This window comes from Delphinapterus leucas, chromosome 13 (assembly GCF_059928025.1).
Source record: "Delphinapterus leucas isolate spDelLeu-1000000601 "Yukka" chromosome 13, BTC_Dleu_Yukka2, whole genome shotgun sequence".
Classification (NCBI taxonomy): domain Eukaryota; kingdom Metazoa; phylum Chordata; class Mammalia; order Artiodactyla; family Monodontidae; genus Delphinapterus; species Delphinapterus leucas.
In genome coordinates, this window is record NC_143141.1 from 91,905,509 (window position 1) to 92,151,198 (window position 245,690).

At 46.4% G+C, this 245,690-nt stretch overlaps 3 protein-coding genes across 4 annotated transcripts; all 3 read right to left on the bottom strand.

The window, feature by feature from the left end:
• Window positions 1-49,984: 49,984 nt before the first annotated feature.
• LOC111168010 (doublecortin domain-containing protein 2C) lies at window positions 49,985-174,426 on the bottom strand. The gene is given in 17 exon segments (XM_089922504.1): window positions 49,985-50,099; window positions 53,336-53,457; window positions 77,498-77,721; window positions 79,712-79,775; window positions 104,643-104,705; window positions 111,288-111,391; window positions 113,845-113,871; window positions 113,874-113,955; window positions 126,895-126,937; window positions 130,765-130,902; window positions 135,434-135,562; window positions 140,265-140,341; window positions 154,174-154,225; window positions 163,220-163,451; window positions 163,454-163,695; window positions 174,074-174,238; window positions 174,416-174,426. Coding segments are annotated over 17 exon segments (1,890 nt in total).
• An 11,543-nt stretch (window positions 174,427-185,969) lies between these two features.
• Window positions 185,970-224,464, bottom strand: COLEC11 (collectin subfamily member 11). The gene is made up of 6 exons (XM_089923487.1): window positions 211,374-224,464; window positions 204,712-204,783; window positions 191,848-191,919; window positions 189,339-189,392; window positions 187,405-187,504; window positions 185,970-187,265 (listed from the first exon to the last, which is right to left on the bottom strand). Exons 1-6 carry the CDS (start codon window positions 211,489-211,491, stop codon window positions 186,860-186,862), a joined length of 822 nt encoding a protein of 273 aa, XP_089779613.1. The 5' UTR covers window positions 211,492-224,464; the 3' UTR covers window positions 185,970-186,859.
• Window positions 224,465-224,567: 103 nt separating this feature from the next.
• On the bottom strand, window positions 224,568-230,610 carry RPS7 (ribosomal protein S7). Of its 2 annotated transcripts, none has more exons than XM_089923486.1 (7): window positions 230,492-230,610; window positions 230,201-230,284; window positions 230,038-230,109; window positions 229,726-229,812; window positions 228,876-228,940; window positions 225,558-225,708; window positions 224,568-224,677 (listed from the first exon to the last, which is right to left on the bottom strand). In XM_089923486.1, exons 2-7 carry the CDS (start codon window positions 230,273-230,275, stop codon window positions 224,600-224,602), a joined length of 528 nt encoding a protein of 175 aa, XP_089779612.1. In that variant the 5' UTR covers window positions 230,276-230,284; window positions 230,492-230,610; the 3' UTR covers window positions 224,568-224,599. The 2 variants fall into 2 exon arrangements, with proteins under 2 accessions (XP_089779612.1, XP_022417185.1); XM_022561477.2 differs by having other exon boundaries at window positions 229,726-229,869; window positions 230,492-230,609.
• Window positions 230,611-245,690: the final 15,080 nt, after the last annotated feature.

Here is a 245,690-nt window from a genome sequence, read left to right on the forward strand (position 1 = left end):
TACAGAGTCCTGTTTATTTACCCTGGTGAGTGTTAATTATTTGTTTGCATTCACAAATACGCTTGCATTTCAGCATTTGTCATCATAAGGATTATTCATAGTCAATATGTTCATAGACTTCTGCTTGTAAACAAAGTAATCGTGTTTAAACTAAGAAATATTTTCCTAATCCAGTTGGCCTGGAACGTTGGGACAGAAGGCAAGGTGCCAAGGAAACCAAGCAGGTGACAAGAGGGAGAGGCTGAGTGGAGGTGAATCCACATGGAGGGAGAGAGTTAGGGTTTGAAGAGACAGCAAGGAAGTAACCTGATGTGCTGATATGAGAGACTATTTGTAGGTGTCAGCTATGGGCTGAGTACTTGCGTCCCCGCCCCCCCAGAATTCGTAGGTTGAAAGCGTTACCCCCGATGTGATGGTACTAGGAGGTGGGGTCTTTGGGAGGTGATTAGGTCATGAAGGAGGAGCCCCAATGATGGAATTGGTGCCCCTGTAAAAGAGGAAGAGACACAAGATCTCTCTCTCTCTCTCACTCTGTCTCTCTCTCTCTCTCCATGATGTAAGGACACAACAAGAAGGCTGCCATCGGTAAACCAAGAAGAGAGACCGGCCTCCGCCCCTGACACTGCATATACTGGCACCTTCATCTTGGGCTTCAGACTCCAGAACTGTGAGGGATAAATCTCTGTTGTTTAAGCCACCTGGTCTGTGGTATTTGTTATATCAGACTGAACAGACTAAGACAGTGCCCAAGGCCACAAATTTAAACAGAAAAGGAATATGAGAGCATTGAGATGATTCAGACAGATAGGATTATATATGGGTGTCTTTTACTTTTTTCGTTGTTTGTTGGTTGGCTTTTGTTTAAATCCCTACCTGTTCCATAGAAGCTATTAGAAATAGCTTAAGAAATACAAAATGATGAGATTCTATTTGGCAAAAAATCTGCTAACTGCATATATTTTTACCATAGTCAGTTTAGAGGGAAAAAATGATGTACTAAAATGTATGCTTAGGACGCTTCACAATTACTAAAATGGAGCAGTTCTGAACTTCCCCAGTAACCAATGAATAAAAACACATTTACGTTTCAGATGATGTTCATCAAGTTAGAAGGTCACACAGAAGTTGCAAGTAGACTTCAGGGGAAGGAAAACTCTAAGGAATCAAAGGCAGCACTGAATAATGATAAAGCAAAAAATTCTCCAAAAGACATAACAATCCCAAAGAAATGGGCACAAAACAAGATAGCATGGAAATATGCAAGGTAAAAACTGATAGAACAAGGAAACGAGACAAATCCACAAGTCTAGTTGGAGATTTCAACACCACTGGTTCAGTGATTGATCTACCAACGCCACAGAAGATCAGTAAATTTAGAGCTGACGTAAACAACATTACCAATCACCTTGAAGCAACTGACATGTGTAAAATCCTCTATTCAAAACAGAACACACATTCTTCTCAAGCTCAGTTTGGAATATTCACCAAGACAGGCCACGTTGTGAGCTGTAGAATACACATTAACAAATAGAAATCATACAAAATATGTTCAGAGATCACAATGGACTTAAGTTAGAAATCAGTAACAGAGAGATAGCTGGAAAATCCTCACATATTTGGAAATTAAACAACACACTTCTAAATAACACACAGGTCAAAAAAGAAGTCTCAAGAGAAATCTTAAAGCATTTTGAACTAAACAAAATCGATTATATAAATTATCAAAACTTCTATAATGCAGTAAATCAGGGGTTAGAGGAAATTTTATAGCATTAAGCACATATATTAGGAAAAAAGAAAGTTCAAAATCAATAACCTAAGATTCTACCTTAGGAAACTAGAGGAAGAAGAGCAGTATAAGCAGAAAAAAAAGAAGTCATAAAAATTGGAGCATAAATCAATGAAATATGAAACAGGAAAAATAGTCAACAAAATCAAAAGCTGGTTCCTTGAAAAGATCAATAAAATCGATAAAACTCTAGTCAGGGACTTTCCTGATGGCGCAGTAGATAAGAATCCGCCTGCCAATGCAGGGGACATGGGTTCGATCCCTGGTCCGGGAAGATCCCACGTGCTGCAGAGCAACTAAGCCCGTGCACAACCACAACTACTGAGCCTGTGCTCTAGAGCCTGTGAGCCACAACTACTGAGCCCACATGCTGCAATTACTAAAGCCCACTCGCCTAGAGCCTGTGCTCTGCAGCAAGAGAAGCCACCACAAGGAGAAGCCCATGCACCACAACAAAGAGTAGCCCCTGCTCTCCACAACTAAAGAAAGCCCACGTGCCGCAATGAAGACCCAACACAGCCAAAAATAAATAAAATTAAATCTTTAAAAAAAGAAAAAACTCTAGTCAGACTAACAAAAAAAGTGAGAGAAGACATAAATTACCAATACCAGAAATGAAAAAGGGGCCATCACTACAGATTCTATGGACATTAAAAGAATAACAGAGAAATACTATGAGCAACTCTACACCCCCAAATTTGTGAACTTAGGTGAAATAGACCAATTAATTGATAGATACAAGCTGTCCTTAAGTCCACAAAGGTGAAACAGATCATCTGGATAGGTCTATTGTCTACTAAATAAATTCATTGGTAAATTCTACCAACTATTTAAGGAAGAAATTGTACCAAGTCTCCACAATATCTTCCAGAAACAGAAGCAGAGGGAAACATTCATAACCCCGTCCGTGAGGCTGTCACTACCCAAATACCAAAACCTGATAAAGATGTTACAAGAAAGGAAAATTACAGACCAAGATCCTTATGAAGAAAGATGAAAAAGCCTCCATAAAATACCAGCAAGTCAAATCCAATAAAGTATAAAAAGAATTATGCACTGAGACCAATGAATTTGCTCGAGGTATGCAAGGCTGGATCAACTTTTGAAAGTAAATCATTGGAACACACCATAGCAACTGGCTAAAAAAGAAAAATCATATGACCATATATCAACTCATGTAGAAAAAGCATTTGACAAAAATCCAACCACCATTCAGCTTCTCGACAAAATTACCGGGGAATTTTCTTAACTTGTTAAAACATCTACAGAAAAAAAATACACTTAGCATCATGTTTAATGGTGAGAAACTGGACACTTTCCCCTTAAGTTTAGGAGCAAAGCAAGGATATTCCCTCTCACCACTCCTATTTAACATCATGCTGGAAGTCCTAACTAGTGCAAAAAGACAATAAAAGGAAATAAAGAAATAAGAAATGAAGGAAAATAAAAATAAACTATGACCAAATCAGCTTATCCCAGGAATACAACATTCCTCTACCATTTAAAAAGCTATTAATGTAATTAATGAGATTAATAGATTCATAACGAAATAAATGACAAACACTAATGATTAGCCAATAGATGTGATGAAATAATTCAATAAAGTTCGATAGCCATTCAAGATAAATATTCTTAGCAAACAAGGAATAAACTAATAGAGGATGTTAAAAACAATTGCTTGGAAGAAAAGCCAACAAGGAGAGAAGAAAAAACTGAAAAGATAAAAGGATGGAAAAGGAAGAACATTGCGCATAGAAAGGCTAAAAGAATAAATAGTTAATTTATTAGGATTTAAGGGAGTTTAGCAAGTTTGCTGGACAAGAAATCAATATGTAAATGTCGGTGACATTTTTGTAACCAGCAATAAATGTTAGAAAATATAAACCTATAATTCTCCACAGCAACAATAACAAAAACACCTAAAGAAGAAAATCTAGCAAAAGATGTATAAGTTCTTTATGGAGAATATTAAATGGCATTGAAAGACATTGGTCATCTTTTCTGTGGTCTTTTTGTGACCACTGAGAATTATATCTTTTTTGAAATGATATATTCTAACACATAAAACACCTAATAACTAGAGGAGAATGCCCACGTTCATGGATAGGAAAGCTTGACAGTATAACACACACTCCACATGTTACTGACACCACTCCCACCAACAGGTGAGTGTACATTCCCTTCCCTTGAATCTAAGAGGCATCCTGTGATGGGCCCCAACACAGAGAATGGTGGAAATGATGCTTTTGTGGCTTCCAAGGCTAGATGGTGAAAGGATGCAGCTTCAGCCTGGATCTCTTGGGACACATGCTTTGGAGCCCTGAGCCAACATATAGACGGTCCAGCTACCCCGATGGTGGGGAGACCATGTGGAAAGATTATGGAGAGGGAAGTGTTCGGGAGCCCCACCTGGGGCAGCGCTCAGCAGTTTGCATCTGCCCAGCCCAGGTGCCCAACGTGAGTTCTGAGCCCTGGAGCTGCCACCAAGGAAAGGGGAGATGAGCCACCCCCACCAGACCCCACCCAGACCGCAGATCGGTGGGTAAAATAAAGACTTGCAGCCACCAAGCTTTGGGGTGGTTTGTAACACAACCATCATAACAAGAACGACATTCTCAGCCCTTTGCTTTCATCAGCTTGGCACATTCTGGGGAAAAAAAAAAAAACAACCTTGCAGAACATTTAACAGAATTGCTTTGAATTGGGAATAAATGTGGACATCTTTCCAATGCTGAGTCTTTCCATCACAGTGTACACCACGCCAAATCCTTTTCTCTGTATCTATTGAAGTGATATATGCTTTCCTCCCACTTAGTCATTGAAATGTGCTGAGTTACATATATTTTTTCCTAATGATAAATGTCTTTGCATTCCTATGATAACCCCACTTTGTCAGAATGTAATTTTATATACACTTTTGGAATTGGTTTGCTAATATTTTACTTAAGAAAGTTCAGTCTATGTTCGTAAGAGATTAGTATATAATATTTTTGATAGGACATCAAGGTAATATTGAGCACGTAAAATGAACCGGCACTTTTGTCTTATTCTGCTCTCACAATTGGAATGCGTATCCCTTGAACGTTTGCTGCAACCTTCAGAGAATTGTCCTTAGGCTTAGTATTTGGGGCAGGTGGTTTGTTTTAGGATACATTTAAACTACTGCTACAATACCTTTAATGTTAAAAGTGTATTTAAATTGCCTATTTGTTCTTGTCTCAGTTCAGGTAAATTTTATGTTTTCTAAGAAGTAAACTAAAATATTTTATCTTTTTCCATTCTTGAATAATAGTTTACCCTTGTATAAAGCTCTAAGTTGATCATTATTTTATCTTAGCACTTTGAAGATATTTTCTTTGTCGTATCTTCTGTTGTTTCAGTTGACACTCTGCTGTCCTCCTAACTGTAGCTTTTATGTAGGTGACCGGTCTTTTCTGTCTTCTAAAATTCTCTTTGTCTTTGGTGTTCTGCTGTTTCATTATCAATGTTTCTACATGCAGATTTATGGGCTGCTTTGGGCTTATTGGAAATCATTGAATCTGAGTTGTCATGGTTCTTTTTATACTGTATACTCGTCAATATTCCTTCCATTTGTCTCTGTTTTGAATTTCATCGTATGTGTATTTGACCCTTTCATGGTCCCTCAATGTCCCAGCCTCTCTCATATTTTCCATCTCTTCTTTGCTCTACAATGTACTCTGCAATTTTCTCAGCTTCACATTTCAGGTCACGGATTTATTGTTTCATTTCACTGTAATCAACCCGATCCGTTTTTTTGTTTTACTAAGCTTATGTTTTATTTCTGAAAGTTATGTGGTTTATTTTGCATATCTGCTATGCTAGCTTCATAATGTTTTTTCACTTATTATGTTTCACTGTGTTTTTGAAGCTCCCTTTGACTTTTTTATTTTAATCATCTTGAGGAGCAGACCCTCCTTGACCCTGGTCATGCTGACGTGTTTTGTAATTGTGGATTGTGAGCCTGTTGTATGTGGCTTCACCTTGATACACTGTGCACCCTGATTGAGGTGTGTCTCCAGATGGTTTATGCTTCCTTCTGCCAGGCATTTCACCAGCCTGGCCAGCCTGTATTACTTTTCATGTTCATTTCTCAGTCCAGATTCCCACATCATGGAGAGAATAAATTCAAAGCTCAAACCTACATAAAGCCCATGGTTACAAAATCTCCACATAAATTTTGTTTTCATCCCTCCTCAAACCTAGATCAAGAAAAACAATGTTCCTTTATTTTCTAGTCTTCAATTTAAAATTTTTTCAAACATCCAGAAAAGTTGGAAGAATAGTGTAATGATTGCACATCTACCCACGACTAGGATTGCAGGTGGTCCTCCCTATTGTCACATCTCTGACTTTCTTTTTATCCACCCTGAATATCACAGGACCCAGCACATTCGGAAGCACCCCAAGGGTTTTTTGAATGGAACTGAGTAAGTAAAATCACACCCCTATTTTATCATGATCAAATCCACATGTACGTACTCTTGTTTGCAATTAAAATTTTGCAGTTTGCTTTCAGTCCTTAGTTCCAAATTAAAGAAGTGACTTTGAAGAAACAACCCCTTGTGTTTGTCTGTACCAGACAGCCTACTCCATCACCGTTTGTGGTGTCTCTGCGTGAGCAGGAACCAGGGGCATCAGGTCCGGTAATATTACCCCAGATAAGTTTTCCTGTGGCAACATGGGCTGTTGATATTTCTAAAGGGAAAACGCATCTCTGCTTTCCTAAACTGCCATCTCTGCAGCCCTTGTTGAGCATGTATCCTGATATACACACGAGCACCCATCACCAACTGTGATGGATGTCACAGTGTCAAAAGCCTCAGAGCCGTGGATACATTTGACATCTGAGATCAACTGCACATGCTGCAAGTTTGATCCTCAAAGCCCCAAATCAAGTCCCGGGCTCGGGCACTGTCCCAGGCAGTGCTGCCCAGCTCCAGCAGATGGCACTCATCCTGGCACACAGGGCTGCCTCTTACCAGCCAGCATCAACCCGCAATCCCAGGTGTAAACTGGACGGATTTTCTTTACGTCTGCCAGGGCTGGCAATTCCAAATAAGCAGGTTCTTGAAAGCAATGGCTTTCCTTTAAAAAGTTGTTTGGGATCTTTATTTTTTGGTTCCCCTCCCGATGTCACTCACACACGCACACACAGGTCTCACGCCTGCCGGTCACGAATGCCCTCACTCAACTCACCCCTCTGGTCCTCCTTCCCTTCTTGCACTTCCCCCTCTTCCCTGACCCCTCACCCACTGTCCTCGAGGCTGTGGTGGCACTTGATGCTCCGGGTCCCTGGAGGAAGGACTGAGGGGGACTGATGGGGGAGCGCCCGCTGATGTGCACCCACCCATGTGCCCCCGCAGGCCTGAGCGCCCTCGGTGGGTCTGTGGACACGACTGGCCGAAACACAGGTGGGACAAGTGTGGGTGGGAGGACGTCACGCTGAGCACCACACGGAGCCCCATCCAGTGCAGGGATGATGTCGGCTGTGACCACAGGCTGGAGGGGCACCTGCTTTTGCTCTGAATCCCTCTGGCTTCTTCCAGGTTTGGGACCATGTCCAGAATAAGCTCTCGAAAAACTGTTATCCCCGTGGGTAAATAATTCGTTGGGTAAAATGCCAACGTGGATTCAATATTCTACCAGTAAGTGTGACTTGTTTGCTCTACCTCTGCCTGTGTGGGCACCAGAACGAGGAATGTGAAGGGGAGACGGGAACTGGCGTTTGTCAGACAAAGGCCTCATGCCCTTCCCCATCCTGGGCTCTGGCTTTGATACAGACTGGACCACAGGGCAGCAGCATCCCATGGTGGGGGGCGGGGGGCGGGGGGCGTCCATCCTGCTCCACAGACAATGCAGCAAAGCTTGGAGAGGCTGAGACGCTGACCCAGAGCTGGTGGGAGGTGACGGAGCTGGGATGCAAGTCCAGACCCACAGCTCTGGCTCCTCCAGTGACTCCATCCTCTGGGCCAGATTCCAGACCTGGATTCTGGTCCTGATCTGCCATGGACCCAACGTGTCACTTCATTTTTCTCAGAGCCTCGGTTTGCTCATCTGCAAAAGGGGAAGATAAACACCGTGCCCCAATGAGACTGTCGTCAGATTTAAATGAGCCCACCTTGTGTGTAGGTACAAGATGAGCTGGGGCAGCACACAGGGAGGACCCGGCAGATGTGACAGAAGTGCCCGCCGGCGCTCTCCTGGCCACACCTGGGAGGAACCCAGTGTAGTGCAGGGAAGTTAAGGAAGCAGGTGGTGGACACAGAAGGGAGGAGTTACAACTTGGAGGCTGGAGAGCGGCAATTTGTGTAGGTGTTGGCCTCCGAAATCACTGCCCACCACAGCAACTCTAAGCAAGCGTGTCCTGCGACATCTAATGGTCCCCGGACCGGCCGCGAGGTGGCCGGAACTGCTCCTGCCTCGTCCCTGCAAGAGCTGGGCTGCTGAGGGCAGAACTGAGCCCCCCACGTCCTGGCCAGAGTCTCTGCACAGCTGCTGCAGCAGAGATGGTCAGATGCTTGGAGGAGTAAAAGCCTGTCTGCATTCTGGCTTGTCAATCAGCAGAAATGCCTCTGTTTCTATGCCCATCAATACAGTTTCCAACCATGAACAGGCCATCTGCACGTGAAAATAGCATCCAACCTGAGTCTCTCCATCTCTCTGTCCAAGACCGCAGGCTCTGGTCCTGTCCTCACCACCACCAGGCCTGCGCCTGCCACGTGGCTGCCCCGAGAAAACATTTATGAAGGAAGAAGAGCATCTTATTTTGAGCACTCACGTCCTATGTCCTCTGGTTGTCATTTGATTTATGCAGACAAAGACAGATTTGCCCTTTGCTTTTGCGTATCTGACAAAGCCTAAAGATAATCCAAAGATCGTACTGGCGATCCACCCACGAGCTCATTTCACTGGGCTTGAACAGAAAAATCTACCCCTCACCCTACACACAATTCTGGATTCCCAGCTGTGGAGTTTGAAATAATTTGACAACGTGGAAACTTGAAAGGTGATATTTCCTTTAGATCAAGAACACGCTGCTAGGTTGAAGACAGAGAGGAAATGCACAAACTGTTCCATAACATTTTGTAATATTTTTCTTATTTTTTTCTATTTGTTTCTTTCCAATGGTTCTAAGATATATTAGGCTGCTTATTGGTCATGATGTACTTATATAAAGAGCTTTCATATCTTGTGGAGCTCAGCCTGGCTCCAACAGAAATCTATTCATCGTGACTAAGTAAGTAAGAGAGATGTTTTTGCTAGGGAGTACTCGCTACATTGCATTAGTTTTATTTGGAGGAAAGAAAAAAGGCATTTTCATGTCTGAATTGCCATACATTTTTTTTGCTCAGAAAACGGATTGACTGATTGACCTAGGAAATGTTCACGGAAGTTCAAGGGATTAAAGCAAGAAACAGCTATATGTGTCTGCTATTAAAAAAATAAATGAAATAAAGCCATGACTTTGGTTACTTTGGATTTAATAAAATTTCTTTTTTGGAAATTTTGTCTTCCTTCAGAATGAAGACTGAATAAATACAATTTACATTGGGGATCAGGAGACTTGCCAGACACGCACCTGCGGGCAACTCAAGGGACCTTTCTGAGCCTCGCTCTCCCCTTCTGAATAACACCTCCCCGTCCTACCTCATCGCTATGAAGACAGAAGACAAAACACAGAGGAGGAAGAGTTCATTCAGTGGCTGTTGTTGTTTTCTTGGCATCTTCATTACTACCATGATAATGAGGATTAAAAACTCAAACAATTAAGACATGAAGAAGGAAAAGCACACTGAGCTCAACTCCGGGACCAGCAGGTGTTTGCTAAGTGCGGTTGTTGCTTCTCTCGCGGTGACACCGCCTTCGCGCGCCCGGGAAGCCCGCCCCAGGCTGTCTGGAAGCTGGGATTTCCTTTTTCTTAATTTAATTTTTATTTTATATTGGAGTAGAGTTGATTTACAACGTTGTGTTAGTATCTGCTGTCCAGCAAAGTGATTCAGTCATACACATACATGTACCTATTCTCTTTCAGATTATTTCCCCAGGTAGGTCACCACAGAGTATTGAGTAGAGGTCCCTGTGCTGTACGGTAGCGCCTTATTGATTACCTATTTTACGTGCGGTAGTGTGTGATTTCCTTTGTAACCTGGTATCATTTCTCTTCGAGGGGCATCTTTCTTTCGGGAGATCAGTCCAAATTGAGGGAGGTAAGGATGCCTCCTGACCAGGCTGGGCCCAGACGGCAGGACAGCACGGGCCCCAGAAGCCCCAAACCCATCCGCTGAACACACTGGGGGATGCAGCAGAAACGGCCATCCAGCTTCAGTTTGTTGAGAAGGGAGGCACCTGCCACCAACACGCGATGGTGTGGTCTGTCTGAGCGCCTTCCCTCCCTTGTGTCTGCCTCCTCCTGGGCTCTACGCATCCCCATGTGACCGAACGCCCTTCAGCCGCTCAGTGTCTTTGGTTCCAAGACCACCTTCAAGCCTCTAGCTTTTCCCTGTCCCCCTGTCCTCTCACCCCCCCTGGGCCCCGACCCCTCTCCACCACCTGGCTCTCTCCAACTCCATTGAGCCCTCTCTTTCCTTCTCTACTCCAAAGTGTCACTGTTGGAAAACACGAGAGACTAAAATTCAAACAGTAAAGAAGATGAATCATGACCTGTCGGTGACTCAGTGCAATACCTGCAGAAAAGTATCACTCAGCCCCCAGCCCCTCCCCACCAGGCCAGAGCGGCCTCAGTATGGAACCCAGTCCCACCGCTAACAACAGGCACAGGAGTGACAATAACCCAACGGTTTTACACACTAACTATTCCAGTGCTAAACAAAGCACTCTGTGAATTATCTTCCTTCACCCTCACAGTGGAGAAGCTGGCCTGGGTGAGCCCAAGGACAGGGGTGCCCTGGTGGGTGCCCCCAGCGCTTGGCTTCCCGAGGGGAGGTGCGTGAACAGGACAGTGTTTGAATCAGACCCCCCTCTGCTTTCCCAGGGGCACAGAGGAAGGTGACAACAAGCCCCTGCTGGGCGTCGGCCAGGATGCCAGGCCTGGAGATTCTGGGCAAGTCACTCACTCTCATGACTACAGTGGAATCATGCTAGACAAGCTTTATGTTACTTTTTAAGGTTCCTATTAGGTCTTTAGGGGCTTATACTTTATATCGAGAGAGCTTCATCTAATGAGATGTTATTATCTTTACATGACGTAGGAGCAAGTATCAGCATAATCGTCGGCAAACATTTATTTCACAGTCTGTCCAGCTTGATAGCCAGGTTGAGTGTGTTATAAATCAACACCGCCCACGAATACGTCCGATTCTCCCCGTTCTGCAAATGTAGGATCGTGCTTCCTTGCTCTGAAGTTGGACAAGGTCACCTGACTCACTTTGGCCGTCAAGGTATGGGCAGAGGTAGCTGTGTTTCTTCCAGACAGATGCCTTTAAAAACTAAGACAGGATTCACCATTTCCCCTTCCCCTTGGCCTCATGGCAGGTGATGTTCCAGAGCCACTGCCCACCAGGTTGGGATATATGCTTGAGCGAGAAATACACCTCTGAGGCGGGGGGTGAGGGTTGCTACGCAGCATAGGCCAGACTGTCCTGGCTGATACACTGAGCATCTTCCAAGTGCCAGGCACAGTTCTAGGCTCAGGAGATGCAGCTGGTCAGGGCAGCTGCTGTTGGAGAGAAGCAAGGCCCACTTGGTGAGAAACCAGCACCGAGGTCTTTCAGGAAGACAGCTGAGGAGCTGAAGGAGGTAGGATGGGACAGCCCAAGACGCTGGGCTGTGGTGCCTTGGGGTCAGGAGTCTGCATCCACGTGCGGCCAGCAGAGAGAACCTGGCCTCCTCTCGGTGTCACGCTACTCAGACAGCACGCCACACATTCACGGAGGGGACTGTTGACGTGTGTGGACGCCATGTGCACTGGCCAGTCCATCTACAAAGAGGAGAATAGTGACCCAGAGCAGGCAGAACACTCAGTTCTTGCATGCAGTCTGGAGACATTCCTCCGAATGGGTCATCTCCTGTACACAGAGCACACTGGGTCCTGAGCGCACCTTCGCTGGGAATGCAACTGTCTACCTGGACGGAGCGTTCACGCAGCCACGCTTAAGGTTTTCAGGGCAGCTTCCACGCTACACAGCTGTTTGGCCTGCACTTCTGAGATTGAACCAAGACACGGGGAAGAGTGAATGCCGATGAGGACAGCAAGGAAAGCGAGCAGAGAGCAGACAGAGCACAGCAGCCCTGACCCTGCAGCCGGCGTGTTCTCTGCAGTGTCAGCTGGTCCTAGGCTTCATGCATCCTTATGGTACATGTATAGGTTTATTTAAAGTCTCCAAAACATCTCGCCCCAACCACACACACAGCACAACATGCTACTGAGAAGGCAGCAGGTAAACAACTAGTGTTCTGCATCCTGAAATGAAAATTTAAAAATGCACAGTCCTTTCTATTTCTAACTAGTGCACTATATACAACCCAGGATGACGGTGAATTGATAAAATATGCAAATGAGCCAACAATTCATAGAATACATTAAAATTTCCATTTAAACTGTTAGTTAAGCTGTACACATTTGTAAATGTAAACATTAACCCTCAGGAAAGAATATTTTTTAAACTATAGCATAATTGGAAACTCCACAATAATATATAACAGAGCAGGGATCGTTACACCGAAGGGTACCCTATCACTATAAATTTGAAAAGAATGTTTTCCACAGAGTTGTTGCTTCCTCTGAGCTGCTCCAGCGACACTTGCCCTGGGTCCACGTAAAGCCCTGTATTCATTCTCTCCTCCACATAGGCAGTTGTGCGTGCATCCGCCTCCTTAGCCAGAAGGCTATGCCCCGAGGACAAGAACCAAGCCTCGATCACCTTGGCATCCCTACTACGGCCCAGCTACCTTCACACAGCAGGAGCTCGCTGAGGTCAGTTGAACTGACTGAAACTCAGCAGTGTGGAATTAAACTGAATTGAACCGAATCGAACAGAAATGGTTTACACGTAGTGCTCTGATGTCTGTGGATTTCCATCTTAGAAGCTAAGTAAGTACATCCAAATTTTCTCCTCTTCAGCCTCCACGCAGATGAAGTGCCTCAGGCCAACCAACGTGCAGGCAGGATCAAATGGATTAGAAGATGTTCAGGGCTGGAATCGTCCACAAACTGAGCAAACAATGTTGCCTGTCCACACCATCTTCCCACCCAGGAAGTGTTAAAGCCCCACGCCTGGATGGAGGGACGGTGCACCTGGACCCATTAGGCCAGCCTCCCTCACCCAGCTCCTCTTTACACAAGATGCTCTAGGCTAACGGGAAGTCAAATGATGGTGGATCCTGGCTCTTTCAAAAAGCTGCCATTGGGGACTTCCCTGGCAGTCCAGTGGTTAGGACTCCGTGCTTCCAGTGCAGGGGACACAGGTTCAATCCCTGGTCAGGGAACTAAGATCCCACATGCCTTGCAGGGGTGGGGACAAAAAAAATAAATTTAAAAAAAGAAGAGTTTAAAAATTATTTTTTAAAAAAAGCTGCCATTACCCATTATTATCATCAGTTTCTCCACAAATCATGTTAGAATTTATGCCAGGAAAATGTTGGCTTTCATGAAAAGCATAGTTAGGGGTGTTTCATTTGACAATGAAAAACATAAAACCTATTGACTATTTTTACCCAGTTTTGCCCACAGTGCTAGGAAGCTTAGAGCTGAACATAATTTTCAAGAGAGGTGATCCTCTGCTAGCCAATTCTTGGTGCATTATTGCCACTTTTCTGTTATTTATTTCCTTACTTCTCTTTTTAAAATATTTATTTATTTGGTTGTGCCGGGTCTTAGTTGCAGCAGGCGGGCTCCTTAGTTGTGGCAGGCGGGCTCTTTAGTTGTGGCATGCAAACTCTTAGTTGCAGCATGCATGTGGGATCTAGTTCCCCAACCAGGGATCAAACCCGGGCCCCCTGTGTTGGGAGTGCGGAGCCTTACCCACTGCGCCACCAGGGAAGTCCCCTTCCTTCTCTTTTCCTGTATTCTCTACTGGCATTCATTGGAAATAACCGCAAGTTCTTTTTGATAATAACGGTAAATAATTAGTCATCAAAACAGAACAAATATTTGAATTATCTTAGAGCTCCTGGGCAAGAAAAACCGTGCTGCATATCCAAACGTTGTGATACGTTCCATCGTTTCTTCAGATCACGTCAAAACACATGAACTAAACATATCTAACCAATTATATTGGGAAAATAGGATTACAATTGCAGATTGAGAAAAGACAAGTGATTTGGCAAGCAGTATTAACAATTTTCCCAAAGGCCAATGAATTAATGATCTATAAATAGGAACCACACTCCCACGCTTCATCAGATTCTCTAATTCCCTCTCCAAGAGACAGATCAATTAATAAGAAGGACAGAGGAGGGAGAAGGAAGGAAGGAAGATATTGTGATGTGAGTACACACTGTGTACCAAGTGACTGTGTGTACAGTATTCCACATATAGTAACTCTAAAGAGTAGGTTTTGTTATTCTTATTTTATAGATGGGACTCATTTTACTGAAGCTCAGAAATAAGTGACTGGCCAATGTCACAAAGTTGTAAGAAGGCATCAACGTTCCATCCAACTACAAGTGTTTCCCTTCAAAAGACTCTGTGATGCCCATTAAATGTATGCAAATGTTCAAATGTTCTAGGTTCTTCACATTTTTATAATATCTCATTCCTCCACTAACTGTGAGCAGTAGTTAAAATAGGAATCTGCCCATTTTGGAAGTAAAGAAATCGGGGCCGGGGCTTCCCTGGTGGCGCAGTGGTTGAGAATCTGCCTGCCAATGCAGGGGACACGGTTTCGAGCCCTGGTCTGGGAAGATCCCACATGCTGCGGAGCAACTGGGCCCGTGAGCCACAACTACTGAGCCTGCACGTCTGGAGCCTGTGCTCCACAGCAAGAGAGGCCACGATAGTGAGAGACCCGTGCACCGCGATGAAGAGTGGCCCCCGCTCGCTACAACTAGAGAAAGCCCTCGCACAGAAATGAAGACCCAACACAGCCATAAATAAATAAATAAATAAAAGCTGAGCTGATGTCCTTCTTCACTAAAGTTGCCTCCTTAATTCATAAAAAGAAAGAAAGAAATTGGGGCCAAGAGGTTCAAGTGCCTAGGCTGGCTCCACCCCAGTATTGCATGGTAGAGCCAGACTGTAGGTTCTCTACCGTCAGGGGCGCAACAGCACTCAGGTTCCCTGCACCTGTCCTGCAAAGAAACTAGAACTTGTGCCCCCAAAGGCCCACCTTCCTGCTGCCCATCCCAGAGAAGGATGGGGTCGAATGTGTCTGCCTGAAGGTTATGCTCCCAAGAGTGTTCTTGAACAGTATTCTAAGGCTCTTTCCCTCACTCTGGACTTGGCCAACTATTCCATTTTAAAGGTTTCAATAAGTCCTTGGGGATAAATGCAGAAATGAACTCTCTCCTCCGGGTGCAATTCCAGTGCTTCTAACCTGTGCACCAAGCTCCTAAGCCTTGTGAAAATTCCCTTCCTCCTGGCCGTTCAAAAGATAGCAGAGTCGAGAAGAATCTAAAAGTTCCTGGAAAGAGGAGGTTAAGTGAATGTCTGATGGCCTGCAAGAAGCAATCAAGACTCGAGCGGAAAGTTCAAGTTGACGCTAAACCTGCCTGTCCCCAAGTCCCTGAAATCCCAGCGCTGCCCTCACCTCAGTATATACTGACATATTTCCAATGACGATGATTATTCAGCAGCGTCAACACCGTAGGCATTTCCTAAATCAGTATTAACGGAAGCCCTCAGGCAATCAACATGCAGCGTCCGCTACAAATGGCAGCAGCCCCCCAACCTCCAATGAACCCAGGTATTCACAAACTCTCTTCCTTGACACGAGCTAAGCTTTAAAGCGTGAGTAGGACTGCTCTCTTTTCATATATATTCATTCGCAGAGGCAACCGCTCTCAACACCCCTAACACAAATACGCCCGGCCCGCCACTCATCGGAGGCTTTGGTTAAACACAAGTACACTGAGCAGGCCATCGTTGCTGTGTCTTTTATTTTTCACAAGTTTAACCAAGCTCCATCAGGCGGTTCTAATAAAACTGTAACCATCATACCTGTGAGTAGTTGAGTGGCTAAAAGCAAAGGCGTCAGAGCCAGCAGGAGTTCAACCAGGTTGTGCTACGTAACTAGCCAAGTGATTTGTGCGAGACCTTTAACCTCTCTGTGCCCCGGTTTTCTCACCTGGAAATTAGAGATCATTCAGAGTAGCTCATGGGGCTGCAATAAGGGTCAAATGAAATTGTGGAAATACAAGACTTGACATAGGCCCTGCACAGAGAGAGGATTCAATTAATGGTGCCTACTGTCGTTAATCTATCTGGAATACATTGATTCAGGAAACAGAAGTGACCTTTTTCTCCTCACTTTAAAGTCGAGGGTATGGTATGGATGATGTGAATGGTGTGGTTGGCATGGACAGTTTGGGTGGAGTGGATGGTGTGGACGGTGTGGCTCTTGCGGACCATGTGGACGGAGGGGACGAGCACAAGTCTTACAGAGAAGGAGTGGGGAGGAAAGGGGGCAGGGGACGCAGTAACCAGAAACTGTCATAGTGGGCTTCTTGTTTTCCACAGGTCTTTCTCATTCACATCCTTGGTCTTAACAGTTTAGGGAAATTTCAAGAAAAACCTCCCATTTTGTGGCTCTCCAAGGAATGCTGGAGCAAGAGTAAAGCATTAAGGAAGGGGCTCAATTACATATACGCCAGGCTCCTTCCCAAGACTGTCCTTTTCTAGGTTCTGTGCTACAGCAGTGAAATCCACAAAGATAATACAGATAAGTCAGTCCATTACATGCCTTTCACAGTGAGGTTCCGACTTGGGAATTCCAGCTGTTTGGACCAACCCATACTAGATTGTGTTATAAAGACATGGTGGGTTATGTTAGGCCATTTTAGGGAAGAGCGAAGGGAATGTGATATTTCTTAGATAATCCATCCAATCAACCCAGACTTTAACAGAGGGCCCCAGAGAAAGAAGGAAGTTTAACTTGGTTCTGCCCCCAAACCCTAGGAGGTAGGATTGGAAGGCCTGCCCAAGGGCAAGGGGTACCTGGGGATCAGAGACATTGAGTAACACCTCCAAGGTCACACAGATCACAAATGGTGGTGGCAGCAGTGGAATACAAATCTTTTTTTTTTTTTACTGCCCCAGAAAGTAAGAATGACCCCAAGTTTCCAGGGACCCTCGCTGCACCAATGATGGGGATTGGCTGAGACTAACCAGGTGGGAATTTATTCCAAGTGCCTTCAATAGTTTCATATGAAAGTTATTATGAAATTTCACAGTCTTGTATGAACTAAAGCTGCTGTTTCCAAGATGAGTTGCAAGATAACTCTTGTTTGTGTTAGCAAAAGAAAACTTCTTTAGGGGGGGATAAAAGAAGAAAAGAAAACACATCAGTTCTCCATCTAAATTGCTGTGAGAAGAAAATATCCTGAATTGAATAACTCAGGACTCACTCTTTTCCCAAGAGAAAACAAGTTACTTATGAGAAACAAGCTTGAAATCTCTGCACCTGGAGCAGCTTCCAGCGGCTTTTGTCCTGACCAGGTTTTTGGCGGGGGAGGGGGTGGGGGGGATGGAAAGAGCTGATCCTCTGTAGGTGGGTAAACAGCGACATCCAGTGGCCAATTACATTTACCAATCGCAGTCTCTCAATTCAACTATCTACACAGAAAAAAAATTTAAGAGCATGTATTTTATTATTTGACAGATTTTTACTGAATAACTAGAAAATACTAGATGTTACGATAGATGTTATATAACACCCTTCAGACCTACAGAAACTTCCGCACCAAAACCAACACCTAAAAAAGAAACAAAAATATCTGGGGCCCTGAGTCTTCTTCCAAATGCCCAAGGTCACCTAGCCAGATGTCAATGAATTACAAGGGAATTAAAAGACTCTGCCTGGGTTCACCACCCCATCCAGGGCCCAGGTGACCAGCTGAGTGCAAATCACAAAGTCCTGCCCTGTGCACGTTGATTCAAATAATAGCTGTTTGCACACATCCACAATTAATCTCAGGACACAGAAAAGTGTACTTAGTTCTGATTTCCCCTGGCTGCGTTATCTTCCACTTTTGTGATGAGTAAACTAGCACTTTCATAATTCCGTTACAGATGATTTGGAGAAATCAGCTCTAAGAAACCAACCCTAAAAGAAGCTGAAATACTTGGTTTTCCACTGTGGGCTGTAACCTTGGCATCCTCGGTCAGGCAAGATGTTGACCTCGGTGAGGCTGAAGGTCTTCGTTGTAAGTCCTCGCTGTGAGGACTGGATGAAGTTGTCTCTCTTTTTCTTAGCATCCTCAGTGACCTGAACTCTGTGCCCGCCCGGCTTCGAGCTTCGGCCCCGTCATCACTCAGCAAACAAAGCCTTCTCTTCCGCTCCATGCCCCAGTTTACTGTCTAAGAGTCAGCATCCCTGTATACCTTCCTCCAATTCGACCAGGTATGCTTCTACAGAATTCCCCCCCTTCCTACCGCAGCTCAAGCAGGAGCAAAGAGGCCATAAATAACAAGTCGCTTCCAGTATTTACCATTAAATTAGAAAACCTGTGTTTCAAATGTATAAATCGTACCCATGACAAAGGCATTGAGTCTTTTTGACTCAATGCCTTTATGAACTTGGTGTTACACAGAACTTTATTATTTTCATTTTAAATCAAATTCTTCCAAATCTTAAGGCATGCCTGGTTGAAGACTATTGGGCCAAAGAACCAACTATTCCAAAATTTATTCCTTAATGACTTCACCCAAAATAGTAACCAAGTCAAAACAAAATAAATTTTGCTCTTTTTTCTGATTTAATTAACCAACGGTTTGACCAGACTCATTGTGCAGAATGAGTTTATGGCATTTGCAACACTGGGGTCCCTTCCCCTCACCACACTGACCCTGCCCTCCGGAAATAAGAGGGTGATTTGCTTATTCCAGTTGGGAGGTAAAGGGAACACGAAAGTAGTATGTGTGACATTTCATTGTAATGTGTCCTCACTCTAAATAAAAACATTATAAAAAAAACTCACCTTAAAAAAAAGATAAGTTACAAATGATCAGAGTTGAGACCCCATAGTCGTTGGATTTCAACCAACATCTTTTCATTAAATATGGAGTATGGCCGCAGGAGAAACAGTTAATACTTTTAAATAAAGCAATTCTTCATCTTAGATGAGAAGCATTAAAGATTCATGTTATATATTATACTTACTCCAATTTAAAAAATCAGCTGAGGGCTTTACATCTTCAAGAATAAGGTTCAAAGAAAGGGATTCTCCATTGGCCAGTTAGCCAGAAATCAGGTAAATTAGAATACACCATTCTGTAAGTATTTTAGGGAATCAGCATATCTCTACCTTGTGTCTTTTTTGTGAGCCCTCAAAAAATGTAGTTAACAGAGAATATTCTCGAAACTCTGATACTTATTTTCTGAAACAGAAAATCCTCTCAAGGGAATCTCTTGATAATTTTTTTAATATGATTCCAGAGCAAATACTTTGAGTGGACTTGGGCCTGGTATTCCAAAAACAAAGCAACACTAGCATCTCATGTTTGTACAACATCTACAATTCAGGAAGTTCTCCCCCCTACCCCCCCCCACCCCCGTTCATCTCAAAGTTTCCCTGAAACCTACAAGGTAGACAGGGAGGTATTATTAGCTCCATTTTTCAGATGAGAAAATAGAGGCTCAGGGAGTCGTAAGAGTAAGTAGGAAACAGTTGCTCTGTCTTCTGGGATCTGACTGGCACTAAGTACTTAAACCATTTCACACATAAAAAATGGAAAAGTAAAAAATAAAAAAAAAATGGAGAAGTGCCGTAAGATACCTATGCTGAGGGCTGAAGGAGTTAGACTGGCCAGCCCTGCCCTGAGGGTAGACGGCTCTGCTTCCTTGCCCAGCCAGGCAAGCATCCCTGGGGCTTGTAGGGATGATGCTTGAGCAGGGAAAGCAGGAATCTGACTCATGTGCTTGTGGTCCAGAGCCTGGAAGACGAGAAAGATGGGGAGAAACAGAAAAGGAGATGAAAACAGTTTAGAGTGGGAGTCAAAGCAAATGCAGACCCGAGAGGCTGGTTTCTGAGTGACAGTGGACACGTGGCCAGGTGAGGAAGAGCCCACCATTCTGAGCAAAGAAGATGATACGTTTTGTAGGAAATCAAGGGAAAGAGCCCTCTTGCTGGCGTGATCAGAAGAAGTTCCGGGGAATAAGAGTGACCACATCCCCCAAACCAGGCTCTCGTCCCAGATCAAGGGGGGTGTGAGTGTTCACAACAGAGAAAAGGTGAAGGCTGTCCATTTGGTTCTTGAGGCTACAGCATGTTCCTCGCGGTTCCATGGAATCCTCACGCTCCTTCGTTTTCTCATTTCAGGTTTTGCATTAATTTCAACCCGTTCAAGACATTAAAGCACTAGAGAGTTGAAAAATTCTTGGAGGTCTCCTTTCAAATTTCATTCCAAGGCTTCTAGCTAGCGTTTCTATATATTTAATCAAAAGCACCCTGTGCCCACTTTCAAAGAACTTGGCACCCAGCGCCCTGCCCACCAGCTGTAAACTGCAGCACTTCAAAGCACTGGGTGGACTGGCCTCAGCCAGGCAGAGTTGAGAAATCCAGGGAGCTTCTCCAGGCGAGGACTGAATGCTGAGTAAATGTTCAATGTCACCTGTAGCTGAATACAGCCATGGAATGGGTGCTGGGGTCGTTATCTGTGACATGTGAAATGCAAGACAAAAATCTTTGCTCACTCTCTCCTTAATGTTTTCTAATCTAATTGACAAAAAGCCCACGGAAGTACAGTAAAAATTCCTCTCTAGCCAAAAGGTGAAAATATATTTTTGTAGGAGAACAATCAAAAGGTGTACACGGAAACGAAAGGGAATGAGCTGGAGTAACCTCAGTTTGAGAAAACGGGAACATGCTGCATAACAAGAAAAGTAACAGACAAAATGGGAGGAGATGCAGCCCGTGGCTCAGGGCATCGGCCTCCAGGTTTCAGGAAGGAAATTCATCAGTACAGTAATTCAGGTTTTTAATTATGAATGGGGCCTATTTAATTCTCCAAATTTACTACTATTTCCTGAATGGTATATCTTTCTGAATTGACTATATCAGTGAGTCATTTCCGGGACTTTGGCAAAGGGCTCTGCAAATGCTGTCTCACAAAGACCAGCACCAGCTCTGGACAACCCCCGCCCTCCCTGTGAAAGGTGACTGGCTAATGCCATGGACACAGCTTCAGTGGACGTGCACAGCTCCTCGACAGGACGCTTCAAAATGGTTAACGTTAAAGTGTTTGAAATTATCATGAACTATTGTCCCAAGAATTAAGAAGTGGGTAAAAGAATTCTTCTGTGTTCTTATAATAAACCCAGGAAGTTCAGAAATATTTCTTGCCTGACTCTAAAACAGAATTAGGACATTAAAGAGGGAAGCCCTGGGATGCCTTATCCAGTAATAACGTGGCTCTGTAGCGTCATGGAGAAAAATGTTTTCTGTAAATTTAGTTGCCGGGTGCTTAGAACATAGTGGATGAACCTGTTTTCTAATATATAGAGACTTTAGGATTTTATATATATATATATGATATAGATACATACACATAAGATATAGATATATAAGACATATATGTCTAAAAATAAAATATGTATTAACATTATAAATATAAATAAGACTGTATTAAAAATTATCATTCTCTTTCCACTACAAGATATATATATCAACCAAATCATGTTTACATATATAGAGAAAATATAAAATTGGAACAGACAGTTTTCTTTCAAGTGCTTATTTGTAATGGATCATGCCATATGATGAACTAACAAACACCTTACAAAACATTTAAAATTTTTAAAAAGCAGCAATACTGACGTACAAATATTTAAATAAATCTGTGCTCTCAACCCAATTTGCTCATTGGAGAGATTAATAAGTTCTAAGGTAGGGAAGTAAACGTTGTGTATGAATGTGAATAAGGTAGAAAGAGGGGGTTCAGAAGGAAAAATGAGAGAAATATTTTATACATTTTGTAAACTAAATGTATAAATTTTTTTTTACTACAGTAACAAGAATAGCATTGTAAATCAACTATACTTCAATTTAAAAAAAGAATAGCAATACTTCAATGAGTATCACATGGGTCCTAATTCCATGTTCACAAGACAGGTAGAAAGGGAATGATAATTTTTAATATAGTCTTATTTATACTTACAATTATTAATACACACTTTATTTTTAGACCTCATGCACAAAGTCAATGAGAGGAAATAATATAAAGAGGAACGTGAGAGATGCCAACCGACAGGGATTTTAAAGTTATGCCTACCACCAAGGGCAAGTACTCCATGAAAAACTCAAAATGACTTGCAGTGGGGAAATGACTGGATTGGGGAAGGAAACCCTTCAGAGGTTGCAATCAGCTTTACGGCTAAGCTGGCTCAGTCACTTCCTTGTCTAGGCCTCAGTTTCCTGTTCTGCAAAGTGGACCAGCTGATCTGAAAGTTCCCTAAAGCTCCAATCATGCAATGCTCTGTAGAGAATGAAGTGAGTGCCACACCAGCTGGGGCTGACACAGAGCCACACGGATGCACACCCCACGTCTCTGCATCATCACATCCCTCGTCCTCATCTCCATCTCATTAGCAGGGTGCAGACTGGACCAGTGCCAACTGACAACTTCTGCTACAAAATCTTTCTTGAATCCAACTCCCATGCGGAGAAGCACAGGAGCCACTCTGAGCATATCTGTCCTCCTCTAAATGAAACTGCAAGGTCAATGCAGGCTGTGGTCCAAGCGACAGTGTCAAGCTCCAGCAGGGGCTCCCAGAGCAAAACAGCGCTGAGAGACTGCAGCCCACGGTTAATGAAATAAAGCTCGCAGGGTCAGGGCCTCATACAGAAAAGGGAAAACCCATCTCTTCTCCTGGTCAACGAGTGTGCACTAAGCCCAAGAAGCCACTTCCAAAGTCCCATAAGGCTATCAACTGACTCTTCAGCAGAAACTCTGTAGGTCAGAAGGGGATGGCATGATATATTTAAAGTGATGAAAAGAAAAACCGACCACTATGAATACTCTACCCAGCAAAACTTTCATTCAAATGTGAAAGCAAGATCAAGAGTTTTACAGATAAGAAAAAGCTAGAAGAGTTCAGCACCACAAAACCAGCTTTACCAGAAATGTTAAAGGGACTTCTTTAAGCAGAAAAGACCACAACCAGAAATATGAAAATTATGAAAGGAAAAATATGATAGGTAAAGGCAAATATAAAGTAAAGGTCGTATATTAACTACTTGTAAAGCTACTAGGAAAGTTAAAAGACAAAATCATCTATATCGACAATAAGTAGTTAAGGGATACACAAATCAGAAAGATGTAAAATGTGAGGTCAAAAGCATTAAACATGGTGGGGTGTTAAAAATTCAGCGTCATTAAATTCATTTGAACTTAAGAGATCAATGAGATAGATAGACAGATAGATAGATAGATAGATAGACAGATATAGATGATAGATAGAGAGAGAGAGAGAGAGAGAGAGAGAGAGATAAACCTGATGGTAACCACAAACCAAAAATCTGTAATAGATATACACAAAAAAAGAGAAAGGAATTCAAACATAACACTAAGATAGTCACCAACTCACAAGGAAAGAGAGCAAAAGAAGAATAAAGGAACAAAAACAAGAAAACAACAAAATGGCAATAAGTACACACATATCAATAATTATTTTAAATGTAATGAGCTCTAATTAAAAGACATATAGTGGGTGAATAGATACAAAATCAAGACCCATATTACGCTGCCTACAAGGAATGCTTCTGATTGAAAGACACACAGAGTCTGAAAGTGAGGAGATGGAAAAAGGCATTCCATGAAAATGGAAATGAAAAGAAAGCTGGAGTACTGATAGTCTTGTCAAACAAAATAGACTTTAAACAAAGATTGGAACAAAAGACAAAGAAAGACATCACACAAAGATAAAGGTATCAATCCAAGAAGAAAATACAAGCATTGTAAATATATACACACCCAACATAGGAGCTCCTAGATACATAAAGCAAATATTAACATACATAAAGGGAGACATTGGCAGTAACACAATAATAGTAGGGGACATTAACACCTCATTTACATCAAAGAGCAGATCATCCAGACAGAAAACCAATAAGGAAACACTGGCCTTATGTGACACATTAGATCAGTTGGACTAACAGATTTATACAGAACATTCCATCTCAAAGCAGCAGAATACACATTCTTTTCAAGTGCACGTGGAACATTCTCCAGGTTAGATTACATGCTGGGCCACAAAAACAAGCCTCAGTAAATTCAAGAAAATTGAAATCACATTAATCATATTTTTTGACCACAAACTTATGAGACTAGAAATTAACTGCAAGGGAAAAAACTGCAGAAAAACACAAACCTGTGGAGGTTAAAAAAACATGTTCTATACTAAGCAACAAATGGGTCATTGAAGAAATCAAAGAGGAAATCGAAAAATACCTGGAGACAAATGAAAATGAAAACACAATGATCCAAAATCTCTGGGACACAGCAAAAGCAGTTCTAAGAGGGACGTTTATAGCAATACAAGCCTACCTCAGGAAACAAGAAAAATCTCAAATAGACAACCTAACCTTACACCCAGAGAAATCAGAAGAAGAAACAAAATCCAAAGTTAGTGGAAGAAAAGAAATCATAAAGATTAGAACAGCAATAAATAAAATAGAGACAAAAATAATAGAAAAGATCGATGAAACTAAGAGCTGGTTCTTCGAAAAGGTAAACAAAATTGATAAACATTTAGCCAGATGCATCAAGAAAAAAATAAGATAGAGGACCCATATAAATAGAACCAGAAATGAAAAAGGAGAAGTTACAACCAACACCACAGAAATACATAGGATCATAAGAGATTACTAAGAACAGTTATACATCAATAAAATGGACAACCTATGAGAAGTGGCGTTTCAACCATGTATGCGTATGGCAAAACAGCATTGTGTTCGCCTCCTGAGGGTCTTGATGTCATCTGATGGGCTGTAGCATTCTTTTGTGGGGATCTCCCTGTCACCCTCCTTGGGGGTCTTCATGTCATCTGAGCGATACTAGCAAGAGATTCAGTGCCTCCCTAAAAAATCTACACTGAACACTGGTTAATGAGATGGAACTGTTTATTTTTTATATGAGTTTTTTTTAATCAATCCTTGACTTGCATTGGTTTTCAAACATTAGTGTTTACGTTACTTTGCTGTTAGTTTATCAGCAAGTCTGATTTAGTAGACCTGGGGTAGAACCGAGGAATGCGTCTTTCCCCCAAGCATTCCAAATGATTTTGATAGTATGGACATCACACCACACTTTCCACATCACTATTGTACTGACATGTGGGCCTCTTAGATATTAGTGGAAATTGTACCTAAGCATATGTTTGAAAACTTTCACTTGTAATTATGCAAAAGCTTTGAAGGAAAGGTGAATGTTTGTCTTCCTATTTTTCCCCCCTTGAAAACATTTCAATCTAACATCAGCTCTTTCTTGAGCCCTCACTGTAAGCCCAGAAATGTGAAAGCATTTTAAATTATCTTATTTAATTCTTATTTAATTCTCATGGCAACCCTATGGAGTAGGTATTATTATTACCACTTCACAGATGAGAAAACTGAGGCTCGGGACAGGTACACTCAAGGTTGTGCAGTCAGAGTGGTGTTGGGAGGGTTCTTTTATTATTTCTCTCTTCAAAATCCAAAGATCAAATATGTTTCTTTTCGTTTTCCGTTTTGTTGCTAAACTTCATTCTTGTTACAGGATACATTTCCTCATGAGTGTCAGGCTATATCACACTGTTATCTTCCTCTGTCTGAAAGATAAAAAATGAGCAGAGGACTGTGTATCTCAGCCGGCAGAAGAAAAGAGGAAACATGCCAGAATACATAGAGAACAGAGGCTTCACAAACAATTTTAAGGGAAAGAAGCTAAATACAGTGTCTCATCAGCTAAATAAAGAACTCTACAGCCAGGTCTGGAGGAAACAGGATAGTATCATTAAGCCATACATGCCCAGACATATGGGAATGTGATAAAGGCAGATGGAAATGCAATTTCCAACAAATGCCTACCTGGGAACAGGCTACAGTTTCCTGGCTTCTTGACCTCACTGTGAACACAAAATACATCAGAGCATGTGACACTCCTCAGGGAAATTCTTTAAAAAACCGAACATACTTGGGAACAAAGTAAAGCACAGCCTCTGGAGAGAGGAAGAAAATGCTCACCTAAAATTAAGGCTTTGACACCTCAGTCAACTGGAAAAATTCTGAGTGGGAGCATCTAAGAGGGACCCAGGACCAAAGAAGTGTGAGTGACCAGTGGAACCATCTTTTAAAACAACACCAGCAAAATCCACACACATGACACATGGATATCAATAGAATTGAGGTCAGAAAACGTCCATCAGCCTTGACTCAACACTGGAAAAGCAGCCACACTTGGGTCTTAGAGCTCCAACTTCAACACATCCTCTTCCAAATGATGTCATTTCCATGTTTCTCTGCCACCCAGCATGCAGGACCAAATCCTATTCTATTGTTTCTTTGCAAACTACCTTAGTGCTTTGAGTTCATGACACATTCTCCTCCTAAGAATTGTAAGATGTGAGGAAGAGAAAGGCAGCAATGGCATCAGCACCAGGAAAAGCTCAGCTCGAGCTTCTTAGCTTACGAAACAATTCAGAATGTCACAGCACTGGAATTTCCACTGCTGTTTTTGTTTAATTCATACTGATATATAAAATTTGAGAGACTTAGAGACCTTCAAATCGTTTAAAATGTCAAAATGCAAGGATATAATGACATATCTCCCTGCATCACCACCTCTCATAAGAATCTTAACAATATCTATTTTTTATGTTTACATTTTTAAAAATTTGTTTATCTATTTATATTTTATTTTTGTCTGTGTTGTGCCTTCGTTGCTGTGCACAGGCTTTCTGTAGTTGAGGCGAGCGGGGGCTACTCTTCGTTGCGGTGCGCAGTCTTCTCCTTGCGGTGGCTTCTCTTGTTGCGAGCACAGGCTCTAGGAGCATGGGCTTCAGTAGTTATGGCATGTGGGCTCAGTAGTTGTGGCTTGTGGGCCCTAGAGCACAGGCTCAGTCGTTGTGGCACACGGGCTTAGTTGCTCCACAGCTTGTGGGATCTTCCCGGACAAGGGCTCGAACCCGTGTCCCCTGCATTGGCAGGTGGATTCTTAACCACTGTGCCAGCAGGGGAGTCCTACGTTTACATTTTTATTTTACATTCTTTTTAGGTGTGACTGATGCCTTATGATGAACTGGTAGATTTCCAAATAGCATACATGTTTAAAGAATCCTTCGTATTGAATACAATCCCATATTATTTTATCCTGGCGGGGAGTTTTCCAAAGTAGCCTGACTTTAGTTTCAACCACAAATAATTTTTAGAATCAGCTGTTTCCATAGAACTGTGTAAGACACCATACAAAGAAAAAGTAAGCGGAGCTCTGACCTCATGGAATTTATACTCAGTGCTGTCTTTGTTGCCACTAATAACTGTGAGGTAACTGGGCAAGCAAAAAAAAAAGGCTTTAAAAAGGAAAAACTCAACTTTTTCCCTCCTACGTAGGGAAAAACCCAGTCTTCCCTACTGTGTGTGTTTCTTCCCTGTGTGTCACACTACTACCACACTCACACAGAACACACACACCCCTGGTTACCAAGTGTTCGATTGTCTGGGACACCAACTGGGTGTCCAACCATTTAATTCAATTCTGATACTATCTACCTGGAGATCCCATCAGATCCCAGATGCCACAGGTTAGGGGTTCAGCCCTACAGGACTGCCCTTCACCACCTCAGGTGCCAGTCTCAAGCCCAGGTTATCACCTGTGCCCCTAGCTGATCAGCTACAAGCTGGGAGGTTCCAACAACCCCCTCCAAATCAGGATGCCAAGTGCAAGTCCAGGTTGTTACCTGTACTTCTGACCAACTGGCTATAGATCAGAGGTTCCCAGACCCCCTCCATGGGTTTCATTAATTTGCTAGAGTGACTCACGGGTCACAGGGAAACACTTGCTTATGTTTACAAGTTTATTAAAGGATACGGTAAAGGATACAGATGAACATCCAGATGGAAGAGATGCTTAGGGAGAGGTCTGGGGAAGAGGCAGAGCTTCCCTGCACTGTCAGGCAGGCCATTCTCCCAGCACATCCACGTGGTCACCAGCCCAGAAGCTCTCCAAACCCTGTATGTTGGAGGTTTTTGGAAGCTTCATCACGTAGGTATGATCCATCATAAACTCCATTTTCAGCCCCTCTCCCTTCTCAAAAGAAGATGGAGGGCGGGGCTGAAAATCCCAAGCTTCTAATTATGGGAAGGTCTTTCCTGTGACCAGCCCCCATCCAGGAGCAACCCGGAGTCAGCTCATTAGAACAAAAGACACTCCTATCACCCAGGAAATTACAAGGGTTTCAGGGGCCTTGTGCGGGAGTCAGGGTCAGAGACCAATATCTATTCTTTATTAGCTCACAACTATATAGACAGGAAAAGAGAGAAAGCAGTATTAATTGCCAAGTGAATGGTACTACCACTAGGATCTTAGGACTTAGGAAAGGAAAACGCAAGTGTGGAGAGCTGGGGGGAAGACCCACGTCACTGGGAAGACGTCATCCACCCCCTGCTTCCAACCCCACCCCCATTCCAATTGCTCCCTCCCACTGCCATATAAATTGACTTTCCAACTGGTCATTTTTCTGCCTCAAACCCTTGCATCATTTTCTGCTGTGTACAGAGACAAGCTACTTAGCCTGACCGAGGGCCTGCCCCGCCCGGCTTTCAAAGGAACCCTTTGTCACTCCACCCCACCCCGTTCAGCTGTCTGTGTTTCTGCATACGCTCTTCCCTTGCCTAGTGTACCCTTCTTCCTCACCCTGGTCTTCCGCATAAACTTTTATTCATCCCTCAGAACCCTCTCTAAAATCTTCCTTAGCTTTGAAAACAGACTGCCACACTTCCTCCCTGAGGGAGCACCAGGCCATTAGCATATCTCGTATTTAAACTGCAAGGGTTGTATTTGCCTCCTTTACAACCCTATGGAGGTGTGTATATGTGTGTGTGTGCTTGTACATGTTTCTTCCATAGGTGCAGCATGGCTGGGTACATTATAGATGTTCCATGTATTCAAACATGAATACTGGTCAAAAACGAATTTGGGGGGCTTCCCTGGTGGCGCAGTGGTTGAGAGTCCGCCTGCCGATGCACGGGACGCGGGTTCGTGCCCCAGTCCGGGAGGATCCCGCGGAGCGGCTGGGCCCGTGAGCCATGGCCACTGAGCCTGCACGTCCGGAGCCTGTGCTCCGCAACGGGAGAGGCCACAACTGAGAGGCCCGCGTATCGCAAAAAAAAAAAAAAAAAAAAAAACGAATTTGGTCAAGCCCTTGGAGGATGTAGAAAAGATGAAAAAGAGGCAGGACATCCAGCTTTGAGACCAGCCTAGATGCTGGAAACACAAGTTCTCTTCCAGTGCTCAGGTGGGTATAACTGTGAAACTGCTCGGGAAATAGGAGATGAGCTTGAAAAATCAAATTCAAACTTGATTCTGAATTTCAATCAAATTCCAAATTTCAAATTCCAATTCTGAAAAGTCTTGAAGGCCAAGTGAAGGAATATGAGCTTCATCTTTTGTGCGAAATCTGCATTGAGGTTTTTAGGCAAAGGTGTGGTGTGATGAGCATAATAATGGAAAGATGAAATTAGCCATAATGTACCATGGATGAGGCATTATTGCAATCACATTGTCATTAAGAGAGAAGGCTGGAATCTGTGATGAGAGGTGGCAGAAAATCACAATAGAATACCTGGAGTGTGCCCTGTGGGTGACATTTCAGTAAGCTGCTTTCCATACGCCAAGGGCACCTTTAGGTGAGCTATGCTGAGAGGCTGGTGTGTGTCTTGAACAAGAGAAGAAAATGCATTTACAATAAAATGCATCCTGATTACTATTCCCGTTGGCTGTTTCCACATTGGACAATTTCATTTTCTTTCCAGAGTTGTCAAAACCTTTCCCTAGTTATCAGCCAGCCCTCTGGGATCTACTGTTACAATGCACACATCTCCATATTGGACAATTTGATTTGACAGGGACAATATCTGGATATGTGTTCTTTGTTTATAGAAGCATCGAGCCAGCATTCTAAGGCAAAGGAGGGTGGCGTGGTTGTTCTGAAAAGCAGGTCCTAAGCCAGCACGTAATACACCGCAGCACCCACCCGCAGATCTGACACCATGTGAGCAGGGCCATTCTTCCAGCGCAAAGGAGTCACGATGAGACCACGGCTGGCTCCAGAACGCTAAACAATAAACATCAAGTTTACGTCGTGCATTTAAGGGCTTTCATAACAGAGATTATTTACACGTCAGGTGCCATCCATCGTCAGACATACGTAGAAAACTTTGAAAATGCAACCTGATGGCCTGGCTGCAACAGCGCTCTTGAAATTACTGCCATCTGTCATGTGCACATGGAGGCTCGGATCTTTTCTTAAAATGTGTATTATGTGTCCAGTTGAGCAAAACAGTTCCTTTGAGCCCTCCTGGTCTATTCTGCTTGTCCCTGTAAATCAACACTTAGCCTTCGCTCCTTTGAAAGACACAGCAGTAACTGCAGCATGAAAATGGGCTCAGACAAAATGGACCAGCCTTTGTCATGATCATTGGCAATGGCTCAATTCTGCTTCCCTTTCTGGGGCAGTTACTGTGACATTTGCTTAACCGGCCAATTTAATCTTCCTCTTCAGAATCCCCTCTCAGAGGACAGCTCACTTCCTGGAGGAGGGTGAGCTGTGTGGGTGTTTTGCCCTCTTTGCCTGGTAGCACTAGAGGACTCAGGGAGGAAAGGGAAGATAGAGGGGTGGTCCTCTCCTTGGAAGGTGAGCTCTGAAGAGTCCCCAGCTAAGGGCTGTTGTGTGTGAGTGTGTAGGGTGTATACGGGTGTGTGTGAGTGTGTAGGTGTGTGTGGTGTGTGAATGTGTATACATGTGGGGGGGGGTGAGGGTGTGGGGTGTGTGTGTGTGTAGGTGTGTGTGGTGTGTATGTAGGGTGTATACGTGTGTGTGTAGGTATGTGTGGTGTGTGGTGTGTGAGCGTGTAGGTGTGTGTGGTGTGAGTGTGTATACGTTGTGTGTGGCTGTGCGGAGGGGAGGGAATAACTCCTCCCACCCTCACCACACATAAAAGTAAGCAGCTCTTTGGGGTTGTCTGACTGATTCCTTGCCTTGGAGTTTCTTAAGGCACAGGTGAAGCGATGCTGTCAGGTATTTTATGCTGAAGTAAATCTTCTAAAGGTAAAAAACCCATGTGCGTATTTCTATATTCCTACTTCAGTGTAAAGAAGAACCATGTTTTCTTTTCCATGGTTTTGCTTTCAGAAATCAGATTCCAGAGTTGTCTTTCTGAAGCCGTGGAGCCCGGAGCACAGCCTGTGACAGTATCTGACCAGACCTCCTGCCGTCCTGGAGAACGTCTGGGTCGGAAGTGACAAGGGCAGCGCTGGCACTTCAGCGTTTTGTTAGAAGGAGCATCAGGTCCTGGGCTCTTCCACTAGGGCTTGGGCGTTTCACAGCCTCACCTGCTTCGTGTGATACACGGGCTCTGCATCGGCTGCCTTAGCTCATGCTGCAGAGCTTCGGTACCACCCTGGGGGCAGAATAACCCAGTGGCACCGTTGACCTGCTGTGTGCCTCTGAAGAAGTTACTTAATCACTCTGAGTCTCACTTCGGTCGTTGGTAAATCGGGGCTAAAAACTGAACCCAGCTCAGAAAGCAGAGAGTGTGGGATGTGGGAACACAAGACGAGTCCACGTCGGGGGCTCAGGGGTGTCAACCCTTAGGGCAGCTCTGCTGTGGGGTCCAAGGGGCTACTGACACCCATGGAAATCCCAGCCCCGGGCCCCCCAGAACACAGACAAGAATAAAACACAGACTCTGGCCATCTCCGTCCTCGGCCTCTAGATGGTTTTTACTCATCCTGTGGCAAGAAACAGAAAATCTCACCTGTTTTTGTATCAGTCCTCTCATTTGAAGAACCAGGGTCCCTTTGGAGGAGGTGGCAATGTCTGGAATGACGTTCCCAAGCCTCCTTTGTTACGGATGCCAATATAACGCATATGACAATGTGCATTATTACCTATTCACTGTAATTTGCTAATGAAAAAGTAAAGCATCATATAATAAGCCCAGTGTAACAAACAGGTGCGTGCCCTTGTCAGAACGTCATCGTGAATGGGTGCGTGACTATCCGTCTGACCTTAGCGGCAATGGAACAGGTGCCAAATGATCTCTTTTTAGACAGAATTGTGCTGTTAGTATTCTGGGGAAATGTAGATGCTTTCTCTGAAGAAATTATATTCTTTAAACCTTCATTGAGAAATATTAAGTGTGATGCACTTCAGTAAATAACAGCACTAAAACCCAGGACATCAGAGGCAGACAGATGGCATCTCCTCTGTAGGCTCCATCGCTGACCAAGGCCAGGTCCACCCACCAAGCCTCAGTGGAGCATAGCCACTCCCTGTTCAATGAAAAGGTCGGAGACTTCAAAGGGATTCTTTAAAATCATCTATAAAGGAGAAAAATGGGAAGGTATTAAAAATTTCAACTATCCAGTCACTATTTTGCTATGAGCTCTTCCTGATGAAGACAAGTCCAAGAAAGTATAAAATTATGTGATCATGTGGTATCTTCTGTGGTTTCAAGTGTGGCCACCTTTGAAAAGATCAACATGCTAAAATATCCAATAATATAGGTCCTGGCACATATATGCACATGTGCATATACATTTATAAAGTGACCTATTTCTGTGTAATAACTCCCCTTAAAACTCAGGGGTCTCAAACCATAACCATCTTGTTATTGTCCAGTTTGTGGGTCGACTGGGCACAGCCAGGAGGCCCTGTCGTGTCGGGTGAGCTCGGCTGTGGTTGCAGGCACCTGGGGGCTCAGCTGGGCTGGCACCTCTGAGATGGACCCATCACCCCCCCTGGAGCCTCCGCTAGGACACCGGGAGAGCTGGGCCTCTTCCTCTCCGCACGGAATCCCAGGGCCTCCCTCTCCATGTGGGCTTTCCATGTGGTCCTGTTGGGTAGCTACGTTTCTTAGATGATGACTCAAGGCTTCCAATAGCCCAAAAGCAGAGCCGCCCAGACTTCTTAAGGCCTAGCCCTGGGACCAGCACAGTGACACACATGATGTTTGTTAATGTGAGTCTCTGACTCACCATGGAAGGGCACTGCTAAAAGGATGTCAAGGCCAGGGTTGTTGGGAGTCATCTTTGGAGACCAGCCACCATGGATACAGCATGCAATTAAATGATGACCCAGTCTATTAAGGAAATAGCCTGAATGTTTTTTAAAAATCTCCAAAGCGTTTCTAAAGTACATGATTTTCCTGATTAGCTTAAAGGGAAAGATAATCAAAGCATGAAGTTCTCTAAGAAATTAATTATCGGCATGCATTAAAGAAATAGCAAGCAAAGCAGCAAGCAAAGATTGTAGCTTGGTTCCCACTCTGACTGCCTTTTACTTACCATGGAAGATACATCCCTTGAGAAAAATCAAATGGAACTATATTTTAAGGAACTCTCTTGTCCTGATGAGAATGAAGCTCTGATAGCCTCATAAGCCGCACCCAAGACAGAGGAAGGAACATCCGTTTTAGTGCCTAGGAGTATTTTGTTTGTTTTGTTTTACGTTTTACTTTTTTTTTTTCATGGAAACACACTCAGCAGGGCCAGTGGTGGTGTTAAACATACCTTGCATTATTATCTGTTAAATGAAAACACTCTCTAGAGTTTAGAATTCAGCAGCACTTAGTCACCAGAAAATGGGTCCTGGCCCAGGACTAACTATAATAGGGAAGAACAAATCTGATCCCATATTAGACCTGTTCCTTTTCCTTTTAACACCTGTGCTCTATTGCCTGTACTTAGTTGTGCTGGCTCTGCACCTTTTGTAAAAGTATGTTGCCTATAGCCTGAAATGTACAGGAGAGCCTATTATCAGGGCTCTGACCTTTACGAGTCCATTCATATAGAGATAAAAAGTTGCAGAACAGAGAATAACATTTGTCTTGCTGGAGATTTACAGGAACATGGTGACCTGACCTATGTGGACAGCTGCAAGAACAAAGGATCCAACACCAAGAAGCCTGCAACGATCAATTACACCGCTCCCTCACCTGGCCTTTAAAAACGCTTTGCTGAACCGCGTCAGGGAGTTCAGGTTTGTCCGGCACGAGCCACTCAGGTTTGTCCGGCACGAGCCACCCATCTCCTTGCGTGGCCCTGCGATGAACCTTTCTCTGCTCCCGACTCCAACGTTTTGGTGTGCGTCAGGCACGCAAACTTGTGTTCCATGACACACCACTATTTCACAGCCATTCACTTGTTCTCCTCAGGTGCCCAGTGAGACCCACAGAGCGCCCGGCACTAAACTGGGAGGAACATGCACACCGGGAGACAAACACCATGATTATTTTAATCTTATAAATAAGACATTGTATTAGGAAGATCCATAAGTGAACATTGTCATCTAATCACTGGAATAAGTTTGCCAAAAGCAGCAATATTCGAAAATCCACCAGCAAACTGTGAGAATTGTGGAGAGTTAAACTTTGCACTCAGTTATCCCTCCTCTCTCCTTTACACACAGCTTCCATCAGGGTCTGACCAGGCGTGCTGTCTCCCAACCACAAAAGGAAGAAGGCAAGATGCCTTAGGCTCACAGCCCTCTGGCAGGGAGCCCTCTTCTTCCTCATCCTCACAGACAGGCCATCAGCATTTTCTTCCATCCCCCTCACTCCCACCCGCTCGGTCCACCTCCAGTGGCTTCTGCTCACTGAACTCGACGGAGGGTTTTCCCTCCTCGCCGTGTGTGACCAGGCAGTAATGCCTCCTCCCTGAAGCCCCCCTTCCTTTGGCTCCGTGACCCACCCTCCTCCCATCTCCTCCAGGGCCCGGCCTCCTCCATGCCACATCTGGACTCTGGGTCCGCATCTCTTCTCCCTGGTGCTTTCATCCAGACCTACAGCTTTGCTCACCATCTACACACCTGACACACACACAATGCCAATGTCCATCTCTACCCGAGAGCTCACTCTCCTCTGAAACTGGATGCCTGGCTCCCCAGACATGAGTTAGGATGGTCTGACCCGGCCCCTCCCACATCCAAGTCACCCAGACACCAGCGCCTCCCACACCAGATGCTCCCTCCCCATCTTCCCAGCCTCACCCAATGGCATGCACACACACCAGAGACCGAGACACCATCCCAGGTACCTCCCTCTACTTCAGGCCGTAAATAACATTCACCACCAAGACTTACAGCTTTACTTCCTAAAATAAGCCATCAACTTGTCTGTATTTCCTTCCTGCATCCCCAGTCCATCCAACCTGCCATCATCTATCAACTGAACAATGCAGTTTATATATGAATATACATATATATACATATATATGAATACATATACATATATATATATACAGAGAGAGAGAGAGAGAGAGAGAGAGAGAAATAGTCAATTAGAGGAAACTTTTCCAAAGTTATATGTCCCCCATCTCTCTAATAGACCATAATTGCTTTTAGGGTAAAGATCAAAATCCTTTGAATTTTCAGTTGCTCCAGGGCACCGTCCGCCCTTCCTTCTGTCAGAATTCTCTCTGCTCACGCCTTCCACTTTGGAAACTCACCTTCACCCTCATCCATCAGATCTCAACTTGAAGGTCACTTCCTCCATGAACTTTCTTCTTGACCGTATATACATTACACCATCTTCGTCTCACTCCATTGTATTAATTACAGATGCAACCAGGCATCTATTAAGGTCATCATTTGGTTGATGTCTTCCTACCCCACTCGACCATGGGCACGTTCAAACAGAGCCTGCTATATCCCCACCGCTTAAAATAAATACCTGTTTTAAATAAATATCTGTTAAATAAAATTTTTGGATAAATAAATAAATGTTTGTTGGTAGATGATGGGGATGAGTTATATTCTGATGAAAAGGTTACCACAAAAAAATACTTGGCTTCACCCATAAAATGTGTGACTCCACTGTCCTGCCTTGATATAAAGCATGTAATAAACTTGATTGAATCTGTTAAGAGCACAGTATCTTCAAATGAAGTATCATTAACCTTTTCAGGGTCCCAGTACCTTTTACTGATTTGGGGGAGCTATGGATCCTCTCCCTAGCAAATGCACATATGAACCTACATGCACAGAAAATGTGACTTATGACTCTAGCCAGCGCGCTCCTGGACCCCAGTGAGAACTCCTGTTCCTGGGTCTGGGAAGAGTCACCCTCAACAACACATATGACTGTGCAGGACACCTGATCAAAGGTCCTCCACACATAGGGAAGGGGCTAGTTGTTATCAATCCTGCAAATGAGCGCACTGATGAGAAAGCCAGCTCTATCACTCGCTAAACGAGTCATTTGTGGGAAACACCAGGAGCCTCTTAGAGTCTAAGGATTGGAAATAATGTGTGAAATTCCAGCACAGTGCTTGGCTCATAATAGGGATGCAATGAAGGTTAGCTATTATTTACACTTGCTAGTGAGTTTTCACCCTAAATAATTTACTTCACCATTTATTGTCTATTAAGCTAAATAGCCTTGAAAGGAAAATATGGAAAAATCCACTTTCTTTGCCCCCCAGAAATGCAAATTAAAAACAACCATAAGAGGACAAATAATTTTCCCATACCAAAAAATTATGGAGATACATATACACATATATCCAGTTAAAGGAACCAGATGAAGAATTCATGGATGATATTTTTAACCATATGCAAAAATGAAAATGTGACAGAGGGAATGAGCCTCTCCAATAGTCTTCAAAACAGGAAAAGCTGTCAACAAAATGAGATGGGGAAATAGAGAGATAAAGAAAATATGATATTATTGAGGAAACCATCAATTTATGGGTTCCTTGGCTTTTCATGTGAGTTTGGAGAAATTACTAGTTTGTCAGTGAAAATGCGTAGCGGCAGGGGAGCAGATCTGGAAAATATTTGTGTACTGTTTGACAACGTAATGTTTCAGGGGGCAAAGGGGACATTTCAGCCACAAGGGAAAACGCACCAAAGCTGTGACTCAATCTGCTGTCGCCCTCCTTCCTCAGCTCCCGTCTGCACTTGAGCTCACATCTATTAGCTGGGGGGAGCTATGCATGCTGTCTGGTTCTGTTCCTCTAGGACAAGGCATGTCCTTTTTTGAAACTTAAAGAAATGCCAGCAGCTTCGTGACTTAAGTCCAGATCATGGGATCCATTACAAAGAAAAGCATAAAACTTTCTAAATGAGTTGGGAACTCTGCAAAGCAGCCAACCCACACTCTTCAAGATGTCCATCATGAAAGACACGCTACCTAGCTTAAAAGAAACTAAAGAGACACAATAACTAAGTGCAGTGCTTGGTCCTTGGTTGGATTTTTTAAAGTCAGCCTTAAAGGACATTATTGGACTAACTGGGAAAACATATTAAATAGTTGTATTATAATAATGCTAAATTTTCCGAGTGTGGTGGAATAATGCTCTCTACCCTCGCCCTTCCAAAGACGTTCAGATCTAATCCTCGGAAGCTGTGGGTGTGTCGGGTTGCATGCACCGGGGTAGTCAAGCTTGCAGATGCTAAATCAACTGACCTCAAGACAGGGCTGGGTTCCTGTATTATCCAGGTGGACCTGATGTCATCACCAGGGTCCTTAAAAGGTGAAGAAGGAGGTAGGAGAGCCAGCGTCAGGGCAGAGTGATGTGGGAAGGGCTCCATAGGCCGTTACTGGGCTTGAGGACGGAAGGGGCCACGAGCCAAGGGGTGCAGGAGCCTTCAGAAGGAGCACAGCCCAGACGGCACCTTGATTTGAGCCCAGTGAGACCCATTTCAGACTTCTGACATCCAGAAGCGAAAAATAATAAATTTGTGTTAAGCCCCCAAGGATGAGACTCTGTTATAACAGCAACAGAAACTAATACACCAAGTGAGATAATTTTGAGATTATGTAGGAGACCGTTCTTGTCCCTGGGAAATATACGTGGAAGAATTTAGGACTAAAATGCCATGCTCTCTGCAACTATCTCACACGTGGCTCAACAACAAAAAGAGGGGGCTCAGACACACATATGCTATGATGCTAACAATCCATCTCAGTGAAAGGAATGTAGGTGTTCATTATACCAGCAACTTTCTTGGGGAGGCAGAGGGTGGTTCTAAGTTTTTCAGAATAAATGTTTGGGGCATAAAATAACAAGAAAAAAAAAAGAAGACTGTAAGATCTTACCAGAGTTCTGCCAGAAGGGGGGTTTTAATCAATCAGCAAAGTCGATCATTGGCAAAGAAACAGAGGTGATATCTGCTGTGTATCTGAAGATCCCAGACAATCTACTTGGACGGTAGTGATTAGACAACCCCACAGGCGTGCAACCTCTCCCTCCCCGGCAGACATCAGAAGTTTTATTCTCCGGAGGGGAAGAGAATGTCTTTGGGATCGAAGCACCAGGCGGACTTGAGGGTGAAAATATCAAACAGAAAACAGGGAGCAGGTGAAGGGAAAGCTGGCCTGTTGGATGTTCAGTCTCCTCCACTTTCTCCCCAGCATAGCACCTACAACGCCCGCGGCTGGCTCCCCGAGCTGGGGCAGCAGACTGGAGACGACACACCTGCCTGAACACTCTGACCAGCCGAGAGGGACCTCACAAGACTGCAGCGGGGGTTCCCTCCAAACTGGCCATCAAGACCACCCTGCAGTGAAGCCACCCAGGAGCACCGAGCTGTCCATCATCATTGCAGTGACACTCTGCCATTTGAGAAATATTTTAATATGAAAGAAATATTTTAATATGGAAACATCCCCTACGGTTTTATTAACAGTATCAGAGAACATGAAAAGAGAGCGCATCCATACAACAGACCATTAAAGAAATTTCTTAAAAGGAATATGTGGAGAATGAGAGATTTGGAAAACAAATATTTTGAGAACAATAATAGCTCTTGAAAGTTAATACTAGGAAAGCAGGAATTTTTTAAGTTCAGTGACAGAGTTGGAAGACAGAGAGGAGAAACTTTGCGGCAGACGGGGTGCCTGTAGCTCTCCATTTTACTGTTTCCGTGGTGACCAGCCACCTGTGTATCAGCCTATTTCAATGTGGCCACAGTCTAAACACTCTGGCCTGGGGCTCACGGTCACCATCTCAGGAACCGGGGGTCTGGAACCGTGGCACCGGCTTCAGCCAGTGCAAGAAGGATGAGTCCACCTGAGGACCAAGCTCAAGGTGACAGATGAGGTGTGAAAGGCAGACCCAAAGTTGGGCAAGAGACCAGAGGAGATGCTGGAGGAGGATTGCTAGGAACCAGCCCAGAAAGCGGGAGCTGAGGGTCAGCGGTGTCCTACCACCAGCCCCATGAGCAGGGTGGGAGCTGAGGCAGAAGTTTCTCTGAGTAGCTCTTCTATGTCTGGGCCCATCTCTGATCCGCTCCATTCTGTTTTGGTCTTAAGGTTTAACCATCAAAAGTCAACCTGATTTTGGCCACTTTCATCCCAATATCATAGGACATTTTAAAAACAAAACCACCAAACTTTCCCATAAAGCAAGGAAACATAAATATATTGATTAAGAAACATGTCTCCATTCTAACTTTTATAGCAACCATAATTTACTCTCTGGGGCTCTTCCCACAGGGACACAGTTTTCCCTTTCACTGCCTTCCCTTCAAAATCAAACATGATACTTTTGTTCATGTCTAGCCTTTCTCCCAGGGCATTGGAAGTTTCGTTGGTGTTGCCCAAAATGAAGTGGCTCGTTCTCATCCTTATCTGTGGAACGCATTTCATCTTACGTACGTCCACTGGTGATAACTAACATTTTCATTTAACAAGAACCTATCACTAATAAGTATCATATTTCCATTTCATAATTATTTTTCCTATTAAAAACCATTTTTAATTTGCCAAGTTTGTAAAGAATTACGATACTCTCTACATTAAGTAAAAGCTATTAGCAATTTTAATTGCAGAAGGAATCACGGTAACAACCCAAAGCTAGAATTTGCATTATTTTATAACCAATGCTTAAATGTCACTTATTTGGTGATGTTTACTAATTATTCTCTCATTTTAGACACGCTGAGACACTGACATCAGAGATGGGTATTGCTGGCAAGCTGTGTTTTGAAAATTCCTCTCTGGACCCCAGCCTGCTTGTGACTCAGAGGGTCACCCATGTGCCTTCTGATTCTAGCATTCAGCAATGTGCTTACTATTCCTTCTGCAAATTTTTCAAGTCTTTCTAAGTTTTCTTAGTGTGAAGGTGTAGAATCCCTGTATGTGAAAAATAATTTTTTGTGGTCATATGATTTGCTCTAAAAAATCTTCAGTATAGAAAAGACACAGAGAGGAGTTTTCCCCTCCAGGAGCCCCAGCACTTGCTCCGGCCCCAGGGCTCTCAGACAAGTAAGAACACAGACCACAGGCAAGGAGGCAGAGGGAGCCTGGGAGGACAGCGCTGGGCAGAGGCTGAGCTCCAGAAACCTACACAGAGGCCCCTAGAGGGTTTGGCCAAGTACCAACCTGCAAGCACTGTGTGGGGAGAGATGCCCCAGGCCAGGGAAACAGCTCCCAGGAAAAAACAGTTACCAGGAAACTGCTAGCCAACAATCTCCAGGGCTCAGCTCCTGGGCAGGGAAAGAGAAGGGAGGGGACGAGGGAGGGAGAGAGAAAGAGAGCAGGAAGGATGAGGCAGGGAGGACGAGGGGAGGAAGAGGCGGCGAGAAGAAGGAGGAAAGAAGGGAGCAAGAAAGACAGAGGGAGGGAGGGAGGACGGACAGGGCAGGATGCAGAAGGTGTACATAGGAACCTGGCAATCACATCTTGTCCGTTGATTTGAGGAGGGTGTGTGCGGGGAGGGAGGATGGGGATTGAGGAGCAGTTCAGGACACCTGACTCTTCCCAGGAAAAGGCTAAGTCGAAAGAGGAAATTGCAACATGACCGCAGGTCACAGTGCTTGTATTTCACCATCATTGACCCTGCGCGCCACTGCTGTTCGGTCAGGGACTTAGCATCACGGGAGGAGATGTGGATTCAGAGTAAAGAGATCGTGGCAAGAGTCCCCGCCAAGTCAGGGAGCAGAACCTGCACCCACTGTCTACACTGTTCTGTGTCAGCACTTGGGATCCGTGAGCTTAAAAAAAAAGCAGACAAGATCCTTGCCATTTACATTCAGTTTACATTCTAGGAGGGGTAGACCTGCATTTTCTCATCTAAAAGACGGCAATAAGAGTCATTTTCACGGGTCATTGTAAAGGCCGGGCTTGGATGTCTCCACAGACCCTGACTCTTCAAGAGCAGGACTGTGTCTTCCTTCAACAGACAGTTGCGAGTCCCTGCTGTGTGCCCAGCACAGGCCGAGATGCTGAGGATGGGCCCTCAGGGCGTGCAAGGGCTGCTCCTCTGTGAGTCGTCACCATCTTCTCTAACTGCACAGAACGTGCTCGAAGCCCTCACTTAGGCCAGACACTATTTTCATTTAATCTTAGCAGTGAGCTACATTTAGTGTAACTAAAAAAAGTGAGGAAAGAACAGCTGTCAATTCCATCTCACTGGTGGACGCGGGGCAGGAAGGTGAAAGCACTTGCCCAAGGTGCACGGGTCTTAGCTCAGTGAAGCTGAGATCCGAAACCAGGCAGGCAGACTCTGAGACCCTGAGCTAAACCTGTGCCCATACTGTGTCCTCAGCGCAACTTTACAGAGTTGGTTCTAGCGCTCAGCACAGGCCCGGCACATAACTGGTCTTTAAGAACGCACAAAATGGTATTCACAGATCAGTAGTCAGAACACAGCTACATAAGCAAAAAGTAAGAGCGTGGACCAAGTTTTACATTCTGTGTCTATTTCTCCAAGAGCAGCCCTCCTGGTCCTGCCAAGCCAACATGTGGCCCCGGGAGCTCAGGCCAGGCCTGGCCACGTCCGTGCCTGATGCACTGCCTGGCGCGGCGCACCTGCCCCCAGGTGTGTGGCCTCGGCGAGTAAAGAAACAGCAGATAATTGCAAACACCCTTGTTGTGAATCTGGGACATGGCCAGGCTCCTTCGTCCCCACCCTAATTACTATGGAAGCCCTCAGCAATGAGGCCATCTCAGTTACATCAAGAAACAACAGGAATAAAGAAGAAACTACTGGTTGATATAAATGGCAAGCGTGACCAGGATTGGTTATATGAAGTGATGTTTGTCATCACGAATGTCACCTGCATTCACAAGCTCATGGCCATTTCTATCAAAGGTGTAGGCCCCTGAGTACCTAGGATGATGAAAATTATGCAAAGGAAAAGAATCCTATTTTTTTCTCAGAATTGTGCCATTTGGTTATAAAAGCTGCAGGGAAACCTATTCGGAAACATATAAATGTAAGACTACAGACACACACACACACTCCTACATAAGCAAATTGCAGAATAGATTTGCTACAGTTGAATATTTCCATTTCTCTAAAATTCCACTAACTGCCTTGGTAATTATGCTTATAAGACTATAAGGGGCTAATGTAGAACAAAGAACGTTTTTAGTTCCAGAAATGAAATACGAAGGGAAGTCTGAGAAACGGGAGGGAAAGGGTGAAGCGCCATGTGCCGTGTTCACACCCGTGTACCAAGTTCATAACCATGCACCCCGCCTGCAGGCTGCACCCACGCCAACCACCGACTGATTTATTTTTCACACCATTTCAAACAGGAAATTAAAGTATATAACAGGTTTTTTAACTGACTTTTCAACTGTTGTTTTAATGCTTAGATATTAAGAAGGGGCTCGTTTCACGGGCACATTTTTGATCCACCCTTCCAATAACCAGAATGATTGGATTACAAAATAATTCCCAGTGCTAAACCACTTCACCCTTCATCTACACCACGCTTTATAGGAACTTCCTGCCCTTTGGCTCTCAGCTGAGACCCTGATGACAGTGCATGATTCGGTCCCCAAAGAGGATGAAACGTCGGCACTGAAGGTGCCACATTTTAATTTGATGGAAGCAGAGATACAAATGAAATCAACCTAAAGTCTATTTGTGACCCATGATTTTGGGAACCGCTGAGTCAGGAAAAGCAGAGAAAGGGGAATTTAGCATCATGCTCTGTTTGTACACGATTAACTTTCAGAGTCCCGATCTATCTTTTTTAGAAGTAATAAACCAAGCCCCAGGGTTTCTGGCATGCCTTGGCATGCGGATTTGCTGTTGTGTCTTTTTCCAGCATCTTCACATTTGAGTGCACATAAATTCAGACTTGATGGAGGTCAGACCCTCATTAATTCACTTGACCAGACTGGAAAACAGCTCTCTGAGAAATGGTGGAGAAAAAAGTATTTCCCCCTCGTTCACAAACAAGGAATTACCAGCATAATATATATCAGGAAAATCAGACCAAAGAAAAAAGTAATTCAGTACCAACCCTACAATTATCATCCAGGTTCTACCACAATCCCAATGTAATTGGTAAAAAGTAAGTTAAAATATGTTTTAGTATCAAATTTTTCTTTCAGCTACAATTTAGAAATGCTTATAAAAATCATGAGCTGGCATCCACTGTCCTGATGCATCTTGAAACTCAGGACGGACCTCATGTCATGAGAGTAAACTATGACACTGAATTTCAAAGTGCTCATGTAACGGGATGGACTCTCTACAAAGACCCCAAAGAAATAACTATTCCAAGCCCCTGCGCCAAGGTCGTCCTATCGATCGAGCAGGAAAGGGCGTTCCAGAAGGCAAAGCATTTTCAAAAGTTAACACTCCACAGATGCACCTTAACGCTTTTAAGAAATGTCTTTGGCAGATGGAACATCAATCTAAGGAATGAAAGAAAAACAAAATCAGTTCATGTGGAGAAAAAGAGAATGATACTCTGAAAGCACAGCATCCCTTACAATGCTGTGATCCTGCCTGAAAGGAAGGGGAAAAGAAAAGGGAAAGAAAGGAGCCAAGCGTTCTCTAGGGATTAGAAAGTCACTGTGCTTTAAAGGGCACTGAACTCCCACGGGGTCTTAACATTGGAATGACAGCAGAAAGCCAAAGGTCACACAGTCTACCGGGGAGGTCATGACCTTTGCAAGAACTTCCTCCATTTGAAAATAGCCGTGGTATTGAGTGAAAAGAATGGAAACTCATTTATATTTTGGAAAATGTAATTGGGCCGATGGCCTATGAGGAATGGGGCTCCGGAAGGCAAGGGGGGCAGGTCACTGCCGCCAACGTGCGGGGTCACGGCGCAGCGAGCGGGTGTTTCTGGCGGGCCACCGGGGGAACAGGCAGACAGGGCCCAGGGCTCCCCGGGCAGAGCAGTGACTCGCTCGCCCACATTAAGCCGCCTTCCAGGGGTTGCTTTCCCAAAGCTGGCATGCTCAGAGGTGGAATCTGCTTACTAGGGCTTGCCCCTTGCTTTGGGATCTAGGTGTTTACATTAAATAGCAAATTCCCACTGTGAGAAGAGGCTCCGGGTTTCCATTTTCATCTCATGGTTCACTTCCCCGATCCATCTTGCTTACTGATGGCCCCTGGGATCTCATGCCTGTGCTCTGCAGTATGATGAGGAGGTAAAAGCCTATTTTCAGTCGTTCCTCTGCTGGGGGCATATGTTCAGATAAAACTGGTAAGAAAAGTTACAAAGGCATCACATCGAATATCACATGCAAATCTGCCGGCTTCTACTCTGTGTGGCCGTTTAAACGGTGTCCCTCAACCATAGCATGTCACCCCTGACTCTTTTAGAGAAGTTTACACTAAAAGAGACCTGCGTGTGTGCGCTACTATAATGACTACTCAGATCTTAACTACAGCTTCCTTTCAGCCAACATTTACCCAGCACCTAGTGTACACCAGGAATGTTGCTAAGAGCTGCAAACATCACTGGGAAAGTATATTCTCTTTGCCTATAAGGAGTTTACCGTTTTCTGGACCAGTAAGTCCTGGACCCAAAGCCCTACTCTCACGCAGCTTTGGGGAGTCCAGAATATCGAAACCCCAACTGAAAGGCTGGGTAAACTTCAGAAAGTTTGATACACAAAATAAAGTCAACTGATCAGCAGAGGAACACCCACCTCCCCATTCAATCACAATTCTTTCTGCTCGTGTTTTGTTTTCTTTGACCTTGAATTCTAAGGCAAAATGCTAACAGCTGGTCCAGGAAACTCAGGCACGCAGCTAACACTCTCATTTTTGCCTTGAAGTTCCTACAACTTCTGTAACGGGTATGCGACAAGGAAGTCTGATGTGGGGTTCAGTGAGAGCACACAATCCGTGAATCAGGGGGGTAAGTGGACAGTGAGGACGGGGGGTATCCCTCTGGTCACCCCCCTCCCAGCCCTGCAACAGCCTTGGTGACTCTCCCGTCAGACCAGGCTGAACCCCAGGGCTGAGAAGGCCCTCCCAGCAACACCCTTGCTGGGAAATGCTGAGATTTATAAACGACCACATTGATTAAATTCTGTCCACTTAGCCAGGGTTAGGAACCAGGGTGATCCTAGGAAAACAGGGGGGAGAAGAGAAAAAAGTGAGGGAGGGTAGAGGTGGGAGAGAGAGAGAGAAAGAGAGGGAAGGAGGATGGAAGGAAGGGAAGGAGGAGGGAGAGCCTCCAGGACAGCCTCCTCCATAGCCTCTGAGTTCGATCCAAATAAGCAAGTGTCCCTGGAGCGCTGCCAGCAGTAGAAACACCCCATGAGCCACAGGTACAATCCTAAATGTCCTAGGAGCCACATTTCGGAAAGTAGAGCGTAAGAGACGCAGTTCATTTTAATGATATAGTTTATCTAACCCGACATAGACAGAGATAGCATCATGTAAACATGAAGTCAATATTGTGCTGCTGTCCTTTCCTTTCCCACTAAGTCATGGACTCCGATGCAGTTCCACACTCGCGGCCCCTCAGGACGAGCCACGTTCACGCTCTCAGAGAACCAGGCGACAGTGCACCGTGGTCTCTCAGCAAGCAAACCCCCGTAGAATTGTGGCATTTTAAGTAAAACCCAGGCACTGCCTCTGGGCTGGGCCAGAGTCTCTTTCTTGAACAAAATCCTTTTTCCTGAATCTATAATATTGGCTCTGTTTGGACTGGATCCCAGATCTTACTAGCAACATGAAAGGCTGCTTCTCTCCCTAACCACACGCCAACAGGGCTATCACTAAAGTCAGGCCTGTGCCTGAGCCTCCGAGGTGACGTGTCACCGTGCCACCGGGAGTCTGACGGGCTCCGCTGCAGCCCGCCACCTCTCAAGAGTGACCCCTGATGCTCTGGGGTGAGACGCACCTGTGAGATCCCTTTCAGCTCTTCTCTGCTTCTTCACGGCATCTCTCGGTAATGGGGGGCTGTTTTATTTATCTTTCCTCCTCACTGATTTCATTAGTATCTGTGTCTCCTCAAGGGCCTGTGAGGGACGCGCGTGCTGGTTGCAGTGGTTTTTGTCTTCCCAGGCTGGCCTTGCAGGAGGACAGAGTCCCCAGGCCTTCTGGTCCTCAGGAATTTCATTTATCTTCCTTTTTTCTAAGAAAGCCAGTAAGTCCCACACGGCTTTCTCTCTGCCTGATGCAAACAGTGTGAAGCACTTGCGCTAAAAACCTCACTGAAATAATGACACTATATCCTAAATTCCAACAGTAATGGCTCTGATCAAAGAACTTAAAGCTCTATTAAGATTAACTGAACTTCAGGCTTTGTGGCTGGGAGCTCTGTGCAGGCAGCCTGCAGACAAGTTCTGACAGACAGAGAGGGGAGTCTTAACCTCAACATCAACAGGGCCTTCAGATACTTCAGTTTGAAAGGAGATGGCAAATATAAACGACAAGGGAGCTGGAGTTATCCCTGATCAGCCGAGCACACCGCAGCCATCCCGCTTCAGGCTGTAAGTCTTACCCACCCTCTACAAAATACTAGCGAACCAAATCCAGCAGCACGGTAAAAGGGTCACGCACCGTGATCAAGTGGGGTTTATCCCAAGGGTGCAAGGATTCTTCAAAACATCTGCAAAGCACTCAGTGTGATGCACCACACTAACAAACTGAAGGATAGAAACCATATCGTCATCTCAATAGATGCAGAAAAAGCTTTTGACAAAATTCAACACCCCTTTATGATAAAAAAAAAAAAAGTTCTCCAGAAAGTGGGCAGAGAGGGACCCTACTTCAACATAATAAAGGCCATACATGACAAACCCACAGTCAACATCATGCTCAATGGTGAGAAACTGAAAGCATTTCCTCTAAGATCAGGAACAAGACAAGGATGTCCACTCTCACCACTTTTATTCAACATAGTTTTGGAAGTCCTAGCCACAGCAATCAGAGAAGAAAAAGAAATAGAAGGAATCTAAATTGGAAAAGAAGTAAAACTGTCACTGTTTGTAGATGACATGATACTATACATAGAGAATCCTAAAGATGCTACCAGAAAACTACAAGAGGTCATCAATGAATTCGCTAAAGTTGCAAAATACAAAATTAATGCACAGAAAGCTCTGGGTGCTTTCTTTATTAATTAAATGACTCTGAGAAAGGATGAGGGGACCTCTACCAGTTATACTGCAGAAGTAGTCGCTGCAAGCTGTATCTAAGGATAGTCTTATGTTGAAGAAATACAATATTGGGGAGAACTCAAATAACAACTTCTAGAATTTCCAACTCTTCATGTAAAAAGCTAGCCATTCTGCTCCACTCCCAGGTCGCAAGTAAGCAGCACGTGGTCTGTACACAGCAGACCTCTCCCACTGGTGGCCGAACTGAGTCAGACAGGGTGTAAAACTGTGTTTGAACCCCTCACTGCAGTCAGCTTCTTTCAGCAGGAGCGTCAACCTTGAGAATCCAGAGGTCAAGGTCTATTAAGGGCACAGAGGATGACATGACCCTTCACTGTGTTTACACTTCGCTTATTCATTGTAATAATATAACCCACATGGTTTTCTATGGCAGCTCCTGGATAATAATTTCTACGCATTTCTCAAAAGAATCAGGTCTGTAGCTCAGTGATGCACATCTCCTCGCATGTAATATTCATTCAACAAACCTATGAGAGACCCCATCCAAGGGGCCTTGTACACTATCTGTAATGAACCTCTGCTCAAATGCACCCCCTTCCGGACCCTGAACGTGAGACAGGAACTAGTGTTTTACTTTAATCCATTTGTGACCTTCCTTAGCGTTATATTCTCATGGCGTTATTATAAATGCCACGTGGGGCAAGGTACAGGGTGGGTGTGAGGAAGCTATGTCCTACCATAGTCTTTTGGGGTCCTTTTAAGTCATTAACTAAAGGTGTTCGCTGTAGTTTCCTTGACTTTTAGGGCAGGTTTAGGCCAGAGTTGGTTCTTCAGCAATAAAATATTGCCTATTGAAGCCCGCCCACTCTGGAACCACTGCCCTTGTTTAAAACCACTAATCAGTCCAGAGAAAGATCTGTTCTGATGGTGAGAGTACCATACTGTGCGCGTGCATGTGCGTGCAAATACCCACTAATGCAGACGTGCTGCCACACCCTCCCAGCAAGCATTTAAGTACAACCTTCGCCCTAAAACCCAAGCACAACGTTTGTTAGTGGCTGCTTCGTAGAGGACCATGTAGCAGTCACCGAACAAACTACTTCTTAAAACGTATGTGACAAGAAGTAAAAGCAATAAAGGACCTTCCAGGCCTTCATGCCCTAGATGTGTCCCCCATCCCTCCCAGAGGTGGTCTCCACCTGGCTACTCGCGTGGGGCCGGGACCCTCTACACAAAAGGACCTGCCTCACGACCGTCCCGCTGTCCTTCCAGCCCTGCTTGCAATAAAACGGGGACAGCCTCCCCTAAGTTCCAGCCTGGAGGACAAGCCAGTTCTAGGGGCATCAAGACGCAGTAGAACCTGCCCATCAGCAGAGGTCAAAGCCTGCAGGGACACAGAGATGCACTCCCAGGATGAGAATATTCTTCAGCCAAGAGAATGCTCTTTGTGGGTGATGAGAAATTAGGGGACACTATGGGACTTGGGTAGTTTAACCTACTTATAAGTTACACATGAAATGTTGGAGGATTTGCCTTTTTTTTAAAAATAAAACACCCTCCTGATATACTGTGCATAGCTTGTTTGCAACTGAAGGCCCCAGAGCTATAGAATACTCTCCAGATTTCTGGGTAGGGGCTTTAATTAAAAGGATGATGAATACCAGGCCCCCTCAGGAATAGAGTTCAGGCATTGATGCTGGTGTTTGGGGCCCCAAATTACCTCAACTTGCTCACATACAGCCTTTTAACTCCTGAACATCCCACAGGTAAGGGCCATGAGAGAGGCAAGGCAGGGGATGGGACTCGGAAGCAGGTGACGTGCTGTCTCAGCTCGGGGAAGGAGGCGACTCCAGAAATCACATCCAGGAAGGGTAGCACGTGGACCAGAGTGGGGACAGAGGGCCAGCGTGACTGCGGCTGGTTCTCAGGTGGGTCCAGGTAAAACCTGGGGCTGGAGCCCCCACTACACTAGCTGCCACACCAGCTGTCAGCCCAGGGGAGGGCTGGGGGCTCGCCACGCCAGGGTGGCTCTGACTCCACCAAATCGAGGCTTATCTGAACGGGATCTAAGTGGCTGTCACCACTGCACTCTGTCACCCCAGGCAAATGGCCGGGCTACAGCAGGTGCCAACAACCAGCTCTTCAGGAAGATGCACAGAGCCTGGACCACAGGCCTGCCAGGTCCTTCCCCTGTGGGTTGAACAGGACACGACAGGCACAAAGGGACTTGGGCTCCAGAAGACTGACTTGCGACTGTCCCCGACCTTCCACGAGGACGTGTCAGACAATGACAGCAAGTCACTGAATGCACACAGCTTGTCCTGCCCCCCTCTCCTCTCAGCCACAAAAGCAGCCTCTTCTGGGAACCCATAACTGCCAGTACAGAGCCTCACCCACCACTTTCACCCCACTGGGCCCGAGGACAGCAGGCCAGCGTGATGTCTCTGTACAGGTGAAGGCCCCGGAGGACGTGCACAAGGCAGAGCTAGAAGTGGCTTTCCCAGGGCTGTGTGAACCTGAGGGCCCTGTTCACTGTCTGAGCATCTCCTGGAGCTGCAGAATGAGGGAAGCAACATCTCCTCTAGCCAGCTCGGCCCCTGGAGCCGAGTCACCTGGAACTTTTTCGTCCAGCAGCGGGTGGCACCTGGGATCCCCAGGGCGCAGTCACCACCCAGCCCTGGGGTTTGCGGTGTGGTGATCTAGCCAGGCTCCCAGGGCATCTCTGCACCGTCACAGCACTGCTCTCTGAGGCAGGTTTTCTCCTCCCCAGTTTTTTAAATTAATTTATTTTTTATTGGAGTATAGTTGATTTACAATATTGTGTTAGTTTCAGGTATACAGCAAAGTGATTCAGTTACACAATTTTTTTCAGATTCTTTTCCTTATAGGTTATTGCAAAATATTGAGTATATTTCCCTGGGCTATACAGTAGGTCCTTGTTGGTTTCTATTTCCCCTCCCCAGTTTTTAACGTTGTTCCCTAGGTGGTCCAACTAGTAATAGAGGTTGGCTACTTCCTGCCCAACAATGCCGTTTCCTCTGATTCCGTCTCATTTTGCATCAACTTATCCATGATTTTACTTAATAGTCTGCTCCTGATGATACCCGGTTTTCTGTATTCCCATTTTCAGTCAATGCTAAATTTTCCCTGGGCTCAAAAACAGATCCCAAACCCACTTTCTTACTTTAAACAGGAAAAGAAGGAATATTTACTATGAGTTACTTCCTGCGTATGTAATTTCAATTCTAAAAGTCTATGGAAATTATTAGAAAACTATAGATTACCATCTCTAATTCTTCATCCTTCCAAATATATCTATTTGTACCTTATTTATTTCCTGTTGCGTGCTCTGCTTCCCAGGAAAACAGGCTATGAGGCTTCAAAACAAGATAAAAATCCAAGATTTTTAAAAATGTTTTATTAATGTCATCTTATTATACCTCTTATGTTTCTACATCTTAATTTTTTACATATCTTTCCAAAATAGCCTTAGAGCTTTTTTTAGGTGATAGATTTCCCTCCATGTGATCATTAGTCATTTTAGGGCCATTTAATGAAGAAATACTTTCTCCTTCCAGGATATTATCTACAATTGAGTTTAAAATATTTATACTCAACATGCTTCAAAAATAATAAGATCCTACGGGCAAAGTCCTGAGGTGAGATATATGTGATTGTAATCTTTGCTAAAAACAAACAACAGTGGCAGGTCGGTCTCTAAGTATAAAATTCTGGTGAAATTTACCCCACGTGAACCTGTCACAAGGTTGCGGAGTTTACATCCCACCAAATGGGAACAATTATTCTAAGACTATCTGGCTAGCATAATGGTAGAAAAAGGAATTTCCCTTGATTTCTTGCCATTTCTTTATTCCATAATCACCCTTCATTTAGTCTAGAAACAGAAGAACTCAGAAGGACTTCAGAAACAGAATCAGCTACCAATCGTCAGGTCATAGGGTTCTGGTGGATGGGTGACCCCTTCTGTCCTAGTGACTCTGATAGATAAGGAGGACTGTGGAAAGGGGGGCGTGATGGGAGTGGACGCACCTTGAGGGCTCTTCCTTTGTGGGAGCACCGCGATGGGTCACTCAAGGAGCAAGTGACTCATACCTCCTGCCAAGGACGCTCATCTTCACGCCAGCTCTAAGCCTGTCTCCACCGGGCAGGGTGGAAATAAGAGAGAAAGACTTCGGGGGCAGGGGGAGATGTTCGCACTCCTGGTCAGACAGGCTCTGTGAAGACCCGCGGAGCACAAACAAGAGTCCCCAGAAGGTACGTGGGTTTCGATCAAAGGAAGGGGGAAAGGATCTTCCCAACAGAGAGAACGGCAGGAGCAACGGCGGAGAGGGAGCAAAGCACAGGGCGTATCCCGGGGCCAGCGAGGACTCAGCGATTAATCCCAAATCTCTGAGAAACAAATCCCATCCCAGTTTCTCACACTAGGCGGGACCTGCATTGCTCCTTCTTGAACCTGTTAATTCTAAGAACCTCGGCATCCGGCTTCCTTATTCTCGCCTCATTTGGTGAAAATGACAGAAGGAGTGTGGTTAAGAAAGGACGTTTCTTAATTTAGCTGCGCAGTTATTAGACTAATCCTGTTGCACCTTCTCCTTCAGTTTACTAATCTCTTTCAACGCCATTAGCTGTAGTTTCTCGCAGCCCTTAGGTGAATTTATAGGCACCATCGAATCAGCACAATCACTCTAAAAACAGTAAGACTAATTATGGCCGTGGTCTAGGATCTGTAACCAGAACATGGAACTGATTCTCTATTACCTACCATTGCTGTTTTCCAGCTCACTGAAAGATTCGTCATCAAGCAAACGCAAATCAAAATACATACTTAAGTATTTGTGAGTTAAAGGTCAGGTACAAGGTGGGTGAAGAACGTGATTACCCAACATATAGGGGTCCAATAGATGAATAGACTTCTCACAGTTACCAAAACCATCCAAATACATGTTTCTCTGGAGGAACCCAAGGTGGAAAGGTGCACCTTACTTGCAATGAGGCCCACTTCTGAAAACAGCTGCCCAGTTTGACACCAGGGAGTTGTGTGAAGTGGCAAAGGAGGCTGAACTCAGAAGATTTTCAACAGTTTATGTTAGTAATTTCCATATTATTTATGTCTTTCTTATGTATGTGTTTTCATGTACGTCCTTAAAACCAATACAAAATTGAAACCATGAGCCCAGAGTTGGTCAGAGGTCTCAGGATAATGCGTCCCTACAGAAGCCAGTTTCTCTAGTTTATCAATGAGCAGAATTAGCAGGAGGAAGGGAAGCATCAGATTTCCCTTTAATAGAATATCCAAAATTCTGCAGGGAAGTCCCAGACGCAAACAGTCTTGCACTAAAGTGCCCTAGTCGGAGGCATCTTAAGACCGACCATCGAGCCCAGAGGGCAGGTAAAGTGAGTGTCATGAACAATGATGAGCGTTTCATTTCAAAATAGTTCACCAACGAAGGAATCACCAATCTTTACCTCTACCGAAGAAATTCTTCTCTGATGCTCTGCATCTTCCATCAGACCAGCGGTCCCACTAAAAAAAGGTTGGGAAAGTTGCCTCCAGTTTGGGAACTTCTCAGGGTTCTCCCTATGCCCGCAAAGCGTATTTGTTCTCCAACAAAGGACCAAGGCGCTGGTGGGCGCCACGGGTGACGGGAATCCTGGAAATGGACATCCACCCGCCGCAGGTCGTGGGCCTGTGCTTGTCCGACGGGCTCACACGATCCTCACAAAGCCTGGGAGGCCGGCGCTTTAAGTGCCCCGGTGTTAAGATGAGGACACTGGGGGTTCATAAAAAATATCAGAAAGGTGTTCTTATAGCCCAGAAAGTCACCTCCCCTTTGTACCCTTAACGTGTCCTCTCATTGCCTTGAAAAGCTGCCCGAGACCGGGTGTTTTCCATCCGTGACACGCACAGCGGTGGCGAAGGCGCCCAGGAGGAGGGGCCCCCGCCCGGGTCTCGGGTGGACACGCAGCTCCTCCTCCAGCATCTTAGGGAGAGAAGAGGTGAGAGCAGGGGAGGCTCGGCTGACGCGCAGGTAACAAGAGTCCACGTGCAGGGAACACTGCAGCTGTGCCACACACATTTCCCACCCACCTTAGCTGTCAGCTCCAAAAATATGCACAGTTGACCCTTGAACAAAATGGGTTTATTGGCATGGGTCCGTCCACACGCGACTTCTTTTCAACAGTGAATACATACGGGTCTACAGCATCGGAACCGCAGCTGGTTGCATCCACGGGTGCAGAACCTCGGGTACTTAGACCGGCCAGTGACTATAAGTTATACACATTTTTTGACTGAGCAGAGAATCGGCACCCCAGCCCCTCATTGTTCAAAGGGCAGCTGTATTTGTTGATGTGCGTTCCAACCGACAGAAAAATTAGTCTTTAAAGACAAAAACACTTTTTTTTTGAAATTTTGAATTTTATTTTATTTCTTTTTTATACAGCAGGTTCTTATTGGTTATCCATTTTATACATACTAGTGTATATATGTCAATCCCAATCTCCCAATTCATCCCACCACCTCCCCCCTGCCACTCTCCCCCCCTTGGTGTCCATACGTTTGTTCTCTACATCTGTGTCTCTATTTCTGCCTTGCAAGCCGGTTCATCTGTACCATTTTTCTAGATTCCACATATACGCGTTAACATACGATAATTGTTTTTCTCTTTCTGACTTACTTCACTCTGTATGACAGTCAAAAACACTTTCTGATTCGGGTCTGATTCCCCCAGACCTGCCCCACGCCTGGCACTTGGTGGATTTATTGAATGCAGTTGTGCGAATGAATAGGTGAGTGGCTGAGCCTTGCACTCAGTAATCCACAGGACATTAGGGCCTTTTTAAAACCAACAGCTCCTGTGTCTGATCAACTATTTCAACCAGACTCAAGTAAATGGCGAAATGTAGTGCATTAAACTGCATTTCACTACCTAAGCCATGTCATCACCAGGCTTACTTTTCAAAGTTTCCATTGTTAGGGCTCAGGGGCCCAGTACCTAAACCCCAAGGCACCCACACTCTTCTGTCACCAGCATGGGGGGATCAGGGTCATTAAGTCCCGACTGTGTTCTGAGCTTTTGCAGCAATTGAAAAAGTGAATTAAACGTATCGGTAAGTGAGGCGAAGAACGTTTTCTAGGCTGAATGCTGGGGTAAAACTGACGGGAATACGGCTCATCGTGTTGAAGCAACTGAGAAAAACACATGGAGAAGAAATAAAACAACATAAAATATAGCTGGGACTCGCAAATGATAAGCAATTTATTTTCCTTTCACACCATACTGGATCACAGAGAAGAGTGATGTCATTATTTTATTATTTATAACTACTGGGACCTAGCCATCTGAGACTTGGCTGAGGTATCTGGATTTCAGACCATTTGTGTTCTGCTTTTATCATTAATCATTCCTCCAGCCAAACACTGAAGCTATGGAAATGCAGAGATCCCGAACTCCCAGCTGTTGTGAGCATGGAAGACTTACTGCCAAACAGCATGTTTGCTCGTGCAGCCTTTGGGCCAGAGATGGTGTAAACACTTATCACTGTGCAGTCCCAGTGCTGCAAGGAACGTCAGGGGTCACCCAGGCCTCCCTCTCACTTCCCAGGTGAAGAGGGCAGCAGGATGTAGGCGGGGACCAAGAAAGCATGAGCCTTGGCCAGACTCCCCCATCTCTGAAAGGCATGACTTTGGTGAGCAATAAACACGCTCCCAGACTATTTTCTTATTTGCAAAACCCTCACCCTCCTCCTCATAACCATCATGGTACCTCCTTCCTCTTTTTTTTTTTTTTTTTTTTTTTTCGGTACGCGGGCCTCTCACTGCTGTGGCCTCTCCCATTGCGGAGCACAGGCTCCGGACGCGCAGGCTCAGCGGCCATGGCTCACGGGCCCAGCCGCTCCGTGGCACGTGGGATCCTCCCGGACCAGGGCACGAACCCGCGTCCCCTGCATCGACAGGTGGACTCCCTGCGCCACCAGGGAAGCACGGTACCTCCTTTCTGACAGGCGCACTGCCAGGATGGAGACGGTTACACCATACATCACTCTGTTAGAGGCTGGCTCAGCCGCTCGACCTTCACAACACTGAGGCATCCTGTCACTGACATCCAAAGATGGCACGAGTCACTCACCTCAAAAGAGCAAGACTTTGATGGCCGTTTTAACACCACACTGCCAGCATGGCAGCCACTGCCACACGTCGCTACTGGGCACTTGAAACGTGGCTCCTCCAAACTGAGATGTGCTGTAAACGTAAAATACACACTGGACTTGAAGTCAAATTTCTCGCTCGTATTTTATATTGATTGGACATGAAAGTGAGAATATTTTGGTCTATGAGGTTAAATATAATACATATTATTAAAATTAATTGCACCTGTTTCATTTCACGTCTTTTAATGTGGCGGCTAGAAAATCTGAAATTGCACGTGTGGCTCCCACATTGTCTTCCCCTCAGATGGGTCTGTGCTAATTCCCTGCCTGGCCAGCCTCTGGGTCGTGGGGGATTTGCTCTGGATTAGCAGTGCCCACTGTGAGGCAGTGGGCCAGGAGGAAGAGGTGGCTTGTCCAGAGAGCTGAACTCCTGGCCACAGTCTTACTGTTACTGGAATCTTTACATACCAGCAAGAACTCAATCTATAGCCTTTCTTGCCTTTTGTCCTTGAAACCTCTGCTGTCAATCTTCAGGCTTTCCACATGGTATCATTTAAAATGGGCATTCCCAAAGATATGTCTAATCCTAGGACCAATGACATAACTGGTTCTTATGGGTTCAATTGTGTCCCCCCAAAAATTATATGGTCAAGTCCTAACGTCCAGTACTTATGCACGTGACCTTATTTGGAAACAGGGTCTTTGCAGATGTGATCACTTACAGTGAGGCCATGCTGGATTAGAGTGGACCTTAAATCCAATGCCTGGTGTCCTTGTAAGAAGAGGAGTTGCCAAGTAAAGACAGAGACACACAGGAGAGGACTCCATGAGACAGAGACTGAAGTGACGCAAACAAGGGACTCCAAGTATTGGCGGCCACCGTCAGAAGCTGGACAAAGCAATGAAGGATTCTCTCCAGCATCTCAGAGGGAGCATGGCCCTGTCAACACCTTGATTTTAGACTCTGGCCTCCATAAGAGGATGATTTTCTGTTGTTTTAAGCCACCCAGTTTGTGGTATTTTGTGACAGCAGCCCTAGGAAATGAACATATTGACGGGAGAGGGACCCCCATGCAGAGCGAACACGTTCTCCCATCTAATAAAGAGAGTTCCTTTTGCAGATTCATAACCAAATAACTGTTTTTTGAAAAAGTACACATTTTATTAGCAATTGTAAAACTTAACATCTAAAACAAAACATAAAGAATACATGATGTACAGTTCATTTATAAAAACACAATCTAGTGACCGAAACCTCATCAGTGGTTACCTGGGGCCAGGCGTGGACCACATGGAGATGGACCACTGAGGGCACCAGGAAACTCTGGGGGCTAATGGAAATGTTCTGCACTTGGAATCGGTGGCCAGCTCATGGGTCTGTAAGTGTTTCAAACTTCTTCAAACGGATGCAGTTCCTTGTGTGTGTCACTCAAGTTGACAGAAAACAATTAAAAGATGGCATTATAATAAACCTAGATATTATTCCACAAATTTTAAGCCAATGGAATAATCTTTATCCAGATTTGGCATCAGCGAAGTTGAGCAGTCACACCACTTCCACTGGTTCAGCTGCTCAAGCTGGGTTCCTTGCCGAGTTGTCATGCCCACAATGTATAAGAGATTTTATCATTTTTAATTTAAGGAAATATTTTTGTTCTGTAGACACAGTAAAAGGAATTAAAAGATTAATGTTAACAAAAAACACGTTTTTAACGATTGCATTCAGGTCAGAGTTTCATTCTTAGCATATTTATGGTTATCTTTTTTTTCACCCTTTAAATATTTCACACGACGCATTAAATGATTCCTGTAGGCCACTTAACATTTCTTTTACACTTTCTAAGCATTTTTCCACATTTGATTTTCAGCCATTTGAAAGAGCAGGTGGAAATAAGCAATGCAAACAAACCATCAAATGTAGGAGTCTTTAAAATCTTGGCTAGATAGGTCATATCTATTTAAGATACACTATGGAAAAGAATGAACCACAATACTTCACCCCAAAAAAACTGCTAAAAATCAGAGGCTAATCGTAAATGTTCTTGGCATAGCAATAGATTAAGCAAATGATGTGAAAATATTTTAAATATCATCGGAACTTGATAAAAATTCAATGACCCAAGAGAGTTTCAGTTTTCTTGTACCTTGAGACTATGGCATCATCCATCATTAACGTAAAATCCCAGAAAGATTTTGCATCCTTTTGGCTAAAAAGTGACCACATACACAAAAGAGTTACCAGGTAGTGGGCGTGCCTTTGTTGTTGCCAAAAGAATTCTGACCCCTTTCAGACAAAAGAAAAGCTGTCAAAGATGGAAGCATTCTCAAGGGGTTCCACAAGGGCCTGGGGGCTAACTAACCATCGATACATATACATCACCATAATCCAGGAATTCCGGTGAGCACGGAGTTAGAAATACTGTAAAGAGGTTCTTTGAAAAAAATAGAAAACATCTGGATAAAAAGGGTACATTTGGTGACCATCAAGATCAATAATGATATTCTGTACACGCTTCTCTTTGTTTTTTCTTCCACACCCCACCCCTTCATCTTGCAACTAGAGACTGGGAGAAGGTGGGACTTAATTATTACTTGGCAATTGATAGAATGATGGTTTGCCCCATAAATTGTGAGAATTACAGATGACGCACGTCAACATGAAACTTTACCTACTCTATTGTCGTACAAGTCCAATGCTACATAAAATGTATGTCAGCACTATAATACTGTAGTCAGATTTTTAAGATAATTCAGACAAGGTTGAACTCTTTCAAGTAAAACTATGTGTTAGTAATATCATACTGGGTTTTTAAGTGCATTAATTTTTCATTGGCCATGAAACCAGGACTAGTGAAATTCTCAACCCACCCCCGCCTACAGACCACGGGGCAGGAGTGGCCAAATCCTCTGCAGTTTGCAGACGTGAGTACATAGGACCAACCTAACCCAGCTTTGGCTCTGATAAACAGTTATTAACAGACAGGTTACCCACTTCACTCTGCGAACCACACAGACTTTCCTTCAAATGAGTAAGAGCCTTTTTCCAGGATTGTACCTCTGCTGATATTCATTTCACAGGACTTCTGAGCATGGCTAGAGACATCCACCTGTCAGCTTAGAGAATCTGAAGGACAGACCTCTCTCAGTGACCTGCAGTTCTTCAGAATCTAAGCAAAAGGAAATTCTTGGGCTGAACAGAGCTGCTCTGATGCTTTTATCTCAACCCTTCACGGCAAGAAAATAACTCATACTCAGGAGCACAATGATCCTCCCACGCGCAGAGGCTGCCCGACTCTCAGACACTGTATCGTTTCAGATACGTCTAATATCTTTCAAAATAAAAAACAAGATCACAATCGAGATGGTGACAGAAAAGATCGTTGTTTCAGTGTTTGGTGGAGAGAAAAGTAAGCTCAGTCTTCTTTTTTTTATTCCCTCACTGTATGAAGAGTAACAGAACAGGGACCATTAAATGAAATTTCTCTGTCAAGGTCAATGTAGACATGAAAAATGGTCAGGGAAGAGATTCAGCATCTATATGCTGGTGTTGTCCACATGTATGGAGCTCTTAATTCTCCCTTTCCCCCCTCCCAAACCTGCTCTTCCCTCCTTTTATCTTTTATCTCCTTTTGCTTTTATCCATCCTGGTAAATGACCATCTACCTTGTTGCTCAGGCCAAGCCCCTTGAATAAACGCGATCTGAATCACAGTTACTACTATCAAATGTGGCATTTTCTTCCCATCATTAGGTCACTACACTGAGGAAAAATGAAGGTGAACAGTAGTCTTGTCAGAAACTGGCTGGAGATGAAATATAATTGGGAAGAAACATGTGTTCCCTACTTTATTTAGGAAAAGCAACCTCCTTGAAAAGCCGGAGGACACCAGTCAAAGGAGATTGTCCCTGGGGGGTCGCGTGCGGGAACAGAGGGAGCTGCCACCCCTCCCCCCAGCCCCTCCTCGGGGCTAGATATCATTTAAGGAGAGGGATCTCTCTGTTGAGTAATTGTCACAACAAGGCCAATTAGCCCGTGCCTGTCTTGCAGAGAAGCAGGATGCATCAATATAATTGTGAGCGAACAGTCTTATTGTTTTAAATGGAAAGAGAGTAGTTTCCAGGAATTCCTAACGTCCCATGGTGCTGGTTATTAATTATGCACACCTGGCTAGTTCCACATATAACTCACCCAGTGTGGTGGATTACCAACAAAAAAGATGGTTCCAGGGGCTTCCCTGGTGGCGCAGTGGTTGGGGGTCCGCCTGCCGATGCAGGGGACACGGGCTCATGCCCTGGCTCGGGAAGATCCCATGTGCCGCGGAGCGGCTGGGCCCGTGAGCCACGGCTGCTGAGCCTGCGCGTCCGGAGCCTGTGCTCCTCAACGGGAGAGGCCACGACAGTGAGAGGCCCGCGTACCTCAAAAAAAAAAAAAAAAAATGCCTCAAGACAAGCACTTCTGAAATAGCAGAGTAAGGACCATCAAAAGTCCACTTCTTCATAAAAGTAAGGAGAACACCAGCAAAAAGGGTCAAAGTCAACTTTTTCGGGACTCTAGAAATTAATCAAAGGGTTGTAGCTATCCAAGGAGCATTTATTCAGTAGGAACAGCAAACTCTGTGACGTTTTAACTTGACCTATTCCTAGTTCCCTCTCTCCAGCTCAACAAGAGCCTTGAAACAGAATCACCTCACAACTGTTTCTTGGTAGTTGTGAAAACTACAGCTTAGCACCCACTGGAGAAGGCAGAAAGGGTCTGGAGCTCCCCAAAACTCATACCCAGAAATCTGTCATTATCTGACTGTTCTGGCAGCTCTGCAAAAAGCTCCATTCTCAAGACTTCTCTTTGTCTGACCTGACTCGGAGCTCACTCTGTATAAACAGCCCTATCTCTGGGCATTTGTCAAAAACAATCAGTGGCAATTGTTTAACATCACAGCTGCCTGGTGTCGCAACACTAACTGGGACTAACAAGAGGCTGGCCAAAAAATCTTTACATTTTAAGTTCTAGTTTTAAGAAAACACTAGGGAATGAGACATCTATAGTGGGCTTTGTAAAGCTCTGACATATCCCTGAGAATCTAGAATGCCACATACATGTGCAGAGCTGTGTGCATGCCCAGGAAAGACCTGAGAAGACCCTAAACCCTCACCTCTTTCTGACCTTGAGGCTCTGGTCAGGAAGTGAAGGTTACAGCAGAGTTGTAAATTCCCTGCTGGAGTATTAAAGGTATACCCAATGCACATATGAAGCCCCTCAGAAAAGGCTGGGGATTTATTGAATCAAGGTGTCTAAGAGAATCTCTGTCCAAGTAGTAGCTGAACACTAAACTCAACAAACTCCAAGGTGGATAAACTCAAAGAGTTATGCACCTAGACACATCATAATTGAACTATCAAAAGGCAAAGAGAGAATCTTAAAAGTGTAAGAAAAAAGCAACTCCTCATGTACAAAGTAACCTGTGCTACCTCAATGGGATCAGAAATAGTTTCTTTTGCCATATTTTTTTTCTGTAAAAGGGAAATATGTTTCCACTGTTCATTTTCCTTCTGGTTTCCACTACTCAGTTCAGAAGGCTCAGTAGACATTCTTTTTTTTTTTTTTAACATCTTTATTGGAGTATAATTGCTTTACAATGGTGTGTTAGTTTCTACTTTATAACAAAGTGAATCAGTTATACATATACATATGTTCCCATATCTCTTCCCTCTGCGTCTCCCTCCCTCCCACGCTCCCATCCCACCCCTTTAGGTGGTCACAAAGCACCGAGCTGATCTCCCTGTGCCATGAGGCTGCTTCCCACTAGCTATCTATTTTACGTTTGGTAGTTTATATATGTCCATGCCACTCTCTCACTTTGTCACAGCTTACCCTTCTCCCTCCCCATATCCTCAAGTCCATTCTCTAGTAGGTCTGTGTCTTTATTCCCATCTTACCCCTAGGTTCTTCACGACCTTTTTTTTTTTCCTTAGATTCCATATATATGTGTTAGCATACGGTATTTGTTTTTCTCTTTCTGACTTACTTCACTGCGTAGGACAGACTCTAGGTCCATCCACCTCACTACAAATAACTCAATTTCGTTTCTTTTTATGGCTGAGTAATATTCCATTGTATATATGTGCCACACCTTCTTTATCCATTCATCCGATGATGGACACTTAGGTTGCTTCCATCTCCTGGCTATTGTAAATAGAGCTGCAATGAACATTTTGGTACATGACTCTTTTTGAATTATGGTTTTCTCAGGGTATTTCTTAAACTCTCCTCTTTTGCTTACTTTCTCACTTTTTCTTGTATACCCCAAGAGGTTCTGACACACTGTCATGCAGACCAACCTCTAAAGCATTCTAAGCATAAATATAAGAAGTTGACACTGTCGAACCTGCTGCCAATGACTGTAACTATTTTATCAATATTTATTACAGAAAATATGTTTACATTCTTAACACGAACATGCCCAGTATCTTGGAGATGAAGATATTTAAGTCTCTAATTGTGAAAATTTAACCTTGTTGACAGCACATGATCTTTTTTACCAAAATGCAAAGGTAAACAGTCTACGACTTCTTTAAATATGACCAGAATGCAAACAAAATACATATAACAGCTATATGTGTACTGAGCAAAACAATCCCCAAACTCTGAACAGAGTGATTTGAAAGCATACATTGTTTGCTAAAATTAAAATCTTTGCTAAAGAAAACTGTTAAATCTTTGCACTTAGCCACGTGGGTATTTTCTCATAAAAATAAGCAAATAGAATTTAAAATCCATTTCCCAGGTGGCCTTGGTATTTTTTTTTCTTTTCGTTTGGATTTAATCATTCATTAGGTAACATATTTTCATACTTTGAACCTCACATACAAGAGGTTCTAGGTACCTCTTTGTGAGAACTTCCAAGTTGCATAAAAATAAAACCATACCTTCCAATGCACATTCCAAGAAAAAAAAGTCATTAGGGGAAATGTGCACAGGTTATTCCAAACCCTTCTGGTTTTCTGAACAATCTTTGTGAGACTTAATCATAAAGAACCACATTTCACCCTTTTAAATGTTTACTAAAAAGAAGTATCACCAAGAAAAGGAATCAGAACAATATGGAATCCACTGGAAAACCCTCATCTTTAGCTTTTGAGGAAACCCTAGTGCTTGGGGTCTCAACTTCACCCCAGACATGATTTTCTTGCTGTTAAACTGTCCATATGTGAGATGGAAGCACCATGATGGAAGAAAGATTGACTTCAAGTGGATATAAGGGTGACTTTTTAAATTTATTGATTTCCACTCCCAGACCATCCGAAAAAACATAAAAAAGCCGGTTGGAGGAAAAACTTCCTAAAGCTGTGATCTGGCCACATCCTACTCCCAGTTCTCACAAGAGCTGGTATTTCTGTAAAGTCCGGATTCCGGGCGATTTTCTGGGCCACAATCTCTGTCATGTTGAGAGTCCAGGATCTACAGCATTAGATAAAAACTAATCACAACGCTTCCAGGCAGCAGTCTGCTGCCAGGCAGGCGCTGACGCAGAAAACAACCTTGAAAATTGATTTTGAAATTAGTTCAGGGTTAGTGATCACCTTATTTCAGTTGATCTGAAGAGGCCCCTTTCTGTCCCTCCTGCCCCCTCTCCACCTTCTCCGCTCCCAACCCCCAGCTCCTATCCTTAAATGTGCTGAGATGCTTTGGCATTGCTTGAATCTGAATTTTTTTGTTTGACTAATACTGAATTAACCCCTAAGGGAGCGATTCAGTATTACATACTGATACGTAATCCATCCCCCAGAAACCAGATGACTCTAAAATTAGGCCCCAAATGTGGGTATCATCTAGATGCAATATTTTAAATGAAGCAGTATTTATGTATCCATTAAAATAAAAAGAATCTATCTTACACCAGAATATTACTACGACTTCTAGAGAGTTTAATTTCATTTGTCACCCAATAATTCCATACTAAGGCAGATTAAGTATTTTAGTGGATTTGGAACTAAAAAAGTAAATTTGAAAGGAAGAAAGAAAAGCATGAGTCCAAGTCCTGCCCTGTTATCTATAAGCCGCAGGTCACATGTGCCTTTGGGCCTACTAACTAACCCCTATGGTGACCTCATGGTACAATGTCTGCTGTAAACACCGTGATCTCTGGATTTGCTCCCATCTCTAATATCATGCTTCTCATTTTACAGAAGACACCATATCCAGTGAATGCTCAAGACTGTTGGGTCAATAAAGGGTGACATCTGGACTAGACTGGAGGTTCTTACCCCGAATCCATCCTTTTCCCACAATAACACGCACCAGACACTGGAACAGAGGGCTCAGGCAAAAAGAATGAGAAATGCAGTTCTAAATTCCTTTTCACGCACCAAAACATGTTATAAGAATGGAACCAGATCAAAATTGATGGGTTCTCCACCAGAAATGTATTAATTAACTGAAAAAAATCTAAAGACAAGATGGAGATGGTTTCCATTTGATTACAATGTCCTCCGTAAGGTGTAACAAATGCTACGGTCAAGTCTAACAATAAATCAAGAAACCATAAATATGGTGAAATAATAGCATTCCTTTCTCCTTCCACATATGCCAACACTGTATTCCTAATTAACAGATGGTGAAGAACTGGTATGATTTTAACTAGACCTTGACAATCCTGAAATCTTTGTTGCCATCTTTGTTCTGGCAGTCAAGAAGCTTAACAGTTAACCCTCCTAAGAGTCAAATCTGGCAATAATATTAGCAGAAGTTCTGGGTAGAATAATCTGTTTGTCGTCCCTCATTTAATGGAAAAAAGGCAACCACCAAAATGAAATAACAGTGTAGTTAACTTTTTTGTGTGCCTCACATGTATCCAGCAATAAACATTACCACTTTCAACTACCCCAACAACCTATGAGCTAGGCATTATTATTAGCCCCAATTTATGGATGAGACACAGACCTAGTTCACACACTTGTGTAGTCTGACTTGGAAGCCCATTCTCTTCATCACCAAAAATGCACCATTCCCTGGGGTTCTACTGTCTATTTCTGACATGTATGTGTATGTATATGTATATATAAAGTAGATGTATTTGTGTGTGGATTTATATATAATATGTATAATAATTATGTCTTAATTCACTTTTAAATAGGAATCATTAGTTACAGATAACTATGTAAATACGTATAATTTTCAGGATGGCTGAGTCACTCTGGAATGCCAGATATGGGTGATGTTCTAAGAAAAAGGGAAGATCTGGGTCCCGTGACAATGTCCATTAAATCTCATCAACCACACCCCTCCACTTCCAGCTTTACACTCAGGGAACAGAAGGAATTCCAGGTACATTTAGCCTTAATCATTGTTTTAAAACTTTATGTCTGGCCACCAAAATATGAAATCCATTCATCTTAATATTCTACTAGCATTACCTCTTCAGTATAATGAGAAAAAACAGCTTAATTTCATTTTCATTTGCCTTATAATCCTTTCTAGCTTCAGACTGTTGCTCTTCACAACCATGGCTGATATTTTGTTTTCATGGTATTTGTTGTTCTTTGTGTTCTCCCTGAGTCATCTGTTTTTGAGATGCTTGTCCCCAGGATGGCTGTGCAGGGGGTCCTTGTTTGTCAGGTATCTGTTTTTGAGATGCTTGTCCCCAGGCTGGATGTGCAGGGGGTCCTTGTTTGTCAGGTATCTGTTCTTGGGATGCTTCTCCCCAGGATGGCTGTGCAGGGGGTCCTTGTTTGTCAGATATCTGTTCTTGGGATGCTTGTCCCAGGGATGGCTGTTCAAATGATTCTTGCTTCTCAGGTATCTGTCCATCAGATGACTGTCCCAAGTATGACTGTTTCATCAATTCTTGTTTGTCAAGTTTTACTTCCGGTTGTCTTGGTGATGACTCTTCCTGTGATTGCTGTCCCACTGGTGGTTCTCTTTGGTCTTCTATTTTTACTGGGCTGTCTAGTAGTACAGGTGTATTTTTTTCCTCTAGAATATCATATGGTTCTTTTTCTTGTTTTCAGTAAACAAAATAAACCAAAATCACCAATAAACATAGTAGTCATCTAAACCAGGTGAAATCAATCATAAAGTGACAAGCATTGCTACTGTATCATTGATTTCAAAATGACAGTAATAATATTAATAAAATAGTTTTCACATAGGATATTACACTTACGATGTGCTTTTACTTGTCTTATCACTTTTACTCTCATTTAGAAATACAGTCCATTCGTTGTTTACATATTTAAAAACCACTGGAAACTTTTTCTATGAGTCACTGAGATAGGGAAGGCACTTTTATTAAAATAAAAAAGAATCAGTGCAAGAGAATCCAGAGCCACTGTTTTCCAGAAGAGGCACCAACAAGATGAAGAACAACCCATCAAGTGCAGGAAGATTATCGTGTACTTATGAACCTTCCACCAGCCAAACCATGTTCGCCAATGCCAACATGATTCCTACAGAGATAAATGCCATTTGTTGTAGGAAATCAGAGGATACTCCTAAAAACTGAAAACACCGCTGTCTGAAACAACACATGGAAAGACATCCTCAGCTGGAGCTTCACAGAACCTGAGAGAAGGTTCTTCCCTTCACTCCAAATCTGCTCTTCCTCTTGTTCTCAGGAGTAACACCAGACCCCAATCCAGAAACCCCGGCTCCAATTTCCTCCTCATCTCTCACATCCTTTTTGTGGCTAAGTCTGGTCAATTGAGTCTACTTCCAGAAAACTGTCTCTCCCTACGCTGCCCCACTGCCATGGTCCCGACGCCACCATCTAATAGGTGGAATGGCGGGTGCACATATCGCTCTTACCTCTCCCTTCCCCGTCCCGCTGTCAGAATGATGATTTTAAAACGTAAGTTTGATCACATCACCTCCCTGCTTTAACATTATCTACAGGATAAAGACCAGACCTTTAGAGTGACACACAAGGGCGTGGCAGCGATGACAAGCAGACCAAGACTGTGCCCCCTGCCCTAGTGTCGAGCTGCCAGACAGCTCCCAGCCAACTAGCACCCAGGCAGGGCCAAATGTCTCACCAGACCACAGGGCTGTGAATGTGAAGTCCTCCTCTGGGCTGAGCTGGTAAGTGTCTGATGGAACCTCCTGTCTCTCCTCTCCTCTGGAAGATGGCAGCATCACAAAGGATCCAGATCCCTGAGTCACCGCTGGGAGGGGAGACACCCAGGACAGCCTCCACCCCGAAGCAGCCTTTGTGTGGTCGAGAAATAAACATTTATTGTGTCGAGTCAATGAGACTTGGGGTGGACACCTTTACTACAACTTGGCCTCACCTCCTGTCACTGATACAGCAGACCTTGGGCGCCAAGCCTCATCTGTGTCTCCACCTTCCCCTCGCACTGTTCCCTGACACCCTCTTTTTGTTCCAGCCTCACCCCCCAACGTGCCATCGCTCTTCCACACATTTGCACATGCAGACCCCTTGCCCCGCATCCCCGCTCAGCACTGCCTCCTTGGCAAACTCCTCCCGAGTTGTGAAGGCACGAGTCATTTGAGCAACCCTCTCCTTCGTAACACCTTCTATCATTCCCTGCAGCCTCTCTCCTGGCCCCGGACACTCAGCCATTCTCTCTTCGGGACATTTCCAGGGTATCCAATACAAACCTCTGTCCGTTTATACACCTGGGTCCCAGCCCCGATAGAAACAAGCTTCTTGAGAACAACAAAGCTGAGTCTAACTCATATGTATTCTCTCCACAATCAAGGCCGAGCTCAGAGTCGGCAGCTCCAAACCATTTTGTTTCATTTTTAAAGAACGGTAAAATGACACTTGAGTGTCATACCTACTTTCAGAAAAATCTTGGACAAATCACCTTCCCTTCCTGGGTTTCAGTTATTTCTTTCTCGAAAAATACAGGTGAAAGTGTGGATCTTCAGAAATGTAGGATTATGGCGAACTGAAAAAACGGATGCACAGCTGTCCCACGCTGTCTGCGGGTACTGGTTCCAGGAGCCCCACGGATAGCAAGTGCCTTATATAAAATAACGTAGTGTTTGCATACAGCCTAGGCACATTCTCCTGTAAACTTGAGATCACCTCTAGACTACTTACGATACCTAAGACAATGTAAATGCTACGTGAACAGCTGTAGATACAGTTAGATCCTACGTGAATAGTCATCTGCACATGGCACATTAAAGTTTCTCTTTTTGGAAATTTCTGGAATGTCTTTTCAAATATTGTTGACCCGCCGTCGGTTGAATCCATCAATACAGAAGGCAACCTGGGCACGTGGTATGACACTTATTATTATCACAAAAAGTTTAAAGAGCCCAAAAAGGGGATTATAGAAGAAAAACTGAGAACTGTCACAAGGTATTATACGATTATATGAAAATGAAAGGCCGAGATGGTGAGAGGCCAAAGAGGGGTTGAAACTGCCCTTTGCAAACCCCCAGGAAGATCTGAAGCTGCTCACCGCTCACGTGCCGGCCTAGCGCCCCCTACAGGCTCCCTCCACACGCAGGCTGACCCTCTGCTTAGTCTGTCTCGCCTACTAGACCTCGAGCTGCTTGAGGGCAGGGGCTGTGTCTTACTCATCTTTGTTTCCCAAGCACCCAGCTCAGCCTGGCACGTGGAAGGTACTCAGAAAATGTCCGATAAATGAAACAAAGGGAATAAATAATAAATGGACCAGCAGTCCCTAGTCCCACACATAAAGCATCCCTAAAGACATACAAAATTAGACTGCAAAATTAAAAATGGTATTAAGATATTAAAGTGTGTTTATATGAATAATAGATCACCCTACTATTTAATATAAAATTGCGTTAAACACTAATATAAAATAATATATTGCTGCATTGGTATGTAATAAAGTGTATTTCAAACATCCCTGAGTTCACTTTGCCTTTTAAATGCAATGGCCGATGAGACGTCTCTGGCATTGTATACTTGTTCTGTATTGTTTCCTTTCAGAACTGAACCCATAATCCAATAAGCCCCTAAATATGGCTAAAAATGTGTCACTTCAAGGCACCTAAGAATTACCATATTTGTCTGAAGTCTCCTGTCTGAAACGTGCACCTTCTTACCCCAAGTTCAAGGGTTTTTTTTTCTCTTCTCCCCTTTTTTCTTACAAAATGCTAATAAAGACAAATGCAGTAAAATCTTAAAATACTTGTATAGTTGAACAATGTAAATTCTGCCTGGACTGAACTGCTGGCTGACGGACAGTGCCACCTGTGCCGAGTAAAAGCCTTCCTTTGTCAACCCACCTAAAAACCGTGCCACACAAGAGGGTTTGCAGAGGTCAGGGCACAGTTATGAAAGGGTAAGCTTTTGTTCAAAGCCAGACAGTCCGCGTAGCCATCTGCCCCCAAAATGGAAGTTCCGGCGGTGGCCCAGTGGAGGCGCTGCACACGTTTTCGGGGGTAGCTGACAAGGACAGAATGAGCACAGCAGGCGTGTGCCTGTCTCACACACACCCCATAAACGGTCACGATAACTGCTCTCTTACCGGGGAACGGAACCGCTTTCTTATTCTTGCTGAGGTTCTTGAGAGATGCTAACAAAAAGGAAAGAAAAACCCAGATATTAATATTAATACACTGACCAAAGGGTTTACATACCATGAGATTGTGATGTGAGATCTACAGCTAAAAGAATTAGCAGAATGTCAGCACGTTGAGGAGTGCAGACAGCATTTAGGGCCATTTTGGTAAAAGTATGGTCCTACATTTATTACACAGGAAGTCAGGCCAACGTTATACCAGTTAGTGTCTGAGATTATGGGGCAACAGAATTTTGATCTTCTTGTTTTTCTTCCTCTAAGAAAAAAAAGCATATTTTAGTTAAGTTTTTTTTAAAACTCCTCCCTCATTCAGTTTCCCAGTGCGAAGTCGGGGGAATATTGTGGCATTTCCTTTGCTGCATGACAAGGTTTAATAGGTAACAGGGGCTCTCCGGTTTGACCAGCAAACTGTAAAGTGCAGGTGTTGGGTGTACCCCACCAACAACCAGAAAATGTTGCTCAGTTTCCATGGCAGCTGCTCGTCAAAAACCTCAACAGTAAAGAGCAGTGAAAATATAATATTCAGCCTACAATGAAAACTACTAAACCTAGAAATGTGTAATTTACATCAGTACTTGCAAGATACAAGGCACTAGTACACACAAGCACAACATGAATAAATGCAATAAAACTTCTGCAGATCCACCCATTTCACCTCTTATCTGACAATTCTGCTTTGATTTCAGGTATTTCAAAGCTTGTGGGAGTCTCTGCCGATTCACCAACATGGCATGAAAATAGCTGTTCTATTGCAGATATATGCTCCTAAGCACATGTGTGTGTCGTTTCCACTGACATAATTAACACAGAAATACTTTTGTTAAAATGCACTTCAGTTAAAACGAACCCAGGAGCCAAATAACTAGACTGAAGCTGTTCTGAAGACCCGTTATGTTGGCAAGTGAGACGAAAAGGACAAGCAAGAGAAGCTGGGGGGCGGGGGGCTGCCAGTCACAGAAGAAGAAACGCGAGAAGCTGTTAGCAGTTGAGTTGATTGGAGAGATTCGACTGCCAGCAGCAGCAGCTGGAGGAATCTGAAAGCTGGAGCGGAGGAAAAACCAACAAGAACTCACAGTTTCAGGAGAAGACTGGTTTTGATGACAATCGTGGGAGGTCAGAAGCCACCAAGAGTCACAACAGCTGGATGACGTCAGAAGCACCCCTGCCTTTGCCCATTTTACAGTATAGTGTGATCTGAGCGTACTGTTGAGTGCTGTGCTCAATACTTGCTTCGAAACCTCGTCCTCACTGTCACTCCTCACTTCTGTGGCTGCCAGAATCTACGGCAGAGTCGCTAGTTACGAATTAAGACGTCAGGCTCAAATCCGTGAAAATAAATCCAGTGTTTGGGTTCAAGGTGTAATTACTTTATGAAAGTCAGAAACCCAAAGTTAGACAGCACTTAGTTCTTGTATTTGGTAACAATTACGTAGGCATCTGATTTCTCTGTGAGCTAGGCGTGTTTTTAGATAAATCAGCAAAGACGTTTACCAAGTCCTTTTAGGGGATTACATATCAAATCAAAAAGTCGTTTGAATTCACAAAATCTTTGACAGTGGTTTGAAGATCCCAACCGGAGTCCTAGAATCACAGATTAACCTAATGAGTTCTCCTGCAACCAGTATAGTTTTTTTATTCTTAAAATAATTCTAATTTTCTGCATTCAAATGTGCTGCTCATCATAGAAAATTTGGAAAATAGAGAATAGCACCTCCCGAAATGGAAATAAATTTAAGTCACAGACCCACCACTTGCTGTAAGTTGTAACCTAAATGAAGTCTGGAGTATAAAACCAGCATTTATCTCTGATTTTATAGCCTCAAGATAAACTCCTAGATGTAGATTGCTGGTTCGGAGTTATGCGTACTTCAAAGTGCCCTACAGGAGAGGTTACCCAAGCCACACCCGCCTGAGGACACCATCTCCCCAGTAGCCCTCTTGAGCGAAGGCTGCTCACTCACTCTTTATGTGCTTGGAAGTGGGCATTTCCAGGCTTTATCCCTTCCTCAGCCCTAAAACCCCTCAGCCTCCCTACCGCCCTCTCCCTGTCCTTGGAGTAGCCACGCCCTCCTCTTCTGGGCCACCCTAACTCGTGGTTCCCGTGTCTCCCTCTGCCATAACCCCTGTCATCATCCTGGGGGAGCTCAGTGGCCACCTTCCAATCATGGCTTCTCATCCAAGGATACTGTACTCTACCCACTCCCATGATCACACCCTAGACGTTGTCCTTACCAAGAATGCTAACCCCTCTCAGCTTCACCCTCCAGTCCTTACAGCCCTCTCCCTTTAATGCCCCAACTCCGATTCCTCTACCTGGTCACCACCCGCCCCGCCCCACCAACCCTGCCGCCATCCCTCTGGCCCTCTCCCACCTTGTGCATGCTTCCTTCCTCATCCCACCCAGAGATTACGGTCCATCACCGGACTCATTCCTTTGATTCATGATCACTAACTTCCCAGGATCCCTTAGCTTTACAGCATAACCCTAATATAATCACTGGGTCCATTCAGTAGCTCACTCTTCCAAGCAGCTGTCTCATGACCTTTCTCTTCAAAACTCCACTCCCTCCCTCTGCATTCACAGCTGATGACCTTGTGTCTATGTGTGAAGACGGAAGCGATCAGACAGACCTCCCACAGGCTCCCGCCCCTGCACTTCTCAAGCCACCAGCATCTGTATCCATACACTCTGTTACTTTGCACATCACTCTGGATAGACTGTCCTATTTCTAAACTGTACACTGATTTCACGTCTCTTACCTACCCAAGCACATCCTCCTGGCAATTATCCCTTCTCTCTCCTGCACCAGCAGTGTGTTCCCCTTTAGATCAGGACAAACGCGCTGGAACACCCACTACCTTTAAAAAAGGGATCCAACCTTGACCACGTGTCCACCTCTACCTACTGCCCCAGTCGGTGCTGCCCTTTCCAGCCTGAACACCCAGGAAGTGTTGCCTGTGCTGGACATCTCCATTTCCACTCCTCCCATTTTTTGGATTAACTCCTATCCGGCTTCGAGGTCATCTTTCTATAGGAATAATCTATTGTTAATGCTGCAAATGACTTCCATGTTATCAAACCCAAGGGTCAGTCGATCAGAAAAATTTAACTTGATTGAGTTCTATTACTGCTCAAATATTACTCCTTGGAAGACTTGGAGCCATAGTTTTTTAAGCTGAAAGGCCCTTAAGAGGTTGGTCAATAAACTGTATTCCCACTGTGTTCCCTGGAGCCCTCCTCAGAGATGTCTCGGGAGACCGGTGGGAGAACAGTCAGCAAGAAGCAAAGGGAAGAGGCTGAATTTGTGGATTTCAACCCGCCCACATCCTCTTCTACCAAACAGTTCCTTTTTTCTCTTTCCACCTGGGGAAAAAGAAGTTCTGGTGCTTCTTTTACCTTTTTATTTTAAAACAATTTTAGATTTACAGGAATGTTGCAAAGATAGTACAGAGAGTTCCAATATACTGTTCACCCAGATTCCCCTGCTGTGAACATCTTACATAACAATGGTACATTTGTAAAAACTGAAATTAACATTCGGACAATACTGTTTAACTGACTTATCTGGATTTCACTAGTTTTTCCACTAATGTCCTTTTTCTGCTCCAGGATCCAATTCAAGATAGCACCTTGCACTTATTCATATTCTCTCCTAATCTCCTCCAAACTGTGACAGTTTCTCAGTCTTTATTTCTCATGACTTGACACTTCTGAAGAGTGCTGGTTGGGTATTTTGTAGAATGTCCCCCAATTCGGGTGTAGCTGATACTTTCTCATTTTGGACTGGAGTTATGGATTTGGAGGAGTAACTCCAGAGCCCTCTCACTGCATCACACCAAGAGGTATATTATATCAACATCACTTTATCACTGGTGATAGGAACCTTGATCACTTGGGTAGGTGGTGCCTGTCAGCTTTCTCTACTATAAAGTTTTCTGATGTCTTCTTTCAAAGACTGAAAACCAATGACCTTGTGCTTACATTTTATTTTGCACATGAAGAAATAAGATTCAGATAAGGCTTCAAATAAGTCATGTTCACAGTCACACAGTGTATTAACATTAGTGGGACTAGAATCCCAAAAGAAGAAAAATTGTAAAGGAGAGATTGGCTACTGGGTCTTTAAGGTTCTTCCCTAGTCTAAATTTCAATCATGTTGTAAGCTATTTACCCTTCTATTATTCATATTGATAAAAACATATCAAAGACTCATTTGAAAGAAATGAGAACTCACTATGCTACAGGTACTATTCCTATAAAATTTGCCCAGAAATGCAACAAAAGTATATGGTAAAAGCTGATAAGATGTGTTCTTGGACCATTCAATGTTGGCAGATGTTTCAGGCTGAACACTTATTTAGCACAGAGTAACAGTAAGATGTCAACTAGAAGACGAGCCAAAATCAGGTGAACAGGAATCCCCTGGTGGCGCAATGGTTAAAAAATCCGCCTGCCAACGCAGGAGATTGGGCTCAAGGCCTGGTCCGGGAAGATCCCACATGCCGTGGAGCAACTAAGCCCGTGCGCTACAACTACTGAGCCTGTGCTCTAGAGCCCACGAGCCACAACTACTGAAGCCCACATGCCACAACTACTGAAGCCCACGTGCCACAACTACTGAAGCCCACGCACCTAGAGCCCGTGCTCCACAACGAAGAGTAGCCCCCGCTCGCCACAACTAGAGAAAGCCTGTGCGTAGCAACAACGACCCAATGCAGCCAAAAATAAATAAATAAAATAAATATTTTTTTAAAAAAATCAGGTGAACAGAAATGGCTGGAAATTAAAGTAGGGCAGTGATGAAGGTGCAGCACACACAGAGAAGGGCCCTCCCCCAGCCAAGATTCCACTACACAACACAGTAAAACAGATGTGGAGGACCTGGGATGTTTCAAAAGAGCAAAGTGGAGAACAAAGAATTACCTTGCATTTGTATACAGTTCTAGAGTTTTCAACAGACTTTCAGATTACTTTTCTCATCTAGCATCACAACATGTGCTGTCGAATCTGAAGATGAGAGAAATAACGTTCAGAGAGGTGAAATGACTAGCTTTGGACACCACAGATAACGGGGCGAGGCTGGTACGTGTCCCTAGAGCCCTGGGTCTACTACACTGTCCACGGCACACATGGGTAAGTTAAACTGTTATGGGTGAGTTAAACTATGAGTTAAACTAATAGTTAAACTATTAGTTTAACTATTATAAATAGTTAAACTATTAAGGTTCATTTCAATGCTTGGTTCCTCCTTTTTGCTTCTTTTCGATTCTAAAATATTTTTAAAACAATTTTTAAGTAATTATATATTAGCATCTTCCCAGCAATTTTAATTTATCCTATGACAGCTTCTCCAGGACCGTTTTGGAGGAGGGCTGTCTACAAACAGGAGAAAGCCCACACCCTCTCTGGCTACCAGGAAGGCAAAGGAAATGACCCCTCTTCATGCACCCTAGGAATACAGCACGTCGTCTTCAACCTCTAAAGAGGAAAGCTGCGGTATAAATCTAACTTGTTTTATAATCACTAAGAAACAATGTTTATAAAACTCAAAAGGTCATTTAATCAGGCTAAGATTGTTTAGCCTAAAAGACTGGAGAGGCACTTCATATAGATCAAATGCTACACAGGAAATGAGTTAGCTCCACTAGCACAAGAAAGAGAGAGAGGTTTTAGATGATCATAAACAACTTGTGTTTCAGTAGTAAGGAAATAATCCAAGGGAAAAAAAGTACGTGAACACTTTTCTCTAGAATTATTTGGAACTCATTCTGTCTAAAGGCAAAGACTCTGGATTCAAAACTCAAACAACCTCCAGCAAATTAAAGTCAGTCCCACCATCAGCCCGAGTGACCACTGAGCTCTCGTCCCCATGGCTGCTATCCCCAAGGTGGACCTCCCAGACTCTCTGCCCAGCCTCAGCACGGGCGACAGTACAGAGGGACGGGCAGCTCTCCGCTCCCACTAATCAGATAACGGGAAGAGCAGACCCCCACGTGGGTTTCACAGATTCAGCGCGACTCAGAACCTACGGGAGCATCTGACTCCACCACCTCCCCTTATCAATGAGCCCCTGGGCCCTGCACCCGGTCTGGGTCGACGCAGCAGGTCCAGGGCTATTAGCAGGCGTGGGATGCAGGCTCAGTGCTTACTCTGCTTTGTCCCATGTGGCAAACCCAAGCATTATTTTACATCTAAGTCAAGGATCACAGACTATCTCTAAGGGGACTTGCCAAAACACGAGCCTCTCAGATAACAGCACTCATAATTTACACAATCAAAAGAAACTACCGCACACCTGTGAGGGTGCACAGAAGCATTCAGACGTGCTGATGGACATGTGAGCATTCACAGCGCGAGACCAGGGCCCGGACCACCAAGCCAACAGTAACTGTTTGGTTTTCTTTCAGTTTTCCTCATCCTTGGGGGAAACAAGATGCATATTCAGTGCAATAATTTCCTGCATGGCTAACATCCTGACCTACAGAGCAGGGAGGCTCTCACAAGCCTACACGGTGTGACTGTCAGAGCATCTGGATTTAGAACTCAGTTATGGTCTCCCACACCTACTTACTAATAGTCAGCTTCCTCAAAGAAAAGGTGGCTTCCAATTACAAGGGAAGCTGAGTCACTGGCTTCATCTCACTGCGTGATGTAAATAACTAGTAACAACTCCCAAGAGCAGAGGCTTTATCCACTGGCCACCTGACAGGAAGAGAAGAGAAGGGGGAAAGATTCCCTTGACGGGGGAGATGGGGAGGGCTGAGGGCCCTGAGACCCAGAGTCACCACTCTGCTCAGGGCCACTCTGATGAAAACCATACCAACAGCAGGGAGATGAGCAGAAGCCTGGCTCAGGCAGGTAAGTCTCCCAGCTTTACCGAAAGATTTAAATAAAATGAGAATTAAAAAATAAACCCTCATGATTCATTTTGTTAGAACGAACTGTTACCACGGGTCAAAAGAAGCTGTCAGGGCTCCCCTGGTGGCGCAGTGGTTGGGAGTCCGCCTGCTGATGCAGGGGACGCAGGTTCGTGCCCCGGTCCGGGAAGATCCCACATGCCGCGGAGCGGCTGGGCCCGTGAGCCATGGCCGCTGAGCCTGCACGTCCAGAGCCTGTGCTCCGCAACGGGAGAGGCCACAACCGTGAGAAGCCCGAGTACGGCCAAAAAAAAAAAGAAAAGAAAAAGAGGTTGTCAAAACAGACAGCACTCAGGAAACTCACCGCAAAGCCACGATGTGCTTTGAACTAAAAAGAGGTTGAGCAGAAAGGCCAGGCCACCACTGGGTCTGGGTTCCCCGCTCTCGAGAGGCTCCTGTCTTGCCTCCTGGACCCAAATCATCACCAGCTGTTAGTAGCTCTTTGAATGACAATAACAGGTCATCAGAGAGCCAAGCTAATTTATGATCATAAAAAAGTGTTAAAATTCATTTTTAACAATTCCTAAGTTGTCAGATTGACTAAAATCATAGCCAAAAAAAAAAAAAAGAGAGAGAGAGAGAGAGAGACCTCTAATGAGGTCTTTTAGAATGAGCATCTGGCCTGGTCAAGCTATAGTTCATGGTTCTTGGGCTCACAGCACCCAGGGGAATCAAATGGCCAGGAGACCTACTTGTGTCTACACTGCAAAAAGGGATTTATAAGCCAGGCAGTCTGGGCACTGGGCAGCATCATGCTGTTCCTGGGATTTTGCCCCTGGAGCTGTGAATGAAAAACGCTCTGAAGCAAAGAAAAGCAGGTGGAAATCACAGTGGAAAAAAATTGATTTGCTTTTCTGATTCTTTGGTTCCTTCTCTTTGAATATCCCTCCACTTCCCAATTCCCAAAAACGAACAAAAATAACTGCACTAGAACACAGCCAAAAATTATTCCCAGTGAGGAAAAAAAAAGCATTACTGACTTGAATTAAACTTCAGGGACTTAAAACTGCCTCATTCTCCTAGAAAAATGAAACTTGCAAACTCTCACAAAAGATAAGATACTGCAGTGTTTTGGAAACAGTGTTGCCACTGCTAAGAATTCTGAGATTTTTTAAGCACCTGATTCTGTAGAAGTTGATAGGATGGATGGCTGCTAACAGCCATGAGTATTCAGTAGGGAAGGTAACATTTTTGAAGCGAGGTGTGAAATAGGCTCATTCCCTTCCCCCAAATAAATGTTTGTGTTGGGCCACAGTTTCTGGCGGCCTCGGATTGGCTGCTTAACTCCAACAGCTCAGGGTAATGTGCTCGAGTGAAACACCGCTCGGAGACCTTGGAGGCTGTAACTGAACCTCAGAGCTGTCCGGTAGAGCCGAAAGGCAGCCTGGCCACTTGGGAAAAAAACCAGAGGGGTCCTGACATCACTCACAGCCCGCTCATCAGGCACTCGAGCGCCGGTGTTACTGTCGAACCCACCGCAAGCCCACGCTTCCAGGGCCACAGCCGAGCTGACCCCGACGCCCGGCACCCAGCACAGTGCCTCGCTGGCAACAGGGGAGAGAGGGAAGAGAGCTGGTTTTGCTTGAATTTCTGCTGTTTCTTCAGTCACCTCTGCCACCAAGGACAAGACGGGTAATCCTTCTGTTTCCTCCCCTGTAAAATGAGGGTTGTCACCTGGCAAGGGTGCTAAAATGAAAATAAAATTCAGAAGGAAATGTCTATGGAGGAACTGTGGAATCCGTGCGTATTTTTAAATTATTGTTACAGCAGATGGTTCAATATATGTTTTATATACTTAAGGCTCAATAAAAGCCGACAGCACTTAATGGGATTTTTTAAGTACTCAGGACCTTGACTGCAGGGAAGGGCACAGAGAGGCTGAAAGGGAAGGTCGGCTCTGCCCTCGGAGATTGCTCTCTGGGGTGAACTGTCACCTCAAGAGCAAATAACAAAAGGGAAATCAAATACCAAAAAATCAAATAACAAAAAGGAAAAGAGAAGCAGGGGGTTAGACCACACCCTAAACCGAACAGACACGCATGTCAGACTTATGTGTGACCCCCAGCAGGTTTCTTTCTGGTCAGTAGGTGGCGACCTGGGGCTCAAGTGGCTGGGAGCAAACACCACCTTCATGTTTAAATACTTTATAAACCTCTTTTCTTGAAAACAAAAAAATCTCTGATCATCTTACTGGCATTTATATATAGATGGTGAGTTTTCTCTTAAGTTACCAAGAAGAGTAGAAAATCAAAAGGTACACATTCTCCCAAAATTCAATGGAAATTCTATTTCCCTCACATTCAATGGAAATTGTTGTTGAAAGATTTTGGCTGTGGGACACTGACAATTGTAATTCAACTTTAAAATTGAAACCCAAAATGTCATAACGCAGGGTCGGTCCGAGGAAGCCCGTCTTCCTGGATCTGTCTTTCCTCCCAAGCCAGAGATGAAAAAACAGCATGAAAGGTCGCGTCACACAAAGAACTCTCTACCCTCTTGGAGCCTGAAAACGACCAACCCTCCCCTGACCCAGCCTCGCTGGTCCCCAGATGCCATCCTTCCCGGCTCCTGGTAGCTCTACTTCCTGGGGTCCAAAAAGATGCCCGTGCTCACCTCTTCCAAAGGAAGCCTTAGAGATGTTCTTTCAGATCTCTTTTCCCTTCAAGGCTCCCCTTGGGGTTGGTTTGATCTAATTTTAATCACATATAAATGCTAACAGAAGTCAGCTATTGAGATGTGATGGGTGATCCCCTGCCCACAGGACTAGGGAGTCGGGGCTCATCTACCTCCGTCCAAGCTACCAGGGACGCCTTCAGCCTCTCCCATGGCCAACACTCCTCCTCTACTTTCTTCAAGGGGAACAGTCTCAGGTCCTCACACATAGAGCCCACAGAAGAAGAGAGGGGAGACAGCCACACAGTGTTAGATAATCCTTACCACCAGCTAATCTCACAGGACACGACTATCTCACAGGACTGTGATCACCAGGCTTCAAAGAACAGAGGGCTGCGGGTGCTTTGTTTGGAGGACTAAACTACGTCCAAAGAGCATACAGGTTATTGACAGAGATCTGAGCCACAGTTCAAGGCCCTGGGATGGAAAGACACACCCTGGAGTGAGTTCTGGCCAACGTTACAAGCTCAGTAATGTAGGAAATCACCCTGTGACCTTGGGAAGGATGCTCACCCTCTCTATGCCTCAGTTTCCTCATCTGTAAAATAGCCAACTTACGTAATAAAAAGACAAATGGTTAACATGTCCATTTTTACAGTTTGCAACGCATTGTGTCATTTAATACTGTAACATATCATTTTCCTAATCCTCATGGGTAATATGCTACACCAAAAAACCCTTTGTAAACCGCTTTTAAAACTACAAATCTAAACAACTGTGATTATAAATAAATAGTTACGGAAAAATTTAGGAAAGGAATTTCTAATTTGGTGGTGTTATTATTATGGGGTTTTATGGGGGGCAGGAAATAAGACCTTTTCTCTATCAAATGTTCTATGCATATTTTAACTATATTTCAGGAGACAAATTTGACTAGCTGTTTATAATTGATCTTACATGTATCCTCACCCGTGGCTGAAATATTACAAAATATACACATTTCTATTTCTTCAGCATCTACATGACATACCTTTTATATTTGTGTTGTGCCTCAAGGGAAACTTTTTCTTAAAAGACATTCGTGAATTGTCTTCCTGAAATAGAAACCATCAGTGTTAGCAGTTGATACTTTTTTCTCTGAATATAAACAAGAGCCCTCAGGACTGGAATACTCAGCTACAACTAGACCCTGAGAACTGATGTTTGCAACAAAGGTTAGCCCACTGGAGATTATAACGCACTCAACAATGATGTGCCAAACCACACAGCCTGTGCTGGAAGGCCACCCACCTCTCCTTGGTCCAGCCAGGGACAGCCTTACTGTGGCCTGGCCTGGGAGTCCAGACCAAGATCAAGAAAGCCCACTGATCACCATGGACCAGATAAGCTCCCCTAGTCAGGCTTCAGGGTCCAGTCCTTCTCTGTTGAACTCTTAACTCAGGGCAGTTCAGTGGCCAAGCTGGAGACCAAGACTTATGGACCCAGTTCACACTGATTCCAAGGGTCATTCCAAGTTTTCTACCACCATCTTGTCCTCCCAAACATTTCCCATAACAAAAATGACCCAGCTTCACCTTGGAATGTAAAGAGCTACAAAGAGAATCACACCTATCCTGACAACAAGAAAAAGCCAGATAATCTAGAAAATTATAACCTTCCTGAACTCGTCAGAGAGTTGGGATCACAGGGCAACCAACTAGCCTGGAATCTAAGGGCAGACAGACTCCTCCAAGGAGAGGCAGGGCAGAGCGCTAGCTTCCCTGGGGCAGAGCACGGGAGGAAAAGACCGCCAACCAAAGGAGTAAGAGGATTTCAGCCAAAAGTTTTGGTGAGTGTAGGCGAGTGTGAGAGCATACCACCAAGGCTCCTTAGATAAATGGCTGATTCCATGGCAGAGAAAGTGCAAGATGAGCCTGGAGAAACTTGTAGTAATAGAAACAAAGGAAGTTCTTAAAATAACAAAACATTTCAAAGGGACATGCCAAAGGAACACAGGAGCGAAGATGAAAGAACACCAATGACCAAAACAGGAACAACTGCCAACAGACACATGAAAAGATGCTCAACATCACTAATCATCACGGAAATGCAAATCAAAATCACAGTGAGATCTCGCCTCACACCTGTCAGAATGGCCATCATCAAAAAGACAACAAATAACAAGTGTTGGTGAGGATGTGGAGAAAAGGAAGCCCTCGTGCACTGTTGGTGGGAATGTTAATTGATGCAGTACAGAGGTTTCTCAAAAAACTAAAAACAGAACTACCATATGACCCAGGAATTCTACTCCTGGGTATATATCTGAAAAAAACAAAAACTCTAATTTGAAAAGATACATGCACCCCAATGTTCACAGCAGCATTATTTACAATTGCCAAGGTATGGAAACAACCTAAATGTCCATCAACAGATGAATGGATAAAGAAGATGTACACACACACACACACACACACACACACACACACACACTGGAATACTACTCAGACATAAAAAAGAATGAAATTTTGCCATTTGCAGCAACATGGATGGACTTGGAGGGCATTGTGCTAAGTGAAATAATTCAGGCAGAGAAAGACAAATACTGTATGATGTCACTTATGTGTGGAATCTAAAAAATACAACAAACTAGTGAATAAAACAAAAAAGAAGCAGACTCACAGATATAGAAAACAAACTAGTGGTTACCAGTGGGAAGAGAGATGGGGGGAGGGGCAATATAGAGGAAGGGGAAAAAATTGGAACAATAAAATAAATAACATAATATTGGATTATAAACGAGAGTAGAAAATATACACACAGGAGTCCATAATTATGTGAATAAATGGTTGAAGAAATAAATAAATTGGAGATAAGAAACAAATATTCCTTACAGGGGAATTCCAAAGAACAGATACATACAGATCAAGATCCCCCCCTACTGGAGACAATGGTTAATTCTCACCCCACCTCCTTTTGGAGGCTTTAGTGACTTGCTTTCTACAAACAGAGTAGGGAAAGGGATAAAGAGAAAGTCTACAATAAAGGATTCTGATAAACAATATAGTAAACAAGTAATGAAGGTTAATTTCATTAGGGATGTCACATGGATATCCCCTGTGACAAGAAGAGCTCTCCACCCCTGTGGTATTCTTTCCAAAACCCCAGTCTGATCATGAGAAAAACATCACTGGGGGACTTTTATGAGGCCTGATATCAAAACCAAACAAAGACATTATGAGTAAAGAAAACTGCAAATGGATAAGCCTCTTGAAAACAAACACAAGGCTCCTTCATAAAATATTAACACATTGAATCCAGCTACATGTAAATAAATATAATACATGATGAACAAGTGGGGTTTATCCCAGAAAGTCAAATCTAGTTCAACATTTGAAAATCAATCAACTCAACTCCACATCTCAACAGACTAAAAAAGGAAATGAGGGGCTTCCCTGGTGGTGCAGTGGTTGAAAGTCCGCCTGCCAATGCAGGGGACATGGGTTCATGCCCCAGTCTGGGAAGATCCCACATGCCACGGAGTGGCTGGGCCCGTAAGACATGGCCACTGAGCCTGCGTGTCCAGAGCCTGTGCTCCACAACGGGAGAGGCCACAACAGTGAGAGGCCTGCGTGCCACAAAAAAAAAAAAGGAAATGACATGTTTGTCTCAACAGATGCAGAAAAACCATTTGACAAAATCCAGCATCCATTCACGGTAAATCTCTCAGCAAATTAGGAATACAAAGTAGTTTTCTCAATCTGATAAATGACATCTATAACAGATATATATAGATATAGATCAATACAAACATATATACAGAAACATTACATATAAATGAACATAAACATATACATACACATACACACAGCTAACATCACACTTAGTAATAAAAGTCTGAATGTTTTCCCCTTAAGATCAGGAAGAAGTCAGGCAGGTCTGCCTTCTCCGCTCCCATTCAATATCATACTAGAGGCACTAGCCAGTGCAATAAAGTAAGAATGAGAAATAAAGACATATAGTTAGGAAAGGAAGAAATAATATGGCCTTAATTCACAGACAATATGACTGTCTAAGTAGAAAATCCCGAAGAATCTACAAAAAGCTTGAGCTAATGAGTTTACCAAGATCTCAGGATTGAGGTCAAAATATAAAAATCAATTGTTTTTATATATATTTGTAACAAACAATTGGAAATTAAAATTTAAAATGTCATGTACAATAGCTCCAAAAACAAAACACTAATGCATAAATCTAACAAAATATGTGCAAGATCTGTATGCTGAATGCTAAAAACCATTGATTAAAAAATCATAGGCCTAGGGCTTCCCTGGTGGCTCAATGGTTGAGAGTCTGCCTGCCCATGCATGGGACATGGGTTCGTGCCCTGGTCTGGGAAGATCCCACATGCCGCGGAGCGGCTGGGCCCGTGAGCCATGGCCGCTGAGCCTGCACGTCCGGAGCCTGTGCTCCGCAATGGGAGACACCACAACAGTGAGAGGCCCGCATAACGCAAAAAAAAAAAAAAAAAAATCACAGACCTAAATAAATGGAGAGATAGAGTATGTCCGTGGTATATCAAATTCAATATTGTTAACATGTAGATTCTCCCTGATCTCTCGATCAGTATAATCCCAATCAATCTCACCAGGATTTCTGCAGAAATTGACAAGTTGAGTCTAATATTTAGTTGGAAGGGCAAAAGACCTAGAATAGCTCAAAACTATATTGAAAACGAAGAATAAAAGTAGAGGTCACACATAATCTGTGTTCAAAGCTCCAGTAATCAAGGATGTTCAATATTGGTGGAAGGAAAGGTACAGAGATCAACAGAAGATCTACTGAGTCCAGAAACAGCCCAACACAAATATGGTCAGTTGGTTATGAAAAATGCGAGAAGAAATGAAATGCAGAAAGGACAGTCTTTTCAACAAATGGTGCAGGAACAGCTAGACATCCACATGCAAAACCAAAAAATGAACCTCACTCCACACACTGAACTACATATAAAAATCCACTCAAAATGGGTCCTGGACATCAATGTGAACCATAAAACCATCAAGTTTCTAGAATAAAACATAAGGGAAAATCTTTAAGACTTTGAATTAGGCATAGAACTCTTAGCTATGACATGAAAAGCACAATTTAGAAAAGAAAAATCAGTAAATTGGACTTCATCAAAATTAAAACTTCTGCTTTTCAAAATACAATGTTAAGAGAATGAAAAGACGAGCCACAGTAGGAAAAAAAATTTGCAAAACACGTATCTGGTAAATCATTTGTATCTAGAGTACATAAAGAACTCACTCTCAACACTCAATGGAAAAAAAAGCAAACAACCGAATAATAAAAATGGAGGCAAAAGATCTGAATAGACATGGCCAGAAGAAGATATGTGGGTGGCAAATAAGCACATGAAAAGATGCTCAACACTGCTAGCCATTAGGGGAATGCAAAATAAAATCACAAATGAAATACAAGTATAAAATGACTAAAATTGTCTTTCTAATTGAAAATACAAACTGCAGGTGAAGCCACAGATCACCTGAAACTCTCATTCACTGCAGGTAGGATTGCAAAATTGTACTGCTGCTTGGGGAAAGTCTGCCAGTTTCTTACACAGTTAAATATGCATTTACCATATTTCCCAACAATCCCACCCCTAGATACTTACCTAATCTGAACATAAATGTTCATAGAAGATTTTTTTCAAAATTGCCAAACACTGGAAACAACCCAAATGCCCTTCAACTGTTAGGTGGATAAACAAACTGCTGGCCGTCCATAAAATGGAAACTACTCAGCAATTAAAAGGGATGACTGAGTGGGACATACAAGGGGGATGAAACCCATACATATCACGGTAAATAAAAGAAGACAGCTTCCAAAGCGTACATACTATACAAGTCCAGTTATGTGACACTCTGGAAAAAGCAACACCTTAGAACAGAAAACAGATCAGTCTCTGCCAGGTCATGGGGGGAGAACGGGGAGGTGGCTGACCTCAGAGGAATGATGAAGCTCAGAGCCGCTGAGCACCTGGAAATTTACGGGGACGTTGGAAGTGAGAGAGTTGCAGAAGGTCTGGGATCCAAAGCCTGCCCAGCTCTCTCACTCACCACGAACTGCACATTTGTATATGTTTGCCAAAACTCCTCAAGTTCCAGTGCATGTAAGTTATACCCCAGTAACGCTGTTAAAAACAAATTAGCTTTTGAAGAAAACATCCCAAGACTAGACACTCGGGAGCCAGCCCACTCAACAGTTTCTGGCTTTGGTCAGCTGAGCCTCTGAGACGCTGCACCGCCAGTTTTCTTTACAGCATGAGAAAGAGAAGACAGCCCCCAAAGTCACGGGGGCCCTGGAGCAACACCGCTTCATCTGGGATGTGTAATGCTCCGAGCATCACTCAGCCAGAAAAGAGCTAAAAGCAAAAAACACCAAAAACAAAAGAGGTGTCCCAAATCCACGTGGTGTCGTTTACACTCTCTGTCGGCAGGAAAGCCTTCAGGGTCTCGCCTGGAGCCCAGGAGCACGGTTCCAGAAAGCCGAGCTCCGGGCTCTCCCTGCCACCGAGCAGAAGTCACGTGTCAGAAAGGAACGAGGGAAGCTGCTAGGTGCACACGGAGAGCAAAATGAGCAGAGTAAACAGGAGAACTCAAGAAGCGGGCAAGCAGAAGCCACTGTGCAGGGACAGAAGCCTGCGGACTCGGTCATCTCGGAGAACGCCAAGCGGCACAGCACGGAGGCTTTCCGTGTGCAAAATGATGGCAATGCATCAGGAGATGGGTTTTAAAAATGAAGAAAGCGTGGCTTATCAGGAGAGGCATCACATATATGGAAAATCACTTTTACAAAGCTCATCATTGCTTTAAAATGAGAGGTAAATGGGGTATGGCTGTATTTGCATTTTACCGAACTGTTCTCAAAACTGCTCACTTTGGCCTGCGGCATCACTGAAGGCGTGTGGTAAGCAATCTATGCATCTTTACCACCATCTCTAAGATTAAACACTAAAAATCTATTTGCAGAAGTCTCACCACTTCCTTTAAAATGTCATAAAATACTTTCTAAAACATTTCACAGAAGCACTGGGCTGAAAACACAGGCATGAGATGACAGTTTTTCTGTGCCATTTTCCAGGGATCCCTGGCAGCTGATACAAGGCAGCACTCATAAAGCTCCTCTTTTGACTTTGCTCCCATGACCACTGAAGAAACAGATTCCCCAAAATGCCCACCTCAGGCCCAGGACTAAGAATGGAGATAACAGAGATATTGGGGTTTTCTTCACAACCATTCTTACTAATGCCCTGATACCTCCTCCACCAGGAGGGATTTGACCCATCCCAGGTCATACCCAGAAAAACCTGGGTCGACCCTGCCCCAGCACGTAAGTGGCACCTCTCCAGGGCTCACCCTGGATTACTCTGATCCTATGTACGCCACTCCTGGGCTAACCTGCCCACCCAAAATGCCTTCAGAGAGCAAGCAGGAAGAATAAAAGGTGTATTACCTGTAATCCGCTCTGTACATGATTTCTTGGGGTTGGAGGTAAGGACAGTTCGCTTAGGTGGAGTTATTTGGGATTTCCTTGATTTTCAGTTATCCACATTGTTGAAAAGGGGAAAAAGTACAGATTAACTCCTAAACATGTTGGTGGGTATATTCATCTCTACTTTAGTTTATATTCCCAACTTTTAAAAAACAATCTAGTCTTGTCAAAATAGGCCTAGAAAAGAAATGTCACTGATGATTCAACAGAAGATAGACTTTTCCTCAACTACATTACAATTCTCTAAGAGACCAGAATGAGGGCAAAAGGGAAAATTCCCACTGAAATAAAACTTTCTTCAGTTAAAAATATACCTGCTCCTACTGGGTCCTTCCTTCATGGATTTATCCTCATCCTTAAAGTAGAGTTTTTAAAAATCGGAAATGAGAGGGAAAAGGAAGGAAATAAAATAAGGGGCGACACCTGAAGCAAAATAGAAAACAGTTCTCAGTACAGAGAACAGACTTGTGGTTGCCAAGGGTGGAGGGGGTTGGGGAAGGGGTGGAGTGGGAGTTCGTGATTAGCAGGTGCAAACTATCATATACAGGATGGACAAGCAACAGGATCCTACTGTAGAGCACAGGGAACTATATTCAATACCCTGAGATAAACTATAATGGAAAAGAATATGAAAAAGAATATATAAAAAGATATAACTGGGCTTCCCTGGTGGCGCAGTGGTTGAGAATCTGCCTGCTAATGCAGCGGACATGGGTTCAAGCCCTGGTCTGGGAGGATCCCTCATGCCGTGGAGCAACTAGGCATGTGAGCCATGGCCGCTGAGCCTGCACATCTGGAGCGTGTGCTCTGCAACAAGAGAGGCCACGATAGTGAGAGGCCCACGCACTGTGATGAAGAGTGGCCCCCGCTTGCCATGACAAGAGAAAGCCCACGCACAGAAATGAAGACCCAACACAGCAAAAATTAATTAATAAATTAATAAAAAACTCCTACTCCCAACATCAAAAACAAACAAACAAAACAAAGATATAACTGAATCACTTTGCTGTACAGCAGAAATTAACACAACACTGTAAATCAACTATACTTCAATTAACTTTTTTTTTTTTTTCCCTGTACGCGGGCCTCTCACTGTTCTGGCCTCTCCCGTTGCGGAGCACAGGCTCCGGACGTGCAGGCTCAGCGGCCATGGCTCACGGGCCCAGCCGCTCCGCGGCATGTGGGATCTTCCCGGACCGGGGCACGAACCCGTGTCCCCTGCATCGGCAGGCGGACTCTCAACCACTGCACCACCAGGGAAGCCCTTCAATAAAATTTTTAAAAAATAAAAATAAAAGCAAAATGACAAAACTTAGTTGTGGGAAAAAAAGAAATAGCCCTTCAATATAGTAAGCACAAAGAAAGAATTGCGGGTGGGGAAATACAGTACAGCTCCTTTTTTAAAATAGAGGAAATTCCAGTTGCAGAGACTGAAAACAAAAGAGATTTTAACCCCTGTTTCAATATCTATTTCCTGGAAATGTCAAATATTAGCCAATCACCAATTACCTATTTAGCACCTACTGTGTGCCCAGGGCTCTACCGCCACTGCTCCAGGGGAATGTGAGGCGTGGCCTTTATACTCAAGGAATTTGTGGTTATCCCGAGGGGCTGATTAATAAACTTCCAATGCACACCAAATGAGACAGCACATAACTACGTGTACAACTGGTAATACAGGGCAAGTTTTGCGGGATTTCAGAAATGACCAAAGTTCGGAGTGGACAAGGTTGGTTTCACAGAAGCCATAAGACTTAGTGGGGGATGAAGGTTTTTGAACAGAGCAGTGACACAATTCAAGGGGCATAAACAGAGTCAGAAGAACAGTGTGAGGCTAGGAGTTGACCCACGTCCCCCAGGAGAAAGAGACCAAGCAAGGGGCATGGAAAGAACTTCCTGAAGGACCCGTTGGAAACGGGTGTGAAGCAAAGGAAGAGCAAGGGATGAGACTCTGCCTGGGCAACAGGAAGCGCAAAGGTGCCGTGGACAGAGTTGACGATGAACGTAGGGGTTGGGACGGGACTTGCTGGAGAGGAAGCAGCACATCCAGGTGGAAAGGCAGGGGCTCACAAACATCATGAGCCTCTCCCTGCTCCGGAAGATCTGGAAGAACTGAAGCCACCAGAGATCCCATCACAGACGAGGGACTGGAAACAGGTGGGACACGAATGGGAGTCAACACAACGGAAGTGATTTCCAGAGTCATCAGGGTAAACTCCCTACAAAGTGAGGGGCCAGGAGGAGAACCGGGGGGGAAGACAGGTGAAGGCCCTGCCCAAGGGCAGAGCCAGGATGGAGATGTGAGCGGGCTGGTCAGAACCAGGGTCTTCCTGTGGGACAGAGGAGTCTTACGGGTTGACAGGCGGTGTCAAAAAAAAACAACCTCCCAATGATTTCAAGGATAGAGTAGATGAAGAACTGAGCGGTGAATTTGAGGGTGAGTGGTTATGAGACAGGTAATGCTAGGCTACCAGGGGTCAAGCCATATCTCCCGGGGCTGATGAGACAGTAGAGGGGAGGGGGTGGAATTAGTGCGTATTGGTTACTGGTGTGGAAAACCTGATGTGAAAGGCAATGCAGAGATCTTCACGTGCAGCTATTCACAAAGCAAAGGACCGTAAGCATTCTAGGCCAGTAAATGAACGCAGGTGAGGTGACAGGTGGCAGCCACGTGTGCTGGAAGGGCCAGGAACAATGTTCAAAGGTTGTTTCATCCCCAGAAAGACTGAGATTCATGGAACACTGCTTTACTTGAAAGGACTGACAACAGACAAACTAGTTATTCAGTCATGGGTACCGGGCAGATGCTTTCTTGAACAAAACAAGGCTATGACTTCAGTGAAAACAATTCACAGTGTCTCACAGCTTCCCAATACTGAAAGTATTTTCTAAAGATATTCCTGGAAATACCACTGCATATGATCTTCTTTTAAATATTATATAATTAACCGTGTCAATGTTTGCATAGCTTGCTGAACCAATATTTCCCAAATCACCAATGCATCATCTTGCAAAATCATGCATGAATAAAAATCCATTCAAAGTGCAAGATTATTACAATGGATTTTAATGTAACAAAGGATAAACTGTTCACTGATATTGTTTCTGATTCCAAATTGCAGCTAACCCTTAAGAAATCATCCCTTGTCAAAAAGGAGCCCTCCTACACTGTTGGTGGGAATGTAAGTTGGTGCAGTCACTATGGAAAACAGTATGGAGGTTCCTCAAAAAAGTAAAAATAGAGTTGCCATATGATCTAGCAATCCCACTCCTGGGCACATATCCAGACAAAACTCTAATTCAAAAAGATACACGCACCCCTATGCTCATAGCAGCACTATTTACAACAGCCAAGGCGTGGAAACAACCTAAATGTCCATTGACAGATGAATGGATAAAGAAGATGTGGTACATATATACAATGGAATACTACTCAGCCATAAAAAAAGAATGAAATAATGCCATTTGCAGCAACATGGATGCAACTAGAGAGTATCATACTAAGTGAAGTAAGTCAGACAGAGAAAGACAAATACCATATGATATCACTTATATGTGGAATCTAAAATATGACACACATGAACTTATCTACAAAACATAAACAGAGTCACCGACACAGAGAACAGACTGGTGGTTGCCAAGGGGGAGGGGGTTGGGGGAGGGATGGAGTGGGAAGTTGGGGTGAGCAGAGGTAAGCTATTATATATGGAATGGATAAACACCAAGGTCCTACTGTAGAGCACAGAGATCTATATTCAGTATCTTATGATAAATCATAATGGAAAAGAATATTTTAAAAAGAATGTATATATATGTATAACTGACTCACTTTGCTGTACAGCAGAAATTAACACAACACCGTAAATCAACTGTGCTTTAATAAAAGAAAAAAAAGAAATCATCCCTTGTCGAGTTTTGGTAGAGTATCAAAGAGTATCCACACTTATCTGAAAAAAGCTCTTAAAACATTCTTCTCTTTTCCAAGTACATATTCTTCACCTACTTCTATCAAAGTATCATATAGCAGCAAAGTGATGCAGAAGCAAATATGAAATCCAGCTGCCTGGATCTGGCAAAATTGATTTATTGTAGCTAGTTTTAAATGAATAAATAAATGGCTTTAAATTTCTCAGCTTTAATACCTAATACAGTAACTACCGATAGATATCACTCACGTAAGTACAAGCTCTTTGCGATCTGCAATTATATTGAAGTGCATAAAGGAGTTCTAAGAATAATACGTTTGAGAACCACACTAAAGTATTTATCAAAATTTGATAGAGTATCATGTAATTCGCCAAGCATATTATAAAAAATAGATGCTTGTGCATTAATTCTAACAGCGGTACCCTGAGTCCATTATCACTTTACACATCAAACCTCCAAGACCTAAACTAAACTCAGTCACAACTTCCAAGCTCACCATTTGCAAGCAGAATTTCTGAACAAGAATTAGGAAAAAGGAGTCACCAGCTTCACCTATGAAGATAGCTTTTTATTACTTTCATTTTCAATCTGATTTTTTATATTTTAATTGCGTATTTTTATATATAGCAAGAAAGAAGAGAAACTTTGCATTAAAAATACAGTCCTAACCCCCTTCCCATTTGCTAGCCTCCCCCTCCCCATGCCTGCAGCCTTTCTGCCAGACTCAGGAGAGCAGCAATTCACGAATCGGGTGATAAGTCTGCATCTTACTGCATCTTTCTGTGTCTGAACTTTGCAGTCTTTTGCACCTGAATAGATACTGAATGTGGAGTATACCCTCACCGGAGATTTGGAGTTGGTTTAAAATACTTCTGTTGCGATAGGGAAATTACCAAAGATTACAGTATTGAAAGAAGCAAAGAGATGTTTCCATTTCTGCCTCCGTAGTAGGAAAGGATTGGAGAAGAATCATTGCTCGGGGTGCTTCTGGCACAGCGTTTGAAGATCCCAGAGACCCAATATATTCCACAGACAGACGGCAGGGTCAGGGAGTCAACGGCTGGTCTAATGCAGGCTTATTTACCAGGTATAGGTGTGTAGACTTTGTGATACATGTTTGGACGGTAGTGACAGAGAATGCTGAATGTCACACAGGCTTCCGACACAGAGGATGGAACTGAAGGATGTTTGGGATCATTTTGCTGCACCCCAGATAAACGCACAGCTTGCTAAAATTCATACACGTTCTGTGCCTACAATATTTACCAATCTGTGAAATGCATTACTGAACGCATTTCAACGCAAGGTGTAAATCTGCTTTTTGATATATTACAACTTCAGAAAAGCTTGTCCCTTCCTACTCATTCTATTTACAGCAGAAATGTGAATTTTATTGATAGAACTATTTTTTGCACTGCCATGGATTCCCCTCCTTCAAATATCAACATAGACAAACCCTGAAGATGAATAAATAAGAAACACACCTTGACTTGAATCACTATTACACGGTCTTGGGGATGGCACCTCCATGCAATCTCAGTAGCAGACCTCAGCTCTGAGTCCCAAGAACCCTATTTCTTTCTTTTTTTTTTTTTTTTTTTGCGGTACGTGGGCCTCTCACTGCTGTGGCTTCTCCCGTTGCAGAGCACAGGCTCCGGACGCGCAGGCCCAGTGGCCATGGCTCACAGGCCCAGCCGCTCCACGGCACGTGGGATCTTCCCGGACCGGGGCACGAACCCGTGTCCCCTGCATCGGCAGGCGGACTCTCAACCACTGCACCACCAGGGAAGCCCAAGGACCCTGCTATTTCTCATTTTAGGTCTCTCTTGGGGAAAAGCTGCCAGGTTCACAGAAGATATGTGGAATCAATAAAAGAGGCCCTGAACAATCTCACTTGTCAGTTCAAAGTGCCCATGGGCCTCACAGCCCCTTTCCTCTTCACGTATCTGATTTTCTCTCCACTAAACTCCTCATGGGGAAAGATATTTTTTTCCTCCAAAATATGGCTATCAATTTCCGGTAGCTAAGTAATAAATTCACCTAAAAGTACCTTTCCAGAATGTGGTATAGGCAGCCAATAAAGGTTTCTCATTAAGCTTTCCCAGAAATGAAAATTTAAAACGTTACTTTTTGTTTCCAAAAATTATATTTATGGCCCTGACTACATTATACAGACCTAAACCTTAGGTTGTTTGGTACCTTACAAAAACATTGTAGATGGGCCACATAATTCTCATAATTAAAAATAATTCATATGTTTTAAAAGTTATAGACAGCATCTCTACAACACATGTGGAAAACCAAGTAAATACGAATAAAATGCTTTCCTTTCGTTACTGCAATGGTTTGTGTATTATGTGGTCCTATTTTAATATAAAACCTCCACCTGAGGCCAACAGAAGTGTGATGAGATGCCCACGCACGGAGAACAGAAATGGATGACGGTGCCCCATATTCCGGGGCCAGACTCACAGCTAAGAGGACAACGTGCTGCTCTAAGAAGGATCATTTCTCCTTGCTCTGTGCCCTGTTCCTGCTACTTGGGCAGAAGTTCCGTAAAGTTCCTCGCTCCCACCCCGTGGAGGTACCTCTGCTGACACTTTTAATTAAGAGTCTGCTCACAGCAAAATCTCAGTGCTGTCCTCATCTGGGTCCTAGCAGATGGCCCAAAGTAAGAGCTTTGTTCATCTGCTTAAAATCAATTTTCTGTAACACATAATACTGTGGACAACTGGTGAATGAGAAAAACAAACTAATAAATGGACGGCCAAACACAGGCTGGTGTGGAGCAGTGAACCTACCTGAGAATCTGGCTTCATTTTCCCTCCTTCCTTTTTACAGTGCCAAGGTCAACAAACAAATCGGGAGCCCATCTGAGAGAGAGAGCCCGGTGACAGCACATCCTACGAGCGCTGCCTTGATTCTGCCCTCTGCCCAGAGGCAGCGGCTTAGAGGGCAGGTGGTCCGCTGGGAGGGTGGCGGGAAGGGAGCCCAGGCCGCTGCTGGGATAGCGTCAGGGAGAACCAGCCCCACGGACGCTGAAAGGGATCCTGAGTCCCCTGGAAAAGGGGCGCTCGGAGGGCCTCGTGAATCCTTAGCCTAGAACCAGGGGCAAAGGCACCGAAGCTTGTGGTGGTGGAAACTGGCCCACATTTGCTAATCTTTTCCTCCAGCTTAACTGAGGTGTGACTGACAAGTAAAAATTGTATATATTTAGTTTGCACAGCATCATGTTTTCTATGGATGATCTAATGGATGTATGGATTATGAAATGATTCCCCCACTCGAGGTAATTAATACATCCATCACGTCACATCATCACCTTGTTCTGTGTGGGGTGAGAACAGATCTACGCTCTCAGCAAATTCCAAGGATACGACACAGATATTAGCTATAATCGCCATGCTGGGCAGCAGGTCCCCAGAGCACGTTCCTCTTATAACTTGCTGGTATTTTTTCACTTGCTACTTCTCTAGGCCAGACTGCAGCCACCTCATCTCCTTCTTCAGGTCCCTAAATGCCACTTCTAAAATTGGCATGAATTCAACAAAAGTGTTTGGATGGAGCCCACCGTATGAAAAGTTAGATTTGTTTATTCGTGTCTGTTCTATTATCAAACATCAATTCAACACCTTCTGTTTTATTAATGAAGAGTGTTACACAGAATATATACCTGCAGTTGTGTTGAAGATAAAGCACCTCTTCTATTCAACAGTGAACATTTCTCTTTTTGCTTGAAACCAGATGAATCTCCTAGGTATAGAGGAATCCAAGCATTATATTTTTCTGAAGCCATGTAATTCTCTAAAACTTTTGTTTCTTAACATTTAATTCACCATATCCCACTTAGCATTACTGATGACTTACACTTGGCTTTTGAGACTCCAATGCTGCTCAATATTAACCGTGTCTCTTAGGGAAGCAATAAAACACTTAGCTGTAGTGACAAAGTGGTATCAAATAATAAAAAGAAAAAACTAGTAAAGATACTGGGCAGGCAATGAATTTCAAATATCAATTAAAGAATCAATGCCGTTTTCATTCTGTCACAAAAATCCTGAGTGAGAGACAACGCGAGATCAAAAACTCCCTGGCTTTGTTGGCATTTCTGACAAAGGTAATTAAGTGAAAGCCCGCTACGGATTGCCTGATAACAGCAAGAGTAAATTGCCGTTTGGGACCTGGTGCGCATTTTAGTTCAGCAAAGATGCTTAACGGTGCTTTCATCAGTAGCTGCAGGCAGTGGGAATGCCTCGTGTCCTGAGCCCCGCATTTGTCAACTCGCTTAAATATGATTTACGTCACTTGATAGAAACCGTTACTTTGATTATTTTTTAAAAGGTTTCACTGTCTCATCATTCATTTTACAGCTAGAAACATATCAGCAAGTCACTTTTTTTATCTGATCTTATCTGGGACGAAGCACACCATTTCCTAGCCTAGGCAGCCAACTTGAAGCAGAGGTACACACGATAGGTAGAGCCCATTTTTTTCAAAACCCCTCATCTTATGAGGTTTTGATTTGAAGTTGAGTCATAATGACAAGAAAACCAAAATGCAAAACAGAACATGACTCTTTTATAAGAAAATAAGCACACAGCATTCATCAATGATAGATAACTCCTGTTCTCTATTGCACCAAAATTACCCATTGTCCTATTTTGTTTTCCAATTTTCTTGTTATTATGACTCCACCCAAAGTCATAATGCTTTGAAATTTCCAATTTTTCAACCACATGAAACACTGAAGACTAAAAGCTATGAGGGGACAAGATCTCCTTCTCATGCCAAATTCTAGTCCTAGGAGGCCCAGATTTGTTCAGTTAAGAATTTTTTGAACAATTCCTGCTCTTTGGCAGAGAAGGAGGGGGAGAGTCTGAGCAGAAGACACACCCCTACAGAAGGCGCTGCCACCTCGTAGGAAAAATACACAGCAGGCACGCAAGAGAGAGTTGTTGAAAAACTTGAAAGCACACACACAATAACTTGGAGGGTAATCAGAAAAAATGACGTGATTAAAATAGTGTGCATGACTGCCAAAAGAAGAGAGCATTAAGAAATGACCAGAAAAGGGGGGCATCCCTGCTGGCGCAGTGGTTGAGAGTCCGCCTGCTGATGCAGGGGACACGGGTTCGTGCCCCGGTCCGGGAGGATCCCACATGCCGCGGAGCAGCTGGGCCCATGAGCCATGGCCGCTGAGCCTGCGCGTCCAGAGCCTGTGCTCCGCAACAGGAGAGGCCACAACGGTGAGAGGCCCGCGTACCGCAAAAAGAAATGACCAGAAAGGGTCATTTAAGATTTTCTTGGAAGAGGTGACTCGAGAACTAATTAGAGACACAGCATTAGGAAAAGAGCGGAAGATCGGGCCGGAAGTGAAAACTTAGAAGTCGCGTTTCTTCAGGAGAAGGATGGGGGGCCGGCCCCCACCCCAGCTCAAAGGAAGTGTGGACTCGGGGAGGAAAGCGACCACCAGCATCCTACTTGAGGCTGAGGCTACGCACTCACTCATGGCATGGCCAGCCATCATCTGAAGGTACCCTGGCCACTTTTCCTCACCTGGGCACTGCTACTTCTGGTTCAACAGCCCAGCACTATTAAAAGGCATTCTTGGACAAGAAGGTTAAACTATGAAGTCCACCGCATGTGCAGAACACAAGCCTTGGCCTTGAAGGATGCCTTACATTAATGCTAGCCTAGGGCAATAACCTACAGACAAAATGATCCTCAGTGCTCCACTGTCAAATCGAACACTAGAGAGCAGATTCTCCATTTATGCTTATGTTCTCAATGTTTCCATTTATAACCATCAAGATTTTAACAGAACAAGTGACACTCAAGTATACATCTTTTTAAGCTTGCATATGTCCCAAGGAATAAATTTAAAAAGAGGTAAGCTCTATTCATTTGTTGCTGGGTACTTTATCTCTCTTGCTTTTCCAGTGGGCTAAATTATAAATGCTTCAAAGGCAGACAATATCTACTATGTTTCCATCCCATTGACAGCATTTAATACATAATGCTCAACAGGTTTTGAGGTTTGGCCTAATGTTGCCTTCAACACGCATTTGAAGGGACTTTAACTTGATCTAATCATACATAACATTGTCATAAAACATACAAAATGCACTTCTACAAGGTGATAGAACATCTCATCAATCAAAGAATATACACGCTAAAAACCTTATCTAAGAAATGTTTTTTCACTGATAGCACACTTACGAATCAAATTATACTTGATTTTTGAAGCCTTTGAAAAAAAATTTCACTATTATCATTTCATCTTCTTACACACTTTGTACCCAGAACCTGTCACTATGGCAACCTGTCTGGATGCCTGTCAGTCAAGAGTGGTCCACGTGTTCTGATTACGTCCTGCAACGCAGAATCAAATCAAACCACCAACCTGCACACCAGGCTGAGAGTCCTTTGTTGATGTTGGGTTTCAGTTATTATCAGCCAATGCAGGATAGAAACAGAGCAATTCCACAACTAGTTTCATGACTTAAACTTTAGTTTACATTTTTAAATGTATTCCTGGCTAAATTCTGCCAACTGTTTACAGTTGACCCTTGGACAACTTGTGGGTTAGGGTTGCCAATCCTCCCGATTCGAGGTTCCACGTCCATGGACTCAAACAACCACGGTGGGGTTGTGCAGTAGTGTAATATTTACTATTGAAAAAGCTGCACATAAGTGGACCCGTGCAGTTCAAGGGTCAACTGAACGCTTCTTAAGGCTCTCAATTTTTCACTACAATCACAAAAATATAACCAATGAGAAATCAAGTTGAATATTCCAGTAAAAGAGAAATAAAACTGGCTTTTTTAATGCTGGCATGAGATTAAATGGTCAAAACAGATGACACCCAAGAAGGGAAACTAGTAACGTTGCTCTGGAAGAATTCAATGCAAGCACCTGATTCATAAGTCGTTTCGTTTTTTTTTTTAATGTGAATGGCAGCTTTGTTCAAAATGTTTAAATTTATTTCAAATGAATAAAATCAGCATTCCGAGTGTATTAAGAAAAAATGTTAAAAATATCCTCAATATTGATTCATGGTGCTTGTTCAAATAAACTTTCCTATTATCAGCCAAGTCACGATCCCTTTAATATGCTACATAAAACAATAGAAGGAAAACAGTCTTGAAGAATATACACAAAAGTGAAATCAGATTCTAAACAGGAATTCAATGTTTTTACTTTTTTCTTGTCTGTATTTGCTAATAATTCTACATGAATATGAATTGTTCATAGTTTGATAATGCATTTTTAATGTTAAAACATGAGATATCATAGAAGAAAATTCAACTTAAAAAATGCAATTAATGCCAACTATATGTGCCTGATGCTGAGAAAAGTGAAAATATAAATTCAAACTCCTGCTTCACAGGACCTGAAACCTCTGCTAGAAACCATGATGAGACTGGAGAATAACAGTAATAATAGTAGCTATAATTAACTCTCAACGCACTGTATATGGCACTTTACGACTTTATACTGACTTCACAAGTTAGAAATTATCCCAGTTTTCCAAATGAAGAAACTGAGGCTCAGGGAAGTGAAACTGCGTTCACGACACAGTTGACATGTGTCCAAAGTCTACACTCTTCATCCACTGTGTTTGGTAAAACATTCTCATTAAAAGAGCAAGTAACACCTACACCAAACAAATGGTAAATTTTCCAGAGAATCACTGGACACTAAAAGCCAAGTGGATGTTACTTAAATTTACAGGGACATCACGGGGAACACACACTATGATCTTTCCAGCACAGGCTGGTCACTGAGAGTTCCTTCCAAAGGATGGAATGCCAGGTAAAATTGATTACACTGATTTCAACAAGAGTCAAGAGTGGGAACAACCCAGTGTCTACTTTCCAATTGGAAAACATGTACTTTCATTATTTAGCTTAAATATAAATAATATAAACATCGTTTTAAACATAGATATACTTTTCGAGAACTTTCAAATCCATTGATTCTTTCGAGGTAAGTAAACCTGTAAATGTGTAAAATAATTGTTGATTGAATGAATGAGGTGCAGAGAGGTAAAATTACTTAACAAAGGACACCTGCATGTGAATAGAGGCACTAAAACTGGAATTTGTGCTCTTTTATGTGGCTGCATGCACATCTGTATGTTAGAAATATATTCACAAACAGAACTGTAGCTCACGTGTGTGCTCTCTCCCCAGACACTGTCAGGATTCTCCTACGATTCGTTATTTCTAATAACATAAATAAAAAGCATAGCATCGAGAATATTTTATCCATATTAGCTCTAATCCTGGGGCCAATAGGGATAAAATATCGATTTGGTTATAAACTATCGAACAACAAGCTTGCAGCAGAGGAAACTGAGGCTCTGAAATATTAAGGGGTTTTCCCAAGGTCACACAGGGTGAGTGACAGATGAGCGTACGGCTCTAGGCCAATCTGATGTCAAATCCCAAGTGGCTTCCATAGGCTGGTTTTGATTAGGTAACCTTCCCAAATATTAGTATTTATGGCCCAAGATTTTTTTGTTTGTTTTGTTTTGTTTTACTTTTATGGAGTGGTGAGGAGTCTAAGTGAAATTAGGAATAAATAAATAAAATCTGATGTACTCAGACAAAAATCATTATGACCACTTAATCATTTAACAAGTAACAGAGAGATCTTGACTCTACCTAGGACACAGCTCCTAGAGAGCAACACCACAGAGCCAGACGCGCCTCCACCGGCCACGGGGGGCCAGCTGCCTGGCCAGAGCCCTGCCTTCCCAGGGGGCCATGAGCCTCGTGGCCACGGGGAGCCTGCCCTCCTCTGGTGCCCTCACCCTGGGGACACGTTCCATCCTGAGCCCCATAGCAGGGAGGGTGTGGGTTCCCTGACTTCCTGGACAACCCAGGTGAATGTCTCGGGTGCCTGATGGCAGATGACTTGGGGGGCAGTCACCTGATACATGACCCTAAAGGAGTCTTCCCTGCCCTGTTTATTATCTGCCCTTACGGTGGATCCATCCACCTGCTTGAAGTGCCTTAGCATTTCTTTTCCTCTGAGTCCGTTTTCTGCCTCTGGGGAACAGAGCGATGGTGTATGATGGAGATGATGTTCTACTTCTAGAAAGCACCTGACAAGGTTTTGGAATCCTCTGATTATCTTATAAGGTCTGTCTTCAGAAGAGGAAACACAAAACTACAGAATCTGTTGATACAAACCTTCCTTTCATTATCTTCATAAAGCCTTTCATCTTCTTTTTCCTATTATTAAAAAATATATAGTAATCAACTATGTGCAAGAAGGATATTGTCAAATAAACCCCCAACCTCCCCTATCTCCTCTCACCTTCCTGGTTGGGTCAAGTTCTTTCTTGTTGTAAATATCACTCAGGACTTGGGTCTCAAGCCTTGACCCCATCCTTGCTACCGTGTCTGCAGTCTTGTGCCTCCTCTTTCCCTTCCACTTCATCAAGCACTGTCCCTTTCCCATTCTAAATTCTTTGTTTTTTATGTGCGTCTTGCTCCATATTTTTATACCAAATACAGCATATTACATCCTCGGTTGCAGCTTGACTTTTCTTCAGTTAATATAATACTTTGGAGCCCTGACCCTCAGTACACATGGGTCTACCTTACTGTTTATACAGCTGCAGCGTTTTCCACTGTGTGAATGGAGCATATATTAATCAACCAACCCCAAAGGGTGAATATCTCATTTGTTTCTAGTTTTTGTTATTTATGAGTACATTTGTGGACTATTCCTAGCCATGGAAATGGTTAAAAAAATATGTGCAGAATTAACTTTAATAGAAAGAGCAAAATTCTCTTCCCAAAAGGCTGCACCAATTTACACTTTGGCCCTGTTAGGGAGCATCACTGTCTTCCCGCATCTTCCCAGCGCTGGACATCGTCAACCTAAGTTTTAAAATAAACTCATTGTTTATTATTTGCATTTCTTTAATTAGGAATAACATGGATATATTTTCTTACATCTTTTGGAGATTTGTATTCTTCTCTGTGGATTTCCTATTTGTCTCATTTGCCTTTCTTTTATAGGGTTATATTAATGGCTTAGGGAGCTCTTTATAAACAAAGAAAATTTAATTTGTGTTGCAAATAGTTTCTTCCATACTTTGACTGTCTTTTGACTTTATGGTATTTTCCAAAGAGAGTTTAACTTGCCTGTAGAGAAAGGTCGAGGCTTTGATTACTTCTTAAGGCACAGTCTCTGGCGATTCACTGACTGTTCAGCTGCGGTTTTAGTCCTCTCTACCGGGAAGCACTTCGCGGCCCTGGCTTTGCCATAAGCCCGCCTCTGGGCCAGAGTTCTTCAGACTGCCCCTGAAGCTGCCACCACAACTACACGATAGTTACCTCCTGTGCTCAGGGTGCTTGATCAGATTCAAGACCACATACTCCTGCGTGCCAGGCGATGTGAAAGGTGCTCAGAAGACAGTAAAATGAACTCTTCCTTCACGAAACTTAATCCATCACAGGAAACAGCACAAAAGGAGGCAGAAAGTGCCAAGATAATCTCCACAGAAGAAAGACTCAAGCACCCAAAATATTAAAGTCAATCTCTCTCCCTCTTTGCTTCATGAATACATAAAATTACCCATGAAAGTTTTATATGTAAAACTTTTTGAAGGTAGGAAAAGCTAAAAACCGATTCAAATGTTGATAACCCAGATCTCAGAGTCAGATTAAAAGGCTTAGAGTCCCAGAGGCCGGACCACTCCTGCGCAAACCTGCCTGCAGATGGGAATCCCTGCCAGGCTTGGACAGCCCTAAACACATGGGCCGCAGAATCATCTTCACGGCCCTTTGGAAAGGGACTGAATCTTTTCAAAATTTTTACACATTGTTTTACAAACTCAGCAGGCAGCTTGAATTAAAAAGTGCTGCTTGCTCATAAACTGCCTTACAATCAATGGATCTAAACAAATCAGGCACTAAAAGGACTGGAGAAATTGCAGTCTACCTCAATGCAGACAGTTTTCACCCAATTTAATTAAAAATGTGTGTCAGGAACACAGTTTGAAATAGGTAAAGGGGAAAAGTACACATGTCATCTTTATAAGTTCACATAAAGTTTCAAATTAGTTAATTGATGTCGGTAACATTCCATTTTTTAAGAAGGAAAACATTATTAAAGTGTCAGATATCGGCAGAGTTGTCCTGACTGTGTAATTAACACATTTAAAGCGTTCTGGGAATGAAGGAATGTCACAGCACGGGTCCACTTTGGTGTTTGATTTTGATTTCACCCAATTCTGTGCCCGTGACATACATAATGACAAAATAAATGCACTTGTCTGAAATTCCCTGGGCTGGGGTGAGTGGGATCTGCTCCTAATACCTACATCTAAATAGCTCCTTTGGTCGGAGGTTGTTTTAAATGCATAAATGACAGCAGAGTCAGGTCTGGAGGAGGGGAAACGGGGAAACAGTGCTTAATGCTCACAGAGGTTCTGTTTGGGAGATGAAAAAGTTTGGCTGTAGACTGTGGTGATGCTTGTACAACACTGAAAATGTACCTAACGTCCCTGAATTTAATGGCACTATTGAATTTTTTAAAGTACACTTAAAAACAGTCAAAATGGCAAATTTTATGCTGTATATAGTTTACCGTTAAAAAATCCTAACAAAATGAAACAGAAACCCTTGTGATCCAACATCAGAAATAAAATATGTATTTTTAAATAATGTTCATAACAATATAAGCTGTCTTACAGCTTCTCAAGGTCATTACCATCTTACCCCAGGATCATATACTTCGGTTTAAGCAACTTAGTCACAGGTAACGTGAAGCAAGTCCACAAAATTTATGAAGCACCTACTGCATATAAGACACTGTCCTAGACACCGTAAAGGATGTGTATCAGCCCCTTAAGGATTTCACGATCTGTCTGGGAGAGGTGGTCAAGCCAGAAGCCACATACCTGAGAAATCTATATATTCAATGTCAAATAAATATCACAGGATCAATTTTTCAAGTGAACAGACAAATGAAATGCCAAATAAAACCACAGTTCACTGAGAGACACAGATCACTGTGGCCTATCAGCCAGGAAGTGTTAATTGAGTAATATTTCTTTTTATTAGTATTACTAGCTACTGCCATGCTTATACAATGCTTGCTCTCCTTCTGAGCCCATAAAAGCATGGGCTAGATTTTAGGGCCGACGACCTTCAACTCCACGGGGTGTTTCACACCAGCGAAGTTTTTGTTCAGCTCATGCTGAAGCAGAGACGGAGTCCTGTGGACCTGACAGAACTAAAACATCCTGGAGAGTCACACACCATGAACCCAGTCCTGAACATCACAGAGCACCTGTCTTGGGAGGGGCAGACCAGGAAGCATGACGCGGGGGATGTCTCCTCTGAGGAATCAGACACGTGGTTCTCTGGGGAGGAAACACAAACTTTGGAATCGTTCAAAACTGGGTTCAAAGCCAAGCACCCTGCCTCCTAACTTCTGGTGTGGTAGATTCCCTCTCAGATCTCTCCACCTCACTGGTTTTGAGTCTATAAAGCAGGGATTGATGCCACCTGGAAGAGTGATGTGTGGGTGAGCTGGGACGTGAGTGACAGGGGCCAGCACGTGCCCAGCCCACAGCAAAGGCTCCGTGAAGATGCGTCTGCTCGATCCAGCCCTTCTGCCTGACATAAGTCATCCGTGTTTGGGCAAGAGAAGGAGGCCCAGTTGCTCCCTATCACCTTCCTTCCCCAAAAGCTTAGGTTCTTAACCCAGATACCTGCAAACGAGGCGCTTGGATTTGCCATTATTCCAACGATATTGCTGGCCTTGAGAAAAACCCTTTGATTCACGCTAAGAAATTAAGTCTACTGACTGATGTCAGCTGCTAATGCACAAGACGCTCCCAGAGGCCCGAGGAGGTATATTTACAGAACAAGTCAGCAAAGCATAGATGATGAATGTCCACAGCCAGTGTGCACAGATATCCAAGTGATAGTAAAAACTCAATGCAGGCAAAATACACCGGTGCCATATTTCCATTAAAACGTGGCATTCGGCTACTCCATGGCTGAATTGTAACAGCACCCTTTCACCCATGGCCCCGAAGCAAGCAGGTGACCTTTGGCCCCCCGACACCCAGTGCCCCGGGACCACCGTCTTCCCACCCGCAGACACGGTCTTACACTCGTCAGCCGCCGTGAGCATCCTTTTGTCCCTCCACATTTGAAAGGCTTCCCTAACCATCCAGACACAGAGAGTGTACCTCTCCCTGAACACTTCCTCCTCGTCAAAAATATTTAAGACTATAAGGAAGGAAAGAGAATCGTTTGAAAGATTATTTCCTCTGTCTGTTTCAGATCATAAACTCCTTTCATGTTGAAAAACCCGAACAAACTTCCTAAGGACCCACGTCCTTTCCCACAAACCCCCTTTCCAAGGTGGGCCAGACCCAGGAGCCGACTCTGCTCCCTCTTTTTAAACGCGGAGCCAGGATGCTGCGGGGCACGTCTCAGAGCAGGAGAGGCTCACTTGCAACGCCATCACATCCACAGATTTCTTCATAGTCTGTCATCAGAACAGACTCAATAGCCCAGATTTGTTACATGACCTCCTGCCTGGAGCCAAAAATCTAAAAGCAAGAAACCACCTTGAAAAGAGAATCCAGAGACAGAATTTTAAAAACAAGCTCCCAAAAGTCTGCTTCTTAGCTACATGAATTGTATATTTAAAGTAAATTTTGTCTTGAATGTTTTCACCACACACACACACACACACACACACACACACACACGGCTATGTTAATTAGCTTGATTACGGCGCTTATCTCACAATGGATACGTATATCAAATTGTGCACCTTAAAAATATACAAGTTTTAGTTGTGAAATATCCCTCGACTAAAGAATTTAAAGTAAATTTTGTTTTCCCAATACACATATTTTATACAGATTAGTCACGTAATCTCATCACGTACCATGGAAAGACATGCTTCCCGCGTTGACGGCATATGTAAAGCAACTGGACAAACACAAACCACACAGCGCGTTCTGCGCTAGCTCATGCTGCCACCTATAGAGCGTGTGCTGCACATGTCCGCAGCCAAGACGTGCCGTTTACACAACACTGACTACCCACAAAACCAATGTCCAAGGTATCCGGGACGACGGAGGCTCCCCACGCCTGCTGCCATGGTTCCCCTGTCCTTCCTTCCTCTCCTTCCTCCCCCTCTAAAAATATATCTTGAAAGATGTTGGAAAAAAGAGCTTTTCAGTCTGTGACTGGAAGTACAGTAAAAGGTGGCAAAGACTAGTGCAGAAGCCATGAAAACTGCTGTAATTTCTGGCACACAAGAGACCTGATGTGAGGTACAGCCTGCAGAAGAGGAACACTCTGGTCCAACCCTGTGCTGATTCGTATCCTGGAATGACTTGGCTCTCTGACCCCTTCTCCATCAAACAAGAGCTCCACCCAACATGTTAAAAGGATAAAAAGGCGCCTTAGCCTCAAGCCGTCAAGTACAAAATAAAAGTAGAATTAACTCACCTTGTTGCTTTCAAAATTAGGCATGTGACTATGTGTCTCTTCTTTCACTATCTCGGCTGGTTTCTGGGGAGAAAATGCGCCACGTGTTAGATTTAGTCGCAATCAACCTGTGTCAAAGTCCTTTAAAGAAGCAAAGAGCGCGTGAAGCCACGTGACTTTCTGACCATTTCTACAGGCAAAGCTGAAAAGTCACCAGTTTTTCCACAGTGGTTACTTCAAGTCCAAGGCTGCGTCTGCTCTGCATTTTTACCTTTGGCTCCTCCAACCAAGGGCCAGCCTGAAACGGAGCGGGACCCTATAGTCTTTCCCCGTCCGTGTCCTCCAGCTGCCTTGTCTGCAGGAAAACTCTAGCCAAAGAATAACTTTAACCAGAGAAGTGAGAAAATGCAAAGCAAAGGAAAACAAACAGGACAAAATAATAATAGTTTAGTCATTAGCAGAGTCAAGGACCTTTAGTCCCTCCTCAAGGGCTATAGATAATAATCTGAGCCATGTCCTGGGAGCTGTCCTGTAGACACTGAAAACCCCACCAGGTGGGAGAAGTGAACTCCATGATGACCAGGCTGTAGCCATGACACAAGCTGCCACAATTCCGAGACTTGGCCTCAAAGAAATGGGAACAAACCGACCCTGGAACTGCAGACTAACTGTGCTTAAAACAATCGAGATGACGCTGGTCAGAGCACCAGACCGATTTCAAGACGGCCGTCAGAGCCGACTGTGCTGTTCCTGCAGGAAGCCCCCTCCCTCCGCCTGTAAAAGCTCTTGCCCCCTGATTGTGAGCGGTGTGGGAATCGGCCTTTAGACACGAGTCCAGCCTCCCACCGCCCACCCCCAGTTGCCGGCCTCCAGAATAAAGCAAACTTTCCTTTCCACCAACTTTGCCCTCGAGTATTGGCTTTTGAGCAGCAAACAGCCGGACGCCACTTTTGGTAACAAACCTGTTTAATAAAACTGTTGGAGAAAACTTTGAGACACTATAAATCCCTTTTGTGTAAAACAGAGAGAGGGGTCACTGCAGACACCTCTGTACTTCTCAGTGCACCCCTGGGGACCTGAGCAGCACCCTCTTCCTCTGGACCCAAGGGGCACCGCCACGGCCTGGCTGGTCCCACTGCCCCTGGCCGTGTGCACACTCCCCTTGTGGATAATCTCCCGGTTGTCATAACTTGCTGGCAAAAGGCAACAAGCTATCATACTTGGTGTCCTGGAACCTTTCTCCACACCGGGGGAAAATCGTGTGGTTCTGGGGCCAAAATAAAGGTGCCCACGGGGGCTCCTTCAATCACGTGCCTGTGTCAGTGGGAACAGGTGGGCTGGTGAAGGCCTCCCGTTCATCAGTCACCCAGGAGACTCCGAGTCCTGCTGTTTCCTCGACCTCAGAGTCAAAGAAGGCACGTGGCCAAGTCCACGCTGGCTCTTAATGCCTCTGCCTGGAAGTGTCACCCGTCATCGGTGACGGCAGGTCGCGTAGCTACACCTGAGCTAAAGTGGGTGGAGAAGCCAGCTCTTACCGAGTGACCAGAATTGATGCTAGCGACAAGCCCCAAGGACCCAACGGCTCCTGCCAGCTGAGCCCCGAATGTGCAGCGCCGAGCTCTGCGGCCGTGTAGACAAGTGTGCTCAATAGAGTCGGTCCCACTGGCCCAGACCTCAGTCACCCAAACCTTCTGAGAACTCAGACCCCGACTGCACGAGCGTTCTCTCCCTATGGTCTACACAGAGAAGGAGCCGTGACGAAGAAAGCTCGCTGGGGCTGATCAAACTGCACTTCAGGAGAAGTTCAAAGCACATTCTTTCACAGAATAATTGATGTGATGCGGATCGCTGACTCGTTCACTGATTCAGCAATATGTAGTAAAGACTCTTCTCACTATTTGCAAAAGACTCAGGGAAGGAAACGGTCTCTCTCTCCTTCTCGTGGATGTTCACGCATCTCGCCCAAAGCCTAAGTAATGTCTTAAGGAAACAAGCCCGAGGCCGAAAGTCAACGTGCTGAGGAAGGCAGTGGAGCCCTGGGAAGACGAGCCCTCAGTGACCCCACAAGCCGCTGGGCTGCAACTCTGGAACCTTTGCAGCTTTTGCCGGGAGCCTCTAGACCTCTAGTACATGCGTGGTAAGAGTCTCCTATTGTTTAAGCCACTTCTCCTTAGGTTTTCTGTTCTTTATAGCTAGAGGCATCCTAATAGTGCTAATTACACTTTTTAATTTATTCATTAATGTGGGAACCCCAAGGACAGATAGGAGCTTAGTCTGAGCCACTCTGCAGCTGAAAGTAACAAAGCTTTGAAGCTGCGTTATGTTTTTTCTAATTAAACAATTCAGAGATTACACAAATTCAGACGGACCTTCTCCTAATTAGTCCACATTATTTTGGTTTTACTGCAGTTAGTGTCTTATTCTTAGCTTATCTCTGGAGTGAAGTGAACTACGGGAAGTGCAGTGGAGGGTGACCACTCTGGTAGCTGCTGGAGAATCTAAGGAAAGGCCCTCTCTCTTCCTGCCGGACTCTCTGGGACTCCCTGAAAATAAGTGAATTTCAGCAGAGGTCAGACCTGGACTCAGTCCACTGTGATTTCAGTCAAGCCTTCTCATGCATCAACTGCAGACCTGGGGTTTATACACCTGCTTATTGCCTGCTGCAAAATGATATCGTAAAGCTACTCTGCTAAAATAGAGCTGAGCATGTGTGGAGAGATGCTGAACTATTTCCCCCAAAAGGAATCAAAGGTCAGGGTCCCGGCTAAACAGAGACTGCAATTCTGAGCATTTTTCTCTTTTTAAAGTACTTATAAAAATAAATATAGGGGGCTTCCCTGGTGGTGCAGTGGTTAACAATCCGCCTGCCAATGCAGGGGACACGGGTTCGAGCCCTGGTCCGGGAAGATCACACGTGCCGCGGAGCAACTAAGCCCGCACGCCACAACTACTGAAGCCTGCGCGCCTAGAGCTCGTGCTCCGCAACGAGAGAAGCCACTGCAATGAGAAGCCCACGCACCACAACGAAGAGCAGCCCCCGCTCGGCACAACAAGAGAAAGCCCGCGCACAGCAATGGAGACCCAATGCAGCCAAAAATTAATTAATTAATTAATTAAAAAATATTAAATAAATATAATCTTAAATCTGGCAGAAGACATTACTTTGTGACAAATGTAGTCCTTAAATCAGACAGAACTTCAACATCAATGTCTTAATATCTGGATGTCACTTTTGTGCATATTACAAGTGCTAACAATCATTTCCTTAACATTGAGGTATAATAAGTCAGGACTTTAAAATAGAAGCTGGTGTAAGAAGTCAGCACTCTGGGAGAATCGAGGCTGATAAAGCGGACAGTTAACTCAATCACCCTTGTCCTCCACTCAAGCTCGGATAGAGAAAGGTTGGAGGGGGCGGTGGATGGCAAGGGGATACATTAACCACTACTAAAGCCAATGAGAAACGAGGCACTGAAAGTAAATCATAATTTCTTAAAAGTGAAAACTCAAAAGGAGACAGTGCAGCATAGAAGAGGAAAAAGGTGACTAACGCCCATGGACCATAGTCCCTGTCACCATGGTTGACCATCAGTAAAACGCTTTCTAATGTCAGGCCACAGCCAGAGTCCCAATCCCTAGCATTCTCTCCCTTTCACTTTCATTATATTTTCCACAGCTTAGCCTTTCGTCCTGTTCAGGAACCACTTGGTTCAGGACAAACAGGGTTCAGTGGCTTGAGCTTCCCCATTCATGATACAGGCACTGAAATCACTCCATTAACTCAGAGCACAGCTTCTCTCACCCGGCACCTCGATCTTGATTCTCTCATGAGCCAAAGATGGGTGTCAACAGAATTCTACGAGGGTCTCAATGTCAAGTTTGTTCTCCAGAATAAGCTTTTACGACCAGAGGCCCTGGAATGTAAGCACGCACCTTCCAACATATGCAGGAAAATGAGCGGCTCTCTGAAATCAACTGCAAAGGTGTCAGGTGGTGGAAAACCAAGTGGCTGACGTAGGAGGACAGAAAAAGTGACACGTCTGGTTGGAAGTATGTATCGCTCTGTGGGTAAATTAAAGAGAAAACGATCGGGAGGCAGAGCCAGAAAAGTGGGAGCATCTTAGGAATCAGAGCGCAGGTCTAAAGGCAGCTTAACAGCCCTCCTGGACCGTCAGGAAGACCAACCCTCTAAACAGCTGATGACGTCTCCTTACCACCGAGCACCCGACACCCCTGCCCCGCGCTCCAACGCAGCTGCCCTGCCCTCTCTGCACAGCTCCAAGGAGCTCCTGACCGACTCAGAAGTCCTGGGGGGAAGCTTCTAGGCACCGGAGTGAAGGAAAGGTTAAGAGGCCACAGTCAGCCTCGCTCACCATCACAAAAAAAGCGGATGTTACACGATGGCACCCGGCAGGAACAAGGGACAGCCCACCTTCCACACTCCTCCGAACCTCAACTTCGACCTTCACTCGGCAGCGGGAGTGCAGTGTCGCAGGCCGCTGCTGCTGCCGGACGGTCTGAGTGGCCTCGACCCTGACCTGCGACCCTGTTATTCACAGGCGTCATCGGCTACCAACAGGCTGAACAAACCACACCTGCCCCCTTGGACCCGGAGGGGTCCTCATTCTTGAGGTTCCCTTCGTCCATCTCAGTTTGACTCCAAATTCATAAACTGACTAGTTGGGATGTTATATTTTGTAACATTTCGTCCTTCCGGCAACACAGAAGTGGAGAAAGCGCAATGCTGCAGCCACCAGCCATTCAGGGAATGATGAGACGCCCACAGCTTAAAGCGAGTCACTCAAAAGCATGAGAAAAGCGTTCCAGGTTATGATAAAAGGCACCATCATAATCAAGTAGTTTAATATAAAGGCCAACCGTTCTTCATTGTGAACCAGAAAGTCCTAAGGGCATGAAAACAAGTACCCGCCCCTCCTTCCACAAGGAGACCGGTGGCTCCAAGAGCTTAGCACCAGGACATAAATGAAGGCCTCTCGTGCAGCTCTCCAGGTGTGCAGCCCCCGTCGTGTGGTGTGGACACCGCTTCCCCCCATCAGACTACACACCAGTCTGGGGAAATCCATCTCACTCCACAGCCTCGAACACAATGGAACTCAAATACGGGAGCAACAGAAATTTACGTTTACTGTTCCCAAACAGTATGGAAACACTATTTGACACACTAGGACTTTACCTCCGTTTAAAACTGTCCAAACACTCTCAGCGTGCAGCCCAGAAAACACACAATAAAAGATCAATAACAACAATTCATGTTGGAGGTGGAAGTGTGGATGATAAATTTGGTATAAAAAAGTAACTGCCTAAAATATCTTAATATTATTACTATAAAATTCTTAAGTATGCAATAAAAATATTTAAACTGTTAGTTTGGGTTTTAAGAGAAGACCAAATCTTTGGGTCATTTTTTTGTCATGTCGAGGAAAAGAATAATATTACTAGTAATTTAGGGAATACAACAGGACATATGAGAAAAGTGTTCAAAATGTCAAGAGGAAGTGGAAGGCTACTACATTAAGACAGAGTTATGACATTTTAAAAATATATCACAGGGAAAACATTGCAGAAGTTAAAAATAAATGACAAGGTTAAAAGTGATTAGTACTGAAAGCGGAGCAGGAAAGCTCGCTGGTTCCTGTGATTCGGGGCAAGCGCAGGGCTGGGACCCACTTTATTTAAGAGGAACAAAAATGGGACTCAAATGCTAATACTGACCTTATACAGAATATAAATTATTTTCTCAAAAGCCTATAATTGGAAATGGACCTTTAATGCCTCCAGGTAGATACCAGAGGCAAAGTCATGCATTTCGGCACAGACTCCCCTTTGAGGCCCAGGATTGGGGCCCGGAGGCCCTGGAGACCTGCTGGGTGCACTGGGGGGGGGGGGGGCAGAGCCAGCTGGAACCCAGGCCTCCGACTCGGGCCTGGGGCCCTTTGCTTCTGCTCCTGTCCAGGCACCAGGCCTCAAAGTGAGCCCCTCTCCCCGTCACCTCTCCCCTCCAGTCGTCCTGTCCCATGCAGGACTCCACCTCTCTCCTCCATGAGGCCAGGAGGAGGGACACAGAGAGAGAGGGTCCACTGTGCGCCAGGCCCTGGACTGGGCACTAACACTTCACTTGGTGCCCAGGCTGACCTGCACGGTGACATCATCTCCGCCACATGCACAAGGAGACTGAGGCCTGAGGTCGGGAAGCTAGGACGGGGCAGATGCGTGATTCCCGACCACATGGTCTGATTATACCATCATCCCATCCTTCCACCGATGATTCCTAAGAGCCTTCTACCTGCCAGGACCTCTGCTAGGAACAGGGGCTACACAAGTGAGCAGTGCAGACCATGGCCTTCTTATGGAGCTTACAGCTTAGCACAGAAAAGGGACAGTAACCAAATAAGGCTGAAGTGCCGTCACAAACTGTGACGTGTGCTAAGAAGGGTCCTGGTAGCAGAAGAGCCTTGGGGGGAAAGATGGGCAGACAAGAAAATGCACAGCATAGGATCTAAAAGATGAGCAGTAGCTAAGTGCAGGGGACAAAGAACATTCTAGAGGCCAGGGAGAGCTCTGGGGAGGGGCTGGGGATAAGATGCAGGCAGGGCTGACGGAGCAGCAGTAAGAAGGAGGTGGGCACAGTCCTGCGGTGCCCGCCACCCACCTGTCCACAGGCACCTCCACATGCACGTCCGGGGCCCCCGTAACTTCTGGTGCTCCTTGGGTTTCCTTGTTAGGAGTCTGGGCTTCATACACGTCACCATCTGGAGAAAAACAATGCAGGCAGGGTTTTCAAACCGATGTTCATTATACCTTTTCTGAGCCAAACCAGAGTTACAACTCAGCATCCTTGGAGCTTCCTGTGTCACTGTCAGGCGGCCTGGCCGAGGGACCCCGGGACCCATACATCCCCTCCCCTGCATTTCCCTACCACCCTTGATTTTGCTTCAGTCGAGGTGCTGGGTTCAGTGGCCCTCAACACCTGCACTGTCTCCACAAAGGTCCGAGACCCCAGGAGTCACCGTCATCCCTGTGTCCCAACCCCCATGGGACTCAGGCCAGAGACAAAATACAGTGAATGTTTGACAAGTGTGCGCTCGGTTCATTCAGTTAGAAATAAACGCAAAGCAACCAACACCAGATTTTGGTGTTGAGACACCAACATCAGATTTTAAGCACACACAGATGCGTTACTTCAAAATATATTCAAGAACCGGGCTTTAACGACACAGGGGTTGAATCTGTACACTGCAAGCCACTCAACCTGGCTGACAGACAAAATCATCTAATTAGCACTACAACTGGATGTAGTATCAATAGTAAATGCTTATAAAATCCCAAGGTTCCTGAAAAGTTTATCCTCATCCTGCTCAGAAGAAACAGGTGACAGCAGAGGAAAAAGAAGTGGGCTGGCCGGTTCCTTCACCATCCAAAAGGAGACAGATGTGACCACAGCCCATCCCTTTCCTCAGTCAAGAGTCCTGGACCTCCCCACCCCTCACGGGGTCCATTCTGGCCTTTCCCAGCCCCGGTCCCGGAAGAACCATCCCCCGAGCCCTGGGCTGGAGGATAAGGGATGGAAGAGGAGAGGAGAGGGCGGGCACCCACTGTGTCCCAGGGGCTCCTCTACCTATGCCTTTGATATTAATACTCATGGCAATCCTCAGACACACCTACGACATCCGTTTTCAGGTAAGGAATGTGCCCAGGTCACAGGCTCATGAGGGCCACAGCTGGAATCTGAGTCCCAGCGGGCCACGCTCTCCCCGGCAGCCCAGGCCACTCCTGGAGGGTATGTTTTGCCAAGAAAGACATTTTACTCCGTGATTAAATTTTCTATTACTGTTGACATATTACAGAATCTCAGGTAGTATAGGTTCAGTAGGCTCCGTGATGAGCCCCGCGAGGGTGGGGTAGAACAGCGTGGCCTCTGCTCACGCACCTGCCTCGCCTGCCAGGACATGAGCTCCGAGGACGAAAGGAACATGCCTGAACACCTGCGTGTCCGGACCAGCGCCTGGTGCACAGCAGGATGACGCATTTGTCATGGGATGGGGAGAGCCAGGAGAGGGGGAGAAGCCAGAGAAAAGCGTTAGGGAAACGCCCCACTCTGTAGCCTGAAGCAAACACAGGAAGCTAAGAAACGGGGAGCAAAGAGAAGAAAACCTGAGTCGTTCTGTGTGGTACTGAGAGCCGAGGGAGAAGACAGCTTAAGAGAAATGACTTGCAAACTTGTCAGATGCTGCGGAGAAGGCAAGGGAAGCCCTCCTTCCCGCCATCTCCCTCTCTTCTCCACAACCAACCAGGGGACTTAAGTCTTGTAGGTATCCATCACACCTGCAGATGACACAGTCACAGAAAGCACCTCCTTCAGAGCCTGGCCCCCAGTCAGAGCTAATAATAGTAGGAACAGTAGCACTAACTGTAGTAGTAACAGTAGTACCGATAATGGTAGTAACAGTAATACTACTGGTAGTAGCAATAGTAGTAAGAATAGGAGTAGGACTGTAAGGAGTGTATTTTAAATTATTTCGTTTTAAAATCACTTCTGAAGTTCAATCTTTTAAATGTCTCTCATACTCAAAAAGTAAACACAAACAGTGGGTTCTGATGGCTTTTATGTTCATGTTTCCCTCAAAAGGTTGATATGTTTGTTGGTTGTTTTCAGTGTCATTGGTCCTTAAAGGACAATATGCCCTCCCAGAGTTCCACAGAGATGATAGAATTACTTTTTTTTTTTTTTTTTTTTTTTTTGCGGTACGCAGGCCTCTCACTGCTGTGGCCTCTCCCGTTGCGGAGCACAGGCTCCGGATGCGCAGGCTCAGTGGCCATGGCTCACGGGCCCAGCCGCTCCGCGGCATGTGGGATCTTCCCAGACCGGGGCACAAACCCGTGTCCCCTGCATCGGCAAGCGGACTCTCAACCACTGTGCCACCAGGGAAGCCCCCAGAATTACTCTTAAATCCTGTGTTTATCTTGGAGGGCTTCCTAGTAGGAGAATCCCATCGCCCTCAGCCCTGAAATTTTACTTTTCTACTCCCCCTACCACGGCCCTACATGCCGAACAATTTATTAACAAGTCAGACAGTTACGAGTCGGGTTTTTAAATCAGATCGTTACAAGTCATATCTTTGCAGGATGAAATTGGTCTGGAAAAGCAGATTCCTGACCCGGCAGCATTTCGAATTGCCGACAGCGACACAGCATTTCACATTACCTGCCCCGCTGTGGATAAAAGGTTCTTTCCTTCTTTGGCGTAAAAAATAGAATCCAGTGCTTTGGGTGGAACGTTGTCGTATTTATGAGCTTCTTTCACCTTGGGATCCTCCTAAGGTACAAACGAAGAATAAAGAGCGTGTTGGGACGGAGGCGTGCAGTGAGGCTAATCGGTTATTTTGAGAAGGCCCAGGGAAAGCACACGCGCCCCGAGTGAACTGTGGGATGGGACCCAGGTGCCTCCAAGAGGCCCCCCTTCTCACACCATCTGGACCAGGCTGTCGCCTCCATTTCTCTTCTGTAAAGTGGCAGAAATACTCCCCTCCCTCCTCCCAGGGGGCAGCAGCTCACCAGGAAGGGAAGCTATTCTCTTCCCAAATGAAGGTGGCCGCGTGGTGCCTGGGAAAGGAGGGTCTGCATTAGAAGGGGGACAGGCAGGTCTGCAGAGGTCGCTGGGGCTTTAGAGATACTCCTTACAGCCTAATAAAAATCACTTCCATAACAACCACCAAACCATCACTGCTGGAACCACAGAGCAGGATGGAGCATCTCTGATAAAAAAATTGATGCATGGCAGGTGTCTTTGGGTTACAATTGAGGGGAACTTAGATTTCTAAAGAAATCTATAAACTATAATAACAAAGCATAACTAGATCACAGTGTAAGATGAACTAATTCTTAGCACCATCCCAATTCTATTCCAATTCTATCCCAGATATATCCCATCTTTATATACAAGCCATCTTTTTTAGTTCTCCCCTTTTCCATCTTTACTGAAGTATTTGGAAATGAATACAGGCAAAACTATATAAATAGATATTTCTTGTGAGCTCTCTGTGTCACTTAAGAAAATGTCAAACTAAAAACACCTACCTTGTGCCATTTATATATGGCATTATAGTGTATTATGCAAACTACTAGGGGTTTTTTTTCCTTGTGGAAATTAAAGTGTGAAAATAGTCCTTCAACCACATATATAGGAGCCAAGCAAAATCTTTCTACCTATTTTAGGAGGCTTTCCTGCAAGTTGAAATCGTGCTCATGAACATAGGAAACAAGATCTTTGCAGGACTGGTTTTAGAAACAGAAGATGATATATGGTGCTTGTGCCTTAGAGGCAGCTGGGGGCTGGGATTCGGGAAACCTACTAGATTCTTCTCGGTGTTACTCACATCTCCTTGTGACAAGCATTTTCCGTATCTTTGGCCTCTAAGATAAAGAGGCCATATATTTATTTTATTATCTCTGAAACAGCACTCAGAGGACAGTGACAAGGAAATATTACCCAGCCTCGTTACGAGGACACAAAAGCAGCGAGGATGCTGTGCAGAGAGCACAGAGCAAACCACACCCATCGCGGTTTGACCACCCGCTCCCGTAACCCCAGGAGATGTGGAAACAAGAACTCCCGGGGGAGCAGGATGGCAGGTGAAGGCGGGCGTCACGTCATTAAACCAGTTTTATTGTTTAATCTCATACTTTGCCTAACAAGCACATGAAGGGAATGCAAGATTCTAAAACACCTCATTCCTGTGAAATCCAGGGAAAACAGAGTGGCATGGGTTTGGCCTCTTGTCAAGCGTTGGCTCAAACCTCTCCTTCTCGGCGAGAGCCACCCTGATGGCTCCCTCCCTATTTCCCTCCATTTTAAATGTCTCTGAATTAACAAAGAAGGTGCCATCCTTCAAGAGTTAGACCTGGCAGGATGCACTAACCCACTGGTTCCCGGGGACACTTTGCAGCAGTTCCCTCTCCCGCCAGTGTTCTGTCCCCCTTTCACAACGGGGCACTTCCCTACCACTGACCTCAGCAATCCATCAGACAAGAGGAATCGTATGCCGACAGGACAACGAAAAAAATATGGAAGCATAAAATGCCTTGGACTCCCCTTCTTAAAAAAAAAAAGTTCCCTTCCTTACCCTTCTCCACATTTTCCCCCAGCACTTAACTCAATCTACAGATAATTTATTTATACGTTCATTGTTCACCTGTCTCCATGAGGCATTAGACTCTCCATGAGGGCAGGGGTTGTGTGTGTTTGTCTGTTTTTCTCATAATGGGTCCCAGAGCCTGGGACAGTGCCTGGCACATAGTAGGCACTCAGTAAGTACCTGCTGAATGCATAAGTGAACAGGGCTGCTGTGAACCTGATCACACCCACCTTTCAAACACTTCAGGGAGTGGTCCCAACTTTATGAGGATGTTCCAACGCCCTTCAAGCTCTAAGCCTACCTGCCTGCATAGCCCACTCCTCACACCCTTTCACCGCAGGCTTTGCACACCCCACGCCTTCCTACAGAGCTCGGCTGCACCTGGAACTCCCCCCCTGCCCTGCCTCCTGACCTAAGACTCATCCTTCAAATCCCCATCCACGCCTGACCTGCAGGGCCCCCCTGCCGGGTCCTGTAACACCTCCACACGCAGTTCCAGGACCCAGGCCCACCGTCCGCACATTCCTGGCCCTAAACGAACGGCTGGCTCTCGATATGTACGCGTGTTCAATTAAGTGATCGTAACAGTTGCTCAGTAAATGTCTGCCGATTCAATGCACTGAGCAGGAATATGTAGACAGAGTAGGAAAAGAACAGTTGAAAATCTGGCATTCTCCAGACAAGGAAAGGTGAGGGGCTGCTAGGTGTAGCTTCCCTTCATGTTTGTATTAAACATGTATTTTCTCTAAACTACTTAGGAGGAGGTTGCATGAATCACGCACATTTACGGCTAAGTCCCTTAGACTGAGTACTGAAGACACGTGATCTATTTACACTTTCGGGTCGTTTCCTGACAACAGAGACAGACGCCCCTGCAGAACCACAGGACGGTCACCCCATTCAAGAAATCGGCCTTGGCGCAGGCTTTCTAGCTAATCCGCCATCCATACTCCATCTGGTCTCCATGCAACGGCATCCTTTGTGGACCTTCCCTCGAGTACAGAGTAGTCCAGGGCCACACACCATGTTTAGGTGTCGTGTCCCCTTCATCCCCTTTTACCTGGACCCAGTCCTCAGACTTTCTTCGTCTTATGTGGCACTGAATTTTTGAAGAACACAGGCCTGTTTTCTTTTGTTTTATAGGAAGAATCTGAGGTTGGCTTGGTGTTTCTGCATAATTAGGTGAAGGTTATGTGTCCCTGACTGGATCCTACACACTCGTGTCCCATCTCAGGTGTCACAGCCAGATCCCAGGACAACTGTCTGCCTGGTTGGTGACCTGGACCACCAGCCTCTCTGGGGGCCGTCCTCCTCGTCCCTCCAGCCAACGCCACCGGCAGGACGAGCAAACTGCCGGCTCTGACCAAACTCCCTGCACCGCCCTTTCATTCCTGCATGAATCTTGACCTACTCACCTTTGTTTTTGTTTTTGTTTTTTTGTTTTTGCGGTATGCAGGCCTCTCACTGTCTCACCGTTGTGGCCTCTCCCCTTGCGGAGCACAGGCTCCGGACGCGCAGGCTCAGCGGCCATAGCTCACGGGGCCAGCCGCTGCGCGGCATGTGGGATCCTCCCGGACCAGGGCACGAACCCGTGTCCCCTGCATCGGCAGGCGGACTCTCAACCACTGCACCACCAGGGAAGCCCAACCTACTCACCTTTGAAACCAGCTGTAAATGACTCACATTTAAGTAGATGAGCTTAATTATTTAAACAGAGCAAATTGTAATATAAGTTGGAGAAAGTATAGAAAGAAAACAAAATATTTACAAATATTTGTAATTTGTATTTACAAATTCCACTTTACAATGTGTAAATAAACTCCTGAGAAATACATTAAGACCCTACAAAGTGTACGACTAGACCCACATACCTAGCAAGTGTGACCACCCGCACCTAGCAGAGTGGGACGAGACACACAGGACCTGAAGCATATGCAGGCCCACACCCAGCTCATCCCCAGCACAAGTGTGTGACGGGAACTGGAAAGGGACATAAGAGCCTGGGTGGAGCTCGGATCCTGGACTTGGCGGTGGGGAAGAAGCAGCCTTGCGCAAAGGCCCGGCGTCTCAGACTTTCTTAGACAATCCCTCCGGCCACCCTGGACCTGGCACACAGTAGGTGCTCAACGCTGAGCGCCGTCCCCTCCCTCACTCAGCGGCTCTGCACCTGGCACATCACCCCACCATGTTGTCCCAAGCCGTCTCGATGACGTGGGACTGATAATACTGCCTCTTTGGGGTGGTCATGAGGTCTGCAGAGCTTCACCCCAGTAAAGGTTTTAGAACCTGGCGGGGCAGACAGAAGCACTCCATGAAATGCTGCAGGCGAATGCGATGGGTGGGCATGTCTGCATCCTGAGAGCCGTGGGGAAATGGTGGTAGACCAGTGGGAGGCAAGGAGGGGGTCTCCAGGGAAGGGCCACAGGTCCGGGAGGGGACGGCATGCACACCTCCTCTGCAGGCCCTTCAGGTCTGCTTCCCTCGGGACGAAGCCCGAACTCCCAGCACCGCACCCAGGCACAGGGGCCCCTACCTGCGGGCCCACACGCCTTGCTATTCCCCGACAGGCCAGCGCTTCCAAATCCCTGTGTTTCTCCAGAAGGGCTCCCTCCTCTGGGGTCTGGCAAACTCACCTGCGGATCCTAACTCCAGTGTCATCTTGTCCCTACAGAGAAACCCGGCCCCACTCCCAGCCCACTCTGTACACAGCTCCACAGCCACAGGTCTGCAGTTTCCACTATGTAACTCTCTCTCTCTCTGCCCGAAAGCTCCCCAAGGACCAAGGCAGGGCGGCCTGCATCTTCACACGCCTGGCACTTGGCACGTGTGGACACTCTGGTGTCTTTTAATTGTCAGAGCCACACGGATTTACAGCCATTCTCGGAAAACAGCGGATAAGCGGGAATCAGAATCCACTGCTTTCCAACACGAGGTAATGAGAATCACGCCTCCGACCCCTCCTCTCCATCCTCACATCCCCAGCCCCTCTGACATCATCGTGGGCTCTAGTTACAAAGGCCACAGTACTTCCTTTCAATTTCCTTCATCTTTCTTCCTATTAAAAGTATTTTTGGAAAATATACCTGAGGCACACTGGGTTTATTTCTCTGTGGTGCTTTAAGAAATATTATTTTTCTCCAGATCCCCTGTCAATCAATCCAGCTGTTTCAATGTCACTGTAACAGGTCATCTGGCTCCAGCACATGAAAGGCAGCCTCCCAAGGTAACCTGGGATGAATCAGACAGCGTCTAATTGATGAACATAACAAGCCAGTTCAGAGTCAATCCATCCTCAGGTAGAAAACAACAGGCCTGCTGGCAAAAGGCACTTCCCCGGCTCCCAAGGGAGCGGCCTGGCTCCAAAGCGGGTCAAAGTCTTCCACCAATGAACCAGTCCCTGCTTTGAGAATTATTAACATAGAAGACTTGCTAACACTTGAACCTGACTGTTGCATCTCCAGGCTGCTGGAAGATGACAACAAACACCGCTTGACTGCTGTGCGATGTGGTGTGGACTTGACATCACCAGCCTGCAAACGTCGGTTCCAAAGTATTTACCTCACACTGAACTTCACAGTCTCAACCCGGTTACTGAAGCGTGGGTGTCAGACCCCACACGCCCTCACACTTAGGGTGCCAACGCTTGATCTCACTTCATTACTGTCTGCCACCAACACTTGGGCTTCATAGCCGAAGAGAGGTAGGTAATATTAACATTCTGATTGTGGGTATGATATAAAGACAATGCTTATTAACGATTTACTGACATTTTACAGAGGCTTGCACCCTAAAATGTTCATTTTAATATACGAATGCAATTTTAAGCACTTATTAAATTAACCTTAACTTCTCTGGAAGGTAACAGATACCCTCTTTGGAAGGTAACTGCACCATAAATGCAGTTGCTATAAAACTGAATTTGATGTAACAAATAAGAGTAGCTGCATTCGGTTACTTTCATTGGACTCAAAGAGTCATGGCTCCTGTTAATTGGACCATTTAAGGCATTGGCAGCCTCCTAACGATGTGTTTTCCAACATTCAAATATTTGAATCAACCAATAAAGTGAGCTGAGCCAATCAAACAAGGCAGACTGCCTCCCAAATATGGTTCAAGCATGCTGATCATCAATTACAAAGCACCCATGTGATTTCTTTGCCATCTTCTTGGAAACGGGCATTTTCATCAGTGTGACTTAAAGTTCCACTAAATCAAGATTAAATCTTTCATTCTGTGCTCAGTGGAAATCTAGATGTAAGAAGCAAACAGCTTCACTCTTCAATTTTTTTAGAACTCTGTTAGGGTGTCTATATTAGCTTAAATTAGAAATTCATGCCCACTGAGGCAAGTCTGATGACAGAAATCCTGGTGGGGGGGGGGAAATAGGAAGTAAAAGGGGGGAACCAGGTTTCACTGACAGAGACCCTGAGAGCTTCAGCAGAGGCAGGATTCCAACCGAGGAAGTCAGAGTCGAGAACGCTTACTCTTAAGGCCTGGGCTTTCCCTGGGTGGGAGCCACTGGTTCACTAAGAAAAAAAAAAAATCTGTTATCATAATGTGTAGATAAGATTCACCCACTGGCATCCAGTTAGATCCAGAGAAAGTTCGCCTTTTTACTCATTAAAGAATCCACAATGATAATCCCACACAAATACAGGAGCAGGTCTGTCCTCTACTACACATTATACGGGATTCTATTTGACATCAACAACACTTTTCTGGGAGTTCGGGGGGTTCTGAGCACAGGCCACCCATTCTCCTTGCTTGGCCCTGCAGTGAACCTTTCTCTGCTCCAAAAAAACAAAAACAAAAACCTTTCTGCATGAATATCATCCCACACAGCACAAAGCACCTCCTCACACACGCGGACCAACACCTAAACCCTCCTCCACCTTCCCCGGGGGCCCAGGTCTCTGCTGCTGACGCCAACATCCACCAGTGTCGCCCCGGGGAACCTGGAGTCCTCCCTGACTTTTCCACTTTCTCACACTCCACGGCCATCTAGACGTACCCGTGCTCCTGCCCATCGTTTTCCTTCCCATTTCACCGAATCAAGATGCCAAGAATCGTAAGACACGTGGTCATTTCCTGTGTCGCTAATAAAGAAATCAACCTGCCCTTTAAACCACGTCATGGTGCTTCCTTATTACCTAGAAGTTCTTTCTTCTATCTCTGCTTCCTGAAAAAGGCCTTTTGGAACTATTTAGACATAGATATTTATCAATATCACACCTGTGCAAAAAGGAAGGGGAGACAGTTAATAAATAAATGACTTGCATCCTCCCAAGGTTTTACATCTTGAGTCTGGCTCTTCTGAACCACTTCTGCCTCCAAGCCACCTGTGCTTTTCCACGGGACAGAAAGAGCGCTCCTCCATTATCCCTGGAATTCTCTTCCGAGCTGCTCTGCACACCTTGAGGCTGGTGCTTTCTTGCCTGGAGCACGGGAGGCAACCCTCTGCACCAATCTCAGCAACAAAACGCAAACAAGTGTGGTGGGCTGCCCCTGGCCACAAAGCCCCTCCCCCGATGCACAGGCAGTATGAAAAGTGAATACCCGGCCGCACTTCTCCACCGAGGGAGAGCCTATTTCTCCACCCCCTGGGACCCTGAGACCACTTGGAGGAAAACAGAGGTGCCGACCACCAGCACCAGCTTCCAGATGTGGTGATATGGCCTTACACAACCCAGCCCAGCGGATCCTCCAGCTAAATGCAGCTGCATAAGTAACCCGGTGAACTGGCCCAAGCCACCCAGCCAACCCACAGAACCTAGAGAAATAACAAATCATTGTTGTTTTACAGCCCTAGGTTTGAGGATGGCTCTTTTTTTTTTTTTTAATTTTATCTATTTTTGGCTGCGTTGGGTCTTCATTGTTGCACACAGGCTTTCTCTAGTTGTGGTGATCGGGGCCTTCTCTTGTTGCGGAGCACAGGCTATAGGCGCGCAGGCTCAGTAGTTGTGGCACGTGGGCTCAGTAGCTGTGGCTCCCAGGCTCTAGAGCACAGGCTCAGTAGTTATGGCACACGAGCTTAGTTGCTCCACGGCACGTGGGATCTTCCCAGACCAGGGCTCGAACCCATGTCCCCTGCATTGGCAGGTGGATTCTTTTTTTTTTTTTTTTTTGCGATACGTGGGCCTCTCACTGTTGTGGCCTCTCCCGTTGTGGAGCACAGGCTCAGGACACGCAGGCTCAGTGGCCATGGCTCACAGGCCCAGCCACTCCGCAGCATGTGGGATCTTCCCAGACCGGGGCACGAACCCGTGTCCCCTGCATCAGCAGGCGGACTCTCAACCACTGCGCCACCAGGGAAGCCCAGCAGGCGGATTCTTAACCACTGTGCCACCAGGGAAGTCCCCAGGATGGCTCTTTACACAGTAACAGGTTACTGAAGCTGATAGCTCCGCTATGTGTGGGTATCTCCCTTTCCTGGGTCCATAAAAGAACCGGCTGTTGTTCTGCAAAAACATATGGAATTGAAGGAGAATATACCCCACTAATAACAAATAACAGCACATCTTGCTGTTTCTATCTTTATGAATTTCCATACGTATATAATAACTTTCATTTCAATTCCTAATCACAGCAAAATCCTTTCGAGGACATTTACACAGCAAGTAAGCTCACCACGTGCAGTGTCAGCCATGCACCTCCTCAACTGGAGAGACAGTAAAGTGAGCAGCTGTGGCCAAGTTCACCGTGACAACAGATGAAGCTGCAGCACAACGGCCAAGATGCCATCAGCCTAAGAGGTGCCCGTATTTCAGAGCCTCAAAGATGGGGAAAATGCCTGTCACAGAATCAGTAACACACAGCAGCTCTTGAACCCAATTGCACCCCACCTGCCCCTCGCTGGGAGCGTTGCAGTGGCCTCAGGACGGGCCTCTCCTCCGCTATTGTTATTCCGGCTCCGTTTTCAGTCCGTACATTTTATTCCATCACTAGCAGTGACTCTCAAGTGCATATCTGTTCATTTCACTCCCTTGCTGAGGTCAGGATCCCTATGAATCCAAGTGTCTCACCTGCCCTTCCAGCCCTCATGACGGTCCCAGCCTGCCTTCCCAGCCTGCCACCTGCATCCCACTTCCCCATCTCAGGTATTGTGGTTTTCCTGACTCTTTGCACAGTGCTGATGGAGAGACACAGGTGCGTCTGAAAGTTGGGCAGTTTAATAGCAGAGGGGTTGCTGCCCTACTGGAATTATGCAAGCGGGAGGGGTTGATGCCGGTGGAATCCAGGATGACGTGTGGGCTTGGGCTGAGCCAGGGAACAGATTCCATTTTCCCGGTGAGGACTGTTACAGTCACTGTGTCCTGTTCACTGGCACGTCTGCCTTCGCCACTCACAGAAACTCACACTCAGCTCATCGCTGTATCTCCAGCACATGAAGGTTTCCTGGACCACCAGACACATCAACGGATGCCTCCATTTGAGTCTGATAGTCTGCAGGTCAAAAGCTCTGTGTGTATTTGTGTTCAGTTCATAGAAGAGTCAGGACAGAGTCTCTGCTTTATACTGTCAGTACATTTAAGAAAACACTTGCAGATTTAGACCATGTGATCCTGCAGTCCCACTCCTGGGCATATATCCAGACAAAACTCTAATTCAAAAAGATACTTTCAGCACTATTCACAACAGCCAAGACAAGGAAGCAAACTAAGTGTCCATTGATTGACAGGTGAATGGATAAAGAAGATGTGGTACATATATACAATGGAATACTACTCAGCCATAAAAAGGAACGAAATACTGCCATTTGCAGCAACACGGATGGACCTAGAGATTATCATACTAAGTGAAGTAAGTCAGACAGAGAAAGACAAATACCATACGATGTCACTTACATGTGGAATCTAAAAAATGATACAAATCAATGTATTTACAAAACAGAAATAGGCCCACAGACACAGCAAACAAACTTATGGTTACCAAAGAGGATAGTAAGTGGGCAGCGGAGATAAATTAGGGGTTTGGGATTAACATATACACACTGCTATATACATGATAGGTAAACAACAAGGACCTGCTGTGCAGCACAGGGAATTATACTCAATATCTTGTAATAACCTATAACGGAAAATAATCTGAAAAAGAATACACATGTCCACATATATGTATAACTGAATCACTTTGCTATATACATGAAAGCAACACAACACTGTAAATCAACTATACTTCAATTTTAACAATGTTTTAAAAAACTACTTATTTTTTAAAAGAAAACTCAGCACTCGATCTTACAGAGAGCTGCTACTCTGCCCACCTAACAGCCTTAGAATGGGAAGATGACCAAGGGTCCACGACAGCCCCTCACGTGCTGCAGGGCAATGTCTCCCTCGAGGGGCAGTCCTGGGTTTCCAGGTTGATTTTTAAATTTCCTCCCCCCACTTTCCAAAAGGATATTGAGGTAGTTCACGCAGAAAACAGATGAAAGTCTAATAAGTTAGACGTGGAAAATTGGGAACAAGTAAATAAAGGAACAAATATATTTGTCGTAATATAGCTGCCGTGACTAATCCTAAAATCCAGGCTTCTGTAGCCAAACAAAGGAGGCCGGCCTGTGGAGTAGCTTCCGTTCTCAGCAATGCAGCTCAGTCCTCAAATGGGGCAAGGATTCCTCCAGTGCTCAGTTCTGAGATCTGCGTACCGTACAGACCTTGACATAAGGGACGACGGATACCGTAAAGCCCTTGACAGGTATCTGAACACCAACCTTTGTTAAGTCAATGCCCTCTGTTTTCTTCTAGGGCTTTCCGTTTTCTAGAACAAAATGTGCTTGCTGTACCTGCTATACGCTCTTGTCACACTGACTTCATAGGAGAATCTCAGCGATAGACCTTAACCTTCCTAAAGTAACACATCTTTACACTGCAGTCTATGCCATGTTTGTGATCATTCTGTTAGACTCCAAAGTATTAAATGTCATCATCAAAACCCATTAATTTTCCAGTGATCCATTTCCAGAAGAGAAAAGGGAATGCAGACAATATCGGAACAAACACGCTCACATTTTAGACCAATTTTAAACTTATAATGAAAAGAAAATTACATCCCTACCTCTAAGGAGCCAAAGTCAAAACCCCACCACCATGAAATGAGGACAGAACACAAGCAGGTAGCGATAAACCCGCACTACAGGTTCAGCAGACGGATTCAATTACCTGTGTGCTCAGAGGCTTCCAAAACCATGAAAGTATGGGATTTCAAGCTTGTACTCTTCACGCTAAATAAGTCATCATTCAAAATTCGGTGCCCACACTATACATGAAAACACTGGGGAGGGCAGAAAAGAATAACTCTGCGGGACTAGAACCCTGTGCGTTCATGCAGGCGTTTTCCTAAATAAGTCATCATTCAAAATTCGGTGCCCACACCATACATGAAAACACTGGGGAGGGCAGAAAAGAATAACTCTGCGGGACTAGAACCCTGTGCGTTCATGCAGGCGTTTTCCCTTCCGGGATTGTCTGCCCCCTTCTCTGAATCACACTTCACGACCTGCACCTTTTTGCTGAGCTCCACGTGTGGATCACTCCCCAGCCTACAAACCATCATCCTATGCCCGTGACTCATTCATACAACATTTGTGTCATGACGTAAGTCCACGTGTGTCCCCACCAGATGGAGCGCACCCCAAGGGCAGAATCATGTCTATCATTTTTGTGTTCTCAGTGATTCCCATTCATTCATCCAACAAACACTTAACACTAAACGCAATCCTTAGAGAAAATCGAAAATACATAAAATGATCATTGAGCTCAAGAAGCTACCAAAATAACAACAGAATCAATTCGGAAAAACCTTGACACCAAAAGCCAGACAACAAGAGAAAGAGGTATCCTAAGCTAGTCTCACTTATAAAGAGACGTGCAAAAATCCCTAACAACATTTAGCAAAACTTATTCAGAAAAGTATTTTTTTTAGTAGTGAGGCTTTTTAGGTGCAGGCCGGCTGGGTAAGGATTGTGGCCATGAATTCGGTGTGAAGAGGGTCAGGTCAGCTGTGTTATCCCCTGCAGGGACTCTGAGCTCCTTCAGGGCAAGTGCAGACAGAGCGAGGGGCTGGGCTCCAAGACCAGGCTTTCACCAGGCGAATGCAAGGTGGCCCCTAGAGGTAAGGAAGCCAAAGCTCCTTGCGGGAAGGTGATAAATGGTGGGTAAGAAATCTGGGCTGCAACTGGAGGAAAGCAAACCCAAAGGCTGTTTGCCAGATATTGGAAAAGAACAGATCGATACCCTGGAGAGCCTGGAGGCCGGTGAGTTCTAGCAGGACGGGCCTAGAAAGCCGGGAAGGACACGGTACGCATTCAACAGCTTTGTTGAATGAACATTCACGCAAGTAGAGCCGCTGAAGTACTGATTCCATAAGCTGGTTTGGGAGGTTTTCATCATGTAAACAGGTGATAAGGGCCCTTCGGAGCCGCCAAGGTCTGGTTCCTACCTGTCTTGCTCGGCCTGCGCTCTGTACCGCAATGTCAGACTGCGTGCAGATGGACGCACGCACACCCCTCTGTTGCAGATGGACGCACGCACACCCCTCTGTTGCAGATGGACGCACGCACACCCCTCTGTTGCAGATGGACGCACGCACACCCCTCTGTTGCAGATGGACGCACGCACACCCCTCTGTTGCAGATGGACGCACGCACACCCCTCTGTTGCAGATGGACGCACGCACACCCCTCTGTTGCAGATGGACGCACGCACACCCCTCTGTACCTTCCTCCAGTTGCCAAGTCTGCCTGACATCTCCGCCCAGCTCCTGCCAGGCCTTTTGCTCCTACCACTGCCAGAAGACCTGTGTGTCTTTTTATCCCCACACTCACTGTGTTGCATCACTAACACCTGGGTGTGCCTCCCAGCCCTGGAGACTGAGCTTCAAGGATTCACCTGATGCCTTGTTCGGCTCATTCACAGGAGTAAGCCTGTGCTGAGAAGCTCGTTCTACAATGGCGGGGCCGGCCTGTCGTGTGTCCTTTTTTTTTTTTAATTAATTTTTATTGGAGTATGATTGCTTTACAATGTTGTGTTAGCCTCCACTGCACAGCAAAATGAATCAGCCATACAAAAGACACCAGGGTCGACCACGGCTGTCATCGGCCCTTTTTAACAAGGACTCACTTTTTTCTTTCTTCGCGAATACTTCTCAATGTCTGAGTACTTTCTGAAAAACAAAAGAGAGTCAAGTCTGAAATGTGTGAAGCCCAGCCAAAAACATCTGAACAAAAATGTCGACTGCCGCGTCAGCCTCAGGAGGCACCGACCACGAGGAAGGCGCTTTCTGTCCCCAGAGGACACAAGCCCACATCAACAGCGGCTCCCAGGCTCAGGAGAAAGGGCCCCAAGGAAGTCTGTTCACTTTACTTCCCTGAAATCTTTTTTTTTTTTTTTTTTTTTAGTATTTTAAAACTTTATTTAAATGATGCAGGGAAGGGGCTAAGAGAGGTAGGTGAGACACTGGCCTTGGGTGCAAAATTTAAGGGTACACCAAACAAGCCGGTCATCAAGATAAACACGACTTGAATGCAGCACTTGAAAAATCAAAATGCAAAAAGTAATGCACGATGAACAAAATATAAAAATTTTAAATGAAAGCAGGATGAGTATTATCGATTTTTCCTTTTGCCTCAGGCTCCAGTGTAGCCGACACGTGCTTTTGCATTATAAAAACATTTCTCACAGATCAAACCTACAATAAGGTTTAAAAAGTGTGTTTCTTAAAAGAAGGAGAGGTAATCCGGTGTGTGTGACTGTGGTGTGTAAATGGCAAAGACTGTGACAATGGGAAGAGGTACAAGTGTAGGTGCTGGAAGGCAGGTCTGGGGCTAGTAGGTGGCGGGGGGAGGTGAAGTGGACCCCAGATGGCCCTTGAACACACCCCCGATGCCTGGGAAGACATGCTTGTGCCATGAGCGTCTGCCCCTTTGGCCAGACTGGACTGGTCCCCAAGGGCTCCCAACTGGAGCCTCCTGGGTCCTGGCTCTTCCCTGAAACCCTTGAAAATCCAATGGCTCCTCACTTACGGGGGGCGGGAGGCAGGTGGGCATCTGACCTAAGGCCATGCGTTTACAGGCACCTCTGCCCCAAAGCTTCTATATGATCTTGGGGCAGCGAGGAGGGGAACCCTAACATTTTTAAGTTTTTGACGGTGGATTAATCACGTTTGCAAACACAGTTTCGTCACACAGCCCTCATGATGACATGCAGAACAAGCGTTACTGCTCCCCCTGGGCTGGTAAAGAACCCGGGCTCCAAACATGAGGGTTTACTTAATGCCCCGCAGCTGATCAGCAGAAGGACTGAGACCAAAATCCGATCCAAAACCCAGTCCATCCTCTTCCTACCCCACCGCAGAGCTCTCGTTCTCCTTCTGTGCCTGACAGCCATGCAGATCCACGTGCTGTTTCTGATTCTTCACCGGCTCCAACCTCTGCCATGCACGTTTGGAAAGGCCTCCCCAATGTGGGTCTCCAGCAGACCAGCACCTGCTTGGTCTACTTCCCGTGTGGTGACTGGACCTCAGTCTCTTATCGACTCTGCTCACCCCAAGCCCAACCTCTCTGGCGAGGGAGAAAGCTATTCAAGCAACCAGCAGATTCAGGTCAAGGTTCAACACATGAACAGAAGATGGGAAGAAACAAAACACACTGAAAGGCAGAGGAACTCATGCAGGGAGCAGCGGACACAGAGTAGAGAGAACCGTTCAACTCAGTCCGACAGCCCCACCATATCTCCACCCGCCATGCTGTCAGGACCGTCAGCAACGGACCAAGGTGTCAGCAAAGTCAGGAAATATCCACGCCCACCGGGCGCGCGGGCAGGACCCTAACCTAAGTGTCTGCCTGCCTCCCACAGTGCTGGGGGGCCACCATCTGTCAACAGGGCGAAGGGAGCCTTGAAGCAGAAAACCTAAGAGCACAGGAGCCAAAACAGGCATAAGGGCCCCCAGACACTGCTCCCCCGGTGGCGTCTCACGTCTCCAAACGCACCCCGAGCTCCTGCAGGGCACCTCGGGGTGGGGTGAAGGCCTACCACCTGCGAGGCTCAAGCCACCTGCCTGCCCCACAGCGAGATGAAAATTGACACCTCATTCTCAGCACAGTGACCATAAGAGCACGACAGAGAAGCCCGACAGGGAGGGCTCCTGCAAGCCCTCAAATAGTCCCGACGTTAGTGCGGGTCAAACGCACCCCCGGGGGCTGAGCTGCCACGGGGCCGAAATCCCCCAGACTGGTTGTCTCAGCAAGACCTGGAGACGGGGAGCAGTGCTCGGTGCCCGCCTTACAAACCGCACTGAAGGGAGACGCAAGAGGGGAGAGATATGGGGACATACGTATGTGTATAACTGATTCACTTTGTTATAAAGCAGAAACTAACACACCATAGTAAAGCAGTTGTACTCCAATAAAGATGTAAAAAAAATAAATAAAATTCAAAAATTTTAAAAAAGAAAAGAAAAAAAAACCGTACCAACCGTCGTGTGAAGGAACACTCGGGCTCGTGTGTACACGCCCCCGAGTGCCCGATACCCCGGCGCTGGAGAAGTGGGGATGGCCAGTCCCGTGCAGCTCAAGGCCTGGCCCCTGGCAGAGTGCATCTGTTGACCACCGGCCTATCCTCCCGTGCCCCATGCCCGCCTTCCCGGCTGACCCAGAGGCAACAAGCCCAACCACAGTCCTCATCCCAGGGCCTTCGTTTGGGACCAAAACTGAGGAGCTGGATCAGTGTGAACCGCAGACCTTCAGTCCGGCAGGTCAGCCTTCTTCCCAACCCTCCGCCGAGCCTGGTCCGGCCCCGACACCTGGCATCAGACACTCAGGAGCTCATCTGGAGCTGTGGCCCCGAGAGCCCCAGTCTCACAGAGAGGCCTCCGTGTCTGGCCAGCACATCAGGAAAGTGAGGAAGGGATGTGGACTCTACAGACCTACAGATATTTGGAGTTGGGAATACTGAGGTTTTTCATACAAATACACCCTGAAAAGCAGGATGGGTGAGACACAGAAAACCAAGGAGGCGTCAAGTGTAAGTCTGCCCTGGGAATGGAACCAGACCACCTCATCTCGTGACCTCAAGGACCAGGAACCATGAGAAGGGCTCTCTGCACATACAGAGCCTGCTCTGTCCTGTGAGCATCAGGGCAGGACACAGGACGCAACTCCGAGCGCAAATGCTGGGTTCGTCTACCTCAGGGGAAAACCCCGGGCGTCCCCCAGGCCTGAGCCTACAGGACAGCCCTATGCCTTCACTACTGGCACTCGGCTGCCCTATCCTAGATGCAAGCCGGAGAGTGCGGGGACAATCGGCACATTATCTCAGGGGACGGGACAAGAGTCCCCACCGTCTCATCTTCCTCCCAGCCATTGCTTCGCATCCACAGATGCACACACCAGGGGGTGCCCTGTTACGCAGGCCCAGGATCTACTACAAAAATCACTGCTCTGTTCACCAGGAGAGACTGCCAGCCTGCACACTCTGTTTTAGATAAGGAAAAGCAAGTCGAATTAAGAAAACGAAACTGCACCAGATGGAGTGTGGGCTACCATGACCGGGGCCTGGGGCCAGCTCTATCCTGTATGTTTAGACTCTTGACCTCTGAGACCCCAGGAACCCCAGAGAAAGACTCAATACGGGATCTCACTGTCCTTGTGGCTCTATCCAACAGCAGTGATTCCTCCATGCCAAAGATTTTGAAAATTCAAAACTGCCTCATAGGGACTACCCTGGCAGTCCAGTGGTTAAGACTCCACGCTTCCAATGCAGGGGGCACGGGTTCGATCCCTGGTCGGGGAGCTAAGATCCCACATGCTGCACGGCGCAGCCAAGAAAGTATTAAAAAAAACAAACAAAAAAAACGCATCATATATAAAAACGATAATATCAAGTTTCACTACAGAAAAATAGCAGATACCTAAACTGACCATACTTGGGAGAGGAGCTGGGGGGAAAGGCAAAGTTTACTAAGCAGGAAGGGAAGCAATGAAATGTGCTCACTGTTAAACTTCTCTGGGGACCTTTGGGGACTTCCAATAAGGGAAATACTGGAAGGCCTCCAGTCCTGCCGCAACGTAAAAATGGTTGTCTTGCAAATCCTTTGAGTTGTCCAGAAGATGCCCATTCATTGTAAATAATCTGTGAGTAAAGAAAGAAAAAATGAGCTGGGGACTTAAGAGCCATAACATCAGGCTGGGGGCACCCGGTACATAATGCGACTGGTATGTGCACCACAGGAGAGCTGATGCTCTGAGAGCAAACGTAACCAAAACGGGCTAACGGAGCCCTGCAGGAGCGGCTCTGCCAGGGTTAGGCTCGCTTTCCATTTTTAGATTTTTTAATTAAAGTGTATCTTTAATTATGTACAAGTATTCAGAGGGCCCTGAGAACATTTAAGCTGTTGGTTGGTATTCAATTAATTTTAACTAATAACAGTTAAAATGAATACAAATTGGCTTATATTGTTATAACAATACTTGGAAAACAACCCGGCATTTATTAGCAAATAAGATGCCTTTTTGTAAGCACTAAAAGACTAATATTTGTCTACGTTTTATTCTGCACTCTATTTTGGCATGTATAATTCATAATTCATTTATTTAAGAAAATGTTCAATTCATTCAATGCTGAGCATCTGTTAGGCACCATACAATGAGGTAGGCATGGCCTTGTGTAAAAAATATGAAATAAGAAAGCCACTGCTTCCCCAAAGTCAAGAAGTGTGTAAAAGCCTATAAAGGCAAGTATGACCAGAGAAGGGCAAAATCTCAGCATTCTAAGAGGAGAAAGATTAAAGGCGACTGTAGGCTTCACTAAGGTGAAATGTACAAGGGTAGGTAGGAGTTCCTCATGTGAAGATGGGATGAAGCCTTTGGGGCAGCAGAAGGGGCCTCTGCAAAAAGCCAGAACACAGAGGATTGACTGTCACCGAACGGTGAAATGCACCCTTGGGTGAAATGGAACTTGAACGTTGAATCCCAGAGCCTGGAATTCTAGGGGGAGGAGCTTATCATCGATTTAGTCGGAGTGAGTGGGGATTTGCATAGAAGTGTGGGGTAAGCACAGTGTTTTAGCAACAGGCGGCTGGCCATCGTGGGTGGGATGTGATGGAGGAAAAGCACCTCACCTGCGGGAGGAGATGCAGAGCTCTCGCAGGGCGTATGACGTGCTCACAAATGACAGCAGTGAGCACAGGAAGGGAGAGGAGAGATGGATGCAGGGCACCGGGAACAGGTGGGACCCACAGGACTCAAACCTCCCTCCCCTGAGCACCCCTCAACCTCAGCGAGCAGGGAACCACCAGATGGCTGGCTCACACACAGCGCTGGGCCCCCCGCCCTGAAGTTTCTGATTCAGTGAGTCTAACATGAGGCCTGAGCATCTGTTTCTAACAAGGGCAGCTCCTGGACCTGCTGCCTAGGGTCATCCTGTAGGACCAAGATGAAGAACTTCCAGACAGGGGGCAAATGTGAGACGCCCCAGGGAGTGGAACACAGGGCTTCCAGGTGAGAAGCAGGGCTTGGAACTTTCTTCCTCTCCTGTTGTCACCTTGGGACAATCGGTGCCCATCCCTGGAGGGCTCACAGCTGGCACGAGTGTCCCCAGGAGCAAGCCAGGGAGCTGCAGACACCCTCGGCAGTGAGGGGCCCAGGGAGGCGGCAGGACTGACTGGCTGCGGCCGCGAGGACAGCCTCCCCGCAGAGCTCAGGTGCTGGAGGCTGGACCGCAAGGTGCTGGGGGTGGGGCCTTGGGAGACTCCACCAGAAGCAGAAGTGCTGGGACACATGGACCAGGCACTTAACATAAACATGGAAAACGTTACAAAAGAAATAAGGGAAATATGAAATAAAGAAAGAAGCACAAATTATTGTTTGGAAGATGAAATAGAGGAACTCTCCCAGGAAGCAGCAGGAAATGATAATAGAACATATAGAAGTTAAGAAATAAAAATGAGCAGAAGTGCCATCAACCAGATAATAAGAATCCCCAAAATAAGTTAAATTAGGAGTAGAAAGGAAGAAATACGGGTAGAAATAATGAAAATTCGTGTCACAGAATGAAAGAGGGAAGACCTCCAACTGGAAGAGTCCACAGATGGTGAAAAAGCAGACAAAAGAGTTTAGGTTCACCAACACTGCCCAACCTGTGCCCGACAAATGCAGATTGAATCAAGCATTGAGGGTGGAAATGGTTGTATCTCAGAGTCTCAGAACTTGACAGGGACCACTCACCACCCTTCTCTTCCAGCAGATAGAGAGCTCTGCCAGGTGCACGGTGCCCAGGGCTGCGGGACGTGGGAAATTCGGCCTCTTTCCTCTTCAATTCCTCCCCGTGCTAACGACTCTCCTTTCCGGAACCGCATCTGGCCAGCCTCACGTCCAGGCATCACCCATAACACTGCATTTCCCAACCAGGGCTGGACCAGGGTGAGGCGAGAGAAGCACCCGGGTGCAGATCTGGGGGGTGCCCGCTTTCAGGGGTGCACCAGCATCTCCTCCCAAGCCCAGCACACCCCGACCTCTACTCCTCTGCCGTCCTCAAGGCGAACCTCTTCTGGGTTATTCCTAGACTGGGCTCCACACCTGGGTGTGCTCCTCTCCTACACACTCTGCCCTCCACTGTGATTCTTTTTGATTCTGCCTTCTCTGCGGGGCCACAAGCTCAACAGGGGTGAGCGGACCAGGCTGGGCCTCCCGCGCACAGCGTGGTGCCCACCGTGCAATCAGCACGCAACACACGTCTGCAAAAAGCACATTTTTCTAACACCGAGATCAGCAATAATCTCTCACACAGAGACCCACACACAATCTTAACGGTTTCTCTGGAATATATATATATATCCCAGAAAGTTCAAAACTATCCAATAAATCAACCAATTTTAATACCACTGAGAACTTGGCTAAGTCTCTAACGGACACAAGAAAAAGGTACAGTAGAAACCTCCACTGAACCATATTAACATTATCTAAGGAATGATAAATACAGATAGATACAAACGACTTCTCAAACGTATGTTGGCTATTAGCTGTCGGTTCCGTTCAAAGATAACATGTACGTTGATAATAATAAAAAAAAAAAACCTGTAATGTGCCTATTACATCACCCTTTCAAGCTTACTATTGAATATTTGAACTTTCTAAGCATTTCCTTTATTTCCAAGCTCTGTACTTTTTCTAAACTCAGCCACAGAGAACTAATTTAAGCCCAGGGAAAGAAAGAAAGGAGCTTATTGATCTAGTGTCCTATTTTCCCTCTAGATATCCTACTTCCTTGCTTGCTTCTCCCTCACAAAGATTTCACCTCTTCCTTTCACCACTATGTGATACTTGTGATTTTAGACGTGATACTTATGATTAATCCCACTACTGTTTCTGGCTTCTTCCAAAAATATGCACAAGCCTATCTGCTCCAGACAACTGTCCCTATTTCTTTAAGGATGAAACACGAATACTTATAACTGCATCCTGAAGTCACCTGGGCACTTACAGGACTTTTTATTATGTGAACAGTGGTCTCCCTGGAACACTCGTGTTCACTGTTATTCACCATCCTCATTAGGCTAGCGAGTAGCCCATTGCTCTAAATGTCCCAACAGTTATGTCCCGCTCACTAGTGGACACAACAGTTGTCATTGTTGGTATCACAACTCTTGACTGTCAGTAGATCTTCTATGTTTTAACTCACCCCCGAGAAAGAGTTAATTGACACAAAAGTGAAAAGGGACTGAATGTTTTTGCTCTTCCTCTCCAATGCCAGCCACCCGGAACCATAACTGTCCATGAGGACGACGCTTCTAATGGTCCTTCGGCCTCACTCCACATCACCCGACTTCCCAGCTTTGAAGGTCTGTGTCCTGCGCTTTCCCACCCACTCCCGTGGCGAGACCCGGGCCTTCTCATCACCCCGTGTGTTCCCAAGGCCAGGTCTTCTTCACCTCCCGCTACAGCCTGTAGCCTCACGGCTCTCCACTCCCTCCCTCCCGCCCTCCTCCAACCGCCAGGCCGGGGTCTGAGGCCACCGGGCCATCCCTAGAGTCACCTGCACACACCGAACCCCTCCTCTGCTGGTCCTTCCCACCCTCGGCCATGGACGAGTCTGTCTATCTTCCCCTCCCTAGTCCCAGGCTGCCGAGCGTCGGAGGAAACCACAGCCCTGCAGCGTGTCCCACTGCAAATTCGGGGTCCAGGCCAGTGGGGCCGCCAACACTGCTCGGCCAGTGCAGCACACCATCTCCTCCATCCAAGGGTTCCATCCCCCCGTGACGGGCCCCGTCACCACTCGGACACCAGCTCCCCTGCGTGGCTCCCCGAATTCTCCTGCCCAAGAGGCCTCATTACATCACCTGAGCATCTAACTGAATGTTAATCACTGGCCACCCGGCAGGGGCACGGGGGGCCCGGGGACTGGGGAGACCACATCTCAGCCTTGTTAGCTGTATTCACCACGCCGAGCGCGAGGCAGATGCTCGCTAAACTTTTTTGAATGAATGAATGAAACTGTTAAAAATAAGTATGGCCCAAAGACTGCAGAACTATTGTCTGCCTGAAGAATTAAAATCAGAGTTCACGAGAAATCATTTCAGACCTTGCTGGACGGGCAGGAAATTCTCACTGAAAGGCACAGAACGAGTCCCTCCTTCCGGGTCCCCAGAGCTGGGCCAGAGCCTTACTTTCGAACGCCTCCCAGAGGAAAGGCCTTCTCTCCGATCATGGCCAGCACGCAGTTTCACTCCGTCAGGCTGAATTTGGGTATAATAATCTTTACAGGTGGAATAAATAATCTTCCATTTGTGAAAACACTGCAGGAACCAGAGGAAAAGCCTCCATTAGGGCCTCACACTTTGGGGGAAAACGCTGGGAATTCACAAAAGATACCCAATTACAGAAGCACGGAAACCACACGGAGCCCTGAGCAGCCCCTGGTGGCCCACACGCCACCGCATGGAGGACAGTCCCCAAGCCCCATAGTGCTCAGAACCAGGGAGGGGCCAGAAACGCTGGCGACACGGCCTCATGGAATAGAAGACACCCCGATGAACAGGACTAAACTCTACTCTTTAAAAAATAGGCCTCCGTGACAACAGGAAACATGGAAGAAAACTGTGTCCATTTGGAAAACAAACGGGGAAATTTGGCGTTTAAAATGCAGCTGCTGTCCCCTCCGTGGCGCCAAGAGAGTGTCCCAGAGGAAATAACGTGCAATCCTCTGGAAAGATAACAGAAACCACTGATTTCACTCTCACAGTTTAAGGCAGCTTCCCTGTGGCCCTGGTGGGTTTGTTTTCCTATTTCTATGGGCTGGGGCTGGGGACACGGCTGGGGTCCGCACAAAACCCGGTGCAAAGCTACTAGTTCCCTGGTGTCACAGTCAAAGCCACTTAGCAACAGTTTCAAACTCTTATTAAAATATTGTAAAACATGAGGCTATTTCTTTAAGTCTAAAAGTTATGGATAGCATTTAACAATACAGGAGCTCAACTTCACGGTGCTGACTTTCAATCTGTTACTTTGTTATTTATGATTACTGCTGTTGTTTTTCCTTAAATGTAAATAATTTAAAATTGGAGAAATACATCTCTTGTTTCAGAGTAAATATAAATCTTAAGTTAACACGTTTGTGCACAACAAAAAGGATCAGCTGAGGCTCTGTGGAAAGAGGCTTGCCGTCACCCCAGAGGCCACTTTTTCCGTACTTAAAGCCTCTGCCCCAAAACAAACCTCGAAAGGGGCATTCTGTGCAAGTCGTAGCACAGCTCATCTGTGCTACCCTGAAGATTTGCTGCAAGGTTTCCACCTATCCGTGTTCCTAAATGGTGCACGCCAAAAGTCTCTCCAAACACAGATGGCTAATAATACAAGAAATAAATGTTGAGACAAGGCCATGTTGTGTTTTTGTCTACATTTTTAAGATATTTAACACAGATTCTCACGCTGAGTGCGGGGAAATAAGCACGCTGTTATGGACTGAACTGTGTCCCCCACAGATTCTGGCAGCCCTCGCAGGCTGATACACACACACATATACACTGTTGACGTGGGTAAAAGTGAGCACGATCTTCCTGAAGGGCGACCTGGGGACATAGACATGGAGACGCATGGGACCAGGAATCACTGACACAGTCTGTCCACTCCCTGAACTCCAACCCACGGAAATGCGGGCACGTATACGTGAACCTGTAGAAACGTCTCTCGCAGGGTCACAGGCAAACCTCAGAGACATCGCGGGTTTGGCCCCTGACCACAGAAACAAAGCGAGTCACGCAAAGTTTTTGGTTTCTCAGTGCATAGAGAAGTTACGTTTACACTATACTGTAGTCTATAAAAACAATGTACGTACGTTAATTTAGAATACTTTATTGTTAAAAAAAAAAATGTTTACTATCATGTGACAACAGAGGGCGGCCACAAACCTTCAATTTGTAAAAGAAAAAAAGCCTTATCTGCGAAACACAAGAAAGCAGAGCGCGATAAAACAAAGTAGAAAGTTTGCCTGTATTTACAAAAACCAAAATATAAAAACAACCTAAATGTCCAAGTGCAGAGGAATGGTGAAACAAATCATAGCACAGGATACAATAATAACTAATGCAGCCATTTAAAATTGTTTATGCAGAATTTGTATTTAGGGGGAAAATGATCAAATACAATTAATGCTGTAAGAAAACACACCAGCAAGTACAGAGAGAACTACAAGTAAGTGGCCCTCAAAGTTAACAGGGGCCGTCTCTGAGGAGAAGGATAACGAGCGATTTTGATTTTACTCTTAACACATTTCCAGATGTCCACTTTTTTATACGAAGCATGTAAATACGGAGAAAAGGATTTTTTAAATTGTTAACGATCAAGAAAGAAATGTTAACAATAAAGAAATTAGGAAATTTCAAGTTTAGAGGGAGTGATGGACTTAATACATCCCCAGAAGTTTTCCAGTTGAGCTGGAGAATGAACTAGACCCTTCTCGCTCTGCCAGATTTTAGGTCTGTGCTGTTTGAGCATCAGACAGCCCGTCTTCCACCTGACGATCCAGGTAGATGGATGACCAACCCCAAGAAATACACCCAAAGATTGTTTCCCTAGAAAGTCTGTGACAGAGAGGTAATGGACAGGCACAGCTCCTGGACACACAGTGAAAGCCCACCATTGTTAATTACGTACAGACCGCTTTTGTAATACTAGGTAGCCATTTTTAAAAGCACAACGTATCTGTATGTGCTAATAAGAAGCCATATTAAATTCTGTGAAAGAAAAAGGAAGATACACAGCAACGCTTGCAGCATACATACGCCTGTAAATCCTTGAATATGCAAAGCCTGTCTTACAAGGACACTCCAGAAACTTTTAACAGTTGCCTCTGGGGATATAAAGTGGGCAGAAGATTTACTTTTAATGTATACCTTTTAAAACAATATATTTACCATGGGTGTAAGTTACTCTGGCCATAAAAAATAGTTAATTTTTAAAAATTACTTTGAAATAAGAGAGGTTAAAGGCATAAAACAGCTTTGCCAATACACCTCCCAATGTGCTCATTAATTTTTAATAGGTAATATTTAAAATATTTTAAGCAAGACATACTTTAAATTTTTTAAATAGGAAACGTTTTGAATTTTTCAAAGTAGGAAACAGCACTTGGATCTAGGAATGGATTTTGCCAGGTGACGCGGTGACGGTGGCAGTAGTGGCAGTGGACGCCACTTACCGCAGCACACAGCTTAGTTCATGACAGACCAGGACACAGACCTGAGCCTCCGCCTCCAGGCTGGCGGCTTCTCCTGAATGTGGACTCGACCAGCTGAATTCTGAGGACACGCAGACAGTCAGGGGGAACAGCTTCTCTCTCCACCATCCAGCTGCTACAGAACTCACGCTCAGCAGCCCCCCGCTCCCTCTACCCCAGCTCCCGGCTTACTGGGAAGGGTCAAAACACCTTTCACCTCGAACATCAAAAACTCTGAAAGCCATGGTAACTATTTTCTGTTTGTTTTTAAGTTACAAGGTCTCCAAGCAAACATGATCAGGCCTTCCCTTGGGAGAAAAGGCCTTGCATTTGGACGGGTATTTGGGTCCATCTAGTGGAGTTTCTAGCACACCATATAAAGAATAGAGCACAGGCCTTAAGAATAACTGGTTTATAACAGGAAAAAAAAAGGTCTGTTAAAATAAGTGAAAACCATTGACAGTGTGGGTCAGGCTCCCCCCAGAAATGTATGTCTAGTGATATGTGTCTTTGCCAGAAAGGACCCATAAGCCAATAATGTTCCCTGAGATTTCTATCCATTCTTCAGAAAGAGGTGTCCTTCATAAAATTTAGAAATACTGTGTCTCTCATTATTTCAGAACAGCTCTCAGATGTATAAAAGGCACAGTGGAAGGATCTCAGATGTGTTGAGTGGCTCCCTTGCAGAGGCCTAAGGAAAAGTATTTTAAAGAAATGATGGTTGGGTTTTGGAAGGTAAGTGAAAGGAACAGCTTAGCTAATAAGCAGGTCATGCTTGCTCCATCCTTGGGCTTCCCAGCCGGGGGCTCCACTGTGTCTGGCAGGGGGTTCCCAGCCTCCTGAGCCCCCAGTCCTTTGCTGGTCAGCAGGGGCGTGAAGGATGACTCGTCGGAATGTGGGCTCTCTGCTACCCAAGGCTGGGACTGGCCTGCTGCTGCCACCCCTCAGACATAGAGCCAGGACCCTGGAAACTCACTGAAATTCCTTCCGCTGGGAACAGAACCGGGTAAGAGGGAAGGTGCCCTCTGGAACTTCAAGTCAGGGATTTTCATCCCTATAATATCAAAACGGCACAATATATGAAGGATTGGGAGGGAATGGCTGCCATTTGGAGAATTCCTGCCCCTTAACGAGAACTGGGCGGGGTTTCCTGGGACTTTGCAGGTGCATGTCACCACCCTGTTTACAAATGAGGATGCCAATTCAGAGAGAGGAAGCGTGTGCAGGTCACAAAGCCGACAAGGTGAAAAGAGGGATTTGAACCAATGTTTGACCTGAGTCAAGTGTGTTCTCTTTCTACAGCCCCAAGCATAACGCGGGCCGGCCCACAGAGGGGTCCTGATTAACCGGGACAGAGTCCCCCGGCACCTCTACACCTGCCCCACCAGCCGCTTCCCGGGACAGCCAGCCCTCAGGCAACCTTGACCAGGGCGCGTTGAGCATCAGACAGCCCGTCTCCCCCGCCAAGGGGCTTTGGTGGGAACATAACTTCTACATTTCCTTTCACCATCCAGCAACTGCAAGGGCTAGGTTACCAAAAATAAACAAAAAGCTAAGACTAAGCCGTGCACTTCCACCCCACGTGAACTGGCAGCCGCGGCGGGCAACGGCATTGCTTCTCCAAAATCAAGGTTCACGAGAGAAGAACATGCAGCTGAACCATACAGAAGGCTCCCGGCGGGGAGGGTGAGCGTCAGAGAGAAGGGAGGGGCCGAGCAGAAGCGGGGCGAAGGCGGCGCAACGTCTTTAAGGAGCTCCACCCCCCCGCACCCCACTGTACTCACTTGATTTGTCGGGATAAACGATGGGATGTTCGCCACCTGGGAGGCACGTTTATGTCACAACGTACCACCGGCTTGGTCTGAAAAAAAGAAAAAAGAAGCCTCAGAATTCAGTTCAAGCTAAAAAACGCTTGTTAAATACCAACAGTACGCACAGCATTCGACCCCAAACCTACGGTAAAGGTGGGGCAGCCTCGCTAAGAGACCGCAGGGCAGGACCCGGGAGGGGCCCGGGCAGCGCTGGGCTCCGTACCGGGCGGTGGCCAGGAGTCCAGCCGGGGCGATGCGGGCGGCTGCGCTGAGGGGCCGTGCGGTCCAGGGGGCGGCAAGGTCCCCACTGAAGGTGCCCAGCAAGGGGCTGTGTGGTTCCCGCTGAGGATGCTCCCACAGCAGCTCACCCCACAGCCTGGGTGAGCTCCGCTGGGGCCCCGAGACGGGACAGGGGCTTCTAATTCAGGCCATGGGGTTCAAGCCAGGATGTCCTGGCAGGTGAGAACGCCTTCCCAGCGTGTCCTGACCCTTCTCTTCTCTTTTCTGTGAATCCAACCTGAGGGGCTGAGCCAGCTCTGGGGCTGCATTCAACTTCGGCCTCACGCCCACCGGGGCCCAGACACCCAGGCAGGCAAGAGTCCCCGAGACGTGCCCCCCGCCATCCCCGGGCCCCCTCCTCACGTCAGGGCTGGCCTGCCCCCTGGCCCCTGGCCCGGAAGGGAGGGCCCCACGGCAGAGGGTTTCCACCCAGGCCTCCCACCGGCCCGTCTCCCTGCACCTCCCTGACCCGCCAGGCCGCCCGGTCACATACAGACAGGCCAGCCAACCTCTAATGTTGGCGCAGTGCCACTGAATTATCCCAAGTTGAGTAAAAGTCACCTACAGCAGTTCCTTTCCCGAGAATAACACCCAAGCAGCATCCTTGGGGTTCACCACGGGAGCAGGGGCAAGCTGCGCGGCCCACCATCAGTGCACGCAGACGTGGGCAGCTCACGCTTTCCCAGCGCTGTGTTTTGTTTGTTTGCTTTTTGCAGTACGCGGGCCTCTCACTGTTGTGGCCTCTCCCGTTGCAGAGCACAGGCTCCGGACCCGCAGGCCCAGCGGCCATGGCTCACGGGCCCAGCCGTTCCGCGGCATGTGGGATCCTCCCGGACCGGGGCACGAACCCGTGTCCCCCTCATCGGCAGGCGGACTCCCAACCACTGCGCCACCAGGGAAGCCCCCAGCGCTGTGTTTTAAATGAGGAGCTGGGAGCGGTATTACCTTGTCTTCTGAAGGGGACGACGTGGTAAGAGGGGAAGACGGAGGTGCTGTGGAGAAGCCTGCCCCGGCATCTCGCTGTAAGCATGGAGCGCCTCAGTCATGGAGGGAGCAGAGCAAATCTGGGGGGCAGCCTGGGAGAGGAGAAACCACAGCCTCTGGGATCAGACAGACCAGGGTTCAAACTCCAGCCCAACCCCTTACTACCTGTGTGACTTCGGAGAAGCATTTCACCTTTGAGCTACAATTTATTAATTTGGGAATGGGAATGATATACCTTGCAGGGTTTTTATGAGATAACATTTTATAAAAGGCACAATGCCATACCTATTATCACATACGATAAATACACAGTCTAGTAAATATGAGAGTCTCCCAACACACACAGACATGCAGAATCCGGGCCGGGGGGGAGGGGAGGGAGAGAGAGACCATTTCGGCATCTCAGTTGGATTACAGCCCAAAGACAATTGTTGATTTTACCCACAGCCAACTGCTCGTCCCCAGACGCCCCATCTCAGAACACGGCACTACCCTAGACCCACTTGTTCAACTACCAAGCCTGGGAGACACCAGTGGGTCCTTTCTTCCCTGACACCCACAACTAAGCCATCAGCCCATCTCTCAGTTCTACCTCAAAACTGCATCCTGGGCCACCCTGTTCCTGCCACCCCGCTGGCCAAGCCTCCCCATCCCTCCCCTAACTCATCTCCCCACCCCCATAGCCCTTTCTTCGCAGCAAGCGGAGGAGCCTTTGTAAACACAAACCAGGACGCCATCACTGTCTGACTTAAAGCCCCAGTGGTGGAAAGACCCACACTTCCAGTAGGTCCCCACTCCTCAGCTAGCCCACGCGGCCATGTGGCTCGCACCGCTGCCTCTGTGCCCTCGTCCCTCCCACAGCACCTCCCATGCCTGCTTTCTTCCAGCTCTTTAAGCACCGAGCTTGTTCCCACAAGCACAAGACCTGGACCCTGGAATGTTCTCCCAGATCTTTGCACGGTTTGCTCCCTCTTGCATTAAGAAGTCAACGTGGATGCCAGCTCCTCAGAGAGGACTTCCCTGATGATCACGCACCTTGATGTATGTTCACCACAGCACTTGATATTGCCTAATATTTGTGTGTTTATTTACTTGCGTATTATTGATCCCTCCTTGTAGAGTGTAAGCCTCCTGAAAGCAGGGACCTTGTTTGTCATGTTCAACAAAGTACTTCCATTGCCTGAACAATGGGCGGCCCATGGTAGGAGTTTGATAAGTATTTCATGAATATGAATGAAGAATGAACAAATGAATGACCAGTGAGAAACAGCTCTGATACTCCGGAAAGAATCCCAGAAAAAGTGAGTCCACTGAGCATTGTGGCAATGCACACCTACATCCATTGTTACCCTACTGTCATACTATATATAAACTTATATACACTTGCGTACTAATAGTGACAAAATCAATGCCATGAATATCAACGACGGCCGTGTATTTGCAGACCTAGTGTGAAAACAAAACAACAGAAATTACCCTCTGCAAAATTCTATTAAGGCACAGCTACCCTAAGAAGCAGTTTTCCTGATTGCATAAATTTATGGAAACAATGAACTAATTGCTTTCTTACATGTTAATGATTCATTAACCCTGATATCACCTGCCTAATTAAATGACCCCAGCAATTAAATGCATGTATGCTTCTGGGCTTTTCCCCTGCACTCCACATAATAATCTCCGAAGAAGTACCAAGCAAACGTGCTTTGCTGTAACTGTCTGATGGTGATGACAGTTTCAAGACTCGTGTCATTCACCTGCCCTGAGAGGCAGGACGTAACGCGCTTTAGAGCTCTTTAACAAGGGTCCAGGGTAATTGAACCAAATCTGCCTCAGTGATGGAAGACACTCAAGGCTGCCAAAGGTGTGTTTCCCCAGGTAGCACCTACGGTTTACTGGATGTCTGCTATGTGTCAGGCACTGCACTCAGACCTTTATAAGCACTCACACCCAATCCTCAAAATCACCAGGCACAATATCCAGGTAACAAAGAATCAGAGACGTTATATCATCTTCCCAAGAGCACACAGCTATCAAGCGTCCTGGCCATGCTAAGCCATCAAAAAACATTTTATTATAGTTTTTAGCAAAACGGAGGTTGGAACCTACACCAGTACACCATCCAGGAGCCTATTTTGAGTCATCCACGATTCCAGGACTGGCTCCATCAGTTTCTCACTGTGTGACCTTGGTCAAGTTGTCTCGCTTCCCTAAACCTGTTTCTCCGTGCATGCAACGCAGATCCAAGTAGTGTATATGTAGTAAGTCAGACAGAGAAAGACAAATATTACATGATGTTACTTATCTGTGGAATCTAAAAAAGAAATATACAAATGAATCTATACACAGCACAGAAATAGACTCACAGACATAGAAAACAAACTACGGTTACCAAAGGGGAAAGCAGGGGGAGGATAAATTAGGAGTTTGGGATTAACAGGTACAAACTACCATACGTAGAACAGACAAGCAACAAGGATTTACTGTATAATACAGGGAACAATATTCAATATCTTGTAATAACTTATAATGGAAAACAATCTGAAGAAAATATGCATAACTGAATCACTTTTCTGTACACCTGAAACTAACACAATATTGTAAATCAACTATACTTCAATAAAAAATACAGATATAACATAAAATTTGGCTAAAGGGAAAAGGTAAAAAAAACAAACAAAAAAGTAGTGCCTATGCTATAGGTTTGCTCGCGATATGAGTAACACAAAGTGAGAGAACTCGCTCTCCAGTGCTCTGCAAGGTGCCTGCAGTGAGTTAAGAGCTCGGCTGACAGCAGTGGTTGTTATTTGTGCCGTTGCTCCTTCTGCCCCATCAGCCTTCTCCGACAGCCCTCCGTGAACATCCTCACGGCCTTTTCCACGCGAAACATCAAATAAAAAAGGCCCATAGCTGATTTATGTGCCCCGTGTAGAATGGATGTCAGCTCCCCGCCTATGATGGATTTATAGGTTGGAACTGATGCTCTGAATGACTCCAAATTTGCTGACCCCCCAGAGGAACCATCCCACAGCAACAGACAGCCACGCGACTTATGGAGCCTACTGGCCATCCCAGGAAGTCCCTACTCGGAAGCAGGGTCACAAATAAAACCAACCCAAGGAGAGGAGAGTACCTGCCCCAAATTCTGCCCGGCTGCAGACTCCCGGAAGGCACTCGGTCATCGTTCCATTCATTTATTTAAGCCCTGTTTGCAGAGGACACCCCTCCATGGGAGGAACTGTGCTAAGTGTTAGAGACACAAAGTTGAGCGAGGCCATCATCACACCTGGCCTCGGAGCGCTGCGAGGCATGGGGACACAGACCACTGGGCAAGCGATCCGTAAACAAGGAGACAAGCACATGCAGCTCTGTGATGAGGGCTCTCTGGTGGCCAGCATGGGGCGCACTCCATCCTCACAGCGACACAAAGCAGGCTTCCTGGTGGAAGCGGCCTCTAGGTTGAGACCTGATTTATAAGCAGGAGTCGGTCCGTTGAGGATGGGAAGAAATGCTAAATGAGGCAGGAGAAACAGCATACACAAAATCCTGTTAGAGGACTTTGGATACATCCTCGTGGATACAAGGTCTTTGGGAACGGAAAAGTCTAGACTAGACACTGGACACAGAGGGAGGCGTGGTGAGAGGCGGGGCTGAAGAAGTAAGCCAGGGCCAGATCAAGGAGGGCCTTCACATCTGCCCTTAGCAGTGTACACTCCATCGCCTTGGAGAAAAGAGGCATGCCTTGAAGTGTTTGAACCAGGGAACTGATGAGATCCAACTGGAAAGGGATGGACTGGATATGCAGGAAGTCCAGGTGGAAGGCACACAACTCTTTCTAAGAGCAGCTCTGGGTGCCCTCAGCAAGAATGGGGGTCCATAACTGAATGGGCTTGAGAGAAGGCACAGGAGGGACAGGGCGGGAGGGGGGCTGGGAGAAGTAAAAGCTAAGACGATTATCTAGGTTTCTGGTTTTAGGCGTTGAGTATACAGCTCCGTTCTCTGAAAAAAGGAACACAAAATAACAACTGGGTTTGCGGGGAGAGGCCAGTGAGTTCAAACGTGGACATGCTGAATCTGAGGTATCCTTGGGACATCCAGGTGACAGTGCCCTGTAGACAGAGATGTGGATCCTGCGCTAGAGAGAGGCCTGGGTGCCCTGGGCGCAAGGATGATGGTGGAGGATGAGGCAGGTACACTGCCCGAATGAGAAGAGGGAAGGAACCAGGGTAGCACCTGGAGGGAAGTGGGGACTCCAAGGACAGACAATGACACTAATGCCGCAAGAAAAATTTAGGAGAAACAACCGGAGGGAATAAGAAGAGGGCAGGGTTTCAGATGACAAAAGGAGAGAAATCACTCCAAGAATGAGAAAGAGGACCAGTTCCCACCCCCCAGCGCAGCTGTAAACAAAAAGGCCCAAATGTCCGTCAGATGTGGAATAGATAAATAAAACGTGGTCCATTCATACAATGGAATACTCTTCAGCCATAGAAAGGAATGAAAAATCAATACACACTACAACACAGATAAACCGTAAAACATGCTAAGTCTAAGAAGTCACTATATTGTATGATTCTATTTATATGAAATGTCCAGAACAGGCAGATCCAGAGGCAGCTCTTATTACTCTTATTATCTTTTCTCACCCACTTAAGATCGTTCTGAGCAATTCTCCCTATTCTCTCCCCCATTATCAGCTTACCCACAAAAGATCCTGAATAGCCAAAGCTATCTTTAACATGAAGAACAAAGATGGAGGCGTTTATAATCTATAAATATAATCTGTCAATATATTTTTATATAATCAAAATAGTATGGTGTTGGCATAAAAACACACCAATAGACCAGTGGGACAGAATAGAAAGCCCAGAAATAAACCCGTGTGTATACAGTCAATTAATATTCCACAAAGGATCCAAGAATATACAACGAGGAGAGAATAGTCTCTTCAATAAACGATGCTGGAAAAACTGGGCAGCCACATGCAAAAGAAAGAAACTGGACCCCTGTCTTACACTAAACACAAAAATCAACTCAAAATGGATTAAAGACTTGCACATAAGACCTGAGACCATAAAACTCCTAGAAAATAGAGGGAGTAAGTAAGCTTCTTGACATTGATCTTTGCAATGATTTTTTGGATTTGACAACAAAAGCAGATGTAACAAAAGCATAAATAAGCAACTGGGACCACATCAAACTTAATACATGAAAAGCTTCCACTCAGCCAAGGAAACCAGCAACAAAATGAAAAGGCAACCTACTGAAAGAAAATATTTGCAAACCTTGTATCTGATAAGGGGTTAATATCCAAAATATACAAGGAATTCATACAACTCAATGGCAAAAAACAAAAACAACCTAGTTTAAAAATGGGCAAAGGACCTGAATAGACATTTGTCCAAAGAAGACATACAACTTGCCAAAAGGTACAAGAAAAGGTGCTCAACATCACTGGTCATCAGGGAAACGCAAATCAAAACCACTGTGAGATATCACCTCACACCTGTCAGAATGGCTATCACCAAAAAGACAACAAATAACGAGTGTTGGTGAGGGTATGGAGAAAAGGGAGCCCTCCTGTGCTGTTGGTGGGAATGTAGACTGGTGCAGCCACTATGGAGAACAGTATGGCGACTCCTCAAAAACTTAAAACTGGAACTACCATATGACCCAGCAGTCCCACTTATGGGTATATATCAGAAGGAAATGAAACCGTTTTCTTGAAGAGACATATGTACTCCAGTTAGTATTCATTGATGCATTATTCACAATGGTTAAGGTATGGAAACAACCTAAGTGTCTACCAATGGATGGATGGATAAAGAAAATATGTTATATCCATACAGTGGAATATTATTCAGCCATAGAAAAGAAGAAAAGTCTGCCATTTGCAACACATGGGTCAAACTGGAGGACATTATAGTAAGTAAAATAAACCAAAGAAAGACAAATACTGCACGGTGTCACTTATATGTGGAATCTGGGGGGCAGGTGGCAGAAAGTGGAGACAGAGAGTAGAAAAATGACTGCCAGGGCTGGGGGTGGGGGAAATAGGAAGAGATTCGTACAAAGGTACAAACTTTCAGTTACAAGATGAATAAGGTCTGAGGATCTAATGGATAACATGGTGACTGTAATTGATAACATCACATTGCATAATTGAAATTTGCTAAGAGAGTAGAACTTAAGTGTTCTCACAAAAGACAGAGAAAGAGAGAGAGATAAATATGTGAGGTGATGTGTCAATTAACTTGATGGGTGGAGGGAACCCTTTCACAATGTATACGTACATCAAATCGTCACACTGTGCACTTTAAACATCTCACATTTTTGTCAATTACGCCTCAATAAAGCTAAAAAACATGGTATATATCACTTAATAGAATACTCTGAATCCACTACAAATTATTATAGGGGCATCTTTGTTGACACATTAAGATTTCATGATTCATTGTTAAGTAAAAGGGGATTTGTAAAAAATAATACATAGAATATGCTCTCATTTGTGCTTAAATTAATATATTAGTAAAGTAAGAAGTATATACATGTGACCATTGAACAACACAGGTCTGAACTGCATGGGTCCATTTATATACAAATTTTTTAATAAATGTACTGGAGAAATTTTTGGACATTTGTGACATTTTGAAAAAACTCATAAACTTCATAGCCTAGAAATATCAAAACAATAAAAAGGTATGTCACAAATGCATAAAATATATGTAGATACTAGTCTATCCTTATACAGGCATAAGGTGTGTGATATTTAATATAAAATTTATAATGTGTTAGCTTTCTTTCTGTTTTTATTGATACAACTTTGCTTTCAAAAAATTACATTACCGTACATAGGCTTTTCTCTCTCATAATTGGAGAAATTGCACATCAGCCTATCATCACAGGGAAGTGGGGTTTTTTAGTGCAACAATATTTCCAATACTGTATTATGAATATGACTGTAATAATGTGTGCCATAAAATTTGTATAACAATTTATTCATTAGTATATAAGCCAGGCTACCATAAAGCAATCATATTGCTGCTTCTTCATTATCAATGCATGAATCGTTACACATGTAAATAAATATGAATTTCCTTTTCATGTTATCTTTTCATTTTGATGGCTGGTGTTAGTAACATGTATAGCACCTACAGTGTTTTGCATCATATAATATTGACTGTACTGACAGACGATTCATCTAAACAGGTGACAAAAGCATACAGTATCAATAAATACAGTACAGTACTCTAAATGTATTTTCTCTTCCTTATGATTTTCTTAACAGCATTTCCTTTTCTCTGTCTTACTTTACTGCAAGAATACAGTATGTAATACAAGTAACACACAAAGTATGTTATCAACTGTTTCTGTTATCTGTAAGGCTTCCAGTCAACAGGAGGCTACTAGTAGTTGAGTTTTAAAAGAGTGAAAAGTTATACATGGATTTTCAACTGTGCAGGGGGTCAGTGCTCCTAACCTCTGCATTGTTCAAGGGTCAACTGTATATATATGCATATATGTCCACATAGGCTAGAAGCATCTAGAAAAACATGGTGGCTAATCTCTGGCTGATAGGATTATGTGTGTATTTCCTTTTAAATTACATACATTTTCTCATTTCTCTACAACGAGCATGAATTATACAGTAGTTTTTTTAACAGAAACAGAAGCTTCCAAAAATGTGTTCAGGACCATTCAAAAGGAGAGCCAATGGCAAGGCCACTGAGAGAATACGATGGACTTGGGTATCGGCTCAGTCAGCGCCAAGTACCTCAGCCAAATCTTGAGTCAAAACACAGTTAAATTTCATTCCCCTTCCTTTGCAATCAGATAGGGAATCACATAAAACACGTTATAGGCATTTATATTAAAAGTTAATTTTAAAATTCTTTTTTGTTAGAATCATCAGTAACCGCCGTTATTTGAAAATTCACCTCAGGGACCCACTCCCTTCTCTTCCATGACAACTTGAGATAACTAAGGTCTAAATTAGTGGTCTAATTGTTTTACCATTAGCAGGCTGTTTACCGGGATGAATGCACTGGAAGGACAGAATCAGAAAACAGGCCTCATGGGCAAAAAAAATTACTGAATTGGGGCTCATTTGTTCTTAGAACTGTAAGAAAAGGACAGGGGAGGTCTTCTAAATTCTGCCTAAATTTATACAATTTGACATTACACACCCAAACTCTAAGATGCAGCAACAGAACTCCTTGAATTAAACTGAGACCAAGGACATTTTTCTCATTAAATCAACGAGACACAGTCATGGAAACTCAAAATCCCAAGAGCACTGTTTTCGAGTTTGATTCTCCCTTTGCTCCTCCGTTTAATGACACGTAATTCCAAATTCATTATATTGAAGCATTTTATAAGTCATCTCTATGGTTATATGAAGTATATTATTATGGTATTCTAATTAATTTTAAGTAAATTTCTTTACTGAATCAAGGTCTCTTGAGAAGTGTCTTCAATTTTCCCACTAATATATTTTGACCAAAACGGGAATTCTGTGAAAGAATACTCTACAAAAAGCTAGGTACTTCTACTCTGTGTCGCTGTCACAAAATAAGGTGGAATAAATTAGTAAAACACTTAAACATTCAATACTTGGACTTGGCCAAAGCTTACAGTATAGTATATTTAGGGTTTCTAAGAGTTTGCACTGGTATTCAAATCGGTAGCGTTCATGGATCTCAAATTCTGATAGGGTGAGCTACCCAGACTTAAAGGCATTATGAGTATTAATTTCAACTATTTACTGAGCTCTTGCAATATGCCCAGCACCATCTCATTTAATCCCAGCAACATTCCGAGAGGTATTATTTCAGATCAATACCTATAGATCTAATCACAGTATGACAAGTCATGAATCATTCAACCATTCCTCTACTGATGGACATTCACATGGTTCCCAGGTTTTTATAATTACTAAAAAAAAGAACATGCTGCTATAAACATCCTTAAGGCCCATTGTGTGAACTGAACCAGCCGGCTGGAGCAGATGCAGCAGGGGCTGCCCGTGGCCTCGACACCCCACAAGGCCTGGGGAGATTTTAGTCCTTGCAAAGCTGTTCTCCACTGTCCTAGAATGAGGTGGCACTGCGGAGGGCATGGTCCCCCTTCTGCAGCACATCCTATGGGGCATCGGTTCCCACAGCCCTCTGCACAGATCCTGGAGAGCCAGTGCCCCGTGGCACTGACCCTCTGCTTCCGGTCCCCCAGCAGAGCCTGCGCTGTGCCAACGCAGCATGGCACCATCCGTTCTGTCCCACCCCAGTGCACGAAGTGCGGCTCTTTCTGTAAGGTGAGCGCTCATGTATCCACCAGAAATAATTCACGGAATTTAATTCTGTGAATTAAACAGAAGAAACCCATTTAATATGCACAGGTTGTACAGTGCAGTAATGAGGCTTTCCGCAAGGAAGGGGGTGGGGGGACCCCGGATTCATCTCTAGTTTCACACCAAGTTCTGTTACTAACTTGCTGCCTAGCTCTGTACACGTCACTTAACCTGTCTTGAACTCTTGATTCATCTTTTAAGTGGCAGATATTAAGACCTCCTCCCCGGACTTCCCTGTGGGTGCAGTGGTTAAGAATCCACCTGCCAATGCAGGGGACACGGGTTCAAGCCCTGGTCCGGGAAGATCCCACATGCCGCAGAGCAGCTATGCCCGTGAGCCACAACTACTGAGCTTGCGCTCTAGAGCCCATGAGCCACAACTACCGAGCCCGTGAACCACAACTACTGAAGCCTGCGCACCTAGAGCCCGTGCTCCGCAACAGGAAAAGCCACCGCAATGAGAAGCCCGCGCACCGCAACGAAGAGTAGCCCCCGCTCGCCGCAACTAGAGAAAAGCCCACGCGCAGCAACGAAGACCCAACGCAGCCGAAAATAAATAAATAAATAAATGTATGTTTAAAAAGACAAGTCTTTTAGCTCATTAAGTATTATGTTATCCCCCGAATCACGGGCGCGGCCCCACAAACCACAAAGCAGCTAAACTGTGGTTTACTAAGTGGTAGTGAGTAGTGAGAGGTGACAAAGGAAGTTTAAGTTAGTGGTTACGTGAGCAGAGTATGGAGGACAAAAGAGAGGCACCCACTAAGTGACTGAGGAACTTCAGCCCCGTGACTGGCAGCTCTACGTCCTCATACGGGACAGCAGGACACGGACGTAAACTGCCGGCTGCTCGAATGGGCTCCTCACGGGACCAGCAGAGTCCTTGGCTACATCACAGATGAATGTCCACGAAGATAACTACATAGCAAGCAGCAATAATCACAAGCCACTTTTAGGGAGTCACTTCTGCCACCAAAGGAGAGGGGGCCGGGGTAGTGACCATCAAGCACCTCGCAGGCCTCCACGCTGTGCAGTACGTCACAGCACCCGAGGGCAGTGATGGCATTCCCAGGCACCACTGGAAGCAATACATGTTCTTAGGAACTTTCTGGAAGTAAATATTAAAGAGGTAAAAATTGTGCGTGTAACTCCTCTTCTCTATAAACAATCATGACGGCTCTATCAGGGTCCATCCCAATGCCTAGTTACAATAATGAAAAAGAAGAAGGATGTAAGGTCTGTTGACAGGGAATGGGTTAAATAATTATGCTAGAGTCACGTGACGGAACATTTTGCAGCCACTAAAAATCATGTGGCAGAAGATCCTTTACTATGTTAAACTGTCATGATACACAGTTAATAAAAAGCAGAAAGGAAAATACCATGTAAATCACTTTGCCGTATACCTGAAACTCACGACACTGTTAAGCAACTGCACCCCAATATAAAATACAAAGTTTAAAAAATGAAAAAGAAAATAGTACGTATTGATGGACTCCATTTCTGTAAATATATAGATATCAATGCATGTAATGTATATATGTGTGTATCTGTGAAGATGATAGAGAGATAGATAGATAGGTATTTGCAACTTGTGCAGAGAAGAACAACTGGAAATGGACATGACAAAATGCAGAGTGCGCTGATCTTTGGGAGGTAGGATTGTAAGTGATCTTCACTTTCCTCACTGAGCTTTTCTGCACAGCATTTTTGACATTTTTCTCAGCAAGAACGACTGTAAAATCAGATTTTTTTAATGAAAAGAGTGTAAATTTCAAAAGAACAATTACAAAACTCTTTGGGCAACTATAGTCTCATTAGCATGAGTGCACGGCAATCTAGTACCAACCCTGGGAGGACGAGGCTCCTGTGGGCATTTCAATGCTGGTACCCTCGTAACCTCTCCCATCACCGCATCCTCAACTAGAAAACAGGGAGTTTTGATAAATAATCTAGAAGTTCCCTTCCTGTCCTAAAATGCTAAATGTTGCCTTATAATCATGTCTAATGTTTTTAAATCATTGACATGTACAAAGGATAAACATAGACTCAAACTTGAACAGTCTCTCTCGAGGGGTACGCTTCAGAATCGTTGTTCAATCCCACTCCCGCCCCACCAGGACAGGGGGATGCAGGGACTTAGATGTTAAGGATAATCATATACCATTTCCTCTCTATTTATTAAGGTAGTAGCCCTGAAATTCAACGACTGCCAGAATTGCTTTCTTGTTGGAAACTCGCCCTCCTGCCCCTGGCAAGTTACAGTCTAAGGTGGGTAGGTAATAAATTTGATTTGGTTCATCGCACAGCCTTAAAGTGCAGAGGCAAGGAAGCAGCTAAATGCTTCTGCAGGCTGGTGCCTGTGGGCGATGCAAGAGCTGCTAGACTGCCCTCTACTGGAGCACCGGGGAGTCCAAGGACACAGAGAGGCCCTGCTTCTTTAAGACGTGGAGGACGAGAACCGACACTTATCTAGTGCCCGTACGTTATGTCTAGTTTATCACGTAATCCTCACAACCATCCTCTAAGACACATTCTCATCTCCTTTCCGTAGAGGAGAGAACTTAATAGCAAAACTACCACTTAGAGAAGTAGATACCCTAAAAACAGCTCACCTTCGAAGCGCTCCACAAGAAGTCCATTTACAAAATTGAGAAGTAGAAATCATCTTGCATTCTAAATATCACCATCAGGCTACTCGCTCAAACCTGATTTTTGTCGCTTATTTAAAAGGTGGATCTCTTTTAACTTACACAGGAAATTTGGGTTGTTTTGCTGTTGTTGCTGTTTTGCTGAGGCTCAAGTGATGTGAACAGAGTGATGGAAGGTTCCATCTTGTAGTCTTTCAAATGTCTATCAAGGACAAAAATGTTCAGAACACAGGGCAAATCTTTAAATTTAACATTATAATTAGCTTCAACACCGTGTAACTTCAAATAACTTTTCCTGTCACCTGTCTTTCCAAATCCCCAAAACAAAAGAGGAGGAAAAAGTCTTAATAAATGCTAGCACTCTGCATCTCAAAGATGAATCTCTCCCTAACCGTGGTCTTCAAACGAACGTTCTTACCGACTTCCATCATCTTAGTGACTTAAGTGCTCTGACAAACAGAACGAGCTTGCACAGCCACTTCTAGCTTCAAGAGCAGCACGCCTTTATAGACATTCCCTACCAAATGCTGCTTTTATCAAACTTCAATTATTCAATATTGACATTTTAATTTTTACCAAATCATCCAATATATCCCACCTTTAGTAGTTAGTAGTGAACACTTACTTCCTTCAACTTTCTCATCCTTGCAGGTCTGCTGGGAACTATATTAAAATAACTGCAAAAGAAAGAAAAACCTAACTAGAAGGTAAATATTTAGATAGAAAATCTGAGCCTCTTTAGAGATGACTCCACCCCACAGCAACTTAAAACTAAAATCTAGAGCACCATAAATGCTCACATCAATATACAATAGCAATGTCATTGCAGGAAAATGTTCATACTGGCTACCGTGGGCATCACCCAGGAAAACTGTCCTTCAGTGGCATTGCTTTTCCTCATACAACACTATTAATCAAAGAGGAACCTTGGAGACCAATCAAAGAGAACTTTACTGGATCACTAACGGCTCCAGGGCCCACCACTGGCCAAAGGCAGAGCAGAGTCCCAGACACCTTGCCCAGCTCCCTCTCACCTGCGCTGTCCCTTCCTGTCTCACAGAATGCCATCACTGTCCCCATTCTGCCAACACTGAATGTTGGGAAAGAGCCACTGGAATAAAATGTGTATGAGCCCCGCCAACAGAATTCGTGACCCTTGGGGGCTTTTGGAGAGCCTTCCATGTGCCTCAAAAACAGAACAGATATTTTTAATGATAATAAATAATACGTTAAGATTTATATGTGTTAGGGTTTCTTCCTGATTTAAAACAATTTTTTAATGTATTTGAGATTGTTCTTGACAATGGTTTTAGCAACAGTCAGAGAAGGATTGATTACGAGTCGGCAGATGAAAGGAAAAAGACATTTTTAAGTACTTAATATACAGTCAAGAGTCACAAGCTCAGATGCCTACAGAGGCTGGGCAAGTAAATGATGATGCTTGCAAAGGGTGGTATTAGGGAATGGTGGGGACTGTGGCTAGTGGGAGTGCTCATAATTGCAGGGCACTGTTTTCCTGTGGAAATGCAGGCTACTAAAAACTAAGTCCTTGGGACTTCCCTGGTGGTCCAGTGGTAAAGAATGTGCCTTCCAATTCAGGGCACGCAGGTTCGATCTCTGGTCGGCGAACTAAGATCCTACATGCTGCAGGACAACTAAGCCCTCGCACCACAACTACTGAGCTCGCACACCACAACGGAAGATCCCGCATGTTGCAGCTAAGACCTGACACAGCCAAAAAATAATAATAATAAATAAATAAATAAAACTAAGTCTTTTTAAACAATAAAAATCCTCTATTTTTTATTATTTTGTTTTTTTTAAACTACACTGGTTTTGTTTTGTTTCTTTAATTTATTTCTTTTTGGCTGCGTTGGGTCTTTGTTGCTACGCATGGGCTTTCTTTAGTTGCTGCGAGTGGGGCCTACTCTTTGTTGTAGTGTGCAGGTTCTCATTGCGGTGGCTTCTCTTGTTGCAGAGCATGGGCTCTAGGCGCACGGGCTTCAGAAGTTGTGGCGCACGGGCTTAGTTGCTCCGCAGCATGTGGGATCTTCCCGGACCAGGGATCAAACCCGTGTGCCCTGCATTGGCAGGCGGATTCTTAACCACTGTGCAACCAGGGAAGTCCCAAAAATCCTCTATTTTTTTTTTAAATGGAAACCAAAATTTCATATTACATGAACACCCCCATTATAAAGTGCGGCAGCCAATTCAAACCTTCGAAAACTATGTGAACCAAAGCGCCTACAAATCTCCAAATCACCCCCTCGGCTTACAGCTCCCCTCCATCCCCCTGTGCTCATCTTCAAATAGGTATTTTAGTCTTAAGTTCCCAAATTCCATATTTGATGACGCACATTAATCCCCCTAATGAGACAACTTACTCTCATTAAATGGAAACGAAAGGCATAAATAAATACAGAAATTAAGGTGTAAAAAGATCACAAAAAACCCACAAAATGTTATTTACTGTTTCAATGTTGCCTTCCAAAAAACACAGAAATAGAATGGAAAGAGGGAACGAGTAATTCCTCAGAGATCCAGTGGCCCCAAGTCTTTAAGCCAGGTGTCTGCAGGAGGTTCCTGGCTGGACCTGGGTCTCCCTGGGGGTGTGGGGGGCAGGAACTGGAAGCAGAGACTAGATGTTAATGTGCAATGTTCCTCCTGCTGCTTCCCAAGATTAAAGGAAAGGAAGAAGCCAGCCACCAGATCAAGGCAGGCATTTCAAAGCGCTGCGCTCATTTCACTCTGACTCATATCACTCCCTTTGGAGCAGATACTAACCAGCCCTGGTTTATTGATGAGGAAGCTGAGTCTCAGCGAGGTGATTTGATTTGCTAAGTGCTACCCACATGGGAAAAGCCAGGATTCTGTTCACCCCAGGTCTTCTGGCTCTGAGACCACATTCCTCTTCCTCGGGCGTGGCTGTCTGTCCACACACTTTGCCCCTCTCCCGGTTACACACTAGTCCTCGGGTACAGGTGGGTGGTTAGGGGAGTCAAAGTACAGGTTGGGGTGTCAAGGAGCTGCCATAGTTTGATTTAAATAGCATTTTCACTTTGAATCTCAACAGCAAACTCCTAAGGTAAATAGGAAAAACTCCTACTATAATTCAAATTCTTTGGGGTCTCTCGAAACACACACACACATACACACAATACACATACACATTCAAATTCTTTGGGGTCTCTCGAAACACACACACACACTACACACGCATACACACGCATACACACGCACGCACACATACATACATACACACCTAAACACATACACATACATACAAACACACATACACATACACACACAATGCTCTGATATAAATTTTGTTGCGAATATGACTTTCTCTACAAAAGAAATCATTAATTCCAGGCTTTACGGGACACATTTTTAAAGTGATTATTAGCCTATAATATTTTGTTTTATAGAGGAAAAAATGATGTTTCTCTTCTCACATTAATTTATTCCAGAAAATGTAGGAAATGTTTGAATGATGATTGGATTGGGGAAGATGTTATGGTGTTTGTCTTCTCAGTGTACCATTTTACAACCATGAGAAACCCTCCAGGACGGTTAATATATCATCAGGTTGCACTTCAAAGTTCATCTGCTGGTGGCACAATTAGAAGATTATTTGCTGGTGAAAATTAATTTTAACCGTTCAATGGCTCAGTAAGTACAGAACATACATTCCAACAAGTGCTAGATCACTGATACCAGTATAAATCAAGCCAAAATTAAAATCAGAGCTTTATTCATCAACGTCTGGGTTCCGATTTCATACTTCATTGATCTAAAAGGTAGTAGAGAAAACGAAATCCAAATGCCTCTCCACGTTGAACTTCATATGCAAATCTCTCCCATCCGTTTGATAGCAATGAAGGTACATGGAAAATGCAAAATAACAGAGGGTCTCGACCACGTGGGAATCCCACCTCCCCTCCCTGCTCAGTGAACTGGATCACATTCCTCTCTCTACAGAAAATAATAATCAACATTAAGAAATCTGGGAAGAGAAACACCTCAAAGTCTTTCTCAATATCTCTGCCACATGTCCAAAACCTTTTAAATAAACACTGAAAATCTCCCTACCAAATCAGAAGTCTCACAGGATCTATTAGAAAATGCCTCAACCCACAGAAAGAGGAAAGAATTTCCTGATCTTGGCCCAGGAGTGACGGTCGGTGCTTCACAAGCTTCCTTCCTCACCTGCTCACAGACAGAACACATGTCAATTTTACGAGAAAACGTTTTGGGGTAAAATTAAACTTTTCATCACACATAAGTTGAAAAGGATTTTAAAGTCAATTTTTGTTGAAACCTTTTGTGGTCATAAAACAACAGTGAAGACCAGATTCTGGTAGGAAATCAGAATCCAGCATACGCAATGTCTGAGTCTGTTCAGGCTGCCCTAACAAAAGTACCACAGACTGGGGTAGGGGGATCTTAAACAGCAGACATTTGTTTCTCACGTTCTGGAGGCTGGAAGTCTGAGATCAAGGCACTGATATATTCAGTGTCTGCTGAGGACCCCCTTCCCGGTTCATAGATGGTGTGTTCTCGCTGTGTCCTCACCTGGAGGAAGGGGTAAGCCCGTGTGCCACAGCTACTGAGGCTGCGCTCTAGAGCCCGCAAGCCACAACTACTGAGGATGCGCTCTAGAGCCGCGAGCCACAACTACTGAGCCTGCGCTCTAGAGTCCACTAGCCACAACTACTGAGCCCAGTGCCACAACCAGTGAGCCTGCGCTCTAGAGCCCATGCTCCGCAACAAGAAAAGCCACCACAATGAGAAGCCCGTGCACCACAACTACTGAAGTCCATGTGCCTAGAGCCTGTGCTCCGCAACAAGACAAATCCCTGCAATGAGAAGCCCGCGCACCGCAACGAAGAGTAGCCCCCACTCGCTGCAACTAGAGAGAGCCCACACACAGCAACAAAGACCCAACACAGCCAAAAATAAATTTTAAAATTTATTTTTTTAAAAAAAGAAATTTTTTATGAATCTGGATTCTTGCATCTTTCCATACTTAGAAAAGCACTAAAATCATTAACTGAGATATCTGTTCCTTGCGACTAGCAGCAACCTTCTCCTGTGACGGGTGCCTGAGTGCACATACTCCTTCACCAAAATCACAGGAACACTGTCTTCTCCCACCCTCTCCAGAGCAGTTCCCTGGGGCTGTCTGAGAGGCTGTCTCCCAGCTACGGTCCTCAGTGAGACACTGAATAAACTTAACTCACAGCTCTTACACTGTGCATTTTTTTCAAGTCGACACCACCACATGAGGGATTCAGTTTCAACATATGAATTTCAGGGGGACACAGTCAGTGTGTAGCATGCAGCAACTAACCCTGAAAAAATAATAACAAAATCAAACATCTACAAAGGACTACATTCTTGTCAGTGAATTCTCATACATACCAGGATTAAATGTAAATCTAAATAAATGTAAATAAATGTAATAATGTAAATAAATGTACATTAATAAATGTAAATCTAAAATGTTATGGCATTAATCCAAACTCTTAGCAACTGTGATGTCTGTGACTTATGATTTTTCTTCAAAAACAATAAGATGTCAAGTTTGCATCCTTGCAGATGCCATTAATAATTTGAATCACAAGCCAGCTAACTCACAAAATAGCACTATCTGGGTGGTCCAAAAAAACTCAAGCTACTGATTTAATTTGGAGTATCTTTGGAGAGGAAGCATTCCTGGCATTTGGGAAAAGAGAATGGAAATCCTCTCTGGAGAATCTCACCTTTATCTCAGCCCTTGAAGAATTTCCTAAAAAAAAAAAAAAAAAAAACCCATAGAAAGGGAGTCATTTGCAGTCAAAAAAATAAGTAAACTAACAAGGACAGAAAGGATCATGAGAGAAAACCAGGTGAAATAAGAGAAAACAGAGATGAGCTTCAAACACTGGGATTACAGGTACAGACCACAGAAAGACAATATTTCAATAAAAGACAAGCTTGAAAATACATGCAGGACAAAGAGACTCGAGAGAATAACATGGAGGATTTGAAAAGAACCAGATAGAATGTTTGGAAATGACAAACTGAATGATTTAAATGTAAAATTCAATAAATTGGTTTGAAGCATAGTATACACAGCAGAAAAAAATTAATCAAATCTAGGCAAAAGTACCTAGATTATAGCACAAAGATAAAAGAGAGAGAGAGAATTACATGAAAAAGAGGGGGACTCTTGGAAGTTAGAGCTAATGAAATAAGCCAACCCACATCAACCCAGATACAGAAAGCAAAGAGAGAGAACATAAGACAGAGTCATCACCTGAAGAGACAATGGCTGAGTCACCACACCAGAGACTCAAGGTAATTCAATAAATCTGCACTTAGACGTATCGTTTAAAGCACAGTACTCAGAATCAAACAGCATATATTTTAAGAAGCTAAAAGAGATAAAGTATTACTTTCAGAGAAGTGAACGATGATAGCTGATATCTCATCAGAAACCACCAAGTTAGAAGACAATGAAAAATACCACTCATGGTCTAAAGGGCACTCCATCCACAGAAACATAACAAAAACACACGTGAAGGAAAAGGGCAAGAGACCTCTGCTCTGGGAACCATGGACGAAGTACCCCAGTCAACCTTTCCACTAAAAAACAAAACCGGACACACTGAAAAACATGTCTTTGAAACATAAGACACCTATCAAGATAGGAATTCCCACACTCCAGGAAAGGAAGGCAATCCAAAGCCATGAGGCCTACATCTGGGGCCACTTTGGTCCAGGGAACAGGGAGCTGACAGGGTGAACCATGGTTCTGACAGCCTTTTGTGGCCACAGGAAAAGCACTGGTTCAGGACCCACCAACAACGGGGGCCCTTGTAAACCACCCTCCTAGTGAACTGGGACCTCACTGCCCGCACCTGAGGAGTGAGCAGCATCCTGGCTTCCAGACACCTGGTCAGTCCGAACCACCCCACACGCCAAAGCTGTATCAGTTGATCGTGAACTGGGCGCTGAAGCTGTATCAGGTGATCGTGAACTGGGATGAACAGGCAGCTGGCCAAACAAAGCTGCCACTTCGGCAAAAGCTAATATCACCTCAGGCCTCAAATGATTTCCGCAAATAAGTTTTTTGTTTTTAACTTTTTTGGGGGGAGGGGGCGGACTCTCAACCACTGCGCCACCCGGGAAGCCCTGCAAATAAGTTTTAAGAGTAAAAATGTCCAGCACACAGAGGTAACTAGGCAGAGGAGAAGAGAAGACAGCGCAACAGAGAATCAGCTGTAACAACAGACACTGTGGCTTCAGCCTGGATCACTCACGCTAGGGAGAGCCAGCTGCTAGATCTCCCATGGACAGGCTCACGGCAGGAATGAAGCTTCCTGCCATGGCCACGTGAGTGAGCCTGCAAGCACCTACCCGGGTCAGGCCTTCAGATATGACTGGAGTCAGCATCTTGACTGCAAACTCACAAGAGTCTCTGAGCCAGAACCGCTCTGGACTTCCTGGTCACAGGAACTATGAGATAATAAATGCTCTTTTACGCCAATCAGCTTGCACTAATGGGATATGCACCAACTGATAACCCACATGCTCTCCCAGAGAAAGTCTTACCCATGTGTGCGCCAGGAGACAGGCAAAAGGATGTTTACAGCAGCGTTGCTTACTTTAGCATAAAATTTAAAATGACCCAAATTATCCATCAGCTGATTGGATAAATAAACTGGTATATCAGTCAATGAAATAATACATAACAGTAAAAACGAATGACTACAGCTACATGCTTTTAACATGGATGAGTCTCAAAAGCATATTATTGTGTGAAAAAGCAAGTAACGAAATATATGCAATATAATTGCATTTACATAAAGTACATAAAACATTGAAAAAAAATCTACCCTTCAGGGATAGATTACTATGAAAAGATGATCATTACAAAAGCCAAAGTAGTGGTTACCTGTGGGCAAAGGATGGGAGTGGAGGTAGGAGGTTTTTAAAACACTGGTAATGCTCTTTTGCGTAATCTGGGTTGTAGTTTACACAGAGGCTTGCTTTATTACTATTCTTTAAACTATACATAAAACTGTATACACTCTTCTGTATATATGATACATCTCACAATAAAAGAAACAAGAGTTAACAACAATGTAAGGAACGGTAATAACATCTTTAGAGGCAGACACAAGAAATGAGTGAAGCCAAGGCAGCCCAGGAATTCACAGAGGATTAAGAAACAAAACAATTTTCTCCCTTCCATTCGGCAAAGGAAGCCTTTTCTGAGGTCCTTCACCTAGACAGAATTAACCCTGTGCTTCTGTCCTAGCCGTTACCACTTTCTCTTTTGTGGTTACTTCTGTTTGTCTCTTATCTCCCCAAAGCATACACTGTAAGGCCCTCTGCAGCAGCCCCGAGGCTGCCCTGCAGGGAGACACGCACGATAGCTTTTGTTAAGGACCTGCAAGACACCGTTGGTTTGCAATGACATTTGTATAATGACAGTTACCAAGAAAGCTTAGAGAAGTTACAAGGATTATAAGTGCACAAAAGACTGAGGTACTCTTGGGAAGAAAAGTAAGAGTATAAACAGAAGAGTGTGCCATAACCCCATTTGCAGCAAGATCTCAAAGAGAATGCAATACCAGTCCCAGGCTAAACAAAAAAGAATTAAACTGACGCTTTGAGTGGGTACCCACAAGTACAACTGACAGCCTGAATGTGGCCAATTTCCATTATGGCTTTCTGAGTGGCCCTGACGTTGATACACAGGCCTGTTTCACCAGGACAGCCGCCATCTGTCCGCGGCTGCTGTCTTGATGGCAGCAGACGCTGGGGTGGGTGTCCTTGCTCCCAGGCCAGCATTCAGAGGCTGTACTGTAGGCCGGCATTGCGTCAGGTGCCAGGGTTTCAGAAATCACGGGTGCCTGCCCTCTGTAGGGTCTTAACCAGCAGGATAGAGAGCGGCGAGCTGGGCCGACACACAGCTCAGTAAGTGCTCTCAGGGAAGGAGGCGTGCGCAGGTCCCGAGGACACCAGCCTGGACAAGCTGTAACCCAGCTCGGCGTTCTGCCTGCCAGCGTGCTTCCCCAGGCTCCCTCCGCGTGGCCACTCCCTTTCTTCCTGCAGACCTCCGTGCAGAGGTCACCTTTTCAAAGAGGCGACACTGGGCACCCTATTTTCACTGCCACACCCGCCGCCCCCTCTCCCCATCCTCTTTCTAATTCTCTCCAATACTGATGGGTCGGGAGATAGTAGCTGGTCTGCCCTCCCCACAAGGCGAGCAGGGGCGATGTCCGGGGGCATGCAGGGTGCACTGCGGCCTGAGGAGGCCTCGCAGAGAAAGTCCATACAGGACGGCGGCGCTGGGCGGGGGCAGAAGTGGGACGCGGTCCCCAGCCTCGCGAGGACAGGACGGGCCACCAGACCTGAGCAGACCCGGGTCGCGTTCCCCGGCACCGCGGGAACAGGACGGGCCACCAGGCCGGGGCAGACCCGGGTCTCGGTTCCCAGCCCCGCGGGGACAGGACGGGCCACCAGGCCGCGGCAGACCGGGGTCGCGGTTCCCAGCCCCGCGGAAACAGGACGGGCCACCAGGCCGTGGCGGACCCGGTCGCGGTCCACAGCCCCGCGGGGCGAGGCGATGGAGCCGGGGGGCGGGCGCAGAGGCCGGGGGGCGCGGCGGCACTTACTCCAGCTTCCTGAAGCGCTCGCGCCCGGCCGCCACGTACTTGCCGCCGGCCTGCAGCGCGTCCAGTTCGCTCACCGGGCGCCCGCGCGTCGGCGTGAAGAGGCGCCGCGCACCGAAGGGCACCTCCACCTGCTCCGTCAGCTGCTCCAGCAGCGCCTCGAAGGTGGCCACGGGGCGCCGCGACAGCGCGAACTTGCGGCCCACGTAGAACGGGTCCCCGTTGCGGTACACCAGATGGTTCTGGCGGGCGCGGGTTCCACCAGCACGTGCGGCGCGCGCGAGCTCACGGCCCGCGCCGCCCATGCGCTCCGCCGCCGGACAGCCAGGCTGCCTGGGCCACGGCCGCCACCGCCCGCGCTGACGCCACCGGCGACTGCGACCGCAGCGCGCTGCCGCCCGGGAGAGGACACGTGAGGGGGAAGCAGAGCCGGGACGGGTGACGGGGCATCAGAGTCCGGACAGGTGAGGACGGCAGAGCTGGAGAAAGGGACGGGGCGCGGCTCCCGCGAAGGCGGCGGGAGGGCAGGGGGCGAGGCACTGGGCACCCACCGCGACCCCTCCCACTACTCCTCCGCCCTCCGACGCGCAAGACGTGGGGGGATGGCGGGTAGCAGCACCGTCTTGACAATTAAAACTGCGTCAGGGAGGAATTGTCAGGAACCGTGCAGAGCGTGGGAGAAACTGGAATACTAGGCGCAGCTGGCACGTGGTATCGCAAAGGTGTAGCCTTCGGGACGCACCTTCATTTGGGGGAAGAACAATTCAAGGGCCTGTATGTTCTTGGGAGAGTCGTGCCCTATTCTTTTTTTTTTGGCTGCATTGGGCCTTCGTTGCTGCGTGCCGTCTTGTCATTGTGGTGGCGTCTCTCGTTGCGGAGCATGGGCTCTAGGCGTGTGGGCTCAGTGGTTGTGGCTCGCGGGCTCTAGAGCGCAGGCTCGGTAGCTGTGGTGCACGGGCTTAGTTACTGCACAGCATGTGGGATCTTCCCAGATCAGGGATCGAACCCTTGTCCCCCGCACTGGCAGGCAGATTCTTAACCACTGCGCCACCAGGGAAGCCCTTGCTTGCTTTTTGTATGGCGCGTAGTAGGTGCTTGCATTGTTTTGTTGTTGTTGAACTAATAACTCCAGGAAGGCCAAAAAGCAATTGGGAAATTCGCCACAGATGAATGTTTGGTGCCAGAAATCAGCATTGCTAAATCCTACACCGACTTACACGAGAGCCTTACCTTTTTATTTTTACAACACATTGCTTTGCAGTGCAATTGAGAATACTAAAGCTAATATTCTCAAAGTCAAATAGCTGCTGAGAACCGCAGCGGCCTGAGATTAGGTCTGCAGAGCAGAAACTAGCTACCAAGATCCATTCACATCATCTGATTCTAGTAAAATGAATGCCGTTTATTTGTTTGATTATTTCCTAGAAGGTGGAAGCCAAGCTTTTTTATACAGAAGCTCAAAATCATTCATCAGAGTATTCTGCTGAAGCCAGCCCTATATATCTGTACGTGAAAGATCTGGTGAAATTGAGTGATCTGAAAAAATTTCAGTGGAATAGTGGGAGTCTTGATATTTACAGTAAATGAAACCAGACTGTGTTGGCATAAAACCCAAGAAAATATACTAGCGAGACTAATTCACGACACTATTCTGGTTCATTGAACATTATGATCTGCTTTAATGGTATAGAATGTTAATGTCTGTTAACGTAAAGCTGGTTTTACATTTTTAAAAAATGAGGTTCTTCTTTACAGAATTAATATCCAGCCTCCCTTTTATCAAAACTGTCATGGAATATTAGATATGCCTCTTGGTACTTTTGAGGGAGACTCAATAAAGCAACTCCATGCCCACCCCAGGTGTCCCATTGGGTTCTCCTACTGCTTCCTCTCCCTTTTAAACTTGGATCCAGGTAGAATCCTCATGGAGCAGTTAAAGGTGCGGCGGGGGAGATGGGGAGGAGAAATCTGCATACAGACATGCCCACCCCTCACCTTCTATCCGTTGAGGCTGCCAATCAAGAACGAGATTTAACGTGTGCAGGAAACTTCAAGGACCAATCCCACAAAGCAGGGCTCCCAGCCAATACCTTTTCAGACGCTCCCTCAACTCCTAAGCTCTGTACACACTGGGTTGAACATATGAAGTTGCTCTTTCAGTTATCAAAATTTGCCAAATAGAAATTTCTCAGGGCTCTACTAAGTGCTTTTGTTGTGACACTTATCACTATTTTTGCAGGATCTTTCTTGTGCATCTCCCACCTGGGTTGTTCACTTTGTAAGGGCGAGGACCCTGTCAGTTCAGTCTTAACAACAAATGGCTACTGAGCATCTACTCTGTCCCCCCAGCCTGTGCTAGGAAGTGGGCGTGAGCAAAGGACAGCCCAGACACATGACCCCTGTCTTCAGGAAGCTTGTGTTCTGTTGCCTCTGCCCTACTCATCATCTGGGAAGTGATTATACGGCCGGTGCTTAGTCCCTAGCTCAACGCAGCGATACCATAAGTGTTTCCTGAATTAGCAAACGTGAGAAGTCCTAAATCTCTCCTGTTGGCTTTGCTCTTTTAGTTGCTTCCATTGATTTTAGAACAGATGGTTTCCATGAGCAAATCAATATCACTAAACATGTTCACGTCTCTACATGTTGGTGTCTTACTTTAAAGCATGATAACCAGAAACGTGTTGCATCTAAAGTGAGGGTCAGGAGATCCACTTCTAGCATGATGGCACATGGATCTCTGCTGACCCATTCCCCAGGGAAGTTCGTGAAAATTAGGAAAAAAGCAACCACTTAGGGTTTCCCTGGCGGCGCAGTGGTTGAGAGTCAGCCTGCCGATGCAGGGGATACGGGTTCGTGCCCCGGTCCGGGAAGATCCCACATGCCGCGGAGCGGCTGGGCCCGTGAGCCATGGCCGCTGGGCCTGCGCGTCCGGAGCCTGTGCTCCGCGACGGAAGAGGCCACAGCAGTGAGAGGCCCGCGTACCACAAAACAAAAACAAAAACAAACAAAAAAAAACTCTGACCTCAAAAACTATCACTTCAAAGAAACCCAAATTTAATTGGATTGGTATGTGGAGCAGTTTATGCCCAGGGCGTTGTTGAAAAAATAGAGCAATCGGACGGCAATTAGTGGAGCTAACTGTGCATGTGGTTAAGGAAAGAGATAGTCAAAGAGAGCTCTACCCAAGCTGTCGTCTCAGGGCCACTGTGGGCATCCCCAGGGTTGTGCCCCCCAAGGGGCAGCACCAGAAGCTCACACTGTGAGGGTGAAATTGACTTCACTGAAGTAACACGGCCAGCAGCTAAACATGGAAAAGCAAAGAGCACCTGTAAAGGTGATTATATAATTATTATAAGAGACAGTATAAATAGACAGCTCCTGTCCCTTCTTCTGTTAAGTGATTTAAAAAACAATAGTATAAAATAATATGTATATACTGTATGTTGGGCTTTTGATAAATAAAAATGTGATCTATGTGTAATATATTTACCAGTAACTGCACAAAGGAGGTTGTTGGGAGCACAGCTGTATTGGGCTAAAGAAAATGACTACATATGGTAACTTAAATCCACAGGAACAAGTGAAGACAACCAGAAATGATAAATAGGAAGGTGAATATAACAAACCTTAAGTAAATGTAAATAAACTTGCTGTCCTTTCTTCTCTCAGCTTCTTCAGAAGACATAAAATTATGTAAATAATTGTAATAGTGTATTGTTGGGTTTGTAACATTTATAGGTGTGCTTTGTAAAACAACAATGCCACCAAGGGGGGAATGGAAATAGAGCTATATAAGAGTAACGTTTCTGAAAGAAAGTAAAAATAAAATAGTGGGAAAAATTACTAAATAAATTAAAATGCTGTTTATAAAATTTCAGTTAAATCAAAAGAGTGGTAAAGGAGGAAAAGAGGAATAAAAAAAGACATGAGACACAGAAAGCAAAATGTTAAATGGTAGCTGTAACTCCAACTATATAATAACAAACAATAACAAAATATGTATTAAACAATCAAAAGGCAAAAATAGTCCCACTGCATGGAAAAACAAAACTTAACTATATACTGCCTACAGGAGACACACTATATATTCAAAGATACAAATATATTGAAAGTAATAGGATGGAAAAATTAGATCATGCAAACAGCAACCACAAACAAACTGGAGTGGTTTTACTGATAACAAACATAATAGACTTTAAAACAACAACAAAAAAATGTTACTAGAAATAAAGAGGAACATTTTATAATGGTAAAAGGGTCAATCCTTCAGGAAACTATAATGATCATAAACATATATGCACCTAATAACATATACCCAAATCATAAAGGAAACAAACTGACAGAAATGAAAGGAGAAATAGACAACTCAACAGTAATAGTTGGAGACTTCAGTACTCCACTTTCAATAACGGATAGAAAAACTGGAAAAAAGATCAATAAGGAAACAGAACAACACTATAAACCAACTATACCTAATTGACTTATAAAACACTTCACCCAACAACAGCATAATACACATTCTTCTCAAGTACACATGGAACATCCTCCAAAATAGGCCATATATGTGGTTATAAACAAATGGGTTGAAATAATACAAAGTGTGTTCTCCAATCACAATGAAATGAAAGTAGAAATCAGTGAGAATGAAATTTGGAAAACTCACAAATATGTGAAAAGTAAACAACACACTCTAAACCATTGGGTCAAAGAAGAAATCAAAAAGTAAAATAGAAAATACTTTTAGATGAATGAAAATGAAGATACAACATGCCAGAACTTATGGTGTCCAATAAGCAGTGATTGAAGGGAAATTTGTAGCTATAAACACCCATATTAAAAAATTAGAACCTTCACCTTGGGACACTGGGGAAAAAAGCAAACTAAACCTAGAGCCAGCGGAAGGAAGGAAATAATAAAGATTAGAGTAGAAATTAATGAAATAGAGAGTATCAATGAAACTGAAATCCAGTTCTTTGAAAACATTAACAAACGTTTAGGTAGATTGACTAAGAAAAAAGAGAAAAAAGACTCAAATTATTAAAATCAGAAATGTAAGGGAGGACATTACTACTGACCTACAGAAGTAAGAAGAATTATAAAAGAGGAATTATATACCAATAAATCAGATAACTTAGATGAAATGCACAAATTCTCACAAGACACAAACTACCGAAAATGACTCAAGAACAGACAATCTGAATAGACCAATGTCAAGTAAATAGATTGAATTAGTAAACAAAAAATATATATCAATTCTTCACAAAATCTTCCCAAAATATAAAACAGGAGGGAACACTTCCCAACTCATTTCATGAGGCCAGTATTACCCTGATCCTGAAACCAGACAAAGATATCACAAGAAAAGAAAACTACAGGCAAATAGCTCTTATGAACAGGGACATGGAAATCTTCAACAAAACACTAGCAAACCAAATCCAGCAACACATTACAAAAAAGTAGACACCATGACCAAGTGGGATTTATCCCAGGAATGCAAGTTTAACATCTGAAGATCGATTAATGTAATACACTGTACTAACAGAATAAAAGACATTTTATTAAGCCATATGATAATCTCATAGACAAAGAAAAAGTGTTTAACAAAATCCAACACCCTTTCATGATAAACACACTCAACAAAGAAGGAGTAGAAGGGAACTTTCATAATCTAATAAAGGGCATCTGTGAAACCCACAGCTAACAACATGTTTAATTGTGAAGGACTGAATGATTTCCCTCCAAGACCAGGAAAAAGGCAAGGATTCTGCTCTTGCCACGTCTTTTCAACTTTGCACTGGAGATTTTAAGAAACAGAGAGAGAGAGGAGGGGGAAGAAAGGAAGGAAGGAAAGAAGGAAGGAAGCTGGCATTCATATTGGAAAGGGAGAAGTAAAACGATCTGTATTAACAGATAATATGATCTTGTCTGTAGAAATCCTAAGGATTCCACTAAAAATCCATTAGTACTAATAAACAAGTTCAGCAGAGTCATAGGACACAAGATTAATATTCAAAAATCAATTGTATTTCTATACGCTTACGATGAGCAATCCAAAAATGAAATTAAGAAAACAATTCCATTTACAATAGTATTCAGAAAGAATAAAAGATGTAGGGGTTAATTTAACAAAGAGGTGCAAAATGTATACTTTGAAAACTACAGAATGTTGTTGAAAGTAATTAAGGAAATGTAAACAAATGGGAAAACATCGCATGTTCGTGGATTGGAAGAGTTCATTTTGTTTTGTTTTTTTTGCGGTACGCGGGCCTTTCACTGTTGTGGCCTCTCCCGCTGCGGAGCACAGGCTCCGGATGCGCAGGCTCAGCGGCCATGGCTCACGGGCCCAGCTGCTCCGTGGCATGTGGGATCTTCCCGGACCGGGGCACGAACCCGCGTCCCTTACATCGGCAGGCGGACTCTCAACCACTGCGCCACCAGGGAAGCCCGAGAGTTAGTATTTTTAAGCTGGCAATACTCCCCAAATTGATCTACAGATCCAATGCAAAAATCTCTGTGAGAATCCCAGCTGACTTCTTTGGAAATTCACAAGCTGATTCTGAAATACAGAATTGCGTATGGAATTGTAAATGACTCCAAATAACCAAAACAATCTTCCAAAAGAACAAATTTGGAAGACGAACTTTCTGATTTCCAAACTTACTACAAAGCAACATTAGTCGAAACAGTGTGGGACTGGCATAAAGATAAACACATAATATTGAGAGTCCAGAAATAAACCCATGTATGTATGGGTCAACTAATTTTTCACAAGTGTGCCAAAATCATTCAACTGGGAAAGAAGAGTCTTTTCCAGAAAAATGGTTCTTGGACAACCGATATCCACATGCAAAAGAATGAAGTTGAAACCTTACCTTACACCATATACAAGAATTAATTCAAAATTGATCAAAAACCTAAATCTAAGAGCTAAAATGATAAATCTCTTAGAAAAAAATCTAGGGGTAATTCTTCATGACCTCGGATTTGACAATGATTTTCTAAGTATGACTCCAAAAGCATGAGCAACAATAGTGGAACTTCATCAAAATTGAGAACTGCTGTGCTTCAAGAGACAGTGAAACGGTCTGTGCTTTCTAGAGAAAGTGAAAAGACACCCACAGAAAGGGAAAAAGTATCTGCAAGTATATATCTGATAAAGGGTTTGTACCTAGAATATACGAAGAACCCTTCAACTCAGTAATAAAAGACTAATAATAAAATAATAACATTGGATTTTTACCCAATTTAAGAATGGGCAAAAGATCTGAATAAACATTTTTCCAAAGAAATATGCAAATGGCCAAGTAAGCAACTTAAAAGATGTTCATCGTAATTAGTCATGAGGGAAATACAAATCCAAACCACAGTGAGGGGCTTCCCTGGTGGCGCAGTGGTTGAGAGTCCGCCTGCCGATGCAGGGGACGCGGGTTCGTGCCCCGGTCCGGGAAGATCCCACATGCCGCGGAGCGGCTGGGCCCGTGAGCCACGGCCGCTGAGCCTGCGCGTCCGGAGCCTGTGCTCCGCAACGGGAGAGGCCACAGCAGTGAGAGGCCCGCGTACCGCAAAAAAAAAAAAAAAAAAAAAAAAACACAGTGAGATACCACTTCACATCCTCTAGGATGGCTGTAATCAAAAATTCAGAAAATGACAAGTGTTGGGAGGATGTGGGGACGTTGGAACCCTCACGCGATGCTAGTGGGAATGTAAAATGGTGCAGCCATTTTGGAAAAGAGTCTGATAATTCCTCAAACAATTAAAAACATAGAGTTATTATATGATCCAGCAATTCCAACCCTAGGTGTATACCCAAATGCAAACCATATGTCCACACAAAAACGTGTACAGGAATGTTACCAGCATTAGTCGTAAGTATTCAACAGGTGGAAACAACCCAAATGTCTATCAGCTGATGAACGAATGAGCACTCTTGTCTATCCATACAATGGAACATTATTCGGCCACAGAAAGGAATAAAGTACTGACACATGCTACAACATGGATGAGCCTTGGAAACATTATGCTAAGTAAAAGAAGACAGTCACAAAAGACCATTTATATGAAACGTCCAGAGTAGTCAAATGTATGGAGACAGAAAGTAGCTTAGTGGCTGCTTAGGGCTGGGGGAGAGGAAGGTTGATAGCCAAGAGTATCAGATTTCTTTCTGAGGTGATAAAAACTGTTCTAAAGTGGACTGCAGTGGTGGTTGCACATATATATCATTTACATAGACTTTAAATCGTACACTTAAATGGGTGAATCGCATGTTATGTGAATTACAATAAAGCTGAGGGTTATTTGTACATAGCACTTCAACTAATGGACCTGTGAAACAGACATTGTTAGGAGATATCTAACCCAATACAGCTTAGTTCCATCACATCCTAATTTAATTGATAGTTTTTCCTAACTCCCTATGGATGGGGACGCTAAGACAAGAATTTCCTAGCGCACTAAAAGGGCAAATTATAACCCTGAAGTGCTAGAGCAAGAAGGAAAGGGTGACTTCATTTTGTATTTTTAAAACCTGCCAACATTAACTAAAGAAGCCACAGCGCTGGAGAGGGGTCCACATCATATTTACCAGGGAAAGGTTGAGTCGTATGTGACCTCACCTCTGCCGGGAGTTGACAGGAAAACAGTGTGGCTGGAAGCAGGATTTCCCGGTTTAAGCTCTGTCATGGGAACCAAACAATTCCAGTCGTTGGACTTCAGCTAGCAGTAAATATAAAAATGTTAGTGATGGCTCTAGGCAGCAATAAATTCTCTCATTCTAATGCCTGTGTGGGGCTTACAGGGCAGGACATTTTGTAATAAAAATTAATGATGGATGCCTAATGGAACACTTTAATAAAAATACTAATAAAGATCAAGTGTCAGTTTTAATAAACAGGATAAAGGCCTGCTTTTTTTTTTTCACCCTGGTCAAAATAGCCACTGGGTGGTGGTGAAAGGGGATGGACAGGGAGGTCTGGGAAAGAGCCTCCAAATTCCTTCACCTTGAGGGCTCACAGAAAGAAGCAGTCAGAATGTGGTGTGAATGTTCACATAAAATCCGGGCTCTTCCCATGGACCATGGCTTAAATGGGTCAGCCTGAACCTCTCAACAGTTTCCCTAGATCAGTGCTCCTCAACTGGAAGGGCCCATTTGTTGTTACCATTATGTATTTCCCAACCAGCGCTGGATCAACGCTTTTGTAACACACAATATAAATTAATTACTAGACAAACCTGGAAAAACAAGAATGTACCGAAACACAAGCCAAATTGTTTATTTTATTAAATTCATCAAGGATAACGTTACTTCGTCCAATTGCTATCAAAAGTATTTAAGGTGTCAGTTTCTGTATTTACCTCATCGGGCATCGTTTTGCAGCGGGGTCCCTGCGAGCAGACCGCCCTGTGGGAAGCAGAGCCCTAGACCTCGCATAGGCCGTGGTACTGGGGTTGCACAAACCTCTCCAGATACATCTTCAGGGTCACACAGGGCAAGTACACATGCACGAGCTGTGCCAGGTTGAGTGCATGGCCGGGCAAGGAGGGCTGCTCCCTTGCTGTCGTAACAACCCGTGACAAGACCCCGTTCCTTGGGGAGACATACCTTAGCAATGGCTTCAGACTCCTCAGGGCTGGCTGTGGCTCATGTCCTGACTTCTCGTTGTGGGATTTCTGGTTGTTTATCTGAAGTTAGAGTGACCATTAGGGTTACGGTTTGTGTTCAAAATCAGAGGATATAAAAAAAAAAAAATCAGAGGATATATATACCCTCTTAGCGGATTGTGTGGTCATTTTCATTTTGCCAAATAACACTAAAGACATCGTTTCTTAAGTCAAAGTATCAGATGATCAAAGTAACAGACACACATGTTAAAGTTCCTCAGTATTTAAATTACGATGGTAACTTCAAAAAGAGGTGCAAAACATATGGTGGTACGTCTGTTCATTAAATAATAAATATCGTTTCCAAGTTCAAACTTCAACAAATTTATCACATGACTGGAGTTTTCAGAAAGCTTGATTAGTAAAGTTTTGGAATATTGTAAGTCAATTCCAGAGACACTACTTCCCCCAAAGGCATCCTTAGAATTGATACGTGGGCGATTCAGAAATAGAAGCGGTTGTGGCCAGTTGAAGGGCTTGCTGAAGGCATCTTAGTCCTTGTCTGCTAGTCTTTCCTGCTTGTAAAGGAGCATCCCTCGTATCACCATGTGACTTTCCGGGTTCCCCAGCTGTCTTCCAGGAGGTGAGCCCATTCATGTCTGAGGAGCCTCATACGGTGCTGTGCACGGAGTGCTTCCAAAATACGTTTGCTAACTGACATGATTCCTCTTTCCCAAGTACATATATAGACGTGCACTTAATGGTACATGTTTCCAAAAAATTAACTCTGGGACCAACCTTGGAGGATGCCAATTAAAGAGCTTTATGAGTCACATGGCCCAGTATTCCAGGGTGTGGAAAGGAACCCTTTCTGGAAAGCCCGCGGCTGTCATGTCATTACGCAGACCAGGGCAGCCAAAAGGGGGCAGGTACGCTGCTCCCACAGGTGGCTCAGAGCTGGCTTCATATCGTCCAGGCGGTCCGGGCAGCCCACTCCTGCCACCCGCCCCAGCAACCTGCTCACCAAACCTCACAGTGACGTGCGGGGGCACCATGGGGTGGGGAGGGGTGGCTTGCAGAGCGTGGGAATAATGAAATCTAAATCGGGTCGAAGAACACTGTTAAGGTAAAACTCGAAAATCACAGAGCACTTGAGCGGGAATCTCATTGTAAAGCTCCCGTGGCAATAAGGGGGCCTCTAGACAAGTTGCTGAGCCTGTCTGGGTGGGAAGTGTGCGGTCGGGGGCAGATGGGCCTCACCACCCCACAATGCTCCTTCCCGGGGTAGGGCCACTGGTTCCCGAGGCACCTTCTTCAAAGTTTGCTGCTTGAATTGACACTCGAGGAGCATAATCTCCTCGTGTGAAGTGAGAAGTGTCCACGTCGAAGCCCCGGATGACCCCCTGTACTCCCAGCTGGATGTACCTGGAGACGTAAACAACAGCAACACCCACCTTAGATTGAATTCGGCAGACGAAGCACGTGATTGAACAAAACGACAATGAAAATAAAACACCAGAAACGCGCTCCTCCCATCACAGAAAAACGTGTGTGGGTTCCTTCTTGACCGTGGCTTCAAGATCTCTCCTGACGTGACCGTACATGACCACCATTCCCGTGTGAATCCTCAACTCTAATCAGACCAGAACGTGAATAGTCCTTGGATTCTGAGAGCAATTCTGATTCCAAACTCACCATTTCCTGAGTTGTGTGTGTCTTTGGCAAATTGACCTCTCTGAGTCTCAGGTCTTCAACTGTGAATCAAGGATGAGATTGGCTTCCAAAAGGTTTAGCTGTGGGAATTCCCGGGCGGTCCAGTGGTTAAGACTCCGCGCTTTCACTGCTGAGGGCCCGGGTTCGGTCCCTGTTCTGGGAACTAAGATCCCACAGCTGCACGGCCAAAACAAACTAACAAAAAGTTTAGCTGTGACTCTGGCGTAGGGAACACGCAGCCCAGCTCGGCCGGCGCTCGGTATCGAGCTGGGTCTCCTAGAAACATCGTGCTCTTTGCCATCTCAAGCTTCAGGGGTTTCCTACAGCCCCAGCCAGGCGCCCTCCTTGGCATCAGCTAAGTCTACTCTTGATCAGTGTGTCGCTGTGTTGTTCTTGGTTTCTGGCAGTCAGATACAGACCCACCTTAAAACGTCCAGACGTATTAGAATCTCATAAGGTCTGGAGGACCACAGAAATATAGAAAATTAGAACTATCCAATATTTCTGTAATACTTGAGATGATAGCAAAAGAAACCCAGTTATTAGCCTAATGCTGGATTGGTTTCCTTTTACAGGCATTTCTTTAACTGTATTTTGATTGATGAGTAGCGATGAGTGAAAGTAGCATCTTAAGGTTACATAAAAGATAGGATGGATCTTGGCTCAGTTCCCAGTTTATGTTACCGGTGATGTGACCTGGGCTGAGTGAATGAGGCTGTTTCCATGGCAATCAGGTGGGACAAGAACACCTGCTTCAGGGAGTGGTGCTGAAGCCAAATGCGACGCACACACCAAATGATGTTTGCGCAGCTCGTATCCTTCATCCACAGCCCTCATCATCTTTTCCTTTTCCTAACGAAGTGTTTACACCCTCCTATTTGCACAGATGACCAGGGCTCGCACAACCTCTCCTGAATTCTTAGAGCCTGATGGTCAGAACGGACGTCAGAGGCGACAGAGCATTCTAAGGGTCCCAGGTTAAAATCGACCCCAAACGTACACTGCTTTCCAACAGCCCCTGGTTTTAAACTTCACAAGCGTGAATGCACAGAGTCATCATCGTCTTACCTGGGATCCTTTCCCTCTGGTCTGCCATCCAGACATCCACTTCCTAAACTCAGTGTACTCGCGTAAAGCAAAGACGTGTGACAGTGGATCGTTAACATCCATGCGAGAGCCCAGGCTAAAGGGACGGATGGGCAGTGCAGACAGGGGCTCTAGGCGAGACCTGAGCAGGCGCGGTGATGTCTGCCCCACCTTCACGCCCAGGGAACCCGCTCCAAATCAGGGGGTGCCTCCTTATCTCTGTATTGCCTTCAGAGAAAGTAGTCCTACTTCTTTGTGGGCCTTCATTCACAGAATTAGCCACTGACAGCAAAAGGTAAGACCACATAGGATTCATTCCACGAGCCCCGTCACTGGTGCAACTCCCGAGTGCAACCTAGGTGCCTCCCAAAAGGCTGTCGAGCAAAGCGAGAAAGGGCAGTCAGATTCCCAAAGCAACCCCGAAAAGACCGTGTAACCAGGAATTCAGCCGACGTCAGAGGAAAGGTAGGCTCGATGCTGGGGTCCAGCTGAGCACCCAGCGCCCCGCGCTCTGAGCTGCTCCGTGGCCACGTGTGAAAGCAAACACTCTGACACCACGGAAGCCGGCGGCGGGCCCGGGGAAGGCTCAGCTCGGCCCCTCGTGGAGCCTTAGACAAACGGCTGCGTCCCACCGCTTAACTGGAGGACAGCAATGGTGAGCACATCCCCCGAAGACTATTTCCAAGTTGAAGTAACGCTTGTGAAGCCCCTTGCACATATTATGTATTTAAAAGTACATAATATATTAGAAGAATATGCCAATCTTATCATAGTGTTAATTCTACAAAGGGAAGGAGCCAATTGGCATTGAATTGGTGGTGAAAGGGACTTTAGCTTTACCTGTAATATCCTTTTTCTTTTCAAACAAGAGAATGTGTGTGTGTGTGTATATATATATATACATACATACACATCTTAAGTGGTCTGTAAGTGTGAACATATGTAAGTGTGTATATATAGAGAGAATATATATATATATATATATATATACACACACACTAGAGTGGAGTGTAGGAAATAAGGCCCATTCTCTCTCTCACCAACTTCCCCAAGCCCGGCTCCCCACAGACACCCCGCCTCACGGTTGGCGTGAACCCTTTCCAGCATGTCTCCTGCACACATGGCCTGCCTGGACCTCTGTCCCAGCGCGTGGGCAGCCAGCTCAGGTTCTGATGACCACATCATTCCATATCTGAAAGACCCCAGGGTTCTTTAACTAGCTCCCCACCAGGGGACATTGAGGTTGGCTTTTTCCCCTTCAAGCAACACCGGAATGAATATTTTCTACATATCTTTGTGTACTTGTGCAAATAAGGTAAGCCTGTGGAATAGCAAAGTCAAGGTGGGGATGCATGTCAACTTTTTCAAAGATAAAAGTATGGTAAATCGTAAGAGCTCTGACAATGACAGCTGTGTGACCTAGAGCAAGCTAATCAACATCTCTGTTCCTCATTTTATGATCACTTTCTCCAACGGGTAAGTTAGCATATGCGAGGTGTCCTCAGAGGGTCAGACTTCAGCGTGCTCTGGACCTGGCTGGGTCCTGCCCAGAAGGAGCAGCTGTGCCACCAGAGTGGCCAGATGGCCAGAAATCACATCACCAGGCCAGAGTCCACACCCCACCCGACCGCAGTCACACCCGCTGCCGGGCCTCTGCGTCCATCATCCCTCACGAGAGAACTCTCGCTGCTCTCACTGGTGGGACAGGGTGGCAGTATTCCAGCAGAGTTCCGGCTCTTCCCCATATTTATCAGTATTTTCTCTTTTTAATAAACATGTCCTACATTTTTATAATTAGGCAGGTAAAACATTTTCAAAAAAACTCAAGATCTGCCCCACTTTTCTTCCCATCACGGATTATGAACACCACGTGGGGCAGAGAGAAATACAGGAGGATCTCAGTGATTTCCCCCGTAGAGCAAAGTGGTCCCAAATTCCTGTGTCAGGTCCCCGCCTGTCTCTGCCATGTCTTAGCATGAGTGGAGGCTGATTTCTACACTTTTCTGCTGTTCTAATATGCTAATTCACTGATTGGCGTCATGTGACTCCCAGCCCAAGTACACGGGGAGATTTTAATTAACAGGGCTTCGTGGATTACCCCACCCCAGCACTTCGCAGAGGCCAATTTACAGTACCTTTATAAGGTTTTCTGCAGGAGCAAAAAAGTCATCTGTTGCAAATAAAATCTAACCAAAGAAAGAAAGAAGTAAGGATAAAATAACCATAAATTACAAACCGTTTTATTTCATTCCCTAGTGAAACATTAGGAGCTGCAGTAAAAAGGAAACGTGAAACTGCCTGGGGGAGAGAAACAATGTGCAGTTAAGGCACAATATGCTTTTAACTGTTCAGATTTCATTGCCTGCTTCCCCCTTAATCTTTCCTTCCCACACTTTTTTCTTAATCCCCTTTACCATCTGGATGCAAAAGTGCTAACTTCTTACACTTGGAAAGAAAATAAACCAACGTATCTTCAAGAACAAAGGACATTGGGCTTTGTGAATCTTTCACAGAGCAAGGGCAAAAAAAAAAAAAAAAAGTGGCACAAGGTCACCCCTGTGTCTTAGCCAGCTCATCAGAGGATGCCCTGCAGGTAGTTTGGCCTGGTGATTTGTTAACCAAAGCAGAACTTCTTTTTTCTTTTGGCTATGCTGCTAGGCTAGCAGGATCTTAGTTCCCGGACCATGATTGAACCCAGGCCATGGCAGTGAAAGCACCAAGTCCTAAACACTGGACCGCCAGGAAACTCCCGAAACAGACCATTTTTTTTTTTTTTTTTTTTTTTTGTGGTACGCGGGCCTCTCACTGTTGTGGCCTCTCCCGCTGCGGAGCACAGGCTCCAGACGCGCAGGCTCAGCGGCCATGGCTCACGGGCCCAGCCGCTCCGCGGCATGTGGGATCTTCCCGGACCGGGGCACGAACCCGTGTCCCCTGCATCGGCAGGCGGACCCTCAACCACTGCGCCACCAGGGAAACCCCCACAGACCATTTCTGAGAGTAAGGTTTAAAGTGGCTGCTGGCCACCCTACTGAACCTGGGGCCCAGGGACGCCTGTGGTCTGGAAAGGATGCAGTGTCCTGGCCTCTGACCCCAGCCAGAACCCAAAAGGCAGGGGAGGACCTGGCTGTTCTGGAGCTGCCAGCGGTTTGGGTGACCTAGCTTGTGGGGCTGTTGCTATGTGCGACCTGCATCAGTGAAAACAATGCTGCTAACATATCAGTAAACAAAGGATGTTGGGCCATCGAGCTGTCACATTGCAGCCGCCCAGATGGTGAGCCCTGAGGGAGCTCAGGATGGAAACAGGATGCCCGCCACCAAGCCCTCAGCCCCTGCAGCCACCCCCTGAGGACAGGGGGCCCCCTGCGGGGACTCAGGATGAAAAAGCACAGGATCCTGGCCCCAGGTAGCTGAGGTGCGGATCAAAGGAATGATTCCGGTGAGCCCAGACTCTTGCCTCTTCCCATGCATAGAAAAGGGCTGAATTCATTAACCTGAGACGTCTGGTTCTCTTTAATGAACAGTCATCTTTGATCTTGCGACTGCCTGGTCTTTGTGGCAAAAACCCCTGTAGATCCTGGTTCCTCCCCGACCTCTGCACAGCGGTCCCTCAGCGCTACTGACAGGCTGCGTCCTGGGCTTACGTCCTCAGTTTTGTCCGCCAAACAAAACATAACTCTCAACTTTTAGGTTGTGCAGGGGTTGTTTTGGTTGACACCTGCCCCTGAGAATGTAGCAGAGCGAGCGAAGCACAGGGGAGCTGACCTGGGAGCCCCTCCCCTGCCCCAGGGCCTAAACCCTGGGACACAGGGGCCCTCACCTACCCTCCAGGCTCCTGCCCCTCAGACCCCCCGTCAACTCCCTTTGCTGCATCCTCTGTCTGGCCAGCTCCCTCTCCCTCTTGAGGAGTCCTTTAAGCATCACTTACCTACGTGGTCCTCCCCCCTTCCCCACCCCACGCAGCGCCCTGGCCTGCCTTGTTGCCAGCGCTGGTCTGGACGTCTCCGGGCAGAGTGTAAGCTCTGGAGGGCAGGCCTGGGTCTTTCCCTCTGTGCCTTACCTGGTGCCTTGCACACCACGTTAAGCTCTCCACGTGATTCTCCTACAAGTCTGAGGACCACTCATCTCTACTGTAAGAAAACACAGAGGGACGGGGAATTCTTTTCACGGGTGCAAAATGTCTTTTTGTTTAAACCTCAGGCGATGCTGCCTTTGCTCGTAACTGTCGCCAATTTAAGAGAAGTTCTCGGAAGCCTTTTGCAATAATGGGCTTTCTCAGGGAGGCCGCCCTTGGGTCTGATTCGTGATCTTCTAGTCGGGGTCCCTGCAGTGGTAAGTGAGCTGGAACCTTGGCCTGGGTGCTTTAAGTGCTTCTTCTCACCCTGAGAGACCCACTGACCTTTCCTCCTACGAACTCAGATACCATATCCATCCAAAGCTAACCAAGGAGAAGAGTGGGCAGGATGAGGTGGGCGGAGCTGGAGCATGGGAGGGGGCAGGGAGGTCCTCTGGAGGGGGGCTGCTGTGTGGGCACTGAGGGAACAAACGTGAGGCCGCCTGAGGTTCCCCAGAAACAGATGGGTGTGCTGCATCTTCTCTGGAGATGCAAACACAGGGCCCGGGGACTCTGTACTGGTGTCCAGTCAGACTTTGCCCATAGGCAGACTCCCTTGGTTGATTGGGTCTGAGTTCAATAAGGGGACCCATAAACACACACTTCCTAACTGCAAGGAATGAGTCCAGGAGGAGAGAGCAGCCAGGGCACACCACTGATCCCAACAACAAAGACATGCACGGAGGGCCTGGGGGTCGGCACAGCCCGTCCACCCTGTGGTGGGCAGAAGGCCCCCAGCAATGTTGCTCCCCAGTCCCGGAAACCTGTGCCTGCATCACCTCACACGGCAAGGAGAGTTTGCAGCTGTGACCAAGGTTGTAGACCCTGTGAGAGGGAGGCAGTTCTGGCTGATCCAGTGGGTTTAGTCTAATCACCTGCGGTGTCTCAGGGAAGCCAGTGGGGGGTCCACAGCTCTGGGACCAGGGGCTGCGGGCTCACCAAACCCTCTGCTCATGGCCCCCACCACCTCTACTGATGGAGCAGCCAGGTCTGTAGGGAAACGGGGAGGAGCCCCCAGACCCGACCACGTGCTCAGACCACCTATGGCATCTACTTCTAAATCCGTCTAAATCTGGAATCCCTTACTAGTTCATTTAAAAGTAGCTTTTAGGGCTTCCCTGGTGGCGCAGTGGTTGAGAGTCCGCCTGCCGATGCAGGGGACGCGGGTTCGTGCCCCGGTCTGGGAAGATCCCACATGCCGCGGAGCGGCTGGGCCCGTGAGCCATGGCCGCTGAGCCTGCGCGTCCGGAGCCTGTGCTCCGCGACGGGAGAGGCCACAACAGTGAGAGGCCCGCGTACCGCAAAAAAAAAAAAAAAAAAAAAAGTAGCTTTTAGGGGCTTCCCTGGTGGCGTAGTGGTTAAAAATCCGCCTGCCAATGCAGGGGACACGGGTTCGAGCCCTGGTCTGGGAAGATGCCACAGGCCGCGGAGCAAGTAAGCCCGTGTACCACAACTACTGAGCCTGCGCTCTAGAGCCCGCGAGCCACAACTACTGAAGCCCAGGCCCCTAGAGCCCGTGCCCCGCAACAAGAGAAGCCACCACAATGAGAAGCCCACGCACCGCAAGGAACAGTAGCCCCTGCTCGCCGCAACTAGAGAAAGCCCATGCGCAGCAACGAAGACCCAACACAGCCAAGAATAAAAATAATAAATAAATAAATTTATTTTTTAAAGTAGAATAAAATTAGCTTTTAAATAATTCTAGGCAAAGAGCAAGGTCGCCTCTCAAAGGGTCTGTGGCTGAGGCCAGGCTGTGATGTTTAATGAATATGCTAAAGCTTTTCATGCAAACTGCAACTTAGTCATCAGAAATGAGGAGCATTATAATGGGTTGTTCCGATGCAGTGAGGCCGTCATCAGAAATGAGGAGCATTATATATGGGTTGTTCCGATGCAGTGAGGCCGTTTGTCTCTCCTGGTGAAAAAAAGCATAATCTTGACATTTCACAGTCAAAAGCTGTTTTCCTCTGGGATTTGCCTTAAAATAGGAAGGTGCAACGGGGTGAGTCTAAGAAATGTGGGAGCGTGGTCTCCCTCTGAGGAGCAAGCCAGGCTGTCCTGACAATTCCCATTCAAGAACAGAGGCTTCTGTTATCACTGCCGATGGGGCCTAATAAAAAAGCCTCTGGGCAAAAGGCTGAGACTTATAGCGAGATAAAAGAAGTTTATTCAAGTGTGGGACAAAACTAGAGCGCGTACAAGTAGCGATGTGGGGGAGCCCAAGGTCAGCACGGAGATCCCTGGTGGACGTGCTTGGGAATTTGTTCAAGTTTCCCTCGGATGCGTGGCTCTTCTTTGGGACAAAGTTTCATTTCACCTGTGGGCTTAGTTCTTTAGTGTTTTTGTACAGACCAAAGTGACTAAAACCCCAGCAGAGCAGGACCAGAGCCCAGAGCCACTCAGCACACTCGGGCTGTTCCCAGCTCCGCAAACACCATTCCCGGCATTCAGCCACCCCCAACACCAAACGTCTGCGGAGATCCGTCCCACCCTCACCTCTCAAAGGGGTCAAACGCTTGCTGTGCTGATAAATTCCTCTCTGTCGCCCTGTTCCTTCTGCAATAACAACTTTAAAATAGCAAGTTGTTTATAAACAGCCCTCCAAGCTCACCAGGAGTCCTGACGTTCGGTGTTCAGAATCGGGTTTCTTGCTTCCCACTAGCCAGCCAAGGTCCCATGGTACTCAGGTGCCAGCAGGAGAAAATTTATAGGGGCCCGAGCTGGGGAGTCAGAGTTTCCCGGGGACAGGCCTCACCTGTGTGATGTCACAAGGGCTGCGGGCAGCTAGAGCTCCAAGCTGAGCAGCCCCTCCCTGCAGAAGCCAAGGGCGCCCCTGCAAGACCCCCGTGCGAGGCCAAGGCAGACCTGGGCCCCCCGCTGTCGCTGACCCTGCCACTGTCCGCCCCCATCCCTAACAGCAACCTGGCCTGAAGCCCCTCCTCCCTGGTTCCCAGGGCCCCTGGGCTTTGTCTCTAGGAGACCTCCGTGAGAGCATGTGTTCAGCACACCCAGCAGTGGTTCCAGGCAGAGGAGAGAGCCGGGGGGGCTGAGAACGGGAAGGACCCTCAGCCGGGAAAGTGCAGACGCACACAGAGCTTCCATGGGGGTTAAAGGGGCTCGCGGACCTTGAGAAAGCACACCTGTGCCTCGTGGCGCAAGAAAGACACATGTCCCAGCCCTGGGAGCCTGGGGTCTGGGGAAGGGCTTCTGGTGAGACGGGGACAGCTGAGCACCTGCCTGACACACGTGGCCACACCTGACACACGAGGGGCACAGGTGATCACACTCATCCCTGTAGAGCACTGTTATCACAGATGGAGAAACTGAGGCCCAAGTTTATCCCAGGGAGCCTAAGTCGTAAGCGGCTGAACCGAGCAGGGATTCAGAGCAGCAGGTGTGCCGGAGCGAGGGGGCCTCTGATGCCTGGAGGGGTTTCCTGCCTCGGGAACCCCTCCCACTTTCCTTCCTGGGTTCTCTTTACCGGGTCTTGGTCTGCCCTGCTCCCCCCTGCACCTCCAGTCCTCCGGGATGAAACCAAACCGTCGGGAGAGGCTGCCCCCGTCTCCTTCCAGAACCTGCCTGGCCCTCCCCCATTCGGGTCCCACTGGACCCTCTGGTCTCAAGGGGCACATGTCTCCCCTTCCAGATGAAATTCTTAAGAACAAAACTTGTCCGTTACTGTTTAAAGCCCCTAAGTTTGGCGATGGTTTAAGCTACCTGATATGGTCTGCTTGGGATTCCCCACCCTCGTGAAGCAGAGTTCCCGCCCCGCCATCAACACTGCAAACGGCAAGCTTTCCCAGCCTTCCTCATATCTAGGGCGCAGACACATACAAAGCCACTGTGTGCGGAATGTTCTCGGTGTGGTGCCTCTGGATCTGTGCAGTGCACAACCTGGGCAGACACACATAACTGGCCTGGAGATCTAGGTACCCAAACAGGCTCGATCCCAATGCTGAACGCGGAGCTCGGGCGCGGGCGTGCAGGGCAGTTGCTCCTGTCTGCAGCCGGCTACCGGCAGAGGGACCCTGCAGGCCCTGCACGGTGTATGGGCTTCTCCCTTCCGTGTAGCACCCAAGACATTCTCCAGTCTTTCCAAAATTCCTTTGAACTGCCAAAAAGCTTTCAACAAATTCCCTTTCTGCTTAAATTAGCCAGACTCAAGATTTTTTTGCTTACATCTAAGAAACGCCACCTGCCCTTGGTTCTGATCTGCTAGATTAAACGGGGTTACCCCTGGTGACCACTCCTGGGCGCTCGCCTGCCACCCGCCCCCAAGGAAGCAGGTGGGCGCCGTCCAGACCCCCAGGGCGTTAGACGCGGAAGCCAGTTTGTCAAGTCTGGGTGAGGCAGGAACTGACAGACAGAGGCTGCCCCGGGGACAAGAAGGCGTTGAGCCGCGGGTCCCCCGCCCGAGAGGAGACACCCTCTTGCCATTCTCGCTGCAGCCCCCCGAGACCCCGCTCGGCGCCCCGTGCTGCAGGGGCACCGGGCCCAGGGCGAGGAGTGGAAGCCCATGCTAGAGCTCGCCGTGACCCCTACGGTCAGAAGACCAATGCTTTTCCCGTCTCCTCGGTTTGTCAGGTCTCCATGGCTGCCGCCACCTGGGGTCACACTCAGGCCTCGATGAGAAGCCACACGGAGCACGGCTGAGTGTTCCCTGAAGGGTCTGGCACTGCTGGGTCTGGGGGGGCCCTCCTCCCCTCCCTGCTGCCCTTTGTCCCTTTGTTCTTCTGCATCTGTCTCCCTTCTCCGTTTCTGACTGATCCACACTCTCTCAATACCTCTGTCTCTCACACACACACATACACACACGCGCGCATGCATACACACACACACACACGGACCCCCAGAGCCTCAGTGCGGCGGGCAGCCTAGGGGGCCCGGGACCCCTGCAGCATCGTCTCGCGGGTGCACGTCCCCCCGCGGCCGCTGGGTGGCAGTGTGGACGCGCGGGTGCGCCGCCGCCGCCCATCCTCTCCGCCCACGCTGCACCCGGGGCTCAGAGAGGTGCCCGCGCACCAGCTTTCCGGTCACGGCTCGATGCAGCACCTAATAAATCCCGGTTCTCCCCTCAACCAGACCGCCTCCCTCCTGCGCTGCAAATCAGGGGCCACGGCCCACCCCGCAGGCCCTTCCTGCCGAGCTGGGGGATTCAATTAGCGGCTGTGCTTCTGGCCTCCTGCCGGCTGCGCCTGTCCTATCAAATTGTCTTTGAAACCTTCACAGCCCTGTAGAGGTGTGTGACCCGGGCACAGACAAAGGCCGGCGTGCTTTCCTGCGCTTCGTGCTGGCACAGAGCCGCGGAGGCGGCGACAGGAGGGGACGTGGATCGGCTCCCTCTGGTTTCACCTGAGAGCCGGGGCGACACAGAAGTGGCCCCATCCCAACTCCTCCCCTACCAGGGACGAATCCAGACCCAGGGAGGCGCTGGCTTGCCCTGGGCTGCCCTTGACCCCGGTGAAGAGCCCGGAGGGGTGGGGCACACCTGACCCACCCTAGAACCAGGGCAGCTCTGTCCAGGTGACCGAGGGCAGTCGCATGGGCCGAGGCCGTCGTGGTGATGCTGGGGAAGCTCCGGCTTCAGGACGCCCCGCCCAACCGCAGTCACCACCTGGTCAGTTCCCTTGCACAGGCCCCCGGGACTGGATCTGCCTGTCCTGTGAGGGGCAGGCACCTGGGCCAGCTCAAGGTCATGGGCCCTGGGCTGTGGGCAGGGGTGCCTGGCTGCCCCACAGGCCCGTGGGTGCAGCGGGGGTCCCGCAGATACCCGGAGCAGAGCCGCTGCCTTGGCCCCTGTGGCACCTACAGCAATAGCACCGGGGCCTGAGCTCCAGTCTGCAGGGCACAAAGAGGACCAGCCCCTGGGGAAGAAGCCAGCGGCACCTTTACTGCGCTGGGCTGTCACCGCGCCAGCAGCTCTAGGCAGACGCTCCCCTTCCTCCAAAACAGTCGCTACACAAACACCCTGCAGGCGCGGTCCAGAACGTCGGGCAGCCGGGGCCTCACTCCCAAGACACGCAGACACACAAGAGGCCCTGGCGAGCGGTGTCCCCGGAGCCCCCTTCTGGCTCCCAGCCCCAGCTGTTTTCCTTTGTGGGTGCGTGTCTGCCTGTTTTCTTTGAAAAATGAAGATGTTTATTATTTTTTACTGGGGATTCTGATGTACAAAAGGAAGAACCGTGGGTGATTGGCAGGCAGCTTCTGGGATGGCCCCCAGCGGTCCCGTCTCCAGGAGTCCCCTCCCCAAGTTCAGGCTGGACCTGGGGACAGGCTTCTGAGACCAGAACGCAGACAGTGATTGGGGGGGGGGTCTTTCCAGGATGGGCGCACGCTCGCACTGCTCTGAGGCGGCCAGCGGTCCTTGGGGAGGTGCCCAGGGCAGAGGTGCCCGGTAAGGAACGCAGGCCTCCATCCAGCCACCCGTGTGGCACTGAATGCCACCAGCAACCTCACGGTCAAGTGTGGCTGGTGAAACAGAGCCCCCCACCCCCGGCCCAAGGCGAGCTCTGGGTGAAGTCCCGCCCCACAGGACCTGCGGGGACATTGATGCTTTGTCGTGAGTCACTGTTTGGGGGCGACCGCGATACAGGAATAGATAACGAACACCGCTAGAGAAGACACTGAGAGAACAACGTTCGGTTGTCAAATTCGGAGCATTTACTTTTCTTTTTCCTGAAATCCGCAGCAAAGCAAAATTGTTTCTACTTTTACAGAAGCATTGATCTAAGCTAAGAGGATTCTTTTCCATATAGAAATTAAAAGGAAGGTAGTCATTTAAGACCTCACTACCATTGTTTGTACTTAACTGTTATAACATTTAAAGATCTCGTTTCATACTTTGCACAAAGCCAAGAGAGATTCGGAGTAATAATTACATAACGAACATTTTGTCTACACTACAAATAATAAAACTCTAGTTCTTCAGACATAATACCCAGAAACACGTGTTTTTTTTTTTCTTCTTTTTCGCCCAAGCATGCACCATTCTCTAAGATTCAGAAAAGGAGCCTTTACCCGGGACCCCGCACTCCTGCTTGGGGACCACGTGGCGGGCAGAGCCTCCCACCCGTGGTGGCAGCTGGCAGCCACCCGGTGGCGGAGGGGCCGCCGATGCTGGAGCAACAGGGTCCCCGCTACACGTGCTCCTTGTCGAACTCGCAGAGGAAGTGCATGGTGAGGTGGCAGGCCACGTCGTTCCAGCCCCCGGAAGCCACCAGCTCCACGCAATCCTCGTCGTCATAGGCGTTGTTGGGCTCCCCGCTGCGCCACTGGCTGAAGGTCTGCATGGGCGAGCGGTCCGCGTAGACGAAGGTGCCCTCCCGCTCCAGGTCGTTGATGCCGATGAAGACGCGGGCCAGGCCGGCCTGCGCGATGTAGGCGGCCAGCAGCCCGTTGGCGGCCTCATCCTTGGGCATGCCCAGCGTGCCGCCCCGGCCCTGGCAGGCCAGCTGTGCATCCATGTACCGCTTCTCCTCCTTCACCAGCAGGTAGATCTTCTGCTCCGTCTCGCGCACGCCGGCGACGGCTGCGGGGACAGGGCTGGAGGGCGAGCGCTCGCGGGTCCCCAGCAAACCCGGGGCGCCAACCCAGCACACGCGCACGGGGAGCAGACCCAGGGCCGCTCTGCCTCCGGGCAGGGGTCGGGGGGACACGGGAGCAGGGAAGCCCCGAGAAGCACGTACCGTGTTTGATGAACTTCAGCTCCGCTGTGATCTGCGCGACCTGGTTGTCTGTCTCCCCGACGGCCTTCCTCAGCTGGCCGCACTCACACGGGATGCCTGCGGAGACCGCGCCCGGCGTGTGATGGGACTGACCCAGAGGCGGGCTCGGGGGGGGGGTACCCCCTCCCCAGCATGCTAGGCGATTCAAAACACGAAGGCCTTTGAGGCTGCAATGGAGATTTCAGACTTGATCCTAAAGGCAAGGAGCAGTGGAAGGGTTTCCACAGGGGCACCAAGGTCGGATTCACGTTTCACAGTCTCGCTCTGGTCGCTTAGGAGATCAGTGGAGGTATGGCGGCGAGACGGGTGGGCGAGAGCAGGGGGTTAGGCCAGTCACCTCGGGAAGACTGCGGGCAGTGACAGCGCGGCAGGAGAGACGACAAGACGTTTGAGGAAAGTGGGGTGATGTTCAGTCATCCCAGCGTGGCCAACCCTGCCTCAGCTTAGGTGTTTCCTCCTGGGCCTCTCAGGAGGACCCTAACCTTCCAGCTGTGAAGAGCTCCACGTGGTCAGGAACCTTCTCAGAATGTCACTCGGCCGTCACAGCCCTTGGGGGCCCCGTTGCCCATGGTGGCACTGCTGGCTTCGGCTTCTCCACCAGACCAGGAGGGGCCGCCGGCTCCCGCCCGCCCTCTGCTCTGACTCTGTGAGCACAGGGGCAGGACTTCTCACCTTTTCCTGAGAAATTCCGTCGTGCGAAGCTCTCAGCCTGCCTTTCCAGTCTGAACACACTCTGGTGTTTGGCCCGGTCTTCCAAACTCTCAGCCCCCCTCTGCCACTTAGAACCCAAACACTCCCCAACACATGGGCACCTGGAATGATGCTGGTGTGATTGGGGTTTTTCTTTAATGGAACTTTTTCTGAGACACACGTTGTCTGAGTTCACTGCGGTTTGAGGCGCTGATGTTTTCTGGAGAGATGGAACCAGTATCAAGCTGACAGGTCCCCTCAGCTCACAGGAAGGGCCTACCCAAGGGACGCAGACACTGTATCTTCCCCCTCAATCTAGTATCTGTGCAGTGTCTCCTGTGGTCACACGTGTTGGGGACGAGGACCAGAGGGTGCACACCTGTTAGGATGGCATTTCAGTAACGGGGCTGAGAGGCCACAAGGGCCTGAGTGATGGTGGCGGGAACAGTCCGGCAGGGGTTGGGGGACACTGCGCATAGACGGCCTGAACCTGGCGGGGACAGGGGTTGAGTGACATCGGGGTGGAGGTGCGTGCTGGGCAGGGGGGCGGGGGTGGGTGCAGCCGAAGCCCAGGGAACAGCGGTGGGGTTGGAGCGGGCAGCAGGCTGTGCCACATGTAGAAAGAAGACAGGGCAGCAGGCAGAGCTCCTCCGAGAAGAGAGGAAGAAGCAGGGGCCACAGGGCGGCAGGCAGAGAGGACGGGGGCTTCCCGCGGCCCGGTCTCCTGGCACCAGAGAGAAGTTAAGGGAAGTCGGTTAAGTCCACTGAGCTGGGCCAGGGTCCGCGGTGACAGGAGGGTCGTGGGGAGTCAGCTGCAAGGACACCCAGAATGAGGAAGATGAACCAGAAAGTACGGACGTGCTTCTCAGAGAAGCTGGTGGTCAGGAGGGGGTCCTGATGCTCCCAGAGAACAGTAGGAAAGGAGGAAAGTGCACTTTAGGGCGCGCGTATCTAAGCTGGATCGTGATGAGGTGATAATACCCAGCCGGCATGCAGACCACAGCCCTGAACGGGAATGAAAACATTCAGGTAGCAGGAAAGCAAATATTGAAATAGTCCACAGGAGGGTGCGATGCACGAGGAAGGCGTGTCAGTTACACGCGCTTTTTCCAGCCTATTAAGTTTTATGTCATGATTTATACTTTTTAAAAGTGCAATTTTAATACATTTCTAAAAAATCCTTGGCCCCTTTATGCCATACCTGGTTCTCCATTAGGGCCAGGGGGTCCTATGTCACCAGAATCTCCTTTCTCACCTGGAAAAGAGAAGCAAGGCCAAAGTCACAAAGCAGGGGTGGGACGTGCCCCCTGAGTTCAAATGTCCAGGTAGCAATGTTCTTTCTTCCATGTGCAGTGCCCTGCGGTTCCTCCCAGACCCTCCTTCTGCAGTGAACTGGAGGGAGGAATGGTCTGTAGATGACTGATTCTTCAGGCTCTGTTTATGTGACGTGGCACATCCACATATCATGGGACTTCAGAGATTATCAGATGAGCGTTCTTTAAGTCAATTCTGGAAAACCCAGCATGTTTCCTAGAACACGCTATCATCTCGGAAATCCGTAACACCCAGTGCCAGTTCTCTCCACGTCCCACATCACAGCAAGAGAATTCAGGTAGAACAGGTAACGTCAGAGACGGATGGACCGTAGAGGTTCCCTCATCCAAACAGAGTCAAGATGAGATCGGTCCTCCCTGTCCCTCTCTGAGAGGCAGCAAGTTGTCCCAGGGGCACAGCCACCAGGACACCTGGGCGCCAGCCTTCTGTGGACAGGACAGACGACTCAGCCACTCTGCCCCTCCGTTTCTTCCAACTTATGAAACAAAGGGATAGGAGAAAATCATGGCAACAAAGCTTTCTAGAAATTAGACAATGGCTATTTATTTTTAAATCACAGGAATATTCCTAAAGCACTACCTTTCTTCCCCCTGAGAGAACTTAAGCTTCTCAGCTGACCTGGGACAGTGAAGGGGCAGCGACTTCTACATCCTTGGAGAGTCATGTTCCGTTTGATGGGGATGGAGAGAGCTCGGCAGTCTCCGTCCAAGTGATTCCTTTTTTTGCTTTTATCAACACCAGGAGCTTGAAAAATGACTCAAGGATCAGCTTGACAAGGACCCAGGACGGCAGAGTCTCAGAGATGGAGCAGATCAGGTAAGCTAAGCCCAGTAAGGGCCTTCTTGGCAAGTTGTCCCCTGGTGAGACTCTGACATTTACCCAGAGCGTATGCTGTATGTTAGAAGCACACACATCCCTACTTGCAGCCAGTATCCACTGCGTTCTTCACAGCAGCTAAAAGGTGGAAACAACCCCAGTGGCCGTCAGCAGATGAAGGGGTAAATAAAACGTGGTCCATCCATGCAACAGAATATTATCCAGCCTTATAAAGGAAGGAAAGTCTGACACCTGCTACAACATAGATGAACCCTGGGAACATCATACCCAGTGAATAAGACACAAAAGGACAAGTACTGTATGATTCCATTTATATGGAATATCTAAACCGGCAAGTTCATAGAGACAGAAAGCAGATTAGAGGCTGCTAGGGGCTGCAGGGGTGTGGGGCGTTATTACCTCATGAGGACAGAGACTCTCTCTCTGGGGGAATGAACACATTTTGGAAATGTATAGCGGTGGTGGTTCTACAACATTGCAGTCGTGCTTAGTGTCACTGAATCACACTGAAAATAGTTAAAGTAACAAATTTTATGTTACAAATATTTTACCACAATTTTTTTAAGCTTTCTCAAAGCTTCCACATCCCTCTCTATATCACGCATATCGACCTGTGTGCTCTGTAATGAATGCACGGGGCAGGTGTTTCCCACGGATTTGCCGGGAGGAGAGACGCAGCTCGCCGAGCTGGCCACACTCTTCGCCTCGGTCCTGGCTGAGGGACCCTTCCCACCAGGGACAGGCTGGGCCGGGGGAGGTCCGTGCCGTCGATCGGAACTGACCACCTGGACCACTCACAGCTCAAAGCCCCAGGCAGGGTGATGGAGCACAGGACTGCAGGCACCGCACTGGGCAGAGCAGACACAGCCAAACTCCCTCCCAGCCCCAAGCCCCCCAGCCTCTGTCTCCTGCTGCCAGCACCCACGACAGGACCTGGGGGAGCCCTTCACGGGGCTGGGGGGCCTCGCCTCCTTCACCCCGAGCCCTCTGGGGTCTAGCACGGGCGCAGGACAAGCCAGGGACTCAGAAAGCGTTTGCTGACTGAGTGCGCAATGGGGGGCGGGATGCGCGGAAGAGCCGGGCGATGCTGAGTGACCCCTTAACTGCCCTGGGGACAGTCTCCCGAGCTGCCCACCCTCCAGGGTTGTGCAGGTCAAACGGGGTCACGTGGGCACTGGCGCTGCTTCCACCCTGCCGTCACCCTCCTGCCCCCCGTGCTCATGGGGAGCCACCCCCGAGTCTCAGAGAGTCTGAGTCACCCGAGCTGCAGGTGGATGGACAGTGTGTCGGGAATGCAGTCCTTCCGCTGCCTAAATGGGGCTCCTGATTCTCCCCCAGGCAGCATGTGAACCCTGAGGGGCAGGGAGCTCTCCCCACCTCGTGGCACGCAGTCAAGTCTGATCGATCCCAAAACGCAAACGCTGGAACACATCTTATCGTGTATAAAGCACACAAAATAAACACAACCACCAGCTACTCTCTAAGCGCCCGGGAGGTGAGCCTGCGAGGGAAAGTGAGCAGAGGTGTGTCGGAAGTACCTTTAGAACCAATGGGACCGATTTTTCCATGGCGCCCCACGCCGCCTTTCTGTCCTTTGTCACCCACGTCTCCTGTGGAAAACAATGAGATCACAGTTGGTCGAGGCACAGGTAATGCAGTACACCTCCTGTGTATCAGCCCACGTGAACACACACGCACACACGCACACGAGGAGACCGAACACGTTACGACTCTTGTTTAACCTCTCCAAGGTCGTGTATCCGACTGACCCCAGAAGGCTCTACATGTCACCTGCTGATGTATTTCCCAAAGGAAGACACACACCCCCTTAAAGTCACACACACTGCGGAACAGACGAGGCCACACGGTACATCCCCATGTCCTCAACTCAACCGAGCGCCTTAGACTGAGCACTTCCGGCCAGCAAGCAAGTCCTAGTTCTGTGATGTTCCCACAGCTCAGGCCAGGTCGAGGTCAGAGGACAGAACACAGGCTGAGGGGTGAACCACAGCAGAGATGCAGACACCCCACCCAAAGCCGGCTTACGTTCGCACAAGGGTGAAGTGTCTGGCACAGAGCACGCGCACACATGTTCTCTTATTTGGTCACAGGAGGGATTCACCGCGCAGATGGGGCTCACGGGGGTCAAGCGCTTGCCCGGGTCAAGTACCTGGTCCCGCCACGAGGTGACTCCTGCCCCGGACACCGTGTACGGTGCGCGATGCTGAGGGCACAGGGGTGACAGGGCTCAGGGTCTGCGGGGGGATCGGGGAGATAAGCGGCCAGTGGTAACTCACACAACTAGTATAGTACCAGGAGATGCCCAGGGCTCCGAGGAGGCATCCGGGAGCTGGGGAGAAGAGGGCCACCAGCCAGGACCACATCACCATGCCTCTGGTCACACGTGGACGAGGCCTGGACAGGGACGAGGCAGGCACCGCAGGAGGCGGCCCAGGGGACTGGTGTCGGGAGGGTAGGGAGAAATTCCCAGACTGAGAAATGTCTGGGAGGCAGAGACTTAGTAAATATTCACTCTGAGGATATGGTGAGGGCTTCACTTTATTGCTGGAAGAGGAACAAGCTACTCAGCTCTTGGGCCAGACAGGGCCACAGCGGCCTCGACAGCCACGCCCCTGGGGCTCTAAGTGAACCCCCCAGCACAGCCGTCCTGAGGCAGCTCCAGCCACAGAAAAGTGTTCCTTTGTTGACTTGCAGGAGCTCGAAAGCCGCCACCTGCTCCTTCCACCCAGCAGTCCTGGTTTTGCAGCCACAGAGATGCACGGCTAGTCTGATCCGCCGTCCACAGACAGTCCTTCAAACGTCTGAACTGTCTTCTCCCTGAAATCTTCCCCTCAGCTTCCCCACCCTGTCTGTGCTCCCATACAGGAGCACCAGCCCCCAAGCAGGCCTGACCACTGTCCCCTCCTGCTGGGGACTGAAGTGCCCCCCAGATTCATATGCCGAAGACCTGACCCCCATGTGATGCATCTGGAGGGGGTCAGGGTCAGAGGAGGTCACGGGGGTGGGATGCGTCCCCTGATGAGAGGATGAACAGTCTGGAATCCTCTCTCTCCACCATGTGTGGACACGGCCAGAAGTCGGCCGTCTGCAGGCCAGGAAGCGGATCCTCCCCAGACCCCAACCATGCAGACAGCCTGCTCTGGGACCCCTGCCTCCAGAATCGTGCGAGATCAGTGTCAGGGGGTTAAGCCCCTGTGCCTGTGGTGTTTGGCTATGGCCCCCGAGCCACTTGTCTGGACACCCTGGTCCCTTGTCTGGACCCTCTAGTCCATTAGTGTGGTCTGAGCTCAAAGATGGCCAAAGACACCCTGCTCAGCCTCCTGCAAAGTGTTCCAGAGCAAAGCCCCTGTCCCTGGAGTGCGCACTCAGCTATTGCTGTTGTTCCAGGGCCTCGGCTGCCACCCTCCTTCCGGACACCTTTTCTTCAAAAGGCCAACGTTCCCTTCCCTGTAACTCTCAGTTGTGCCCCTCCTGAGGTCCTGGGGTCAACGTGAGCCCTGGGGAAGCTGGGCTGAGCAGGATAAGTGTCGAGATGACCTCCGTGCTCTTGCTTTTTACTTTCACATCACGCCAAACCACGGGGTGGTTTGGCTTGGTTTCACGCTGTCTCAGCAGGGTCTGCTGGGACACTTGCCGCGGTGTCCTTACGGGGACGCGCAGACCTGATAAACTGGATTAAGCTCAGGCTCCATCGGAGCCCCACGAAGAGAGTGCCCAGGGCAGGAGGAGGTCTCGGAGACCCCCAACCCAACCATATCTTCAGGCAGGAAGGCAGAGACAGACACAGAGTCTGAGGGATTTGCACCTACAGTAATGAGTCGGGTGGATGGTCCCCAGCATGTGGATCCCACTGAACTCCCACTGGAGAGGGGCAGGGTCGCCAGAGTCTGGAGAGTGGCTTCCTGCCTGGGGAACACGCCTCCTCGTTCAGAAGACCCAACACTGCAGAGGAGTCTGGTCCACATTTTAATGGGCAGATTGGGGCAGACTGGGTGTGAGTGCAAACCCATCACCTGAAGAGTCTGCTGTTTGCTAAGATTCCACCTAGAAAAGGTGAGAACAGAGTGTGGGCCTCCTGCCAACCTTGGGGCCACTTCTCCCCGAGACCCCTCCCTGCAGAGGAGAACTCAAAACAACACCTGCCCACCCCTCTGCTCCCACCCAGACGGCTCCTGCTGCCCCAAGCAGACAGGGAGAGGGTAAGGAGGCTTGGACGAGCACACTGGAGGGGGAAACACCTGCGATCAAAAACAATGGCGAAAGCGCTGCCCCCTCACCCCCCGGCCCCACACAAAACCTCTCGGCTAAGCAGACCATTAGCTCATGATTCACTGCCTCTGCTGAAGGACGCAGTCAGGGTCTAGCACACATCCTGCTGTGGTAAACAAGTCAACCTGAGGATGACTGGAGAGCCTTCGGCTTTCAGCCCACCTATCAACTGCACAGCCGAACTTTACCACTAATTCAAGGTTGCTGCTGACACGTGGCGCCTGCCCCCAGCAGGTACTGAGCCCAGCTCCCGCCCTGGGAGGGGTGTGGGACCCGGCCCCTGCCATAGGGGGCTCTGAGAAACCAGGCACGTGTATAGAAAATCAATCGGATGCCAGCAGCTCACGGGGCAGGGGGATGGGGGCAGGCGGCGAGCTCAAGCCCAAGGCGGGGAATGAAGGCGCTGCAGGTCTGCAAACCTCAGGGTGGGAGTCCCCCGGGGGCTCGTCACCACTGATGGCTGGGCCCGCCCCGGGGGGATTCCACAGGTCCGGGTGGGGCATCCCCGTCGAGCTCCCAAGTGTTGCGGATGCCGCTGCTTCCTGAACCGGGCTTGGAGACCCCTGCGGTTTGCGGTGACGTGAGAAGGCTGGAGCTGCAGGAGGTCGCCCGTGCAGGCCAAGGCTGGGGGTCAGGCAGCCCCAGGTCTGTGACCCAGCTCTACCTTCGAGGCTGAGTCTCCCTGCGCCTCAGTTTTCTCTCTGCAGAGTGGTGTCCTGTAGTAACAGCTCCTCTTGTGTGTGAGACTCCAGGCCCGCAGCGCCATGTGCACAAGGCTTGGAGCTCGGGCCCTGCGCCCAGCTGATTCTCCCCCTGTCACTCGGCCGTACCATCTCTGTGCGTTTCTGACCTACATAATGGGGTTAATAATAGCCCTACTAGAGCCACCTCACTGGGTCTGAGGGAAACGCGAGCACCGTCGGGAACGGCATCTGGCACGCGGCAGGTGGACCTAAGTGTTGGCCACTATAGCTGTCATTTGGAGGCAGAAGCTCCGAGCTGGGACGCTGCTTCCTCAGGAGCGATCCATGTCCCCCATGACCCCCCTGGGTCTGCACAAGCATGCAGAGCCTCAGGCTCCACCAGCTCAAGCACCAAAATCTGCATTTTAACACATCCCTGGGTGATTCCAGGGGCCCCAAAGCTGGAGCAGGGCTGGACCAGACCCCGCGGGCAGCCCTCTTTGGAGGTTGGTTGAGATTCCATGGTAACCCACTGCTTGCTGCGGCCAGGAGCAAACTGGAGCTAGCAATAGAGGTGCTTGCAATCTGGGGCAGTTCTGCTCGTTTCTCCAACTTTCAGAGATAAATTAGAATACTTCCAGGTACACTGTGTGCCAGGAAAGCCTGTCCACATGTACTGATGGATCTCAACCTCACAGTGTTATTGCCATTACCACCTGGCATGGGCTGAATTGTGTGTCCTCCAAAATTCATATGTTGAAGCCCTAACCCCCAATGTGACCATATTTGGAGATGGCCTTTCAAGAGGTGATTACGGTTAAATGGGGTCAGAAAGGTGAGGGCCTAATCCGATAGGACTGGTGTCCCTGTAAGAAGAGGAAGACACACCCAGCAAGCCACACACAGAGGAAAGGCCTCGTGAGGACACAGGGAGAAGGCGGCCATCTGCGCCCCATGGAGAGAGGCCTCAGGGAAACCAGCCCTGCAGACACCACGGTCTCTGACTTCCAGCCTCCAGGGCTGAGAGAATAAAAATCTGCCGTGTTTGTTACAGCAGCCCCAGCTGACTGGTACACTTTCCCTCTGCCCCAGAAGAGAAAGTGGAATCAGACGGGTGGCGCCACCCACCACCAGTCATGCCACTAGTGATCCAGGGCGCAGCCTGCAATCGGACAGACCAGGCCCGGGTCCCGGCCCCCAACCCACACAGCCTGGGGTGGGTCACAGCCCTCAGAGCCTCGGCTTCCTCACCTGCAAGGTGGCATTACCCTTCAGGCCACTGAGCATAGGACATCGGCCCAGGTCTCCTGGCCACATCCAGGGCCCCGAGCCCTCACCTCGGCTGTGGGGCAGCGGCCTGGTCCTCACAGACCCAGCCACAAGCCAAGGCTGCACTTCCAGGGACTGGGCCTGAGGGCATGCTGCAGGCTCGTGGGAGACAAACAACCCTCCCTGGGGGCCCAGAAGGTGGGAAATAGGAAACCAGAGAGAGCAGAGCCGACACCCAGCCTCCCGTGGTGCCGGCTCACCTGTGAGGAGCCGCTCAGGGGCCAGGCCTCACCTGTCCCTGCTCAGCCCTGCATCCTCGGGGCCCACGGCCCAGGCCCTCGGACCAGAGACCTGGTTCGCGACGCCCCCTGATGACCTCACAAGAGGGCCTCTGTGCAGAAGGCTAGGCGCTGGGGGCAGCTGGGCCTGATGCAGACAGTCACCCCAGCCAGCACGACCAGCGCCCTGCCGTGCACAGCTCCCAGCCATCAGTCCCGCCCCAAGAGGGGTGTCAGAGTAACAACAGCCACCACCTGTGGGTGCCTGCTGGGCAACGCATGCACACACACACGTGCACACACACACATACATGCACATACATGCATGCACATACATGCATGCACGTACATACACATACACGTGTGCATATGCACGTTTTCGCATACATATGCACGCATACACACGCACATTCACATACATGCATATACATATGCACATATACACACATTCACACACATATACATACATGCACACATGCATGCATTCACATACATATACACACATTCACATGCATGCGCATATGCACAGATACATATGTGCGCCCATACACGTGCGCGCATGCATCCCAAACATGCACGTGCATATACATATATACATACACGTGCGTGTGCGTATACATACATGCACACATATATACATTCACAATACATGCACACATACACAAACAGCATGTTCAAACATACAAACACACACCAAGCAAACCTTTCATCCTCACAGCACTTGGGCTGAAAGCTGGAAGCAGTAGCCTACAGCAGGCCCCTGCACCGTGACCCTGCACACAAGGTCAAGGGTGTGGGCTGCCGTTCCTCATAGGAATATTCTCTCTTTGGGGTTTGTTGGAGAAGAAGAAAAAGCAAGAACCATTGAGTTCCCCGAGATGTCCACACACTCTCCACTTGAGGGCAACCCAAGGTCGTCTGCAATGCTGACTTGCCTTAACTCGCAGACACTCCTTGGAAAGCAGCAGAAAAGCAGTGTGGTTGCCAGCCTAGAGGAGACTGGATCTGACCAAGAGCCCTGCTGGCTTCATCCCGCCTCCGCTTGCCTGTCCAAATGACAAGGAGCTTTTTGCAAAAACCAAACAAATCCCCCCACCCTGGTGGTGTGGGATGACTGGAAATGCACCAGACACACTCAGATCCGGTCCCTTTAAGTCTCCAGAGCTGGCGGTGGTGGCTCCCCAGGCAGCTGTGACTGCGGTGCCAGCCCTTCCCATCCCATCCTGCTTATGAGAAGCGTGCTAGCGCACGTTTGTCCTCTGGACATGCACGAGGAACGGGGGCAGCTCGCAGCGGGCTGCTAATTCTTATTAATTTTAATGAAGATCTCACACCGTCCTTTGAAAAGGAGACAGGGCAGAAAGAGCACTTGGCATCCAGCTGCCTCTGAGATTTTCAACGGAGATAATGTGCACATTACAGCGCCCAGAAAGCCCGTCGCTGACGTAGGGTCGCCCTCCCCCATCGCAGGCCAGGTGGGTCCCCAGCTTCTGCGCCCAGGGGCCCGGCGGCCTCTTAGCTGCGTGTCTGGGGGCTAGGAGCTTTGACAGCTGGGATGACACGCTTTTAGCAGGTCGTGTGGCAAAGCCAGCTCTGTGCTGTGTGCACACAGCGTGCACTCTGACAGTGTGGGGACAGCTCTCATTTCAATAAAGGACAATGGACAGCGACAGCGGGGGCTCTGCCGGCCCTTGGGCTTGTCTTTGTTATTCCAGAAAAGGCAGCCATTGGCTTTCTGGCGCTTTCTCCTACAGCTGTTTTGAGTTCTCAACAGGGGGGCTGCTCAGTCTGTGACCAGAGGCCACCCCCTAACACAAGGCAAATCAGCGGAAGAGGAAGCCTCCCTGCAGCAGCCCCATGTCCACACAGCTTGCATTTCACGGAAGTTGACGTGAGAAGGGCGCCAGGTGGAGAGCGTCCAGATCCTCGCGATCAGCCTGCAATCCCATCCCACACAGCCCCGGGCGATCGGCAGCCCCAGCGCGGGCCAACGGACTCGCCCCATCTCAGGCCGCCCCCCCAAACCAAAGCTGAAGCTGCATTTTAACTCCAGGCCCAGCTGGTCCCCATGGTTTGGGAAGCATCCTCAGAGCAGAGCTGTCTGCTCAGTAGGCAGCAGGGAATGAATCCAGCTCAGCGTGTTCTGAAGCCTCGGCCCGCAGACTTCTCTAGAACCTGGGGACGAGCAGGTGCACGCACACCTGAGGCCCTCAGCCACAGACAGGTCACCTGCAGATTTCAAAGATATTTCAAGACATTGAATGTCAAGGTATTTTACAAACAATTGATTGAGAGCCTTCCAAGGGCCAGGTCCTTGATGGGACGTGAACAGTCCAGTCAGGAACGAGGTGGTAAGTGAAGGAAAGGGTCCCGCGGGGGAAATGGAAATGTGCAAAAACCCAGGGAGATGGGACACCACTGAGGAATTCTGGACTACCCACAGGGAATTACTCACACTTTTTCATAAACTAGCAAGAAAGTAAATAAGAGTGTTTAGTCTTCTGACAATTTCATAGAGAATGTTACTGGTAGAAATAACCATCACCAAATAAAATTGACGCTGGCTAAAACTACACAGAGGAAAATTGTCATTAACTAAAAATTGATGGGAGAGTCCTGTCTATACAATTTAGAGCTGAAATTTTCAACCAGGTGCAAATAATGACACTCTCAGAAGAGCTCAGGATGGCAGAGGTGAGAGTTGGGAAGATGTGAGGTAGGTAAAAAAATAAAACGTTAAAACTGTTCAAGGAGGACTTCCCTGGGGGCACAGTGGTTAAGAATCCGCCTGCCAATGCAAGGGACACAGGTTCAAGCCCTGGTCCGGGAAGATCCCACGTGCCGCGGAGCAACTAAGCCCATGCACCACAACTACTGAGCCTGCGCTCTAGAGCCCGTGAGCCACAACTACTGAGCCAGTGTGCTGCAACTATGGAAGCCCGTGTGCCTAGAGCCCACAACAAGAGAAGCCACCACAATGAGAAGCCTGTGCACCACAACGAAGAGTAGCCCCTGCTCGTCACAACTAGAGAAAAGTCCGTGCGCAGCAGCAAAGACCCAACGCAGCCAATAAATAAATAAATAAATAAAATTGATTCTTAAAAAAAAAAAATCTGTTCAAGGGGTCCGTGAAAATTCACAGGGGCAAAGTAATTCCGGTGAAAATAATTTCTAAACAATGAAAATCAAGTGTGAATGATGTAAGTGCACTGCATAAACACAGCTGAGGATTTAAGTTGGCTTCATGTAGTGCCTGGGGAAATATCAACACAGCCTCAAGTGGAAATAACCGTTTTTGAAAGGTCCCAGCTGACTCTGAAGGGGCTGCTGTCTGGGATGAGCGAGGCCCACCTCGGGTTCGGTGCCGGTGGGCGTGGGGCTGGAACAGCTCGGAAGTGGGAACAAGGCAGCTGCGCGAGGGCCCACGGTGCACCAGGCTTGCTGCTCCCGAGTTCCCAGCTTTCATCCTTTAATAAACAATAGGGACTGACAGCGACTACGTTATTATTTTGCCTTCACGGGTTGGAAGCGAGGGTGTGAAGCCAGCACAGCTAGTAAGCAGCACGGCTGGCGTTGAGCGGGTCTGCCCCGCCCACACCCTGCCCTTCCCGCCCCAGAGCCCTCATCCTAGGAGCCCCTTTCGGAAGCCTCTGGACAGGTGTCCAGATCCAGCCCACTGCCATTCTTCGTAGAAACCAAGCTGATGCAGAAACAGGCAAGTCTCCCCGGCGCCCCGCCCTGCAGTGGTCACTGCTCTCCGTAGGGGACAGGGCCCCCGGGCGGTAGCTGCAATCCGCTAAGAGCAGGGCACTGGTGGGAATGCCTCCACGAAAGCAGGGTGCAGGAGGATGGGAAGGTGGCCGGAAGAATCCCGCATCCCGGCGGGAGAGCGGTTCCAGTGAGGAGCCTTGGGGCGTCCTGGAGCTGAGGTCGCCTCCCAGCACACCTGAGCCTCCGAGCACGGCCCGCCTCGAGCTTCGCCACACTGAACCTGCGCTAGCGCTTCTGAGGTTGGCCGCAGCTCTCAGTTTCCGGGCTCCGACGAGCCCAGGTGCAGCCATGCTGACCCCGTGAGCATGGCCGTCAGTGTGTGGGAGACCGCCAGAGCTCACGAACCCTCACCTGGGCCTCCAGGTGAGCCTGCATCGCCAACAGGCCAGGGCCACGGCCACAGCAACCTTTCAAAATACCTGTTAACATCAAAAGTATAGTTCATGCACATTGCTGGGAACACCAAAGATAGAGACAGGAGAAAATGTAAAGAATTGAAAGAAGAGAATTTAAAGGTCCATAATCCTATAACCCAGAAATGTCTACTACTAGTATTTTGATTGATTTCTTTTCCATCCTTTTTCTTCGCCTTTTTGTAAATATCTTAGTCGATCACATGTCTGTTCTTGTATCCTATTTTATTCTCTTATATTCTATCATGCCACGGCCAGTCCTCTTTTTAAAGGTCATCCAAAAATGGATATTTCCTAGATTTCTACGTAAGTACCCCACTATTCAATAATCCAAATGCATCCCACTTGGGTTGACTTGTTCTCTGTACTCTACAAAGTAGCAAAGACCCCAGACCAAACCTGCTCATTTTGTCAGTGGCGAAGCCAGACCCCTGGCAAGCCCGGTGATCACTGCCCCATCGCCTCCTAGTCCGGCAGGTTCCTTGTCAGGCAGGTCAATGGGACTGTAAAGGGCAGGTCCAGGCTCCCCTCTCCTGCCCTAATCATACACAGGACTCTGCTCTCGAACATACCGCTCCCAGTGGAGTTTTAAGTTACCCATGGGTAGGAGACATTCATCAAAATGATTTCATACATGAGAAATCCTTACACTAAAATTTGGCATTAAATTTAAGAAATAGGTTCAAACTTATATACACAATATAATTACAACAAAGCAAGAAAACTCCCCCCGAAAAAGGAAATATACCAAAATAAGTGGTTATCTCTGGATGATTTTATTATGCCTGATTTTCCTCACCACTTTTATAGATATATATAAATTTTCTATCATGAGCACACCTTACTGTCACATGTTAGAAAAACTGGAAACAAGACAGATTCTCGATCCAGCCCAAATTCCCCTCCACACTGCCCCGCAGCTTTCTGCCTCAATTTATTCTCCAGGGTCCACATATCTGTTCTCCCCCTCTGACTCTGGGGCTCAGGTGGCCTCCCCGAGATCTCAGCACGTAACAGCACTCAACTTACTGGTTAATGACAGGAAAACGCAGTGAATTAGGCTGTTGCCTTCCCAGCAACGTTCGTCCTCATCAATAGATTCGGATGCTATAGTAACAGCATTTATAGTCTCTGCGCGCTTGTCCTGCCTTTTCAAGAGTGAGAATGAGAGAGAATGATGATGACAGAGCGATGAGAGAGCTACATGTCGGTGACACTAGTGACAGAGACGAGAGGGCAGCCACGGGTCCACATTGGCATGAAATTAGGCATTGCCTGCTGCACGTGCGTTGAGCTCAAACATCGTTACTTTGAAAAAACATCGATGCAAAAACCCCGCGCTTCCACTGCAGGGGGTGGGTTCAATCCCTGGTCAGGGAACTAAGATTCCACATGCTGCACAGCTCGGCCAAAGGAAAAAAAAAAAAAAAAATCAATGAAATGGCGTCATGAAAATGAATTCGTGACCATCCAGAATAGAGGCATATTCACTTCCTAACTGAAATGTGACATTGTCCTCACAAGACAATAGAGGGGGACTTCCCTGGTGGCGCAGTGGTTAAGAATCCACCTGCCAACGCAGGGGACACGGGTTCGATCCCTGGTCTGGGAAGATCCCATATGCCGTGGAGCAACTAAGCCCATGCACCACAACTGCTGAGCCCACACGCCACAACTACTGAAGCCCACGCGCCTAGAGCCCATGCTCCGTAACAAGAGAAGCCACTGCAATGAGAAGCCTGCACACCGCAACAAAGACCCAGTGCAGCCGAAAAATAAATTAAAAAAAGAAGAAACCAAGAAGGTTTTTTCAAAAGACAGGAAAAGACAATCCTCAAAAAGGAAAAAAAGAAAAGAAATACAAATGACTTTTAAACACCTGAAAAATAAGCTGACTTCATTTATGATAAGAGAGGCTAAGTTAAAGCCCCACTGATGTGGCCTTCCACGGCTACCAGACCGGCAGCTTTCTGAGGCAGGGAGGGTGAAGGGGTCGGCCGTCTTGTGCTTCAATAAACAGAGGGTAAATGGATTCGATCCTTTTGGAAGGCCACATCCACCAACATTTCAAATGCACGTGCATTTTGATCAACAATTACTCTGTCCGGAATTTATCTTCAGGCTGTACTCGTCCACATTAAAAATGACATTTACAAGGTTACTCACTCATGTGGCAAGGCCCTAGGGAGCTGTAAATCTGCAGTAATAGGAGACCAGTTAGATAAAGAACGGACACAATGTCTCCAGGCGGGAGCAAGCATAACCTGCATGTCCTCCTGCAGAATGAACGATCTCCAAGAACACGGTTATGTGAAAACGCAGAACATTACATACAGTTTGCAATTGTTTGTACAGAAGCAGGAAAGAATAGAGTTCACTCGGCCATTACAAAATATCTCTGTGAAGATAAAGAAACCTAACAGTGGTTGTCAGTGGGGAGGGCTGCTGGTGGGGATGGGAAGGAGACTAGTGGCTGTGAATAATTTCTGTATGTTTCGAACTTTGAACCAGGAGCACAGTTCTTTTATTTTTTAATTAATTTGTTATGAGTAAAGGGAAAGTAAGAAATAAAAATCAGCGCCTGGGCTTGATGGAGGGATGGTGGTGACACAAGTGCTCGGGATCTTGACTGTGACCAGGGTTTCACAGGCATTTGCAGCTGCCAAACTCACTGATGCTACGTAAATCACATCTCAAGAAACGAAAAAACTGGGACTTCCCTGGTGGTCCAGGGGTTAAGACTCAGTGCTCCCAATGCAGGGGGCGCGGGTTCGATCCCTGGTCTGGGAACTAAGATCCCATATGCCACACAGCGGGGCCAAAATAAATAAATTAATTAATTAAAAAAAAAGAAAAAACCAACATTAAAAAAAAATTTAAAAATTTAAAAATGAAAAAACAGTGCATGGACTTAAAAACATAACAACCTTTATCTGTGTTGTTACAAGAACCACCTAACTCCGATGCTATGAGGCTGGGTGGGGACCGGCTGGATAATCCCAGCACATGTTCTCATAGAATACTGTGCAGGCGTTGACAAAGCACTTCCAAACACAGCTTTTAAGGATTTCACAAACTTTAAAGCAGCAAAAGTACGTATATCCTAATGATGACATTTATTGACATCACCGTGTACCATGTAGCTACTTTTTTAGGTAGGATCTATTTTCTGTAAGCCTCAGCACAACCCCAGGAGGCAGGCTGAACGACACTATTTTTTTTCCTAATGAGGAAACAGATTCAAGGTGACTAGGGTCCGTTGGCCAAAACTGGGAGGCCACGGTGTAACCCCCCATGCCCCACCCAAATCTGTGGTCTCTCTCCTTTGCACACCTACATGACTGTCTCCATCACTGTTCACACGCCTCCATCACTGTTTGCACACCCTCATAATTGCACTAATACGTGTAACGATCACAAATGACCCCCATTTTGCACGTGAGGCCAAGCGAGCGCTGAGTTTCCATACACGTAACCACCCGATGAGGCACACCTCCCAGAAGGCACTTTGTTTCTCGGTGCCGGGCAGGCCAGAGCCAGGGAGCACTGTTTAAAGAGCCCTCTCTGTGCCCTGCTTCAGTCCCGAGACCTACACAGGTGTCGGGTTCCTCTTGAACGCACCCCCCCTTCTCCCCACCAACAGCTCTCCAGGAGCCGGTGCCCCAGCTGTGCCCTTGGGGCCCAGGGGCAGCAGGTACCTTTCTCTCCCGTGGGGCCAACTCTTCCAGGCCGTCCTGGTGCGCCTTTGTCCCCCTTCTCTCCAGCATCTCCTGTGGAAGAAGTCACATGCCTTTAGGACCTTGCTCTGAGCACCGGGCTCCAGTGTCTGTGTGCCGCCAGCCAGGCCCCTTGGCCTCCCTCTTCCCATCCCACCCCCGGGGGGTTTCACCCCTTCCTCCCAACCTGCTCCCAGCCTTGGCTCTAGGTCTCCCTCCCCAAGTCTCTTCTCAGGATTCTGCTGCCTTGCCTCCCCACTCCCTCTGGGAATGCATCTGTCCCTCTCTCCATCCATCCCTCTGGGCTGGCCCCAGTCTGCCCTCTGGTGCACAGGGCTTCCCCAGGACCCACCATGGCTGCTCTGCTGCCCCTTACCACCCGTGCTGGCCTCTCTCTTCCCTTGTCTGGCCGGTACTCTCGGCAAGAATAAACTTGGGCACACGAGTCGGCGTCCCCTTGTCCCTTCAGTGTGAGCACCCCCCAGAGGGTACACTACTGCTCAGGGGCAGGATCCTCCCACACGGGGACACCTGTGACCAGGTGAGCACATCACCTGGTTCAGGCTCGCTGGCCAGGTGCGTCCCGCCCTCAGCCTAAGTTACACACGCCCCCAGCCTTCCTCACACATCCTGACCATGTTTTGGCACATTTTCCTTTATTTCCTGTTTTGTTCAGAACCGAAACAGGGAAACGGGCTGTTTGTGGAGCCTCCCTGGTACCCCGCACTTAGCACGTCCCAAGTCGACCTGATGGTTTTCCCCAGAAGTGAGTCTCTTCTGTGGACTTTCCTGCTCCTGCTGTTGAGACACCGAGTCTCCCAGACTCCAAGCTCCAAGCCCCACGGTCATCTCTGCTTTTCTGTCTCCCTCATCGGATAAGTGCAAGCATCGCCCAGCTCTGCGAAGCCCAACCGGCCGCTCCCTCCCGATGCCCATGGGGGCTCCACGCTCAGCCACGTCTCTGCAGTTCTGGAGGTGACGGGACCACCAGCCCACCCTCATGCAGCTCGGGGCAGGGGACAGGTCGCAAAATCCGTGGAGACACCCTGTCTGAGCAGCACAGTGCACGGGGGGAGCAGAGGACGGAGTGCGGACGGGACATCCAGGCCCCTCCCGGTGCCCCCCCGCCGTCCCCCACTCCAATCCACCCCAGACCATCTTCCTAAAACACAGAGTCCATTATGATACTTCCCTTCTCAAAGGAGATTCAAAACCACCAACAGCCAAGTGTAGTTATAAATAATGTCCCATTTTTAAGCTCCTCCCCACAGGCCTGCACCTGGAGCCCAGGGGTCCGGTTACACTGCTGCCTCTGCCTAGTCGGCCGCGACCATCAACCCACCTGTGCGGGTTTCACCTGCTCACCTGACTGTCCAGGAAGCTGTTCCTCAGCCCCTCACTGGACCTCTGTTCTCCCGTGATGAGGACCCTGCTCTGTACCACAGTCACTGTCTCGTGGCCTCATCTACTTCCCTGATGTATCTGCCTCCCGCGGGTGGGTGTGGGTGCTGACGTGCACCTGCCTAGCTGTGCAAACAGCAGGCCAACATTCAAGTGAACTTTCATTCTCCGTAAATTCTCTACACGCGCCTTCATTTGGTAAGAGGCTCCCCTGAGATTACAGATTCCACAGTGAAATCCCCCAAACTGATAATCTGGCCTTAAGGGGAGGGGGCATTCCATTTAAACGTAAGGAGACAAAGAGACAAGCAAAGCAAGTGCCATTACAACGTGGAATGCAGGGCTGGCATGTTACTGCCACCCCGTCACAGCTGTGACAGCTCCATGAACCGCTGCTGAAGGGCGGTTGACACACTTGGTACACACGGGCCCCTGAATCTCTGGGTAGTTCTCAGGTTTTTTCTTATCTTTTAAAGAGAAAGGAAATCATTACAGTAGTAATATTTGGAGAAGTCTACCAAGTCTACTAATATTTGATAGTCTACCAAGAAATACCGACTAAAAGACTGATCTCACCATCAAGAATCCGCAGACATTGGAGGGGCACCAACATCCTGAAAAAAGAAATAACAACCCAGGAAACAGGACTCAACGGGGCAGCCAGAATCTGACTGCGAAAGACACTGAATATCCTCATAAAGACGAGAGAGAAGAGGCACCTACGAACTAGAACAAGCGGCAATGAAAGGGGACCAACTAGGGAATCTCGTGCATGAAACACATTTTTGAAACAAGTTACTCTACAGGCAGGCTGAGTAACAGAATGGCCAATGAAAACAGCCAATTCATGAGACAAATAATTAGGATGAAGAACTTGTCTACAAGGCAACACTGAGAGAGAAGGAGATGGAAAGTTCTGTTTCGGTTTTGAAGTTATCAAGTTGAGCGTTGAAGAAAAAACCCCACAGATCCCAATATGCATCATACAGGAATTCCAGAAAAGGAGAATAGACATTTGAAGCCTTAATAGCTGTGAAGATTTAATAGCTATGACTTCCCGGCACTAAGGAAAATCACCAAAGAGCACAACGCACGTGCCCACAGAGTGCCAGCAGGAAAGAAATGAGGGGAAAATAACTCAGATGTGTCAGAGTGACACGCAGAACATCAAGAATCAAGAGAAAATTCTATGAGCGCCACGAGGAGAAGGAATGTTTAAAGACGGCACGCACGTGAATGAGAATTAGATTGACACAGAATTGTCATTAGCAACACAGGGTACGAGAATAAAATGAAGCAGTAACTTGAACAGAAGGGCTGTAATTTAGGCTGAGATCAGAAGAGGCCTCTCTGATGAAGTGGCTTTTAATGGAGGCCTGCTGAACCAGGAAGATGCAGCCGGGCAGAGATTGAGGAGACAAGGGGACACCTGCACAGGTGAGGTGGGACGAGCCAGGAGGGCCGGGCACAGACAGCGCTCAGACCTCACACGTACGGCCCACCGGACGCCCCCGCCAGGCTTTAAGGAGGAAAATACCGTGGTCCCATGCCTGCGTCAGGGGAGGACAGTGAGATTAATGTTTCCAGGGTCCAGGCCAGACGCGAGCATTGTCAGTCCCACGTCCCACTGCCCCCCGTGGACGGAGGGTCCACGTCGTGCCCGCCTGCGTCTCCTGGAGCAACCGGGAGAGCCCTGGGCCGCACAGCAGCTCTGTGGATAATCGTGGAAAATTAACACCAAGCAAACCCACCAGCTTCTTCTATAGATTAAGATGAACTCCTAGGGTTCACACACAGCCATTCGCTTAGTTCCATTAATTTAACCTGCCCCCGCCCTGCCCTATGAGGCAGGGATCACGTCCACTTTACGATGAAGAGCCAGGCCAGAGACAGGCGACAAGCCAGCTCTCCAGCTCCGGGCAGCAAAACCCTAATCAGAGAACAAGCAGGCCACGTCCCCGACTGGACCCTCCTCTGGGAGAAAGCAGTCAGGACAGGAAAGAGGCAGGGAGACCAGCGCTGAGGAGGGAACTGGCCCAGAACAGCATTTCAGAAGCGTGAAATCCCCACGTGCATGTTAGTCACATTATTGGCTTTATCAACCTTCTTTCAATTAATTTGATAAAACCTGTAAGAATAATGATGCCCTTTTAAAATCTCTGAGCAGCAGGCTTGCTAATACACACCAGTGTTTTCCTACCTACAACCCATTTTTCCAGCCATCAAGGAAAGACTGCTCTTCCATCAGAATGAGTTGTTACTCTCTCCAGATACAAAGATAATGTGCTACGTTTAGGTCTGTAATAGCACATGACTTTCTTCTCAAGGAGAAGGCCGCCTGGAGTCCTTGAGAAGGATTCTGAAGCTAGTGTGGATTCGCAGGAGGAAGCACCAGGACGGGCCGGAAGCAGCCGGGCGCCATGTCCCCAGAGACCTCCTGCCACCTCCAGGCTCCGTCTCCAAGGAAACGGGCACTGGCTCCACCCTCGCAGGCTAAGCCTGGCCTGGTGGGGCCTGTAACACAGACACGTCTGATGAACGAATGGAGACCCCTCACCTGCCTCTTTCATCTTAAGGGCGGGGCCTGTATTGTGTTTATCTCCACTGACCAAGGCAGGCCCTGGCACGTGTGCTGTAATCAGACCTTTCACAGACTGCCCTGGCTCTCGGACGCATCCCGCTCTCTGTGCCCTGAGAGCAGCATAGAATGTCCTCGAGGTCGGAGCTTGGTCTGAGGAGGAGCTGGGCGGGACCAGGCGCCGGGCAGAAGGCGGCCGGCCCGCCGCTGCCCCACGCTGCACAAGACGCGGATCCACGGAAGGAGCTCTGCCGTGATGCCAATCTTCACTTTGCAGGGGACGCACATCTACATGGGCCTGAACGTTCGCTGCTTAGAAGCCCCAGACTTGCTTTGCTGCCGTAGATTTCTCTCCTCCACTCTCACCCCTGCTGCCCAACGTGAAAATCAGAGCATGAATCCCCTCCTCTGTTTCGGCTCAGCACCCTCGCATCACAAAGAAGGAACTCTAGCTGACCCACGCTTCTGCGTCACAAGACACGCACAGAGGGTAACGAGGTGAGGTGGGTGTGGTCATCAGCGTGACCGCGATCCGTTCACAAGGTACCTGCCTATTCGAGCATCACGATGCACACCTTGAATAGATAGAGCTTCTATTTGTCAGTTCCACCCCCAGCAAAGCTGGAAATTTAAGAAAGAACAAGATATCCAGTTTCTAGAGGCTTTCATAAATATACTAAGTTTCTCCACTAAAATCGCTGCTTTGGTGCCGACAGACTAGCGTGAAACCGGACATGTGAAACGATGCTGCCACTGAAACGCTGGATCCGGAACACACACTGTGGGTAGCACGTGGTCTGTGTGTTGCCCATGGCCCCAGACATCCCACACAGCTTCAGCACCACTCGGGAGCCTGTCTGACCACCTGCCAGAAGATGAGCCTTGGAGAGCAGGGGCCCCGCAGATTCCCTGGCAGACCCCTCCGCTGGAGGGCCCACACCGTGTCTGCTCACTGCAGACACTCAGTCTGCGAACGGGGTAGGAGCAGGACAGTGACAGCAAGTCGGCTCTCTGTGGACCATGCCTCCACCTGGCAATACAGTGGCTCAACACTGACCACAGCATGGTGTTGGGTGGTGAGAAATCATTGCTTAGAGGAGGTGAGGTGTCCCTGGAGCGGGCCACCCTCGGAGAAGGAAGCACTGCAGGGGACCCGCCGAGCACGCGGGTTGGAACGCCCTTAACATGGATGCAGCAGAAATGGTCACCGACGCAGATGTCAAAAAGCATCTGTCTCAGAGTACCCTCAAGATGTGCTTGAAAACCCAGAGACATCTGAATATTGATAGTGTCCCGGTTTTATATTTAAATTGCGAATGTGGCTAAACAGTAGAATATCTGGACCGAGCTTTCCCAGACACCCACAACTCCGTGCTCAGAGAGAAGCACTGCTGCTAGCATGCCAGTGTATCTCCATCTAGATTTTTTCCTATTTCTGTGTATTTGTATATTTTTAATGGGCTTAGGAAGAGACTGTTTAAAGTCACTGACTCTGGGACTTCCCTGACAGTCCAGTGGTTAAGACTCCACACTCCCAATGCAGGGGGCCCGGGTTCAATCCCTGGTCAGGGAACTAAGATCCCACAAGCTGCGGTGCAGCCAAAAAAGTAACAATAATAATAAATAAATAAATAAAAATGACTGACTCTTTCTATAACAATAAATATATACGCTTAAACCATTCTTTAGGGCCTCCTCCCAGTGTATGTTTTCCAGGTTATTGGAGATTCGCTCGAGTCAGAAGCTGTGTGCTTCAGAGGCCCCAAGCAATTTTACAGCAGAAAACAAACGGCCGTGTAACTTCATTACTAAGAGCACACACAGCCCTAGAGGGGCAGGAGGGGCAGAGTGGAATCTGGGGATGCGGGCCCCTGCCCGCTGCTCCTAGGAGCACAAGGCCCAAGGGGCAAGCTCGCCCCATGTGGTGGTGTCCTGTCCTCGTCTTGAAATTCTTTCTAACTTTTGAACAACAGATCCCACATTTTCATCTGCATTGGGCCCCTCGAATTACGGAGCTGGTCCTGCTTGGGAGCCACAAGGTTTGGGATCTCCTGCCTGTGCATGGTAGAACCCGGTGACTTTTTGAGTGAAGGTCCTCCCCCTGTGCTGGTGCCCACCCATCCCTGGTTTGCAGAGGCAGCTCCCCCTGGAGGTGAATTACAGACAAAGTGCAGGAGAAGTTTTCTTGATTTTTCCAAGAAGGAATAAAGAGCTCTCAGGTACCGTAACAGGAGCCCAGGCTTCAGAGCTATGCAACCCACTTAGACAAATTGCTAAGTTTCCCTGAGCCTGGATGGGCCTCATCTGCACAATGAGAGCATCCCACCCTGAGAGGCGCTGCAGGTGACGTGTGCAGTGCCTGGAACACACCTCGGACGCCTTACAGGGTCCCTGCAGAGAGGATGGAGCTGCACACGAACGTCTGGTTTCAGAATTACAGGATCCCTCGCCCGAAGACAGTGTGGACGCCAGGTACAGTCTGACCCTGGACTTTACAGAAGGGGGGACCAGGGCCATCGACGGGGCAGATTTTCCCACGGCCGGGCCCCGAGCCGGCCCGGGGACGCGGGATGAGCTCTGCATCCGCCGTTCGCACGCAGCTCCCGCCTGCACTCCGGCCGCTGCCCGGGAGGCCCTGACCTCCGGGAGGCCCGGCGGAAGTTACCTTTGAGGCCGGGGACGAGAATCTGCACAGAGCAGGTGTCGTCCACCGTCTGCTGAGCGCCCCCAGCCTGGAGCACGGACAGGAAGGCCAGGCCAATCAGAGCCAGAGCCCGCTTCATGGTGAGCCTCGCAGCACGTTGACTCCTGAAGGGAGGGAGAAGCAGTAAACAGTGACTGGGAATTCCGGGAACCGGGACAGCAAGTGACAGTGTGCAGGCGCGCCGGCCACCACACTCGCCCCGCTCGGGGCCCGTGGTGGCAGCTGCCCTGGAGCGGCTGTCAGTGCTTTGGTGCCTCTTTCTCTCCCTGTCGCTCTGTCTCACTCGGGTGCCGACTGAAACCTCCACCGAGACATCCCCTTCGCCCAGCAGTGACAACAGTCACCACTCCGGATGCGTTACTCCAGATTCTTCTTCTGATTCCTTATAACTGATACCTGATACACACAGAGGCGTGTTTACCGTTACGTGAAAACTCGGACGCTCAGCCATAAAACAAACATTGGTGAGCATCCGCTTCACACGTCCAGGCCCCTGACCCGAGTCCCTGGTGCCCATCCCGCCCCCGGGCTCCCCTCGGAGGAGCCGCTCTCACCTGCGAGCCCACCTTCTCCTGCTGTTTCCAAAACAGCCTCAGTGCACGGCAGTGGATGCATTCTTAGACAACGCCATGTCTAGTGTGCCGGGTTCTGAGTTTTATGAGATACTGGGTCACGCTGTGTGTCGTCTTACCTACTTGACTCAACATCGTGCTCCAGGATTCATCCTGTAGCTTACTATGTCCTCACGTCGATGAGGAAGCCCCCGTCACCAAAGGGTGTGGGACAGGGACAGAGGTTGGAAGGACACAGCTGCCCCCCCCCGTCCCTGTGCCGGTCCCCCCGCCATGGGCCAGTGAGGAAGCACGCAGACTTTGAGGTCTGCCCCCCGGGACCTTGGTGTCTGGATGCCACAGTGCTGGGAAACAGCTGTGCATCCGGCTGCACCCGGACCAGCGCCCTGGCTAGACTGCATCTCCTGTCAGCTTGTTCCCTCACCTTACAGCGAGGCAAGCGTCCTGGGGTCACCCTGAGGAAGAACAGGCAGCGGTGCACGCAGCTCAGCACCAGGCCGGCCCCACTGGACAGCAGCTTTTGACATCCTGGCCACCACACCCTGGGAAGGAGTCCCACAGCCGGCCCTGGCTTCCAGACAAATGAAGGGCTGGAAGCAGAGCTGCTGAGTGACAGCGTTCTGTGCCCCCCGTGAAGAGCCTGTGCGTTAGCCAGATCGTCCACGAAGGGGACAGAGGTGACAGTCATCCGTGCCGTCCTGCAGTGAAGCCCCGGCTCCCCACGTGTGGTCACAGATCTGATCCTGTAGGGACAAGGCAGGGGGAGGACTGCTCACCAGATCGGGGACAACATGGTGCTCACGTAACCCTGCACAGGGATGGGCACATCATTCCAGCCTCACGGGCCAGGAGGCCAGAGGCAGAGACCTCAGTGACAACTAAGAAGTGGTGACGATGGGCTGGCCTGGGACTTCCTAACGCTGTCCTGTCAGCACCGCTGCTCACTCGGCCCGACTGTCAGCTTCCCCGAATCAAAGTAAAGGCCCATCCTCCCCCCTCAGTCACAGGAGTAGTGGGCTTTTATTTTATTTAATTTTCTAATATTCACGTTTGGTGGAGAGAAAAGGAGCTAACGTTTACTGCACACCAAACGTGGACACACGCGTCTTATTTAGTCCCTGGACCCCCTGGTGACGTATATGGCCCCTGGTTTTAAAGACAATGAATAGGAGGCAGTGAGACGCTGCAGGGCCCTTCAGGCGTGCGGGCCCCGGTGAGCTGGCTCTCTCCGTCTCCTTTGTCAGCTAAGCCTTGACCCCTGAGCGAGCAGCTCATCCCGGACATCGGCCGCCGTGAGCACCTGCAGCCGTAACTGGAAGAGCTTGGAGCACTCAGGCCTGGGGTTTGCAGGCGCTAAGCTGAGTGAGTGAATGGAAGGATGGGCACATGAATGAATGAACGCCCAGAGGTTCCCAGCGGCAACTCACATAGAACGTGACACTCTTCTCCTGCTGATGGCTTTCCACGTTCCCATGGTGTTCCCAGGGCCAGCGCGTCGGACACGCGACCTGTGCGGACCCACGTAGAGGGCCGCACAATGGGACTGTGGCCTGGAATTCCTAATGGTCTTTGAACAAAGCAGCACCGCCAAGTGTGCAGCCAGCCCGGATGATCATAAAGAGCGTAGCTGCTGCTTTAGCGGCAAGTCGTTTGTTCCTTTCAAGGAGGTACTTCTTGAAGGCGATGATAATAGAACGTTACGTGTCAACTAGCTGGCGGTTTTTAAAAAGCCACGATAAACACTTGCTCCCCTGACTTTTGTGCTCAGGCCAATGGATGTTTGCCTCTTGGTATGTGTGGGAGGCCAGCTGTGTTTAGATTGTTTTAAATGTCTCGGGAACTGCATGGGAATTTCCTCTCTAGCTAGAGACAACTGGGTCAGAAGACAGCCACCTTGTTCAGCAAGACTCGCTCTCACACTGCAGAAGCCTCAGGAGCGGCCTCGAGAAGATCAGATGCCACCTCCCAAGGAGGGGGAGCGAGGGGCAGAGGGCCCGGAGTGCAGGGAAGCCGGGGCTGCCCTCCCACTGGCCCTCGGCCCTCGGCCCGCTCACGCGTCTGGGCCCACCTCGGGTCCTGCAGCAGGAATCAGTGCGGGCGGCCCTGGTGGGAGCCTCTTTCCCAGACTTCGGGCTCCTTCCTGCCCTCTTACAAGAGGAATTTTGTTTTATAAACGGGGAGGCTGCAGCTCCTCCTGGGTCTCTTCAAGAAAAACATCCTTATCTCCCAGCCGGGGCCCGCCCCTCCGTGAAGGAGGCCAGCTTGGCCGAGAAGAAAGGAAATTCAATTTGGAATTCTTGGTAGAAACACGATATAACAATGAAATAGACAGGGAAAAAAGTGCAGCTTAATGGGCCAAACGTGCAACTGTACATTTTCATTAAATGTCTACAGCAGGGCCCACCGTCTTACGGGCACCGTGAACGCCTGCAGAGAAGCACGTCCCTAGAAGGGTCGCGGGTGTCACTGGCAGGCAGACACCCCACCCCCACCCCTACAGTGACACTGGGCCTTCCCCAGCGACTATGGCACTGACAGAGTTTCACCCCAAGGGCACACATTTTTCCTATCTTTTTACCAAGACCATGAAGCAAGAAGAGGCCTTTTCCCTATTACCTCCCCGAGCCTTATGCAAATCATCTGTCTGTTCTCTTACTTGGCATATAGATTTTTCAAATTCGTAAACAGAACTGAACAGCTGTGAACGTTTGGGGCGCCGCTCTGCTTACTACCCGGGCAACGTGCTTCCCATCAAACAGAAAATCCAGTTATGCACGCTCAGTGGCTTCCAAACTTTACCTCTTAACTTCAGAGCCACTGCCTAACTTCGGCCGGACAGCCAGGGCCAAGGCAGGAGGGCCCCACCCCGTACAGGGTGACCCTATGTGCCCTTGAAAGTTGCCTTCTCCAGCCCCGCCTTTCGCCCCACATCTGGGACTCCCACCACTGAGCCCGAAACAGAAAGGCTGGCCACTAAGCAGAGAGGAGCTGGTCGCCCCGTCGCCCCCGCTGGGGGGTCCACCAGGCCCCAGGAGCCTGAGCTGGCTGCTCAGGAAGGTGTGCGTGCCAGGGGCTGGGACGGGGGTTCTGCGGCCGCTTGTACCCCGGCTAGGATGCAGGAAAAACTGCGTCACCCCTTTGAACCTATGGAAACCTGATCATCTCCTAGTAACTGGTAGCTCTGGTACCCGGCGCTCGGCTCCAGGAAGTTTCCACCGTGAGCTACCAAATCAATCAAGCCTCAGAATTCTGGCCTGATCCCTGCGACACACCCGATCTGAGAGCAAATCCCTCGGCCCTGCACCCAGTTCCTACCTGTGCCCGTCAGGAGCCTCGCCTTCCCGCCTGAGCACCTGCCGCGGGTTCCCCACCCCCGTCCCGCTCCCAAGGCTGCAGAGTGGCCAGCAGAGCGTCCCTACCTGAGGCGTGCGCCAGGCCAGGCTGCTGTTTTCGAGCCGCGGTCCCACACGTCGGGCAAGAGGCCTGGCTGTCAGACTGCCCGGCAACTCAGGCTGGGGCTGCGGTATTATCTGCAAACAGCTTCCTGTTTGAAATGCATGAGGCGGAGAAGGGAGTGTGGGAACTTGGAAACACGTGAGATGTCGGGGTCTTGGGGCCCCTCCTGGAGACGCCTCCCTAACTCTGCACCCCAAACTCCCCAGTCAGTCCCTTTTTATCCACCTTTTCTGTTCCTCTCATTTTTTGAAAAAATAAGCATGTGTATTGTGGAAATTTAGGAAAGTAGAAAGAAGAGCAACAACTGTCACCTGGTATCACACGGACAGGACTAAATACAGGCTGGCATATTTTGCAGTTTTTCCACATAGGTTTCACTCCAAAAGCATAAAGTACTCGTCTGCTGCGTGTCGAGACCTAACCGGTGGTGAGGCCCCAAACTCCCTCGGCTCACAGGAGTGTCATTTAAGGCAACAAACACATGCCAAATCCAAGTCTTTGGAGGGGGCTGGGCAGGTCCAGCTTCTGTGTGGCCTGACTTATACACGAAGGGGCAGATGGGGGTCCTTTAAGAAAAAGACACATATCAAATTATGATCATAAAAAGTGAGGTCCAAAAGTGAATATTTATTAAGACTGACAAGAGAAGTCATAACAAATTACAAATTTTAGAACTGACAAATTCCACACACACCACAAAATCCATGAAAAAGAATGGATTCTTTATTAAAACCACCTGATAGCATAAGAAAATTTGACAACTTAGATGAAAACAGACCACTTCCTGGAAAACACAAACTACCACGGTGGACCCAATATGAAACAGAGAATTTAACAGCCCTATAGCAATTAAGGGGATTGCACTTGTAATTTTAAAACTCCCTAAAAGGAAACCTCTAGGCCAGATGGTTTCACAGGAGGATTCTACCAAACGTTTAAAGAAAAATTAACACCAATTCTACACACTTCTTCCAGAAAACAGAAGAGGGGGGAACACTTACCAATTCATTTTATGAAGTTAGTGTTACCCTGACACCGAAACCAGACAAAGACAATACCAAAGAAGAAAACTACAGACCAATAACCCTCAAGGATATAGATGCAAAAATCTTTAACAAAATATCAGGAGAGAGGATTGAGCAATATATAAAAGGATTTGCAAACTATTTATAAACAAGTGGGGGTACTTTGGGGATGCAAGGCTGGGTCAATATTCAAAAATCAACCAGTCATTAAGAATGCAGTGTTTGGGGGCTTCCCTGGTGGCGCAGTGGTTGAAAGTCCGCCTGCCGATGCAGGGGACACAGGTTTGTGCCCCGGTCCGGGAAGATCTCACATGCCACGGAGCTGCTGGGTCCGTGAGCCATGGCCACTGAGCCTGCAAGTCCGGAGCCTGTGCTCCGCAACGGGAGAGGCCACAACAGTGAGAGGCCTGCGTACCGCAAAAAAAAAAAAAAAAAAAAAAAAAAGAATGCAGTGTTTGGAGACGCAAGAGGGAAGAGATATGGGAACATATGTGTATGTATAATTGATTCACTTTGTTATAAAGCAGAAACTAACACCATTGTAAAGCAATTATACTCCAATAAAGATGTGTAAAAAACAAAAAAAAGAATGCAGTGTTTGAAGAATTTTAATGACCTGAAGAAATGTTCACGATGGAACGATAAAGAATTAAACAGAACAAGGAGTATATAAAAAAAGTCAACCAGAGTAATCCACCGTACTAACAAGCCAACAGAGGAAAATCACATGATCATATCAATCGAGGCAGTAAAAGCATTTGACAAAATCCAACACCCTTTCATGATAAAAACTCTCAGAAAAATAAGAATAGACAGGGAACTTCCTCACCTTGACAAAGAGCATCATTTTTTTGGATAAAAGATATATTTTTTTACTGAAATATATTTGACATACAATGTGCAAGTCCAAGGTATATAACGTGTTGATCTGATACACCTGTGCCTGGTAATATGGCTGCCTACAATTGTAAAATTATTTAGCACTCCATTACACCATACAGTCGTCATTGCTTCTTTTGTGGTGGGAATAATTAAGATCTAGTCTCTCAGGAATTTGGATGATTTAAGTAAAATACTGTTGTCTATACTGACTATACCGTGCATCAGGTCTCCAGGACTTATTTATCTGTTAGTTGCACATTTGTAGCCTGAAACATCTCTCCTATTCCCCAACCCTAACCCTGGCAACCAACACTCCCCTGTTTCTACGAGTTTGGCTTCCTCTGACCCACATGTAAGTTATATCATACAATATTTGTCTTTCTCTGTCTGGATTATCTCACTTAGCATAATGACCTCAAGGGCCAACCACGCCATCACAAATGGAAAGACATTTCTCCTTCTCATGGCTGAATAATATTCGATTGTGTGTGTATATATATATTTATCTCACACTTTTATCATTCATCCTTTGACAGGCACTTAGGTTTCTGTACCTTGGCTATTGTGAATAATGCTCCAATAAACCTGGGAGGGCAGACATCCCTTTGATAATGTTTTCATTACCTTTGCATAAATACCCAGAAGTGGAACTGCACAACCATATGGTAATTCCATTTTTACTTTTTTGAGGAGCCTCCATGCTGTTTTCCATAGTGGCTGCACCAATGTACGTTCCCACCAACGGTGTTTTCTCCACACTCTCGGCAACACTCATTACCTTTCATCTTCTTGATGCCCGGCATTCTGGCAGGTGTGAGGTGATAGCTCGCGGTTTTGATGTGCATTTCCCTGATGATTAGCGATGTTGAACATCGCTTCATGTGTCTGTCGGCCATTTGCATGTCCTTTGGAAAAATATCTTCCTATTTCATCACAGAGCATCTATTTTTAAAAACCAACGCTAACATTTCCTGAGATCAGGAAAATCAGGACAGCCATCTTACTTCTTATTCAGCATCATGCTGGAAGTTCCAGCCCATGCAGAAGGCATGGAAAGGAAACAAAAGCCACAGGGATCAGAAAGGGAAAAGTAAAACAGTCCCTTGTTGCAGATGACATGAATGTCTGCCAAGAAAATCCCAAGGAGTCTACAAAAAACTTCTAGAACTATTAAGTGAGTTCAGCAAGGTCTCAGAATACAAGATAAACATACAAAAATCAGTTGTATTTCTATAAGCTAGCAGTGAACGTATGGACACTGAAATTAAAAGCAATACAATTTACAATTGCTCAATAAAATGAAATTTGTAGGTATAAATCTAACAAAACATGTATAGGACCTATATGCTGAAACACAACGTGCTGGTGAGAAAATCACAGACGATCTAAACAAACGGAGAGACATGTCGTGTTCATGACCAGAAGCCTCCGCATAGGATGTCATTTCCCCCAAAACCGATCTACAAGCTTAACACAATTCTTATTGAAATCTCAGCAAGAGTTTTTACAGATACAGACAATACTATTCTAAAATGTGTATGAAAGACAAAGGAACCAGAATAGCTAAAATAATTTTGAAAAAGAATAAAGAGGCATCAGTCTACCCAGTTTCAAGACTTATTATACAATGGAATAGAACAGAGAACCCACACAAATGTACCCAACTGATTTTAAGTTTTTTTAAATAAAATGCACATAACATAAACTTTATCCTCTCAATCGTTTTAACTGCAGAGTTCAGTGGTATTAAATGCACTCATAACGTCATGCAACCATCACTACCGTCCAGCTCTATATTTCTTTCCACCTTGTAAACCTGAATCTCTGCCCCCATTAAACGTAACTCCCCACTGTCCCCCCATCTCAGCCCCTGGCCACCACCATTCGACTTTTCATTTCTATGAACTGACTATTCTAAGCATCTCAGGTAAGTGGAATCACAGAGTATTTGTGTAACTGGCTTATTTCACTTAACCTAATGTCCTCAAGGTTCATCCACATGATAGCAGTTGTCAGAATCCCCTTCCTTTTTTTTAATTTATTTTGCTTTGCTTTGTTTTAATTTTATTTTTGGCTGCATTGGGTCCTCATTGCTGTGTGTGGGCTTTCTCCAGTTGGCGGCGAGCAGGGGCTACTCTTCGTTGCGGTGCGCAGGCTTCTCACTGCGGTGGCTTCTCTTGTTGCGGAGCACGGGCTCTAGGTGCGCGGGATTCAGTAGTTGCGGCACGCGGGCTTAGTTGCTCCGCGACTTGTGGGATCTTCCCGGACCAGGGATCAAATCCGTGTCCCCTGCATTGGCAGGTGGATTCTTAACCACTGCGCCACCAGGGAAGTCCAATTTTTTTTATATATATTTATTTATTTACTTTGGCTGCATCGGGTCTTAGTTGCAGCACACGGGATCTTTAGTTGCAGCACACATGCAGGATCTAGTTCCCCAACCAGGGATCACACCTGGGCCCCCTACCCTGGGAGCGTGGACTCTTACCCACTGGACCACCAAGGAAGTCCCTCCCCTGCTTTTTAAGGCTGAGTAATGCCCCACTGTATGTATAGACCATGTTTTGCCTATCTATTTATCCACTGGTGGACACTGGGGTTGCTTTTACATTTTAGCTCCTGTGAATAATGCTATGAACATGGGTGTACAAATATCTCTTCCAGACCTTGCTTTTAATTCTTTTGGTTATACCCAGAAGTGAAGTTGCTGGACCGTATGGTAGCTCTATTTTTACTTTTTCGAGGAACTGCCATACTGTTTTCCAAAGTGGCTGCACCATTTTACATTCCCACCAACAAGGGTTCCAATTTCTCCACAGCCTCACCAGCACTTGCTATTTTCTGGGTTTTGTTTTGTTTTGTTTTGATAGCAGCCATCCCAAAAGGTGTGAGGTCGCTCTCTTTATAGTTTTGACTTTCATTTCCCTCCTGACCAGTGCATCTTTTCATGTGCTAACTGGCCTACATCCCAATTGATTTTTTTTTTCAGCGCGGGGCAGGGGGGGCACTCAGTGTGGCTTGCGGGATTTTAGTTCCCCGACCAGGGATTGAACCTGGGCCACGCAGTGAAAGCACCGGGTCCTAACCACTGGACCGCCAGGGAATTCCCTAGACCCAATTTTTGACAAAGGAGCAAAAGCAACTCAGTGGAAGGAGGATGGTCTTTTTTTTTTTTGCGGTACGCGGGCCTCTCACCACTGTGGACACCCTGCATCGGCAGGTGGACTCTCAACCACTGCGCCACCAGGGAAGCCCGAGGATGGTCTTTTTAATAAATGGTGCTGGAGCAGCTCAACATCCAGAGGCAACAGGTGAACCTTATACAAATATTAACTCAAAATAGATCACAAACTTAAGTGTAAAATTATAAAACTTTTAGAAAAAACATAGGAGAAAAATCTTCAGGATCTAGGGATACGCAAATAGCTCTTAGACATAAAACACCAAAAGTACAATCCCCAGAAGCAAAAATTGATAAATTGTACTTCATCAAAATGAAAACCCTATTAAAATGCAAAAACATGCTACAGGAGGGGAAAAAATATCCACAAACTATGTATCTACCAAAGGTCTTTTATCTAGAATTATAAAGTACTCTCAAAACTCAACAGGAAAATAACAAACAATCCAGTTAAAAAATGGGCCACAACATGAAAAGCTATTACAACCAAGAGTCTGTGCAGATGGCAAAGAAGCACATGAAAAGATGTCCAACATCACTGGCCACCAGGGAAACGCCCCTCACACCCACAGTGAGGCACACCGCACACCCGTCACAATGGCTGCCACTGAAAGGAGCGAGGACCCCAAATGCTGTTGAGGATGACAAGCTGGGGGGGATGTAACGGTGCAGCCGCTCTGGGAACAGTTTGCCACTTTCTTAAGACACTGAACATGCAACTACCCTACAACCCGGCGATTACACTCCTGGGCGTTTACCCCAGGAGCCAAGACTTACCTTCACATGAAAACCTGAACATCCACGGCGGTTTATAGCAGCTGAATCCCTAACAGCCCCAAACTGAGAACTCAGATGTCCTTCAATGGGCGGCTGGTTAAAGAAACTCTGGTCCTCAATACCAGGGAGCACCGCTCGGCGGTAAAGGAACCAACTACAGACACAGCACCAACTGGGAGGGTCTCCAGAGAATTCTGAATGAAAAGAGCCAGTCCTACAAAGGTTCTGCACTGCCTGCTTCCGTTTATAGAATGGTATTGAAATGATGAAACTACAAAATGAACGGACCAGTGGTGGCCAGGGTCTGAGGAGGTGGGCGTGGTGTGAGAGGGACAGAGGGACGTCCGTGACCCGTGATGTGGGCCCTGCTCCCGCAGGACCTGTTACCACTGGGGAGACAGGGTACACGGACTCCTCTGGTTTACTTCTTACAGCTGCATGTGAAGCTACAATTGTCTCAAGATTAAAACTTGCACTTAAAAAAAGCTGCCTGGGGCTTCCCTGGTGGCGCAGTGGTTGAGAGTCCGCCTGCCGATGCAGGGGACACGGTTTCGTGCCCCCGTCTGGGAAGATCCCACAGGCCGCGGAGCGGCTGGGCCCGTGAGCCATGGCCGCTGAGCCTGCGCGTCCAGAGCCTGTGCTCCGCAACGGGAGAGGCCACAGCAGTGAGAGGCCTAAGTACCGCAAAAAAAAAAAAAAAAAAAAAAAAAGCTGGCAGACACTACCTTTCTTTTGTTCTACATTATTAGGCTGCATATTCTGTCCTCGCCTCCTGCCATGACAATGCTTTTCTATTGAAAGAATAGACAGTAACTCAGTATTTTCCCTAGCATGGTTATCTGAATTTATTATTGGTAGCTTTTAAAACATTTATTTCAACTTCCTAAGCCATTATTGGTATGTCATGTACTTCTTTAGGTTGGTAGTGATATTTGGAAGAAACCATTTCTTTCATATGAGGTGTTTGATCTCAGGCATTTTGAGTTTGTTTTGTGCAGAGAATAATCTGAGTTTTTGAACTGACCACACCATTGTCCAGGCTGTAACTGATGAGCTCTTTGTACGTGGAAATCACTGTGAACCACTCAACCAATTTAAATCCAAAATAATGCAACCCTAGCCCAGCTTCAGCCTTGCCCCAACTCCTCGCCAGGGGACATCTGGCAATGTTCTGAGGACAGTCTCAGTAGTCACACCGTGGAGGGGGCGAGGGGCACTGGCTTCCAGGACGCTGCTAAACATCCGACAACGCCCAGGAGTTTCCACCACAAAGAATAACTAAGCCCCAAATGCCAAGAGTGCAGAAGTGAGAACCCCGTGGCCAGATCCCAAAGATGCCCACGGCCACGGCGACAGGAGGACTGGGACGGCGGCTGCGCCTGCACACCCACACCACTGAGACGCAGTCGCTGGGCTGTGTTTGATGCACATGGGGTGAAGGCTCAGCTCCCTGGGGCCTGGCTAGGATCAGCATCACTACTCAGTCCTCACAACCAGCCCCCGAGCAAGGCATCACCACTCCATTTTACAGCTCAGGAGACAGGGCAGAGAATAAGAGCACTGGCCCGTGCTCACACAGGCAGGGGACATGCCGACCAGACCTCGAGGACAGCAGATCGCACACGGCCGTCCCAAGGCCACCCTCCCTCCTCCCAGCCCCCTTTCTTGTCTCACAGCTGACAGACGGGGGGTACTTACCTTCTGCTTCTGAGTCCTGAAATGTTAAGCACTTTTTATAAAAAGTGCCAATAACCTGAGAATTACTCTGTTACAAAAACAAGTGATAATTTTAGACTAACTTGCCTATTTCCAGTAGATTGCAAATTAGAACCATTTTTAGATCATAAACCATGTTTACACCTGCTTTGCAAACGAGTACCAAAAGCCATCAGAATCACTAAGTGCTTCTCCTCTGGGCTTCCCTGTCTCCCTCTTCCCTTTTTCCTCCTTCCCCTCGGCTTGTTCTGGAATGCGCGGAAGTCATGGCCACCAGGAACAGGCTTTTCCCTCAGGAACTCTGACCTCCAAAGAGACGGGCCACTTCCAGGGGATTGGGACAAGAATCTGGCTCATCTCCCAGTTATTATTTACATTTCTCAGACATAACTGGGAAATCTGGACACAGGAGCCAGATCAAACCCATGTGTCTCTGGCTGGGAATGTTCCCCGGGGTCACAGCACCGTGCAGCCGTATCTCTTCACCACTTTGTCCACGAGGACATTAACCGCGGCCTGCTTCCGCCTGAAGGCTTCATTTCTCCAGAGCCCACGACAGCCCAGAGCAAGGCCAGGCCCCCTGCCCCAAGTGTGAGGACCCCCCCACCCATCCGCTAAGCCTGCTCGCTGGTGGACACAGAGCGGACGTGGTCCAGGAGCCCAGCCAGCACAGCCAAGGGCCCGAATCTGGAGCGCACGGCACCCCGTCGTGACAAGAGGTAGGTTCTGGCTTCACCCCTCAGAGATACCACATATTACAACGTCCAATGATGTTACATCACCAGAGATCATCAGGGAACGTAGTACTGGAGGATACGCTCAGAATCGGCTGGAGGACTCCTAAAAGCCCTGATGGTGGGCACCCCTGGAGTTTGATTCAGGAGGCGGGGCGGGCCCAGGTGTCTTCATTCCACCAAGCCCCGAGCTGCTGGCTGCTGCTGGTGCAGGGACCCCGCTCCCAAGGCCCAGTGAGCGCAGCCGTGGAGGGCGAGCTGATCTGCCTCCGCCCCGCTTGCTGCCCGGCCCAGCTCCTGCCCACTAGGCCACACATCCTGCGACTCCAGGTCAACAACTGTCCCCTGCATGAAGGGACAGGCCTGCAGTGTGTGGCAAGGTCACCAGCACACAGGCCCAAGGCTAGCGGAAGGCAGGATAGGGAGGGGCAGCAAGGGCGGCTCGTGTGAAGGCGGCAAATCAGACAGCGGATGCTGGGCTAGGGCAGCCCTTGGCCTCTCATGCTCCCCAAGACAATCCATGCAATTTAAAAACTGGCTCTAATATAGAAGACGGATAACCAACAAGGACCTACTGTACAGCACACGAAGTTGTACTCAATATTTTATAATAACCTAAGGGAAAAGAATCTGAAAAAAGAACATGTATAACTGAATCACGGTGCCGTACACCTGAAACCAACACACGGACACAAACTACAAGGACCCTCTCTGTTCAAAATCTTCCAGCCTGTGTAGGAAGCTACTTGACAACGCACACAGCTTTGCACCCACAGCTCTCTACTTTTGAAAAACATACCCAAAACAGAAGATTGTGAATAATATTTTATTTAGTCATTTTTGTTTACAACTGAAACTCTGGGAACTCAAAATTAACATCTTTGCCCGTGAGCTTCTTATAGACACCAGAAAACGTTTCAACCTACGAGAAAAGAAATAACTCATCACAAAACATTTCAATACACATTCGTCTTAAAGTCTAAAGACTGTGAAATTGTGCCCTGTATGGTTTTTCTCCTCAGCAACCAGGCAGAGAAGGAATATACCAGACATGCCTCTACAGTCCCAAGCTGGGGGCAAGCTCCTCTCGTGTCGTGGGACAGGCCTCCACAGCACTGCACCCGAGGGCTGGCTCCTCTAGGCCACTCGGCAGACCCTGGGGGACCCCAGAGGTTAATGCTCTACCAGGAATGAAGCAAAGTGACAGTTCTCCCCAGATTCTAACACAACCACCACCCCGCCCATAAAAACAGCTTTACTAAAAGTCACACCATGGAATTACTTTACTTCAATTTCTCTAATAACTTAAAAGGTAGAGAATTCCATCTTTTAAAACATCCCCCAGGACTTCCCTGGTGGCGCAGTGGTTAAGAATCCGCCTGCCGATGCAGGGGACACGGGTTCGAGCCCTGGTCTGGGAAGATCCCACATGCCGCGGAGCAGCTAAGCCTGTGCGCCACAACTACTGAGCCTGTGCTCTAGAGCCCACAAGCCACAGCTACTGAGACCATGAGCCTAGAGCCCATGCTCCGCAACAAGAGAAGCCACCGCAATGAGAAGCCTGCGCATCACAACAAAGAGTAGCCCCCGCTCGCCACAACTAGAGAAATCCCACACGCAGCGACATAGACCCAACGCAGCCAAAAAAAAAAAAACACCCCAATTTAAAGCCTGACATATAATCCAAGAGGAAGTGGGCCCTCAGTTCACAAAGATTGGTTCTGGTGCCACATGGGGATGGGTTAGGCTGCATTCTACCCTTATCTGTTCTGGATCTTTCCATAATAAACAAGGCCTATTACCTTGTGTTCCACATTGTTCTGCTGTGCTTTATCCAAATGAACCTTTATGAGTCGGCTGCCGTCCAGCTTCACGCGGATCCTCTTGCCCACAATCTCACTTGGGAAAACCAAGTCCTCCAGGATGGCGTCGTGCACGGCTGTCAGAGTGCGGCTTGAAGAATAGAATACAGTGACAAAAGTGAGAAATCTAGCAAGGTCTGCCCTCCTGGGAGCCTCAAGGGCACCTCTTGAAGTCAAAAACATAAATGGCAAATTCCAGGTTCCTGAAACCAGATTAACACTAGCTTTCAAGTAATCTACTTTCATTTAATGTATCACACCACGAGCCATTACCAAACTAGAACAGGTTAACAAACACCCCATTTTTTTTGGCTACACGGCACATCTTGGGGGATTTTAGTTCCCTGACCAGGAACTGAAGCCAGGCCTAACCACTGGGCTGCCAGAGAATTCCCGACACCCTATTATTTTATTTCAAAAGCTTAGCGTATTTTAAACGTGTTATCTTGTAAAGTACACATACACCAGCTATTATGAGTGATTTTCTCCAGGGGATGGAGATTGACGATGACTTTTATTTTTATACATTATCTTTAGGTTTATTGTCAGTCGTATGATTTCTCGACTAAATCACTGCAGTAACCTCTTTCCTCTCTCCAAAACTATCCCATCCATTGCTGTCAAAATAATCACTGATGTCATTACACACTTCACCTACTAAAGACCCTTTGAGGGCTCCCCTTGGCCTCCAAAATGCACCAAACCCCCCTTGTTCCCTGCGATGGAATGAGGTGACATCCCATCCCAAAAGACACTGCTCTATCACCAGCTCTAGGATGTGGCCCCTCCTATGAGGGTCCCCGGTTTCCAACCCATCCCATCACACGAACTGCCAAGGGAACCGTGCTCCTCTCCTGAGTATCATTTCAAGTTCACAACCCATCTGGCTGCCTGATGAGAAGGTTCAATTAATTCCAAACCTTTAGAGTATCAGCTTTGTACCACAGGATATCAGGAATGAGCAAACGAAAAGACAGCTCTCATTCTCAATGTTTATGCAGCTACCCTGTATTATGGAACGTGTCTAGGTCTTGTTCACCCCTCAGTGGATCAGACACTATGTTCTACTCATTTCTATTTCCTGTCTGGCAGCTCCCACGCACACAGAAGGGCCTCCTAAATAACTGCAAAGGCCTCACTGCCCCATGGTGGACCCACTTTCCAAAGCCTTTATCACCTCTCCAAAAGCAAATGAGACAGATGGCCCAATCGATAAATGGCTGCTAACCACCGACTAAGCACTTCTTACTCTTACAGGACTAGGTAGGCACACATATGGAAACTTGCTAAATACTTCCTTCAAAACATAAATTAGGACGGAATCAAAGCTAGCCTCAAACTCAAATTCCAACCCAGTCTAAAGACTTTTTAAGGGGGAGCAGTGGCAACGCAACTTTAATAATCACAAAGCATAGGAACTAATCTGCTTCGGAAAAAAAGTAACTGAAACCCTGCTACAGATGAGAAGCCAAAGAAAACATATCTCAGCATTTAACCTGTTGTAGGAGAGAGATAGCGACTGAGAAGGAAAATGAATCTGAAGGCAAGAAACCAGATTGGAAAGGGGTGGATTCACTCTGGCCTCCCAACTAGACCTCATTGTAGGAGAATGAAGACTCCAATGTCTAGAGCAGGTCACCAGGAATGGGTTGAAGTCATTACCTGAGAAAACGTGGAAACAGGTTTGGGATGAAGGATAATTAAGGCTGTAGATTTGGGAGTCAGTGCCTTAGTTGGGTGCGAAGCAAAGGATCTGTCTTTATACTCAAGTACTAACTGGGGTTGTCAGAACTGAGATTATAAAACCACTTTTTAAGTATCATAATTAATAAACTAAACATTCTTGATTATCCCCTGTATTTGATTTCTTGCAAACTGTCCAGAATAAAAAAAAAAAGCTAAATTCTTATGCTACTCCAGCTACTCCAACTGCCAGCTACTCCAACTTAAAACAAGCTCAGGGGCTTCCCTGGTGGCGCAGTGGTTAAGAATCCACCTGCCAATGCAGGGGACTCGGGTTCGAGCCCTGGTCTGGGAAGATCCCACATGCTGCGGAGCAATTAAGCCCGTGTGCCACAACAACTGAGCCTGCGCTCTAGAGCCCGTGAGCCACAACTACTGAGCCCGCGTGCCTAGAGCCCGTGCTCTGCAACAAGAGAAGCCACCGCAATGAGAAGCCTGCACACCAACACGAAGAGTAGCCCCTGCTCGCCGCAACTAGAGAAAGCCCGTGCGCAGCAACAAAGACCTAACACAGCCAAGAATAAATAAAATAAATTTATATTAAAAAAAAAACAAAAAAACAAGCTCAAGGTACTGACCAACACTCCGAGTTCAGAAAACCTGGAACCGGCCTTTCCAGCCTCACCACTACTCCCTCTCCCCCCTCCACCACAGCATATGGTACAACACATCTGCCCACAACACTGGAGACCCATCACTTCCTATTTTGTAGGAACTTTAGAAACAAGACTCACTGTAAATTCCAGTATCACTAATGCTAGCTGTAATGAGCAAACGATGGGGGAGTCTCCTCATCCCATAAGCAGGGATGCTAATACTACAAATTACGTACTTCACAAGGTTGGCCTCTCTGGCAGTTAGAGGGATTGCCTGAGTATTTTTTTCTCAAACTGGTCCAAGGGCAGGATCTGCAGCGATCCAATAATCCAAGTCTATGAAACCAGAGACTTCAACAAAATACCAGAAGGCCCAAAGAGCCAACTTGCAATATCTAAGTTTCTGTCAGATAACCTGCAGTTCGATCAAATTTACAAAGCCTCGTCCACCAGCAACTACAACTGCACTGACACCTTTAACCCGTGATGTGAGCAACACAAAAATCTCATCTTTCAGCCTTAATCCACAGCAAAAGTCAACAATGAGGATGACAGGTCGCAGCCCACCTGCACATCTGGTGTGCTTTACCCCACGGCACTCAACTCAAGATTCCTCCCCACTGTTCCTACCCTTTGCCCAAAGAACTGGAAGAAACAATCTCATCTTTTGTGATAACAGTAACCTATTATACCACCTATGTGAATATACGTAATTCTTACCTCCAGAGTTACTTTTAAAACATTTCGCATATAATTATAGAAAAAGCTAAGTCACTTGATAAAAGTCCCCGTGCGAATGGATTTCCTACGTTAACAACATTTAATTTTAGGAGCCTACTCCAGCTCTGACTATAAACAACACACGCCAGTCAAGAATTGTTGACAAGAGTGGTGCGTTTTTCATGCTGCTAAAACTTACCTCCTGGGACGTTTTTGCTTATTTTTTGTACGGCTTTTTCGAGTTGGCTTAGGCAGAATTCTCCTCTGTAAGGTAAAAATTATCACGCAACAACAAAAAAAAAGACCGTAAGTAAGTCGGCAGAAAACAAAGCACTGTCAACCTGCTTTAAAAACCAAAGGACTCCGCGGCTGAATAAATTCAAAGCTCCAGAAAGCCAAACCACCTAGACCCAACAAGTTACTGAGAAATCCTCTTACGTACTCCCCGATTTCTCGGTATTTCTTTCAGAATCCATGGCTTACATTAAAATGCAACTGGAAAATGTCGGCTGCTCCACGGTATGACTGATCTCCCAAAGATCACACCCCTTTTCACGTCCCATCCGGCCCACTACCCACTTCAGTACTAAACCAGGACACCACTCCGTTAATTGCTCATCAGCCACGCACTTAATTTCTACAGATTTCTGTTTGCAGGAAGGCCAGGTAACTTTAAGAACAAAACAAAACAAAACCTCTCGACCGGGTTCCACTTTCCCTACATACCATTTCTTTGCATCTCTTTTCCTCCCCAAACCTACGTCTGACGCACCAGGCAGGAAAACCTCGCTGAACCTCAGACAGGCAATTCCATCAGGCTGAAAACTCACGCTCACTGCAAGCGCACGTCTCACCGCGATCACCTGTGCGCACCCCCGGTGCACCGACGGCGCTGCACACACACAGCCGCCTTCGCGTTAACAGCAGCCGTGCGCCGCCTCCCTTTAGCCCAGTGCGAGCACCCTAAGCTCCGGGAACAGCTTCTTCACACTCGCGAGCGACGTATAACGGGACTCGCAAGACGGCGCATTCAGCAGCAGCACAGCTACCTGCGCGATAAAAACAACGTGCTTCCCGCTGAACTTCTTCTCCAGCTCCCGCACAAGCCGGACCTGGATCTTCTGGAAAGACTTCAGCTGAGGAACAGGAACGAAGATTATGATAGCTTTCCGACCGCCACCAACCTCAATTTCCTGGGAAAGAGAGAGCAGAGAGGCGCACTCTCTCTTAGGCCCCCAGCGCCGCCCCTCCGGTCTGGCCCAGCTGAAGCGGTAACGCGCCGCGCCGACACCGTCACACGCTCGACACCCGAGTCGCTGGGGCGTCCCGCCAACAGCACGTGCCCCGGCGCCCCACTGTACCTTGGCGGCCGTGATGTTCAGCTCCCGCAGCTGGGCCTTGAGGTCCGAGTTCATCTCCAGCTCCAGGAGGGCCTGCGGGAGAAGAGGCAGGAGAGCACCCTCAGCGCCCGGACTCCGGACCTCGGACCCCGTCGCGGCCTCTGCGCTCCGCCCGCCCCCTCACCTGGGAGATGCCCGACTCGAACTCGTCCGGCTTCTCGCCATTAGGCTTCACGATTTTCGCGCTGGAACTGAACATGGCCGGCACCTGGAAGCACGGAGCGCTCAAGCCGGGCGGCCCGCGACCCCGCCCGCCCACCCGCCCGCGCGGCCCGACCCCGGTCCCAGCCCCAGCTCCCCCCGCACACGCCATCGGGGCCCGCGGGCCGGGTAATCGGCCGCATCTCCACCCGGGGACCCCAGACGTGTGCCCCTCAAAGCCGTCGGGCCAGCACGGCGGCGTCCGGCAACATACCTTGACCAAGCGGCCAAAGCTCGCTGCAGCCGCCGACTCCAGTAGGCTTGGGAAGAGGCCTAGATCTCGCGAGAGTTCATTAAATCCCGGCGGCAGAGGGGAAGAGGCGGGAATAGTGCGAGTCAACAAACCGGAAGAACCACTGAGAAAAGGTGGAAGCCTAGAGAGTCCCAGGAAGAGGCTCCGGAGGACCAGTGCGTTCGCTACGCTTTTCGCCCGCGAGAGCCTCCTCTTCCGGGCGGTTTGCGGGAGTTTTTCTGCGTTCTCTGGAAGTTTGAGGCGGTATCCGGGTGGCCGGGCCGGAGTCTGGGCTGGAGCCCCGGGCCCGAGAAAAGCAACCTGGGCTACCCCTGAGGTTAGGACGTTTAAAAAAGGCTAACTTAACACGAGGAAGGGGCTTCCCTGGTGGCGCAGTGGTTAAGAATCCACCTGCCAATGCAGGGGACATGGGTTTGAGCCCTGGTCAGGGAAGATCCCACATGCCGCGGAGCAGCTAAGCCCGTGCGCCACAACTACTGAGCCTGCACTCTAGAGCCCACGAGCCACAACTACTGAAGCCCGCGTGCCTAGAGCCCGTGCTCCACACAAGAGAAGCCACGACAATGAGAAGCCTGCACACCACAACTAGACAAAGCCCACGCGCAGCAATGAAGACCCAATGCAGCCAAAAATAAATAAATAAAACAAATAAATTAAAAAACAAAAAACACGAGGAAGCTAAAGTCCCTGCTGAAGCAATGGAAAGGAGTCACAGACTTGGATGCCAGTTCTGTGTGTAGAGAACCCAAAGGATGACATTTGTGAAAGCTCTTTGGAAACGAAGTGCTTTACGAATAAATGTGATTTTCAGGCCACACGTGGCTCTCGTATTGACTGCTTGGTGCGGCCGACAATTCTGAGACATCTGTGAACGGCGGTGGTGGGGCGACCTGAAGCTGGAGGAGAACCACCCCAAGGGGTGAAGACCTGGGGGCCAGATGCAGGACGCGCGATTCCAGGAGGAGGGCCAGAGCGGGGGAAAGATGATTGGGAAGAGTCGGGGCTCGAGCTGGAGAAACGGATGTGGTCAAGGTGTGGTGAGAGATGGTGAATTGCCTTAGAATGGACCAAGAAGTCAACAGAAGAATGTTTTGTTGGAAAAGTGCCTACCGTCCTGTCACTTGAAACTCATGTGTAAAGAACTACCTGCCCTAGACAGGAGCCAAAAATACAATTCACAAATAATTGTTAATGTGAATGTTCCATGCTAATACTGCCCTAGTTATGCTAGTTATAAGGGAAACCCACTGGATCCTTGCCCTCGCGAGATTGCAGGTTAGTGAACATAATATCCCATAAATTGTATGGCTAAATATATAATGATGAATTGTAATAACGCGTAACAGTAAAATGAGTAAAGGTGGCCAGGAGGATTCATGCTTTAAGAAGTCATGGAATTCTTTGGAAGAGATGGAATTAACCTGTAATGTGGAAGAGTAGTCACCAGGGAGAAGGGCATTTCCGACGCAGGGAACTACTTGTGCCACACTATCTGGCAAAGGGGAGATAACAGTCTACTTGAGCTTCAGTTTCCTCACTTGTCAAATTTAACAGCAATTACCTACATGGGCCAGGCGCTGTGGAAAATGCTGAAAACAATACACTAGGTGATCTCTAAGATTTCCAACAACTTTAAATAAGCTAAGATTGTGTTCATCTCAGATTTTTAAAGCTGTATATGCTTCTCTAATAATGTTTCAAAAAAAAGGGCAACTAACTATCTCACTGGAAAATTAAGAGTCAGCTTGGGACTTGTTCAAGAGAGAAAGTATAGCTGCATCTGCAGTCTTATCTGGACAGCCATTCTGAACCCTCTTGATGAACCATTTCCATGTCAATGCTCTACATGCCTTTTCAATCTGGCTTCTGTGTCAGCCACTCCACCAAAGCAGCACTCCAAAAGTGCCTTCAGTAAAGTACTTTCTGGCTTCCAGTACTTTGATGAGAGGAGTGGTGAGAGAAGACATCCTTGCCTTGTTCCCCAACCCTGGGGGAAAGCATTCTGTCTTTCATCAGTAAGTATATGACGTTAACCTTAGGTTTCCATAGATATTCTTTATCTTTATTTATTGAGGAAGTTCCCTCCTATCCCTATTTTCTAAGAGTTTTTATCATAAATGGGGTTATGCATTTTATGCATCGATTAATCACGTGGGTTTCTCTTTTTAGCTTGTTAATATTGTAGACTACATTAATTGTTATTCACATATTGAACCCACCTTGAATGTCTGGAATAAACCCCAGTTGGAAGTAGGATACAATTCTTTTTCATATTACTGGGTTCCATTTACTAACATTTTTTATGAGGATTTTTTTTTTTTTTTTTTTTTTGTGGCATGTGGGCCTCTCACTGTTGTGGCCTCTCGCGCTGTGGAGCACAGGCTCTGGACGCGCAGGCTCAGCGGCCATGGCTTACAGGCCCAGCCGCCCCACGGCACGTGGGATCTTCCCAGACCGGGGCACAAACCCATGTCCCCTGCATCGGCAGGCGGACTCTCAACCACTGCGCCACCAGGGAAGCCCTATGAGGATTTTTTATGTCTATGTTCACAAGGGACATTGGTCTGTAGTTTTCTTTTTTGTACTGTTTTTGTCAGGTTTTGGTATTAGGTTAATACGAGCATCATAAAATAACTTGGGAAGTGCTCCCTCGTCTTTTATTTTCAGAAAAAAATTGTGTAGAATCAGTGTTAATTCTTCAAGCATTGGGTTGAATTCTGCCATGAAATCATCAGGGCCTGGAGATTACTTTTTCCAGGGTTTTTTACTATTATGAATTCAATTTCCTAATAGTTACAAGGTTATTCGAATTCTCTCTTTCATATTGGATGAGATTTGGCGGTTTGTGCTTTTAGAGGAATTGGTTCATTTCATTTAAATTGTTGAATTTATGCGAGTAGAATTGTTCATAATATCCCCTTATTATCCTTTTAATGTTCATAACAGTAAAAGATACCTTCTTAAGTAGGTTTCATGGGGAACCTTCAAGTCAATACATTATTTCCAGTTCCTGTAAGAATGAAAATACTACCTGGAAAGAGAACGTACCCCCAGGCTTAGTTTAGCAGAAGAGCAGGGACCTGGTAAAAGAGGTATAAGAGAACATTTGGGCAGTGATTGGGAGAGTGGAGTCTGTTCAGGGGGACAGCAAAGCACCCCTTCTTTAGGAAGATTTGACCTTCCAGAGGTCAGAGGAAGGTCACTCCATACCTAGAAAGGAGAGGTTTTACAACAGGAGAAGAGAAATGTAGAAAAAGTATAGATTGGAGGCATTGGAGTCAAATTTTGCTTAGGCCTCTGCCTAACTGAAATACAGTTGTAAGTTGTTTATTCAGGAGAGGTGCCGTTATGAACACAGAGTCCTTGCCATACTGAAATACAGCAAAACCTTCGTTAGCTAATGGAGCATAAATAGCCCACACCTGCCTTACAGTTGGTTATTAAATTGGCATCACTGTCAATATATCAACTTCTAACAAGTACCTCAATCCATTGTCTTGTAAGCCCTTTGCAAATGGGAATAGCCAAAGGGTGACCAAGGGAGATGAGGTCATCCCCACTTGCTACATCAGTATTAGATGTAATTGTACTACATTGTTCATCCAGGCATGATGTTAACTCCGTGTCCACTCTGAAAGGCACAGCATGTGCAGAGGCTTAATGACAGCCATTTTCCTGCACACTCAGGGCCCTGCTCAATTGCTGGCATCAGTCACAGATGCAACATAATGATGCCTTTCTTCCCTCCTAGCCTCAGGCTGCATTAGTTTTCCTGCAGGAGAAAACCTTGGCTGTGGGAAGAATAGGCACGTTACACCTAAAACATGCCTGCTGACCGGGAAGGTCAGGAAAGCCTTAAAGTGGTGCAAGTAGGTGAAGCAAGCAATGAAAAATGATTATATTAGGAAATCCAGCTGCAAACCCAAATGTTAAAAAGGTATTTTCTCCTTTCTCCCTACCCCCAAGAATGCTACTGAGTGAGCATCTGGACAAGGGCATGAGGGAGAATTGAGGGGCCCCAGGACACCAACCCAGGCTGCCCTGGACGCTGTGAGCAGAGGTCAAGGCGGCCTCTGTCCAGTGGACCATTTACAGCTGATGAGGAATAGAGTCAATTGCCCATATTGCAGGTTGTTCCTCCTTTTTCCGAGGGAGCAGAGGGAGCATCTTCGTCACTTCAAGCATTTTTTTAGTATCTCAAGACACAATTGTGTAACAAAACTTTCTTAAAAACTAACAACTTCTTGTAAATCCAATTAACATATATTAAAGAACCTAAAGCTTTCTTTAGATATACCAATATTAAACTAGGTTTCACCTAAAACTCATTAGTCTAAACCTATTACTCAGATATATATTTCAAATAACTGCCACTGGGCTGTCACTCTAAACAGACCAAACTATCCCTTACGTATGGTTATGAGAGAAAGACCAAGGATGTACTCTTTCTCCCTTGACCGAAAGTTATTTGTACAATGGGTCTAATTCTCATAGACATTTCTATACGAAATTCTAGATCTTCCCGGAGTGAAAACTACTTACCAACCTGAAGACCAGTTGATTGACTTATCTACTAACAGATTTAGGACACAGGCTTCCTAGATTCTTATTCATAACCCTCATGGCATGTGCTGAACTTTTAAAACTTGGAACCTGAGAGAATGTTGCATGTGTACATTTTGTAAAATGTAAAAAACACAAACACATGGAGGCTAAACAATACGTTACTAAATAACCAAGAGATCACTGAAGAAATCAAAGAGGAAATCAAAAAATACCTAGAGACAAATGACAATGAAAACACGATGATCCAAAACCTATGGGATGCAGCAAAAGCAGTTCTAAGAGGTAAGTTTATAGGTATACAAGCCTACCTCAAGAAACAAGAAAGATCTCAAATAAACAATCTAACTTTACACCTAAAGGAACGAGAGAAAGAAGAAAAAACAAAACCCAAAGTTAGTAGAAGGAAAGAAATCATAAAGATCAGAGCAGAAATAAGTGAAATAGAAATAAAGGAAACAATAGCAAAGACCAATAAAACTAAAAGCTTGTTCTTTGGGGAGATAAACAAAATTGATAGAACTTTAGTCAGACTCATCAAAAAAAGAGGGAGAGGACTCAAATCAATAAAATTAGAAACAAAAAAGGAGAAGTAACAACTGACACTGCAGAAATACAAAGCATCCTAAGAGAATACTACAGGCAACTCTATGCCAGTAAAATGGACAACCTGGAAGAAATGGACAAATTCTTAGAAAGGTATAACCTTCCAAAACTGAACCAGGAAGAAATAGAAAATATGAACAGACCAATCACAAGTAATGAAATTGAAACTGTGATTAAAAATCTTCCAACAGGGCTTCCCTGGTGGCGCAGTGGTTGAGAGTCCGCCTGCTGATGCAGGGGACACGGGTTCGTGCCCCGGTCCAGGAAGATCCCACATGCTGTGGAGCGGCTAGGCCCATGAGCCATGGCTGCTGAGCCTGCACGTCCAGAGCCTGTGCTCCGCAACAGGAGAAGCCACAACAGTGAGAGGCCCACGTACCACAAAAAAAAAAAAAAAATCTTCCAACAAACAAAAGTCCAGGACCAGATGGCTTCACAGGTGAATTCTGTCAAACATTTAGAGAAGAGCTAACACCCATCCTTCTCAAACTCTTCCAAAAAATTGCAGAGGAAGGAACACTCCCAAACTCATTCTACAAGGCCACCATCACCCTGATACCAAAAGCAGACAAAGATGCTACAAAAAAAGAAAATTACAGACCAATATTACTGATGAATATAGATGCAAAAATCCTCAACAAAATACTAGCAAACAGAATCCAACAACACATTAAGAGGATCATACACCATGATCTAGTGGGATTTATCCCAGGGATGCAAGGATTCTTCAATATATGCAAGTCAATTGATGTGATACACCATATTAACAAATTGAAGAATAAGGCAAAATTCAACACCCATTTTGATAAAAACCCTTCAGAAAGTGGGCATAGAGGGAACCTACCTCAACATAATAAAGGCCATACATGACAAACCCACAGCAAACATCATTCTCAATGGTGAAAAACCTGAAAGCATTTCCTCTAAGATCAGGAACAAGACAAGGATGTCCACTCTCGCCACTATTATTCAACATAGTTTTAGAAGTCCTAGCCATGGCAATCAGAGAAGAAAAAGAAATAAAAGCAATACAAATTGGAAAAGAAGAAGTGAAACTGTCACTGTTTGCTGATGACATGATACTCTACATAGAGAATCCTAAAGATGCCACCAGAAAACTACTAGAGCTAATCAATGAATTTGGTAAAGTTGCAGGATACAAAATTAATGCCCAGAAATCTCTTGCATTCCTATACACTAATGGTGAAAGATCAGAAAGAGAAATTAAGGCAACAGTCCCATTCACCATTGCAAAAAGAAGAATAAAATACCTAGAAATAAACCTACGTAAGGAGGTAAAAGACCTGTACTCAGAAAACTATAAAACACTGATTAAAGAAATCAAAGATGACACAAACAGATGGAGAGATATGCCATGTTCTTGGATTGGAAGAATCAATATTGTGAAAATGACTATTCTACCCAAAGCAATCTACCAATTCAATGTAATCCCTATCGAATTACCAATGGCATTTTTTACAGAACTAGAACAAAAAAATCTTAAAATTTGTATGGAGACACAAAAGACCCTGAATAGCCAAAGCAATCTTGAAGGGGAAAAAACGGAGCTGGCAGAATCAGACTCCCTGACTTCAGACTATACTACAAAACTACAGTAATCAAGAAAATATGGTACTGGCATAAAAACAGAAATACAGATAAATGGAACAGGATAGAAAGCCCAGAGATAAACCCACACATCTATGGTCAACTAATCTATGACAAAGAAAGCAAGGATATACAATGGAGAAAAGACAGCCTCTTCAATAAGTGGTGCTGGGAAAACTGGACAGCTACATGTAAAAGAATGGAATTAGAACCCTCCCTAACACCATACACAAAAATAAACTCCAAATTGATTAAAGACCTAAATGTAAGACCAGACACTATAAAACTCTTAAAGGAAAACATAGGAAGAACATTATTTGACATAAACTGCAGCAAGATCTTTTTTGACCCACCTCCTAAAGTAATGGAAATAAAAACAAAAATAAACAAATGGGACCTAATGAAACTTAAAAGCTTTTGCACAGCAAAAGAAACTATAAAAAAGATGAAAAGACAACCCTCAGAATGGTAAAAAAAAATTTGCAAATGAATCAGCAGACAAAGGATTAATCTCCAAAATATATATAAACAGTTCATTCAGCTCAATATTGAAAACACAAACAACTGAATCCAAAAATGGGCAGAAGACCTAAATAGACATTTCTCCAAAGAAGACATACAGATGGCCAAGAGGCACATGAAAAGCTGCTCAACATCACTAATTATTAGAGAAATGCAAATCAAAACTACAGTGAGGTATCACCTCACGCTCATTAGAATGGGCATCATCAGAAAATCTACAAGCAACAAATGCTGGAGAGGGTGTGGAGAAAAGGGAACCCTCTTGTACTGTTAGTGGGAATGTAAATTGATACAGCCACTATGGCGAACAGTACGGAGGTTCCTTAAAAAACTAAAAATAAGGCTTTCCTGGTGGCGCAGTGGTTGAGAATCCACCTGCCAATGCAGGGGACACGGGTTCAAGCGTTGGTCTAGGAAGATCCCACATGCCACGGAGCAACTAAGCCCATGCGCCACAACTACTGAGCCTGCGCTCTAGAGCCTGTGAGCCACAACTACTGAGCCTGTGCACCACAATTACTGAGCCCATGCCCCACAACTACTGAAGCCCGTGCTTCTAGAGCCCGTTCTCCACAACAAGAGAAGCCACCACAATGAGGAGCCCACACACCGCAACAAAGACCCAATGCAGCCAAAAATAAATAAATAAAATAATTTTTTTAAAAAAACTAAAAATAGGGCTTCCCTGGTGGCGCAGTGGTAGAGAGTCCACCTGCCAATGCAGGGGACATGGGTTCGTGCCCCGTTCCGGGAAGATCCCACATGCCACGGAGCGGCTGGGCCCATGAGCCATGGCCGCTGAGCCTGCACGTCTGGAGCCTGTGCTCTGCAACGGGAGAAGGCCATGGCAATGAGAGGCCCACGTACCGCAAAAAAAAAAAAACTAACAAAAGAATTACCATATGACCCAGCAATCCCACTACTGGGCATACATACCCAGAGAAAACCATAATTCAAAAAGACACATGCACCCCAGTGTTCATTGCAGCACTATTTACAATAGCCAGGTCATGGAAGCAACATAAGTGTCCATCAACAGACGAATGAACAAAGAAGATGTGGTACATATTATAATGGAATATTACTCAGCCATAAGAAGGAATGAAATTGGGTCGTTTGTAGAGACGTGGATGGACCTAGAGACTGTCATACATTGTGGAGTAAATCAGAAAGAGAAAACAAATATTGTATATTAATGCATATATGTGGAATCTAGAAAAATGGTACAGATGAGTCAGTTTGCAAGGCAGAAATAGAGACACATGTAGAGAACAAATGTATGGACACCAAGGGGGGAAAACCATGGCAGGGGGGGATGAATTGGGAGATTGGGATTGACATATATACACTAATATGTATAAAATAGAGAACTTATAAGAACCTGCTGTATAAAAAAATAGGTGCTTTTAGTCTCACAGTCACAACTTATTCTACTGATATTTATGTTAGATAATACCTGCTAACTGGTTTTTATGCATTTGCTAGTTTCTTTATTCTTTAACTGTACAATAACTAAGTCAGTAATACGGTGATTGAGTAACAAGCCTCAAGAGAAGTATGATCTGTCTTATTCTCTGGCTTGTAAGATAATTTGTTAACCTTTTTCTGATGTATCATCATGGACCTCTGACTCATATTCACTTTATAACAACAAACCTCAGCCACTATTCTCCTTCAATGTTGAAGTTGTCTTACTCAGTTTGGGCCAGAAGGAGCCCCTTTTAAATCAGTTCCTGTGGCCTGTGATTGCCATTAATCTCTATGCATCTTCTCACTTTCTGGCATAAGGAGGTGTTCCAGGCTCACTTTGTACTATTCTGTCTCAGACATGGGATTAGCCTTTTCTCCAAAAAGCCTTGATTCCTTTTATTAAAAAGTGATATTGGAGGCTGGAATTTCAGTACTAGGGTGCATCATGGAGGTTCTCTTACACCACTTCAGTAGACAGGGCTGGAAAAGATGCATTTTTACAATAGTTTTTTTCATATAAAGCCATGAGTTCATATTGATATTTCCAGTCCAGTTCTAACAGAACAGTTCCTTTTAATATCCTTGACTATATAATTGTATCTCCTTTTATAATAAACAACTTAAACATGAAAGCACAATTTACCTAAACATGTAAATACAATTACTTGCTTTATCTGGCAGTATGAGAGAACAAATTCAAAATAACAATTCAGGACTTCCCTGGTGGTGCAGTGGTTAAGAATCCACCTGCCAATGCAGGGGACATGGGTTCAAGCCCTGGTCTGGGAAGATCCCACATGCCGTGTGCGCCACAACTACTGAGCCTGCGCTCTACAGCCCATGAACCACAACTACTGAGCCCACGTACTACAACTACTGAAGCCCACACACCTAGAGCCCGTGCTCCGCAACAAGAGAAGCCACCACAATTAGAAGCCCGTGTACTGCAACGAAGAGTAGCCCCCACTCACCACAACTAGAGAAAGCCTGTGCACAGAACGAAAACCCAACACAGCCAAAAATAAATAAAATACATTTTTTAAAAATAACAATTTAATATTAATATAAATCATACAATTTTTACTGAACCAAACTTGGGTCTGCTCAGCTGCATGCAGCAAAGCCAATTTACTGACCCCTGGTTGTGGTGAAGGAAAGTACAGAATTTATTGCAGACACCAAGCAAGGAGAATGGGTGGCTCATTCTCGAAAGAACCAAACTCCCTGATGGCTTTCAGGGAAAGGTTTTTAAAGACAGCGTGAGGGAGAGGGTTAAGGGATGCGTAATTGACTCATGCATGTCCTTTTGATTGGTCGGTGGTGAGGTAACAGGGTGGCATTTTAGGAGTCAACATCATCAACTTTCTGGTTCCATTCAATCTTGGGGCTGCATGCCGGCAGTCAGCATGCATGCCAGTGGTCAGCATGCAGTCAACTTCCTCCACCTGGTTGGGGTTTTAGTATCTGCAAAACAACTTAAGAATGTGTGTCAGACTTATCTTTACTTTTGAAACAGAACTGGGAGTTATTGTGACTGATATATTTTTTAAGTTATGGATGTTCTCCTGCCTGACTGTCCTATCTTTGTTTCTGCATTCTTTACTTCCCCAAATATTAACTGCTAGGGCCTGTTCTTTGTTCCACATGTAGGAGCCTAGGAGGTCACAGTGTATTTCAATAGCCTCTTTTCCCAATTAATAATAAGCAAGGACACAAACAGGTCTGTCACTGGGAAGGCCTCTACTGGGCCTGCTCAGTTTCAGTTCCCCCTTTTCTTTGACTCTTTTCCATCCTGAGAGGAGCAGGGGATGGGACAAGAAAGAGAATACAGTTTTAAATAAAGAGGTTAATCATAAACTCAGCACGGGAACTCAGTTTTGGGGGAACTTAATTTCACAATTGCTTAATAAAACTCAAAAATTTTCTAGTAGGATTTAAAGTTTGTTTGCTTTGTTCCACATTATGTCTCATTCTGGTGTGTATTGAAATTTCTCTGATAGAGAGTTTAGGTCAATCATTTGAGATTGTTGTTTTCACTTTAAGGATCTTTTTTAAAAATATTTATTTATTTGTTTGTTTATGCATTTTAGCTGAGCCGGGTCTTAGTTGTGGTACGCGGGATCTTCGTAATGGCATGCAGGGTCTTTAGTTGCAGCATGTGGACTCTTAGTTGCAGAATGCATGTGGGATCTAGTTCCCCAACCAGGGATTGAACCCAGGCCCCCTGCATTGGGAGTGCAGAGTCTTACCCACTGGACCACCAGGGAAGTCCCCACTTTGGGAATCTTGGCATCCTAACAACTAATAGTTCTAAGGTCATAGAACAGGGTAGTTTTCAGCTAGACAGAAGACACAAGAGTTTATTTTACCTCCAGTTAATGGAAAGAACTTCAACAACTCAGTCTCCAAAATTCTTTAATGGGTTCATTTAGCTACCGTCTAACATCTATCATTTTGTCAGTATACCAATGGCTAAATGCATGTACAATAGTGAGGAAAGGGAATTTTTTTTTTTTGGCTGTGCCGCACAGCATGTGGGATATTATTTCCCTGACCAGGGATGGAGCCTGTGCCTCCTGCCGTGGAAGTGCAGAGTCTTAATCACTGAACTGCCAGGGAAGTCCCAGGAATGGGAATTTTAGAGTCTCTGGTAGAACTAGGTTGTTATTTGCTCCAAACCAGAACTGTATCTTTTTATCAAATCAGTAATTGTTGAATTTCCTATCTTGTTTTTCCTTTTCTGAAGCCAATTTTTGGGCCTGTCTAGCCGGTTTTTCTAAATTATCATTTGGGGAAATAGCACTTTGGACCATGACAGAGGTTTGGCTGCTGTTGGCCCCTTTAAGGGCAGCATTTGTTGCAGAAATACCAGCAAGGTGTTTTCCCGTAGCTTCCAGAGAGTCAAGTTTATATATACCACATATTCTTTATTCATCTACCAGTGGACAATTAAGTTGCTCCTTTTACTGAACCAAACTTGGGTCTTCAGGCTATCTTTTCCACATTATATGTTCTTGCCTCATCTGTCATAGAGTCATTGACCATATAAGTGTGGGTTTATTTCTGGGCTCTTTGTTCTGTTCCATTGATCTGTGTGTCTGAATTTGTGCCAGTAGCATCCTATTTTGATGACTGTATCTTTGTGGTATAGCTTGAAATCAGGAAGCATGATACCTCCAGTTTTGCTCTTCTTTCATAAGATTGTTTTGGCTATTCAGCATCTTTGTATTTCCATACAAATTTTAGAATTGTTTCTTCTAGTTCCGTGAAAAATGCCAGTGGTATTTTGATAGGGATTGCAATGAATCTGTAGATTGCCTTGGGTAGTATGGACAATTTAACAATATTAATTCTTTCAAGCCATGAGCACAGCATATCTTTCCATTTGTTTGTGTCATCTTCAGTTTCTTTCACCAATGTCTTATAGTTTTCCAAGCACAGATATTTACTTTCTTAGATTTACTCCTAGGTATTTTATACTTTTTGATAAGATTGTAAAATGAGATTGTTTTCTTAATTTTATTTGATAGTTTGTTGTTATTGTATAGAAACACAACAGATTTCTGTATATTAATATTGTATCCTGCAACTTTACTGAATTCACTAATGAGTTCTAGTGGTTTTTTGGTGGTGTCTTTAGGATTTTCTATGTATAATATGATGTCATCTGCAAACAGTGACAGTTACTTCTTCCTTTCCAATTTAAAATCCTTTTATTTCTTTTTCTTCTGTGATGGCTGTGGCTAGGACTTCCAATATTATGTTGGATAAAAGTGGTGAGGGTGGGCATCCTTGTCTTGTTCCTGATCTTAGAGGAAATGCTTTCAGCTTTTCACCCTTGAGTATGATGTTAGCTGTGAGCTTATCATATATGGACTTTATTATGTTGAGGTATGTTCCCTCTCTGCCCACTTGGTTGAGAATTTTTATCATAAATGGACGTGGATTTTGTCAAAAGCTTTTCACGCATCTATTGAGTTAATCATGTGGTTTTTCTTCAGTTCATTAATGTGGCATATATCATATTGACTAATTTGCAGGTATTGAACCATCCTTGCATCCCTGGGATAAATCCCGCTTGGTCATGATATATGATGGTTTTAATGTTTTGTTGAATTTGGTTTGCTAATATTTTGTAAGGGCTTTTTTAAAATCAATGTTCATCAGTGATACTGACCTGTAATTTTCTTTTTTTGCAATATCTTTGTCTGGTTTTGTTATCAGAGTGAGGCTGGCCTTGTAGAATGAGTTTGGAAGCCTTCCTTCCTCTTCAATTTTTTTGAATGGTTTCAAGAAGATAGGTGTTAACTCATTTAAATGTTTGGTATAATTCATCTGTGAAGCCCTCTGGTCCTGGCCTTATGTTTGTTGGGAGTTTTTTGATTACTGATTCAACTTCATTACTAGTCATTGGTCTGTTCATATTTTCTATTTCTTCTGATTCAATCTTTGGAGATTATATGTTTCTTGGATTTTATCAATTTCTTCTAGGTTGTCCATTTTATTGGCATATAATAGTTCACAGTAACCTCATGATCCTTTGCATTTCTGTGGTGTTGGTTGTAACCTCTCCTCTTTCATTTCTAATTTTATTTTGGGAGGGGGGTCTCTTTTTTATTTCTTGATAAGTCTGTCCAAAGGTTTATCAATTTTGCTTATATTTTCAAGAAACCACCTCTTAGTTTCATTAACCTTTTCTATTTTTTTTAGTCTCTATTTCATTTATTTCTGCTCTGATCTTTATTATTTCTTTCCTTCTACTAACTTTGGGTTTTGTTTATTCTTCCTTTTCTAGTTACTTTACATGTAAGGCCTGGTTGTTCATCTGAGATTTTTCTAGTTTCTTGAGGTAGGCTTGTATCATTATAAACTTGCCTCTTAGAATTGCTTTTGCTGCATCCCATAGATTTTGGATTGTTGAGTTCACATTTTCATTTGTCCTCATTGATTTCTTCAGTGACAGTTGGTTCTTAATAGCATATTGTGTAGCCTCTGTGTGTTTGTGTGTTTTTCCAGGTTTTTCCTTGTGGTTGATTTCTAGTTTCATACCATTTGGGTCAGAAAAGATACTTGATATGATTTCAGTCCTCTTAAATTTATTGAGACTAGTTTTGTGGCCTACACATGATCTATCCTGGAGAATGTTCCAAGTGCACTTGAAAAGAATGTCTATTCTGCTGCTTTGGGATGAAATTCTACATATATATCTTCACCTGGTCTAATGTGTTGCTTATAGCCAGTGTTCCCCTGTTGATTTTCTGTCTGGATAATTTGTTCATTTATGTAAGTGGGCTTAAAGTACCCTACTATTATTGTGTTACTCTTAATTTCTCCATTTATGTTTGTTAATATTTGCTTTATGTATTTAGGTGCTCCTACGTTGGGTGCATATTTATTTACATTTGTTATATTCCCATGTTGGATTGATCCATTTGTCGTTATGTAATGTCCTTCTTTGACTCCTGTTACAGTCTTTGTTAAAGTCTATTTTGTCTGATTTGAAGTGTTGTTTCTCCTGCTTTCATTTTATTTCCAGTTGCATGGAATACCTTTTTCCATCTCCTCACTTTCAGTCTGTATGTGTCTTTAGATCTGAAGTGAGTCTCTTGCAGACAGCATATAAATGAGACTTGTTTTTGTATCCATTCAGCCACCCTATCTCTTTTGATTGGAGCATATAATCCATTTACATTTAAAGTAGTTATTAATAAGTATGTACTTATCGCCATTTTATTGTTTTCTTGTTTTGTAGTTATTTTTTGTTCTTCTTCTCTTCTTTTGCTCTCTTTGTGATTTAATAACTATCTTTAGTGTTATGTTTGGCTCCTTTTCTCTTTTCTTGCATGTGTATCTATTGTAGATTTTTGGATTGTTGTTACCAATAGATTTATGTATAGCCATATATAGTGAAGTCCCTTTAACATTTCTTGTGAAGCCAGCTTGGTGTTAAACTAAACTCTTTCAGCTTTTTCTTGTCTATTAGACTCTTTATCTATTCTTCAAATCTTAATGATAACTTTGCCTGGTATTCTTGTTTTTGTTCCTTTCATCACTTTAAATATATCCTGCCACCCCCTTCTTGCCTGCAAAGTTTCTGCTGAAGGGTCAGCTGATGGTCTTATGAGAGTTCCCTTGTACATAACTAGTTGCTTTTCCCTTTCTGCTTTTAAGATTCTCTTTTTATCTTTATTTTTTGCCATTTTAATCACCATGTGTCTTGATATGGTCCTCTTTGGGTTGATCCTGTTTGGAAATCTCTGTACTTCCTGGACCTGGATGTCTATTTCTTTTCCCAAGCTAGGGAAGTTTTCAGCTATTATCTCTTCAAATAAGCTCTCTGCCCCCGTTTTCTGGCATCCCTGTAATGCAAATGTTATATGCTTGATGTTGT

What these genes read in the sequence shown, in the direction of transcription:
- COLEC11 (XM_089923487.1), bottom strand. Translation starts at nt 211,491, where the DNA reads ATGAAGCGGGCTCTGGCTCTGATTGGCCTGGCCTTCCTGTCCGTGCTC. An exon ending in TCTCGTCCCCGGCCTCAAAG is followed by an intron (nt 204,784 to 211,373) that starts GTAACTTCCGCC and finishes CTTCTTCCACAG; the next exon opens with GAGATGCTGGAGAGAAGGGG. An exon ending in TGGCCCCACGGGAGAGAAAG is followed by an intron (nt 191,920 to 204,711) that starts GTACCTGCTGCC and finishes TGTTTTCCACAG; the next exon opens with GAGACGTGGGTGACAAAGGA.
- RPS7 (XM_022561477.2), bottom strand. Translation starts at nt 230,275, where the DNA reads ATGTTCAGTTCCAGCGCGAAAATCGTGAAGCCTAATGGCGAGAAGCCG. An exon ending in ACGTTGTTTTTATCGCGCAG is followed by an intron (nt 228,941 to 229,725) that starts GTAGCTGTGCTG and finishes TTTACCTTACAG; the next exon opens with AGGAGAATTCTGCCTAAGCC. An exon ending in AAGCAAAAACGTCCCAGGAG is followed by an intron (nt 225,709 to 228,875) that starts GTAAGTTTTAGC and finishes CTATTCTTCAAG; the next exon opens with CCGCACTCTGACAGCCGTGC.